The following is a 263222-nucleotide window of genomic DNA, read 5'->3' on the forward strand; positions in this document are numbered from 1 at the left end:
TCCCTGGATCACCTCTGGTGTTTGCCAATCTTAGTTATTTCTATAGCTTGCTTTGATTGCTGCTTCTTATATTTAGGCAAGAAAAAACAAATGCACGGGTATGGTATACTTGGCTCAATAGTTGTAATTGTTGAAGGGATCTTGGACTCCTAGTGAACAATCATTTAAATAGAGCCAACAGTGTGCTGCACCAGCCAAAAAAGCCACACAATCCTAGGCTGCATTAACAGAGGGGTAGAATCAAGTCACGTGAAGTGTTGATACTTTATAATGCCACTCTTGGAATACTGCATCCAGTTTTGCTTGCAGTAAATGTAAAAAAGATGTTGAGACTCTAGAAAGAGTGCAGAAAAGAGCAACAAAGATAATAAGGGGACTGGAGTCGAAAACAAAAAACAGTTGCTGGAATTGGGTATGTCTAATGAAAAAAATTAGCGGTGATATAACAGTGTTCCATTATCTATGGGGTTGCCACAAAGAAGAGAGAGTCAAGCTATTCTCCAAAGCACCTGAAGGCAGGACAAGAAGCAATGCATGGAAACTAATCAAGGAGAGAAGCAACTTAGAACTAAGGAGAAATTTCCTGACAGCTAGAATAATGAATCAGTGGAACAACTTGCCTCCAGAAATTGTGAATTCTCCAACACTGGAAGTTTTTAAAGAAGCGATTTGTCTGAAATGGTATAGGATAGGTGTTACTGCCTGAGCAGGAAGTTGGACTAGAAGACCTCCAAGATTCCTTCCAATTCTGTTATTCTATTATTCTGTTATACCAGTATGATTGGCATTCCATTTATTATGTGCTTCCAACTTCCTCTTTTGTAAACACTTGAACATCTTCCCACAGATTCCTCAGGCTCTGTATGCTAAATCCAATATTTAAATCTGTTTCTAATCTCTGTTATATATTCTTCTTCTAGGTTACATCTGACTGAGATTGGATTTCCTTTAGTTTTTTTCAGTTTGATGTGTATTTCTACAGCTAATAGCTGATGGACAGATTCACAGTCAGCACCTGACAGTATTTTGCACTTCCCACATATTCCTGTTCCATCTCTTGCTACATAAGATCTGTTTGAGTATGCTGTTATCCTTTTGGAGATGTCCAAGTGTAAAGGCTGTAGGAATAATGGATTAATTACATATAACCATTTTCTACTCATAAGTCTATTAATCTTTGTCCTAAATGACTGCAGGTTTCTATCAATTTTTTTATTTAGAGAGAATATGTCAAATAAATGTACTATATATATATATATATATATATATTCATATTCTTAAGTTTTGGATTACATGTATGGCCTTCAGCTTTGTTCGGGTATTTTCCACGTCATTATAGTTGTGCTTTTAAAGTTGTAGCACGTTTCAGCAGAATCTCATCTGCCATCATCAGGCTTCTGTATTCTGTATACAGAAGCCTGATGATGGCAGATGAGATTCTGCTGAAACGTTGCTACAACTTTAAAAGCACAACTATAATGACGTGGGAAAATACCCGAACAAAGCTGAAGGCTATATATATATATATATTAATGAACGGTGCACGGATAAATGTAAGATAGTAGTCTGTGAAATAAAATTGCATATCACCTAAAACAAAACAACTAATATAACAGCAGAATCTGCAAATTGCATCTGGAGTGAAAAATAAATCAGAAATTGTTATTTCTGGGAGCAGTTACACCTTATTTTTATTGCAGTAACACAAAAATTGACTATAGAGCAAGTACTGTAATGAAGGGTTTCAAATCTTCTAGAAGGTGATTCACACAGAAGTTGTTTGGCTTTCCCGGGAATTTAAATATTAAGGGTAGAATATAAGTACACCTAATATCCATGTATAATTTATGATGTAAGAATGTGTGAGGAATGGTTTCAGTCTTTTTGTCACCACATGGGTAGGTGCACTTGCTTAATGGGGTTTTGGAGAATTTGCCTTGCAACACTGTAGATGGTAAGATATCAAATCTGGCTTTGAAAGATGCTATCTTTAGCCTGGGGAGAGCAAGTTTCTTTAAATATTTTGCTGGTTCTCAAGTGCCCTTATTTAACACATATTTATTTTATTAATAGACTGCTCATCACCTGTTTTGGGTTATAAAAAAACAACTGAAACTGAATTTAAACAAAACAAAAATAACAAAAATAGCAGCTGAGGACACTCAACTCCCCCAACTGTGAATTGAGCTTACCCATGCTATCAGGATCCTAAAGTTGCTAGCAAAGCCAGATTTTTAGTGCCTTGCAAAAGGCCAGCAGAGTTGGGTAAGTCTAATGTCATGACTCCAATGAAGAACGGATTGGAGCCGAGACAGCCGAGATGCGATACGACCCTAGTCTTTTACTTACCTTACATTGATTGTGTTACAACATCGGTGTTATGGTGAAAATTCCTCAAATGACTGACATCGACTTCCTGACGAGTGGTGCAATAATGATGATTCATGGCTGGATGTCAAGGGGTGGTGTTGTAATAATGGTGTGGGGCAAATGGGGGATGGGGTGAATTGTCTGGGGGTGCATGGACTCATCGAACAGGGGAAAGGTGCAGTTACCATGTTGGACGTTAGGCAGCGAAGGCAGCCGGAAGGTGGTTATAGTAATTATGTTATTATCCAAGGTATAACATGTATAAATACAGCTCTGGGTTGCAACAAAAACCAGAGCTGACTTTAAACAGAATTTGATCGCTGTTACCTGTTGTTGTGGTATGGGAGACGAATAAAAACTTCACTGAAGCTACACGAGTGAGTTGGTATCTTATCGTTCACCCGCTCAATATCGGACAAACGGCTGACATCTAATTTCTCGGGGATGATGTTCCAGAATATGGATGCCACAGCAGTAAAGCTCCCTTCCTGGGCCCTGACAGGTGACATTCTCTCACAGAAGTGATCCAGGTGCAACTGGCACCTGTGTTAAGGCCCCTTAGCCAGAGCTGCCACCTGTTCATCAAGCAGGAGTTATGGGTCCCAGATGAACCCCAGATTGCACACAGGAGGAAGTGCAACCCCATCCAAAACAAGAGATGGAGGGTCCCCAGAACTAAGGGATCCTAAAACTGAAAGCCACTTTGTCTTATATGGATTGAGCTGAAGCTCATTGTTCCTCATATAGACTCCCCACAGTCCCCAGTCACAGAGACAGCATCATGTGGACAGTCTAGGGTGGAGGTATATAACTAGGTATCATCTGCATACTAATGATATCTTACCCAAAACCAACTCACCCAGTAGCTTAATGTAAATATTAAATAAGAGAGGAAAAAGTACTAAACTCTGCAGCACCCCACATAGCATAGGCTGCAAGCTGGACCTCTCCTCTCCTATCAACACTGATTGGGTTTGGCTCTGGGGGAAAAGGAAGGACCAACAAAACACTGTGTGTTGTCCATGCCCAACCCCCCAGCACCAGTCCAGAAGGATACCATTATTGATGGTACTGAATGCTGTTGAGAGATCAAAAGAAGCAAGGATGGACACACCAACCATCTCCTGCTTCCACCAGAGATCAGTGCCCTCTGAGTCCCATAGTTCATAGTTTGTTTAATAATGACAGTCAAATAAGCTAATTTCTTATTTCTTGTTTATTATTTTAAATGCTACAGGTTGACTTCATGAATATTATGCTTAATTTTCTTTTACCAGATAAGAAAACTTCTGTTACATATAAAGTTGCAATGTTTTGCATTGTCAATATTTATAAACATTAAATTCCACTGAATAAAATGCTCATGGAAACTTCCTTAGGCAATTTTACAAGTTTGAAATTTAATTTTTTAAAATTTCCATTTGTTTCCTTAATGGGCCATAATTTTGGAGTGACAAAATGGATATTAAAAATACAGATAGATTTGAGGGCTTCAGAAGGTGAGAAGGAGAAATAAATGTATATGCCATTATCAATGTAATTATACAGTTTAGTTATAGAATGTTAAGCTCTGCCTGCTATAGTACCTTAAGCTCTGCCTGCTATAGTACCTTAAGTTCTGTCTGTCTGTTATATAGCGGTTAGTACATATGGCATTTTAAGTTAGATGTGGTATACACCCTTTTGCATTGTATAAGAATATAAACAGTGCCCTGCTGGATTGGATCCTTGGTCTATCTAGTCCAGCAGTCTGTTCTCATGGTGGCCAACCAAATGCACAAGGAAGCCCACTAATCTCCGAGTAGATAGCCTTCACAGATAGCCACACTGCCATAAAGGCTAATAGACTTTGATTTTCATGATTTCCATGAATGGGTCCAGGCCAGCCATTTTGTTCTGGTTTGGTCTTTTTATAATCCAATAATCTTTCTGCTATAATCTGTCTGAGGGTTTCTATTCATTCAAGATACATCTTTGTGATTCAAGACAAACAATAAATATTGTGGTTGGGATGAGCAGAAATAAAAGAAAGGTTGGAAGCTCTTTTTGATAGCAGTTCAAATGCTGTTTTCAATAGGTGACTAGAAACCCCAAGCAGGAATCGTGATTGTCTTTAATATTCTGGAATACAAGGGCATCTATTTTCAAAATGAACAATGTTTGGCATAAGAGCTATGTTTTTCTCCATATAAGGGATTATAGATAATGGACAGCAGTTTGTTTTGTATACAGAAGCTAACATTAATGCTGATAAGAATCATCTATAGAAATGTATAAATACCCTATTACTAAGCAAGCCACCCATTTGGTATCAAAAGCTTCAGATACAATTAAAAAAATAAATTGTTTAGTCACTCTGTATGATTACGGACACCAGATTTTTTTCTTTTCAGGAAGAGGCACACAGCCAGTTTACTGGATTAAAAGAATGCAAAGCATTTATGACTACAAGCATAATCTGATTTCCCAGGAGAGAATCTGGCCAGAAATAATGTTAATCTGGGAGTGAGTCAAACTCTCTGGTTCAGGAACTTCACTCCAGTTGTTTCTTCTAGGAATTTCAAGACAACCAGGATCACGCTTTATTGCAAGCAAGATTAGTATCCAAAATTGACAACTGAATAGCATCAGTTGTTAGAGGAGAACTTGGAAATGGATTCAAACAATTTTGTCTTTATTTTTCACTATCCTCTGACCAATCTAAACTAACCTCTCACCTTGCCAAGCCTTTTCTCATGTCTATAGACAACGTGACAATCCTGTCTTCGTGTGAAACTTCTCTTTTTTTACATAAGCCTGACAGAGAGAGTGAATTTATATCCCAGACACACAGATCAATACTTTGGTTTTATCAGAACTTAGGGGCATTTTCACATATTACTCAGCTTGCAATAAAAAATATTGCAGCTATTCACAACTATCTGTCAAGATAAATATATATGGATGGTTTGTATTTCTAAGTACATTTTGTTCACATATTAGTAAGCATAGAGAGCATAGAGAGCTTGCTGCACTCCCAGATATTGAGCTATTGAAGCCTATTGTTAGTACGCTTCATCATTAGTTGTGCTGCTTGGAGTTGCAAGAAATTGTAATTTGAAAGCATGTGAATGCAAGTAGATAAACAGGCACCACTTCAGTGGGAAGGTAACAGTATTCCATACACCTCAATGTGTAGTCATTCTGGCCATGTGACCATGGAAGCATTTTTGGACAACACTGACTCCCTCAGCTAGGAAATGGAAATGAGTACCACTCCTCACACTTGGACACGACTGGGCAAGGAAAACATTTATCTTTTTTCAGGTCTGTTGTACTGTACTATAAAGGCTGAGTTTATCTTTGAATAGTATGCTAGGAGCAGCAGTCCTTGTGGGTATGAGAAAGACAAAGAATGAGATAAAACTAGGATGAAACCTGGATGTGTTTTAATTTAAATGTAAGGCTAATAAAATTAATTTAATATAGTTGTCATGAGGATGTCCCAGTACATTTAATAATGTTACCCTACCAGGCACATTAATACATTATAATTTTGTGGCAACTTTGGGAAGTACTCTGAGGGCTGCACCCAGGTTCTGAAAGAGTCACATGTTTAGTGCATGGTTGTATAACTCTGTGCAAGGAATAACAGCCAAGGTTGCCATTTGTATAGGAAATAGAAAAACTCTGCCTGGACACTCTTATGCGCTAAGCTACATCAGCAATCAAAGCTGTTTGCAATGGGAGGGGGACTTCTTTGCCACTAAGAGGAGCAGTGATTAGTCTTGATCTCTCTTCTAGAAAATACTATAGGTTCTACCTAGCCCAACCCCCCAATTGGCTCTAAGTCCTGTTGGCATGGGAAAAGAAGAACAATATGTCATATTATTTCTTAGTCTCCCTTTAGTTATGAGAAGACTGGAAAAATCACAAGAAGATTGTCCCAAAGAACCCCCAAGAGCCACTTATTCCACGCAAGGCTCAGATGGATACTTTACTAGCAAACCTAGCTTTAAACAGAATTGAATATTTTGCTAAGTTAACTGATATTTCTTTAAAGCCAAAATTCAGATTTTGTAAAGGGAGAATCTGGGTATCGAATCTCTTCTGTTGATAAAGCTGGTATCTCTAATTTATCTAAGTAGCTCTTGGTGGCCTATGATGCTGATTTTTAGATGTATAGAAGATTTTTTTTGGGGGGGGGAATACTAATTCAAAATTGATGTTGACATCACATATCCTTTAGAATTTTGATTTTATAAATGAAGTCACAAAACTTTTGTTAATCTTATTTGCTTATAATTTAGAGTTCTGGTTATCAAATTCATTTTTGCTTGGATTATAGAAGCTGTTTTGAAATTTTATAGTTCTCTAGACTATCTAACTATTTCAATCTTATTGACCTTTGGAGAATCTGTTTTATTATATTTTACTAATAACTTTACTTTCTAAGTGTAATTTATCTAATATTTATGTGTAATTTTTCTTTTTTTCTTTTTAAATTATACCTCTTTGATCAATATATTCTCTTATTACTTTCATGGCTTTCCATCAAAAGTTTCTGAAGTCCTAATGCAAGTTAAAGTTGCACTTACTATGCCAGATTTATAACTGGTCAATATAATAAGATTGTGTTCCTCCCCCCCTTACTTTCCGGTTGTTTTGTTGGAATTCTGTAATCTTTCTTTTGCACTTGTGTCTGCTTATTTTAATCTCAAAGGTAATTCATTTTACCAGCACTAGATGGCGTCTTCTTCAAGTCTGCCAAATTTTAATATCTTGACTATGAGGAATTATCTCTACTTGAGATTTTAAAAGTATAAGGCTTTACTTAATGCAGCTCTACTTATTATGGCTCATGCCCTGAGGTTGTACTAAATGTAAATGAGTAGAGCCTCAGTGTCACTCATATCCTGATCACCTCTAGAATGGATTTCTACTACATACTCTACATGGGGCTGCCCTTGAAGAGCACCCAGTGTAAAGTACAACTGCATGGATAGTTATGTCTGCCTCTAGGATAGCATATTTTACACCTCTGTTTCATGAGCTGCACTGATTGCTAGTTTGCTTCCAGGTACAATTCAAAATGCTTATTTTGATTTTTATAGCCTTACATGGTATGGGACCAAGTTATTTGAAGGACTGTCTCTTCCTGATTACATCTGCCCATCCCATCAAGTGCCTCAGCAGAGGTATGCTCCAAATCCCATCTGGGGTTCTATCTGGCTGGATCCAGGAAAGACACCTTTTCTAGTGTAGCTTGTGCCCTCTGGAACATCATTTCCCCTGGGGTGAGGTTAGCCCCATTTCTTTTAGCCTTCTGGAAAGCCTTGGAAGTGTAACTAGTGAGTCTGGTTGAATGAAACTAAATAAAATGCTTGTCCTCTTACTCTCCTAGGGTCCCTTTTGTCTTTATTATTTTTGTAGTTATTTATGTCTGATTTTTTTTTAATATTGTGATATAGTTCTAATAGTTATTTTGCTTATAAACTGCCCAGAGTGACTTTTTGTGAGATAGGTGGCCATATCAATTTGCTAAAAATGAACAAAGAAATAAAATCAATTTGAATGAAATCCTTGTTAATTACAAATTTCTATTTTTATCAACATTCCTGTTAGAGAAACTAATACAATTCTTGCTTTACCAAGTAGTTTGAATAATGAAAAACCAAAGGTTTTTTTTTCATTCTCAGTTTATTTCCTTTAGTTTGCAGGCTTCTGAGTAATGTACATCAGATATGTTCAACTAAGAAATTTAATTATGATAGCTCTTAATTGTTTTCAACTTTGCAAAAGTGTTTTTTTTTTAAATTCTGTGTGGATGACCATTTTCTTTTCATACAAATACAGATCTTGAGTTTTGATCCATATCTTTGATCCCATATCTATCATATTGTTATTCTGAATCTTTTCACCATACAGACAGAAATTGTTTTATTTGTTAAGATCTTCAACATTTGCAGAGGTATTTTAACATATTTCCCCCCATTTTTTATGCTAGAGGGATTTTTTTTGTTCCTAATCATATGACAGAAAAGCTGCCTGATGAATGTCAGACAACACAGACTTAAAACTATTACCATTTTCAGACATACTTGATATATTTTCTTTTATAGAAGTAAAGGATGTTTTCCTTTTTAGTTTCAGAGCCTGTTTAAATTATTTAAATACTTGCTTGTTAATGTCAGAATCCTCTTAGGAAGGATAACTCAGAGTCTGAAGTCCATGCCTCGCTCTCATCTTTCTCTTCTCTTGGTTGAGAAAACAAGCTGATCCAATCCTAAAATTGGATCATCTTGTCCCCATTCTTACTTTCAGGAAAAGCAGTCTTATGATTTTGGTTGTTTTTTCAGAGGAAGCATTATTAGTTGATCTGGTGGGATAATTTTCAGCATTTTTCACCAATACTGAATGTCATTGATCATAGGAAGATTTACACTGAGACAGCTGAACACTGATTGCATCAAATGGGGTCAGAAAGGCTACAGCCTGACCTTGGATATGTAACCTTCTTCCAGAGGTTCCAACAGAAACTAGGAATTTCATCAATCAGCTGGCTCATTGAGCTAATTCCCTCATGGCTTGTTTATAGGTTTTAGACAAAGTTCTGGCAACTGAAGTTGGTAAACTGTAAGGGTTTATGGCTCAAACATACGAATTTGATCACTTGTCTAAAGCCAATCTCTTGGTTAAGTCTTTTCCAAGACAGGGGACCTCCTTAAAGCAGTGTCAAAGATACACCCGATTTATCCTTATCCTGATTATATTTTCGTTTCTATTTTAACTGTATTGTTCAGTCTCTGTCAAATGAAGTGTTTCGTCCTCCAGAGTGACCCTTATCCTTATACTGTATGGAGCTGGTATTATCTAGTAGTATCAATTAGGCAGAGCAGCTTCCAAGTACTAGCTAGCTTCTGTCATCGTAAAAAAATTACAATCAATTATTCAGAACTAAAGGTAATCCTATTTTCTAAGACCTTGCAGATGCCTTCATAAATGGCAAACCAAGGGCACCCAAATATAACTTTACGTATCACCTTTCATTCATCTTTCACATGGAAGCAACAAATTGGCAAAGTCTCATCTTTTGTACAGAGTTACTCAGATGTAATAATCAAATATAATCAAACACAAAGGCATAAATTCTGCCCCAGAAGCCATTCCATGATTTATAACTAAGGTAATCTTACTTTTACTTTGTGGTACGATAATTTTGCCTTATAAAGATATAAGATCCCTAGAAGTAATTCAATCTATATTCATGAGGCTCATTCTCCACAGTTTTTGATTCATCTTGAATGCTTTATTAGGACTTAAACTAGGATTTTCTATACTCAACCACATGTGCATTTACTTCCTGAAATACTGATTGAAAATTAAATTTGGGGAGCAATTATTTGGCTTATTGTTACAGAGAAATTCAGCTCTTTTTGGAAGAAAGCAATAGAAAATGCTATTTCATTTTCTGCTCTATCAAACCGAGCACTTAGAAATGGATCTGGAACAAATTATTTCTATGGCAAAGCAATGCATGTTAGATCTTGATTTGCACAATGACAGATCCGAAATCCCATATTACATTTAAGGGGGGGTGTTTATCTCAACTCTATTGCTATTCCCAATTATTTTAAGGTCCTTTCCCCTCACCTAGAAAATTCACATTAGCAAGGTACAATAAAATGCCATACCAATGAAACTTGAAAAGGGTGGATTAATTATATTCCTTATTTAAGATATTACTGCATATGTTCAGAACTAACAATTGAATCAATAGTTCATATTCTGCTGCACTGCCCATTATTTATATCAGGCAACCAGTTCTGCTATATCCACACTAGGCATGTGGACTGACCTCCACAACTAAGTCAATGAACTTTTATTAGCAGAAAGCTCCACTGAAATTTTTAAGAAAGTTGATAAATTTAGCTCAACTGCAATTGCAGTCAAAAGCCAATAGGTTTTAATTTTGTAGGATCCAATCTGGGTTGGTCACCGAGACCAGAGGTTTAGTCTTCCAACTTGCTTTCAGACTTGTGCTAGAGCCCATCCTCAGGGAACATTCTCTAGCAGAATGTCTTGCAAGAGACATGAATGTCATTCTGTTAGAGAGAGGTTTCCTGAGGATGGGCTCCAGCATGAGCTCAGAAGACTAAACCTTTGGTCCCGGTGACCCACCCAGATTGGATCCTGCAACATTATCCTGGCTGGGACCCATATATTTGCCTTCATTCAGGTTTTAATTTGTTTGTACCTGGAGTGCCTGGATATCTGGGAGTCTACAGAAGTAGCTATCAGATGTTGTTTATTATTTACTACTGCTGTATATATAAATATAAAATCACACTTGGTATTGTTTAGCTGTGTTAGGTTCTATTGAAAGTGTCAGATTCAATACATCTTTCCAGCTGCAGAGATGTCATCATGGATCCCTTTAATTTGCTTGCATGCATTCAGTTAAATCTGATCATGCATGTGCTCTCCCCAAATTTCTTTCTTAATGTGTCATACAAACATATGCTACAGTTAAGCAGAGTGTATGAACCAGATTATATATTTGAAGCCCAAATATATGAGAAATGCTTATCAATAAACCTGTCAGAATCTCTTTTTAAGTCCTTTTAAAAAACATCTCCTTTTATTTAACCTTTAATGCAATTGTACTGGACTTTGTACATCAGCCTTTGTTTCCTTAATTTTGATAGTAGTTTAATATCCAAATATTGTTGGTTTCTTGTGGAATTTTAAAATTAGCAGCATAGATTCAGTGTACTTATCAACTGTAGATGCATCCAACAGGAATATCCACACATTTGTTGGCACCTTTAGCAAAACATGCCCCCACGACAAAACTTGTATTTCTTCTTGAAACTAATAATAGTATTTAAATTAAAAAACAACAACACCTTCCATGTAAATCAGATTAAAACCCAAGTAGAGATTTCAGTGACAATCAGAGTTGGTATTCATCAGGTTCTGACCAGTTCTGGAGAACCAGTAGCGGAAATTTTGAATAGTTCAGAGAACTGGCAAATTACCACCTCTGGCTGGAGATTTTACAGTATCCTTCCCCTGCCACGCCTACCAAGCCACACCCACAGAGTGTGGGGTAGTAAAAAATTTTGAATCCTACCACTGGTGACAATATTTGGCTTTCAGTGGATTTCTTTCTTTCTTTCTTTCTTTCTTTCTTTCTTTCTTTCTTTCTTTCTTTCTTTCTTTCTTTCTTTCTTTCTTTCTTTCTTTCTTTCTTTCTTTCTTTCTTTCTTTCTTTTGCATTCATTTGAAAAACTGTCATTCAGTTAAAACAAAAGGACAATGGTGCTAATATAGGAATCAGATCCGGCAACATATCCACTTTGCTCTCACATCTCCCCCAACAGCACCACCACAGGCCCCAGTAAGTATACAAATCAAATCATTTACTATATTCCATGAGGCCAGAAATTAGCAATATAAAACCTACAAAGTGAATATAAGTACTGGTGTTCCTTGCATACTGACAATGCAAATTGCAGCAACCTTGAATGAATGGTAATTATGACTAATCTTCAAAATTCTGGTCGTTCCAGCAACCCGGCTACATAATTGCAATTTGGGCATTTGAAAATCAGCTCCCATTTATGACAATCGCAATGTCCCATCGTCACATGTTGGCCATTTGCAGCTTTACCTGCCAGCTTCCCACAAGCAAAATCAATGGGGAAAGCCAGCAGGGAAGGTCAATCTCCTTGCACACACCCACACACACCCTTCCTTGACACTGTACCACAGCAACCCCCTTCCCCAACTCATATGCAGCCTGTGTTAGATCTCCCAGAGCTTCCCCCCCATGCCCTTGTGGCACCCTGGTGCTCCTTACCTAGGACTCCCGCTACTCCCTACTTAACATCCCATATGTCTTAGCATTAGGACAACAACCAGAACTGCCAAAATACCATTACATTTTACAACTTCATAGTTTAGCAGTGGCAATCCTGGTCCCATTGTAGCCTGAGGAATATGTGTATATATGTGTGTGTGTTTAAAAGAAGTAAATATAAATATGAGATATATAAGAAAGAACATAACTTTAAAAAAAATGATATAAAGAATATAATAATGGTAAAGTAAAATAACATATAATACAAGGAAATTGATGAAATTCCAGATCTTTACTTACAGGTAAAGTGAGACTTCCAGTTGTGCTTCTGTCGCATCGGAGCAGAATCTGCGATCATGCATGGTTTCACTCTGTGCTCGCTTGTTGGAGGGTTCCGATTGAGACCAGAACCACCCAGGAGGGGTGGTGAAGAAAGGGGGGACCTCCTGGAGGATCGAGGGGAGCCACATCTCCCATCCCTGACAAGATAAACCCCCTCTGAAGACAAGTTGCAGTGATGGTCCAAAATGGCCACCGTGAAGATGGGAGGCAGTCCAGGAAATTAAGACTGTGCTGGAGTGGTGCTGTGAGCGATGTGTGAATAAGATGAAATACATGGAAATTAAGGTACCCCAGAATTTAGAAATAAAGAATTTTGTATGAAAGATTGTAGAAGTGGCAACCAGAGAGAGAGTGAAGAAAATTGGAAACTTGTGAGATTGGCTTTGGACTTTGAAAAGAATTAAGATGGAGGTGGAAAATTCAAAGGAAAATATTGGATTATAAAAAGCTTGGAAATTAAACTGGATAATTATTTGGATTTCGGCACTAAATAGGCACAATTAAATGCCTGAATTGAATGTGTTAAAAATAAATAATAGCTAATAATTGGAATTAGCAAAATTAATAATAGCTTTTAAAAAAAGAAACAGTGAAAAGGGTGGAACTTGGAAACAGAATTGAGAGCGCCACCTAATGGTAAAGGAAAAAATTCAGTGACTCTTTGAAAAGTGCTTGGTCTTTTTAAAATTGAAATTTGAATGGAAATAAAAGGAATTCCATTATAATAAAATAAAAACCCTGAAAAGTTAAACACTAGAATACTACAAGGGAAAAAAAATTATGTGAAGAAATTGCCATGGGATTATTTGGTGACTTTGGGAAAAAGTTGGAAAAGAAATTAATAGAAGGAACCTGGAAACAAAGATTTATGGGCATTTACTGTTGAAATTAAATATAAAAGACACTGGTTATAATAAACTACTGGACAATTGGATTCGACATAAATATTAAAGAAAAGGGGAAAAAAAGAAGTGTACAATGTGTGGAAATAAAATTGGAACTACAAAATATGAAGGAAATACGAAAGCAAGCTTGGAAATGTGCAGTATTATACTACAAAAATTAGAAATGGCGACACAGATTGAAGAAGAACAAAGAGAAGCAGAGGGGGAGGAGTTAAATAAAGAGGAAACTAGCCTTAAAGAACAAGTGGAACAACGAACATTAAAGCAGGGGGAAAAAAGAATTAAAGCTAAAAACTTGAGGTTTGATGTGATAATTAAAGGGAGAATTGTTTGGAAAGTTAAACAAAGGAAAAGGAAACAGCAGAAGAGGGAATTACAGAGGAAAAAAATCAAGAGAGGGCGAGGGATAAAATAAATAATTGGAATAAAAAATGGACGGAAGTAACAAAGGAAAAAAGGGGAATTCAGAGAAAGGACCAGAAAATGATGGGAAGCAGAAAGCAATCAAAAATGAAAAGAAATTATATGGTCAGGAGGATGAGAGACAATGGGTAGAAGAAGAACAGGAAAGGGGATTCTGCAAGGTAACGTGTGGTGATATATAAGAATATAGATTTAAAAATAGAAAAAAAATGGAACTGATATTTGTTCTTTTTTTCTAAGGATTATTGTTAAATCAGATATAGATTTAATTGAAATAGATATGGAAATGGGAATTTGTTATATTAGTTGATATTTAATAAAGTGATGAATAAAGTTAAAATGAGCCATGAGAATTGCAATGGAATTTTCTAAAATCAATTGAATAGAGTAATATTTTTGAAATAAATAGATGATTTAGAATGTAATTAAGAAAAAATACCATGCGGAATCTGACTTAAATATATATATGCATATGTGATATTTAGTAGTTAGGAGATTATTGTTATTAATGTAGAATGTGATAATTAAAAATGACTATATTATGGTAAATATTTACAAGGAACTAAAGAGAATAAATTGGGGAAGTTTATAAGGCAAAGGGGTGGCAAACTGGAATTGACAATTAAAGGGGACAACTTTTGGATTATTAGAATTAGGATGGAAAAATTGCAAATGTGACAGATAAAAATAAATATATGTAATGAATATAGAAATGAAGTAAGAATTTTAGATAATAATATTGTAAAACAAGATATGAGAATATTTAAAGAAAAAATGAAATAAATTATGGATTGGAATTGAATAAAATAAGTGTAATGAATATAAGAATATTTGAGAATATTTAAAGAAAAATGGAATAAGTAATAATATGATATGAAATTGAATACAAAAGATGAATATGTAACTATGGTCATGTTTGTATTCAAATATAAAAACCTGGAACCACATTGTTCACCAAAAGAGATGTTTTTTAAAATATAAAAATAAAAAAAAATATTGAAAAAAAAACTTACAAGTAAAGTGAACTGAACAAAGACACAAAACAGGGCAACTGGGAAAATTAGTTTTTATCAGATAGGAGGAAAACAAATAGAAGTCATGCTCTTTGTCCAGAAACTTCTTCGGAATAGAGTGGATCCAAGAGCCCCTGTAAAGGGAACAACAAGGGAGCATATGGCTCAGAGACTTTATTCATTGTTCCCACATGGGCATGGGTACTGGTGGAGAGGATGTGCTTTCAGTATAGTATCCAAAGAGGAATACTGAGGAAAGTGCATTGAGCCCGCATCTCACAGAGGCTCGGCAAATGTTCATTATTGTTATGTTCATTATAGGTCTGAAGCTGGTACAAAACCTTTTGAAAGAATCCCCAAAATTATAGAATTAGACTTTAGAGTTAGATTGATTTGAAGGTTAATATGCTAGATGTGTTGCTTGACAACTTTTCCATCTTTTTAGAAATTAGTGAGATGTCAGCCCTACTAGATAGATCAGATCAAGATATCAACTCCACAGGAAGGTTAAAATTACTCATATTGAGATTGGCTATAATAATAAAATGTTTGCATGACTGATTGTGTGGTACCCCATCTTATACTCCAGGGAATTAGGGACATGTCTCCCTGAATCACTTCTAAGTGTTATCTGGATATTGTGGACTTAGAAAATGTTTTACCTCTAGTCATCTTAGCAATAGAACTTGCATATCTCCATCAAGGCCATCTTCCTTACTCTTTACATCAGCAGAGACTCTCCACTGAGAAATGCAGTAAATGGATTTTGTCAATAGCTTTCTTAACACATGTTGATTTAATGTGGCTTTTAAGGACCAAACCTATAGGGAAGAAAATTAATTTTAACTAAATATTGATGGGTGGGAACCAAGTTCTGTCAACTACAGGAGCGAAATCCATTTCCAAATATAAGATAGCATTCTTAATATATTTTGGGAGTGCAAGAATGACTCTAATAAACTTAGTTTGAACAATTTCCAGAATATTGAACTTGTTAAGAGGACAAATTTGAGTACCATAAAGAAGTTGAGGGACAGCCTTGGCTAAGAGAATCTCACAGGCTACAGGGATACAATGAATCCCTTTTTAAATGAAAAAAAAAATATATCTCATAGTAGCTGTGGAGTTGCACTGATCAACACCAGCCTAGTAGGAAAGAAGTGCACTACAAGATAAAGAGGTGTGGAATAGCACACCAGGGTGTACACATCTGCACAGCTGAAGTGCAATTAATTGATCATTTCTGAAAATTACAATAGTATTGAATAAATACTAGAACTTTGGTTTTTATGGCATTTCATTAATAATCTTTCTTCTAAACCAAAAAGGTCAAAGCCCTTCTCATTTCTAGCTGGGAAATGGACATAATAACTATACTGACTGCATGTCAAGAGTCTCTTGTTATGTTGGGACTGAAAGATGGTGGGCAGAGACTATAAGCACCAAAATTATTGAATTTATATAGAAATTAAAAATTAAGGAAGCCAGTACAATCTTGCCTTACTCTTCTCTAAATTGAAACTGCTTCAGAAAGGTGACCGCAGGGGAGTGTCTTAACTCTCCAAGAGGTGTTAGAGTAGAAAGACTGGATAAGTAGAAGCAGCCTTTTCTTGATGCTGGATCACCTTAATTTTTCCCACAATCTGTTTTTGGGAATGAAATTCAAGGTTGATGTAAAGTTATCAAAGGTTGAAAAATGGGAAAGTATTTTTCAGCCAAATTTAAAGGTACCTTCATATGCAGTAGATTTAATTGAAAATGCAATAACTTACTTCTGGACAAATGGGACAAATTTTACTTGGAATTCCTTTATTTTACAAAGGCAAAAGTGGACACTTTTGCATCAGGACTAAAAGCAAGAACAAACTTATAGCAGAGCATTCCAGCCTCCCAGGATACTTTATTGCAGATCCCAAAGTGACAATTTTTGAAAGCTGAAACTTTAACAGCAACATTGGGCAACAGATTGCTGCATTCATAAGCATCAAAAGGTTTCAAGACACCTCAAAAGGTCTCAACAAACACAATGGGTTTTTAACTAACTACAATTGTTAATTGATAAGTGTCGTGTCCGGCGCGAAAGGAGACTCGGGAACCAGTGACTCAGTTCAGCTCATTTATTAGTCCCGAGATCGGCTCCGCTTCTGAAAGGAAAACGGCGGCTTTTATTCTCTAGCCGTGGTGGCCGTGGCCAATGGCACCGCTTTGAATCTCCCGCGATTAGTTTCTACCAATCGCGGGGGATTCGCAGCGGCCAATCCATGCGGCTCGCTCAGCCAATCAGCTCGCCGCGCGTCTTATGTCGCGGCGCGGGTCTGCAAGAATGGTAATGACCGTACAGAACACCCCTCCCCTCTTGGTAGGGTCCTACGTAACGTAGTCCCGTAAGTAGGCGGGGCTTCGTACGTGTCTACTTGACCTGCGCAGGTTAGTTGGTGCTTGGTTCTCGGCGGTTCGGTCGGGTTCTGTGTTGCTCCTCGTCCTGTTGATGGAACCGTCTGGAAGTCTGAGCCGGGCCTTTTGTCGCAGCTCCCTCCCGGTCTACCGGGCTGGTCGAGTGCGGTTGCCGCTCCCGCCTGGTCTTTCCGGGCTGGTCGAGCTGGCCTGGCTGCTTCTTCCTGGTGAGGTGTCGAGTTGGCTGCTTGCGGTGAGTATTCCTGGTTTCTTTCTGGTGGTGTTTGGTTTATTGGGCCTTCCCTCCCCTCTTGGTTTGTGTTGGGGTGGTTCCCTTCTGTGTTTGTTTCTGCTTGCATGTCGGTTGTATTTCTCGTGGCTATTCTCGACCTTAGTTGGTTGATGTGTCGTTTCCATGCTCGTCCGTTGGTTGTTTGTAGGCGGTACGAGCGGGACCTATCACTTGGGTTATGGTTGCTGGTACCCAGAGTGGGTCTCCGGTGAGGTTTTTGCATATACCGTGTCGCCTGTTTTAAAGGTTCGGTCTCTGCTTGAGGAGTTTGGGGGCTTTTCCGGGTTGTATGTGGGTGCAGTCTGTCGAGTGGGGATCTTAGCTTCCTCCCCATCAATAGTTCTGCCGGGCTTTTATTTGTTGTCGTATTCGGGATTATGTGTTGTATAAAGAGCATTTTGTTTATTTTTATTGGATTTCCCGTTCTCTATTTTTTGGATGGTTTTTTCGTGAATTGAACCATCCGTTCCATCCTCCGTTCGCCGCCGGATGTGCCGGCGCTGTCAACGCGTGTCGTATCCCCGTTCCGCTAGGAATTTTTCGAATTCCAGCGAGGTAAATTGGGCCCGTTGTCGGATACAAGGACATCTGGGAGGCCGTGGGTTGCAAATAGTTTGCTGAGTTCTTTGGTGACGGCCTCCGTGGTGGTAGTCCTCATGTTGCTTACCTCCAGCCAGTTGGAGTAAGCATCTACCGTGATGAGGAAGGTGTGTCCTTTTGTGGGCCCGGCAAAATCTATGTGGATCCTGGACCATGGTCCCCTAGGGGTTTCCCATTCCAGGATTGGGGCGGCGGAGGGCTGGGTCTGGTTTCCTGGCATCTGTTACACACTGCCACCCAGGCCTCGATTTGTTTGTCCATCCCTGGCCACCAGGCGTAACTTCTGGCCAAGGCCTTTGTCCTAACGATGCCCGGGTGCCCCTCATGCAACAATTCCAAGACTTTTCCCTGTAATTTTCCCGGAATAACAACTCGGTCCCCCAAAGTAAACACCCTTTTTGCAATGACAGTTCCGTTTGTCGGTTCCGGAATGTCCTGAAGGTCTCGTCGTCGTCTTTCTCGGGCCACCCTTCTCTACCCAATGTAATACCGCGCCAGACGTTTGTCTTTATTAGTTTCATGGGCAATGTCTGACGCGGTTATGGGTAGATCGGGCAGAGTCTCTATGCTGAGGGTGGTCGTCGTGGGTGCTGGGTCGGTGTCGAAGTCTGGCGCGAAAGGAGACTAGGGAACCAGTGACTCAGTTCAGCTCATTTATTAGTCCCGAGATCGGCTCCGCTTCCGAAAGGAAAATGGTGGCTTTTATTCTCTAGCTGCGGCGCGCGCCAATGGCACCGCTTTGAATCTCCCGCGATTAGTTTCTACCAATCGCGGGGATTGCATGGCAGGCCAATCCGTGCGGCTCGCTCAGCCAATCAGCTCGCCGCGCGTCTTAGCCAATCGCGGCGCGGGTCTTCAAGAATGGTAATGACCGTACAGAACAATAAGACATTTTAATCTGTATCTGCTGTTTTGTATGTGATCTGTATCTACATAACCTAGCCACCTTTCCCTCCCCTTTTCTCTCCTAACCTGATTTAAATCCTACGTTAGCCCAGCCAGGCTATGCATCTGATGAAGTGAGTTGCAGCTCACAAAAGTTTCTGTCTTTTAATAAAAACATACTATTAGACTAATGTATTTTCCCTAATTAGCATTTTATTATCTCTTAAGGTATTTTTTAGTTTACTCTAGGGTGGTTCCATTTATTAAAATGTATTACAAATTTGAGTTCACATCCTTTGCCCTATTAATATCTTCAATAAAAATGAACTAAATAATTGAAACTATATTATTGAGGGGAGTAGAGGATCCAAGTAATGTGCCCAGTATATCACATGTCATCTTGGAACTACTGAATAGAAGCATGTTACTACTGATTCTGTTACTAGAACATTTAGGAATTGTTGAAATGGAGACAGAGGTTTTATCATGACTGAATGCAACCAACAGGGTTACTCTTTAGTCCATGTATAGCCATGAAAGGGAATCTACTTCTCCTGTTGTGGTTAGATTTTCTTATCCACCCTTTTTTTTCAAAAAAACATTTTGGGGTCAACTCATGGCAGGAATATCCTAATATACTTTTCTGCTACACATGTGTGGTAGCCTTGTCTGCAGCTGTCAAATAGCTCTCCATTACCCTGTTCCACTGAAGGTTTAAAGTGAGATAAGCTATCTATCCTTTACCAAAGCAACAAGGAGAAAAACATAGCTTAAGTCTAAAAGAAGAAAAAGGGATATATAAGTGTTTCAAACAGACACCAGCTTAATTTAATGGATATAAGAATGGGAGAAGTCATTGACAATCAGACTTACAAGATTATGTTATTGTAGTCAATCTTAGTAAAGGTAATTTTAGCGTTCCTTTCATGGTCTGTTCTATCTGGTGAGGCTGACACTTCTGATATGATGCTGAACTAGATAATGATCTTTTTCTTGTAACTCTGAAATGCCCCTGAATGTAGATATTTGTTTACTGATATCTTTATATTTAAAAAATTAGTAACAAGAATAAAATATACCTTTCATAATATTTTCCCCTTCTTATTAATATTAATATTTTAAATCATAGCTAATACTGCTATATTTTCTTTTCTATCTTTAAAGGTGACCGTTATCTAAACATTATAGTGTTAATTATCTCTGGTTAACACTGTATACATACCAATTTATGAAAATAATATAATGTATCAAAATAAAAACAATACCTTTGGCTCATAACAATATAATAAAACCATTAAAAATATTTGAAATGTTCCTGGAGTGGCTGAAAACTGATTGCATGAAACAAAAGTGCTAATTAATTTCTTTCCTGCTGTAAATGTATTCTTTGGCAGCTGGATGTGATGGTGCTAGTCTCTAGGAAATTAGGTGAGATGTGTTGTGTACATCAAATATATTGTTATTTCAGCCTTTCCATATAGTTGTGCTTAGAATCCAACTCACAATTTGAAGAGTGTTCAAAAGTTGGACTTGGAAGAAGCAAGACAGGAAGAGTATTGATACTTTTGAACTTTGGTGTTCAAGATAAGACAAAAAAACAAATGTGTCATTGAACAAATCAAATTTTGTGTACTCATTAAGACTTAAGGCCAACTCTAAGGGTTGATACCAATTTGATGGCATATACTGATACGGTATCAAGTGGAATTCAAACAAACACTATATATGCTAGTGCTGGGCGGGGGGATACATGAAAAGGAAGTCATAAATGCTGCAAGAATGTTGGATAACAGTAAACTTGCTGGACTAGATGGGGTAGAGAAATGTTAAAATAGGACTGTGGTCACGTGGTAGAATGGCTATGCAGTTTGACATTAATATCTACCTGAGTATTGAAAGAATGATGTTGTTGCTCCCCTATATAAACAGAATGTGACTGCATGAGTGCTTGCAAAAATGGTGACATAAGTGATTCTGATTTAAAGGAGATAAGAAGCAACACAAATGAAATCTGTAAGTGCAGTGTAACTTTCTTCTAGGCAGAACAGATCTCTTCTGCTCTTGTGCAATCTCTGAGAAATGTTTGAATATCAGAAAGAAGAAATATTGCAGGTTTGTTGTTTCAGAGAAAGATTATAATTAAGCAATGAGACTTTAATTGTATCTGCTATATCTTGCTATAGTTTAGTTGCTGAACACAAAAGAGCAGTCACTGAAGGAAACTGAGCAAGCACAAGAAAAGAATGCTTAGCCAATTATTCAACAGAAAAAAATAACTAAAATAACAATATATGAGGACCCCCTTGGTTGTTCCATATATTTATAGATAACTATATAAGAAATATTCATAGTGATGTTAGAAGTATTGTTGGTTGATGTGAATGTGCATATACTTTTGTATGAAGAGATTTGCAGCAAACATCTGATACCATGAGCAGCACAGAACTGAAAAACAATCTATTTTGGACTAAGTGAGTTATATTTGGGATGAAGAATTGAGTAACTAACAGGTAGTTATAAAAATAAATGGTGAGTTATAACCCAACGTGAAAATAAATGGAGTATATTATGAATTATTTAGTGCTTAGGATGTGAAAATGAGTGAAGATGTGACTAAGACTAGCCAATAATGATTTTTAGGACTTACCAAATTCGACAACAAATGTAAAAAAATATGTGTTATTATTGTTTCTGTATTTTTGAAATTGTACATTTTTAAATTTGTAAATAAAATTGTTTTTAAAACTTTAAAAAAAATGGTGGGAAAACTAGAGAAGAAATGTGAATTTGTGTCCTTGACGGAAAGTTTACTAATAATTTACTAATTTTTAGTAGCTAGTCTATTTACTTAAGTGCACCAAGATATTTTAAGATCTGTACCTTAAAAAGTATTTTAAGGTCTGTACCTTTGTTGATTGTACAAACACAGTGAGGAGGAGGAGTAGCCTGCTGAGAGGAATTAATGTTTGTTGAAAGCAGTGAAAATGTGTTGTGAGAACCTGCTAATGTCCATTTTATTATATGACAAAAGTTCAGTATATTAAAAACAAAAATAAAAACAGAGAAGTTAGGCATTGTATGGATGGAATTTAAAATAACAGCAAAGTAAGATAATTCTGGAACATGTGTTTTAGGGAATCTATATGTTAAATATTTATTGAGTGAAGTTGGATTAGAAGATAAGTGTAGTTTTAAAATTTAAGGAGGTAATGTTAATAACCATGCTATGCTGATGACACTACTCTCAGAGATGAAAATTATCTGCAAGCTTGATAATGAAAGTTAAGGTGCACAATGAAAAAAACGAGACTAAGTTTGCCAGATCTTCATTCTAACTAGGCTGAATGCACTACCTTTTGTTGGTGCATTGAAAAAAAATACTCCCCTACACCAACCATTTCTCCCTGTATCTGAAAAACTGTATTGATCTCACTTTTGTTTAGCTTGTAACATTAAAAAAAATCTGCTTTATGGCTATAATAATGGTTGGATTTGATTTGATTTGATTAAATCACCTTTAGGCAAATGTAATATATCCTTCCCCTTTTTATTAGTATAATGGGCACACAAGATCTCTGTGTATTTAGTTTCATTTAAACTCATTACTTTATACTCTCTACTATTTTATCCTTTTACATTCTAAGTCACAATCTTCTATGTGTACACTACCCAAGATGCTGTTATCCTCATTTATTTATTTTATTTATTTATTTATTTGATTTGCCAATTGTTTACAAGATAATAAGTATAAGTGTATACATAGTTGTGAATACACAAAATGGGTACATACAAGAAAAATAAAAGAAGAATAAGAGAAACAATAGGACAGGGATGGTAGGCACGTTGGTGCGCTTATGCACGCCCCTACAGACCTCTTAGGAAAGGGTGAGGTCAATAGTAGACAGTCTAAGGTTAAAGTTTTTGGGGTTTGGGGAAGAAACTACAGAGTCGGGTAGAGTATTCCAGACATTGACCACTCTATTGCTGAAGTCGTATTTCCTGCAATCAAGTTTGGTGCGGTTAACTTTGAGTTTGTATCTATTGTGTGCTCTTGTGTTGTTATGGTTGAAGCTGAAGTATTCATTGACAGGTAGGACATTGCAATGTATGATTTTATATACCATGCTTAAATCAGACCGAAGGCGCGTAATTCAAGGTTTTCTAGTTCTAGAATTTCAAGTCTGGTGGCATAAGGTATTCTACAACGAGTAGAGGAGTGGAGAACTCTTCTTGTGAAATATTTCTGGACTTTCTCAATTGTGCTAATATCAGATACGTAATGTGGGTTCCAGACTGATGAACTGTATTCGAGTATTGGTCTAGCAAATGTTTTGTATGCTCTGGTTAGTAGTGTGATATTACCAGAGAAAAAGCTACGTAGGATTAGGTTAACAACTCTTAATGCCTTTTTGGCTATGTAGTTGCAGTGGGCTCTAGCACTTAGATCATTAGAGGTGAGTATTCCAAGGTCCTTTACAGAGCTTGGGTCATCAACAAGATCTTGACTATTCAGCTTGTATTTTATTTTCTAATTTTTTTTTGCCAATATGTAAGACAGAGCATTTATTTGTTGAGATTTGAAGTTGCCCTTTGTTTGACCATTCTGATACATAGTCAAGATCTTTTTGTAGGGTAGCAGTATTGTCTGTGGTATTGAACAGCTTTACATCATCAGCGAAAGAACGCAATTGCTCTTAATATGATCACAGAGGTCATTTATGTAGAGTATGAAGAGAGTTGGTCCTAGAACACTGCCTTGGGGGACACCACTATTGACAGGTACAGAATTTGATAGGACGCTCCCAATTTTGACCATTTGTTGTCTGTTTGCCAGGAATGCTTCTATCCAGTTATGCAGTTGTCCAGAGATACCATAGAGATTTTTTATGTTTTTATGTCTTAAATTTTTGTATGTTTTGTATGTCTTTAAAAATTAATAAAAATTTGTTCAAAAAAAAAAAGGATTTTATTTTCATGGTATCTCTGGACAACTGCATAACATTCCCAAACAAGGATGAACATATGGTTTACTGATATTTATATTCAGGATATCTGGATACTAAAGGCTGCATTTTGCTTATCTAACCCATGTATTAAATGCACAGGAAATTTAAAGGAAATATTGGTATCTTCTGCTAATGCTAGGCAGTCTTCAAATTGTTCTACATAAATAGATGTAGAGGGCTGATACTAGCATGCAAATGGGTGATAGTTTTGTGTCTTAGATTCATTTGCAACAATATTCACCTATATATGGAACCAGTTTATGTAGTTTGGATTGATAATGGCTGTTGTCTATTTTTGGGAAGATATTGGGTTGGGAAAGGCTGCTTCCAAGGTGGCAAGTTTCCCCAGGTTCCTCAGTAAAGTTTCTTACTGTTTTAAGGTTGCATGAAATATTATTGCTGTCTCAAAGTATCTGAAGGGCCGATGTGTGTAGAAGACAGGGAAGGGTTGTTTAGAGTTGCTCAAGAAGACAGGACAAAAAAATGCTGAATTTTAATAACAAGGAGATACATTCTGATTAGTCATCACTAAAAACATCTAAAAGGTGTTCAAAAGAAAACAGACAGGTATGGGAGATAGTAGGCTCTCCTTCATTAGAGGGGATTAAACAGGAGGGTGGCCATCTCTCAGAGATGCTTGTTGTTGTGGATTCTGGAACAGAGCGGAGACTGAACTAGATGAGTTCCAAGATCCCTTCCAAAGGGATTGTTTGGATAGCCCCCAACATTGCTTTCTGTTTTTTATTCAGAATGATGATAAGATACAGCTTTGACATTTGATGGGTTGAATCCAAAATGTCCCCTATCAAATCTATCATATATATTCAAAATAGTTCTATGACATTTAGCGTTCCTTGGATTGTTGATTGGAAAGTAAAAAGAATTTTCTGAAATTAAGAATGTTTGGAAATCTCATAACAGACTAGAAACTAGTTTTTTACTTTGTTAATATCTGCAATATGTCTTCACTTTCTTGCTTGCTTTTTGCTGCTTGATTTAAAAACACAAGTCATGTATTAAATTCTAGAATTCTTTATTGGCCATGTGTGATTAGACACGAGGGATTTGTTTCCGGTGCATAAGTTCTCAATGTGCCTACAATACTGATAGAATGTATGCTTTATCTGTTTTCTATATCCTAATTGTGGGAACATACACACATCCTTAAAGGAAGTTGGAAGAATTATGAGGATTAGTATTTTGTAATGGGAGATCAGATTCACATTCCTGTAAAGCCACAAATCGGGACTCTGTTAGTGCTTATTCAGATTATTACAGTAAGGTCTTTCATGTACTACAGCTCACTGCATCAGATGCATGAGGTGGCTAAATTGATGTTGGGTTTAAATTGGGAATTGGTGAATAGAAAGGGGGGATGGGGAAAGACAAGGTCACTATCAAAGTACAAGTTATATGTAAGGCAATCTTATTGCTTAACAATTGTAATGTGTTAGAAATGTATTGTGTTGATCACATACTCTTCCTCTGATGTGAAATATGCCATTCTTTGCTAGCAATGTCCTTCTGGTTTCAACACAGAATAAACAATCCAAACTTTGTACAAAAGAATGAATGGACACGTTTGACCTCAGGACTCAAAAAAAGGAACAAGGCATATCAAAGGATTTTAATCTCTCAAAATAATCCATTACAGATTTCAAAGTGATTACTTTGGGGAAAAAAACACTTTTTAACAGGATTGAGCAAGATATTGATGAACTCATATATATATCAAAAGGCTTCAGGCTATCTCAGGTCTCGACAATACAATGGAGTTTTAACACATAACAATTATTGGTTGACATAGTGCTTGTTATCTGTCTCACATTTAACTTGCGTCTGGAAAACCACCCTTTTCTTCCTTTCCATGTATTGCTGTTATCCAGTTTTTCATGTGTTCTTGATTTTGATCAGGAAAATACTATGCAGAAAAGTAAACACTTTCATGATATCTATTTTGCAGTTGCCTTTTTGGTATAGCTTTTATATATTGTTATTGGTTACTTAGGTACTATCTATGGAAAGGTGGTAAATATATCTGAATAAAAAATAAATAGCATTCTCTCAGTACTTCTGTAAATGTATCTATAGCCTTATTAAAAACAGTCCACCTAGTTGACATTATTCTCTAGATGCTCCTTTTATTTTACAGTCTTTTGAATGAAATTTAATATTTTCAAAATAAATGTTTGGAGAAGTTTTCATAAATCACTTGCCATGGTGTGTATATTTTGTTCCTGAATCTTTAGAATATATTAATTGTAAGCAAAGAAACTCAAAACAAATTGTCCTAAGATTTAACGTTGCCTGCTTAACCTTCAAACATTTATTTGTGTGCATCCCATTCAGGAAAATATTTGATTTATTGATCTTGAATGAACTTCTTCCAAAGTGCTGGAAATGTCTAGTTGGTGTTGCCTTTCTTCACTAGAATCTGCCTTTCTCTATCAGCCTGCTTTGTCTCTTATCATTTGTTCAGCTGTCACGAAAGACTCTAGGCATTGATGAAAGGAATTGAAAACTTAGCGCTCATGAGAAAGATAGTTCCTAGAAGCTAGGAATTTTGTATTGCTAGCAACTGATGCTATAGTTCCACTGCTCTTTGCAGCCTTTCAGTGATCCACTTATTGCCTGGAAGTTACTAATTTTATACACCCACATTGAAATTTAGGTCAGCTCAACTCAAGGATCATCCTAGTTTTGTTGGGGTGAGGGGGGGGGAGGAAACAAATAAAGCTGGATTCCTTATTTTTAGATATATAATATCTAGTTCTTATACTCACACCTCTTTCCAGACATTGATAAAAATATTGCTTCCTTTGTCGCTGGAAAACAGAGAGAACTAGACCAGCCAATCTCAATCTTTGCAATATTAGCACTACCATTAACAACAGTAATTATGTCAAGGGAGGTGAAATAAACGTGCCACATGCTTTTAATAATTTTTATCTATACTTCCAATCAAACAATGGTAGAACTTTCAAACTTTGTACATTAAAACCATGTACTTGGAATCCAACATATTTAATGGGAAAAAAGAATCAATTTGTTTCCTGTTGCATAATTTCTGAAAACTAATTAGGAACTGAACGTCACTCTCATTTGATTTTCCCCTCTTGTTCATTCAGAGACCCAGATAAAACAGAATGCAATTGGTGAGCTGTATCCCTATGCTATGGAAGTAATATATTTTAAGGTAGTTAAACAGTGGTGGTATGCTACTGGTTCGGCCGAACCAGTAGTAAAAAAAAAAAAGCCTCCGATCAGCTGAGAGGATGAAAGACCAAAAAGTGCATGGGAGGGTGGGAGGGTCGCTCCTAGCTTTTCATTTCGTCATCCTCTCAGCTGATTGGCTTGTTAGGGGTGCACGTGTTAGGGGCGCACGCGCACACACACACACATGATCACCCACTGAACCGGTAGCGACTAAGGTAGGATCTCACTACTGTAGTTAAATGTAACACAGCATAGAGAAACCTATACATTTGCCAGATAGATACATGTAGACATTATTTCCTAAGGTTAATTATGTTTTCATATCATTTATACACATGCCAAGGAAAGCTTCATTGTGTTTAAATTTTTGGATAGGGTCTGCTGTCAGCCATTGAAATAATCTGAGATCAGGCACAATTGTAATCTACCTTTGTATGGTGTATCTATATTTTCACATAAAAAGCATCCTAAGAAAATTTAAACACAGCACCTAATGTTTTGCTGACATTTGCAAAAAGGCCATGACTTCTCCTTACAGCTTTAGATCTGGGTCATGAGACCAATGGCTTTTATGATACTTCTGCTTGCAGAGCAACTGAACCAAACGGTGTTTCAGACTGGAAGGATTGATTATTCCTTCATGCAAATGAAATGTTTGCTATAGGGCTTGGGCTGCTCCATGACTTATATGTCGTTACTTTAATAATTTTCCCATCTCAAATTAGCAATCTAAGTTGAATTAACTCCCAATTTGCATATGTAAATATTTTCCATTTATTATTGTCTCCATTATTTAAATATGAATCTATTGAAGCATTTTTCTTCAATCAGTAAATAAACATCCAGATTAATGTTAATTTTGCACATTCAACCTTTATGCAACTGACATCTTAAAAACCTTGAAACATGGACCACACCACTACTCAGACTGTATTTGGAATAGAAATGATAAGTACTGTCATTTATGGATACTATCAAATATCATTGTATCAAAGATGCAATTTAGTCAATAGTTGACAAGTTTAGGCATGTGGTTTACAGTACCACTTTTTTTATATTACAGAAAGTAAGTATCCTATATGTAGGCCAAAAAATAAATTGTACATGTCAGAACGTTAGGAAAGTAGATGAACGAAGCTGGTTTAGTAAGTTGTAATGGCAATTTGGAAGTTAAAAAAAACCCTAATGCATCCATAGCAGTGACATATTTAAGTTCAATCATTGTGCTAAAACATGGCTTGATCAATCATGGCTTAATGAATTGACCACAAATGATTTACTAAGTACAGCACACTTTCAAAATTAAGTAAACCACATTACAGTTTAGTTCAGACTTCAGACAGAAAAAGTGGGAAGGAGGTATCACTGAAAGATCAGGGTACTATATATAGCCTTGGCACTGTCACTAAAGATATAAGCCTTTTTTATTACAGTTAAGGCAATCACAATGTAGATACCGGTATTCCATTGACTATTCTGCAGTATATCTCACGTCCCTTCCTTTTTCTTTTTTTTTTTGCCAGATATACACGCTGAATACTACTGAACCAAACTTTTTAAAAATACAGTATAAATATCTTTGAAAAATGATTCCATGCTTTTGCTGATACTTAATAGGGTCTGTTCTCTTTATTTTTACAATGGAACCCTCATTATATTCTAATTTATGTATCATATTATTTATATTCTATCTTTCTGCTTATTTTGCAGTTAAGACAGCTTAGAATAAAAAATATAGACTACTGTATAAAACAAAATGAATGAAATTAAAATCAAAGCTAAAATTCAAGTCAATAATTGACAGCTTGGCAGGAGAAATACTTTTTCCCTTTTCCTAAATATTAGGGATCTGGGAGTCAAACACATCTCCTTAGAGAATATATTCCATATCCAGATAACTATCAAGGATGTCCATTGCTGTGTAACCAATGTTAAATTGAGAAGATCAATGAAGCAACTCTGCTTGTAACTGCAGTCATAATATTTTGTTCTGCCCCAACTTGATTGCTTAGAAAGATTGCTTAGAAAGATTTAATAAAGTCATTGCTGGATATTTAGTAACATTACATTAAGCTGGGGAACAAATGCCTGATTTCAGGAATGAGCAAAGCAAAACTTACTCAACAGCTTACGTGTGCAATTTGCAAATTACAGATGGAATATAAATGGCTTATTCAGATAAGGTTGTAAATATTCAACTTTAGCTTCTAAAAATCCCATTCCTCTCTTAATAGCACTTGTAAGACTTAGGGAGAGAGAGAACAATGAGGGTTGCATTTTGTGTTAATAATATGTTTGGTTTTTGACTTTATATGTGAACTTAACCACCGGGGTATATAAAACTGAATTCCTATCTTAGCATATTGTTTGAACCTAGCCAACTGGCTAGGCTCAATTGGCTAAATAAATAAATAGGTTCAATTGGCGAAAAAATAAATCTGGTCACGTTGCCAACTTCAAAAGCCAATACTAAAATCTATGCCACCAGGATGTCCTGTGGGCGAGGGGTGGAAAGGATGGGCGGCTTCAGGCTTTCTCTGCTGGACCCGCCGGCCAGGGAAGCAGCGCTGCCATTGCCTCAACTTCCTGTCCGCGGACGGGTGGGCCGCGCGTAGCTGTGCCAAATGCCACGTGGCTATGCCAAATGCCACGGCGTTGCTCTAAACACTGCGGCAGCACAAGGAGAAGGGAAAGCAATGGTGGCAGAAGGTCTCCCGATACGAAGTGCCCCACCAACGCCGAGGTCAACGCAGGCAGCACCATATCCGGGTATGCAACAAAAGTACTTCCTAACGGCAAGCCCTCCCCACGCTATTTCCCCCCCATTTTGTATGTTTAATATAGGCCTTAATTTGGAGGGAGGAGCTTAATTTCATTTTATGCCTATAAAACATGCTGGGACTTTCTATTGGGGGATGCCATATTGTTGGAGAAACACGGTAAACCTAAATTTTATGGTATCTCTGGACACCTACATAACTGGATAGATGCATTCCTGTCAAACAGACAACAAATGGTCAAAATTGGGAGGGTCCTATCAAATTCTGTACCTGTCAACAGTGGTGTCCCCCAAGGCAGTGTTCTAGGACCAACTCTCTTCATACTCTACATAAATGACCTCTGTGATCATATTAAGAGCAACTGCGTTCTCTTTGCTGATGATGTAAAGCTATTCAACACCACAGACAATACTACTACCCTCTAAAAAGACCTTTACTATGTATCAGAATGATCAATCAAATGGCAACTTCAAATCTCAACAAATAAATGCTGTCTTACATATTGGCAGAAAAAATCAGAAAATAAAATACAAGCTAAATAGTCAAGACCTTGTTGAGGATCCAAACTTTGTCAAGGACCTTGGAGTACTCATCTCAAATGATCTAAGTACTAGAGCCCACTGTAACTACATAGCCAAAAAGGCATGAAAAGTTGTTAATCTAATCCTACGTAGCTTCTTCTCTGGTAATATCACCCTACTAACTAGAACATACAAAACATTGGTTAGACCTATACTTGAATACAGCTCATCAGTCTGGAACCCATATCATGTATCTGATATTAACACAATTGAAAAAGTCCAGAAATATTTCACAAGAAGAGTTCTCCGCTCCTCTACTCATTGCAGAATATCTTATGCCACTTGAAACTCTAGACCTAGAAAACCTAGAACTACGCCGCCTCGTGTCTGATCTAAATATAGTATATAAAATCATACATTGCAATGTCCTACCTGCAAATAAATACTTCAGCTTCAATCATAACAAAAGCACACAATAGATACAAACTCAAGGTTAACTGCACCAAACTTGACCGCAGAAAATACGACCTCAGCAACAGTGGTCAATGTTTGGAATACTCTACCTGACTCTGTGGTTTCCTCCCCAAACCTCAAAAACTTTAACCATAGACTGTCTACTATTGACCTCACCCCCTTCCTAAGAGGCCTGTAGGGGGTGTGCATAAGCGCACCAATCGTGCCTAGCGTCCCTGTCCTATTGTTTCTTTTATTTTTTCTTATAAGTATCTATCTCATGTATTCAAAACTATGTTTATTCTTATACCTGTATCTTGTAAGCGATTGACAAATCAAATAAATACTAAAATACTAAAACTGCAGCATATTTAACCAACTGTCTTTGCAGTAGGGAGAAAGGTCATTATAATTTCACATCAGCAAAATCTTGCAGAAAAGCGGTCAATTTGTAGCAGTGCCATTTTGCGCCATTTTCCACGTTCTGGAAGAACCTCGATGACAAGACATATCCGTGACTTATTTAAGCTTGTTTTCTTTTTCTTTTGTGCCTTTGAGTCAGTGTTGATACCTGGGGACTACCTGGAAAAGTCCTTGCAGTTTTCTTAGCAATGTTTGCTCTTGCCTGCTTCCTATGGCTGAAAGTGACTGGCATAAAGTCACCCGACTGAGTTTGTGCATAAGGCAGGACTAGAATTATCCAAGTTACCCAGGAGCTTGCTCTTCCTGAGACCATCATCTGTGAACTATCCTTAAATATTACAATTCGATTCTTACTATGTTACAGAGCACCTGATTATGACATCGAACATGTAAACAAGCTAAATACATTACTAACATGGGCTGCATCCTGCCCATACCCTTTTATCTTTCTTGGTGATTTCAATCTACCTCATATTGACTGGACCCTAAATGATTGTACAACTGAAATCATACACACAACCTTCTACAATGCTATTACAAATCTGGGACTGGAACAACTAGTAACCAACAACACTAGACTAAACAACTGCCTCGATCTCATCTTCTGCAATAGTTTGAATTTAATTTACGGAATACAAACTAAAGAACCCTTTTCCAGCAGTGACCACAATATGATTGACTTTTGTCTCAACATACGCCCACACAAAAATCACCACAATGATGTAATCCCCAATTGTAACTTCAAAAAAGGCAACTATGATCTTATAGACAATGATCTCTCATCCCTTGGTTGGCAATCTCTATTCACTGGATGCAATACTGTTGAAGACCATTACAACATATTTTTACTTGAAGTCAAAGAGTCATCAAACTATATGTACCAACAACAACTCCCAAAACAAAACAAAAAGCAGATTACCCATAACAATAAGGAAACTTCAATCCAAAAAGAGATCACTCTGGCGGAAAAACAAATCTGGTCACGTTGCCAATTTCAAAAGCCGATACAAAAATTTATGCTACCAGATAAAGACCGAATGCATCAATTATCACATTAAACAAGAGGAAAACCTTCTAAGCACCAATTCCACCCGTGCTTTTTACAATTTTGTAAACAACAAACTAAAAGACTCAAGGTCTATCCCACCCTTGATAGGACCTGATGGTAAAGACTGCAACGACGACACCATTAAAGCCAACATCTTTAACACATTCTTCGGCTCAGTATTTGTAAACAGCAATGGATCATGCCCAGTATTTCCTAGCCGTACCACAGATAACAATAATGATCTAATACATATCGATTTTACAGAAGACAATGTTGAAAAAGCACTACGCAATCTAAAACCATCTCTATCTATTGGACCGGATGGAATATGTGCCTACTTCTTAAAAAAGCTATCCACTGCCATAGCCAAACCTCTAAGCATAATCTTTGAAAAATCTTTCAGGACCAGCTCCTTGCCTAACCTATGGTCACAAGCCACAGTCATCCCCATCTTCAAAAAGGGAGACCCAAGCCTAGTTGAAAATTACAGACCAATCTCCTTATGCTGCGTCACCTGTAAAGTCATGGAATCAATTATTAACCAATCCATCATCCTCCACTTAGAAACAAACAACCTACTCTCCAATAAACAATTTGGTTTCAGAAAAAAACTATCCTGTAATCTGCAACTCTTACACTGCAAAAACATATGGACGACACAACTCGACCAGGGCAAAGCAATAGACGCAATCTACATAGACTTCTGTAAAGCCTTTGATTCAGTGGTACACGACAAACTACTCCTAAAAATAAAATCCTATGGTATCTCTGGACAACTGAATAACTGGATAGAAGCATTCCTGGCAAACAGACAACAAATGGTCAAAATTGGGAGCGTCCTATCAAATGCTGTACCTGTCAATAGTGGTGTCCCCAAGGCAGTGTTCTAGGACCAACTCTCTTCATACTCTACATATATGACCTCTGTGATCATATTAAGAGCAACTGCGTTCTCTTCGCTGACGATGTAAAGCTGTTCAACACCACAGACAATACTGCTACCCTCCAAAAAGATCTTGACTATGTATCAGAATGGTCAAACAAATGGCAACTTCAAATCTCAACAAATAAATGCTCTGTCTTACATATTGGCAAAAAAATCAGAAAATAAAATACAAGCTGAATAGTCAAGATCTTGTTGATGACCCAAGCTCTGTAAAGGACCTTGGAATACTCACCTCTAATGATCTAAGTGCTAGAGCCCACTGCAACTACATAGCCAAAAAGGCATTAAGAGTTGTTAACCTAATCCTACGTAGCTTTTTCTCTGGTAATATCACACTACTAACCAGAGCATACAAAACATTTGCTAGACCAATACTCGAATACAGTTCATCAGTCTGGAACCCACATTACGTATCTGATATTAGCACAATTGAGAAAGTCCAGAAATATTTCACAAGAAGAGTTCTCCACTCCTCTACTCGTTGTAGAATACCTTATGCCACCAGACTTGAAATTCTAGAACTAGAAAACCTTGAATTACGCCGTCTTCGGTCTGATTTAAGCATGGTATATAAAATCATACATTGCAATGTCCTACCTGTCAATGAATACTTCAGCTTCAACCATAACAACACAAGAGCACACAATAGATACAAACTCAAAGTTAACCGCACCAAACTTGATTGCAGGAAATACGACTTCAGCAATAGAGTGGTCAATGTCTGGAATACTCTACCCGACTCTGTAGTCTCTTCCCCAAACCCCAAAAACTTTAACCTTAGACTGTCTACTATTGACCTCACCCCTTTCCTAAGAGGTCTGTAGGGGGCGTGCATATAAGCGCACCAACGTGCCTACCGTCCCTGTCCTATTGTTTCTCTTATTCTTGTTTTATTTTTCTTATATGTACCCATTTCATGTATTCACAACTATGTATACACTTATACTTATTATCTTGTAAACAATTGGCAAATCAAATAAATAAATAAATAAAATAAATTCATGTCTTTCAGTTTCTACCCTAATACCTTGATCACTGCACCAAACTGACTCTCAAGCTTTAGGTGACTTTATTATCTTCAATTTAACAGAAATTCTGCTTTCATACATAGAATTCTTTATATGAAGGGTGGATGGAATTGGCTGGTTGCAGAACATATCCTAGTGGAGATATTTTTTTATTATTACTTGAAGACAACAACACTCCAGAATAGTTGAAACTGTTCATGTAATACTGTTGATTAATTGAACACCAGATGCATTTATGAGACAATAGGATCCACATTGCAGACTTGGAAATAATGTCTGAATCAGTATGTTCTTTAACATTGAATTATCTATCACACTACATCGGTTCTCTTACAGAACAGATGGCAGAATCTTATTTGAATGTATTTGTGTAATCCGTATTTGGTTCACTGAAAGAATTCACACACAAGCACACACATCAATTAAAAACAGCTTAGAGATTTAATCCAAAAAGCTTAAATTTCTGGCAATACCATTTTCATATGGATTCCAACCTAGAGGAGGAGAATCTGCTTTGCAACAAAGATAGGTTATTCTTTTGCACTTTCACCCCATTAGGAGAAAATATTGAAGAACTGTGTTTTTTTTCACCTGTTGTGCATTAGCTTCTTTTTGTACTGAAGTTCCACACTGAATGTCCAGGCATAAACCTGTCCAGTCTTGCTTTGAGTCCTTTAATTTAACCATATTATGTTTGTTGTAAGTCACCCACAATTTCTTAAGATGTACAGTCATTTACATAAATATTTTAACAGACAAAATTGTACACATGGATCTTTTCAAGGATAATATATGTGTGTTTGTATTCTAAAGTTTTTATTCAGAACATGGATTGATAAATGAAATCCAGATAGATGTGATCTGTTTATAAAGACACAGAAACATTGATATCTGATTATTAATATATTTCTATGTGGTTTTTAGTCTTATATTCAAAACTACATTTATGTCTTTTAGATATGCTCAGAAGTGCATTAAAAGGCACTGGAGAAACTGCTCCTTTTCTACACAATATTCCTACTTGCCCTTATAACAATTCTTATCATGCAAATGAACAGTGGCTATATAGCACATAGGCTCAAGTGAGTGTCCACAGCAAACCAAGATGATGTCAAAATAACAAGCATGTCATCACATAAAAGCTGTGATTATTGATCCCTTTGTCTGGGGGAAGAAAGTGGCGGCTTTTGTGTAATATCATCCTACATTTTGGCTCTTGCCCCTTTTGCCTCATCCTTCCCCCCAAAAAAGTACCCTCATTTTCTGGAATTAAACAATGCAGTAATATGGCAGAGAGTTTGAAAAGAAAGAGTGATATGGCTTGCTCTGTGCTTCTGAATGTTTTTATCCTACAAGTGGAATAAAGTATTCTGGAGGTCTTCACATTGACTGGATTCATATATACTATATAGTGCATTTAATCTTGGTTTATGAAACATGCCACTGTTTAATTAAGTTCAGTCAGTGCTTCCACAGTTCCACACTGTGGAAAAAGATCCTCAATCTTTCTAGGCTGGTGGGCACATTTGGAAATGTTGAGAACATTGGCTGCTGGAATTGCTTGGCCATTAATAAAATGACTGCTGTGGGGGATAGAAGCTATTATAGTGCAATGAGTTTAGCAGAACCTGCTTGACATCCTCTCTAAAAGATAAGGCAGCTGCAGCTCACTGGGGAGGTTTGCAGAGGTATCTAGGAGCAAATGCTGGAGGGCAAGAGGGTGAGTAAAGGCTCTCTAATCACCCTCCTTGCCCTCCAGCATGTGCTCCTACCTCTGCAAACTTCCCCGATGAGCTGCAGCTGCCTTATATTTCATGGGGCTCATTTAGGTGAGAAATCAAGACAATGTTGGAAGTTCATGCTTTGCTTGGCAAAGTGCTAGCTAGAAAACCTGGTGGGGGCAGGAGAGTTCAGTGGGCACCAGTGGAAATGCCCGTAGGTACAACTGGCGCTTTTGCCGCACCACATTCAGGATCCCAGCCATAACCTTCATTTTACAAGTCGCAACCTGGTGCTAAATTACAAATCCCCCTTTCCGGTTGAACGTGGAATCGACGAGTCCAGCTACCACCAGCTACCATTTGGAAATGTTGAGAACATTGGCTGCTGGAATTGCTTGGCCATTTTCTATTGAGGCGGCTCAGCAGCAAAACACGCACTGAAGAGGGAAGGGCGAAAGAGCAGAGAAGCAGCGAGTTCTTCCATGCCCGGGAAGACTTTTCTGACGGCTGAAGGGGCGCGCGATTCGGGCGCGGGTGAGGTTGAGCCAGGGAGGCGCAGCTGAAATTACCCACAATTCTTTCTCCAGCCCCTGCAAAGAGGTGGAGGTTAGGGTTTAGTTTTGCGCGCGCGCGCACACACACACACACACACACAAACACAAAAAAACCCTGCAAGCGGGGATGGGGATGCTGGCGACGGAAAGATGAGAAAAGGAGGGAAAAAGGCGCGGATGGTAAACGCATGCGCTCTTTATCGTCGGCGAAAGGGGAACCCGTCCCCTTTTCATCTGAACCCCATGCTCCTTGCAACGTCGCTCGTCGTTTAACAGTCGTTTGACGCTGCAAAGCCCGCCTTTACTCTTCTTTTCCCCGTTGCCCCCGAGAGAAAGCGCCGCCGCCTCCTTTTCCCGGGCGCTGGCTTTTGACTACGCGGTGGCAACTCCCCGCGTTTGCCTTTCCCTGCTGACTCAAGCCCGCGGGAGAAATGGGAGCAGAAGGCGCAAAGGAGGGTTGAAGGGATGCCGTCCCTCCGCCTCTTCAGCAGGCTTGTGCCCTTTCCCGGCTCCCCCCCACCCTCTCTCTCCCTCTGTGGGAAGAAAAGGGGCCCGCGCCCAGCAGAGGCGAAGTGGGCGCTTGTGAGGAGCAGGCGGGAGGAGAAAGGGACGCGTCCTCCGGGTCGAAGCTGAAGGGGGTCGCGGGCGGATGAAGCAGCCCCCCGCCGCCAGGAGGAGCCGGATTCCGCAAGGACTCGGGGCAGCGGCTCCGCCCCTCTCTCTCTTTTTCTCTCGCCAACTCCGGTCCTCCTCCAGCATTCTCCAGGGGCGCCGCTGGAGGGAGGGAGGTGCTGCAGAGGCAGCGTGGTGCATGGGAGAAGCGCGCCGAGGCCAGAAAGCCTCGCCTCCCGGAGCGCGGACCCTGGAGGAAAAACCCCCTCCCGCACCTGGGCTTTTTTGCCTGCTGCTTTCAAGCCTCCAGGGGCTGGCTGCGGACTGCGTGGCTTCTAGTAAGTCTGAGGGGGAGTCACCGCCTTTTGGGGAGCGGGGGCGGGAGAGGCTCTTGTGTTGGCGTTTTGGCTCATCTCTGCTGCTGCGCTGGCCGCGGGTGGGTAGGTGGGTGGAAGGAAGGAGGGAGAAGTTGCTTTGTTTGCGTGGGCTGCTGGGGGGTTGGGGTGGCGCTGGCAGTCTCCCCCGTCCTTTCTTCCTCTACATCATAGCATCCTTGGGAGGCTAAGAACCAGAAGCGAATGAGTCAGTCGTTATGTGTGCGTGCGGCTCTCATGGCTGTGGGAACATTATTATGTCATTTCCTAGGCTTAGCATCCTTTTCGTGTCAAGAGGGGAAAACCTTTTGGTGGCCGAGGTCGTTTGTGATCCGAAGTCGGCTGAGACTGCAGCCTTATCTGTTTACATTTCCCCCTGCGAGGTGTAATGGCAGATGTATCAGATATCTCGGCTCTCCTCACAAATTCATTTGGGTTGCTGATGATGTGTCAATGTACGCACAGAGGGCATTGCGAAAGGATGTCCGTATGAAAGACCGGTCATTTTCCCCAAATTCCCTCGGGATTTATAATTACTATGTGAAAACGGCAACAAACTAATACAATTATTCTTTGGACATGAAGTTTCGGGAATCAGACTGAGTCAGTGGAAACATTGGCTTGAAAGGTTTCCTTTGGCAAAGAATTAGATTTGGGGGGGGGTTGTAAGAAAAGCCAGAAAGTGTTTAAGTGAATGTAATGCCAACAATTCTCAGAAATTATTTGAACATTATATTGGATATAAATTGTCATATATAACCATTAGTTTATAGCAATTTAGTTCAGTGGTGGTTTACCTGACATCAGTCTTCCTTATTGATTATATTGATTATTCATTACAAGGCCTAGATTTTTAGATGTATTGTAAACAGGGAAGGATTCCTTTTTGGTTAATTTAAAATGCCAATGCTAGCAATATTTGATGGGTTACTTTGATATTGTGGATCTTTGTTATTCATATTTTGGATATTTTTCCTGCTTTGTATGAGTTTTTTCCCCCAACCTCTTTAAGAAACTGCAACTGTTTAATTCTTTTTAAGAAATTGCACTAAAATCAGGAATTATAGGAGGCTATTATTAAAATACATAGACAAATAATTTTTCCTATGCTTGAAAAAATAGGGATGCTGCTGCTTATCTTTGAATATATTACATGCAGATGTACACACACACACACGCACTGTATACCATACTTATTGCTTTGGTTGATTTTTTTTTAAAAAAACCCTTTTTTACATTTATCAACTTCTTATCTAATTTCAGGGGATTTTGAGTGTTGTATAGTTGGCTGTTGGCTTCAAATGCTTATAAAAATCTAATACTGTAAATGCTTTTACTACTTGTTTTTAATTATTATAATAACTAGTTAATTTTTGGGGAAGAAAATGTTAACTGAAAAGTTTCAGATCTGCTTTGTTTATCCAATGTTTTCTTTAAAAAAAAAAAAAAACCCAAAACCAAAAGTGTAGTTAAAAATGATGAAATAGTTTATGTAACTTGTCAGTTTCACTATTGCTGTTGAGTCAAATATAGTCCAAGGTCACTACCATACAGGGATTTACAGTTAGAAAGGAAGTTGTCAGATATACAATTGAATTGTATCATAATAGCATCATTGGTGAGGATAAGTATGAAATACATGCATCTACCTTAAACAGAAGAATAATCCTTAGATGTAATCATCAAAGGAAAATTGAAGAGATTGAAGCAATGAGTAAAGAAGCAGCTTTATTCAAGAAACCACCATTACTATTAAGGATAAGTTTCACATAACAAAACAACAGTACATTTTCCCCCAAAATGGTATAGGCGTGAACCTATTAGACAGGACAAAAATTGTATCTTTTGTAACACAGACTATTTAGTATAGGTAGCTTTATCAGAAATCAAGAGCTAAAATCCTCTGATAAGATATTCATGTTCAGCCAATAGTTTGTTAACTAATTTCAGTGCTATCAATTTGTGTGTGAACTTTGCTCAGAAAACTTTTTAAGTAGTAGGACAAAAAATGCATCCTTGCATTGTAAGCAAAATTTCCTCAAAAAGGTTAAATTTCACTTTCAATATAGTGAAATTCAAATATGCCAAAACTGAGCTTCAAAATTGCTATGTTTGATAGCATCTCACCTTGTAAAACATAAATTTCTATACATTTGTTCAAAGACATGGAATAGTTATGGCCTATGAAATAGATTTGTTAAGGTACTGAACTACTAATTGTTATTGCAACTCACCAACAATAATTCATATATATACATTTGGAAACAAACTCCACTAAATTCAGTCAGATTTTTAGACATGTGTATAAAAGGCAAAAGTTTTTTTTACACTCAAAACAGATACTCTGAAAAACATTAGAATTACTAGCTTGCATTACATTCTGCAAGTATAATAAAAGTATTTAGATATTACTTGGGTACAGTAATCAAATAATGTGCCTGAGTGAGTGATCACTTTAGAAATAAACATTTGTTAACTTATTTTTATGGAAACTAGTCAGGAGGCTAAGTATTACAGATAAAATTTCTTAATACAATATATTATGACCTATATGCACTGGTACTTAGAAAGTCTTTTTGGATTGACCTGTAAACATTTTTGGAGCTGAATGGTGCATTTAGCCTTTGACAGGCTTTACTTCAAAAAAATCACTATTCTAAAGAAATAAATAGTGTACTAAATTTATTTTATATTTAAACTTAATTGACATTTCATCAGTCAGATACAATTAATATGGCTTTTCTCTATGGATTCCCTATTTTTCCTTTGGTCATATTAAAGCTTATAATTTGGTAGCTAAAATTGAAAAGTTTTTGGAGGTTGAAATAAAATCTTTTGGGTGCCATATATGTCCTTCACCCCTACTTTAAATACCACGTCTGTTCCAAATGGGAAAATGTGTAATAAGGCTAAGGTGGAAATTGTAGAGAATTTAGGAAATTTCTGTAGTAAAGATTTATGGCATCTCCATTGCATTGCCTGGGTATCATTGTAGTGATATAAAATTTGCCTGTGCCACTTTTATTTTGGCACAACAATGGTTGGGAGGATTCTAGAAGGTATTATAAATTGCTAGTGTGGAAATAGCCTTTGTGGTTTTGATGCCACTCTGAAAGCAGCAGTATTCAACATCAACTGTATTGAAGACCTAAATTCTGTCTCAGATGAAAGTGCTCTGAAGCAATTTTGGGGTCTTTTTGAGATGTTGTGACTTTATTCTCCCGTGAGCTGTTCAGAGCATCCAGTAGTGGGAGGTGCTTCAGTCTCTGCATGTGTAGGCTGGGCTTAATTTGTGGAACGCTCCTCCTCCTCCACGGGACTCCTCCTCAGCGTTCCCCAGTTTTTGCTCAGCCTCGTGAGAGATAGGCAGTGCTTGTGATTCTTCCTTGACCGAAACAGGAAAAATTCTTTCGTTGCCAGCAGGTTTGACAGTTAATCAGCTTGTCTCTAGCCTTCTATCCCAAATTGATCTCACAGCCAGACAGGTCCGATTCGGGGAAGTGCCGATTCGCGCCCCAAAATGGCGGGAGTCTTCGGCGCTGCTCCGCGCCCCCTCCCCACAGCCGATATCCCTACCCCTGCCATTTCGATTGCCGCAGCATTTCTCTCGTTTGGTCTGTCAGCGGCATGAGCTTTTCACTCCAAACCGAGTCGTATCGCTCTTCCCCCTCTCCGAACGCCATTTGAAGTGGAGAATTCAAACTCTTGATAACTTCCACCTTTTCCCGCCGCTTAGCTTAATAGAAAGAGCCACCGGCGGCTATTCGCTTACAAGGCAGGAAGTTGCCGCTTGAGGAGCGCGCCAAAAGTTTAATGGCCGGAGGCCATTTTGTGCTGTTGAAACCGCACCAGTTATTCTCAAGCTGTGTGAGGTAATTCTGCTCGGAGCAGCAGGTTCCCTTCAATATTCTGGGAACTATTATACTCTTGTCTTGGTTTGGTTACATTCGAGGCTATTTCGTACATTTTAAATTGTTGGCTTAACCCTCACAGCCCCATTATCTCAGCGGCACAACAGCGAGCACCCAGGCCTGTGTCCGCCTGTGCAGGGAAGCTGTTGAAGGCCCCTACACTTATCAACCTGGGCCTTTAGGCGTTCGCAATTTGGCTGTTTTTGGCTTTACCTTACATAATATTGTGTCACTTAATTAACATTCTTATACTTATTATCTTTTATATATTCAGCTCTGTGCTTCTCAGAGTGATGTGAGCTTGCAGCTGCTTCTTCCTTTTAACTGCTAGTGGGTGTGTGACTTGATTGGGTGGGGGCTTGGCTGTGTTCTGATTGGGTGGGGGTGTGTTCTCATTGGTTGGGGGTTTGGCTGTGTTCTGATTGGGTTGGCCATGTTATGATTGGCTGGAGGTGTGTTCTGTTCAGGTGGGGGCTTGGTTGTGCTCAGGTTGGTCTTAGTTACTGGGGGATTTGAGCTGGTGGGCTGTGATCTTGCTGTTTGGCTTCGAGTTTGTGGTCGTGCTGCATCTTCATGGTGGGGGTCAGTTCGCTTCATGTATGGCTCAGAGGGGTTTGAAGTGGGTAGTGATGCAGCTGCAGTGCGGCTTCTGGTCTGTGGTCGTGTCTCATCTTCTGTGTGGGTGTGAGTCTGCTTTTTACGTGGAAGTGTGGTGGTGGCATCTTGTGTGGCCCTCGTGGGTGTGGGTCTGGTGTCATTCATCATGTTAGGTACTCGAGCAGACGCGATTAAACGTAATCTCATGGAATCGGCTATCCAACATCTACTGGATATACGAGCCATCCAACCAGTAGCTACCACTCAACGTGGGCGAGGTTTCTATTCACATCTTTTTGTTGTGCCCAAAAGTTCGGGGTGGGGGTGGGGTGGAGAGCGATATTAGACCTGAAACATCTCAACCATTTCTTAGTATATCGCAAGTTTAAAATGCATACCCTGCAATCTATCTTACTTGGCATCAGAAAGGGGATGTCCTCACGTCCATAGACTTGATGGAGGCGTACCTGCATATTGCTATTCGGCCTTCCCACTATAAATTTCTGAGATTCTGTTATAATAACCACCATTTTGAATATGTGGCCCTTCCTTTCGGATTAGCTTCTGCCCCTAAGACCTTCACAAAGGTTCTCGCAGCGCTAGCTGCTCATCTCGGGACATCCCCGTACGACTCCAGTGTTATCTTATGACATCTTGATTTTGTCATCTTCCGCCCATCAAGCAGTCAAAGACACTCAGAACACATTACAATCCCTATAAAAGCATGGCTTCTTAATAAATTGGAAAAAAGAGTCAATTAACACCATTGACTCGGTTAACCCATCTGGGGACTGTCATAGATACGGTGGAAGGTTTACCTGTCACCAGATAGACTAAATAGCATTCAGCAATTAGTTAAGGAGATCAGGGGTCTTAAGAGGATGTCTTTAGCTGAACTATCAAAATTGTTAGGCAAGATGATCTCATGTATTTCTATCATCCCTTGGGCCCGCCTCCACGCTACATCCCTCCAGTGGTTCCTGCTCCCGTACCAGCTCTCCGGCCGAAGCAACTCCAAACACAAGGTCAAGGTACCACCAAAGGTCCTCATATCTTTCCTCTGGTGGACCAGACCAGTCATCAACAGAGGCTGCCTCTTCAAGGAGCCACAAAGACTTACCATCACCACCGATGCCAGTCTCTTTGGAAGGGGAGCTCACGTTCAATCGCTTACAACCCAAGGCCGTTGGTCCGCCATAGAACAGTCATGCAGAATAAACTGGCTGGAGCTTTGAGCAGTACACCTGGCTCTCCGCAGCTTCCTTCCCCAGGTACGCGATCAGCACATACTAATACTGACCGACAACGTAACAGCCAAAGCTCACATAGGGGGCACACAGTCACATAGGGGGGGCACACAGTCGAAACATCTCATGCGGGAAGTGGACCGCTTGTGTCGTTTGGTGGAGACCAACCTACTTTCCATCAGAGCAGAGCACATTTCGGGTCTGTCGAATACACAGGCAGACTGGCTGAGCAAGGCCACCATCGATCAATCGGAGTGGCGCCTCCATCCCTCCCTTTTTCAAGAAGCGGTCAGGACATTTGGACAGCCGGTGGCGGACCTGTTCGCTTCCCCCCTCAACACTCAGCTTCCGAGATTTTTTTCCAGGTACCCCTTGCAAGGAGTACCCCGCTGTCATTGGCCCCCGGGGCTCCTGTATGCATTCCCGCCACTTCCACTGATTCCCAAGGTCATCCAGAAATTGCTAGACGAGAGGGCGGAACTACTTCCAGTAGCTCCTTACTGGCCCAGACGGCCATGGTTTGCAGATCTCCGCAGTCTCTCCGTATCAGCTCCTTGGAGAATTCCACCAGCCAGGGTTTTGTTAACTCAGGGGCCCCTTCAACATCCGGACCCTCAATGGTTGCACCTGACCGTCTGGAGGTTGAGCGGAGTGGTCTGAAGAACGAAAAGATTTCCAATAGTTATCGCCACTATTCTAGCTGCCAGACGCCTCTCAACAACTTGCATTTACAATGCCACATGGTCCATTTTCTGCAAATGGTGTACCAAGTCTCGAATTGATCCTACCTCTCCTTCCGTGGCTCAAATTCTAGAGTTTTTGCAAGAGGGACTTGACAAGGGGTTATCACCCAATACGTTAAAAAGACAGGTGGCGGCCTTGGCGTCAGTTCTTACTTGTGAAGGTCTATTTTATTTTTCTCATCATCCACGTATACGGTCTTTCCTTCAAGGAGCCACAAATTTACGCCCTCCAGCGGTGCACCGTTATCCCACCTGGGACCTTAACAAGGTTCTTGTCACACTCACTAAGGGCCCTTTCGAACCTTTGAAATCGTCAAGTCTACAATTTCTGATGTATAAAGTAGTTTTCCTTGTAGCGATCACTTCTGCTCGTCGTATTTCGGAGATTGCAGCCTTGTCTATCAGACAAGATCTTTGTGTTTTTCATGCTGACCGGGTGGTCCTTCGCTCTGATCCTACATTTATATCCAAAATTAACTCGGCCTTTCATAGGGCACAAGAGCTGATACTTCCTAATTTTTGCCCCAGACCATCACAAGGGATGGAACTGCAATGGCATAGGCTTGATGTGAGGCGAGCATTGCGAATATATATCAATTGTACAGCGGCTTTCAGAAAAACGGAGGCCTTATTCGTTTCCTTTCAGCCCAACACTCAGGGATGCAAGGTCTCACCTTCTACGATAGGCCATTGGCTATGGGCTGCAATAGCGAAAATGTATCAGACTCAATCCCTACAGGTGCCCAGGGGCATAACAGCTCATTCAACAAGGAGCGCCATCGGCAGCGTGGGCCACACAGGCACCAATTACTAAAATTTTTCGAGCTGCAACTTGGGGCTCCCCATCGCCATTCATTAGACATTATAAAATTGATGTGTTTGCATCTGCTGAGGCTTCCTTTGGCAGAAGAGTTCTGCAACAGGTCCACAGGGACCAGGAGGAGATTCCAGGCCAGATGGAGTACCTCCCGTAGGACAGGCCAAGCTTTGGTATGTCCCACTACTGGATGCTCTGAACAGCTCATGGGAGAAAGGGCGTTGGTACTTACCTGACACGCCCATTCTCTTTGAGCTGTGAAGAGCATCCAGCCCCACCCTTTTTTCCGTCTGGTGGGGTCCTGTTTTGGCCAACGAATTGTTAGGGCATTGAGGACGAGGGCGTTTATTTATCTCGTCTTCGCCAAAACTGGGGAACGCTGAGGAGGAGTCCCGTGGAGGAGGAGGAGCGTTCCACAAATTAAGCCCAGCCTACACATGCAGAGACTGAAGCACCTCCCACTACTGGATGCTCTTCACAGCTCAAAGAGAACGGGCGTGTCAGGTAAGTACCAACGCCCTTTTCATTTTTGGAATAAACCTTCCTCAAACCTTCCCACAGCTTCAGACCCTTTAAGAGAAGTTCCAGTGATGGCTTTGTACTTAGGTTTTGGCAGAGTCTACAGAAAGCTAAGAAACATGAATCTGACAAATATTTTGTCTCTTCTTTCTGTCAGCACTGAATCTTTTATTTTGTTTGCCTTCCTTTTCTTGGAGTGGAAGATGAAGATGATTTTTGTCTTTGTAGGACCCACTACAAAGAGGGTCGATGACTTTCAAATCTTGTCAGCATTTCAGATTGGCAAAAGGAGAGACCGTAATGGGCTGATGTCCCCACCGGAGAAATAAGACAATTAAAACAGCTAAAATGCATTTTTTAAGGAAGGTTATGTTAAAATATGCTGTCTTGTCTTGGATAACAAAAAATAAGATTCAAAGGAGACTATTCCAGAATCTGTTACCACTGTATCATTAAAAATCATGCTGGATATGATACAAATGGCCATGTATGATAATTGGCCCAATTTCTAGAACTCTGCAAAATATTTCAAGAGCTGCTTTGTAAAGTATGTTGACAAGAGTGAAGCATCCTCTTGGAAACTGAGACACACTTGGATTCTGGAAAGCCCGGCCTGATTGGTTTGAGATAATTCCCAGGTCACTTGGACATATTGATGCTTCTCTTCGCTGGTAACCCCAGTGGAAGCATTGCCTGTGCATACACATGGAGATAATCTAGAAACCTGCCATGGCAGCTGTGACAAGCCTTCCAGAAGACAGAGTTACTTCAGTGTTTAAATAAAATATGTGTTACTCCAAGTTCCCTTTGCAAAGCACTTATTTGTGTAGATCCTATGATTTATCTTACTTTCTAAGATAAAACTAAGACCCCTTGGAGAAAGTACAGTAAAGGGTCCAAACCATGGATGTTGTAGAATACTTCCCTATTCTTATGTGGTGGTTTTAATTTCTGAACACATCCAGTTTGAATTTAATCCCATTTGTTTACTTGGAACTTTTGTAATATTCCTGTAAGGAATCTCTGCCACCATCAGTACAAGGTTTTCTCTGGCATTGTTGATCTCTTATCCAGAAAAATAGGCTGCTTTGGATCAGTGGTCAATTGGCAAAAGTCAGGAAATCTAAAACACTTATATATATTTTCTCAATTGCTTTGATGAGCCTTAATTTGCATTTGATTTATCCTTATAATATAGCTTGGATTTATCACTTGCTTTTTGTGTAGGTTTCTCCCCCCCCCCTTTTATTTATTTTTTGGTGCCTTCAAGTATGTGTTGACTCCTGGTGACTACCTGAATAAATGTCTGCAGTTTTCTTGACAAGATATTGGAAATGGTTTGTTTTTGCTTGCTTCCAGGGTTAGGGTTAGAGAGAGTGATTAGTCCAAAGTCACCCAACTGGTTTCATGCCTAAAGTGGGACTAGCATTCACAGTCTTCTGGTTTTTAACCTGGTCCCTTAACCAGTACACCAAACTGTCTTTCTAGATGCTGCATAGCATATAGGTTGCAGCTGACCATTTTCCTAAGGGGAAATCTCTGGATCCATATTTGATGCTAAGCCATAATTTAGTTTGTTTTGTCATAATATATCAGTAAAATGTATTAATCTAGCTACTGGGGATTGGAAACATTGTTGCCTAGCTTGAATGATAAATAGTGGTTTATTTAATGAACTATAGTTAAACAAACAGTGGCTTAATGCAATACATGAATTAAATTGATAGGGGTATAATAATTAATACCCTGTTTTCCTGCAAATACAACCTACACTGAAAGTAAGTCCTAGCTTGGTTTTTACATGTGTGCCCAATACAAGCCCTACCCCAAAAATAAGCCCTAATTATGATCCCGCCCACTCTAGAGTGGATAGGTAAAAATTAAGCTAGGGTGGGGATCGAGGTGGTGGTGGAGCTGCCTTACTACTTACCTTTGGACAGTTAGAGCCAGGCCTTGCATACCCTGACACCTGCCCTTGCTGGCCCATTTCTTCTGCAGCCGGCAAGGCTGGCAAGACTTTCCTGAATGCCTCTGTAGCTGATAACAAAGCTTTGGATCAATCCAGAGCTCTGTTATCGGCTGCAGAGGCCTTCAGGAAAGCCTTCAGGAAACATGGGTATAAACAAAAATAATGTATAGAATCTAAGCATCTGTGGGCAGGACAAGAAGTAATGGATGAAAACTTATCAAGGAAAGATCTAGAATTAATGAGAAATTTCCTGACAGAGAGGGCAATTAATCAGAGGAACTGCTTCCTTTCAGAAGTTGTGGGTGCTCCATCACTAGGGGTTTTTAAAGAAGAGATTGGACAGCCATTTTTCTGGAATGATGTAGGGTTGGACTAGAAGACCTCCAAGGTCGCTTCCTACTCTATTTTTCTGTGTTCTGTAAGTTACATTTTTTATCTGGTTATACTGATGACTTGTACTTGCCTGCTTTTTATGTTTTCTGTTTTTAATTTTGATTTTAATTTGGTTTTTTTTTTTTCATTTGGTTTTAAGGGTTATTGCATTTTTATTATTTTCCTGCAGTTTATTGTTTGTATTGGTTTTTTTTGTTTTAACTATGTGAGCTACCCAGAATCACAAATGTCTGACTATACAAAGTGAATAAATAAATACATGAAATTTTCAATAGGAATATGTGAGAGAAAAGGTATGTGTTAAAGCATTTGTTTGAGTGTGTGTCCTTACTCATGCTGATGAATTCAGATGAACAGCTATAATAGCATAACTACTGAAACATGTATACATACGTATGTGATATTGTAGAAGCAGCTATATTCATCTCTCTCCCCCCCCCCCATCACTATCACTATCTCTTTAGGTGGCCACACCCTTTTTGTGACGTAATGTACCTTCATAAATGATCAAGCAATATTATAAAATGCCAATTGTGTAGCTCTGAGCAATAATCCATAGTGAATTGCAAACTCTGTGACTCTTATTTGAGGTATCCTTTGCTTGATTTCAGCATCTTTTAAATACTGTGATTTAGCTATTTGAGAAGTATCTATTCTGTAACATTCAATAGTATTGTTGCATTGTGGCTCTTTCCCCTGATGCTTGATAATACATTTGATGTTGTAGAAACCCTTTTTAGTTTCCTTGAATCTCAGTATTTTTGTGACTTACTTGTAATAGAATCACAGAACATAAGAATTGGATAGCATTTTTGAAATAATCTAATATATAACACCTTGTGACTGGCCTTAACATGGCATTAATTTTATGTTTTAATTTTGGCTGAGGTGGTTGGAAGATGTGGCAAAATTTGCAGAGTATTAAGACTCTGTAAGTGTGCATACAGTGCACTTGAATATTTTATATAGTTTCTATTAGATTATTTATATCTCTTCAGATTGAGACCCAACACTTTTTTTAATGAAGCAACTGGATTACCTTCAAAGGTGAGAATAGTAAACTCTGCAAGGCTTTGGTTATTATTTAAATTCACAACTAGAAATTATAAGCTGCCTTAGGAAAACTTGACTTTGGAAAGGCAATATTTATCAGGTTTATTTATCTGTACCTGTAATTTTGCTTATTTTATTGGTTATTCAGTTGCTTGTATACAACTTTAATTCTACAGAACAGAACAGAATACCTTACTGGCCAAGTGTGACTGGACGCCCAAGGAATTTTTCTCTGGTGCATAAGCTCTCAGTGTAATACAAATAACAAAGTAATACAATCATAAATACCAATAGGAGAAGGTGATTAAAAAGATGACAAGGATAATAGTAATAGAGCCATACTACATGAGTAAATATCCTTTAGATATAAGACATTACTGTCGTAATTATGTTCATCAGAGTGATGGCACAAGGAAAAAAACCTGTCTTTGTGTCCAGTTGTTTTGGCATTCAATGCCCTACAGGGTGTCCTGAGTGGATTTTTGTCCAATATGTGAGGAGTCTAAATATTTTCTCAGCCCTCTTTCTGGCCTGTGTAGTAAACAGGTCCTCAATGGAAGGCAGGCTGGTTTCAGGTTTTTTTTCCTGCAGTCCTAACTATCTATTGAAGTCTGTACCTGTCTTGTTTAATTGCTGGGCCAAACCAAACAGTTATAGAAGTACAAATGACAGATTCAATAATTCCATGTAGAACTGTATCAAAAACTCCTGGGGCAGTCTGAACTTTCTGAGTTGACATAGGAAGAACATTCTTTGTTGTGCCTTTTTAATGATGGTTTTAATGTTAGGTGTCCATTTCAAATCTTGTGAGATTCTAGAATCCTAAAACTTGAAGGACTCTACTGTTGATACTGTATTGACCTTCTCCAGGATTAATTGGCCTAAATATTCAGGAGAAAAGCCAAGACTTCAGAGTTTTGCTATGCAGGTGCAGTGCCAATGGAATTGGTAATTGTCTGACAGCAGCAGAAGCATCAGGCCTGTAGATGCAGACACAGTTCTTAAAGCCTAAGATTAGGATCCTATAATGCTTGGCACATTGGCTTCAAGTCTCAGTAGGGGATGCATTTTGAAGTGCCAAACAAGATCATAAGAGAATTTGATTGAATGATTGCATAAGCCTTCAGATTTTTTTTTTTTGTGAGGCCCGAGTTGTATGCCATATAATGGCTTAGCAACTGTTTTCACTGTGAACAATTTAACTGCTGCTGGGAATGTACAAAATAATTGGAGTCAAGGATTTGAGCAGAAAGAATCCACTAAGAATCTTAGATATTTGATTGAGCACTCTGTTGAACCAGATGTTGGCCTTCAAAGAACCGGGATAGAAGAGTATTGATGAAGAACCAGGATAGAAGCCTCCTGAGAATACTGTGGATGGACAAGAAAACAACCAATGGATCATTGAACAAACCAGCCCAGAATTTTTACTTGAAGCACAAATGATCATGCTCAAATTATCTTACTTTGGATACATTGTGTGAAGACCTAACTCTTTGATGGAAAAGAAGATTCTAATGGTGGGAGAGGTGGAAAGAAAAAGAAGGGGATGACTAGCAACAAAGTGGATGAACTCAGTTACAGTGGTGATGAGTTGAAGACCTGAAAGACTAAGTTGGACCTAAATCATCATTAAGATAATCAATCTACATACTCACTATTAATTAAAAATGACTTGATGGCACATAAAGAAAGAAAAGGAAAAGAACATAAGTGCTAATGTCACAAAATCAGGAAATGCAGTCAGATTTTAAGCAATTCATTTCTAAAAGACAATTCTAAGCTCCAGAATTTGCAGCATTTTTGCCTTAATATTAAAGTGACATATACTTACGGCTGAGTTCTTTTGCTATGGCAGCTTGACACTGTCATATTTATTGCTCCTTCTTTCCCACACATTTGTTTACTTTCATTCTTGGTGTACACAACCAAGAATTAGGAGTTTTTGGCTGTTATCAGCACAGGAAGGCTTTTATAAATTAATGTGTTTTATTTAGGGTTCTGAAAATGGAATGATCTCTGTGAAAAAATGAAGGAAAAAGAGTATGAAAGAAAGGTATGGATAAGTAGTTCATTGGGACCATTCAAAATGAGGTGATATTCTTAGATTTGGCAATTTGTGAATGCATTAAAAAAAAGCAAATAACAGTTATAGGAATTAGGGTGGGTTTCACAGCCAGCCCTGCCATTAGATAGAGGCAGCAATTTTGGATATCAGTAGATTGTTAATGGTTTACTTAATTGTTGATTTTTTCAACCAGGGTGAAGGAATGATTGTTATGGTCCTTTCCTCCACATACACACACCGTCTCTCCTCCCCGCTGCCACAAAATAATTTTACTGGCGTTGAGTTTTGTGTACATTGGTTTGGTTAGTAGGAGGTAAGACTTCTTATATTTTCTCGGGCAGCACATTTTTTACATTACATGTAATTACATTTTGGAATTTGCTACCACAAAATGTGGTGCTGACTAACCGTTTGGCTGACTTCAAAAAGTGTAGGACTCATTCATAGAAGTAATGGGGATTGATAACTATTACTGGGAGACTAGCTTTGATACTATAATAAACTAACAATAGCAACCACTGGTAACAAAATAGAGTAAATGCATATTCCTAATTCTATTTATCACTGTGGATCTTAACAAGAAGTATATGAGCTTCTGCATATGAAATAATTTGATCTGTATATTTTTTATTGTAAGAATGACTATTATTTTCATTCAGTTTTAGATACCAACTTTTTAAACCTTTTGCACAATTAAAAGTATTTCCATTGCTTTATGGTTCCCTGACTAATTGAAGCTACTGTACTTAATTAAAATGGCAAAGTGCCTTTGCTACCTGCCACAATTTTTTTTTTTTTTTGCAAGCAAGGTGGAAAAGGCTTTTAAATTATCAGCCATTTCTTTTTGAACAATAATAAGTAGGTAAAATATAAAACAATAAAAATAAAACAATCTATATCCTTCCCTAATTTCAGACACTCTCACCTGGAAGTTGCAAGATAGTCTTCTGCTCCTGGGTTTTAGTAACGGTATCTTACATTATTCAAAGCTGAGAAATGACATAAATCTTAATTGGTGTGTGCTTGGAGATCATTTCAAAGAAAATGTAGTTAAAATGAACCGTAGATTGTCAGTTGTGATGACATGGCAAACTGGTTAATGAAAAATAAAGCATAAGGTTACAAGGTCCTTTTCACAAATTAGAAGCAGAAGGGAGAAAGAAAGCAAGGAACATACTAGAATGATTCTATCAGAATATCCATGACACAGTCCCCTGGAGTTGGGTTTTTAAAAGGGTTGCTTGACATTTCTGTATAAATAGCTTTTTTCCCCCAAAAGCAAATAAAAGAAGCAGAAGTAGGTCTGGACTTTTGCCTACTTTGTATTGAAGTTTGTGTAGACCAATGTGATCTTTGGAACTCCAAGGTATTTTTTATCTTCACAAAGATAAGCCATCTTAATTGTGTTTAACATTGTGGAAGATGATTTTAAGTCACTTAAAAATAGGTTTGGATGAACTAAGCTGTGAAGAATTTGCTGGAGAAGGAAACTCTTGAAGGAAATGAGGATAACATTCAGTGTGACGGAGGATCTTATCCATGTTGGCTGAAAGAATTAGTCCCCAAAGATATTTGATTCCTTCTGAGCCCAGTGGCTTCTGCAGATCCAGAGCTGGCTTATTTGCATTCTTTGTGGCAGCTGAGGACTGTACGGTATTCCTTGGTGGCAAGAAAGTACATGTTCAACTCAATTCAATTTCTTCCAGTATATGTTCATGGAAAGAGTAGATGATCTCATTATAATCATTTGTAGATAATCATTCCTATACTGCTTTTCCTTCATTTATCTATGTGAAAATTCAAACTACAGTGCATACTCTGAACTTTACAAAGAGATAAGTAACATGCACAGTATTATTACATTGCATCTCCTCCTGTTAACAGAACATTTACCCTTTTCTTTTGATTTTTTTTCCCAACCAACTGGAATGTTGGAAAGAAATTATTTGAAGAGGATCAGGGTTCTTTTTGTCTTTTTATCCATTGGTCTGCTTCTATATTAAGAGTATAACTCTTCAAAAGCAGAACAGAATGAATGTGGGGGCAGAAGCAGAGAGACTGTGAGCTCTAGTCCCATTTTAGCCATGAAAGTCAGATGAGTGACTTTGAGCTGGTTATTCTCTCTCAGCGCAATTCACCTCACAGGATTGTTGTTGTGGGGAAAATAGGAGCAGGAAGATTTGTTGGCTGTGTTCACCGTTTTGAGTTATTTGTAAAAAGAGTAATGGTGGAATACAAATAAATAAATGAAAAACAAGATTGTTCAAAAAGTGGTTTACTAATAAATGCTTAACCACAGCTTTTGCTGTCTGCATTGCCACCACTGTGCTGTGCTGTTGGTGCTGAACAAGTGATAGATGCACTTAGATGTCATGGCTCAACTATGCTTTCCATTGGCTCACAAAATTCCAGAAAATTTAACAATAGGGTCTTATGAGCCACTATAAGCTGATTGCAGCACACCACTGGGCTCATCCAATTAAAGACTGTGGAGGTAAAAAAGAGAATGAAAAATGTCTAAGGTGCAGCACTATGGGAGAGGCAAGTGGCAGTAACTTGGATTGATTATAACTATTCCATTCTAAGCCATTTCCTTCCTGGTGACATAAACCAGACTGGAAAGTGGGCAGTCCACTTTAGAGTTCCAGGGCACAAATACACATAAATGCATACAGATACAAGGCAGGGAGACACACACATACACACGAACTCAACACATTCACATCTGTCCTGAATGAAGAAATGGTTTACTATAGGCCAGCATAAGCAAATTCTAAATAAAAACACAATTCTTGAATCCAAACAGGTTAGTAAAAATAAATACAATGCATTTATGCATAATGCATAAACATAGTCAACTGGATCAACAACTATAATTAAGTTCGGTAGTCAGCAAAAACAAATAAGAAATATCTAAGAGCTATTTAGACAAAGACTGTAGCATTTAGCAACATTTATCAAAGAAGAGTCAGACTGATTTGATACTAACAATTGGAGGTGAGAAGAATCAGAATGACTAGGATGCTTGACTTAAAATGGAGATAACAACTCCTGCCAAGTGTTAGGATAAAATGAGCAGTATGATACAACACGATCCAGCATTTCAGTTCCTCCTACACCACCAGAGCACAGTGTCCACTCAAATGAGATGTTCCCATGTCTCCCCTTAGTAACAGCTGTTGGGAAGGCATTAATTCTCCCTCGAGCCGCTCGGAGCATCCAGAGACTGGGATGTGCTTCTGAGTCCTCTTCTTGCAGGCTGAGCTTTAGATGAGGAAACGCTCCGCCCCCCTCACGTGGCATCGCGCAGCGTCTCCCCAGTCTTTTGCTCAGCCTCGAAGAGTCAGGCTGTGTTTCAGAGAGCTCCTTGGCTGATACACAGAATTCTTTACAATTCCAACCTTCTCTTCTTTATAAGGTTTGCCTTTCCTTCCTCCTCCTGCGCAAAGGGCTGGACTCAAGGGAAGTTTTTCCCCGTCCCTGGGGCGAAGCTGCGGGCTCGCAGCGCTATTAGCGTGACCCCCCCACCCTTATCAGATCGCGTCGCTGCCTCCGCGTTGCCTCGTGGCACGCGTTTTTGCTATCGCTGGATTCCCCCCCACCCTAAACGCCGACCGGGAGGGTTATCGCCCCTAGGGCCCTAGGCGCGCTGAGCTGACCAGCCAAGCCCTCCTTTTTCCGTCCCGAAGGCGTCCCGACAGTTCAGCTTGCGGCCGCCATTTTGGCTCCGCATCGTGGTCGGGCGCCATTTTCGACTTCTATATAATTATAGCTGCGGTGAATTGGAGCTCCAGGCCTTGGGTCAAAGCTTAGCTGCCCATTGTGATCTGCCTGGCCCGCTCTTTTTATTGCTTGTTGGCCTCCCGCAGCCCTTTTCGGGGCGAAGTTGCAGCCCCCCCCTCCGGTTTTCTTTTTCTTGTCTGGAGGCCTGCTGCCAGAGGCCCTCTCTTCAACTCTAGGCCTCAGGCGTTTATTTGACTGATCCGGCCTGTACTGAGATATACCCAGTTCTCCCTGTTACGGTTACTGTTTATATATATAAAAAAATAATAATAAATTTTATATATATATATATATATATATATATATATATATATATATATATATATATATATATATATATATATATATAATACAAAATACAAAAGGAATAAAAAAATTTTTTTTGTACATCAATATTTCTTATAGATATATAAATATATATACGGAGAACCTGTATATACATCTGGTATAAAAAATAAAAATAAATAAAAGGAAAAGAAGAATTACAAATTAGAGTATATATATTTCTGTACATACCATATTGCATGGATACCTTATTGTCTGTTATCTCTGTACATAGCAAATTCCAAAAGGGGGAGCGGGCCAGCTTCATCCTCACCCGGCCTCATCCAGGCCTGATCTGGGCGAGCCAACCGCCCTTGCTAGTATTTATTATCTAACATGGCAGACGACAATCCCTCTGAACGTCCTTCCTTGAAGGCTAAGGCAAAGTCCCACTACTTGCGCAGGCAGGACAAGGAACCTAAGGGCTCTAGACAGGACAAGGAACCTTCCAAGGCCTCCCAACGTGAACGCCTTAAGGCGCCACAAAGCGTTGGAAAAAGAGTTTGACAGGCGTTCAAGGGAGTCCCGCTCGGAGCTGTCAATACTTCCTCCTCCAACCCCCCCCTACCTCTACTCAACCTCTCCCCCCAGACCCTTCTTCCCTACCTAGGCGCAGTTCGCTTCAGGGTCTTCCGACCCCCGGACCTCCGATTAGACGGACCCCCGAAGCCACTTTTACACCCACTGCTGCTGGTCTGCGCCAGGATGAACCCTCTACCTCCGAGGTTCCACCTCACATCAGGGCTTGGATGGAATCAGCCATCCGCCAGGGCATTGCAGAGGGACTACAACACATGACCAGATCAGGCTTCTCTCCACGAGCCTCCGAGCACGACTCTTTATCCATCAGATCCCTTCCACAACCGGTCCCCCCGGTTGATCAGGTACTCTCTCAGAGGGACAGCCCTCCTCCGGTTGGGGCCCAGGTGGAGGAGGAAGGGGACTTTGGGGATTTCAGGGAAGAGGAAGAGGACTCCCAGATGGGATCCTCCCGCTACAGTGAACCCCTCTTAGAGGCTGACATCATGGAGGGGGAGATGTCGGAGGACGAGGGCACTTCCCCCGACCAACCCACTTTTGGGGGGCTGTTCAAGCCGCACATGTTCAAGTCCCTCCTCCTTAAGGCCAAGAATGTCTCTGGCCTTCTTCCCCAGTCCCCTGCAGACCTCCCCCCGTCCCAGAGGGCCCGGAAGACTCCATTTTCACCCAACCAGTGGTGGAAGCTGAGGTCATCCCATCCCCTCCCATCTTCGTAGATCTGGTAGCGAAGCAACTTACCTCCACAGGGACCCCTCCCACACCCTCTAGCCAAGACAAGAGATTCTTTAATCTCGATTCGGCACTGTCTAGCCTTCTGAACATTCCGGAGGTTGATGACCCCATTGTGGGTCTGGCTTCCTCCTCTACCCCTAGTGAGGCCCTAGAGGCCTTGAAACCTGAGGACAAGCGGGCGGAGCTGGCGCTGCGCAGGGCCCACCTATCTGACGCCTGGGCCATTAAATCAGCTACGGCTGCTTCTTTTTTCACAAGGTCCTCTATCCGCTGGCTACATCAGCTCAAGGAACACGTCCCCGCTTCCAATCTGAGAGCACACCAGGACATAGCGAAGTTAGTGGCTGCAGCCGAGTTCTCGGCTGACGCCACTTACCAGTCGGTAAAATTCTCTTCCAGGGCCATCACGTCGCACGTCACGGCTCGCCGCCTGCTATGGCTCAAACACTGGCAGGCAGACGTAAAGAATAAGGTCAAGCTGGCCACTGCTCCCATTAAGGGAGATAAACTGTTTGGCCCGGCCTTGGAACCCCTGCTGGTCGAGGGCCGCAGTAAGAGAAAGTATCTGCCCTCCCTTTTTCGAAGATCGGAGGCCAGGGGCTCTCAGCCCTTTCGGAGGAGCTTCCCCCGCCCCTTCTACCAACCCCCCTTCCCGCCCAGATACCCCAGACCCCCTTCCTTCCGATCCCAGGATCGCACGGACTCGGGCAACAGAACCAGACGCGGTGGCGGCTATAAGAGACCCTTTCAGGGATCGGGAGGAAGGCCCTACCGCAGAAGGTAGAGCCTCTTCCTCCCTCCCCATTGGTGGCCGCCTCAGCCACTTTGCCGCCCAATGGGACATATCCACATCCGATGCATGGGTTAGGGACACAATCAGGTTTGGTCTCGCCCTGGAGTTCAAGTCCACCCCCCCTGATTGTTTCATCCCATCCCCCACCTCAAGGGATCCCACCAAACGTGCACTAATGGATGCAGCCATCCATCATCTGCTTGATATCCAGGCCATTCAACCTGTCCCTCCGGCTCAGAGAGGAAAGGGATTTTACTCCCATCTCTTTGTGGTGCCCAAACACTCTGGGGGCTGGAGAGCCATCCTAGACTTGAAACGGCTCAACCGTCACCTTATCCAGCGCAAATTCAAAATGCATACCTTGCAATCAATTCTCTTAGGCACCAGGCGGGGAGACTGGTTATCTTCCATAGATCTTTCGGAGGCATACCTTCATATTCCAATCAGGCCCTCTCACCACAAATTCCTCAGGTTCTGTTATAATAGCCTTCACTATCAATACGTGGCCCTACCCTTTGGACTGGCCTCGGCCCCCAGGACCTTCACCAAGGTCCTTGCGGCCCTGGCGGCTGATCTCAGGAGCGTTCCCGTCCGCCTCCACTGCTACTTTGACGATATCCTTATTCTATCCCCGTCCAAGTCCCAGGCAGTCAGGGATACCAGAGTCACCCTCTCCGCCTTACGGGCACACGGGTTTCTAGTCAATTGGCAAAAGAGCCAGCTTACCCCTTCCACCCGAATCAACCACTTGGGTGCCATAATTGATTCGGTTTCAGAAAGAGTTTTCCTCTCTCCGGAGAGGTTCCTTAGCATTCAAGCCCTGGTCAAACAGATTAGGCATTCAAGGAGGGTGGCCTTGCTTGACCTCTCTAAATTGTTGGGCAAAATGGTGTCATGCATCTCTATTATTCCCTGGGCCCGTTTACACAGCAGATCCCTTCAGTGGTTCCTGCTCCCGTTCCAAAGATCCGGAAGAAGCAACTCGAAGGCCAGAGTCAAGGTCCCTCCAAAGGTCCTCACGTCTCTTCTCTGGTGGACCAATCCCGCCATCAACAGGGGCCACCTCTTCGCGGAACCTCAACGACTCACTGTCACTACGGACGCAAGCATATCTGGTTGGGGCGCTCATCTCAACTCGCTCTCGGCACAGGGCAAATGGTCGCCGACCGAGCAAAGATGCAGCATCAACTGGCTAGAGCTTCACGCCGTCCATCTGGCCCTGCGCAGCTTCCCTCAGGTCCGCAGACATCACGTTCTCGTTCTCACGGACAACGTCACGGCCAAGGCCCATATCAACAGGCAAGGGGGCTCCCAGTCCATCCAGCTAATGAGGGAAGCCGAGCGCCTTTGCCGCTGGGCAGAATCCAACTTCCTATCACTAAAAGCCGAACACATCTCCGGAATAGACAATACTCAGGCGGACTGGCTGAGCAGGGCCACGGTGGACCAAGCAGAATGGCGTCTCCATCCATCCCTATTCGAGGAAGCGTCCAGAATATTCGGCCTAACAGTGGTGGATCTCTTCGCTTCCCCGTCCAACACACAGCTTCCACGGTTTTTCTCCCGGTATCCGTCTCACGGGTCGGAGAATCACAACGCTCTGCGCTGCCCATGGCCCCCAGGGCTCCTATATGCCTTCCCTCTGCTCCCGTTAGTTCCCAGAGTCATACAGAAACTCATTCAGGAGAGGGCAGACCTTCTCCTGGTGGCTCCCTATTGGCCCAGGCGACCGTGGTTCACGGACCTCCGCAATTTATCAGTAGCGCCCCCATGGCGGATCCCCCCGGACAGGGTCTTCCTCTCTCAGGGGCCCCTTCTGCATCCGGAGCCCCAATGGCTCCAGTTAGCCGTCTGGAGGTTGAGCGGATCCGTCTGACTAGTGAGAAACTCTCAAGTCAAGTCATCAACACTATTTTGGCCGCCAGGCGACCCTCCACTACACGAATTTATGATGCCACTTGGAAGGGGTTCTGCAAGTGGTGTAGTGGGTCCCAGGTTGACCCCCTCTCTCCCTCTGTGGCACAGATCCTGGAATTTCTTCAGGAAGGCCTTCGCAAAGGGCTTGCACCTAACACCCTGAGACGGCAAGTTTCTGCCCTCTCAACCGTGGTCTCCTGTGATAACTACGGTTCCCTTTCCCATCACCCCCGGGTTAGATCTTTCCTTAGGGGCGCCACCAACCTGTGCCCTCCCACTGTTCACAGGTTCCCCACATGGGACCTCAACAAGGTCCTCGTTTCTCTTACTCGTCCTCCGTTTGAGCCCTTGAGGGATTCATCCCTTCAGTTCCTCACCTTTAAGGTAGTTTTTCTAGTAGCTATTACTTCTGCTCGTCGAGTTTCGGAATTAGCAGCTCTGTCAGTCAGGAGCGATCTATGCGTGTTCCACGCAGACTGGGTGGTCCTTCGTCCCGACCCCACCTTCCTACCCAAAGTTAACTCTCCCTTCCATAGATCACAGGAACTGGTTCTACCAAATTTTTGCCCTAGGCCCTCCAGGGACAGGGAGGTCCTCTGGCACACCCTAGATGTTAGAAGGGCCTTGCGTATATATATTAAGTGCACTCAATCCCTGCGAAGGTCGGAATCCCTCTTCCTATCCTTTCAACCCAGGACACTGGGGCTCAAGGTTTCTCCTTCCACCATCAGTCGCTGGATCAGGGCGACTATTGCCAGGTGCTACCTTTCCCATTCTCTGCCCGCACCTGGTGGAATAACCGCCCATTCCACCAGGAGTGCAGCCACCTCGGCGGCCTGGGCCACGCAAGCCCCCATCGCTGACATTTGTCGGGCAGCCACCTGGGCCTCTCCGTCCCCGTTTATCAGACATTACAAAATAGATATGTACGCCTCAGCGGAGGCCTCTTTTGGCCGACGGGTCTTACAGAGGGTCATCAGTGATCCGGAGGGGCCTTCGGACCAGACGGAGTCCCACCCGTAGGACAGCCAAGCTTTGGTATGTCCCAGTCTCTGGATGCTCCGAGCGGCTCGAGGGAGAATGGGTGTTGGTTCTTACCTGATACGCCCCTTCTCGGCGAGCCGCGAGGAGCATCCAGCCCCACCCTAGTTTCTCCGTCTGATGGGGACTCTTGTTTCAGCCAAGGAGCCAATAGTAGATTAGAAAGAATTGATAACCTCTCTTCTCGTTATCGCAAAAAATTGGGGAGACGCTGTGCGATGCCACGTGAGGGGGGCGGAGCGTTTCCTCATCTAAGGCTCAGCCTGCAAGAAGAGGACTCAGAAGCACATCCCAGTCTCTGGATGCTCCTCGCGGCTCGCCGAGAAGGGGCGTATCAGGTAAGAACCAACGCCCAATCTAGCCAGAAATAACGCCCTTCTGAATTTGGGGACTTCTGTACAGCTAAAGTACTTAGCAGAATGGAATAGATGAATAGTACAACTCAAAAACATGTTCCTGGTAAAATTGAGAGATCCACTCGTATCTCCGTTCCATAGCCCATTGCTTAAGAGTGGCTAATACATGTTCATAGTCGGTTTGGATGATTGTGGACCATGAAAAGCCAAAGAGGTTTTAATATCTCATGAAGTACTTGGATCCAAGAAGAATTAAAATTGTTAACCAAGATCAGAAGAGCCAAATCATTCGGGGGAAAAATAGTTTAAATCAGTAGGAGAATATGTGAATCCAGTCAGATTCTCTGATTTTAAATAAGTGGACTTCATGGCACAATAGTGCATTAGAAAATTGGTGGGGTGCTTGGAAGATGGATCTCAGGAATTGGAATTGTACTTTTACAAAGAGAAGGAATTCACCCATAAAGTCCAAATTCAATTCCAAAGACTAAGTGCTTCAGGTACAAACTGTGCTCTTTTAGAGAAATGGAAAAATTGTAGCACTGGGATTAATTTTCATAGTGTTTAGGATAGCGTAATCTGCATGGGCTTTATGCAGTGCATCACAACAGTGATGTGAAAAAATACTTAAGTACTTGACTTGTTCTGTCAGGGGATTGGATGTTGGTAGAAGTTACCCTGAACGCCCTTTCTATCTATGCTGCGAGAGAGCCCAGGATGGGTTGACTCCTTCCTATGACGTCATTTAGCTGAGTCTGTACTAAGATATAAAAGCCAGCCCCAGGAAGAGATCCCAGCTTTGGCGAAGATACTTGACAGACTGAAAGGTGTCTCTGAAAGCACAAATGAATACAGAAATATGACTTCCCTCTCTGGACGAATCAAGGGAGGGGCTGGGCTGTCTTGCAGCATAGATAGAAAGGGCGTTCAGGGTAACTTCTACCAATGCCCATTCTCCTCCATGCTGCATCGAGAGCCCAGGATGGGACAAACCAAAGCTTGCATGTCCACGGGCGGGTCCTCGTCCTGCTCATCACACCGACTGTAGAACCACTTGTTGAAGCACCCGTCTGCCGAAGGTTGCAGTTGCCGAGACAGTACCGTGTTTCTCATATAATAAGGCCGGGTCTTATTTTTTTTGAGCCCCCCAAAAATGGCTAGGCCGTCTTTTCGGGGGTGACTTAATTCCCCCCCATGCATCTTCGGGCGGGCGGCGATGGCTTGGATGTTGACCTCGGCATTGGTGGGGCACTTCGTATTGGGGTCAACGCAGGCAGCACCATATCTGGGTGTGCAACAAAAGTACTTCCTAATGGCAAGCCCCCCCCACCATTCCCCCCATTTTGCATGTTTTAATACAGGCCTTAATTTGGGGGGAGGGGCTTAATTTCATTTCATGCCTATAAAACATGCTGGGGCTTCCTATTGGGGGAGGCTGTATTGTTGGAGAAACAGGGTAGTATCTGATGAAAGGAGACGGAGATGTCCACGTGGCCGCACGACAGATCTCCTCCAAGGGTGCTTGGGTCGCCCAGGCAGCCGAAGTGGCCGCGTTTCTGGTAGAGTGCGCCGTCAGACCTCGAGGAACTGGAAGGGCCGCAGCTTTGTAGGCCTGCACAATGCAAGATCTGACCCACCTGCTAATAGTAGGAGAAGAGGCCTCGTGCCCCAAGTGAGAAGGGAAAAGGAAACAAAATGGCTTCCGACTTCCTGAAGGAGGAAGTGCGCTTAATGTATATTCTAAGAGCCCTACCTACGTCTAGCGTGTGCCACTGCTGCTCTAAGTCATGATGCGGGAGGGGGCAGAAACCAGGCAACATAATGTCCTGGGACCTGTGAAACAGGTGTTAGCTCTTGGAATAAATGAGGGGTCCAGACTGAGGACAACCCTATCATCATGAAAGGAACAAAGGTCCTGTCTGATGGAAAGAGCAGCGAGCTCGGATACCTGCCTGGCTGAAGTGATGGAAATGGGGAACACTACCTTCAGAGTCAGGAAACGGAAAGACAATGTTCTAAGGGGTTCAAAGAGAGGGGCTTTGTAAGGGCATGAAGGACCACATGAAGATCCCAAGGATACCTGTGAACCACCGGTGGGTGCAGGTTGGAAGCTCCTTTCAAAAACCTCCAGACTGAAGGGTGATGGGATAAGGAAGGAAGCGAACCCCATGAAAGAACTGAGGAGAGGGCCTCAACCTGCCTGCGTAAGGTGTTGGGGGCCAAACCTTTCTCCAGATCATGCTGAAGGAATCTAAGAACCTCTCCCAACTGGGCTAAAGCAGGAGAGAGAGACCCTCCCTAAGGCACCATCGGGAAAGGGCCTTCCAGGTGGCATCATAGATGCGCCTTGTGGAAGGTTTGCGAGATGCCAGGATAGTGATGATGACCCTTTCAGGAAGATCAGCCACCTCTAGCTGCTGCCGCTTAAGTGCCACATGGTCAGCTTGAGCCACTGGGGCTCCGGGTGGAGCAGAATCCCCTGATGAAGGGAGATTAGATGGGCTGGGATCCTCCAAGGAGAAGCCACCGACAGGTTGACCAGGTCCGCAAACCAGGGCGTCCTTGGCCAATAGGGTGCCAGGAGGAGGAGCTCCGCTCATTCCTCCAACATCTTCCAAATTACTGCCGGAATGATGGGGAGCGGGGGAAAGGCATAGAGGAGACTTTTGGGCCATCTGCACCGAAGGGCATTGGTCCCCTCCGCTCCCTGGCAAGGAAACCTGGTGAAGAATCTGGTGACCTGGGCGATTTGAGGAGTGGAGAAGAGATCCACCTCTGGCGTTCCAAATCTGAGGGAAAGGTCCCTGAATAGAGACGGAGGAATGGACCATTCTGCCTGATCGACTAGGCTCCTGCTGAGCCAGTCGGCCTGGGAGTTGTTGATCCCAGAGAAGTGGTCCGCCGAGATTGACAACAGGTGTTTATCTCCCCATAACCCCAACTGTAGAGCCTCTCCCATGAGGGCTCTGGACCTTGTCCCCACTTGCCGGTTGACATGAGCCATGGTGGCCATGTTATCCATAAGGACTAGAACATGAGAGCCGGTCACTGAGTGCCTGAAATGCTTGAGAGCTAGAAAAATGGCTCTGAACTCTTGCCAATTTATGGGTTGGGCCTGCTCTGACCTGGACCAACGTCCTGAGCTATCTGGCCCTGCATATGGGAACCCCAACCCAGGAGGCTGGCATCGGTGGTTATCACTACCCTGTCTGGGACCCTGAAAAGGAGTCCCTTCCAGATTAACGGAGAACGCCACCAATTGAGAGATCTCCAGATTTGTGGCGGGAGCAGGACCTTGATGGATGAGTGGCTGGTTCCTGCCTGTTGGTAGGGAAGCAGGAACCATTGGAGTGGACGGGAGTGGAAAAATCCGTGGCTCTGGAGATATGACAGGGTAATTTGCAGATCCCGATGGGCTGCAGGGATGGAGGAGGACAGAATCAAAATGTTGTCCAAGTAGCATTGGATCCTCACTGGAACATAAAGCAGAGATGCCATCAATGCTGCCAGAACCTTCGTGAAGACCCTTGAAGCTGATGAGAGGCCGAAGGGAAGTGCTCGATACTGGTAATGGGTATTCTGATAACAGAAACGGAGAAACTGGCAATGATGAGGCCAAATGGGGATGTGGAGGAAGCCTCCATGAGATCAAAGGAAGAGAGGAGGTCGCCCTCCCGAACGCTCTCTAAAATAGAATGCAGAGTCTGCATTTTAAATTGCCTGTATTTTACAGATTGGTTGAAAAATTTTAGATCCAGGATGGTTCGCTACCCCCACTGAGGCTTTGGGAACGATGAAAAGGCGAGAGTAAGCCCATGTCCCCGTTGAGAGAGGGGAACAGGTTTGAATAGCTCGGATTTCAAGAAGGAGTTGAATGGCCTGATTCATGAGTTCTTGCCTTGAAATGTCCCGAGAGACAGGACAGATCAAAAATTTTTGGGGGGTGGCATTAGGAAGTCCAATTGTAATCCTGTCCTAATAGTGCTGAGCACGCAGGCATCTGCCGTTGACTCCTCCCATTTGGAGGCAAAGAAGGCTAGGTGACCTCCGATGGGTGGGGAGAATGAGGGATTACTTAGAGCGACAGAAGGAACGACCCCCACCCTCCCGAAAGGGCTGTTTACCAGTATAAGGAGCTGGGTGATAGTCGGCTCTCTTCCCAGAGGAAGAGAGAATTTTACGTTTATCTCTGGTTTCGATGAGATAATGTTCCAGAGCATCACCAAAAAGCTTATCGCCCGTGAATGGAACTGAAGCCAACTTCCATTTACAGTGTGACTCCGCCTGCCAATTTCTGAGCCATAACAGTCTTCTTGCTGCTACTGAAGATGCCATGGCCCTAGATGCAAATTTGGCGGAATTGAGAGTGGCATCTGCAGTGAATTCCGCCGCTGCGATAATCTTATTAAGGCCTTGGTGAGACCGAAGGTCAGATGTAGGCAATCTAATCTGGAGTTGGTGCAGCCACCGTATGTATGCCCACGTGAGAGTGCCAGGAAATGAGAATGAGGCCAGAACCGGAATGTCAACAGAAGGCACTGCCAGGGTATTGTCCAGGGCTGCGCTGATGTTGTAGAAACGCTTATTCAGAGAAGATGGGCGAGGACCTGCTGAAGGGGAAGCGCACTGTTCCTTGACCATGTCCAGGAACAAAGTGGGAGAAGGCAAAACCCCTGCATGCACTACAGGCTTGGAGAAGAGTGAGTCTCCCTGGCGAGAGGGAATTCCTTGTGGCTCGGGAGCCACTTCCTCTGGCGACAGCTTGGCAGTGACCAAGGCCTTGCTGAGTAATGGCCTGAAGAGAATGATTGAAGACCAATGCAGAGGATGTCTACTCTGGGCGAGAGTCCTCTTCCTATGAAAGATTTTGGTCAAAGGTCTCGCCCTCTTCACGTTCTGAACAAGAGGAGTAACTGTTCAGATGGTGAAGCCCTTCCCTCCTCATCAATCTCCTCCCATTCTGGTAGAGAAGAATGGACCCTGAGGTCCTGGGGCCTGTGTAAATCAGGGTGATGAGGCAAGGAACTTATAGATTGAGAAGGGAGAAGGGCCTGAACCCTTTCCAGAGGTTGAAGGATTTGCTTGAAGCCTTCAGCCAATCCCTGCCTTATGGCCAAAGAGACAACATCTTGGATATCCCCTGGTCTATGCTCAAAGGTAGAGGCAGAAGGCCGAAGGCCCGCTGCTGTGGGAATGAAGGTGGCTTCAGGCCTAGATTGAGAAGAGGTTCGAGGCCTGGAGGGAGGGGGAGGAGCATAGGGCCCAGAAGCCTGTTAGAAATAAAGCCCAGATCTGCTTAGATCCTGAGGATCATATTGTACTGCAAAGGCCTCAGGAGACCAGGATGGAGGATGGAAAGGCTCATAGATAACTTCTCCTCCCCTGGGAGGGCTTGGCTGGGGCCCACGGGTACCACCTGAAACATGCTGTAGTTGCACTCCCTTCTGTTGAATAGTTCTGTTGAACTGCCTCTCTAGGGCTGCATGTCTGCACTTTTCTGCCCTCAACTCAGCCTGAGTTGCCTTCTTAGGGGCTAGAGCCTTAGCTTTCATTTTAGCAGCCACCTCCCTCTGGACTGATTGGGTGCGTTGCCTATGACTTTTTCTCTTATTGGGCTTAAGAGACTGTTCCACTGGGGGGGGGAAACTCTGCCTGACCCTTACCTTGCACCATTTGAAGAATAAAGGCTCTTACGATGGAAAGAAACTGTAAATTTTTTGTATTAAGCCCCTTAGGGTATAAATTGTCCCCCGGGCTTACAAAATGGCCGCTCACCTCGTGGTGGAAGGCTTCAATCCAAGATGGCCGCTGACTATGGGAAACAGGCTCCGAGATCGAAGAATCTCTCCTTAGGCTATAAAGGATAAAGGCCCAGCCTTATTTTGTGAGAAACACGGTATGCGTGTGTGTGTGTGTGTGTGTGTGTGTGTGTGTGTGTGTGCATGCACACACACACACACACATATGTTTTCTGAGGTTTTCGCAGGTATTTGTATGTGGATCTTTGGTTATTTGGGTTTTCTCCTTCGTAAAATTGGAAGTATTTTGGCGACGTTTCGACGAAATCTCATTCGTCATCTTCAGGCTTGTGTCTTCGGATTTGTGCTTCTTGGAGTAATGTGAGCTTGCAGCTGTTTTTTCTTTTAACTGCCAGTGGGAGTGCGGCTTGACTGGGTGGGGGCTTGGCTGTGTTCTGATTGGGTGGTGGGTGTTCTCATTGGTTGGGGGCCTGGCTGTGATCTGATTGGTTGGGGGGTTGGCTGTGTTCTGATTGGCCGGGGGTGTGTTCTGTTCAGGTGGGGGCTTGGCTGTGTTCAGGTTAGTCTTAGTTGTCAGAGGATTTGAGCTGGTGAGCTGTGATCTTGTTGTTTGGCTTCGCGTTCATGGTCGTGCCACATCTTCATGTTGGGCGTCAGTTCGCTTCATGTATGGGTCGGAGGGGTTTGAAGCGGGTAGTGATGCAGCTGCGGTACGGCTTCTGGTCCGTGGTCGTTAGGTACTTGTTTGTTAATGAGGACGGGTTTCCATCTTTTTCTATCTCTATGGCTTCTCTATGGTTCTTCCTGGTCCAGCACCTCAAAGCCACAGGACATGAGATTGACTTTAAAGGGTTTGTCGGCTTCGCGGCGGTAGGGATTCGCGGCTGCGCGATCCTGCCGCGCTAGCCGTTTGGGGCTCCGACCGGACGGGTGCGGAGCAAGGCTGCCCTGCAGGGGTAGCTGAAGGTAAGGGGATCCGGAGGAAGGGTTTGGGGTGTTGCAGACCCCCTCCTGGCGGCAGAACCCCTGTTACCAGGGCAGTGCAGCGGCGGTCCGTAATGGCGCCACAAAGAAGTTGACAGCCGGGCAAGTATGCGCAGGAGGAAGAAGAGAAAGTTATTGAAAGTGAAAGTTCTTCTTGGTTGACCCAGGGCTTTGAGATTTATCTAATTTAATTCCTGGAAAAGATGGTTTTCTGATGATTTCTTCCACAAGAGAAAAAAAAGCGGCTATTTTGAGGTGCTGAAGGGAAAGTTTACTCTCCCTCCCGACGGAATTAAGCCGGAAGGGAGAGGATAAAGAAAATATATAAATTTGGATCTTGTTGGAGGAGATGCCTTGAAGACTCGAGGACAGAAATATAATCTTAATAAGGCTTTAAAATATAGATTTGGATTCTTTTTTTATTTGTTTGATACCACCCCTGGAAGAGGAAGGGGAATTTTGGCTTGCTTGGATTTATTGAGGATTGTGGATTTTGGGATTGTTTTGCCTTTCTCTCGGAATATTTGGTTGGTGTAAGAAGAAAGAGGAATAAAGAAAAGAAAAGATTTATTTATAATGGCTTTCCTTTTGAAGACCTGAGGGATGAATATGAGCAAACAAAAGCAGCCTGCAAAGATGGCATGGAAAAAGCTTTTCTATTTCTAGAAATGGCGCTGGTCAATTACCAACAGACAATGGAACAGATGGAAACGGAAGAAGAACAACAAGGAAGAGACGAAGACGCCATCTTCATTGAATCCCAAAACTTATCTAAGGAAGAAGGAAGGAAGAGAGCAAGGAAAATGAAAGACTTAAGATTTAAAAAAACATTTGAGAAAGAGAAAAATATGATGCAAAGTAAATATAATGATAATAAACAGAGAAAAAGGGAACACAACAGAGAAGGGATCCCAGCAAGGCAGAGGTTAGAAGAAGAAGGGGGGTAGGAAGATTTGGTGGGGAAGAAAGAAAGGGGAAAGGCGGAGAAAAGCCTCAAAGCTTTAAAATTGGATGGGAGAAGAGGGATTTTTTAGAGACAAAGGATGAAATATAAATTTCTGTAAGAAAGATTCTGCTAAGGTACAGAAGATGGTATTGTAACATTTATATTTGAAATAGTAAATTAGAATGGTTTAAGATTTAATAAAAAATTAAAATGTTGAAGTTTTTAATAATGATTGATTTTTAAAATGTAATAAAATATCGAAGAAAAGGAGGATACAATGTATTTAAACATTTTTGGTGGATAGAATGTACCAAGCAGAACCAAATTGGGTATTTGTTATGCTGAATGTTAATTTTACTAACTTAGGGGAGGATAGAAAGGCATCATACTCTGATTAGTGATTTCAGGAGAAATTCTTTTTATTATAAGAAGAGATAGAGGGATAATGAATGGGCAAAAGATACAAATTTAATGATTTAATTAAGATGGATTAAATAAGATAGAAATGTGAAGAGTGATATGTGCTATTATTTTTTGACCATGCAAAGAGAGGTAACTGGGGCCAAGGTACTTTACTAAAAGATTTTTTTATGTTTGTTTGTGTTTGTTTGTGTTTTATGAGAATATTGGGGAAATTATTGTAGAAAGACAGGGAAAGATTTAATATGTAATGATTTGTTTGCTGTTGAAACTTTTAATAAAACTTGTTTAAAAAAAAAAAAAAAAAAAAAAAAAAGAGATTGACTTTAAAAATACCAGAACTATCGCCAAAACTCAGCACTTCAACAACAGAATAATCAGAGAAGCCATAGAGATTGAAAAACGCCCACACAGCATGAATAAACGAGATGATACCTCCCGCCTACCAGACATTTGGAAACCCGCCCTCATTAACAAACGAGTACCTAACATGAAGAATGACACCAGACCCACACCCACAAAGGCCACACAAGATGCTACCACCACACTTCCACGTAGAAAGCAGATTCACACCCACACAGATGATGAGACATGACCACAGACCAGAAGCTGTACCGCAGCTGCATCACTACCCGCTTCAAACACACCCCCACCCAATCAGAACACAGCCAAGCCCCCACCCAGTCAAGCCGCACTCCCACTGGCAGTTAAAAGAAAAAACAGCTGCAAGCTCACATTACTCCAAGAAGCACAAAGCCGAAGACACAAGCCTGAAGATGACGAATGAGATTTCGTCGAAACGTCACCAAGATACTTCCAATTTTACGCAGGAGAAAACCCAAATAACCAAAGATCCACATACAAATACCTGCGAAAACCTCAGAAAACATATATGTGTGTGTGTGTGTGTGTGTGTGCACGCACACACACACACACATACATTCACATACCGTGTTTCTCACAAAATAAGGCCGGGCCTTGGTGAGCAGAAATAGAGCTAAAGCTCCATCTTCTAAAGCTACATGAAACCAAAATAAGTCAAAGCAGCCTAAGGGCCCTTCAAGGGCCACATAAAAAGAGGCCATCAGATGCCAAAAGGTGTTGAAAAGCATTTGAAAAAATGCATGAAGGAGGAGGCTGAAAGAAATTCCCAGCCCTTTTTCCAGCTAGGCTGGCTCTAGCTCCAGACACCCTTCCACCACCTCTAGATCTTTCCATGCCATCCAGGAGGGCCACAGCTGGACTAGTCCAACCGAGGCTTTCATTAATGATACCTGATAGGCGGGCTCCAGAGGCAACTTTTACCTCTACAGCAGTGAGACTACGCCAAGATGACTTCTTTCCAGAGGATGTTCCTGAAAAAATGAAGGCCTGGATGGAGATGGCGATTAGACGGGGCATCGCCGCAGGGGTACAACAGACCGTGATGGCCAGGCAGCCTCCACGTTCTGACTGCGACTCACAATCAATCCAGTCGCTATGCAGAATGGATCTTCATTACCATCAGGTACCTCCCCAAGGGAAGTGTTATATGATACCACATACACATTCACACAATTTACAGGATGAGGGAGAACAGGAGGACCAGATGGAACAGGTTGTGGAAGGGTCAATCCACGACAGTGACCCGGGCCTGTCAGAACTAGATCCTCTGGAAAGAGGCATGTCAGACGATGAAGGCATCAAGCCAGACCAACCGTCCTTTACGGGTCTGTTCTGTCCTCAACTATTCAAATCTTTGTTATTCAAGGCAAAAACTACTGCTCGCCTTGATAATCCCTCCCCCCGCCTAACAGTCAGTAGTACAAGGGGAGTCAGAAGATTTGATTTTCTCCCAACCAATAACTGAAGCGGACAATATACCTGTCTTGCAAAGGTTCTCGGACCTTGTCCAGAAACAATGGGCTTCTGCAGCAGCGTACCCCCCCACAAATGATATGACAGAAAAATTTTCAATTTGGCTTCAGAATTTTCAAATTCCCTTAATACCCCAGAAGTAGATGAACCAGTGGTGGCCTTAGCGTCCTCCTCTGTGATTCCCACTGAAGCAGAGGAGGCACTCAAGCCAGAAGAAAAAAGGACTGAGTTAGCTCTGTGTAAGGCGCATCAGTCAGATGCGTGGGCTATAAGGACGGCAATGGCCGCATCTTTTTTCTCTAGGTCTTCTCTCAGATGGCTCTGTCATCTGAGGGAAACTATACCAAATTCTAACATCAGGGCCCATCAAGACATTGCCAAACTCATAGCGGCTGCAGAATTCTTTGCAGATGCAATATTCAGTGCAGTAAAATTCTCAGCTCGAGCCATGGCATCACAGCTTACAGCTCGCCGATTGCTATGACTCAGAAATTGACAAGCTGATACTAAACACAAATAAAAGCTTGCTTCTTCCCCAATTCTCCTTAGAGCTGCTCGGATCATCCAGAGAGTGGGAGGTGCTTCAGTCTGTGTTGTTGTAGGCTGAGCTTAATTACTGAGGAACGCTCCGCCTTCCATCACGTGGCTCCCTTGCAGCGTTCCCCAGTTTATGCTCAGCCTTCGTGAGAGTTAGGCTGTGTTTGTTTCACTCCTTGGCCGATTCAGGACTCTTCTAATAAATTCTCAGGTTTGCCTTACTATTATTTCCTCCCTTAGCCTCTGTGCATCTGGGGTGTCTCTAGAGCAAGGGGAGCACGTTCCTTGCCCCCAAGGGGGAAAAAGAGCGGGCGGTTTAGCAGCGCTCCTGCGCTAACCCACCCACCCCTACCCTCGATTTGGTTTTTTTCCTGCCGCCTTTCCACGCTGCCTCGTTAGCGGCTAGAATCGATCGCGCTTCAGGCGCTGCTGGTTTCCCCACCACCACGAACGCCGATCGCGCCAGGAAGGGGCGAATCTCTCTTCGCTGCCCCTCTCGGCATTTTTAAGCTTGCCGGAGGGGCCTAGTTCCGCTCTGAGCGGCCCGACAGGGAGATCCGTAGGCGGCCGCCATTTTGGGCGCCGCCTCGTGCTCGGGCGCCATTTTAAAAGGCCTCATTCTCGGCTGCGAAGGTACCTAGCTCACTTAAACAGGCCTCCCAGCCCGTTTAGAGCTATTATTATTATTTCTGTACTGTTATTTCTGTTGGCTTTCCGCAGCAGCGCTCAGGGCAAAGTAACAGCAGTCACCTCTTCCGGGTTGTTGTCTGGGGGGCCAAGTTGTTAGAGGCCTTATTTCCAAACCTGTGCATCAGCCTCAGGCGTTCATTTGACCAATTGGATAATAATAATCTCCTGGGTTACTACCCTCCTTGGAGCTCCGAACCTAGTTAATCAATTATATATTTTTTTATATACAAAATAATAATAATAATAATAAATATTTATATAATAATAACAATAAATTTATACATTTATATATATACATATATGTATAAATGATAAAACAAATAGATACAAATATATATTAATAACAATAATAATAATAATATAGATTATATACATCTAAAAGGGGGCGCGGGCCAGCTGGAAGGACACCTGGCCTTTGCTGTAGGCCGAACCCTTGGCGAGGCAACCGCCTATAGTATTCTTATATACGATCCTTACTTCTTAAAATGGCAGATGACAATTCCGATAAGGCCCTTCTTTGAAGGCCAAATCTAAGTCCTACCATTTGCGCAGACAGGCTAAGGAAACTTCTAAGGCCTCTCAAGGAGACGCCTTAAGACGCCATAAGGCATTGGAGAAGGAATTCGACAGGCGATCCAGGGAGTCACAACCGGTGCCTCCAGCCCTCCCACCCTCCATTCCTTCTACCTCTACACACACACACCCTCCTCCAGATTGCTCTTCCCTCTCCAGGCACAGCTCATCCCAGGGGCATCAGACCCCTGGACCAACGACCAGACGGACACCCGAAGCTACATTTACTCCCACGGCCGCTGGTCTGCGCCAAGAGGAGCCTGCCACAGTCGAGATTCCTGAACAAATGAGGGCATGGATGGAGCTGGCTATCCGCCAGGGGATTGCAGAAGGTCCCCAACAGATGTCCAGACCCGGCCTCCTCCCGATGGCTCCCGAACACGAGTCGCTATCAGTCAGGTCCTTGCCTAGATCGGACCCTCCCTACGGTCAGGTACCTTTACAGAGGGACAGCCCTCTCCCAGAAGGGGAACTGGAGGAGGAGATAGAGGGCCTGGATCAGTTCAGGGAGGAGGAAGAATTTGAGTGGGGGTCTACACATCACGGTAAGCCCCTATCGGAGACAGATCCTATGGAGGGGGAGATGTCCGAGGATGAGGGTCTCACCCCCGATCAACCTACCTTTGTGGGCTTGTTCAAGCTACACCTATATAAATCGCTCCTCTTTAAGGCCAAAAACATCTCTGGCCTGTCCACACAGCCTCCCTCTGCCCACCCTTCCCCGGCGGACGGCCCAGAGGATGCCATTTTCAGGCAGCCCGTTGTGGAAGCCGAGGTTGTTCCGGCTCCACCCATCTTTCACGACCTAGTCTCAAATCAGTTGGCTTCCACAGGGGCCCCTCCTGCCCCATCCAGCCAGGACAAGAGGTTTTTCAACCTCGACTCAAGCTTCTGCAACCTACTTAATACTCCTGAGGTTGATGAGCCCATCATTGGCTTGGCATCCTCCTTCTCCCCTAGTGATCCTCTGGAGGCTCTGAAACCCGAGGACAAGAGGTCCGAACTAGCCTTACGGCGGGCTCACCAAGCCGACGCTTGGGCCATTAGATCGGCCACGGCCACCTCCTTCTTCACCAGGTCTTCGATCCGGTGGCTCCACCAACTAAAACAGCATGTCCCCCCCTCTAATACAAGGGCTCATCAGGACATCGCTAAACTGATGTCCGCGGCAGAATTCTCTGCCGACGCCACCTACCACGTGGTTAAGTTCTCCACCAGGGCCATAACTTCTCATGTTACAGCCCACCGCCTGCTCTGGCTCAAACACTGGCAGGCGGATGTAAAAAACAAAGTCAAGTTGGCCACCGCCCCCATCAAGGGGGACAAACTATTCGGCACGGCCCTGGAACCCCTGGTAGCCGAGACCCGAAGCAAGAAAAAATTTCTTCTCTTTTTCGGAGGTCAGAGCCTAGAGCCCCTCAGCCATTTCGGAGAGGGTCCTCCCGACCCTTCTACCAGTCTCCCTTCCTGCCCAGGTACCCGAGACCCCTCTCTTTTCGGCCATTCCAACCCCAGGATCGAGCCGATTCGGGCGACAGGAACAGAAGGGGCGGCAGCTACAAGCGTCCCTTAAGGGGTTCAGGGGGGAAGCCCTTCCAGCGCCCAAGATAGATCCCGTCCCTCCCATTCCATTGGCGGACGTCTCAGGCATTTCACCAACCGATGGGACTCCTCTACTTCCAATGCCTGGGTCTGGGACACCATCAGGTTCGGACTCGCCCTGGAATTTCAGCGCCCCCCCCCGACTTTTTCATGGCATCCCCCTCGAGGGATCCCACCAAATGCAGTTTGATGGATTCCGCGATTCATCATCTCCTCAACATACAGGCTATCCAACCCGTCCCACCCTCCCACCGGGGGCAGGGTTTTTTCTCCCACCTCTTCGTGGTTCCCAAATCCTCAGGTGGATGGAGAGCAATTCTAGACCTAAAACGGCTTAATTGGTACCTGATCCACCGCAATTTAAGATGCACACCTTACAGTCTATTCTACTGGGCACCAGGCAGGGGGACTGGTTCTCTTCTATTGATCTTTCAGAAGCGTATCTACACATCCCAATCTGACCCTCCCATTTCAAATTCCTCAGGTTCTGCTACAATCACCGCCACTTCCAATATGTGGCCCTCCCCTTTGGGTTGGCATCTGCCCCTAGAACCTTTACTAAGGTCCTCGCGGCTCTAGCGGCTCACCTCAGGAACCTCCCTGTGCGTCTCCACTGCTACCTGGATGACATCCTCATCCTGTCCCACTCCAGACGCCAAGCAGAGAGGGACACCAGAGCTACTCTCTCTGCCCTCCAAGACCATGGGTTCCTAGTAAACTGGCAAAAGAGCCAATTGTTACCATCTAACCGGATAACCCACTTGGGGTCCGTCATTGATACGGTTAAAGGGCAGGTCTTCCTTTCCTCTGAAAGATTCCTTAGCATCCAGGAATCCGTCACACATATCTGGCGATCAAAAAAGGTAACACTTTTAGAATTGTCTAAATTATTAGGTAAAATGGTCTCATACATTTCCATTGTTCCCTGGGCCCGGTTACACACCAGATCCCTACAGTGGTTCCTGCTCCCGTTCCAAAGATCCGGCAGAAGCAATTCAAAGGCCATGGTCAAGGTACCTCCAAGGGTCCTCACGTCTCTCCTATGGTGGACCAACCCCGCCATCAACAAGGGTCATTACTTCAAGGAGCCCCAACGCCTCACCCTCACCACAGACGCCAGCCTGTCCGGATGGGGCGCTCACATCCACTCGCGCACGACACATGGCAGATGGTTGGAGGCAGAACGGGCATGCAGTATAAACTGGTTGGAACTCCACGCCATCCACCTGGCCCTGCGCAACTTCCTCCCTCAGGTACGCGGGCGGCATGTCCTTATACTCACGGACAACGTCACTGCCAAGGCTCACATCAACAGGCAGGGGGGTACCCAGTCCATACAGTTGATGAGAGAGGCCGAGCGCCTCTGCCGCTGGGCGGAGCGCAATCTCCTCTCTCTCAAAGCAGAACACATCTCAGGGGTTTCAAACACCCAAGCAGACTGGCTGAGCAGGGCCACAGTGGACCAGTCCGAGTGGCGCATCCACCCGTCTCTATTCAAGGAGGCGACCATGATATTCGGCCTCCCGACAGTAGACCTCTTCGCATCCCCCCTCAACACACAACTCCCAAGGTTTTTCTCGAGGTACCCTTCCCACGGGGCCAAGAATTACAACGCCCTTCGTTGCCCCTGGCCCCCAGGGCTTCTATACGCATTCCCCCCATTAGCCCTAGTTCCCAGAGTCATCCAGAAACTGATCCACGAGAAGGCAGAACTGCTTCTGGTGGCCCCCAACTGGCCCAGACGCCCATGGTTTGCGGACCTCCGCAACCTATCGGTGGCCCCTCCCTGGAAAATCCCCCCGAGCACGATCTCCCTTTCTCAGGGGCCCCTCTGACATCCAGATCCCCATTGGCTCCAGTTAGTCGTTTGGAGGTTGAGCGGAACCGCCTAAGAAACGAGAAGCTCTCTGACCAGGTTATTGATACCATCTTAGCCGCCAGACGGCCCTCAACTACCCGAATATACGATGCCACTTGGAATAGTTTCTGCAAGTGGTGCCAGAAAGTCCAGGTCAACCCGCTTTCGCCCTCCATTGCTCGAGTTTTGGACTTCCTCCAAGAGGGTCTGAGGAAAGGGCTTTCCCCTAACACCTTGAGGCGACAGATCGCAGCCCTCACAACTGTCATCGCTTGCGACAACCTTGGTTCCCTTTCCCACCACCCTCACATTAGGGCATTTCTCAGGGGAGCCACTAATTTGTGCCCCCCAACCATTCACCGATATCCTACCTGGGATCTCAATAGGGTTCTTGTGTCCCTTACTAAACACCCCTTTGAGCCTCTCAGGGAATCCACCCTCCAGTTTTTAACATTCAAAGTCGTGTTCCTGGTGGCCATTACTTCGGCTCGCCGAATCTCGGAGATCGCAGCCTTGTCGGTGAGGAAGGACCTTTGCATCTTCCATGCCGACTGGGTGGTCCTCCGGCCTGACCCTACCTTCTTGCCCAAGGTCAACTCAGCCTTCCACAGGGCGCAGGAACTCACGCTCCCAAACTTCTGCCCCAATCCCTCGCGGGAGAGGGAGACGCTTTGGCATACCCTGGATGTGAGACGGGCCCTTCGCATTTACATTAAGTGCACCCAGCCCTTTAGGAGGTCCAAATCCCTATTCCTTTCCTTTCAATCAAAGACATTGGGCCACAAAGTGTCCCCTTCAACCATCGGCCACTGGATCAGAGCTACTATTTCTAAAGCTTACTTGTCTCAGGCTCTGCCAGTACCCAGCGGAATAACAGCACATTCCACCAGAAGTGTGGCTACCTCAGCAGCTTGGGCCACCCAAGCCCCAATCACTGATATTTGCCGGGCCGCCACCTGGGCCTCCCCGTCTCCATTCATCAGGCATTATAAGATCGACATATTTGCCTTGGCGGAGGCCTCGTTTGGCAGACGAGTCCTTCAGCGAGTCCTCAAGGACCCGCAGAGGCTCCCGAACCAGACGGAGTCCCTCCCGTAGGACAGCCAAGCTTTGGTATGTCCCACTCTCTGGATGATCCAAGCAGCTCTAAGGAGAATGGGCGTTGGTTCTTACCTGACACGCCATTTCTCTTCGAGCTGCGAGGATCATCCAGCCCCACCCTTATTTTTTTCACCGTCTGGTGCGGTCTTGTTTCGGCCAATGAACCCTTAAGTCTAGTAAGATGAGAGTACGAATTTATCTCCCCTCTCGACTTCGCATAAACTGGGGAACGCTGCAAGGGAGCCATGTGATGGAAGGCGGAGCGTTCCTCAGTAATTAAGCTCAGCCTACAACAGCACAGACTGAAGCACCTCCCACTCTCTGGATGATCCTCGCAGCTCGAAGAGAAATGGCGTGTCAGGTAAGAACCAACGCCCATTTTGGGAGACAAATTGTTTGGCGCCGCTCTCAATCTACTTCTGATAGAAACCAGAAGCAAGAAAAAGTATCAGGTAAGTACCAATGCCCTTTTTACCATGGCTATTGGATATTTTAAGAATATCTTGAACAGGGGTGTCAAACTGGATTCCTTCGAGGGCTGGATCAGCATTGTAGTTCTCCGTGGGCCAGCTGGGGGAGAGACAGGATGGATGCCTCCTGCAGCACTTTGCTGGCCAAAACGGGGCACACGGAGGTCCTGCACAGCCCGTTTTAGGCCTCCCTGGCTTCCAGCAGCATTTGGCCAGCCAAAAACGGGCCGTGCGGAGGCACCACACAACCCATTTTTGGCTGGCTGAGTGCTGCTGGAGGCCAGGGAGGCCGAAAACGGGCCTGTGGGAGCCTCGTGAAGCATCCATATGGCCCATTTTGGCCGGCAGAGGCACCAATATTTCCAGGCCGCCAGATTTAAGGATCCCATGGGCCGGATCTGGCCGCGGGCCTTGAGTTTGACACCCCTGCATAACCTAAAGATGCATGGTTTTAAATAAACCATGCATGCATAAAATTGCAAGTGTATAGTTCTAGAAAATAAAACTGCTACCCCATTAATGATCAGGAAATCAAACATATAATTTAGGCACCAAGAACTATATCATATTATCCTGAAATAGTGCTACTGACTATTAATTTGTTTCCATACTTAATTCATATGGGGCAGTTTTTGTGCTGTTTTGGTCAAAAATTCGAGGCCTGGCTTCTGTGTGGATGCTCCTATCTGCAAGTATTTACAGTATCTATTATTACTTTTTTTAAAATCATGCTTTTCCTGTAGATGTGTGCCTTAAGAGTCAGATGTTATATGTTTGCAGCCTCAGTTAATATGTGGGTTGTATATAGTAATCTGTCTCCAACTCTATAGCAAAATGTAAAGGAGAAACTAAATAAACATGAAAAGATCAGTGATGACTGCAAATGGAGATGCAAAATGAGCTGCATATTCAGAAATTGTGGAACAGTATAAAAGGCAATGGGATTTTATCAGTTGAGTAGGAAAGGCAAATGTGCATATCCATGAAGAACTTAATACAGCCTGAAGGTTTATTGCAGAAGTAATCTGAGCATTGTAAGCCTGCATTGTTGGTCATCCACTTTTCGGACCATACACTGGGCAGGAGACAGACTTCCCAGAAGTCTAAACTGCAATAGCCTTTACATTATGGAACCAAATGCTTCCTTGCCAGAGGCTTCCACCTTAGGCCTGGACCAAATGATCCAAATACTGATTAGAAGTTAGACATCCCTTCCCTCCAGCCCTCATGAAAGACCTGGGTTACAAGGTCAGAAGCCTGCACAATACAGAATCCTAGGCTAGCTAAGAAAGTTATAGATTCTGGCAAGAGAGGCAGATGAAAGTATATGCAGGTAGTCTAAGGATTTTTTGCTGAATAGGTTCCTTGTGGAATATTTAAACCTTCTTTACATGTACCAGACTACTCTGACTGTTTGCTTTGCCACAGTTACGGTATTCCTGTAGAGTCATGGACTGTTGTTTGATTGTGTTTCTGGACTTCCCTGCTAGTTTGATGTTTAGGGTCAGCTTTTTTATATTTCTGCTGCAGTGTATGATTGCCTAATGTATCTGAAAACTGTCATAGTGCTTTCAGTTGCTTACTGCTGCTTGGTCTTGGATTCCAACCTTACACATTACCCAAGAGCAGATAGATGGGATGACAAAATGGAATCTGCAGCTTTCCGCCATACTAGTTGGCTAATTTGTTGGCTTAATTTTTATTAGAATAATTCTAACACTTTTCCATGAATAGTAAATTTGAATAATACTTTCTTAATTCTAATATTAAATACGGTAGGACCTTAATTTAATAGACCCTCCCATTTATTGGATTTCCAGATTCAATAGATCATATTTTTTGCTAGTGAAATCATGGGTAAGGCCATTTACATCTGAAATAGTCTGGTCAAGGAAGCTAATTTTATATTTTATCCAATATATGGAAATTTACATCATTTATGGAAATTTATATCATTTAAAGAAATTTCTGCAAATGATTTGTGATTTAATGAAATAATCGACATCTCATCCCCCTCATTGTTTTATTAAACTGAAATTTCACTATACTGCAATTCGTTGTGTTCCACTTGCATAAGCATTTATAAGTTTACAGTAAAACCCTCTATTTTGTCTGAAATACAAAGATAATCAAATGGATAATTCTGGTTGTTTCTAATGGGATGACAGTATATTTGCATATTTTCATGAGTTAACTAATAACGACAATGAATGGTTTGTGGATAGTGTGCTATCCACATAACATTTCAATAACTATTGCTCTCTTCACATGGCCCATTCTATTTTATAGCTGCCACAATATTATGGTTGAAGAAATGCAATGGTAACATAATGGTATTTTATTTGTGTAGAGTAACAGGCTTAGCAGAATTGGAAGATGGTTTTTAAAGAGTGCTCATTTCAGAGGCTAATTTTAGCTGTCAAGCTCTGTGAATGAAGTACAGACACTTGTCTCACGAACCAGGAAATATTTGGGCTCGAGAATTCATAAAAGAATACTCAGTCATCTCCAGTTTCCCCCCCTGAAGCTAAAAATAAAAATATAATTTCATTGCTAACCTTAAAATATGCATATCTAGTCTTATTGAATGCATATGCAACACTTAAGTTGCGGCCCTATCCTAAATAAAGCTTGGGAGGCTGTTTCCATTGCAAAACTTTTAAAGTGCTATAAGAACCAAGTTTAAATCATGCTGTTTGTGGTAGAATTCATGCTGATGATGGTGACTAGGATAAAAATAATGGGCACCCATTTTCTGATTGAGTTATTAAATGCTTAATTATCTTAGGAAGTAGAATATTAATTCTTGGATTTTATCCAAAAACACTTCCTTAAAATATTTCATTTGTTCTGCTTTTGTTTATGCAGCTCAGTAAACATGAATGTCCAATACCCATTTTTCCCCAGTTATATTTTTCTTGGGAAAAGTGCTATGTAACCTCGCAGTCATTTTCTCTCTCCTTCATATTGTTTTTAAAAATATAATATATTATAATTTTAGACTGCTTAATGCATTCTTGAACATGATTGTACAAACATTTAATTTTATATAGCTTTCTTTCTTTCTTTTTAATTTTTTTAAACAATAAAAGTTTCAACAGTGAAAAACTAATTTTATTAGGAGACTTAAATATTTTTGCACTATGCAATAAATGATTAAGTAATTATTTTAGGCAAATTCTATGGATGCATAGAAAATTCCACTTTGAGGGGTTGATTAATGTGTCACACTAGAAACTACAAAACAGTGAGCTCTAGTTCTGCCTTAGGCATGAAACCAGCTGGATGACTTTAAGCCAGTCATTTCTTTGTCAGCCCCAGGAAATAGCCAATGTCAAGCAATTTTAAAAAATTTGCCAAGAAAACTGCAGGATTAGTCCAGGGAGTTATGAGCAGGGGTGGGATTCTACCAGTTTGCACCTATTCGCTAGAACCGGTTGTTAACATTCTAAGCAGTTCGGAGAACCGGTTGTTAGAAGAAATTACTGGCCTAATCCTGTAAGGAAGGCAGGAAGGAAACATTCTCGTGTTGCTTACAGAAACTGCCTCTCCGTTAACCCTTATTACATTCTTGGCAGGACTAGACTTCCTGTCTCTGGAACTTCTCTGGAGTTTTTTCCCCCTCCTTTGCTGGTACTTTGCTTGTGTGGAGTGACCATCGAAAAAAGTGACTTATGACCGTTTTTCACACTTACGACTGTTGCAGCATCCTCACAGTCATGAGAAGCCAGGCGAGGAGATGGATGTTTCGATGTGAGTGATGTTGAGTTGGCCACGCCCAGCCAGTAACATGACCACCAAGCCATGTCCACCCAGTCACATGACCACCAAGCCATGCCCACCACCTAAGCCACGCCCACAGCACCGGTTGTTAAAAAATTTGAACCCCACCCCTGGTCATGAGGAGTCAAACACTGACTAGAAGACATAAATAAATGATCATATACTGTATAGAAGATTAACCTCTCACAATTTTGAGGAAAATAATGCTTAATTAGCTTAAACAGTAAAAAAACATTGTCTAGTTTAGTTAATCTAGAATATGTTGTCTGAATTGCTATAGATATTCTATCCTTAGTATTTATTCTGAATTAAAATACTACATTAGCAAATCTTTGAAGCAAATTTTGAAAGGGGGGAGCAGCATCTTTCAAGAAACTTAGAAGTATTGTGCAATAGTCATTCATCCTATATATGTATGTAATGTTACATGTCATCCCAAATCATTCCACAGACATTTCATTGACATATCATCAGGGGTGGACATCAAAAATTTTAGCAAAGGATTCTCTGTCCGGTTGCTGGGTGGGTGTGTCCTAGTTGGCCTCCTGCACCATGGCAGTGGGGCATTTTTGCCTTCCCCGGGCTCTGGAGGCTGTTCTCGAGCTTCTGGGAGGGTGAAAACGGCCTCCCCGGGCTCCGGAGGCTCTCTGGAAGCCAGAAACGGGCCCATTTCTGGCCTTCCTGAACTTCTGGCAGGCTCATTTTTCGCCCTTCCTGAGCCTCTGCGCACACCCTGCACTTACCTGCATCCAAAATGGACTGCATGGGAACTCCTGGGAGGGGCAGGGCAGGGTGGGCGAGGCCAGCCAGGAGCGGGATTTGGGGGTTCTCCAAACTGCACAGAATCTTAGCTAGGGGCTCTCCTGAACCCCTGCAAACTCCCAGCAGCCCACCCCTGCGTATCATTGCAAATCATTCCACAGACAACATCTTTGTGGAAGGTTATGTACCTTCTACCATACCTTATGTCTACTGTGATGTCCCAGAGAGATGTTTTTTGACTTCCCAGTGTAGGACTGGGAATACATGACTGGTTCAAAATCATTGCATTTCTTTCTCTGCATATGGGAAGACTGGAATCCTGGCTCTTCCCTCTTCTAGTTCAGCATCTTAACCACTGCACCACACCAGCTTTTATGCACATGCACACATTATAAGTGATTGTAATTTCTTTTTTGTACAGTACATATTAAATAAAATCTTCCAAGGCCACAATTAAAAATACGTTTAACAAAGGGCTGTAACCCAAAATAAAATTCTGTATTAATCTTTCCACATGGCTTTTAGATATTATATTTCTTCTGTTCATCTTGTAGTGATTATGGAACTAGGCAGTGATATAATAGCACTTTTACATATGGAATTATTCTTTTCTCCTTTAAACGCAGTGCCATTATGCATATGAAGATTAGCTTCCTCCGCATTTCTTTAATAGAAGAAGATATAAAAAAGAAAGTTAAAATTTTAGATATTAGAAAATATTTTAATATCCACACCAATAACAGATAAATGTAAGCGATGTGAACTTTTTAATAGAAAATAATATAGTTATTTCAGAGTCCTTTTTCATTTTTAAAATTTTATCTTTTAAATTTCATTCTCTTACATAATCAGTTCTCTGGTTAAGAATACTTTGGCATAAGAGGTAATTGTTACATTTTAGTCCTCTGAAACGAGAATGTTGTTAGTGATAGACAGGTATGAACAGCAACGAGCAGAAGAGCTAGAGAAGATCTGAAACCTGGGGCTGAAATAAAGAAGCTCAACTTGAATATAATTAACTATTCATCCAATACTATCCAGATTCAAAGAAGGTAGACCTGTCAGACTGGAGCTAGCACCGTTCCCAGCTACCAATCAATGGATACTTCCCAAGAAGCATCCAATCACTAATCAACCCCAGAGAATCCAAATTGCACATAGACTATAAATACCATAAGGCAATCCCTATTTCTGGACTATCATGCTGGGGAAATCCCTAACAAGATGTTGAGTAAAACACATGCAGGAAATGTGATTTGCACATCACTACATTTGAACCCGGAGAGCCCAATTAAAAAATATGCAAGTATTTGAAGACATAGGGATCAATAGTAGCATAGGAAAGGTCGATTGTGGGCATATAGCCTTTTGCAGCACTCATGATTCTGTGAATTTGATATTTCCAGTTGCATGCTGTTATACTTCTCTTGTTTCACACCCTAAACTTTATTGGTTTATTTGTTATTCTACACATGTACAAACACAAGATGAATACAAGATGCCACCATGTTGTACAAAACCCACACTTTATAGTAATAACTGTACAACAGGCTGAGAATTCACTATTGTTTAGAAAGTGAACCTTGGTTAAATAGCTGTATAACATTTGCTAAAAGAAAATGCACTGAATTTTTAGCAATCCACGAATGTATCAATCAGAGGTGGTATTCAGCAGGTTCTGACCAGTTCTGGAGAACTGGTAATGGAAATTTTGAGTAGTTCGGAAAACCGGCAAATACCACCTCTGATTGGAGATTTTACAGTATCCTTCCCCTGCCACGGCCACCAAGCCATGGCCACAGAACCAGTAGTAAAAAAAATTGAATCACACCACTGGTATCAATAATTTATGCCCAAGTCTTTGCATCTGTTGGATAGTATAAGTTAAGAGTAATACTGTAGGGCACTTATCTTCTTGTCTTGCTGCCAGTTTGAAGGGTGAGATAACAAAAGATAATACAGTACGTTATAGTCTTATTGCAACAGACTGGTCATGACTGAATATTAAAGCCTGATACTGTGGGAACACTATTCATAGATATTTGCTACTTGATTTACACTCTTTGTATAATGTCTATACCCTAATGTGGGATTTTGAACAGGGTTTTTTGGAGGAGGGAACACATTTCATTGCATAAAATTGTGCCCAATATCAGAAATAATTGCCCACTCCTAATGGTTAATAGAATCAGAATTCTTCCACTGGAATTTGTACTAAATACTGAACTTAACAAAAGAATATTCTATCATTTATATTGTTCTTCTGCCTATCCTTACTTGTGCATTATGTGTTATTGAGCTGTGGTCAAAATATCTTTGCTTTTTCTTCCAGTTATCATTTTAAGAAAACCAGCATTTTTTCATTTATATATTATTTATTTGTTCTGTTACTCCACATAATCTGCCAGGATTGCTGGCAGTTGCCAAATAAATATATGTAGCATAAAATGTCCACAGTAATTCAAATAAGGTACATAAATAAATAATATCCAAAGCTAAATAAAACCAACAAGAGAACAAAAACCCAGATGGCTGCTGCTTATGTCATAAAGGCTTCCAAAATGTGCAGACTGAGGGAGGCAGCCTGATCTGTACTGGGAGACTATTCCAAAGAGCCAGCCTGCTGCACAAAAGCAGTGCCTCAAACTGCCTTACTTCGTAGAAATGAGCCACCTTCAACAGCTTCTCAAGGGGACATCTGAGACAGTTGAGCTAATCCTGGAGAATGCAGTCCTAAGGATACCTAGGTGCCAAGCAATTAATGGTACTATAGGATAAAACCAACACTTTTAATTGCACCTGAAAGCTTGCTGAAAGCCAATGTGCACTCTCAGCACAGGGGTAATGTGTCCTTGGCAACATGTAATATTATCAGGCTACTGCATTTTGAACAACTGCACTTTTTAAGCATTCTTTCAAGACATCACCACATAAACACATTGTAGTAATCCAGATGATGAGGTCATGAGTTACTTCTAATTCCAGACACTATAAGGATTCATCTGGTGTACTAACTGAAGATGGGCTTAAGTTCCTTTGATTTACCAGATCCAATCTGAGTTGGTCACTCTGGTCCTAGTGAATCCTGAACATTATCCTGGGATATGTAATATTCATCTTCATTCGTAACAGCCTTTACCCATCCAATGAGTAAGAGCCATGAGTGAATCCAGGAGGATCCCCAATTCACAAACCTCTTCTTACAGAGTTAGTGTTTACCCATCTGGAGGCAACAGAAAGCCAGAACATGCCAACAGCAGATGCATCTTGCTTGGGTTCAGTTTTAGCCAATCTCAGTACGGTATCTTGGTGCGTTGATGTTAACACATTTGGATTTGATAGCTGACCTTTCCCTGTGACTTCATCTAAACATTAAATAAGGAGGAAGAACTGTACCCTCAGTTTAGTATGCAATTGTTCCTAAACAGAGGTGGTATTCAGTAGGTTCTGTCCAGTTCTGGAGAACTGGTAGCAGAAATTTTGAGTACTTCAGAGAACTAGTAGCGGAAAATTTGAGTTTGGAATACCACCTCTGACTGGCCCTGCCCCCATCTATTCTCTGCCTCCCGATACCCAGCTGATCGTCTGGATCTTCTTTTGTTGCCCTGCAGAGGAAAACAGAGCTGGAAAGCAGGTTAGTGGGGTGGGGAGGGAATGGGATTTTGCAGTAACCTTCCCCTAGGAGTGGGGTGGGAATGGAGATTTTGAAGTATCCTTCTCCTCTGACATGCCCACCAAGCCACGCCACGCCTATAGAACCGGTAGTAAAAAATTTTGAATCCCACCACTGTTCCTAAAATATTTTAAATTAGGGCTGCTTAATCTGAAACTTTTTGATACATCAAACAGTTAGAACTTGGAGGATACTTTAATTGGTAATTACTATAAAGTGAAGCATACTTTTATAGGCTATTTCTGAATTTTGCTATGATATCTACGGTATTATAGAAAATGAGAGGGCACTATCACCTCTCAGAGTACAATAGCTTTATGTTTCTAAAATAAAGAGAGAACAGGCCTACTAACTAGCTTTTAAATGTAATCAATCAGACCTTATGTACAATATGTTAAAATCCACCATTGACCATGTTAGATCCTTAGATTTTTATGTTGATTTTTACTTATATTTTAATTGTATATGTATAGACATATTTTTATGGCTGTTACTTTATAGTAATGGGGGTGGCCAATAAATATTATAAATAAACAAATAAAATAACAGTGCTTCCACTTTCCATATCCAAAGAATATCATCAAGCAATGGCTTTATCCATATTCAACCATTGCACAGTTGTATATAAGGCTTGCTATCTTCACACTAATGATTACTGCCTGAGGATTTCTTTCAATGCACACTATAATTATAAATCTATACTTGGTGATCATTTTGTTCTATTCTTATACCAGGGATCAAATATTTTCCATAGGGTAAATCTGGAAAGTAAGCATAAAGGTTAAATTGATCATACTGAATGTTGCCTAAAAACTTGCATCTCACACCACAGGGAGGATGTTAACATGTCTATAGGTATCATTAAGAATTTGTCACATCCTGAAACTCTCAAGAGAAATTTGTAAAGGTCAGACAACTCATAGTTACTTTTTGGTCATTTTTAAAGGATTTGTTTCTTAGCAAAAGGAACTTGACATTTTAATATAATCTCCTCATACCACACTATGAGGTCTCTTTGCTTTGTTCCATGTTGTCATCCTGGGAGAATAATTAAACTGACCTCTCAGCTAAATGTAATCTATATTTACAGTACTGAGCAGTAAATGGTAAGAAATCTAGGCAATATTTTTAAACTTAAGAAAAACCTGATTAACATTATGTTGATTAAAATATTGGTCTGTTTTCAAGACAAAAGTGCATTAAAAATCACTTGCCTTCTCCTTAATTTTCTCCCAAGTTGTTTATATAAATTAATCCATATAGGAATTTATTTCTTAAACCGACAAATGGGCTGCTCCAAATATTATTTTGTTTGCTGATTCTGACTGCCAATTATGTGTGTGTTTGTATGTGTGTGTGTATGCGTGGGTGGTGGCAGCATCTTTTTCTGCTTTGTTCTTAAATTATGCAGCTTTCACCTGCTGTAATAAATCATTCATAAGTCTGCATTAGTGAATAAGAAATACATTATTAGTAACAAAAGCTTAGTGCAGTGGATATGAAACATTTTGAAGAACAGTGGTTAAAGTCATATATATTTTTCAGATTTAATACTATATACATAAGGAATGGTAGGAAACAAAATTATCCTGAAGAAGGAATTTGCATTTGGAGACAGCAGACAGACATAATTCATGACTTATGAATTAAACATAGTGGGGTTTTCCCCCCTTTTTCTTCCTACTGTTTTTCCACAAGTTCAGGATCTACTTTTTTTCAGATTAACTGTGTGTTGATCCATTCGTTGCAACAGGAATTGACTTACTGGCTTGTTACCTGAGCCTGATGTGGTGGACTGAGAAAGGGAGAAATTAACCCAAGTCACCCAGTCAGTTTTCATGCTTACTATCAACAATTCACCATCTCCTGGTTTCTAGCTTGGTACCTTGATAGCTAGACCAAACTGACATTTATTCCTAAACATAAAATAAATACACACACTAAATCTGTTCTTGAAAGTTTTAATGCAAAAAGATATTAATTTTGTAATATTTATATTTTAAAATGTGCATAATTTTGTAAGTTAAATAGTTTATCTTGCTGACCTTGACCTTGGGATTTTAGTTCAGACATAATACTAAGATTCAAACAAACAGCCTGGTGGGGCTAGGTGGGGCAGTACAGGTAGTCCTCGACTTACAACAGTTCATTTAGTGACCGTTCAAAGTTACAATAGCACTGAAAAAAGTGACTTATGACTGTTTTTCATAGTTACAACCTTTGCAGCATTCCCATGATCATGTGATCAAAATTTAGATGCTTGGCAACTGGTTCATACTTATGACCGTTGCAGCATTTTCCAGGGTCGTGTGATCACTTTTTGCAATCTTCTGACAATCAAGGTCAACGGGGAAGACAAATTCATTTAACAACCAGATTACTAATTTATCAACTGCAGTAATTCACTTAACAATTGTGGCAAGAAAATGGACCAAAACTCACTTAACAAATTCTCACTTAACAACACTTAATTTTGGGCTCAGTTGTGTTCATAAGTCGAGGCCTACCTGTATAGAAATGAAATGAAAGATATAATGAAGAAAATAATATGAAATGAAATGAAACATAATGAAGAAAATAATGAAACAGACTAATGCTCGGCGTGCATAGGCTAATTAAAAGTTGAGGTTCCTTCTCCATTCAGCACCTTATTCAACTTTTAAAAGAGTTCCCATACATGTCATTCCATAACTACCTATTGCTTTTGGGGTTCACACTGGAAGTGTAGCTCTAGCAAATCCAGTCTTGAAGTGCAGCTGCTGGAAGGAAAAAAAAAACCACTTTCTCTTTGTGAATGCATATCAAGTCTGACATTGATTCAAAGTTATGATGACATCCCTTTTCCAAGACTATGCTTTAAGGCATTTTATTCCTGCTCTCCTGCCTGGGGGAGCAACGCTCTTATGATTCCATTATTTCAATTAACTGTGGAAATGGTTTTCTCTCCCTCTTCTTTTTTCCAGGAGGGAAATAGTAGTTTAATACTCATGAATATGTATCTTTTAAATTTGTAGGAATGATGCCTTTTGTTCACTCTGCCATAATAATTGAGACTTAGAAGTGGGGGAGGGAGCCGTGAACAGGGTACATTCAAGGCGATTACAGCTATTTTAATGTTGTCTTTTATTTAGAAGATGTTTTTGAAAATACTATCAAATATACTCCTTCCTTAATGCTTGTTTAAATTTATACAGTGTGCTTTCTTTTAGTAAATTAATTCTGAGGTGTTCTAAGAATGCACATTAATGGAACATAGACTTTTTCATATGTCACCATAATGGGTATATATTAAGCACATTTCATGATCAAAACTTATATCCAGGAAAAACGATGCTTTTGCAGTAGAAAAATGTGAAATGCTGTAAATCACCTGAATTAATGAAGTAATGGAGCAGCAAAGAAGACCGCTAGAATAGGTATTTCATAGTTCAGATGGGGAAGAATTTTCTAAACTCTTGCAAAGATGCTAAATGCAGAACTGAATTAGTGCTTCATAATATGAAAATGTTTAGGGAAGAAACTAACTGTAACATAATACTTTTTGTTAAAATGGGAAGGAAATGTCACTAGTAAATTTAGTTGTACTATAAACTGGGAAATCTGGTAGCATAACTCGCACCTATGAATCTATTATTATTAATGGTTGTTTTTTGTGGGTCAAATCTAGACCTAAAGACAAAATACATGATACTGAAAATAAGTTTTGCTGAGTTCAGTAACCTATTGGACTAGCTTTTACATCTAGAAAATTATATATTTGGATAAATTCTTTCTTGTTTCTAAAATGAAACAGTAAAAAGTACAAGGAAAAAGAAAAGTAAAAATATAAAAGAAAAATATACAAATAAGTTCCTTCCAAGTGTAAACAAATTTAGTGACTCTTCATTCCCTCTAAGGTTACAAATAATCTCTTTCCTCCATATTGCATCCCTTGCCTACATGCATATTCAAAAAACATTTTGTCTGTAAGTTCCATTTAATTATACAAAAAATATAGTCTTGGTTTTTTTTCTTCTACCTAGAATGTTTAGTCCCTTCTAGTGTCCAGTTTTTAAAATAAAATTGTTTATCATGTTATGTCTTGCAAAAACCAAAACAGTTTTATATCCTGCAATAAATTTTTTGTTCTTAATTCCAAAATCTTATTGTAAAGATTTGTATATTCCAAATTTATCTGGACTCTTAATCCATTTATAACTTTTAAAATCAAAATCTTATTTTGCTTATTATTTATTTTAAATTCTTTAAATTCTTAAACTTCTTAAAGTTTTCTTTCAGGATTGAAGTCAAACTTATCTGGCATTTTCAAACTTGTCATTTTGAAGATCTCTAATAGCTTAAAAAGTAATATGCAATATCTGAAAGTGATTAAAAAGTGACAGAACGTAATGTCCTTTAAAACATACTAAACACGGTTTCAAGCAAGATGGCTATTCCCATCATCTCCTTCCATTCACACCTTCAGTAGACTGTTGTTCAGTGCCTTCATAGGGAATAGCTGCCTGGAGTCCATGTGGGTGATCTTCCATCCTTTCCTTATTCAGAGAGGTTTAAAAGAACCAGTATATTCACTACTTCTGTAGTCTTTGACACTTTTGCAGAGACATCTCTTGTCCACCATTCCTCTTGCTGAAAATTCTTTTAATCAGCATCAATAGATAGAGGGATGTAAACTGATCCCAGATAGTGGATGCATTCTGGTCTATTAAAGAAGTAAGTCAGGTTTTATGATCATTGATTAACATTAGTCAGCTTCTGGAACTATCACAGAAAATGCGCACAGGTAGTCCTCAGCTTAGCAATGGTTCAAAATTCTGATGGACCCACATGGGGGGGAATACTAACAACTTGGATTCGAAGTTACAATGGTCGTGTTCCCCACGGCCACACAACTGAACTTTGGGGACTTGGTAACTGGGCTGCATTTACTATTTTAATATTTTATCAGCATTTACTTCTGGTTTTTGGCAAAACCATACCCATAGGGAATCATTGTTTTACTTAATGATCACAGGAGTCACTTAATGACTGTGGCAGTTGCCATAGGTACCACAGAGGTCACTAGTGACCCATTTTATAATCATCACAAGTTATGATCATGATGGGCAGTCTCCATTATGGTCAGTAATAACTTGAGGACTACCTGTACTAGATTTATTCATAGTGATTTGAAAAAAAATCCTTGAAACTATGATTTATTACCTTAAAATTAAATAGGGCAATGATGACTAACAATATTAAATGTAAGGGGCTGGAGGACAACATCAAAGACACACTACAACAACAACATTTAACAATAGTTCAGGCCATCAGGAGAGCTAGAGCAAAAACTTCGACACCTGAAGTGGTAAAAGAGGAAGTAAAGAAGAAGCAAAGGTAAAATGCAGAAGTGTTTTAAAGAACGTAGCACAAATTTGGTTAAGATATTCAGAGTTCACAACATACTGAATGGAAGAATTTCAGAAAACATTCATGTAGAGTTCATAGCTTCCTAAAATCTCACACCAGATTAACCATTTTCAAAGCCTGCTGAAGAAGCAGATTGTAATGATTTGAATGTAAAACTTCCAGCAATTATTGCTTTTCAGCCTTTGTACATTTCTACAGGTAGTCCCTGAGTTACCAATGCAACTGCGATTGGGACTGCTGTCGCCAAGTGATGCAATTGTAAAGCACAACATCACATGACAGCATTGCTTAGCAATGACAATCCAGGTAGTCTCAGTTGTTGTTGTAACCAAGATATATGGGTTGTTAAGCGGGAAGCACAGGGAGTCAGTAGGTAAAGAGGTGGGGTTGCTGCAAGGTGTGGGTGGGGTGGTCTTGGTTGGCCTAGCCCAGGACCACGTGCAAGTTAGGGGAGGGAAGTGTGAACTCAGAAATGCTGGTGAAAGAGAGTTAGAGTGCATGAGTGTCTGTATGCAAGAGCAGGGAGGCCAAGGAAAGGTGCAGGGTGCATATGATTCCAGGGAGACCATGGAAAGAGAGCACAGAGTACTGTGTGAGTGTGTGTGTGTGAGAAAGAGAGAGAGGAAGAGAGAAAGCAGGGAAGCCATAGAGGGAGGGCATGGGCTACATGCAATCACGAGGCCATGGAAAGAGGGTGTGAGATGTGTGCATAATTTCCTGCTATGATAGCTTCTTTGTGAAATCCAAACTTATCAACATCCTCAGTTTTAAATTTTATGAAGTTGGCCGCCTTCATAAGTGTGCTGAATTTAGCAAAAAAATCCCATTTCCTTTGAATTATAATTAAAAATAGTAGCAGAAGATGGTGACCTAAGCTAGAATAAGCATTTCATTTCCTCTCTTTAATTGATGTTACATTTCTGGTAAGATACCAATGTGAAAAAGATGCTCTCTTCTTTTCTCCTTGATAATTTAACAGTGGCAGTCCAATTAGCAAAAGACAAATGACACTAGATGCCCAAATGCAGTGGTTTTCTTGACCCCTGCAATGAGCTTGCCTCTAGAGGATTGGAAGCCTTATATAAATGTGTAACCATAGACATAGAGCTTTTATGTTTTCAGCTTCCTAAATTAGAGGAACCTGAAATTTGAGGGTATAAAGGAATTAGATATTATTACAAGGGCTATCTAATAAATAACATTCTTTTAATTGGATTGGGTAATCTATATGTGGATCAAAACCTTCAGGAAGTTAATACTTTTGTAGCTGACTAATAAAGGTCTGGTGTGGGGATACTTCATATTTTCTGGACATTTTTATTTGCTGCAATATATGTTTCTATTGCTGTTGGGATTTTTGGTATATAATGTATAGCTTATGTGTACATAATCTATACATTATATACCATGCCAATGGGATGCATCTTGAAATTGAGTTATAACCACCAACTATTCTTGTAACAAAGCTGCGGGATATTGTGTAGTATTGTAAGCTGATGCTGCATGACATTATTGCAGATAGATAGGCAGGCAGGCAGGCATTGGTGAGGAAAATGTTTGATGGATACCAAAAGGACTTTCTCTGGAGAGATCCATGCCCATAGAAGCCACACTGGAGGTTATTGCCTAAGAAGAGGATGCAAAATTAGTGCAACATTGCTGAAGTGTTGGTATTACATTTTTAATCTGATTTCCATGACTCTGTCTTCAACTCTGTTAAGGATCATATTCTTCATCTGTCCTGGGAGAATCCTCATATTGACAGTCTTGTTGCCAAAATATATATCTGCATTTGTTTTTAAGTCGAGATTGAGTTTCCTTCCTTCTTCAAAATGGGCCTTTTAGCCTCATGAAATCTCTAAATAACAGTCATTGCTCAATAACGAGTGCCATGCTTTGATGAACTATTCTGGCTTTAATGCTCACTAGTTTGACTGTAGAACAGTGGTACATGCTTCAAGGTATCTATAGTTACAACAGCTAAGTGCCATAACTACCTTCATGAGAAGACCTAACTATCAAGATGCACAGAGCAAGGAGAAACTGTCTTCTAAAGCAGCGATCGCCAACTGGTGGGCTGCGGCCCACTGGTGGACCGCGAGAAAATTTTGGTGGTCTGCGGAGAAATGTCACTCCCAGAGCACCCCCCCCCCAAAGCAATTAATCCAGGCTGCGGAGGAACACAAGACTGCGCTGCCCACATGGCCCGTGGGAAACCCCCCCCTCCCACTCACTCCTTACCTGGCAAACTTGCCTGCTAAATTGCTATTTTTCCTTTTTCTCACCATCAGCTGTTTCTGTGCTGGGAGATGTAGATTAGCTAGAAAGCAGGAAACCGTTGTTTTTGGGTAAAAGTTGGTCTTTTTTATTATAAAAAATTCAATATTTATATAAATATTTATATTTACATACGAGCCATGTCCAGCCAGTCACATGACCACCAAGTCACACTCACAAATTAGGTCACGCCCACACAACTGGTTGTTAATACATTTGCATCCCACCCCTGCCCCTATGTGCTTGTGTGTTTGAGAGAGAGGGAGGGAGGGAGATAGATAGATAGAAAGGTTAGATCTCTCTCTCTCCCACCAACGTCAGCAAGCCACCGTCAGTCAAAATTCATATTAGTGGTCCTTGGGATTTAAAATTATGAGTTTGGTTGTCCCTGAGGTCCAAAAGGTTGGCGACCCCTGGTCTAAAGAACAATGTAACTAGACTGTAAATTTGGCAGGTTGGAGAGACTGTTATCTGTGAGTGACATAAATCTTGGCTGAAGGAAAAGCACAAGTTCATTATTCAAAAGTGAAATAATATGGCACTAATTTAACTCATTTCTATAGCTTAAATTGATAAAGATGACACAAAGAATAACGTTATCTGTCATTTTATTATTATGTGAGAGCCTGCTAAGAAAGGTAATTTTGAAACCTGAATTTTTCTTTGGAGACTTTGACCTATTTTACTCTTTTCTTTGGACAAAAGATACAGCAATGTTTAAAAGTTTGCAAGTCTTTTGAATTTTAAATATTGACCTAAAATATGACCTAAAATATGGTTTTCCACACATCCTAACTAGAATAAGAGAACCTATTAAGCAAATGAATCAATACCACTATACTTGTTCATTGATGTTTTTAAAGAAAATGATCCAAAACTACATATTTGTGTGTGACAAATGTTTGTGAACTTCTAGGATTATTAGTTCATTTGAAGGGAAATTAAAGTCAGGTGTTTCAATCAATAGGATTATTATCAAGCATGAGTAGTCTTGCCTTATTTAAAAGATAGAATTCTGGTATATTCACTATCAAAGTCTGAAACAGATATGTGGAAGTGTGTTATGGCTCAAATAAAGGAGATTTCTGAGGACATCCCAAAAACAGTTATTGATGCTCACCAGGCTGAAAATGGTTTCAAAACTATTTCCTAAGAGTTTGACTCCACTACTTAGGTAATTCTAGTGAATCAGGGAGGTGTCTGCCCGAGCTGCTTCAGAATATTAACTTTTTTCTCAGAGCTTAAAAATGTGTCAGCCCTTTTACCCTAGGCAATGGTTCTTGTAAATGTCCATCAAGGTTTTCCTCCTTACTCTCTAGATATGGGTGTCTTCTGAACAAACCCTATGCAATGTATCCATCTCTGTGTTTTTTCCTCATGATCTGTAATTTGAAGTTTTCAGGATTCAAAACCCATATGTAATTTTGGGTATATCTGAAGTCTATTGGGAAGCCCACCAGTATCTGCAGTTCTCAAAGGCAAACTTAGTATGCTTGAATAGTTGGTTATTGAGTCACACACTTTATCTCAAGAGCAATTTGGCAAAAAAGAAAAAAAATATGCTTCAGTAGGAATGTCTGTGCAGGCAGTAGCAGATCTGTGGATTGATAGATAAATGGACAAGCCAGTCGTGCAAATAGTATTGCACTCACTACTTAAATGAGATATTACAAAATTCACTGGATTGTTCAAGAAGGTTAATCAGGCAGAGTAAGATAAAGAAAGCAAATGCATGAGCTATTTAGATGTCTTACTGGCAAATGTGATATTCATTCAAAGATAAAATTGGCAAAGGTTTCTTTCCGATGCTTACAGTATGAAAGGTAATATTAAAGCAGCCTTTGCAATCTTTAATAGATTGCTAGATAGTTTAGAAGACAGCCAGTAAATCTTATTAGGAGATTCTTAATTAGGCTGTGCTGGAAACGTAAATGATGGAGTTATCAGATATTACATATATAATTTAGACTTTAAAATCTGTCATAATACTTGTAAATCACATTTTACCCAGCCTGTTTTTATTGTGTCACACTTCTCCATATAAAGGCTTTAAGTTTAAAACATTGTACCTAATCATCTTGAAGAAAAAAGACATCAGCCTAGACAATTTTTGCATGCATCTTCTCATTATCTACTGTGTTGTTCCTGAATTTAAATTAGGTTGCCATGCATAGCAAGCTAATGCAAAGATTCTAAGAAGCAGGTCTGGAACGTATTAAGTTAAAAATAGGAGTACTGTATCTGGGCTGCAAAAATTCAGATAATTGGCAGAGATAGCAAAACATGAAAATAAAATCTTTGCTTCCATCAACTGGTTCTCTGGATTTTTGCCATTGTACTATAGTACCCTTGGAGAAAAACAAGTTTAATTTGCAGGAAAAACAAAATATGCAAAATGTTAATATAAAGCACACTGGAAAACAGCAACTGTTTGATCTGAACAACATGTATTGTGCATGTCTGTCTCTATTTCTTAACTTTGAGGGAGCAAAGACGGGGCAGTGTTTAATCACAAGTACTCAAACCCAGTTCCACATGGATAGATCATCTGATTGGAGGCTCTTTTTTTCTCCTTTGTTTTTTATGAATGCAATTACCTACTGAAACCAGATAAAGATTCAAATCATTCTTCAGAAGTATATTTTATTGACGTAAGGAGAATGTACCTTCAAGTTAAAAAAAATTGGTGATCAATCCAACTTCAACTTTTCATTTGCTTTCATTTGTTTGGCTTGAGCTGAAAGCACTTTCCCCCTTGCTTTTAGACAACCCCATTGTCAGTTGTTTAAATCCTTTTTTTTTAAGGCTAGGCCAATATCATGCCATGACATTTGAAAGAAATTTGAGATGGGAAATGCTTTTCATTCCCAGCAACTAATTGCATATATTGGGTGAGTCAGAACTTCTGGGATGTTAAGACATTGATTATATCCAACATGTGATTTAAAAAAGTTTTTCCATGTAGTCTCAGAAGAGCTTGTGCTTGATTCAGAGTTTATGCTGTTATTGCAAATGGATCTTGTCTAGAATAAGTGTTTATTTCCACAATGTGACAATGGATTGATGACATTTACAAAGGATTCAAATTGTTTCTCTTATTTGCTTTAGCTTTCTTCAGTTTTGTTTGTATGTGTTTTATGGGACCACAGATAGTGTGTGTGTGTGTGTGTGTGTGTGTGTGTGTGTGTGTGTGTGTGTATCTCCAAATAATAAGTCAGTCAGCTTCATATTCTGGGTTGTTCTGAAGTTGTTATACATAACTACCCAACACAGGTAGTCCTTGACTTACAAGTAGTCCCACAACAACTGTTCAAAGTTAAAACAGATCCTGCCCAAAAGGCATTTATGATCCAGTTCCAAATTCTGATGGCTGCCCCCCTGCAGTCACATGACTGTGATTTACAATGTTTTCGCTGAAAACTGAAATTTACTTCAGGTTTTTGGCAAAAATGCCCCATAGCAATCAATGGCCATAACATTCACCAAATGACCAGTTAAGATTCACTTAACTGCCTCAAAAAAAATCATAAAATCAGCCCAGCCACATAGGTGGCCCACTTTACGACTGTCATAACTTACAACTGTAATATGAAGGCTCCATTATGATCATAAGTTGAGGACTACCTGAATGAAAAACCAGAGAAATTCCATATATTGTTTTGTTCTTTTGTTTATTTTTCACTCTATGTGTATCTCAATTAATAGACTCTGGGTGGCATACAAATACAAATTGAACAAAACTCTACCCACATCTACATTTAAAAACAGATCAATAACACTTGACAAAATACTTGTAAGATAAAAGTGTCCTTTGGGCCGAGCTACATTACCCATTGACCACATCTTAGATACTCCCATGTAGTGTTTTGGCATCAGTGTGGAAATAGTCTGCCACTTCCTTCTTCTATGATGCTTTTCCCTCCCATTCTCCCAGTCTAGCTTACAGCCTTGGCATTGCCAAGTGGTCTCCCATTGAAGCTTAGCTTCTGAGCCCAAAGAAGGTTTGTCAGGTGCTTCACAGCTGAGATACCTTGCTTTGTTGTATGAAAGGTAATCAAGATGATTGTGTTCATCATTTGCCTAATAAAACTAAGGATGCAGTTATCTGAATATGCCCAGTGCGTTGTGGGGAAATGATGTGTGGAAAAAGGTTGGCATTTCTGACTTTTAAAAACCTATTTATGGCGACATTTATTACATCGTAAGAAAGCTTAGTTGCCTCATAAATAGAATCATTATGTTCAGCTCTCAGGTTGTGGGATCATTAAGGGTTTTGTCTGAGTTGCTAAATTTGAGACACATATTCAGAACTGTATCCTCAGTGTACAGCTTTTCCACATACTAGAATTACTGAATCTTATCCAAGTTTAACCATCTGATCTAGTAAATGGAGTGGAAGAATATAATTGTTTGGCTTTGAGCTATAAGACGCCATGGTGAATTTTCTAAGTATTTACCAGCATTTAAAAGCAATCCTTTTTAATACAGTTGAATACAGTTGAAGCTCATTTCTGAGTAAAAGATGTGAATATTGCTTGGGAAAAATTGAGGTGTTCAATATCACCAAATATCACTTATTTAACAGATAACAGATAATCAGAGTTGGAAGGGACCTTGTAGGTCATCTAGTCCCACCCCCTGCCCAAGCGGGAGACTACACCATTTCTTACAAATGGCAGTCCAGTCTCTTCTTGAAAGTCTCAACAGATGGCGCTCCCACAACTTCTGAGGGCAAGCTGTTTCATTGGTTGATTGTTCTCACTGTCAGAAAGTTTCTCCTTATTTCCAGGTTAAATCTCTCCTTGTTCAGTTTCCATCCATTATTCCTTGTCTGGCCTATAGGCGCTTTAGAAAATAGCTTGACCCCTTCCTCCATGTGGCAGCCCCTCAAATATTGGAAGACCGCTATCATGTCTCCCCTGGTCCTTCTCTTTACTAGACTAGCCAAGCCCAGTTCCTGCAACCGTTCGTTGTATGTTTTAGCCTCCAGTCCCCTAATCATCCTGGTTGCTCTTTTCTGTTCTTTTTCTAGAGTCTCAACATCTTTTTTATAATGTGGTGAACAAAACTGGATGCAGTACTCTAGGTGTGGTCTTACTAAGGCTTTATAGAGTGGTATTAGTACTTCCCTTGATCTTGACTGTATCCCTCTGTTAATACAACTTAGGATTGCATTAGCTTTTTTGGCTGCTGCTGCACATTGCTGGCTCATATTTAGCTGGTTGTCCACTAAGACTCCAAGATCCCTCTCACAGTTACTGCTATTGAGCCTGGTTTCATCCAGTCTATATGTGTACTTTTGGTTTTTCTTGCCTAAGTATAGGACTTTACTTTTCTCTATACTGAATTTCATTTTATTAGATATGGCCCAGTGTTCTAGTCTGTCAAGATCCATCTGGATCTTGAGCCTATCTTCTTGGGTGTTAGCTATTCCTGCCAGATTAGTATCATCTGCAAATTTGGTAAGTTCCCCTTCTATTTCCTCATCTAAGTCGTTAATGAAGATATTGAGTACTGGGCCTAAGACGGAACCTTGTGGCACCCCACTGCTTACTTCTCTCCATGGTGACTTAGACCCATTAAGGACTACTCATTGAGTATGGTTTGCCAGTCAGTTGTGAATCCATCTAGTGGCGGTGCTATCTATTCCACTTTTTTCTAGCTTACTAAGAAGTAGGTTGTGGTCTACTTTGTCGAATGCCTTGCTGAAATCTAAATATATTATGTCCACAGTATTTTGCTGGTCTACTAATTTAGTCACTGTGTTGAAGAATGAAATAAGATTGGTTTGGCATGATCTGTTTTTAACAAACCCGTGCTGACTGCTAGTTATTACTTTACTTGTTTCTCGATGTTGGCAGATCTGTTTTTTTATTATCTTTTCCAGTATCTTCCCGGGTATTGATGTTAGGCTGATTGGTCTATAGTTTCCTGGGTCTGTTTTTTTCCCCTTTTTTGAAAATGGGAACCACATCAGCTCTTTTCCAGTCCTCTGGTAGTTCCTGATGCTCCAGGATTTTTGAAAGATATGGTGCAGTGGTTCTGAGATGACTTCTTCCAGCTCCTTTAAAACTCTGGGATGTAATCCATCAGGCCCCAGTGATTTGTTTTTCATCAAGATCAGACAGGTATTCTCTCACTATTTTTTTGCTTATTTTAACTTTTATTTCTGGTCTGTCTTTTACAGTTATGTTTTTGGTGGGTTGAGCTATAGTTTCTTTTTGCATGAAGACGGATGCAAAGAATGAGTTAAGCAGTTCTGCTTTCTCTCTGTTGCCTGTTACTTCCTTGCCATCTTCTCTCTTTAGTGGACCGACCATTTCCTTGATTTTTTTTCTTGTTATTTATATGTTGGAAGAAACTTTTTTTATTATCTTTGACTTTTGTTGCAAGTCTTTGTTTGTTCTGAGCCTTTGCTATCCTGACTTCGTCTTTGCAGATTCTGGCTATCTGCTGATATTCTGCCTTAGTTGTATGTCCTTCTTTCCATTTTTTGTACTTGTCCTTTTTTTCTTTCAATTTGCCAGAGAGATCTTTGTGCAGCCATGCTGGTTTCTTCTTGGATTTCTTGTTTTTCTTTCTCAGTAGTATTGTGCTGGTCTGGGCTTCTATGATCGTACTTTTTAGAGTTTCCCAAAATTCTTGAGTTGTTTTCCCCTTTAGGATTTTCATCCATGGAACCTTTCCCAATATCTCTCTGAGTTTATTAAAATAAGCTCTTTTAAAATCCAAGACTCTGGTGTCGTTATGTTCTATTGCTTGTGTTTGTGTTATGTTGAATTCTAGTATGACATGGTCACTCTCACCCAAGGTTCCTGCAGTTTCAACTCCCTCTATCGCTTCTTCTCTGTTTGTAAGAATTAAATCCAGTATGGCTGTCCCTCTAGTTTCACACTCTACCTTTTGGACAACAAAGTTGTCAGCTAGGTTGGTTAGGAATTTATTTGATTTCTCACTTGGTACAGAATTAGTTTTCCAATTGATATCAGGATAATTGAAGTCTCCCATTACTATTGTTGTGTGTTTCCTTCATATGTTTGTTAGTTGGCTGGCAAAAAGGACATCTATTTTTTCTGCTTGATTGGGTGGCCTATAATATACGCCTATGGCCATGTCATTCTTTTTTTCTTTTATATTGACCCATATGCATTCTAGGAGGTTTCCATCTTTGGTTTCATGCATTTCTGTAGCAATATAGTGGTCCTTTACATACAGTGCAACTCCACCTCCTCTTTTATGGGGTCTGGTTTTTTTGAATAGTTTGCATCCTTCTACCAGTTGTTCCAGTCATGGGTTTCATCCCACCAAGTTTCTGTTATTCCAACTATATCATATTTACCTTCATGTATTTGTAGTTCGAGTTCACCCTGTTTGTTCCCCAGACTTTGTGCATTTGTATATAGGCACTTGAGATCTTTATGTCTGACACTGTGTTTACTGTCTACATAACCTGTGTTGTGCCTGCCTGTCCCTCTTTATTGCCACCTGTTTGATTAGTGCACATGGTATGACACTCACTATTAAATGCTTGGTTTTGGTTGGCATCAAGGTTGATAATCTTATCTGCACAAACATCTATTTTGCATGCACTGGTATCCTTATTAGCTTTAGGCTGCTGGGGACAGAGATGTTCTGAATCCATTAATACTCTGTCCCTGCTGTTCAGTTTAAATGTTTATCTGGGAAATCTGTGAATTTAATGCCAAGTAACTCAATCCCGTTTTTTGATGGATGCAAACCATCTCTTTTGTACAGTTTTTCATTGGACCAGCTGCAGACATGACTAATAAAACCAAAGCCTTCCCTTTTACACCACTCCTTTAGCCACACATTAAACTCTGCTACACGCTGCCCTTTCCCTTTTTGTTCCTTGTATACTGGTAGAACCTCTGAAAAGATAAGCCTACAGTCCATATTACTAAGTTCATACCCCAAGCTCTGGAAGTTTTTCTGAACAGAAAGTACATCCTTCCGGGACAGATCATTTGTACCAAGATGTATAATAGCATCAACATCACAGTCCTTGCTGGCATTCTTGACTATCTTAAGAATACACTTCTTGTCTCTGCTGGCAGTAGCACCTAGTAGACACCTGACCTCTTTCAAAACCTCAGTATTCTTTCCTAAATTTACATCCCTTACAATTGAGTCCCCAACCAGAAGGTGACTTCTCTTTTTGGATGCCTTACTCTTGTGTGACTGGTGCTTAATACCTGATTCACACTTTCTCCTTTCCAAAGTAAGTTCTTCTTCTAGGACCATGATCCCCAGCTTACTTGAGTTATCATTATCACAACTACCTTGACCTGTCACTTTAGTGTCCCTATTAAGGTCAGCAAGGGCATTGTAGCTGTTATGCTGGGACACAGCAAAAGTTTTGTGTTTATGATCCACAGCTCTCTCCCTGCCAGATCCCACGGTTGTCCATACTGCCCTTTTCCTGTAGGATCTTTGTGGTAGTGGAGGCTGGTAGCACGGCAGCTCAATAGATGGCTGGATTGGGCACCTAATTTCTGCTTGGAGAGCACAGATTAGAGATTCTAGATAGGTAATCTGTCCATGTAGACTGGTAATTTTTTTACAAAGAGGACAGTGTCCAAGTTTGAAAAGAGTACTACGAAAGACAGCTGTAAAACAAGTATTACACTGAACTAAGCCAGTCATTTTGAAATATAAAATCACAATCTCAAGCACACTTACTCTAAATGTCTTATTGGTATTCTTGGTTTATAGTTATATGATTCCGGCGTGCGGGCCGCTATCTTTCTCCTTTCTACTCACCCTCTGCTTCCTTCACAAGCAGCCAGCAGCTCCTCCCACAACCTCTGGGAATTTGAAATGCAATGGAAGCAATTCAAACTGCCTCTCTTTTTTCTACTCACCCTCTGCTTCCTTCACAAGCAGCCAGCAGCTCCTCCCACAACCTCTGGGAATTTGAAATGCAATGGAAGCAATTCAAACTGCCTCTCTTTTTTCTACTCACCCTCTGCTTCCTTCACAAGCAGCCAGCAGCTCCTCCCACAACCTCTGGGAATTTGAAATGCAATGGAAGCAATTAAAACTACCTCTCTTTTTTCTACTCACCCTCTGCTTCCTTCACAAGCATCCAGCTTAATCAACTAATATACTGAATATGTATTGAGGGAAGCTATATTGGAAGATGATGAAAATGATTTTAAAACCAATGACCTGTGTGCTATGCTGATGGCGCTACTCTGATAAATGATCAGCAATGAAAAACAAGGAGCACATGAAAATACAGATTACAACTAAATATAAAGAAGATCAGACTGATGATTAATGAGAGTGCATTTGGTGTACTGGTTATAGTGCTGGCATAGAAACTAAAAGCCTGTGACTACCAGTCCTAATTTAGGTATGAAAGCTGGCTGGGTAACTTTAGGCCAGCCATTCTCTCTTAACCCAATCTATCTTATAGGGTTGTTGTGGAGAAAACAGGAGGTGGAGGATGTACTAGATATGTTTTCTGCCTTGAGTTACTTATAAAGCAAAAAAGCAGGATAAAACCCCAATCAACGAATGCTGTATAGTAACCAGCCTTAGAACTAACAAATTCTGAAGTGATAGATAGCTTCCACCTTTTAAGATTAATGATTAACAGCAAAGAAACAAGCAGTAAAAAATACACCGCAGACCGTCACTTAGTAAAATATCAATGAAGTCTTTGGAAAATAATTCAATAACTGAGATGTGTCCAGGCATACAAAGATCAGAACTGTGCATGGAGTGATTTTCTGTGTGGCACTCTTTCAAAGCGAAAATTGGATTTTGAAAAATGATAGGAAGAGTATTAACACTTTTAAACTTTGTTATTGGTGAAGAATGTAAGGAATTGATAGTCACCTAACAGTTGGGTTGGAAATATATAAACCAGGATAGACATTTAATACTGTCTCTTTAAGGGAATGCTAAAATTGTAATTGGGTGTGGTTCCTCAAACAGCCATAAGATGGAGCCAGAAACCTGGGTTGTTAGTTGTGTTGTTAGTTGCTAGTTGTTCTGAAGTTCAATGTTCTTGGTTCCTGCATTTTTCCCTATTGACTGTTGCTGATCGTGGTTCTTCTTAGATTGCTGTGAGTCTATTTACTGAACTGTGTATGATACTGGACTTCGTTATTTGGATTATCCCTGGACCGAAAACTGACTGATTTAACCATGTATGACTTGGACTGCTTGTTGGACTTTGCTTAACCATTTACTGGAAGTTAAACCTACATGTTACTATTCGGTGTATCTGTGTGCTGGTCGTGTGTTATTCAACATCACTCTCACTACATTTCCCTGTGTGCACTCATTCTCCTAATGGGGAATTACCTCAACAAAGACTCCTGAGAATGACATTAATAACCAAAAGTACAAACAAATGGATCATCAGCTCAACCTAGAATGCTCACTGGAGGCATAAATCACCTGGCTCAAATCATTATATTTTGGACACATTAGGCAAACCTCTAATTCACTGGAAAAGCCTGTGATGCTTGTTGCTGGGCAAAGTGGAAGGAAAGAGAAGAAAAGGACCATTAGTGGGTGGACTGGATTATGACTGCAATGCACGCATGTTGACAGAAAACCGGAAGGGTCAAGTTGGGATATTCCCTCCCAGAAAAGGTGTATTTATGTGGTTGCTAAGATCTGGCAAGGAATTTTCATCAGTCAGATGTGCTAATTAGGATTTGATTATCAGGGTTTTACTTGATTTCTAAATTGTAAAAATTTGGGTAAAGAAATAAAAGTGCATTTAAAAATGTACGCATATTACAAGAAAAAAATGGAATGCATTATTAAGGATAAAATATGCTTTAGGGACATTTAAATATGTATGTATATTCATGCAGATGTCTGTGTGGAAACAGAGCAGAAAACATTATGGAAAAATATTCAAAAGTAGTAGGTTGAAAATAGTCTGATTCATCCTCACCAAATTGAATTGCACTATAGAATTAGGTAATAATGATAATTTTAAGTGAACTAAGTTCGGTTTGTTGGGCAGTTCTATTGGCATTTTATTTTGGGCTATCTTAAGAATAAGAAGTTTGTACAGTGATTTATAGTATCATATAATTATTAATACATGATGGTGGAAGCAGATCCTACCCATTCTGTAATGGGCATAAAATATGTACTTTGACCAATTGTTATGTTACAGCAACAGCAATGCGTATCTTTTAATGTTTTATAAGAGCAATGGGAATTATAAAATATTCTGAAATTTTTTGATACGATATTGTTAAGCTGTATAAATGAGTGGTTTTCAATTGCTACATTTGGTACTTTTTTATTCATGCAGCATTTTAAAAGCATTTAAAAAATACTAAATAATGGAATCTGACTTTTTACTGGTGTGACTGTTAATTTGCAGAACTTGTAATTGTCTGGGGAAAACCAATGGGGGATAATATATAATTGAGGGCAACTATATTTGAGGTAGAGTAGATATCAAACAAAATTAGGGTGGAGCAAGGGTAGAGTTGGCAACTTAGGTTTTTGCAAAAAATATTTGCTTTTCATTTATAGTACTTACTAGGTGCCTTTGCTTTTGGGGGATAAAATAATATATTTACATTTTTGTGCTAAATTAATTCCTATTGCTGTTAATATTTTATAGTTTTAATCCCTTGCATAATTTTATTTTGGAATATTTTACAGCAACAGTGATGTTTCTGAATATGAACATTACATATTTATTCCTGATTTTATAAACTCAGAGTGTTTTTTTTTAAAGCTTGACCTAATTCCTTTCTTGAAACAAGAAATAAAGTAATAAGCAAGAACTATTGCAGAATGGAGATGGGTGCCTTTCCTCTTGGTCTCCTCTATTCTCTAGAGTCTGAGTTGATTTGACAGTCATAAACAGTGGTGCTGGCAAGATTAAGTAAGCCTAGTCTGTACGTCCTTCTGGCCCGCATCACCATGTATCCCACTCACTGTTCCGTCTTAGAGATGTAAATATGGCATCTGTGTTCTCTCCTCTCCGCAGCTGTTTCCCATCAGATTCTCTCTATCTCTCCTCAAGTGGAGAAACACAATCCTATTTTTCTCACTTGTAGCCATTCTATATTATTTTATTTTCACTTGTCGGATTACAAAACGGGGGCTGAAAAATAAGATATAGGATATGGGAATACTGCATGGATTAGCATGTTATGCAACCTTAGGCAACGAGGCTATGTTTATTACTATGTTTTTTTTTCTTATCAAATTCTAAGATTTAATTTTTAATATCAAAAATGTATTAAAAAATAAACATTTTCTAACCAGGACTCCTAAATTGTCAAGCATCATTCTGGCTTGATGTGTTTTAATCAGAATGGTTAGGGACAGGGGTGGGATTCTACCGGTTCACACCGGTTTGGTAGAACTGGTTGTTCTGATGTCCGGTAGTTTGGAGAACTGATAAAATGGGCCCCTGGCTGACCCCGCCCCTCTCCACCCACTCCTTTGTTTCCTGCCCAGTCAGTCCTTATCACGCATGCATGACATCACATGCATGCACAACAATCTCTGATGGCATTCTCCCCCTGCCCGCCCTGCTCTGCCCCGCCCAGTCACTCCTTATAGTGCATGCACTACATCACTTCCCACCTTTTCCCGCCCACCGCCATCACTGGCTTGCAGCAGCAGCAGTGCCAGCCAGCCAGCCAGCCAGCCAGCCAGCCAGCCATCGCTACCTGTCTTTCGCCACCCTGCCTGATCTGGGTGAGTGAGGGCTTTGCAAGCCCCGATCGCCACCACCGCCAGCCGCCCTCGCCTGGCCTGCCTGCCTCCCCCGGACTGCCTGCCTCCCCCAGCCACCATTGCTGAAGATGCAAATTGGTGTGACCTCCAAGCAAGCCCCGGTCTCCTACCTGCCGCCACCACCAGCCCCGGTTGACTTCCAGACTGCCAAGCCGCCCTTGCCAATGCTACTTGCCTTGCCCAGCCGCCACCTTCCCCCTGTAGCCCACCGCACTGTTGATTTCTGGCCTTCCACCACCGATTGGTGAGTGAGGAGGCAAGTAGCAAGCCCCACCAGTTGCCTACCTCCTCCTGCCGCCGCCGCTAGCTCCGGTTGAGTGCCGACTCCCTTTTGAATGGTTGCTGAATGAATGGTAGTAATGGAGTAGTATACTACTTGCAAAATGTACCGATAAATTGAATTCACTAGAGATGAGTCTCTTAAGAAATATATATGATACAAGAAGTAATAGAGTCAAGAATGAATGGATGATGTTTGAATAGGAACAGAATTAAATGCGTGATGATGAAAGTATTTCAGACCGCTTGGCCATATACAGAAAATGGGTAAGAATTAAATCACAACAAAAATACATGAAGAAATAGTGAATTTGGGAAAAATGTTAAGACTGAAAAAGTCATGGTTGTATGAAATTGATAACTCATTGAAAGAACCAAGAGTACTGTATGAATATGGTAGGAGTGCAGATGTTGCAAGGATAGAAAAATGGAGAAGTATCATGAATATTGCTAATACAGAGAATATTTCCTTTTGTCTCCTGCCTTTTATATGTTTTGATCATTACTGGTCACTGTTTTCTGTGCTTTGTATAATTTATGCCAGAAGTGCGTACCTGCCCCTGCTGGATTGCAGTTTCCACTTTCCTAGCATGGCTAGATAGAAATATAATCAAGTAACACAATAGCTGTCATAAAGGGGTAAGGTGCAAATAGTTTCAAATGACATGTAAGACATCAAGAACTGTCCCCTTCCCATTTGCAGGATGCTTCCTTTTATACAGATTAATCTTTATAATCAGCTGGGAAGACTTCCAAACCAAACACCTTGCTGTAGCCTCCTAATACACTTATTTTCCAAGAAAGTTTTTGTAGCCCAGACACAATTTCCTGAAATTTGGATGAGGGAAATTTACTCCTTGTTTCCTAATAAAATAACTTTTGACTTCCCAGTTAGGACCTGATGATACAAATTCTCAAATCTTAAACTATATTATTGGAAATTGTTTTAAAAATTTCGTAACCCATTTTTACAGATAATTGAAGATATGATAATTGCCCTCGCAATTTGGAATAAAAAGTTAGAATATGCTATTTAACAAATTAATGGTCTTATTTCTAAATAATGTTAATTTTGGTAGTTTTTTTATGAATGTGAAATAAGACTAATTCATCAAAAGATTATTTTCAAGTTTATGAATTTTTAAGAAAATTTGAATGTCAAATTTTTATGCTGCAAATATAATATATTTGAAGAAAGTTGTTCCCATGCAATTTGGTCATATGACTGTTCCATAGTTATCCCTTTTTGATTGAACACAGGAATTCACATTATTATGAATATGATCTTGGGTAGAGAAATATGGTTTAAATATGTTACTGCTATATTTAATTATATATCAAAAACTTTATTTATTTTTATGAAGAAATTTGGACTTACTGAGCATGGAAAGTAGGTCAGAATTATTTGCTGGAAAAATACTGCTAAAGTCCCTGCATTCAACCTCTTGTCTTTGAATGAATGTGTTCAACCTCTGTCTTTGAATGAATACACACAATCACATATAAACATACAGTCTTCTATATTGTGATTGCTGCTCTCTTATTTAAAAAAAATAAAGAGCATGCCAGATTCAGTTTCTAAAAAAATGAAACAATGCATTAAAATGTATAATATCCAGTGGGAGAAATATCCTGGAGGATAAAAGAAAGATTTTTATGGATGCATTTTATAGGCACACCACATTTATGGAATGTCCTTTTTTCATCTTGAAGCATATCTTTTCATTTTAATCCTTAAAAATATACTTACACACAGTCTCCAGCATTATGCATTTAGCCATTGCAAGTATCTTTCTTAAGATGAACATACAATTCCAGTGTAGTAGTGGCAGGCCAAGGGTGAATCAAATTTAAAATAAAAAAATATGCCAAATTATTTTATCCTAGAAAACAAAAAGATATTATCTGGCATTAAATATAAAATAATAATGAATTAAATACCTAACAATTACATGCCTTTTTGTCATCTTAAGATAACTTGTTTTATCTGACTGTTAAATGACTTGAATTCAAGCCAGTGGACTTGCTGCTGTCCATAACAATAGAATTTCATTGCACTGTTTAGATAATTAACTAGTTCAAGGAAACAAAAGCTTCCCAGTGAAAGTTTTATAAATTAGCCAAGTCTGTATTGTGAACATGATTTCTTTATGAAAGGGAGATTTTAGATATTTTAAGATGAAAACAGATTTTCAATTTTTAAAAAAAATATTTCTCTTTTAGCATTCTTAACCAAGTTTCAAAATTTAGTCTGATGTGAGAATTTGTTCCTAATGTTTACATTTTGTTCTTTACAGATTTGTAAGTGAAACAGTTTCTCTATAAACAAAGATCAGGATGACCAGCTCTGCCCGAGATCATCTGCTTTTTGCCCGACGGCGTAATCCACAATTGCGTTACACTTTGAGTCCAGAGAACCTCCAGAGCCTTGCATCTCAGGGCACTGTGGCTGAGAATGTGAACTTGCAGCGTGCCAACAGTGACACGGATCTGGTGACGTCTGAGAGCCGTTCTAGTTTGACCGCAAGCATGTATGAATACACTCTAGGACAATCTCAGAACCTCATTATTTTCTGGGATATTAAAGAAGAAGTGGGTCCCACAGACTGGATTGGGCTGTACCATATTGGTAAGTAATGGGTTTTTCTCCTTCCCATGTAGCCAATATTTACTTTCCTTATAAATAGAAAAATCAGCATCCAAGAATTATAAGGCAGTCTGGTAAAATGAGTTCACCACTCAGGAAACAAATATTAACACTAAAGGAACAATTATATAATATAAAAGAGACTTGCACAGAATTGAATGCATATACTGTACATCTGTAGTAATTTAAAACAGGTGTTAAAACTGGAACTATCAGTTAAATAAGGGCAGGATAGAATAACCAGATCCCACACTTATTTATTCTGCCTTCCAAAGACCATCCTATTAACCCAAAGTTGAAAAGAGGAAGGGAGCTGAATCCAGAGTCAAGTGCAAAGTCCTTGAAGGCCCAACTGGAATTTAGAGATCCAACTAAATCCCTGTTCAGAGGGATATTAAGAATGAACTGGATCAGAGGAAGAAATAAAGGCAGACTGATACTGGGACGTTTCTGAACGGATGGCTTTAAGCATATCTATCAGTATCTGGTTTAATCTGGATTCTTACTTAAATAAGAAGCTGGTACTGAGACATGAAAATACAGGTAGTCCTCGACTTACGACAAATTGAGCCCAAAATTTCTGATGTTAAGTGACACATTTGTTAAGAGAGTTTTGCTCCATTTTACGACTTTTCTTGTCAGAGTTGTAAAATGAACCCCTGCAGTTGATAAGTTAGTAACCCGGTTGTTAAGGGAATCTGGCTTCCTCATTCACTTTTAAGGAGGTCACAAAAGAGGATCATGTGACCTTGGGACATATAAATATGAACTAGTTGCCAACTGTCTGAATTTTGATCACATGATCATGGGTATGCTTGCAAAGGTCATAACTGTGGAAAACAGTCATGAGTCACATTTTTCAGTGCCATTGTAATTTTGAACAGTCACTAAGTGATCTGTTGTAAGTCAAGGACTACCTGTAGTATGGAAGGATGTGAACAACAAAAATGGCAATATTCTGGATTAAGATCTGAGGATGCAGAACAGAATTGGGATCGCTTGTGAGGAGACAATTATAATATTCTAGATGAGAAACAACCAGAGACTATATGCTGCAATCTCCCTTGTCAGAAACTTGCAGATCCTATTCATCAAGTAAAACTTAGCATCTTAGCTGTAAAATCAGTAAATGGGCAGGAAGTCAGCTGATCTACAATGAGGGAGTGTAAGATTTTCTTGGTCTGTTTTCAGTAATTTTTATTAACAATGAATGTGTTTGTTTTTATCGTCTCTTTTCATTTTATATAAAACAAGACGTTTTAACTATCTTGCACAATCTTTAATTTGATAGCATTTGGGGAAGGAACATTGAATTAACCACAGGAATTTCAAAACCACAGGAATGCTTTTTTAATCATGGTTGTTCGTACTATTATATTACATATGAAAGTCGGGCCATGTGCTTATCCTTTTTTCTAACTTATTTCTGTGATATACTATACATACACTTTTTCTTCTGATGTGTACTAAAATGAAGGTATATTTCTGAATTCAAAGATCAGTGGAACTTCTTCTATTAAGGTAAGAATAGCTAGCATTAGCTAAACACAAATTCTCTGCAAAAAGTTTGTTCATCAGATAATTTACTTTTTTGATGATTTTTTTGCTTCCATTCAATTGTGTCCAATTTTCTGCCTGGATAAGTCCCTTCAGTTTTCTTGGTAAGGTTTTCTAGCAGTGGTTGGCCAATTACTTCCCTTCTAGGACTGATGGAAAGTCATTGGTCTAAAGCAGGTGTGTCAAACTCACATTGTCACGGTGTTGTCACATGATGTATCCGGACTTTTTTTCTTCTGCTAAACCCAGCCTGTGGGCCCTGAGTTTGACAGCCTTGGTCTAAGGTCTCCTAGCTGACTTTGTGCTTAAGACGAGATTAGAATTCCCCGTTTCCCAGTTTCTAGCTTGAAACTTTAACCACTGCACCAAAATGGTTCTCCATTTGTTGATACAGTAGCACAAAGAACTTGGATAATAATTTTTCTATATGAACTATTTTTTGCTATATTTAATTGTATAACTTTGCATCACTGTGATGTTTTTCCTTGAAATGTTACTATTTGCTACTTTTTTCAAGCTTGCTTAAAATTGGATGTATTATTCTCAGGGCTTAGGAAATAAATCCCACAGCTGAGTGATCCTTTGATATAACTAATGTGTGTTATACTCTAGGTTATTTCTAGTTTCATGTAATAGATAATGCATGCGAATTGAGATGTCTCTAGTTTGAAATGAACTGATACATTGTTATCATAGCCAACAGCTTTATTAAGGTGGTATAATAAGAAACCACATTGCACAACAGATGGAAATTCTTTAAAGAATTTGACCTGCTATCAAATTAAGTCATTCCTTTCTTTTCTTTTTGAAAGTGGCATAGATTACATGCACTTTAGGTTTTATGCAGTTTGTCTTATGCATAAGAAGGATCTCTGGTCTGCTGCCAGAGGAATGCAGCACTTCAGTTACACTTTTTCCCTTCAAATACTGGAGAGCTGTTTGAAGGAGAATCATTAGACAAAGGAAAATAGTGACCATGTAGAAGATTAAAATAAAGTCTGTTCCCCACCTCCCATTTTTTTCTGTCTTCCTGACTGAGTAGGCATTGATATTAAATATATATATTTATCATTTTGTGAAAGAGATTTATTTGAAGTGACTGGAATTGTTTAAAAAGTTGCTTCTCTGTAGGAAAGTGAAGAATTTAAAATTTCTAATTAATTGTATGAGCATTAGTATGTGTCCCCAGTTAAATACAGTACATTTGATTCATTCATTAAAAATGTTTATTGCTTTGTTACATTGTTAATATAATTCAACTTATTTTTCACTAGTATATCCAATCACTATGGAAATAATTGAATGATTGAAAGTTTGGTTATGTGACATTCATTGAGTGTCAGCACAGCAATCATCTAGATCAGGGCTGTCAAACTGCTGGCCCATGGGTTGGATGCGTCATCTGTAGCCCAGTTGAGCAACTGGGGGGAAAAGTCCCAATATGTCACATGACACCACTGTGATGATGTGAGTTTGACACCCCTGAGATAGATATATTTTCCCTCAGCGCTAGAGCCTTCTGCAGAGAGTTAGATCTTTTCAGAATGTGTCCAAAGTATGATAATTTGAGCCTATTCACAATTCTTTTATAAACTCTAGATTTATATTTTTAACCAAAATCTGGAAAACTACCTATTTAGGGAAAGATTCCCTCCCTCCCTCCCTTCCTTCCTTCTTTCCTTCTTTCCTTCATTCCTTCCTTCCCAACAGCAAGAATCTTAACCACCATGCTATTTCAGCAGTTCTGGTAAAGGGATTGGAAACATTTGAGTGCTTGCTGCATTTTTTAAAAAGGTGCTTGTTGTGCTTGGATATATCTGTATTTTGATAACTTTGTGTACCTATATTTAACAACTTTTTGTATATATAGCTATTTTTTGTAATGTAACAAGTTTTTATGTGTGTACAGATTATGCATACACACTCCTACACTTATAAAAGTATATCTGTCCAGGAAGCCCACAAGAAGAAAAACAATTGCTTTCCTGAAACAGAAAGATGGGAGCTATATAGTAGGTGGATAATTGTTCAGTGGAAGAATGTAGCATGTAGAGAGATAGAATACTTTCAAACTTCTGTAAAAAATGTCTTGGTCTGGGCACGATTTTCTTAAACCATCTTAGAGTCATGTTGGCATGTGCACGGGACAGGAGCATCTTAAATGTAAATTGCTTAAACGGTACATAAATCTAGATACATAATCTGTAGGGCAAGCAGGGACTGAGATAATTTGCAGGTGATATTCAGGATAGTAATGTTTGAAAAGGATCTCTTTCAACAGAATAAACATTAAGTCAAGTAGCAAATGCAATTCAGGTTAAATAAGTCGAAAGTGTGATGCATTTGGAGCACACATTTCTGCACAGATGGGTTTTATAACAAGGAAAATGTTGTGGATTTTTATTGGGCAGCTTAGTGGCAAAGATTAGTAAGCAATGCAGCAGCTCTCTCTCTCTCCCTCCCTCTCAAAGCAAAAACCACTGTGCTAGGGAACCACTAAGAAAAAAAAGACTGAAAATATGAAAATAATGCCCTTTCACAAAGTGTTGTATATCTAGTACATTGTACAGTTCTGGTCATTATATTTGACAAAGGATAAAACAGATGATAAGAGTGCATAGGAGAAAAATTAAAATGACCAGGAGCATCAAACTTCTTTCTTATGGGAAAAAGAAACAAAAAGAAATAAGGTGTCTACAGTCTTGCTTAGAGAAAAGACTCTTTTTTTAACATTGTGATGGCCAGTAAATTAGGAAGGCTTTAAAAAGAGATTGGGTAAATTTAGGGAGGATAGGTCAATTGAGGGCCATTTGTTTTGAGATTTAGTGTTATTTTCAGGTTGGGAGTAGCATTGCAGGAGAATAACAGTGAGAGAGAGGTATCTCTTTGTCTCCTGCTTCAGAGGACATCTGAGGCATCTGTGATCAACACACCACTGGACTAACATGGACCTTGGTCAGATCAAGGTTATTTCTACATTTTATGTTCTTCTCAGGTTTATTTATGGATTACTCAGTCCTATTATATCATTGTGGGTTAAAATTGGAAAGAACTGTAGGTTCAGCAGCATATCTTATCAGCAGTCAGCTCTATTTTTTTTAAAACCAGACATGACGGCATACCGAAAATTTGCAAAAAGTCTGGAAAGCAATCTTCTTCAATGTTATATGGTACATCTGATGCTCTTCCATAAAATCTTTATGATTAAACCGAGTTATTTCTGGTATAATTTGATGTTCGCAGGTGTGAGACACTTTTTATGAAATGATGCTTCCAGCTTCTTTTCTTCCAGTGGGAACATTTCTTTAATTGGGTTTGCTGAGAACTCTGAAATAGGAAGAGATGAGGCAAAGTTCATTTTTCTTCTTCTTCCCTGCTCCTTCTTTCATGTTATATAGAGAGAATTATATATAGAGGACTATAGAGGATTCGGAGGGTAAGGGAAGGCAGAAGTTGATTACTATTGCCCCTTCATAGCATAATGCACACTTTTTGGTATCTCATTGGGAATGGGAAGCAATCCTTACACATTGAATGCATTTTGCATTCTCATTTTTTCATTATATTGGATGCATTTTGAGAGAACGTTCTGGACATGCTGACAAAATGTTCAATACCAGTAGTAGAAGTTTTAGGTATTACAAATGTAGCACATCTGGCCATTTTGTGAAACTGCTTAGCAATATTATATTTTAATGTTTTCTATGTTTTTGCATTTCCCAATGTGGGGTTTTGACTTTATTTGTTCCCTTGTGCTTTTAAAAATTATATATTTTGTGTGTTTCTTTAATCAACCTGTATGCCATTTAATAACAGAATAACAGAGTTTGAAGAGTCTTTGAAGGTCTTCTAGTCCAGGGGTCACCATCCTTTTGGACCTCAGGGACCACCAAACTCATATTTTTAAATCCTGAGGACCACTAATATGAATTTTTTAAAAAAGACAATATATGTAATTTTTTTATATTAAATATAAATGGACTATTTAAAAAAATAATTTTTAATATATAAATACCGTGTTTCTCAAACAACACAGCCTCCCCCAATAGGAAGACCCAGCATGTTTTCTAGGCATAAGGTTAAATTAAGCCCCTCCCCCCAAATTTAGGCCTAGTTTAAAACATGCAAAATGGGGGGGGAAGGTCGGGGGGGGAACTTGCTGTTAGGAGTGCCCCACAGGCAGCCATGCCTCGCCACCAGCCACTCCTAATGACCGAATACGGCGGAGCTCAGAGAGCTCCCTACTCCCACCAAGTACCTTTGCTGCCAGGGGCTCTTGTGCAGGAAAGACGGGGCCGCACCAAGATATGGATGCTTCCGCTTTCCCATCTGCGCAAGGGCACCAGCTCCCCCCTCCCCTGCCACAGCCCCGGCAAGGGCGTGGGAGCTGACTTTAAAATGGACTCCATCCACGTCCCCACAGGCAGCCAGAACAGGGCTCGGCAGAGATGCCTCCGGCAGGACCGCAGAAGAGTGAGCCGCCCAGCCTGCTACTGGCACACCAACCTTTGACCAACGCTTCGCTCTGGGCATAAGCGGGTGCAGCAGCAACCCAGCCCATGTCCCTCTCCTCTCAGGGACCGCAAGCTCACTTGCCCTGCTCAGCCTGGCTTCCAGCGCTACCGCCAACCGCTCTTATCTTACACAGCAGTGGCGCCTCCTCCTGCAGGCTACGCCTTGCAGGCTGAAAGCGCAGCCCAGTGGCGCCCAAGCCAGGGCTGCATGCTTTTGCCCCTCTACCCTGCAGAGCCGTAATCCGCCGCCCACCACGCAAACCCCAATGAGCAGATTCGCCTGCGCTTGGGGGAAGCTGCGCTCTGCCAGCTCCTTTTCCTCCAAGCACGGGCGAGGCTGCTCATTGGGGTTTGTGCGGCAGGCAGCAGATTCCAGGTGATGAGCCACGTGCTGAAGACCAGATGGCTGTCAGGAAGGTGGGGTAATGGGTGATACTGGCGGAGGATGGACTCATATGCGCAGGAGATCACAGCATAGGCCTGGCCTGTGAGGGGGTGGGGGGAAAGGAACCTCTGAACTGGTGTTATCTCCTGCCTCTTACCTCCGCGCATGGAGGAGGTTGAGCGGCTGCCAGCAATGCCCTCAGGGGAAGATGTTGCAAGGGGAGGGTCGTCCCCCTCCAGGAGCTTCTCTTCCTCCTCGCCAGAAGCGCTCACACGCAAAGCACTCACCACCCCTCTGGCCCCTGACAAGCCTCCTTCTTCCGGCTAGAGCACCAACAACTTCTGGAGACAAGCTGTTCCACTGATTAATTGTTCTGTCAGGGAATTTCTCCTTAGTTCTAAATTGCCTCTCTCCTTGATTAATTTCCAAACATTGTGCGATGACCCGGGGCGTGGCAAGAAAGCCTAATTTCCCTTTATTACTCCATCTTTGCCCCCAAGTATCCCCACATTTACTACAAGTCCTGGAGCAAAGCTCTCACACGCACCTTCAACAGCCTCTGGGTGTGAGTACTCAAGTAAGCAAGGTTTGCAAAGCAGTAACCAAGGCAAAAAGTCCAGTTAGCAAGGTTAGCAAAATAATAACCAGAGCAAGACCTTCAGTAAAGCAGGCAAACTGGGCATGTCCCATAAGACAGAGCACAGTAACCTCCAGTCAGCAAGTGCACACAAGGCTCCACAGGTTCAACGCTTGGTCCCGACAAATGCCCCTCCCACCAGCATACCCTTACACCTCCATCCCCAGGTGTGCCTTATGAAGGGGTGGTGGTGGAGCATGCTCCTCCCTCCTAACTAGCTCAGTCTGCATTGTTCTCTCTCTCTTCTCTTTATAGTCTAGGATCAGAAGGGGGTGGTCCTTGCTCATCGCCCGTGCTCATGTTCATCTTGCCCCTGGTTCCTCCCTGTCTGCAAGCTGTTCTAATCCTGAAATGCCTTGGCCTGACTGGCTCTGCCCTTCCCCAGCTTCCTCCAATCTCTGTGGATTCTTGTTCCAGCTCAACTTCCCCTGCAGATTCAGGCTCCGATGGGGGCATGATGTCAGGGTTGACACATGACACATTGCTTTTTTTCTTGCCTTCAGGTACTTTGGAGAATAGCTTAACCCTTCTTTGTGACGGCAGCACCTCAAACATTGGAAGAGTTCTATCATGTCATCCTTTTCATTAAACTAGACATACCCAATTCCTGCAACCATCCTTCATATATTTTATTTTTCATTAAGCAAGCATTCTTAGCAAACAACAACAACCCTGAACTGTAGCCCCATTATATTCTGGCAGTTACTCCCAATACAGGTAGTCCTTGAGTTACAACAGATCATTTTGTGACCATTTGAAATTACAATGGCACTGAAAAAAGTTACTTACGACTGTTTTTCACACTTACGACCGTGCAGCACCCCCATGGTCATGTGATCAAAATTCAGATGCTTAGCAACTAACTCATATTTATGATGGTTGCATTGTCCTGGGGTCATGTGATCCCCTTTTGCGACCTTCTGACAAGCAAAGTCAATGGGGAAATCAGATTCACTTAACAACCATGTTGCTAACTTAACAACTGCAGCGATTCACTTAATAACTGTGGCAAGAAAGGTTGTTAAATGGGCAAAACTCCTTTAACAAATGTTTCACTTAACAACAGAAACTTTTGGCTCAATTGTGGTCGTAAATCGAGGATTATCTGTATATGCTGTGAATTAAAGATTTGCCTGCTGTAGAGATTGGCTGCATCTTGTGACATTTTCAGCATTTTTTTTCTGTAACATATAACAAAAATAATTTGAAGCTGAGTTTGGAGAAAACTATTTTTATTGAGTGTCCCAGAACTTCTTTCTGGCTGCCGTTTTCTTTCCATGGGGAAAGGGCAAGTACCTATGGGAAAATTCAGGTGGTCTCTAAATGTATGGGAACTGTTATTCCCAGATTGCCTAGTCAGTATGGCAAAGTAAAAAAAAAAGAAACACACAAGGTAAACATTTCAATTCTGGCTAAAATAAAGTGCTTTGCAATTAGTCAGAATTTTATCTGTGATGTGGTGGTTTCTTTTTTTAATTTAATGAGGCCAATTAAACTTCAGAAAAGTAGATATACACTCTATTTCTTTATGTAATGAAAAAATACATCCACGTTAGCATATTTCATTTTATATCTTTCTGTGTTGTAGGTATTTTTTATGGTTGGGATTGGGAAGGTTAAATATGAGAATGTAGTAGTTCTTTTTTTTGGCTTCCTTAATATCTGTTGTTTTGAATGTTTCTACATGCATTCTCCCCTGAAACTGACATATGTTACCTTGACAATGAGAGATATTATATAATTGCTTGCTTTCTGCTATGTATTGTGTCATTATATTTCTAATATAATTTTACAGTAAAGTGCATTTTACTAAGACCAGGAAACACCTCCCTTCCCCTAAAAAAACTCAAAAAACGAGAGGGGAGAGAGAGGGGGAGGGCCTGAGAATGCAGTGCCATTAGTAGGAGGAAAACTACAGTAAATCTTCAAATAGTAAACCATGTTTGAGGATATTTATGGAAACTCCTTTTTCTGTAACTAGGCACCTATCTGTTGTTCAGATCTTGCCAGAGTCATCTGAGGAGAACACACACTCTGCAGTCTCAGGCCAAAACTTCTCTACACCAGAGGGAGTTTACTAACTTATTTAATTGTATTGTCATCTGTAATTGGATTGGATAACATATTGAAACAGGAAGTATCTAGTACTTATATAGGAAGAGGCTAGGTTTTGACATTGTTCCCTCTTAACAAAGTGCAATCCCATTGGAATTTTCTTTGTAGAGTTTAGTGTTTATATCAGTGCTTTGTAACTTTAACGATTTCCTTCTGAATTCCATAATATTACACAGTGCTTGGCTGCTGTCCAGTGATGTTTAGGGTTATTATTATATTTTTCTATTTATGGCCTCTCTAGAAAAACCAGTTGAAAGCTCATTTGATTAAAATCACTAAATACTCCGCTTTGCTCATTTTAAAGAGAATCCCATAAGAATCCCACAACAGCAGTTTGTGTGAAGTGGTGCCCGCTTAATGGATAACAAAAAGGTAAAATGAAATTGCAGATAAATTTTGAATAATTTTATATTTAGAGTAATGACAGTTTTATGAGATTGTCTACTGGTGGGAAAGACTTAGATTGCATAGTAAAAGATTTCAGGTGCTGCTGTGTTGAGTAGAAGGGCCTGTGATAAATAAATGTTCTGTGCTACTGGTTAAGTTAGATCCAAACAGCCAGCTTGTGATAATAAACTCAAGATATTTAGTGCAGTCAAGCCTTTCACCAAAGTAACACAAAGCATGGTGCAGATTCAAAGCTTTCTGTACATAAATTGGGCACAAATGCTATTTTAGGAAAAGGAACCCAGAAAGGGGAAACAAAATACCATGTTCAGGAAGATCCAAGTTCAAGATTTCAAGTGATCCAACAACAACAAATGAATGTTGGTTGCCACAGAAAACCAGTCACAAAAGCCATTGTTTGTATAACCCTGATTATCAGTGGGAGTAATTGTCTGAATCACATTTCTTTCCTTCGAGTAGGTTTCTTGGCTTTCTTCGCTTTGTAACTTACGATACCTTGTTGGACTTATGGCTTTACCTAGTTCATAAGTTCTGAATCAGTGATTCAACCTGTACCTGTGCATCTCCAGGTGTGTTGTCCTTGGGTAATTATTTTAGTGGAGGCTGAGGCTCAGACTGATTAAGTGTTCAGCTTTTAAATTTAAAAATCAAGTTGATCCCTACTAATAAGGAATTTTGGGAATATTTTACTGCTGTTTTGCAAAATGACTGCTGATGGGGTGTGTTTGCACAAGGTGGCTTCTATAGAGACATAGAAAGATACAAATCACAATTAGTCAGAATTTTGCATGTTCCCCTCTTAGGTAAATAATAAAAATCATTTTTCCCATGTACCTGACCAACCATTGTCTAAGGAAATATTTCTCCTTACCTTTTTAATACAATAAGCAACATAAAAATGTAACATTTGTAAAATGTTAATTTCAGAGGGTTTTTTACACAGGAGCTAATCCAGAAATAAATTGCAATAAGTAGGTTACAGTTCAGTGTTTAAGATGAATGTATAAATTCTAATTGAATTGCAAATATTGTGGCTTAATTATATATGTATGATTTTTCCATTTTAATAGAACAAATCATTTTGAAGTCCATACAACATTATCTTTGCCCTTTATATTTTAATATATTTATGATACTTTGTGCTGTTTGAAGTAATGGTGAAGAATGAATCTCTTTATATGTCTGGATTGTGATGTGAATGAGTAATGAAAGTGAACTGTGTGTATTGAACCCATGTGCAACTGACCAGCTTAATCATTAATGTATAAGATATTATTAAAGTATAAAATATTTAAGATTAAAGTGCCTTACAAAAAAATGCAAAGGGAAAACCAGTGATGCAGTTTGAGTGCCTATAGTCTTATTGTTGCTTTTTTTACTGCAAATAAAAGAGCTCAGTGTACGGGTTTCAATCTAGATAGAGTAAACACATTTAACCTGTTCAGATCAAAAGGGATTAAAGCTTGCACTTAAATATTTAAGAGGTGTTCGAATATAAACAGTGAATGCTATATTGGGTTCTTATGAGACGGCATGCCTATGATATTTGAAAATATTCCTACAATAAAATATTCTAACATGAGAGTCAGAATCATTGATCAGTCATCTAGAAGAGAATGACATGGAGGAGTGTAATGAGAAATCACAGTTATTATTTCAGCCACCATGTGTTCATGAAGCACTAGTGTGGGCATATTTTCAAATTTGATGTTTATTGGTTCTTCATTGATTGATGATGCATGCATTGTGTAAGTTTTCAGATTGTTCATAATTTCAGAATTACGTGCTATACTGAACTTCTGAGGGTTTAGAGACAATTAACCTCTGAACAATCTGGAGGGCCATTAGTATATAGCTGAATTTCTTTATTCCATTTTTTGTTTTAGGTAAATTTAAATGCAGGGCTGGAGTAAGAGGTTGATGAGAGACTTCTGCTGGGTTTTAAAGAGCTGGTGATATTTCTCCTCAAGAAACTTGTTTTTGTCCTGTTTTCAACCTTCCCTTTAGGTGGCAAAGTTGTTGAGTCAGATTGCTACTTCAGAGGATCCTAGAAGAAATGGATTATCTGAATCCTTTTCAGTCAGGTTCCAGACTGGGATATAGTACTGAATTGGTATTGATCAACTTGTTGATCATTTTTGGCAGCACTGAGATAGTGTAGTACATTCACCCTAGCCCATGCGCTCTCTGCAGTCTTCAATACCATCAATCATATTAACCTTCTGGATCAGTTTAGGGGACTGGGAATTGGGAGCTTTGTGTTATAAAGATTTTCCACTTTTCTTCAGGGCTGATTCCAGTTGGTAATGGGTGTGTGTGGGGGGGGGGGGGGAGATATTTAGTTTCAACTCCCTACTTTGTAGATTTTGTCAGGACTGTGTTTTCTCCCTACTCCTGTTTAACTTTACATGAATTATCTATGTGAGGTTGTCTGTTGGCATGGGTTTATGTATTGGCAGTATGCTGATATTGCATCGTTTATATCTTTGTCCCTGGCTGATTTCTGGAAGTTGTAGGATCTGGGATGGGGAAGAATAGGCTTTGGCTTCACTCTAGCAAAGTGACTATGGTCTTTAGGTCTCCCAGATCTTGTAATTTTAAAGATTCTGGATGGGGTAGCAATTACCCAAACAGAACCAGTCACAGTTTGGGGGTTATCTTGGATTCATAGTTGTGGCCTGGAAGAAGTTTGGCTGAAACATCCAAGTGCCAATTGTGCCCTTTACTACACCAGGAGTAGTCATGGTCACTTATGTCTTGGCCTCCTTCTATCTGGATTATTGAAATGTGGTCTACATGGGGCTGTCCTTAAAGATCATTTGGAAGCTTCAATTGGTCCAGAATACAGTGATATGGGTAGTTACCAGTGTCCCATGATACAATAATGTAACATTATTACTATGAAAGCTGCAGAAGTTTCCAGAAGACTTCCAAGCATAATTCAAGGTTTTTTAAAAAATTGTGTAGCACTAGGATGAGTGTTTGCAGGACCACCTATATTTAACAGATAACAGATAATCAGAGTTAGAAGGGACCTTATAGGTCATCTAGTCCAACCCCCTGCACAAGCGGGAGACCCTACACCATTTCTGACAAATGGCAGTCCAATCTCTTGAAAGTCTCAACTGATGGCGCTCCCACAACTTCTGGGACAAGCTGTTCCATTGGTTGATAGTTCTCACTGTCAGAAAGTTTCTCCTTATTTCCAGGTTAAATCTCTCCTTGTTCAGTTTCCATCCATTGTTCCTTGTCTGGCCTTCGGGTGCTTTAGAAAATAACTTGAATCCTTCCTCTCTGTGGCAGCCCCTTAAATATCGGAAGACTGCTATCATGACTCCCCTGGTCCTTCTCTTCACCAGACTAGCCAAGCCCAGTTCCTGCAACCGTTCTTCATATGCCTTAGTCTCCAGTCCCCTAATCATCCTGGTTGTTCTCTGCAATTTTTCTAGAGTCTCAACATCTTTTTTATAATGTGGTGACCAAAACTGGATGCAGTACTCTAGGTGTGGTCTTACTAAGGCTTTATAGAGTGATATTAGTACCTCACTTGATCTCGATTGTATCCCTCTGTTAATGCAATTTAGGATTGCATTAGCTTTTTTGGCTGCTGCTGCACATTGCTGGCTCATATTTAGCTGGTTGTCCACTAAGACTCCAAGATCCCTCTCACAATTAATGCTATTGAGCCTGGTTTCACCCAGTCTATATGAGTACTTTTGGTTTTTCTTGCCTAAGTGTAGGACTTTACTTTTCTCTACATTGAATTTCATTTTGTTAGATATGGCCCAGTGTTCTAGTCTGTCAAGATCCAACTGGACCTTGAGTGTTATGTATTTGTAAATAACGTAGTTGGATTGACAATATATAAACTACAAATATATATGTTTGTAGCTTTAAGGAAAAATACTGTAATGTATTATGCTGTGTTCTGGTTGGTTAATTAATTATGCTACAAGTTGCCATAAGAGGGAGCTATAGATCATGGTTTAATTTTCTTTCTCTTTTTCACTGATGATCTCTCTTGATACTGATACTGGCTGACTATGGACCGATACTGACTAACCCTGTTTATTTTGATATTCTGTTGATATCAAAGGTTATTTGTTTTGTTATGGTTTGATATTTGTCTGCTGTAAAAGACATGGAACTGGTAAGAAGACTTTATAACTAGATGTAAGAAGACTTGATAACTAGATATTTCTGGACTGTTAAAATGTGTATGACATGGGCTGATTATTGGACTGTGCTATTTCTTCAAGTAACATTAATACAACTTAATCAACTCTGTGTAGCTGTATATTTCTTCATAACTGTTATCATAAACCATTTTCCATGTGCATATCCTTTTTATACAAGGTTACTCTGCACAAATCCTAACATTGAGCCTATCTTCTTGGGTGTTAGCTATTCCTGCCAACTTAGTATCATCTGCAAATTTGGTAAGTTCCCCTTCTATTCCCTCATCTAAGTCGTTAATGAAGATATTGAAGAGTACTGGGCCTAAGACAGAACCTTGTGGCACCCCACTGCTTACTTTCCTCCATGTAGACTTAGACCCATTAAGGACTACTTGTTGAGTACGGTTGGTCAGCCAGTTGCCAGTCCATCTAGTGGTGGTGCTATCTATTCCACTTTTTTCTAGCTTACTAAGAAGTAGGTTGTGGTCTACTTTGTCGAATGCCTTGCTGAAATCTAAATATACTATGTCCACAGTATTTTGCTGGTTTACTAATTTAGTCACTATGTTGAAGAATGAAATAAGATTTGTTTGGCATGATCTGTTCTTAACAGACCCGTGCTGACTTTTAGTTATTACTTTACTTGTTTCTAGATGTTGGCAGATCTGTTTTTGTATTATCTTTTCCAGTATCTTCCAGGATATTTATTTCCATCCTTTACACAAAATCCAGCAAGATAGGCAAGTTCCATTTCCTTTCTAAGGAATAGTACCATTACTAAGTATGCAAGTTTAGTTGGATGCTTAAAAAAAGCCTTATACTATTTCCCACACACCAATGGAAAATTAATTGGTGTATGTTGGGTGTGTAGTGAGGTCATGTTTATTTGCCAATACCAGGTTTTTCCCCCCATTATGGATTCTTATATAATCCCCACAAAATTTCAGAACCTTCAACAGCTGTTTGGAACTGTTGTTATAAACCCGTTTCTAATTAATCAGTGAGGACCACCTCATTTATTTTATTTTGTTTTCATTTCGTTTGTATTGTTGTATTTCTATATGCAGATAACTAATACGCTAAGGTAATGCTGCATTGTTTATATTCTGTCTGGGTTGATTTGTCTGAGTATTTCTGTATTCCAGAGAATTCTTTTTGAATCATTGAAATACATAGGCTTTCCCAAATACCTCTAGAGTTAGTTTTCCCACCATTCTATTGTCTCTTCACAAAATGTCTGATAAACATGAGCTTCTGTTTATTGGCAGTGTCTGGACTAAATCCTAGAAAGTCTTGATCACCCACTGAGCTCTCTGTTTCTTGTTAATGTTTGATGTGCTGTTGGATGTAGTAAAAATAATCTCACTATAGTTTATAGATAGTAGATATCTTACTACCTAATAGTCATTTTTATTTCTAAGAAAGTACAAGAAGGAGCCTTGTTGTTTTTATATTACTCATAGGATAGTTTTAATGCTTAATTTGCATAGGAATCAACATGCAGGTAACATTCCAAGGCTTGGCCTAGGAATTCTGCATATATCAGAACTGGAGTATAGATGTTCTTTGGGATTATTCTAATCTGTAATCAAACATTGATTAGGTAAGATAAAATTAATAAGACTTGTATATAAAATACGTAATATGTATATATTTAAAATAATAGTCTGATTATATACATTTTAAATTTTTATTGGTTTTATAATGTGGAACTATATTTCTGTTTCTCCCATGAATAAAGCAATAGATACATTTTTTATATTTAGGGTAAAATTATTATATGTGTCTGATTTAGTGAATATCAGACTATCTATATTGTTAATGCTTTTTTAGCATGTCATTTTAGAGAAAAACAATTTCGTTATGGAAATAGCTGTTAAAGCAAAGTGACAGTGCTTACATACTGATGATAATACCTCAGTAATTCATAGAAATACTGTAATAATGTAATGTGGTTGGGAAAAATACAACTTAGTGGCAGAATATATGCTCCTCTTTCTGGTACTGCATTAATAGGGCTGGAAAAGACATCTTTCCAATACAGTGGGTAGATGGGTAGACTATTATTCCAATTATCCATGGGGGTCCATGACCATGCTGGAGAAGGCTAGCCACAGAGGACCATTTTGCTGACCTAAGACACTTAAACTATATATAAGTACTTACTGAAGTACTTTAAGTAATGTATAAATATATAATGGATAAACATACTCCTGTAATGTTATTGGAAAACAAAATAAAACTCTGATTAGAACTAACCCAAATTCTAGTTATCTAAAAGAGTTAAGTGTGATCTTCAGAATGAAATTAACCCATGAAACATAAAAGATACATACTTTATTATATGTTTCTTTATTTAGTCCTATTAATGTATCTGTAATAAATTTGGGGGAAGGGGGAAAAGGTGCTGCTATGTTAAACATGAGAAAGGAGGACAAATGGAGAGAATGAGCAAGAAGGGTTTTCTGCTTGGGGATTTCAGTTTTCGTACCAGTATGAGTTTGGTGGACATCAGCAAGTGAGAGCAATCATGCTGATATGATAGGCTCACATGAATAGTTTTGTGCTTCTGTTCTTTTTCCCCTCCAAGAAGAATTAGAACCAAGTTATCTTTCATGGCCCCTGCCTGATTTTCCGTTAGGATGTGTGGAGTTATTTCCTTGAATATGTTTTGATACACACACACACACACACACACACGATAACAAAGTAAGTCTTGAAATAAATCATTTGGTGGCAGACTAGAAATTAGGTTAGGTTAAAACACAACATATATTTGAACTGATCTCTTGAAACCTTTAGATTTACTTAGACAATTACTGTATTTCAGAAAATCAAATCACTTCTGATTTTTTTTTAAATCCTATACAGTCTTATACATTGAACTCTAAATAATTACATACCAATCCTGAGATAGTGAATCAAATGGAAAATAATAGGTAAAGAAGAATCCAGAACGTTAAGAATGAATTGAGTGTTGTTGCATTGAATTTAGGATATTAGATTTTTTTATAATATAGATTAATATAATTATTTCTCCTGATCTCTGGCATTTTTGTTCTTACAATACATTCAGTATATAATATAAAATATTAAAGCTTCTTAATAACTTTACAGAATTATAAGAAAAATACCAATTCAGGTTTATTAAAAAAGGTAATATCCACTTTTTACTCTAAGGCTAGAAAGAATAGAATTTTAATATTTTGGTAATTCTTAGAACCTGCAAGTTAACATACCGGTATTAGCTCTTAGTAAAGCTACCTGGATTCTTGCTGCAAAGAATATGGTTAAATCAATTTATTTTTATTTTATGAAAAAAATACTTTTTCTCTTATTAGCTTTTAGCGTAAATTATTCATGTTTTTCTCACTTTGTTGAATTTAAAATATTTTCCTAAATAAACTCAACTCTTAAACAAAATTCATAGAAGAATACCAGAGTTTATTCATACATATCATTATTTTTGCAGGTAATATGTTTGTGCCTTGCTGGGAGTTTAGAAAAAAAAAAACATGCAATCTGTCAAATGGAATTTTGAATATTTAAAATTAGAAATTATAGTATATAAAAAACCCCTATAAATACCAATACCATTTCGTTTGTTTTTATCCTTAAATAATATGTTTAAAATAATTGAGTATTGTATGAAATGATGTTTTTAAATGAGTAGTAGATTTGTAAAAAAGAAGCTTAATAAATTTCTGTTCAGTTACATCATTGTAAATGCTGTGTTGACTGTAAAGGCCAGTAAAGAGTTATGTGGGCAACTTCCTAATTAGGAAGTGGTGAAAAGTTTAAGTGTAGAATTGTAGGGAAAGCAGTGGACTTTGTTTGGGGATAAAATTAACAATTGTATTTTTTCCAGAGTTTTTCCCCCAAATTATTTTCCGTAGAAGATGTTTCTCAGGATAGCTGCAATGTGGAATATTGATATATTCTAATGTAAAGTTGGAGTGGGGAATCCTTGTCACCCTGGATGTGGTCAGGCTTTAATTCAGCATATCTAAAGGGCTCATACATCATGCTTGGTAGACAGATGTAATGGAAATTAAAATTTGATTGTACTTAGAGATTTAGCATTTCCATGTTTTGCCAGTTGATAAGAGTAATGTGTAGCCTGTGAACTGAATGTATATTTGACAATATACTTCAACAGTCTTCAGAGCACTGAAAATCCATAGCAGATCTATGAGTGTTTTTCATCAATCAAATTAATGTGGAAATAAATACTTAATGCTATGCATTATATCTCTAGACAACATGCTTGGCAGTAAAAAAAGGATTCTTGGCACTGTAGGAAAATAATAGAATTGCCAGTGAGTAGTCATATTGCTATATTTAATAAAGTAGAATTCTTTTGTAACTAAGAAGTCCATATATATAATTTTGGATCAATGTATTCTACCTGGGATCCTACAACAATAAGAATACTTCACAATCTTTAGTGGGGGCAAAATGCTTAATCAACATTAATATATATCCACTCCTAGAATCATATTATATACAATATTTCCTGCAAAACATATACTATTTGCTAATTTGTAGTTAAGTCAGTTCAGAATGTTACTAAATAATTTTCAAGATCAAAATGCTTTAATTCCAGGATGCCAATAGGGTTACCTCCTCCCTTAGCAACATGACTGTTCCCTGAAGACAATCCACTTCAGGTAGTCATATGTTGATTAGAAAATGGGACCTTCTCCTTTGTGACTTTAGACTTTTTTAGATTTGCACCTAAATCTTGGAACACTTTGGTTTGTCAAGTCATTTTTGCTTTTGTTGATGATGACTGTCATTTTATGAAAATATTTTCATGGTATGTTTATTTCATCTATTTTACATAATAGTGCAGCTGTAACATACACCATTCCAAATCATTGAATACGCAGTAGACAAATGGGATATTAAGTCCTATTTAACAGCTAGCCCAACAATTTTTTTGGTCTGAAAATATCTGCAGTGATGCAATAGAGGGATCTAGGATAGATTGGCCCAGTTGATTTTAAATCCTTCCCTCACAATGCCTGGCTGCATCCTATCACTACAGCCTCTCCTCTTGAGGAGAGCACTTTTTCTCAGAGAAATCTTACTTGCTTTATCATCATCATCATCATCTTGGAAGGAGATAAATAGCAACCTCTTCCCTGCTTTTGGGGGAAGGCAGAAGATTAGTTACATATATCAAGGTTAAACAAGAGACAAGTTGATAGAAGCAGAAAGGAGAAAAAGAAGAAATTGAGTTGAATAACATATTTCTGAATAGGCAAAATGTGTCTGGCCAAAGAATACTCAGAGATCCATGACAAAACAAAAGTAGCTCAAGTATTTTTTTCATTAAAAAAAGAAAAACTAATCCAGATCTATAGTTTCCAGTAGTCCCTAGATTGCTGCATAATTCCTGAATCTCCAAACTAGCTTCTGAATTGGGTTCCGCTTATCTTTATCAACTCTAACCCCAGGAAAATGTTCTCCTTCTGCTGGGAGAGTCAAATACAAAATGAATGTTGTATTTATTGAATATAATTGAAATGTTTAGGAGTTCTTGATTAGGTTTCCATTAATTCCTAAGAAAAAAATATGACTTTGAAAAAGAAATCAAGTGGCCAAGTATAGGAAGAGAGATCTCTGACTAAATAGCACACCTTATTTATTGATTTATTTAATAGATTTCACAACCACCACAATTGTTCAACTCTTGGCAATGTAAACTAATTATAAGCGTAAGCATAAACATTATATATAATAATAATATTATAAAAATTAAAAGCAATAGTCAGTTGGACAATTTGTGACAAATTGTGAAGCTTAACAAATATGTAGAATTATAAATATCACAAACTGGATATGAGCCAGCAGTGGACATGGCTGCTAAAAGACATGTGCAATTTTAGGCAAAAAATACAATCTGTAATTCACAATGTAATGATCCCCCAAGAATATTAGTAAGTTCAGAGATATGGGACACAGGCAAAGAGTTGAGGGTCATAGAAATTAAGAGTTACCTAACCCTCTCAGTTTGTCCTTTTGTTTAAGCTATAAGAAAGTATGACTGAGCAGGTGAGTCTCGATTAGTGCAGTTAATGAATCCCATCAAATGGTTGCATTTTATCAAATTCTCACTATTCAAAGTGATATTTCTCTGAAGAATATGGTAATTTGTTCCAGTATGATGAAAATAGGTAATGAAAATGTTAAGCCTAATTTTATAGATGTGTATTAATGAAATATTCCAGTAAAAAGATAAAAGCATGCAGGCATTCCAACATTTCATCCTATTTTTGTGTTGCCGTGACCACATTCATATCAGTCAATTGCATTTAATTTTTGTTCTAATGCAATAATGAGTCTCTTCTTAAAACTTGTACTGCTTTTCTGTGACAGAATCTCCCTTTCTGCTAAAGTATTTGTTTATTACTCAATTTTTCAGACTAAGCTTTTTGTTTTGTAGGTATGCTGTATATGACTGTAATAGTGACTTGATTTGGATTTGATATTGTTAGTCTTTAGGATAACTAGATCTAGTTATTCTCCACGAGAGAATGGAGTTCTCCTGAAAGATACTTCAAATAGTGATTTCAAGAGAGTGAATAGAGGATGATGAAGATGAACACTGATTTAAGGAGTTTCCCAATAAGGGATACTAGAAAGGAGCAGGTCTCTTGTCAACTTTGCCTTGTCTGCTATGCCTGGGCTTTAAAACTCTGGGCAACCACCTGAGGCTAACAAAGAGATACAGAACTCTAACCTTCTGTTGCTAATCTAGTGCTTATCCAGATACGTATAGCAATAGCACTTACACTTATATACTGCTTCACAGTGATTTGCAGCCCTCTCTAAGTGGTTTACAGCGTCAGCATATTGCCCTCAACAATCTGGATCCTCATTTTACCCACCTTGGAAGGATGGAAGGCTGAGTCAACCTTGAGCTGGTCAGGATTGAACTGCTGGCAGTCAGCAGAATTAGCCTGCAATATTGTATTCTAATCACTGCATCACCACTGCTCTTAACTAACTCTTATAGACAGAAATGGTAGCCTCTAACCATTGCCTTGCAGGTACATTTGAAAGCCCCTCAGACTAAAGATTCCCTTGAAAGGTAAAATAAATGCAGCTGCCATCTATTAAAAACACAGATTTAAGTTTGGTAATTGAATGCTTTCTCTGGGTCCCTAAGAAATAATAGTAAGAAGGGCTTATTTCTCTTGGTGAGGTATAGCCCCAGCACTTTGAATATACAAAATAAATTTAGGAATAACAGCTACAATGGGTATCAATTCAATAGTTGGGATCTAATCTTAGTGTGTATCTACTTCTCCAATCTAAAGTCAGGACATTAAATTGAAGTTACATTGATCTCTGGCTTGGATCATTGCCATTGCAACACAACCACTTCAAGAATATTGGTAATATTGGCAGGAACTTTTTCATGCCAGAATAATTTATGACCATGGAGGTCTGAGTCTTCCAGGAAGCCTGTTGTCCTTTTTAGCTTCATAATAGTTATTTCAGTTCTCAGAGACATCTGTGTGATTCCTTTGAACTTTTTTTTTTTTTTTAACTCGGGACAGTTTATGTGGGGTCATGTATAACTTTTAGGGACAAATTTAGAATTACTATACGGTCTAATTGGATTTCATTTGGTATTTTTCTACTGCATTTTATAACTGAATATATTGATGAAATATATATTCTTTAACTTTTGGCCACTACACAAGTAGATTTTATGCTACTTTTGGTTAGAGTTCCTACATTAAAGGAATACTAAACAATGTACTATTGTTAGTATAACACGTTTTTCTTTAATCTGAAAATAAACCCAATAATAAGTTGTGCTTATGTTTTGAATTCAAAGAGCCATTATCCTTTAAGTAAAAATGATGTTCTAAAAGAAGGGATATGTAGTAATGTCTTATTTAAATTAAGTATCTGGCAATAATCCCTAAAGAAATTATTTTCAGTTATTTCAGTTGCCAGTTTTCAGCAGTCGATTTAAAGGATAAGGAAACATAATTTTGTTGAAACCACCTTTGCTGCTAATATTTGCTGATTATTTTGAACTTTTGTGTGTGTTTGTATGCTTTTGAGTCAATCTTGATTCTTAGCTGTTTTTGGGACAAGTCCCTGCAATTTTCTTGCTCTCCCAGTTTCTACTATGTTGCCTTTAACTCCTACATCAAACTATTTCTCTGTCTTTCTTTTTAAATTATATCTCTCAGCTAATCACTGAAAGGAAGCAAGAAAAGAAAGATGAAGGAGGAAGGAATAACGCAGTCAACGTATTATGTCACAATACAGATTGAAAATTGCATAGAGGCAGGAAATAGAATTAACTGAATATAGATTTGCCCTAGCTTTTTAGGCAGCTAAGAATGATGTGAAATATAAACCCATGGAAATGCTGAGGAAGGTAGGAGGTATAATTACTTTGTGGTGTCCAGTTGCAGCATTTTAGTGAATTGGTGTAAAGAATGGCATATATTGTCTACCAGCGTATTTTAAAATGTAATATTAAGACAGGTATAACTTTTCATGGAGTGAAGCTATTTAGTTCGAAGGAGGAAAAGAATTGTCCTCCAAAATGCCAAAATTTGCTTATCCAGTGTGTGCCCAGCCTTAAGAAAAACATAAATCAGCAGAATAAGTTTCATTATTTCTGAAGTAAATTTGTGAAATAATGTAACTTACACTTTAATAGCAATTCTTAATTTTCTCCTTGAAAACCTTGAATACATGAGATCCTCTATGCCTGCTAAGAAGTGATATTCCTCTTTATTCTGCTGGTGAGTCCCCAGATTTTCTGTGAAGAAATTTCTTTGGCTGCATAGAACATCAGAGGAAAAATAACAATAATACCCCCATTAGGCAGGCTAAATAATTAAGGCTTGATATATGCTACAATTAGACATTTCTTAGTTCAGATAGTAAACAGAAATGATAGCAACACAGTGCGTTATCTTTTAATAATATGATTAAAAATAAGATTATTTCCAGAGTGCTTCCAGCAGAGAGCTTATAGCATTACCAATACAAATGCATTATATAATTAGCTTTGATTTTTTTTTGTCAATAGAGTTTTTAAAAAAGATGGAAGAAGCAATAGGAAAAGACATAAGGGTCACAAAAGGGGATGGGTGGGAGTATTGATCCAAATAGCTTTTTCTGGATGATGCAGGATCAATGCATACTTCAAGATACCCAAAATCAATGTTGAAATGCCAACATTTTAATGCTATGATCTTATTCCCTTTCAATAGTTTTCTGGAAGTCCAGGAGAGTGGGTGCTCCCTGTATCTTTGGGAGGATGTGTTCCAGAGGTGGGAGCCATGACAGAGAATCCACACTTCTCAAATCCCACCAGAGGGCAACATTCAATAGAAGGGACCTGGGGCATGCCCAAATCAGAAACAAGATCGGATTTTATCAAAATTATTAAAAATAAATCCTGATTGCTGGGCATCTATATTAGCCAGGTGTGTTTTATTGGACTGAGTGTTCAAAGGCACTTGATTTGAGTTTTGATGGCAATCTGTAGCATGTTGGCTGGGGAATTCTGGGAGTTGAAGTCCACACATCTTAGAGTTGCTTAGTTGAGAAACACTGCTCTAGACTGTTCTTTTCTTGATATATTAAGAACTTATAGAATGCTAGGCCAAGTCTGACAAACATATTATGATATAAAATATAATTTATACAGTAATAAAATGTAGGCATAGGAGAAGCACAAGATGATGTGCACATTGTGTGCACACATTGTGTTTGGAAGACCCCTGCAGTTAGTTATACATTGTGTTATGAATGCTATTTGCCAAAGTATTCCTGAACATCTTACGAGCTGGTACTTTTCTTAAGGAGCAAAGCTCAAGTCTTTGCAAGTTGAGAACTATTTACAGCATTAATTAAGCCTATTTCTGTGCCACCACACAATCACAAAAATACTTTGCTTAACATAGGAAGTGAACTAATTAAAACATTCACAACAACAGAGATAAAAACAACTATACAAAAGTGAAACCATACAAAATAAAAATAAGTGAGGATAAGATAAAAATGGCAACATTAAATCAGGGGAAGAATGTCTGGGACAGCTAAAAGTTTCTGAATCATTAACAAAAGAGGCAGCCTGAACTTTAGAGAGAAGAGAGGCTGCTCCAAAATGTTGGCACTGCTACAGAGAACAGCACCTCCTTGTCTTAGCCCTATCCCACTAACAAACTGGCATGATATTCTTCCGACTAAAATCGGAATTCCGATTTTTTTCTTTTCCGAACAGTGATTCCTACTTTTTTTCGTTTTTGCCATAAACTCTCGATCCTTTTCTGTTACGTCAGACCTTTCCGCGCCTCCGATTGATCCGATCAGTACTACAAAAACTAGCTGGGTTACGGAGACGAGCTCAGGACTACGGTCCAACTCGTCACGTCTACGCAAGAGATACTTCTAGCAGAACACAGCACAGGGTCGGGCCGTGCAAAGCTCCAGAGCTAATGGCTGGTGCATTGCAGCGGCGGTTTTGTGCTTGGATCCCTTTCCTCGCCATGCATGCAGCCCGTGGGGATAATTAGGATTACATACCTTCCCTGCTGAAGGCGAGGGCACAGCTGTTCAGCGGCCGGCTCCTTTTGCATCTGGCTTCTTCACTCACTGTCCCACAAAACTGCCCGGACTGCGGGAGCTACACGCTTCCCCTTTTCCTTTCTTGCAGCTTGAACCACCTGGAGGAAAGGCGCAGACACGCCTCAGGCGCCACCTGCGAGGGAGCCTCTACGCGCTGGCTGTGACAGGGCTCGAGCGAGCTTCTCTCCCGCTCTTTGCGACAGCTCCGAAGGCTTTGCGCCCCTCCCTTCCCATGCGGTCCTCCTGACCTGCTTGTGACTCACTAGAGCGCGAGTGGGGTTGCGTGCTTGTGTGTGTGTGTGTGTGTGTGTGTGTGGTGCGTGCCTGGTGCGGGGACGCTGGCAAAGGACAACGCGTCTTTCCGTTCGTAGGGGCCAACTACAACAGGCGGAGAAGCCATTCTTCCCCCTTCATCGCCGAAAGCAACAGAGGCACCAAGGCTCACTTCCCGTTCCCGCCAATATTGCCCCACTTTCCCTCTTCTCTTCCCACGCACGCAGCTGGCTTCAGGTGATTTCCTCCACCCCCTGGCCCCGAAGGAAGCATCTTTGGAGGCAACGCGGGAACGAAAATGCTCGGCTGAGTGGAAGAAGAAAAGCTTATACTTTCCCAGGAGTTACAGAGTGCAGAGACAAAGGCTCGGGAGGAAAAGAGCTTCGTTCAGCTATTGTTAGCCAACCCTCCATTGTCCTGAGGGAGGCGGCCGGCGACAAACTACACGGATTACTAAGCAACTGAAAGAAATGCTGCTTCGCTCAAGTGACAGATTTCTTAAGGCAGAGGGATGGCGGTATCTCTTTAGGAAGTTGGATTTCACTGCTCTTTGTGTGGCTGTGTGGGATACCTGTAGCGAAGATTTGGCCAACAAGACTTAACGTTGATATTACTTCCTCTTCTGTGACTTTAAAGGTCAAATAATAGTTGCAGCCCCCAACCCACCATCATAAAATATAAGGCATATTGCACTGCCTGAGCTTCCCACTTTAACATGTGTGGCACCTAAGTTTGTGGAACCTTAAAAAACCAGCAAAATGTTATGGCACCTTTCATAGAAGAATGCTTCATTAAAATGATGGTTGCAACTACTCCACATTTCTGCAACATGGTCCCCTCCAGCTGTTTTGGATTTAAAAGCAAAGAGGGCCAATCTGGAACTGAAGAGGAAGACAACTAGCCAAAAGACAGGCCAGACTCAAAGTTATGCTATCAGCTCAACTAGCTAGAAAGAAGCATAGAGAAGCAATGCTGATCAAAGGAAAGGGAACAAAGAGAAAGTCCAATTAGAGGTGAAGCATTGTGGCTGTTTTTCTGTCTGTTAAGCAGGGTTTGTTTGTTGTTTTTGTTTGTTTGTTTTATTTTTTAAATGTGAAATCCTTTGCCCGAGAGCATTCTCATGGTGCTTTTTATTATTATTTTTTGTCAAACAATAAAACTATCATGCAGACTCACCTTGAAAAATCACTTTTGATTACTTTCCTCTGCTAAAGCTTCAAGGGGGCGTTGCCAATTTAATTCCCACCGGGGCGCTGCGCGGACTGCGGCGGGTGCTTAGGCAACCCCTGCACCCCTGTCTACTTTTCAGATTTTTTTTCAGAGGGGAATATCATGCCTGAACAAACCTTCCCCCAAAGTGTGGGATTTGTGGCAGTTACTCCCTGGTAGATTTAATTGGTCAAAATGATGGTTTTTTGCCAACTAGTACACAGGGAAATTTTGTTCACTAGTGGGTTGGGGAAGCAAGCTCTTTGCTTTCTGCTTTAAAATATTTTCCAGTGAAATTACTTTGATGGAACATTTGAGCATTTTAGGGACCTTAATGATCACCAGATGTTTCTAATATTACAGATTCATTTCTTTTCTATTGTAGCCAAAATGGATATCTTTGAAACATAAAATGTGTGGGGTTCATGATGTCTTTTTGCCTTGACAGAATTTTACTTCAATTAGGCAGTGTCAGTGAGAAACCATGTATAGGCCCAGGTCTTGCTAAAATAGATACATTCTATTTGCTAATCTGTTTACGTCTGCGCACTAAAACTGTTGAGAAATTTGGCAGCCAGCAAAATCAGAATTGCATTAATTCTCTAATATCAAAGCAGTGTGCAATAAATACAGAAGATTGATGGTTCATTTGTTGCTTTCTCTGACTAATGCAGTTATTGTTTATGGTTTTTTTAAAAATCCTGTTTATTAATTCTCCCGAAATCTTCCATGGAAAACAGTAAAGGAAGGAAGTTAAGGGAGGCTGGAGACTTTGTATCCTGTGTCCTTCAAATGGGAGTGGCTACAAATAAACTAATCTGAAGGACAAACTACTTCATCTATGTTTTAGAGCACCAAAAGCAGTTAGCTCTGTGGTTACAGTTGCTAACAAAAGCAACAGCAGTTCTTTAATATTCCAAAAAAGTCTTTAAGAACTCCAAATCTAACAGCCAAAGAAAGATGACAAATGCAGAAGTACTTCTCCAGTGAACTCATCATGATGCCAGTGATGGTTCAGCACAGTACCGAATTTCCTTTTTCAAGAAGTCAGCTGTATTTAAGATGGAGAAAAGAATTGTCATATGGATAACAGAAATCATAAAGAAGAGACTTCCTTGCTAGATCATTTCCAAATAATTAACCTGACATTAATTGAACAAAGGTGTTGGTGCATGATATCTCCAACACAGGATAAATCAGGTAAGGCAGAAAAAGAACAGTGAAGAATGCTGTTAAAAGAAACTAAACAGCATAGTTTTAGGCATGCCTATTCAGAAGTCTTTTTTAGTTTCTGGAACTTATTTACACATAAAATAGGGATATGAAGAAGATTTGAAAGGAAAAAAAGTATTCTGAGTATGTATTTATAGTCTTTTCTTACAACTACCCAATAACTGTGGAAGACAACCACTCAGAAAACAAAATTCAGCTGCTTTAAGGCATTGTAGGTAGTGCTATGTGTATATCCCCAAGTATTCTGTACTCACCCTTTGATTTTAAGAGTTATGAAACTATTCAGTTAAAATGGATTTTCCTTAGAAAGCATAAGAGAAATGGATTTACTTTTAAGAGTAGAGGAATTTTTTAAATGAAAGGCTGACGTGATATCATAACAGCTGGATTTCCAATAAGAACCTGATAATTCAATAATGCCAATAATTTTTAATGATTACAACCACATTTGCAACATCAACATTTTAGCAACATGTTTAGCAGTAGTTACCACAGATTTGTTTTTCACATTACTATTGCATTATTAATATTGTAGTGGTATCTATAACATGTATGCTACAAGTAATGCTGAACTGTAATAAATTGATTTTGACAATCATTTAAAGAGAACATATAGTACTACTTGTGCTCTGCTGTTTCCTTAAAATTCTTTTTTTGTGAACTGAAAAAAAGATGAAAAAAATCTAGAAAAAATACAGGATAGCAGCTACTGGATGATGGAGTCCTGGGACTCTCCCAATAGAAAGTAATAAATATCTCATAGTGAAAATAGGAATCAGAACTACAGAATTTCACAGTTCCATTCCAAGACCAATTTTATTTATTTGTAATTATTATTTTTTATTTGTTTGCCTTGATGCTGCTTTAACAAGTTCAGATATATATTTAATAAGGTTAGGCTATATTTCTGTAGCTCTTTCTTTGGTTCTGTGATTCTTACTTCTGCCTTATTTCTGAATATGGGATGATGTTATGAAAGTATTTATTTTGAATTTTCACTTAAATATGTTAGAATGGGTCCAAATGTAAAAACAATGAAGTTTCACTTAATGAAATTATGGTTCAATTAATATGGTAGGGTGATGATAACATTTGCCTTGAAGAAGAAGTAAAAATCTGTATGGAGAATACTTTTCAAGAAGAGTGGAACACTTTTCTCTTAGGAATTGATTAATTATGCATTCATTCATCTTACAACCATAATATAGCGGTTGTATAACTAAAAAGCACAGGGAACTGTTATACAAGAGCTGTTGTTTCCTTTTCCTGTCTCTTGGTGCTTATGTGTGTTAAAGTTTAAAAAGTCTTGTCCCTAATTATTTTTTTTCTATAGCAAATTAAATGAAGTTCTCTCCCCCAGATTCATTTGATTCCATTGGGAACAGAAATAGTCCTTTGCTGTCCATCTTATTCACAGCATTAGTCTTAATAGCAATGGAGGTAATGATTGAAAAAAGGAAATCAATTTAATTAGTGTTTAATCCTACTTGGATTACATGAATTGCAAAAGGCTATTTATGTTGGAGCCAAAATGTTATAAGGAAGTTTTTACCACTGTGAAAAATAATAGTCTATAAAATGAATGAATGCAAATTAATCAATTCCTAAGAGAAAAATGTTCCACTCTTCTTGAAAAGTATTCTCCACACAGATTCTTACTTCTTCTTCAAGGCAAATGCTATCATCACCCTAATTCTTGGAGGATGCTTGGATGAATTGGCCTACCCAATTATAATTGCATATTGAACATGTTTTTTTTCCAATTTATTGGATGATTTCACAGATGCCACAAAACTATTGACTATAATTCAGAGATTACACATTCTGCAGTTATAATCTCACATTTCAAATGGCTTTTATTCGATAGACAAACCATTCTTAACCATAAGAAAAACTCATCAAATAGATCTCTTATGATAAGACATTGAAAACATGATTAATGCATACCAATAAAAGAAAACAAATATAGTCAATCCAGTTTAAAAGACAAATATTTCCTTCAGCAAGATAATCTTTTACAATGAAGACAACAAAGAATGGATTAATCTAACCCAGTAGGCAACAGTTTCACACGAGATTTTTCCTTTTTGCATTCTATTTGTAATTATTACAGATTTGTTATAGATTTGTTTCTTTTTCATTTTTAGTAGTCACTGGAAATGTGAATGCTTTTAGAGAATTTCTTTCCCATGAATTGTAAGCCACTCAGAGTCATTGACTGAGATGGGCAGCCACAGAAATTGAACAAACAAATAAATCAAATTAAGCCTGCTAGATTAATAAATTCTGTGGTTGCTTGCGATGCACCCAGAAGTCTCAGCTACCCCAGCCAGCTCCAGAAAGTGCAAACAAGCATTCATTTACCCAGCTGTCTTCTCTCCCCAAGTCCACATGGCTCCCCAGCACCAGTTAGCAAGCATTCATTTGCTGCTCAGTCCAGCCCAGCAACCAGCCCAGCAAACATTCATTTGCACAGCTGCCTTCTCTCCCAGTTACCCCGCACAGACCTTTCATCTTTTGCTGCCTCCTTTTTGGACCCAGCTACTCCAGCAAATGTTTCATACTTTTCTAATTTTATTCCTTCTTTCTGAAGACAGTGCTATCTTCGCAAAGCCGTGCTGTCTTTGGAACAAGAGGTTCCATTTTTGCATAGATAGCACAGCTTTCAAAAAGCTGCACTGTCTTCAGAAAGAAAGAAAAAAGTAGGAAATGTTTGCTAGAGAAACTGGATCCAAAAAGGAGACATCAAAAGTGATGAGGTGCTTCTGCTTTGGCCATGGCAGCTGGGTGTAAATAGCAAAAGGTTGGTGCAGGGAACTGGGAGAGAAGAACCACATGTTCTGTGGTTTCTACTTCTCTGGAATCACGAGGGCAGAGCCTTTCAGCTAACGGAATGTTTTTAATATTTACTATCCAATACTGCATAGCATCATAAATCTTAGTTATCTAAAGACACGTTACATGCCTGCAATAAGTACACATTTTAAAATTCAGTAAACATTAATACAACACCTTCAGAACTCAAATGGAACATTTGGTTTTTAAAATAAATACCATATAAAAGAGTGTCCATATTTATACTCAACAACCAAAAGGAACCACGAGCAGTCTGTGTTACTTTCTCCATTCTCTGACTTCCTGAATGTCAATCTGCGACAATAATAGAAGAATTTAAAAGGCTCACCTTATTCACTTTCTGGAACTCAATCCACCATCAGGCATTTTGGCAGATGATGGTAACATTATTCCTGCTCTGATAAAGTACATGTATTGAAATCCCCTTTATACAGTTCATGAAAATAGTATGACAGGTACGATGGAGATCTGGGACAGATAGGTATGGTTTCCAAGCATACTCGGTAAACAATCTCTTCCCTGAGTCTTCCTTAGGGAAAAACGGTAGAAAATAATTTTTCCCAAACTATTCAACGATTGGGACAATTTCATGTTTTAATCAACCTATTTATATTAAGATTTAGAAAAGATCGTGGACCAGCAGGAAGCTTCCATCTTGAAAGGCACATATAGTCATGAGCTTCTAATGACCAGCATGCATTTTGTTATTGTTGATGCCTTTTTTTTGGAGCTTCAACTGAGAAAACTGCTGCTGTTGCTGGATCTTGTGTATGCCAGGGGAGAGGATTGGCCATCTAATACTGAAGTGCAATTATGCCTTTAGTGAAACATTTCACAAGCTGCTGCTTTGTCATATCTAAGAAGGAGGCTTTACTACCCTGCATTTTGTCATTTAAGGTGGCAGCTGTGGCCAGAAGGCCTTTGCGCAATTTCAAAGGGTTTGCTAATTGTGCCTGTTCATAAATCAGAAAGCTCTACTTGTTATCACTGATGCCTTATTCACCTCCCAGCTGGATTACAGCAATGTGTGCCTTATGTGGTGTCCTTAAAGACCACTCAGAAGCAATAATTGGTCTAGAAAACTGTGTCATGGGTAGTTATGGACATACTGTGGCATGCCCATGAAACATCACTGCTTTGTGAGCTTACTATCTCCCAATAAGCCACAATGTGCAATTCAGGGTGCTGATTATCATTTATAAAGCCTTACATGACACAAGACTGGGTTATTTGCAGGACTGCCTATCTCCAATTATATAGTCCCTGCTACAGGATTTGTTGTGTCATTATCATTTAGTTAGATTTACCTAAGAAGTCTAACTTGGAAAAGGTAGCATATATCCTCTGGAGTGACCCTCACCAAGATTTTATTGGTCCCAAAACTTGTTGGCTTTCAGAAAGCATTAAAACCCTTTTTCATTTGAATTTGAATGTTAGATGGGCCTTTCTTGGGGAAGGATAATGTTGTTGCTGACCAGAATGTATTTTGCTTTTTATTTTATTTTGGTTTCATTAATTGTTGTTTGTTTTAAAGTTTTGTTAGTCACTCAGAGTCTCCATGGCAAGTGGTAAAAATATAAATATTTTCTTCCTCTGTCCAAAAACCAAAGGAATTCTATTATATTTGGTACATTATTCATTTTGAGCATTGTCAAAGAGAAATCCTTTGTGCAATGTTTTTTTTCCAGGGAAAAACATGATAATTTCATTTGCCCAAATGACGGAGAATGAACCGACTTGCTCTCAGAGGAATGAGATTAATTAAATCTTAGTTGTCATCTTACTTGTTGTTACAGAGAGAGAGAGGCACTCAGTATCATCCTTGAAATGCAGAAAATTATAGTTATTTATTTATTCATTTATCTTGATATTGATTTTACTAGTTTAATTCTTTAGGGAAGTTTCCATGGGAGATGTTCATTTATTCACTGCAATCTGTGGCCAAAATAAAACAAGTTTCAGGCTTTCAATTGTTGTAACGTGGATTAAATTCCCCAGTACTAAGATATAGATGTCATATTATATAATATAATAGATTTCCCCCACTTTCAGATGAGAACTCGCCAGCAAATTTCTGGGATTCCAAAAACCGTGGTGTGACTGGAACACAGAAAGGGCAGATCATATGGCGAATTGAACCTGGTCCCTATTTCATGGAACGTAAGTCCTCTGATAATATATAATATATAATATAATGTGTGTGTGTGTGTGTGTGTGTGTGTAACATTTCTAGAGGAATGCTTAGCATCTTTGCAATACGTTGCAATAGTATTCCCTAGAATTTATATCCTCTCAAAATCTTATCAGGTAAGAGAAAATGGCAATAGAAATCTGTTGATTGAGAAATATTGGTAGGTAAGCAGTGAATTGCTACATATGCATATTACATTAATCAGTTTTTAGGCAGGTAGTATTATTCAAACTGCAGAAAAAGGGAAAGAAGTAGTAAGCAAAAGGAACTGGATCAAGCAGATAAGAAAACTGAGAAAGAAATCAAAGTAAGTCTAATTTATGTCTTGTACTTCAATTCTATAAACCTAGATATTCTTGCTAACTATCCTTCCTTCTGACAACTCCAATATGTTAACCTTTTTCTTTAAATTTCTTGTTTTAGGTTTCAGCTGAAATGTGAAAGTAGCAAGAAATCTGTTACAGTTCTTGTTACTATCTTAGAGCTCGAACAAATGTGAACTGTCACAGCAAATTATTATTACTATATAATGGTGATTTACAATTAGATTAACCTAAGATGGGTGGACACTTATTAACTCATGTCCTTATTAACCAATAACCTAATAATTATTAAGCTAGCATTAAAAATATAAGCTGTTCCAAGCAGTATTATTTTTTGCAAAATTAGAGTGTTCAAGTCTGATAAATTCAATACAGTGGTACCTTGGTACTCAACTACTTTGAAATACATCAAATTTAGTACTCAACACATTTTGATGCAAACATTTTGTCCAGGTACTCGTTGTTTGTTTGGTACTCAACACACAAACTAGAATTTGCCAGTGTCGGCTGTCTTGTGACTCATTGGAGTGATGGGAAAAATTTGTTTAGAACTCATTGTTTTTGGTACTCATCACATCTTGTGGAACCATGTACCGATGACTACTGAAATACCACTCTGTTATTATTTATTCACAACAATGTGAAATTACAGCTGTCAGTTCTTTAACTGATATTGGCCTTTATGTGCATCAAATACTTCTCTAGGATATCATAATGTATTGGCATAGTATATATTATTAAGTGTTGTACCTTATGATTCTTGACTCTTGATGAATGTATCTTTTCTTTTATATATACTGAGAGCATTTGCACCAAGACAAATTCCTTGTGTGTCCAGTCACACTTGGCCAATAAAGAATTCTATTCTATATGAGGTCCTTCTGTAATTGACATAAAATTTTATCAATGTGCATATTTTCTAAGTGCTGTCCATGATTTTTCTGGTATGGCGCACTCTGTGCTAGGAACCACCAGGACCACCACAGCTAGTTTGTGCCATAGTCTTTCTGTTTCAGTTTTCAGATTTTGATTCTTTGTGATCTCCTCCGATTCTTTATCTTCTACCATCCTCTGGTATTGCCACATCAATTGCCCACATTTTCTTCTTTTCAACTACAGTGAAATCTGAATACTAAGAACGTATTCAGAAATCCCATAATATTTCCACCTGGTCATTCAACTACTTTTTTTCAAATCTGTTTCCATCAATTTTTCATCACTAGTATATAATAATTTTTACAGATGTTCCGATGAATCATTTTGGTGACTTCGTTATGTCATTGTTTATAATCAGTTTGTGTGATTATCTTGGTGGAGGAAGAAGAATCTAAACACAGGAATGTGGTGCTAAGATTAAATAATTCAGGAGAGAACACGAAGGGGAGTTAAGAGGAAGAAGGAATGATACAACTGTCAAATACTATCCTTTGATCATTGTAATAATTCTTTGCCCTCCAACTATCATTGGTTTAAAAGACAGGCTGAATTTGTACTGCAGCATTAATGCTATTAGAGGAGTTGAGAAGTATGGGCCTCCCCGTACTCTATAGAGAAAAGAATAAAATGGGAAATATCCAATTGAAATTCTTGTGGCTTTGGCAGTCAGCATAGAAAAGCTGGAGGAATGTTATTTGTTGCATAATGATAATATGGCAAATTGCTCTTTTTGGAGTACTATTTATTTATGTATTTATTAAATTTAGATGCTATCCCTCTCACTAGCCAAACAATTCTGATCATCTTACAATAAAAACAGGAATATAAAAACATTAAAATTAATGGAGATTCTATAAAACGATTGTTCTCCGTAGAACTGCTGCGAGCATCCAGAGAGTGGGAGGTGCTCCAGTCTTCACTTCTCACAGGCTGAGCTATAATTGAGGAACGCTCCTCCTTCCTTCACGTGACTCCTCCCTGCGTTCCCCCAGTTTTAGCTCAGCCTTCGAGAAAGACAGGCATCTTTTCTACTGTTCCTTGGCCGTTTCAGTTTTGCATTTCGCTGTGTCAGGTTTGCTTGCTCCGTTTATTTCCTTGTCCCTGCGCTTTGAAAGTGGTCCTAAATTTAGTTAAAGAGCGTTTTCGCTCTCAGGAGGGAGATAAGGGTCGGAGCCCTTTCGCCCCCCCCCCCTCCTCCTTTTCCTCTGCCATTCCAAGCGTGCTGTGCTCAGCTGCTTGGCCCCGCTATTTTTAGCGCGTAGTTGCGTCTTCCCCCAGAACGCCTTAGTGGAAGCAACGCTTCCTCTCCCAGCCCTTTATTTGTATTTCTTGCCTTTTGAAGTTGTGATTCGGGCTGGTGCGTCTCTGAGCTGTGCGCTTTGAGCCGGGCGGCCATTTTGGACGCGCCTAGCGTAGCCAACGCCATTTTGGTTCGTTTTTAAAAAAATAAAGATTTTTATTTTTACTTTATTTCGTGAGCTGCGAGGCCTTAGTAGGCCCTTAGCGGGACCGTCAGGCCGCGTGGACCCCTTTTCTACCTGGAGGGCACTGTGGCTCCGTGCCCTGTTGTCTCTCTTGGTTAGATATTGTTGGCTTTTCTTTCCTTGCCCGCAGCTCGCTCAGAGGCGCAGGCACGTACTCCCCATTGTTGTTGGGGGGCTGCCTAAGGAGGCCCCTTTTGTCCTGTTTATATATATATATAGTTTCTTGGCCTCAGCGTTCATTTGGTTCATTTGGAATTTAGGTTTGAGGTAGTAGGTTTTTACTGCTAGAGTCTGATTGGCCTTCCTTTCTTTTGGGCCCGACCCACAAAATAATAAATAATTTTTGTATATAAATAATAACTTTAGATAGATTTTTTTCTTCTTTTATTACATAGAGTTCAATAATAATAATAATAATAATAATAATAATAATAATAATAATAATAATAATAATAATAATAATAATAATAATAATAAATAAATAAATAGTTAGATAAATTAGTTAGAATTAAGAGAATAAAAAAAATTTCTTCAAAAAGGGGGACGTGACCCAACCTTAGGAAAACTGGCTTGCGTAGTAGGCTGAACTCCTGGGCGTGCCAACCGCCTTTCCTTGTTGCCAATCCTTTATTTGATACCATGGCAGAGGCTAATCCTACTGGCTCTTCTCTGAAGGCCAAATCTAAGACACACTACCTTCGCAAAGGGACAAGGACTCTTCCAGTCGTCTCAAAGAGATGCATTACGGTGCCATAAGGCCCTAGAAAAGGAGTTTAGCAAACGGGCTAAAGAATCACATTCTGTAACACCTGCCTTACCTTCTACCTCCCCCGCCAAGTCAATCTTCTCCCTCCAGGTGCGGTACCACCACCCAAGGCCGCCAGCCCACCCGTACGCCCGAGGCGACCTTCACGCCAACCGCTGCAGGCCTACGCTCTGAAGATCCTGCTTCAGCCATCATCCCAGATAGTATTAAAGAGTGGATGCAGTCTGCCATCTGTTAAGGTATAGCCGAAGGAATGCAGCAGCTGTCCAGACCGGACCACCGAGGAGGACTCCCGAGGTCGGGTCTTTATCCGGAAGGTCTCTCCGGACCAGCTGTCTCAGCATGGTCAGGTACCTTCCCATATGGATGCCCCATTCCCAGAGGGGAGGATACCCAAGAAGAGGAGGCAGTGGGCCTTGAGCCCTTCGAGGAGGATGAAGGCTCTGATAGAGGGTCCTTACAGTATTCCGAGCCTTTTCTTGAGGCAGACCCCATGGAGGGGAAATGTCAGAAGATGAGGGCATTTTCCTGAGCAACCTGCTGCTGTGGGCCTTTTAAACCTCATTTATTTAATTCCTTATTATTTAAGGCAAAAACGTTTCAGGTCTGACCTGCAATCTCCCTCTGACCCTCCTCCATCGAACCCAGAGGGTCCAGATGACCTAATGTTCAGACAGCCGGTGGTAGAAACTGACATTATTCCGACCCCCGATCTTTTCAGATTTGGTCGCAAGGCAGTTGGCTTCGGTGGGTCCTTCTCCCGCCCCCTGTAGCCAGGCCAAGAGGTTGTTTAACCTTGACCGGATTTCTCCGCTATGTTAGACACACCGGAGGTAGATGATCCGATTGTAAGACTAGCCTCTTCCTCCAATCCTACCGATGCGCTGAGGCGTTGAAGCCGGAGGACAAGCGGGCAGAGATGGCGCTCCGGCGAGCGCACCAATCTGATGCTTGGGCCATTCGGTCGGCCACTGCTGCCTCCTTCTTCACCCGGTCCTCCATCAGGTGGCTCAGGCAGCTGAAGCAGCATATCTCCCAGATAACACCAGAGCCCATCAGGATATTGCAAAGATCACGGCAGCGGCAGAATTTGCAGCCGACGCCACCTTTCATTCTGTTAAGTTTTCATCCCGAGCCATCTCTTCCCACGTAACTGCCAGAAGATTGCTTTGGCTTCGACACTGGCAGGCTGACATCAAAAATAAGTCCAAGTTGGCTTCAGCCCCGTATCAAGGGGAAAGCTGTTCGGGCCCGCTCTTGAACCATTGCTTCTGGAAACTCGGAACAAGAAAAAGTTCCTGCCCTCGCTTTTTCGTAGGCAAGAAACCAGGGGATCCCAGCCCTTCGGAGGGGCTCCTTTCGTCCCCCCTTCCAGTCATCATTCACCCCTAGATTTCAGGGTTCCCCGTCATTCGGTCGTCCTACCAGGACGGGGTGATTCGGGAGACAGAAGCAGGAGAGGGGGCAGCTACAGAAGGCCCTTTAGGGGTGCCGGGAACAGGCGTCCCGCCGACCCAGATAGGATTGCAGGTTCTTATCCCATAGGCGGCCGCCTCAGGCATTTTGCCGACCAATGGGAGGAATCCACTTCAGACGCCTGGGTCAGGAACTCCGTGCGTTTTGGCCTGGCCCTGCAGTTTCACACTTACCCGCCTGAACATTTCAGGATTTCACCCATCTCTAGGGATCCTACTAAGCGGGCCCTTATGGCCTCCGCCATCAAACATCTGTCTGATATTAGGGCCATCCAACCTGTGCCACCCTCACAACGAGGAAGGGGTTTCTATTCCCTCTTATTCTTGGTGCCTAAGCATTCCGGGGTTGGAGACCCATTTTAGATCTTAAGAGGCTCAATCGCTTTATCATACACCATAAGTTCAAAATGCAGACTCTACAGTCTATTTTGCAAGGCATCAGAGAAGGGGATTGGCTTACGTCTGTTGACCTCTCCGAGGCTTATCTCCATATCCCCATCCATTCCTCGTATTCCAAGTATCTGAGGTTTTGCTATAATAATCAGCATTTCCAGTATGTAGCCCTTCCCTTTGGCCTCGCCTCGGCCCGAGGTCCTTCACTAAGGTGTTGGCGGCTCTGGCGGCTCGCCTTAGGCAGGTTCCCATACGTATCCACTGCTACCTTGACGATATCCTTGTTGTATCCCCTTCCCGACATCAGGCCGAGGGTGATACTAACACTACCCCCTCAGTTCTTCAGGCTCACGGTTTTTAGTGAACTGGGAGAAAAGTCAGCTTAGCCCTTCCACCCGTATAGCCCACCTAGGGGCTGTGATTGACTCTGTTGAAGGGAAAGTCTTCCTCTCTCAGGAGAGGCTCATTAGTATCCACACAACTATCAGGGCTATCCAGCGAACCGGAAAAGCATCTTTGCTCAATCTATCCAAGCTGCTTGGGAAGCTGGTTTCTTGCATTTCTATTATCCCATGGGCTCGCTTGCATTCCAGATCCTTGCAGTGGTTCTTCCTGCCATACCAGCGTTCAGGAAGGAGCTCATCAGGCCTCGTGGTGAAAGTGCCTCCAAGGGTCCTCGCTCCCTCCTATGGTGGACACGACCATCTGTCAACAGAGGACATCTATTCAAGGAGCCTCAAAGGGTCACTCTCACAAGAGACGCAAGTCTTTCCGGATGGGGGCTCACCTGCAGTCTCTATCAGCCCAGGGAGTTTGGACTCCTGCGGAGCGAAGCCGGAGCATCAACTGGTTGGAGCTTCGCGCAGTGTACCTGGCCCTGCGAGCTTTCATTCCTCAGGTGAGAGGGCGCCATGTCCTGGTCCTTACGGACAACACTACAACCAAGGCCCACATCAACCGTCAAGGGGGCACCCATTCCATCCTCCTCATGAGGGAGGCCGAGCGGCTGTGTCGGTGGGCAGAGGCGCACCTGTTGTCCATCAGAGCGGAACACATTTCCGGAACCTCCAACGTCCAAGCAGACTGGCTGAGCAGGGCCACACTGGACCAAGCAGAGTGGCGTCTGCACCTGTTCAGAGAGGCAGCAGCCAGGTTCGGTCAGCCTCTGGTAGACCTGTTTGCATCTCCATTCAACGCGCAAACGCCAGGGTTCTTCTCTCGTTACCCCTCCAACGGGGCAGAGAATCACGATGCCCTGCTTTGCCCGTGGCCTCCCGGACTTCTGCACGCCTTCCTCCACTTCCGCTGATCCCCAGGGTGATTCGGAAATTGGTATTCGAGAGCAGAGGTCCTCTTGGTGGCACCGTATTGGCCCAGGAGACCGTGGTTTGCGGACCTTCGCAGTCTGTCGGTAGCTCCGCCGTGGAGGATCCCGCTAGATCAAATCTCTCTGTCGCAGGGCCCTCTACTTCATCCAGAACCACAGTGGCTTCAGTTAGCCATTTGGAGGTTGAGCGGGAAAGGCTGATTGAGGAGGGCTTGTCAGCCCAGGTCATTAATACCATTCTGGCTGCTAGGAGACCTTCTACTACTCGTATTTATGATGCAACCTGGAGCAGTTTCTGTAAGTGGTGCCACAAATCATTCATCGATCCACGTTCTCCTTCAATTGCGCAGATCCTGGCCTTTCTACAAGACGGCCTAGATGGGGGCTTATCACCCAACACTTTGAGGAGGCAGGTCGCGGCCCTCTCAACGGTGGTTGCTGGCGACCCATTCGGTCCTCTTTCCCACCACCCTCGAATTAAGGCCTTTCTTAAAGGGGCTTCCAACTTGCGCCCGCCAGTGGTGCACAGATACCCGACATGGGACCTTAACAAAGTTCTCATGGCCTTGACTAAGCCTCCCTTTGAGCCTCTCAGGGAGGCGCCACTTCAATTTCTCACTTTTAAAGTGGTATTTCTTGTGGCAATAACCTCAGCTAGAAGGATATCTAAAATTGCAGCTCTATCCGTGAGAAAGGACCTGTGTATTTTTCACTCTGATCGGGTGGTTTTGAGACCAGACCCTTCCTTTCTGCCAAAAATCAACTCAGCATTCCACAGAGCGCAGGAGTTGGTCCTCCTAATTTCTGTCCAAGGCCTTTGCATGAAAGAGAAAGACAGTGGCATACCCTCGATGTTCGAAGGGCGTTGCGTATTTACATCTATCGCACACAGTCCATCAGGAAATCGGAGTCTCTGTTTCTGTCCTTTCAGCCAAAGACGCTGGGCTATAAGGTATCCCCATCCACAGTGGGCCGTTGGATTAGAGCCACCATATCCAAGGCCTATTTGGTTCAGGCTCTTCCGGTCCCCAGTGGAATAACCGCCCACTCCACCAGGAGTGCAGCTACATCAGTAGCCTGGGCCACTCAGGCTTCCATTCTTGACATTTGCCGGGCGGCCACCTGGGCTTCCCGTCACCCTTCATACGCCACTATAAAATTGATACTTACGCTTCAGCTGAGGCATCCTTTGGCAGGCGAGTCCTGCAGCAAGTGGCGAGAGATGCTGAGGAGATTCCGACCCAGACGGAGTCCCGCCCGTAGGACAAACATGCTTTGGTATGTCCCACTCTCTGGATGCTCGCAGCAGTTCTACGGAGAATGGGCGTTGGTTCTTACCTGATACGCCTCTTCTCGTGGAACTGCGTAGAGCATCCAGCCCCACCCTGTTTGATCCGTCTGGTGGAGAATCCTGTTTGCCAATGATCTTTATTGTATATAATTAAGTTTTGTATAATAGTTAAGGTTAGAGGGTGTTGTTGTCCTCTCGTCTTCGTAAAACTGGGGAACGCAGGGAGGAGTCATGTGGAGGAAGGAGGAGCGTTCCTCAATTATAGCTCAGCCTGTGAGAAGTGAAGACTGGAGCACCTCCCACTCTCTGGATGCTCTACGCAGTTCCACGAGAAGAGGCGTATCAGGTAAGAACCAACGCCCACTTTCCCTATTATAGTTTAGCAGGCAGAGCCCATCTTTTCTTCCTAGTCTCCATGGAGGAAGCTCAGACTTGCTTCCCCATGTGATTAAAAGCTTTGTGCTCTGATTTCTAGAGTACCTGAAATAAATAAGTAAAACATTCAACTTTTATTCTAGATGCATTGTCTATGGTAGAATGAGTAAACTGCAGTCCCAAGGCTACATGTATCCTCCCAAATTGTTTTTAAAACCATTGGAATTCCCTGAGATAGTCTCCATGGCATGGAAATCAAAAAGTTGGTATTGTAATTAACCGTCCTTTTTAGGATATATCAGTAATTGTTCCCCTGAAATAGGAGAGAAATGGCAGGGAGAGAAATTCTTGATTCTACCTTTTTGCATTGTTCAGCCTACCTCTTTCATATCACTCAATCCACTCTAAGTGGACTAGGCGGCAACTTTCATACCATTTTGACAACATTTTCATAGACATATGGGTTCAGCATGTACTGGAATTTCAAATGGCTATTGCATTGAATTGTCATAACTTTGACCTGTAGTCTTCCTAAGATGTCCTTTCTGACAGAACAATACTATTTAAATACTTCCATACGCTTCCAAGAAGTCATCTGTTATTCAGATATCTGATCTGAGATAAAGCCCATCAAAAGTCCCAAGCAACAATCAAGACCAGAAAAGGACAGCAAAGGAATAATTCCCTCTGACCTTATGTTAAAAAAAGTGTATTATTTAAAGGGGGATAATACCAGAACTCCAACAAATAAGTTGGTTTTCAGATATGGAACCTATTTATAGACTTTCTCCTGTGTTTTTGGTTTAATAGAAGTAAGTCTAGTTTATGTACCATTCAAGTATAGTCTAATATGAGAAAGTGGGATAATCACAATATCTCCTTTCATGTGAGGAGAATCCTCTCCTACAGAGCCCAGTAAAGAAATACATATTATAATGGTTGTCAGAGTATTCACACAATCCATTCTTCCTCCTCCATGTTAGTGCTATAAATTATAATTTGGCTTAATTCTTCTATGCTGGTCATCAAAAATGGAAGGGAAATAGCAGGAACTGCACCTTAGGAGTGTATATTACTGATGGAGTAGGGCTTCTAGATGATTATTGAACAATCTTAGTTATAAATAACTGACAGCACATAATTATTTATTTCTTCTTTCACATTTTATCTTAGTCTGATAACAATTGGGATGACCAAAATGACATATTTTTACATTACAGGTTGGTGTAGTTAACATTTTCTGTTTAAAAGTTTTCAAAACACCATTGGTTTCAACTATGGAAGTATACAAAATTGGCTATAAAACTAGACTTTAATTTTGTATTCTTCTGATTAGATGACCTTAAAAGTTGAGGTATAACAACAAGTCATGCCTTGGAAAGGAAAACAAATATTTTATCTTGTGCTGCAATTGGCTGAATTTTGGCTAGATGCTTAAATACAGTTTTCATTTTCTGCATATCCTTTGTTGTGATTTATTAAAATTGAATTAATAAAAATGGCAAGATTTTGTCTTTCCCCTGAAGAAAATCAGTTGACAGAATTAATTCTTGTAATGAAAGAAATAGTAGTAAAGCTTATGGGAACTGGCCATGAAGTTGAATGCCTCTGTCTCTGGTACTAAGTCATAGATACGTATTTACAGCATCTCATCATTTATATCGCTGTTTCCGCAGGGAGAATTTGTATGAGTTGAGTCAAAGAGAACATTTTGATGCTTGTGTACTGTTGATAAAATTCTTCCTGCCTGCTTGATATTCTACCCTTCTCTGCCTTGTGTTCTCTCTGTACCATTCAAGTATAGTTTGGAACCATAATTGTCCATCCGTTATAGCAGTTGGGGTGAAATTTGCAATTCACGTTGGAAGTATGGAAGAAAAAGTGAAGTGCTAAAAATATATTCTGCACAGATTCTTGATTCTCGTTATAATTTTGGGTACTAAAATATATATCTTAAGTAACAAGCATTACAACAACAATAATAATAATTATATATTCAAATTGCCACACAACTCTCAACAACTCTGAGCAGACATTGCAGCTGATAATTACTTAGTCTTGAACTTAATCTTGGATTAGTGAGCATATCTGGACTTTTGAAAGCATATTATGTTCCTCACACAAAAGATGCCTGTTACAAACGTCCAATTTAGCAGGAAGTGAATGGGTGGGAATATTCTTGCCACTCTGCAGCCCCCCAGGATCCTTATTATCAACCTACCAATTCTCCTTTGTCTTGCTGAGTGGCAATGATCAGATTTAAAAATGGCTGGGCTGCAGCTTCCTGCCATTTTTATTTGTTAGGAATGGCCCTTCTGACTTATGATTGATTGACTTCTGACTTAACTGGCTCAAAAAGAGACAATGTATTACACTGAAACAGATGTTGTTATGGATTATGGGGTCCAGGAAAAATAACAAGTGCAAGTTATTGCGGTTGCTTAAAAAAACAAACCTGGGGGGAAAATAGATGTGAAAGCAAAGGAGGAAAAAGCTGAAATCCTTTCCTTAATTGGCCTGCTTAATTTTAATTTTGGCATCTGTATAGTTTCCACAGCTTCATAATACGTATGTTGCTGTCAAAGGTTTCAAGGGCATCTCTTTTGGAGAAACAATTATTAGACTAATGATCTCATTATTTAATCAAATTGCTACAATTTAAGTAATATGGTCTCAATGAATTGTGGCTTCTGTTGCTATTAATGCAGCTGTTCCATTGACTCTCTTCACTCACTATGAATTGTGCATGGATTCTTATACTTCTTTCCCTTCATTTTTTTTTCTCTTTTATTCAGCTGAAATAAAAATCTGCTTTAAATACTATCATGGTATAAGTGGAGCCCAGCGTGCAACAACTCCATGTATCACTGTGAAAAACCCTGCTGTGATGGTAAGTATATATATATATATATAACTTACAGTGGATCAATCTATTTAACAGTAACATTAAACCTGTTAATTTAGGTTGACAAATAGTATTTTCCAATGAATTATCTGATTTAATGAGGATATCAACATAAAGAGGTGATGAGTGATATTTTTTCTCCAAAGGTTACATTTCATTTATTCTTAAACTGTTTGATTTTAATGTATCTTGAATTTAACATTTTGTTTTGTCAGGTAAGGTTGTTTGGGTTTGCTTAACGGCTTCCCAAAATCTGAACATGGTTTATCAGATGCTATCTCTATCGTCCTACAAGACAATTGAATGTTATAATTATGCCTCCTTAACTTTCACTAGGCTGCTTTTTTTTAGGCTGAATAAAAGTAAATGTGCCTCTGAATAGAATTTGATTCCAGCAGAGGATCTGGAATGAGCCCTGAATACCCTTGTACGCTGCTCCATCTAAGCGCTAACCGGAACTAAATCCCCTTAACTTTGGAGCCAAAACAAAGTTGGTCACCTTAGGCTGAGCAGATCACAAAAATACACATCTCCTTCTCCTTAATTCCCTCTCGTTGCCTGATTCATTTTTATTATGAAATAATATTGTGGTAGCTTAACAACTTTGTAGAACCAATTTGATGTAGTGGCTATGACAGCAGGTGAGAAATTGCAAGTCTCTGAGTTGTAGTTCTGCTTTGGGCACAGTGCCAGCTGGGTGACCTTGTGCCAGTCACACACTCTCAATCCTTGGAAGCAGGAAACATTAAGCCACTTAAAAAAAAAACACACACACCTTGGTGTGGAAACAGTACACTCAGATAGCTTTTCCCAACCTGCTGTCACCCCGAAGTATTCGCTATATCTGATGTATACCTTGAACATTAGTGATGCTGACCAGGGCTGTAGATTTTCTGGTGAAACAAATCTGATTATACTCAGCTTGAAGAAGGCTGTGTTAGCAAAGCTATCTTTAGTATTTATGCATGCACCTGGCCTGAGTAAAAAAAAAAAAAGTGCTCCCACACCTTTGTTTGGCTAAATGTATATTCATTAGAATTAGAATTAGAATTCTTTTTTATTAGAATTAGAATTCTTTTTATTAGAATTAGAATTCCTTTATTGGCCAAGTGTGATTGGACACACAAGGAATTTGTTTTAGTGCAAATGCTCTCAGTATACATAAAAGAAAAGCTACATTCATCAAGAATCAAGAATCATAAGGTATAACACTTAATAATAGTCATAGGGTACAATCAACAATCAAATCATAGGAAACAGTCAATATAGATCGTAAGGATACAAGCAACAAAGTTACAGTCATACAGTCACAAGTGGGAGGGGTTGAGTGATGAGGAGTGATGACAAGATTAATAGTAATAGTAGTGCAGACTTTGTAAATAGTTGGAAAGTGTTGAGGGAATTATTTGTTTAGCAGATTGATGGTGTTCAGAAAAAAATCTTCTTGTGTCTAGTTGTTCTGGTGTGTAGTGCTCTATAGCATCGTTTTGAGGGTAGGAGTTGAAACAGTTTATGTCCGGAATGTGAGGATCTGTAAATATATTCACAGCCCTTTTTTTGACTCGTGTAGTATACAGATCCTCGATTGAAGGCAGGTTGGTAGTAATTGCTTTTTCTGCAGTCCTAATTATCTTCTGAAGTCTGTGTCTGTCCTGTTGGGTTGCAGAACCAAACCAGACAGTTACAGAGGTGCAGATGGTAGACTCAGTAATTACTCTGTAGAACTGTATCAGCAGCTCCTTGGGCAGTTTGAGCTTTCTGAGTTGGTGCAGAAAGAACATTCTTTGTTGTGCTTTTTTGATGATGTTTTTGATGTTAGGTGTCCATTTTAGGTCTTGTGATATGATAGAATCTAGACATTTGAAGGTCTCTACTGTTGATACTGTGTTGTCTAGTATTGTAAGAAGTGGTAGTATGGGAGGGTTTCTTCTAAAGTCTACCACCATTTCTATGGTTTTGAGTGTCCAGATTGTTCTGGTTACACCACAAGGCAAGTTGTACAACCTCCTGTCTGTATCCGGATTCGTCATTGTCTCAAATGAGACCAATAAATATCTGAAATACTGGGATGTATATGCTGATGAATTTCTGCATTAAGCCAGGTTTCAGTAAATCAGAGAACTGCTGAATTGTAGGAATCAGAATTGCATCTATTTAAATGATGTATTTTATCCATCTTGTTAGCAAGTGAGCGTAAATTAGTCAGAAAGATTGAAGGGAGAGGGGTTTTTCCTCTTCCTATCTATTTAAAATTCCCGCTCGTTTATCTCGTCTCCTTTTTCAGCGCTACAGCTTCTTTCCTTTGTTTGCTGTAATCCATAGCACCGGGGAATTAGTTAGAATCTCCTCCACGATTTCAAAGACAGGGTGTGTGTGAGGAATTAGAAAGCTGCTCCTTAAGGAAACATTGCCCAATTCTTAGCAGATGGTCTTGTGAGTATGAAATCCACAGTGAATTGCAGAGAATAATAAAGAAACCATTAGAGAGCATTTCACTGAGGCAGCTGTTGGCACCATCTTGGATTTACACATTTATACATTAGAAATGTATACATTTCATTCATAGGTGAGAGTGGGCTAGCAACTTCATCTCAGATTCTGCCTAGCAGAATCTGGAATATCTAAGAGATATTAGTATTACATTAAGTGTTGTTGACCCAGTTCCTTTTTTAAAAAAAAGGCTTATAAATGAGTGGGTGAGAGTCAGTATAAACACAGTGATTAAAGGTACTGGGCTAAGAAGCTATAAAATCTAGTCCTGCTTTAGGCACAAAGCCAGCTGGGTCACCTGGGGCCAGTCATTCTACATCTTAGTCTTGGAAGCAGGAAGTGCTTCTGAAAAACCTTGCAAAGAAAACTGCAGAGTTTAGTCCAGGCAGTAGCCAACCTTAGTAATGAAGAATCAAAAATTTCTTCAAAGTACCTTACTCAATAAGTAAGATATTTTAATGATTGCATTTATTCCTTATTCTGCACAATTCATTGAAACAAATGTGTTATGCATATTTAATTACAGTTTGTTGTAGAAGACAAGATGCAAATGAAGCCCAGCTGCAATTGTGTTCAATTTTGGATAATTGCACCATGAGTTTTAGAAGTGTAACTGGCTTGTCTACGCTTTGCAGTGGGCTACTCCTACTATTTGGAGGCATCAGGTTAAGGAAACTATTTTCTGCATTCAGTTTAGACAAAGAAAATATTAAAATGGACTTTTCTCTTTGAAAAGATTGATAACAAAAAAAAAAAATCTATTGGTCTCAGAAGTTGTTTAGCCAGTATTTGGTGGCAGACACAAATAAGAGCAGTGCAATTTGCTATTCTCAACAAAATATGTAAAATAAATGAATCACACCTCCACCAAATCTGATTCCAGTCCTCTTTATTCTCATGATGTCACTGCTGTCCCTACCATTGAAAAAGTTGATTTAAAAAGTGCTGCTATCGGCCAGAAACTCATTGTGCACCATTGCAATAAACAATAGCATAATAGATGTGATGTAATAGTTAAGATGGGCTAGTCATTATTATTCAGGTTAACTTCATAGGGTTGTTATAAAATAAGAACTATCCTTGCCTAAATCATGTTCAGCTCCTTGAGCTGGGATAGACATCTGATAAGTAAAGAAAATGATATATCAATTTCTGATTTAATATAAACATGACTCTTAAAATTGATGGCAATACTAATATAACCTATATATGAGTATACATAATTCAGTAGATAAAAAGATTCATCATCTTTTCTGTAAATTTATCAGTAACCAGGAAGAACAACAATGTATTTATTTCTATACAACACCTATTTAGAGAAAATAAAACTTACCATAATAAAGTGTCTCTTCTATTCTTATTAGACATTCAGATCCAATGAGACAGATCCCTACAATTGTCTTTTTAGCTGTCACTTCCTCAATTGTTTTCTCTTTCTAACCCAGATCTTGAGGTTAAATAAAACAGGCTTATTTATATAATAGTCAATCTCTGTATATCAGTACACCAAGAATATAAACAATGGGTGTAATTTGGAAATGAGATATATTGCTGTTCAGAGCTGAACCAGCCAGAAGGCAAATCACAATTCCCAAGTGAGTTTTTTCTGTTCTGTTTTCAGTTTGATGGTCAATATTCCATAATCTGTGGAAACCGTTGAGTTTGCTTAGCTGCTCTGATACTTTTAATTTTAATATGTTTTTATTTTTTATATTTCAAATTTAGCACATCTTGGATTTTATTCAGCCACTGTGATAATTCCATCATATTTTTCATGATCCTATTTTGATTCTATGCTCAACTAAATTTGCTGTAAGAGAGACTGATATTTCTCTCTCAAATTGTTCATCCCCTGTTGGACCAGAACAATAACTAAAACTATAATTTGTTATTTATAATAACAAATCAATATGTGTGCCACAGAAACCAAAATGGTATTTCAAAACAAAAAAAGACATATATTGATATTCAACAAAAGTCACCTGTTTTCTCATTAGTAATTCTGTTATAACAAAGGCTATTTTGTTCTATTTATTGTGCACTTACATTAACTGATTCCTATATATAAAGTATTTTAAGCATTCAATGGATGAATCACTATTTTATATTTAGAAGGGTTTTTTCAGATTTTTCTTATGTTTTGAACTGCAGAATACAACATAAAATATTCTCTGCCTTTTAGATGGGGACAGAAGGCACTGACGGTGCTTCTACAGGTCAGCACTGCCGAAAATTGATTAGTTTTACACTCTCAGGTAAGTTTTGCTTATTTTTTTTGTCCCTTTAAATCAGAACATTATGAATCTTTTTATAGGGAGTTCTGTGGAGTGAATAAAAATCAAATAAATTTGATGGTTCCATTTTAAGAGGAAATTTGAGTGAAGTTTAAGAGGAATTTCTGGTGAAAATAATAGATTGGATCCAGATTGTTTGAGTCAGGAGACTAGAACATTAAAGATAGATGAAGAAAGGAAAGAAATAAAAGAAACTGGAGTGAAAATAAAACAACTGCCGGAAGAAAACCCAAGTCTTGTCTGAAAAAGTATTAGAAGGTCAACAGAGTGAATGAATGAATGTACATTTGAACCCATTCATACAACCCTGTACAATGCCATTACCACACTGGGACTGGATCAGTTAGTATATAACAACACCGGACTAAACAACTGCCTTGACCTCATCTTCTGCAACAGCTCAAACTCAGTTTATGGCCTACAAATACAGGAACCATTTTCAAACAGTGACCATAGCATGATTGACTTTTGTCTAAATTTACACCCTCTCAAAGAGGATCGTAATGATGGACCTCCAAAATACAATTTTTAAAAATCCAATTATGAACTCATAGCTGCCGACTTATCATCTCTTGATTGGCACATTCGGTTCTCTGGCTGTAACACTACAGAAGAACATTATAACACCTTCTTGCTTGAACTTGAAAGAGTCATTAAACTATATGTTCCATTAGTAACCCCCACCCCCACCCCAAAAAACCCCAAAATAATAAGAAAACTTCAATCTAAAAAAAAATCTTTATGACATAAAAACAAAATTAAATACGTAGCTAACTTTGAAAACCGATGCAACACCTTATGCCGACAGATAAAGGCAGAATCCACCAATTATCACTGCAAGCAAGAGGAAAATCTTCTACGCACAAAATCCACCCGTGCCTTCTATCACTTTGTAAACACCAAACTTAAAGACTCAAAAACCATCCCACCCCTAAAAGGACTTAATGGGAAAGATTATAGCAATGGAGCCATTAAGACAAACATCTTCAACACGTTCTTCAGTTCAGTCTTTGTAAACAGTAATGGCTCATGCCTCACATTTCCTAATCGTACAACAACTAACTGCAACGATCTACAAATTGACTTTACATAGAAAATGCACTATGCCATCTAAAACCATCCTTATCTACTGGCCCTGATGGCTTATGTGCATTCTTCTTAAGAAAGCTCTCCACTACCATAGCAGAACCCCTAAGCATAATATATGAGACATCATTCAGAACCAGCTCCCTACCAAACCTATGGTTTTTAGCAACGGTCATCCTTATCTTCAAAAAAGGTGACCCCTGCCTAGTTGAAAACTACAGATCAAGCTCATTGTGTTGTGTCACGTGCAAAGTTATGGAATCAATTATTAATCAATGCATTACCTTCCACCTAGAGTCAAACAACTTATTCTCCAATAAACAATTTCGTTTCAGAAAAAAATTGTCCTGCAATTTGCAACTTCTACACTGCAAAAACATATGGACTACACTACTTGACCAGGGTAAAGCAATAGATGTAATTTACATTGACTTCTGCAAAGCCTTTGACTCAGTGGTACATGACAAATTACTTACTATTAAAATTAAATTCTTATGGCATATCCGGATCCCTTCTCAAGTGGATTACTGCCTTCCTGTCAAACAGGCAACAAATAGGAAACGCCCTATCAAGCCCTGCACCAGTTATCAGCAGTGTCCCTCAAGGGAGCATTCTAGGACCCACACTCTTTACACTCTATATAAATGACCTTTGTGATCACCTTATTAGCAACTGCGTCCTCTTCGCTGATGATGTAAAACTATTCAACACCACCGACAATGCTACCGTCCTTCAAAAAGACCTTGATTATGTGTCTGAATGGTCTAACAGTTGGCAACTCCAAATCTCGACCAACAAATGCTCTGTCCTACATATTGGTAAAAAAAAATTTTTTATACCAAATACAAGCTAGGCAGATATGACCTTGTTGATGACCCTCACTCTGTCAAGGACCTTGGAGTTCTCATATCGAATGATCCTAAGCGCCAAAGCTCACTGCAACAGTATTGCCAAAAAGGCTTTAAGAGTTGTAAATCTAATTTTATGAAGCTTCTCCTCTGGTAATACTGATTTGCAAACTAGGGCATTCAAAACTTTTGCTAGACGAATACTTGAATACAGCCCTGCTGTCTGGAATTCGCACTGTATATCAGACATAAATACAATTGAGCGAGTCCAGAAGTATTTTACTAGAAGAGTACTACATTCCTCTGTTCGCAACAGAATACTCTACACTACCAGACTTGAGATTCTAGGCTTAGACAACCTTGAACTATGCCGGCTAAGATTGGTCTTAAGCATAGTACCTAAAATCATATGTTACAACATCTTACCAGTTAATGAATATTTCAGCTTTAACCACAACACAAGAGCACACAACAGATATAAACTAAATGTAAACCACTCCAAACTCGATTGCAGGAAGTACAATTTCAGCAACAGAGAGGTCAATGTCTGGAACTCACTACCTGATTCTGTTGTCACCTGATCAAACCTCCACTCCTTTAACCTTAAACTATCTACTATTGACCTCACCCCATTCCTAAGAGATCTGTAAGGGTCGTGCATAAGCGCACAATCATGCCTACCGTCCCTGTCCTATTGTCCCCAATTATTAGTTCCTATTTTTTATATTTAAACTTATGTTTATTCTTATTTCTATTGTATTGTAAGCTTTTGACTAAATAAATAAATAAATAAGGAATTGCCACAGAAGACTGTGAGTGATATGCTTATAAGGATTATGAAGAGAGACCCTTGGTAGAATGATGAATTGAAAAAGGCTGTGGATAAGGAGAAATATATAAGAGCAATTGCTGAAAAAATGAGAATTACATAGCCCAATTACATAGCCAGTTGTTCTAGCTGAAGTAACAATTGTAGATGAAAGTAGTAATAACAGTTGGGAAGGAAAGCAAAGGAGATGCCTTCGAAAAGCCTGGTGCATCTTTCTGGTGCCCTCTATGAGCAGACCTGAGGATCTCTCACCCTCTCTGCCTTCCCCAGACTGCTTTGGGTTTATGGATTCAATTTATTAGTGCTAAAATATCTCTTGTAATTTTGGGTGGCCAAAATAGCTTTCCATTTCTGCTTTAATCTGTAGCAAGATTTTTCATCCTTGAGCAATAGATTAGTTATGCTTGTTTTCTTTTATTAACTTCTACATTCCATCAAGTATAACTCATGGAACCTTCAATAATCTATGGTTATTATTTAGATGTCTATGGCAACTCCCTGCCTCTCCATGCACAATGATCCAGTCATTTTTTGAACACGAAATTTCTTTGTCCGATAGCTTATCTTATTCTTCTGCATCAACACAAATTACTAATGGGTACAGCCCATTTTGGGGCTTTTTTCGAAGCAGGAGGTCATAATGCTAGTTCATCATTTTGTATGACTTTGACATATATGTTCAAACAGTATAGTATGTCCATGAGAAGGTTCTATTTTGTATTCACCACCTTACTGGGATAAACCATTTTAATGCGAGCAGTGAATTTTCTGTAGCAGCATTAGTCAACATGGTATCCTTCAGTTATGTGTTCAGCTTTCACAATTCCATGCTAGTGTGACCAGTAAATCTATATAAAAGCAAAGTGTTATGTTGTTGGAATGCTTAATGATAGGTTGGAAAAATAATTTTTAGCAAGTATGCTTGATGGACAAGTGGTCCTCGACTTACCGTAGTTTGTTTTGTGACAGTTCAAAGTTACAACTGTATTGAAAAAAGTGACTTGCGATGGTATTTCACATTTATTATGGTTACAGCATCCCCATGATCACATGATCAAAATTTAAACACTTCATGGCTGACTCATATTTATGACAGTTTCAGTGTCCTGGAGTCATATGATCACCTTTTACGACTTTCTGACAAGCAAAATCAATGGGGAAACCTGATTCATTTAACAGCTGTGCCCCAACTTGACAACTGCATTGATTCACTTAACAACTGTGGCAAGAAAGGTTGTAAAATGGGGCAAAATTCACTTAACAAGTATCTCACTTAACAACAAAAATTATGGGCTCAATTGTGGTTGTAAGTCAAGGACTGCCTGTATTTCTTGTATTATTGTTTATTGTTATTCTCTGTTCTTCTTTTTTCACCCTTTCTTTCTTTTAAAGACATTCGGGCCATTGGACTTAAAAAAGGAATGTTCTTCAATCCTGATCCTTACCTAAAGATGTCCATTCAGCCTGGAAAAAAGAAAACGTTTCCTACATTTGCACACCATGGGCAGGAAAGGCGGTCCAATATCATCAGTAATACAACTAATCCTATTTGGCATAGAGAGGTAATAAATGGTTTTGAAGAAAACTTAAAGCTGTGGTAAAGATTACTTGGGCACCAGATGATCCTGTTCTTGCTCATAGCTATTGGTTCATGTTAGGTACAGAAGCAGAGTGCAATTTTAGATGATATTTACTTGAACATAAAGTGAAAAGAGAAAGTTTATGAATCCTTTAGAGCTGTCTGTAATCCTGCAGTACATTTACAATATGATCAGAGTTTATTGTGGTAATGTTTTTATTGAATATATGGAGGTAGCAAATTCACCATTTTGGGGGGTGAAAATATGTGAACCTCTTAAGGGGTTAAATTGAAATGTTCCAGTCAGTCAGAAAACAATCAGGTGAGAGTTTGAGAGGCCATTCCCTACTAATCTCCCCTCCACATATATACCGTATATACTCGAGTATAAGTCGACCCGAATATAAGCCGAGGCACCTAATTTTACACAAAAAAACTGGGAAAACTTATTGACTCGAGTATAAGCCGAGGGTGGGAAATGCAGCAGCTACTGGTAAATTTCAAAAATAAAAATAATTAATTTGGGAAACGATCTCACTATCATGAAAGGTTTAATTGATTCACTAACCCAAAAGAAGAAGATGATGATGACAGCGGGAGGCAGGAGTCACTCTCTTTCCCTCCCTCGGAGGCCCCCTGAGTCAGGAGTCACTACCGCCGCGCGCGCCCCAGTCCCGCCGCTCGGGAAGGGAAAGGCAAAGCGCTTTTTGCCTTCCTTCCCGGTTGGGCTGTTGGGAGTCGCTGCCGCCGGAGGCCGCGACTCCACACCATTTTTTTTTCAGAGGGGAATCTGACTCGAGTATAAGCCGAGGGGGATTTTTTCAGCACAAAAATTGGGCTGAAAAACTAGGCTTATACTCGAGTATATACAGTACTTGTTGAGTGACCCCTCATGGAATTGGCTCTTCGTGACATTGTAGACCTCAGAAAAAGTGCCATGGTTTCTTAGGTTGAAATGTGCTATAAATCCATTGTCAAAGACTTTGGCTTTCATCAATTGAAGATAGAGATATAATCTACAAATAGAGAAAATGCAGTATCATTGTCACTTTTCCCTAACTTATTTATCAAACAAAAATCATTGCAAAAGTAAGATGCATCATATGCGAGGTTGCAAAGAACTCTAGAGTAATGACACAAGATTTATAGACCATTCTTAAATTATCTGATGCCAGTGTTCAAGAATCTAACATATGCAACATATTGAACAAGAGGGGTGTTTGTAGGAGGATATTTAGCAAGAAACCACTGTTTTCCAAAAAACATATTGCCACCTGTCTGAATTTATTAGAAACTGCCTGGATGATCCAGCAGGGTATTGATTGGAACAATGTTTTGTGCACTGATTAGATAAAACTGGAACTGTTTGTTGTTTATGAAAACTGTTATATTTGAAGAAAATGAAATATTGCATTCCAACAAGAGTGCCTAATCCTAGTCATGAATATGGTTGTAAGAGTATTTTAGATTGGTACCATTTTTTAATCTCAGAATCTGACAGCTCTCAGTCACTAAGGAAAGATTGGTGACAAAACAGAACGTTTTGGAGATGTATTCTTGTGAGACATCACTAAATTCATGTTTATATGAAATCTTTGTGGCTGAATGTTTTCTACCTTTTCTGTTTCAAAACAGTGTCAAACAGTTGCCAATAGATATTTATGAAATCTGGATTATGGTAATTGATAATGTTTGTATAAGAATAATTCTTTTAAAATATTGCTGAACAAATAATAGATATACTTATCATCATTGCTTGTTTTATGAAATATAGATGCACGTGTATTTTATGTTTGCAGAAATATTCTTTTGTAGCACTTTTGACTGATGTCTTGGAAATTGAAATCAAAGATAAATTTGCCAAAAGTCGTCCTATCATCAAGCGTTTTCTTGGAAAACTCACTATACCTGTGCAGAGACTATTGGAAAGACATGCAATAGGGTAAATGAATATGTTTTCTTTGTTCACTTTAAGCCTATCAGAAGGAAAAGGAAGATTGTTTTCTTATAAAAGACTTACACGTTTTGGTGCCAACTTAACTTTATTTACAATTCTTAAAAAAAATTCTTATATATTGTCTCTTTCAACACAGTCCCTCATATACCATTTTGACAAGTTATTTTTTTTTATTAAAATATGCTGAATTGTAAGACTCAGGTTCGTACAGTAGTGTGCAAATTTATTGACAACATTATTGTCTGATTTCAAATATTTTCAAATATTTTAAATTATTGTTGGAAAAAATGAGATTAAATTCAGTAAGATTAGAATATATTAATATAACCTCTACAGATATTTTGTGAGTTTTAAATTATTTTTTCAATCAGCAGTTCAATACATTTCTAGGGTTAATTTGCTTCTTAAACAACTGTGTAGAGCAAGGCATTAATCAAACATAGCTGATATTAAAGTTTAATATGTTTCAAGATATGTTGCTGTATAGCAGGGATCCCCAACCTTTTTGACGCCGCGGCCCGGTACCGGCATCAGCTGGGCGCGCGCCGCCGCATCACTGGCGCGCCATCTTTTGACGAAAAGTGCTTCCGGTGACCTCACCGGAAGCACTTTTTCGCCAAAAGATGGCGGGCGCTAGCGCTTCCGTGAGCTTTTTGGGCAGAAATGGCTTTCTACCCGGAAAGCTCATCGAAGCGCTGGTGCCGCCATCTTTTTGATGAAAAAGTGCTTCCGGTGAGCTTTCTACCTGGAAAAGCTCACCGGAAGCACTTTTTACCAAAAAAGATGGCGGCGCCCAGCAACCAGCGGCCCGGTAAGAGTTGTTCCGCGGACCGGTATCGGTCCGCGGACCGGCGGTTGGGGACCCCTGCTGTATAGGATGAAAAACTAATGTAATGTAGTTGCATTGTAAGTCAGATTGGGAACGATCATACCTTAAAAATTGAAGTGTCAGATAGAATACCTACATAAAAATTCTAGGAAAGGGACATACTAATTAGAAAGAAGGCTTGTAACAGAGAACGTAAAATGCAATACTTAAGAGAAATTTAATTAGTAGTAACAACAGAGATCATAAGGATCACAAAGCAACTCTAGGCTACTCAGTACCTCCATAGATTGCCTATTAAGTGTTCTACTGAAATGGGAAGGACCTTACTCAGATCCTTTCTAGGTTAGGATCCTACTGTGATTAGTCCAGAATTGTTTTTGCTCTGCATTTGTGCTGCTTTTGCTTCTCTTTTTGGATGAGCTGCATTCATTAGAGGGATTGATATAATTCCCATAAGACTTGTGGAATGGCTGCTTCACCATGTTTGGCACACACAATTTTACTTGGGCACACATTTAATGTGCCTTAATTAATTGATGAATTGCATCCTGTAGATTTACAACACAAGAGTGTTAACCAGTTATTTATGTAATATTGTACCACCTTTTATTTAGGCACAAGAAAATTTCCAGGGAATAGGTCCGATGAGCATACAGTTCAGATCTATATCTTTCTACTAGGAAATTAAGAACCTGACTGAGAACATTCTGAAGTTTGTGGAACACTTCACTTGGCTGTCAGTAGGCATCTAATCAGGCACACACTGCCTTGTACACATACATGTGGAAGTACATCCATGATTTAACAAGCACTTTGTGGTTTAGTAAGTGAAATGCCACTTTGGATCTTCTCTCTGAAATTGTGAAACAGCTGCAACCACTCAAATGCTTGACGAGATTCCTTCAAGATCCTTTTGGGGACTTTTGGGCATGTGTACATATTGCCTGTCCTCAGTTCTACAAAATTTCTATTTCATCGCAGTGTTGTCATGCTGTTGCATGACTATTAAGAATCAAACCAGCTTGTAAACAAATGGCTCCTTTTCCACAGATTTTCTCAGCAATATAATACGTTGCATATATGGAGAAAGACAAATTCAGTTTGAAAACAGTTATCAGCTTTTCCCAAGTGATGTTGATGCAGGTAAGAAAAATACATTGCAGATTTGAAAAGAAAGAACAGGTTACTTAATCTATGTTGCCCTGCGAAATGATTGTCCCACTGAGCCAGTTAGATGCTGTGATTTTCTAAAACGTTCAGGATTCTTCATTAAACTTTGGGTCAAAGCTGTAGGAGAAAAATATTATGCTAAAGTCCTAAAAAGTAGTTTCTAAAATTTCAAACTTTTTTCATGTTATATTTTTTGCTTCAGCATCTATATTTTAAACTAAAATTCAAAATTGTGCTGTGCTTGTCAAATAGATGTGTTTTTAATAAATTTGCACACTACTGAATGCTACAGTATAATTATTAATTAGTAAAATTTTGAGATATTCTTTAATAATTTGCAAGACTTTATTTAATCATTTAAGACTTTTTATTTATTACTGTTTGCTAGAATGATCTGCAAGCTGATGCTGGTGACTTCTTCCAGCACAGTGTTTTTAATATTGAAATACTCATTAATAAGGACTGACTGGATTCTAATTAGGTTCATGTTTTAAAAAAAGATTAATGAGAAGAGTTTCTTATATATCCATAAAATGCTTTCTCAGATATCAGTGACTTTGGTCTGGTTTATAGATTTTGACTGCCATCTTGTGGTCACACAAAATTGCTCCATGAGGTACTGGGTGTTTCACTTTGAATATACTGCAAACGTTTTGAATATAGTGTACATATACATTGAGTATACATATCGCTAACAACAGCCCAAATGACATTCAGTTCAAATTGTACATTGAAAAGTTCTTTGCAGTACAATACAAGCCATCTTCTGGAAGAATCAGGAATCTGATTCCTGATAACATAAATATTATTTACATTTAGTAATACATAAACTAATATTTACCTTGATATCAACATTTATACAAGGCAAAGTATATTAATTGAATTTGAGAGCCTAAGTCATCCAGTAAAATGTGGCCATGGCTTAGTCTGTTTTCCACAGTTTTTAGACTTGATCATAGAAGCAGCTCTAATTCATTTAGAAGCAGCTCTAATTCAAATGCCTTGGGAGAATTCCTTGTTGGGAAAGTGGAAAAAATTCAGAATCAGGAATTGTTAAATGGCTAGATATCTCTTATATTATGCTTTTCAGTAAGATTGGATTAAATAAAATATTGGTATCACTGTTGGTCATCTGCACGAGAAAAATATGCATGTTAAATTCTGTATCTAAATAAAATTATGTATATGTTTGGATGAGGAAATGATAAAATATCTTTATTACAGACATGGGCAAGTGGATGTTTAAATAAGATGGCGAAACATTTAATTATTCAACCTATTTTTTAAAGTTATTTAAAAAATGTATGGTCATTTATTCATTCATTCACCTTGAACTCCATGTAATTGCAAGCATTTTTCTTTTTCTATGTTATAAGAACCTACGGTGTTTGAATTAATGCTTCATAAAATTTTCAGTGGTTGAACCTGTTTTACATAAGAATGTATTGGGTGTGCTAGATACAAATATCAAATTATTTTGATTGGTCTTATCTTTTTATATCTGTTATTCTCCTTTATTTTGTGCTTGATCTTTCAACAAAAATTTTCTTGCCAATCTTGTATCTAATCCAATTGAATATTACAAAATATATGTGTAGTATGATCAGCAGGTATCAGCCTCAGGTCAAGCCTGTCTTTGCTCAAAAGCTAAGCAGGATCAGACCTAATTAATAGTAGAATTTGACATCGTTGGTAACCACAACCTAGATTAGGAAACTAAAAACCAGGATAACAACTACAGCATGGGCACCAAACGTGTGGCATCGTATTGCTATCATGTAACATATTGCAACGTTTCCCCCCTTCACAGAACTGGGGTGGGCGTGGCCTGCATGTGATGTATCCGGGCTGCTGGCCACCAATTTGACATCCCTGAACTAGAGGAAGGCAAGATACTTCCATAAGTGACATCAAGGGAACTGTATGGATGTGGCCATCTAATTATTGGTTATACTCAAGGGCATGTTATACTTTTTTAGCATAGCATTATACTGTTTAAGAGAGCCAGTTTGATGTGGTGGTTAAAGTACAAGATAGAAATTGGCAGACTCTGAGTTCTAGGTCTGCCTTACTCACAAAGCCAGTTGGATGATTTTGGGTAGTCACACTCTCTCAGCCCCTAGGAAGGAGGCAGTGGGAAAACTCAGGGACAAGTCCAGGCAGTTGCAAGGAGTCAATAATTCCTTGAGGGAAGGAGAGAGGAAGAGATATAGGTACAAGTGTACATACATGAGGGAGAGTGTGTGTGAGAGAGGGGGTTGTAGTGATCCTTAACTGTTTCTTACTTTGAATGAAAAAGAAGGAATATATTGAATTATTGCTAAGATAACAATGTTTCGTGTCTTGCCAGAGGTGGTATTCAGCAGGTTCTGACCAGTTCTGGAGAACTGGTAGCAGAAATTTTGAGTAGTTTAGAGAACCGGCAGTAACCTTCCCCCCAAGAATGGGGAAGGAGTGGAGATTTTACAGTATCCTTCCCCTGGAGTGGGGTGGGAATGGAGATTTTACAGTATCCTTCCCCTTCCACGCTTACCAAGACGCACCATGCCCACCAAGCCATGCCCACAGAACCGGTAGTAAAAGAAATTTGAATCCCACCACTGACTAAAACCTCCTGTACAGCACAGCAACACAGCCCTAATTGGGTTTTCTATAGTGGGAAAACAGATTTCTCTGAGACTATAATGGATCTGGATCCAATATCATCATCATCCCAATCGTCCATAAGAAGCATTTTGTATGTTTGCTATGACATGAAAATGAAGGCTAGAAAGAATAAGGGAGGTTAGGAATTCTTCAGCTGACGTTTTATTTGAATCTGAGAAGAACTTGATGAAAATCATGTTTGTTTTCCTGAGGAGCCATTACTGTATCAAATCCTGATGCTTGTTACTGAGTTGCAAGTTCTGAGAATACCACAAGTATTGTGCATATTAGTCTATTTTAGTGACATTATCCTCAGTTGGATCCGTGTATCTTTTTTGTTTGAATTACACCAGGAATTTTAACACTAAAAAATAAAATTATTGGCTCAGTCAGATAGTATTTTCTTCACTATCAACTTTATGTTCTTGTATGCTCCTTTCCTCCCAAATCTAGCAAATGGGGTAATGGGGGTATGTGACATGTATGGAAAATATCCCCCATTTTTCTCAGCTAGTTAAACATATTGAAAGTTACAGAAAGCAGAATAGAAATATTCATACACAATTCCCTTTTTCAGAGATCAGGTTCTCAACTATAACCTTGGTAGAAGGTTACCGGCAGACCATGTGAGTGGATGTCTTCAGTTCAAGGTAGAGATTACATCTTCTCTTCATGAAGGTAAGATTTTGAAGTAACTACAAGCATGTTTGTTGATAAGAGTTTTATGACTGAATAGTGTGCATGGAGTGTTAGGATAAACTTTTGATTAATTTGGATCTTTAACCTTGGAATTTAATGAACATGGCAATGGTGTGTTCTAAAAAGCTTTTAGGGATGAAGATGCTAGAGCTTTGCTGGAGAAAGACAAGAGCCTGCTCTAAGGCCCAGACTCTCTCTCCCCTTCAAATGATAAGAATGAACTTTTGAAAACTGGGTATTTCAAAAGGAATTCTTTATTCAAAAGGAAGATATCCAGGTGATATTCAAAGCAGAGTGTAATATGCCTCCAGGCATGTGGCTTAGATAAAGGGAGTTAGAACCCCTCCCCTTAGTCCGGTGTGGATTTCGTCAATACAAAGAAGTAACATGTTAATTCCCCCACCCCCTTTTTTCTAGGAACGTAGTTGAGAAGAGCTTCCCAGGAAGTTTCTTTCAAAACTTCAATTTTTATGGCCCTTTCTCCTCTTGCTGTCTCTCCAAGAGGTGACAAGTTTCCAGGCATCTGGGCTCCAGTCCCCAGTTGTATATCATGTGCAAGTTATACAGATTCAATATAAGAACCAAGATATTCAGGTTACATCAAAAAGGATTATTTCTTTCAAACCCCTCCCCCTCTTCTTCCGCTGAAGAATGGCATTTGCACGGATCTGACACTTCCATTATAGAGATATGGGTGAAAAAAAACCATATTTTTTTTCTGCTGTGAAGTCTGTAGAATGCCAGCTAGCAACTCTTTTTATGGTAACTTGGATCTCGAGTCTGATGAATGGCTGCTGTGAAGAGTCTAAGCATTTTAGATAAAGTTGCCGAGATGCACTCAGAGTTACATCTTAGCTGGGGAGATTTTTGTATTTGGCTAAGAGCAGGATCTTGCCATGTTATCTGGGAGAAGTTTGAACCTGTGAGGCTTAAGAAAATGGACAAGTCTTCTGTGGTGTTAATGCTGCTACCTGTATGTTATGTCATTCTTCCTTCTATAGTGCCTGTACATCCTTCTTTGAGATGTCATGTTATCTCAGTTCTTTTAATTAGTTTCATATTCTTTCATTAAAATTTCCTGTTTTGAAAGCTTATTTATAGTATTTCACTTGTTGATATTTTAACAGACTTTTTTACTTTGTGTACTTGCTTATAGGTCTATCTAATTAAAATCATTTTGTTGTCTAATCATTCTTAATTTACTTAGCAATTACTATTAACTAAATATAAGTTCTGTACATTCCTTGCTTTTCATTAGAATTAATGCTCCCAAATTTTCTTATATTTACAATGAATTATTTAAAAAAATTAAGATTATAACAACTCATAGATATAAGCTTGCTATCCTCCCACCCTTCCCCGCCCTCCCTCCTTCTTTCTCTTCCTTAAGTTATTCTGTTAAATATCATGCCTTTTATGGTTTTGTATGAAATACATGGTAAGATTTTAGTCTTTGTTAGTTAATCTATGTGCATCCAAAGGATGTTCAACTGGTTTTTATATCATGGTACAAAACCTCTTTTTTAATGAACAAAATATGTAATAGTCAAGCTGTTTAGTTAGGTGCTGCTATAGAAGTGCTCAGAATTTGAGGATTCAATTTTCTCCCAAGAAATTTATGGTTTTATTTTGCAAAGGATTATTCTTTATATGATCCTAAATTGTACATTCAAGACCTTGTGTTTTAATTTCTCCTTTCTTCCTCAATTATTATTTACCTAGTAGAAATTGCCGTCTGCATTCAAAAGTATATTTGGTTAAGGATGTGCAAACTGGTTTTGTAGCTTAGAAAGTTGAGTCCCTATAAAGTGATCAAAACAATTGGATTGCTCCTCCTTAAAATGTTAGAATTGAAAATAAGGAAGTAGGTCAAGTTTGCTTCCTAATCACACTAAAATAATTTGCTATCTATGGTCTCTGTTGTCTTTTGGGGAACCATATTTATGTGGATATGCTGGTACTGCATGCAGCTAATTATATAATTGTTACATATGAGAATACAACTAATGTGGTAGCCCAATATAAGCACTTTCTCCATATTTAATTATAGCTACCTGATTACCGTATTTATCGGCGTATAACACGCACTTTTTCCCTGAAAATAGGGGGCAAATGATGTATGCGTGTTATACGCCGATATAATGTTAAGAAGCCTTCGGTGAATGCTGCTGGGATCGGGGATCAAGGACACAAATGAAAGAAGGGGAGGGAGGAAGCAACCGAAGCCTGTCCTTCTCTCTGGGTCAGCTCTCTCAGTCGCTCTCTCGCTCCTCCACCAGCACAGGAAGAAACTGCTTCAAAGAAGCGGGGGGCTTTTCCTGTCGCCTCTCCCCCACCCCCACCCCGTCCGCCCGCCCGCCCGCCCGCAGTGCTCCGTTCTGCCTGCCTGCCTGCCTTCGTTAATGGTTGAATCGGAACAGCTTCGGCTGAGTAAAAGAGGCGAATAGTTATTATTCTCAGCCGAAGCTGCTCCCAAACAACCAGAAACTAAGGCAGGCAGGCAGAATTTTTTTAAATTTTTTTTCCTGAAATTTCCCCCTTAAAATGAAGATGCGTGTTATACGCCTGTGCGTGTTATACGCCGATAAATACGGTACCTAGAGCTGTGATGATCCTTCCTATACTCTTTACCATTCTCCCATGTCTACTGCTGCCTCCCCACTGTAGCACATATAATGCAGTTCTTAGGGGCTATCTAATCACTGTGCTTTGTTGTCTATTACTCTGAAATTTGGCAGCCTGCAATTTTTCTAGAAGTAAGTCCAATTCTGTTGAAAAAAGAGAAGTTACTATTATATGTCTTTAAATGTGCTTTTTCAAGAGGCAACTGGAGTTTCTGGTTTTTCTTTGAAGACATTTCGCTTCTCATCCAATAAGCTTCTTCTTCTGAAGAAGAAGCTTCTTGGATGAGAAATGAAAAGTCTTCAAAGAAAAACCCAAAACTCCAGTTGCCTCTTGAAAAAGCACCTTTGGGACAACCATGAGCTGGATGACTGAGAATCTCCATAGTTATTGTTATGTGTTTCTCCAACATTAATTGATGGGAGGCATGTCTCATTTTGGATTGGAGTCTCAGATGAAGCAGAATGTATTGAATAGAGCTCCACTTGAAATCTTGTGTTAGATGCATAACTGTAGAGTATTTCCTAAAAGGAGATTTAGGGAAATTTTAAATGAAATTCATCAGTACAGTTCTGTACACAGAACTGTCTCCAGTGCTGCTTCTGTTTCATACAACCCACTTGGACCCTCAAAATCTGTTAAAACTAGTGCTAGGTTTTGGAGAATGGTCTGAAGATTTGTGGTAGATGCAAGAAAAGGAATAAGTATCAGCATAGATAGGAGTACAAATCTATTCACATGATATATTTCACCCAACGTTCTTCATGTATAATTTCTGTGCTATTTCCTCTTTACATTTTTCATTCAAGACTGATAGCTTAGAAATCCTCTGTATTCTGTACTGACAAAGTGCTGTACTGAGGTTGTCAGTTAGAGAGTTAAGGTTCACAATTAAGACATATGGATCCGTTTCACTAATCAGTCTTTATCTTTTCATTGTAGATGCTTCACCAGAAACTGTAGGAACCCTTCTTGGAGTAAACTCTGTCAATGGGGACTTAGGAAGCCCTTCTGATGATGAGGATGTACCTGCAGGACATCATGATACACATCCACTTTGTTCAAATGGCCCAATTCTTGAAGAATCATCTGGAGATGCCATCTTGCAGCATTCTTTTAGGACTAGTACAACTTCAGAAACAGATCAAGAGGATTCAGCGTCTACAACGTCAAGGTCCTCAGTTCCCAGGGGCCGCCAGGACTCCTTGAATGACTACCTAGATGCAATAGAACAAAATAATCTTCTTAGATCTGGGGCATCTGCTTGTAATGAACGTACTATTGGGGCATCCCCAAAATTGAGGAGTAGCTTCCCTACTGATACACGACTTAATGCTATGCTTCATATTGATTCTGATGAAGAGGAACATGAATTCCATCAAAGTTTGGGTTTCCAGTCATCAGTGGATGACGATGGTGGTGGTTTGATTATGATAAATGGTACTACTAGAAATGATGAAGCAGGTTTCTTAAATGGCTCCTCAAACCAAGTAACACAAAGCCAAGTATCTGAAGAAATTGTGAGAGCACCCAATGTAGAAATACCTTTGCAATCCTCCTGTTGTCAGGAGGAGATGTCCAATGGGCCTGCTGAATTGGAGATAGCAAGACAAGAAACTGAAACTCCTCAGGATAATTGTCTAGAAGATTTAGCAAGCAATTCCATTTCTGTACCTCAGGAAGCAGAGCAACCCATCTCTGGTGTGGATACTGGAACTTCTGAGTCAGTTTCTGGGAGCAGGCGGGAAATCAGGGAAGCTGAATCTATTGATCAAGGATCAGAACCTTCTCAGATTTCATCAGAGACCGAACAAAGTGATGCTGGTCATACCGAGAGTGTTAGTGAATCAAGCACCAGGCCAGAGGGAGAAAGTGACATAGAAGGGGCTGATGGCTCTTGCAATGAAGGCACAGCTACCCAGCTCTCCTCCGTTGACACTTGCTGCTCTTCCCTTGAAAGCAATCGCTTTCCTGAGACTCCAGCCTTTTCTTCTCAGGAGGAAGAAGAGGGTGCTTGTGCAGCAGAGGCTTCCAGCAGTGAGCCTCTTCCAGAAACTCAGGACGCTGTGTGCACTCAGGCCTTTTTACCTGCGGTGCATGTAACAAGCGCTCAAGAGGAAGGTCAGTTGTTTGACATTGATGGACTCCCAGATGGTGATGAATCAGAAGAGATATGGCAGAGGAGACAGAATCTGCAGGCTGCAGCTATACATAACCAGTCTCAAGAGGAAGATATGAGAGGTGCATCAGCATCATGTGAAGGAGCTGCTTCACAGGAGGCTGGAGCTAGTGGAGGTAATCAGCACAAAAGAATGCCAGTAAGATAATTGATAACTTACCACCGTATTTGCCGGCGTATAAGACGAGCCAGGCCAACATTTCCACTCAAAATATAGTTTTTGTTATATACTGCATAAGTATAAGACCCCCACTTGGAGCATGCTTTTCAAGGCAAAAAGTGAGTCTCATACGCGGCAAATACGGTAAGTTGTAACACTTGGGGTATTCTGGATATAATTCTTGATTGACACCCCCAACCCCTTTCCCCCAAACTTACAAAGCCACCAAAATGCTTTAGAGAGGCAGCTTCGCCTTTCTCAGGCTGGCACTCATTCCTCTCCCTTTCTTTGTGAGCAGCCCCGCGTGGTATGCCATCGGGACTCCAAGGGTGGGGATGGACAGCTGCCAACTCACTCACTCTCTCTCTCTCTCTCTCTCTCTGTGTGTGTGTGTGTGTGTGTGTGTGTGTGTGTGGTGTGGAGGGTAATTCCGGCTATCTCTGGCCTCCGCTCGGTTTTAAAGTCGCTTGGCGGTTCCCAGAAGTCGCAAGCGCGCGCTGGCCGGGAGACGCGGCGCCGGGTGGAAGCTCGGTGCAGGGGAGGCAGATCTTTCTCTCTTGCGGGAGGAGGAGGGGACAAGAGGAGGGACGGACGGGACAGGGGGCGGGAGGAGGGCGCTCGCCTTCTTCCACCGCCCACCGGACCCTTTTCTTCCCAAGGGGACCCTGGAAAGCAGCTCGGGAGCTGGGTGGCCCTGCCCAGCGGGGTCCCATCAGGAACTTCCTGAGGACATCCCCCCGCCCCAAGCACAGCCTCCCGGTCTTTCAAAGAGGAGGAGAAGCGGGAGGAGCAAATTGCCGCCCCCGCCCCGCTGCCCAGAAGGAGGGCGCCACAGTCCACCCCACCACCTTCTCCCCCACTCCCTGGGCCATTACGCGGCTCGGGGCTGGCTGGGCGAAGCGGCCCGCCAGAGACCCTCCCGCTCACCCCCACCCCACCTCCAGATTGGCCTCCATAGCGCCCGAGCCGGGCGGAGGGTGGGTGGGTGGGTGGGTGGGAGGAGGAGGAAGAGACTTCGGCTGGGCTTGAAGGGGCTTCAAATACGGTATCTTCATTCCATGATTGATTCAATTGACCTTGGCAAGCTAGTTTAATTTTGACAAATACAGTCCAAATATAAAACACTGGTTTGCATAGCAACACCAATATTTTCCCAATCTATGTTTATCTTTAATCTCTGTGCAAGCACTGTAAGAATCTGTAAGAATTGTAACTATCATTACAAAAGTGCATGAGTCTAACGATCCAGGCAGGATTTAGTGTTTTGCTGAAGGATGAAGGATTTTTGTTTACACTGTTTAGTGTTGTCTAGTCATTCAGACACTGAATGGCATTTGTTCTCCATTGAAGAAGGCAGACAGGCAGGCAAGCTAAGTTGGTCAAGGGATAGGGCTAGACATCCTTCCCCTGCTTGGTCCCTCAGGGAGTGTTGGTATTACAATTTCCAGATTCCAAAGAAGTTGGCTGGGAATGCCAAGAATTATATTGCCAACCAATGTTGAAGTCACCAGACCTCAGGCTTAGGAGGAACTTCCACTTCCTCTCTGTGACCAGTCACATTCTGTTTCTTTAAAAATTGAATAAAGACTATGACAGAACCAAGTTTCATTGGTCAGAAGTTCCATAATTTCTTCATAGCTTATTCTGAAGTAAATAAAAATTACAATCTTGTCACCCCTCTCCCCAAATGATGACCTGGAATTCTTGTACTGAGATTATGCATTCTTTTCTTGACAATGTAATACTATATACATATACATATACATATACATATACATATACATATACATATAATATACATATACATATATATATATATATATATATAAAACAAATAAATAACAAACAAATAAATAAACAAACAAACAAATAAATAAATAAATAATAAAGTAATTGTATATAAATACAATTACTATTTTCTTCTCATTTACTCAAAGGACCATTTAATTATCCACAAATAAAAACAATAAGATATAGGGTATGAGTTGTTTCTGTTCAGAGATGCATTAGTAAAACACTTCTTGGGTGCTTAATTACAGAAAGATCATCACAAGAGTTACCAGTGCATTCTCTAACTTCTTTTGACTTTTCCTTTCTACTGATCACTGCTTTTTTATCATCTTCTTTGTCCACACTCCCCTGTCCATTAAAAGAGCTGTAAAAATGAAGCTGTTTCCTTGGGGGCTGAGCTAGGACATTGTAGGACACCAATTTGAATCACTTTACTAATTTTTCTTTGCCTCCTTCCCATATGCCTGCTTTTGTGTTGTTTAAAATTATTACTCTGTTATTTTCACCTTTGTAAACTGCTCAGAATCCTGTACATAATTCGTAAATATTGTACATGTTTTGGTGGAAAGTTTACACAGTATTTCTTTTGGATTTTAGGTTCTCAGCCTGATGGTCCTCAGCCTCTGAGATCTCTTCCCTCGGTTCGTCAGGATGTTAGTCGTTACCAGAGAGTGGATGAAGCTTTGCCACCAAGTGAGGAATTTTTTTTTGTTTTAATTAAAAGTATAAAGAATACAGACTACATGAAGGAATTCTTTTGTTTTTTCATAGTAAAGCACACCCAGAAGAATTTGAAGTGGCAGTAATCGGATTCCTGTTTAAAAAAACAGATTGTGTGCTTCGCCATTTTTCTTTTTTTCTCCCTAGAGATGGTGCCACTGTGAGGTCCTTCTAACTGGGAATGGAATTATATTACAGGTGGTCCTCATTTAAAGACCATTCATTCAACAACTGTTTGAATCTGTGATACTGCTGAATGAATGGGACTGGTTACTATGACCAGTCCTAGAATTTCCAGACAGTGCAGTACTGCCTGCAAACATGTGATTGCAATCCAGGCACTTAGCAACCAGCCTGGATTTCCAACATTACAGTGTCCTGCAATGACATGATTGCAATTTGCAACTTTCACTGCTGGCTTCCATAAGCAAAGTCAATGGAAAAGTCAGTAGGAAATTGGAAGTCACAGCCATATGAGGCTCTTGTTTAACAGCTGTAACTGGGGACTACCAGAGCTGCCATTTCTAAGCAGCATAGTTACATGACAACACATTTTATGTGTCAGGCTACAGAACTTTTCCCATTCAATTAACAAGAATGGACTTCTGAAAACCAAATGTCTCAAAAGGAATCCTTTATTGAGATGAGACAATTCATGTAGGAGTTCAAAGCATCGTCTAAGGTCTCTCAGGCATACAGGGATAGATAAGGGAGTTTAGAACCCCTCCCCTTATCTCAATGTGTATTTAGTGAAAAAAAAGCCACTATGTTAATTCCCCTCACTCCTTTTGTAGAAACAATCTTTCTCAGTTTCCCAGGGCATACCTAATTTCCCCCCACCCCCCTTTTAGAACGATCTTTTTCAGAGATTCCCAGGCCACATCTCACTGAGGAATTTTTATGATCTTCTCATCTCCTGGCTGTGCCTCTCAGAGGTGATAGTTCTGGCCATCTGGCTTTTCTTCCTCCATTGTATCATGTGTGGGTTATACAAATTTGATACAAGATTAAATATATTCAGGTTATATCAAGAAAGGATTTCTTTATCAGCCTCCCCCTTCTTCTTCCACTGAAGAAATGACAGATACACCGATCTGACATTATGACTGCATTGCTTTGTGATGTAAGTTTTGTTCTTAACTGAGAATAGAGAAATATACCTGGGATAAACCAGGTCCCTGCCTAACTCATAGTTATCTATTCTGGCAGACAAGCAGTCTTCAAATTTTCAGGCAGTTCCTTTCAAGTTGAGGTGCCAGGGATTAAATCCAGGACATTCTATGCACAGAATCAGATATGTATTTTGCAACTCCTCTGCAATTAACAATCCTAACTTGTGTGTTAATGTGCAAAAGACCTACATTAAATAACTAGAGACATCTATGAGCTCAAAATACTGAAAAGGAAGCCTCTCACTTTGTATTTTGTTCGTCTGACTCCATTCTGTACATGTGGGACATATGGCCATGATATGTAGAATTATCAATATATATGCTTAAAAATAATTGAATGAACTGATACACAAATAAAGTGGGACCTTCGCTGTCTGATAGAAAACATTGCTTTAAGTTGTTAAAATCTTTATTGTTTGCGATATGTCCTCTTATCTTAGATTGGGAAGCACGTATTGACAGTCATGGGAGAATATTCTATGTGGACCATGTTAACAGAACCACAACATGGCAGAGGCCCACAGCTCCACCAGCCCAGCAAATACTTCAACGTTCCAACTCCATACAGCAGATGGAGCAATTGAATCGCCGGTGAGAAATTTTCAAATAGTTTTTGTTTTATCAGCAATACAAATGAAATCCAGTGCAAAACTTCATCACTACAAATTACACAATTCCTTTGAATTAAAACAAATGTAAAATATTTATCTTATTCTTCATAGCTTCCATCATACTGAATATCAATATTAGCTAATAAACAATTTCATATTCTGTGCAAAAAAGCATTAAAGACATTGTGCAGACACAATTGAATGCAAAAGTAGGGGACTTATGGGGAATTTAATAAACATAATATTGAAAAATTATTATAATAGTTATTATAATATGATTTGGCACCTGTGAAGATGAAATGTTCCCAGAATTTCAAGCAGTTGCTGAATGAACAGTCATACAATCTACCTGTATAGGTTGGGGAACAATACATAAGGCACATATAAGAGTGGAAGTGTGGAAAGTAAATAATTGCTCATGGTTCAGAATTGCAACTTTCACAATGACTGTCAACAGTAATAAATATTAGCCATATTCCTTATAGAATTGGCTATATATATTATTGTTTCCATTATTGTTTCCAAATTCTAGTGTTTGGAAAAATGCATACCTAAAATTATGACAGGGATTATTGTATGGAAACAAACAAACCAAAACTCCCGGTTCATTTTTTAGGTATAATCATAATGTTTTTGCAGCATTTTACTTAGAACAAAAATCAGTAACAAGGCAATGTCTGCCCCAAGATTTAGAACAAACAAAATGTACTATGAAGGAGAAAGAAAGAAAAAAAAAAAACAAGCACAGACACAAGTTCATAATTAATACATTTCTTATAATGGTTTAAAATAGTTTAAGATGAGGAAGAGCGAGAAGTCCTTGAAGTGGCTATGGTTTAACTTTTGATTAAACAAACAAGCTTTTTAGATGTATTTCAAGAGAACTCTTCATTGTTTGTGTTGTGTGGTATATATAATGTCAGTATTGGAACTTTAGGTATCAGAGTATTCGCCGAACAATGATTAATGACAGGCCAGAGGAGCACTCAGCTGCTCTTGATGGAGCTGGAGAAGATGCTGACTTCCATCGCCCACCTGCTGGTAAGAAACACAACCTCAGTTTAAACTGCTTGTTAAACTGTTTCATTTGAGATATCTGAGGACACTATATCTGAGGACAAAAATATGTTGCCATTGAAAAATGAATTTAACACAAATAAGTTGGAGGATTCCCCCCCCCACCCCCCTTAGAGAAATCTAGGTGAAATGCTGAATGGTATTTCCAAGTGGGGTTCTATTGTCCAAGTAGAGCCCATTTATTCTGTTTGGGGCACTGTCTAAGCAATGTGGGAGAAAAGATGAGTACAAGTTGCTTTGATGTAGCCTCTGCATTATGCTGTTGTAGGTCTGTAATCACACAATTTTGGTTTGCTGAATATATTGTCAAAGACCAAAAGAAATAATATCTCCTTAGATCCCTGGACTATCATATTTAGATTTCTTGAGACTTCCAATATCTATCCTTTGGTTGTCAGCTGCTGCTGATTGAATAATAAATAAGTTTTGCAATCACCTATATTGGCTTCCTAATAGAGGCAAAAGCTCTTGTTTTGTATAATTTTCTCTTTTATATTTTCCCATAATACTTAGAAAATATTTTTGTTTCTTCCACGGTCAGGATTCAATCTCCTTTTCTCTCACTATCTCTAAATTCCCGATATTTTAAATTTAAACTCAGCAGCATTCCAGCAAGGTACCAATGGATATATTATTAAAAAAATAATGAGAAATAATTTAGACATAACTCACTCAGATGTTAAAAGTAGAGATTTGAAGTGTAACGAAAGTGAAAGAATTACAGTGCTACCGTGACTGTCAATTGTTTTTTCTTATTCACTTGGGGTAATGATCTAACCGTATTCTTTATTCATTTATTCACTTAAATCTGTTTACTTCCAAAAAGTGTTTAAGACTCCATTTTATAGTGGTATTTAATACTAAGGAAAAAATAAGTATTCCCTGATACACATAAAGATAAAAATAGTTAAGTTTTTACTTATTCTCCTTGATCGCACTGAAGTCCTTGTCCGACTCAATGACTCTGACTACATCTTTGTATTAGATTACCGAAGGGACAATGTGCTGCCTCATTCTACCTCTAGATCCAGGCTTACTCTGCTGCTCCAGTCACCCCCAGTAAAATTCCTCATCAGCCCAGAATTTTTCACCGTGCTGCATTCAAACCCTGTGAGTAGCTCCTACAAATCAAGCTTGGTTGTGGGCCATGGAGGAGTGGGATATATTTGCATTTTTAGTACCACATTTTTTGCATATTAGAATAATGGCAAGTTGAACCTCCAACAAAATGTGTGCGTGCATGCACAAGCGCACATAAATATGTTTAATTTTTAAAAATTACATAGCACCTATTGGCTCTAAAAGGCCACCTAGGATGGTTTACAAAATAAAATCCCATGGTTTGTTGAAGGGTGTCAGTTGTAGGAATATGGATTAGGGCTTTTTCTGTGACTGCCTTTTGCTTAAGGAACTATCTTGACAGAATGATCAGAGTGGCTCTGGCAAGCAGCTGAAGGAATTATCAATGGTTTGTTGATGGTCTGAAGGTTTAGTATGAGAAATACAAGTAATAATTCTGTTATGAGAACTGAAATCCTCAGTGTGACACTCTGGGCTTTGGTATGCCTCTAGGGATTTGATACATGTTTCTTCTTGCCTTTTTACTTTTTAAAATTTGTAATTACTGACTGTTCCAGGATTGGGAGTGGGGAATGGAATGAAACAGAGAATTAGTTTGGTTTTTTTGGGGAGCGGGGAGTATATTGGCTTGAATCAAATTATTTTGCACAACTTGATAATATGTTTAACTTCAGAAGCATCCACAGTAGTTGTTTTCACCATAAGTTAAGAAAAAAAAATATCCTCCACATGCTTATCATGTGATTACTTTCTTTGCATCCAGACTAAACAAGGAGTTTAAAGCTTTTAAACATTTAATCAATGCAAAGATTTAATTCAGCTCTGAAAACTGGTTATCTCATCCTACTGTTAACACTGCACATCACCAGAAGTATAGTGAGCAGATAATTCTGAAGGAATTGGAGTTTATGTTAAGGGGATGGCAAATTCCCTTGGCTTGTACTATACATTTTTCAAAACTTATGAAGCCATTAAAATGTTAGTCCAAGAATCCGAAAATAACTTTTGATTTCTTCTCCTTCTGCCAGAGTGCCTACAGAATGTTTACAAATAATACTTGTCTGAAGCACATGATCACCAAAGTTCGACGAGATACCCATCATTTTGAGCGCTACCAGCATAATCGCGATTTGGTTGGCTTTTTGAACATGTTTGCCAACAAACAGCTAGAATTGCCACGGGGTTGGGAAATGAAGCACGATCATCAGGGCAAGGTAACATGTAAAGAGGCAACTTTTAAAATAAACATATTGGTTTGTCTTAATCCAAATATTGATGAAATCAAAGCATAAATATATACTCTACACTACAAATGAAATTTTAAAAAATGCATTACTCTGAAGGTCTCTTAAGTGCTATACAAAAGCAACAGTGACATAGTCAATGAAACATAACAACAAATGCAATAAAATGGAAACATAACTTTAAATAACAACAAAAACACTCGTACTTGATGGTAAAATTATGAATTCAGACCATTCATTTATTCAAAATGGAGTGCTTAATTTCTACAAGAGAGGTTACAATGGTTCCTGGCAGTGCTGTGTCTACATATTCAACCTGATTCAATTTATAGATTATTTTTATTCTAATTTAAATTTAGCCTTAAGAACAGTTAGAAATTTTAATGATTATAATTTAATTTGATGAGCTATAAAAAGTTCCACTAGATGGTAATTTTATTTATTTATTTGTTTGTTTATTTATTTATTCGTTCATTCATTCATTCATTCATTTATTAAGCTTATTTCCCATTCCACTCCTAGTGACTCAGAGTTTGTGACTTATAAACCTAAATGCAGTAATTGTGATGGAATGTGTCTGCTATGATGGACTACAGTGAAACACCAGTTTCCCAGGAAGGAGGGAGCACATTCCAAGGAAGGGGGAGGTGAGACAAGAGACAGCATAGTCCAGGGCTGGATCATGGAAAGAGGAATATATTTAGGATAACCACACCCTAGAATTGCAATAATGGCAAATATCTGTAGCTCGGGTGTAGAATGAGAGTGAAGGTTCGTTCTCCAAGTTTGTGGGTTGGTTTCCGAACAATTCATTACCAGGCTAGGTAAGATCTTCAGCGGAGTTTAGGGGATGTCAGTGTCAGTGTTCTTCCCTGACTTGATGGGTCCTTCACCTGGCGTAGCCTCACTATCACAAGACTTACTGACCACACAAAGCCAGAAGAACACTGACACTGACATCTCCTAAACTCCGCTGAAGATGTTACCTAGCCTGGTAATGAAATGTTCAGAAACCAACCGACAAGCTCAGAGAATGAACCTTCACTCTTACTTCCTAGGGTCTCTTAGGGTATATATGTTAGGTTAGTGTAGTATAGATTTAGTCGGCAAGATTCTGTCTATACAGTATATGCAAATAAACAACTGAATGTTGGCTTGATCGTTTCATGTCATTTTTGGGCTAGGCCTGACTGTAATCAACTATAATATAAATAACAAAATATTACCATTAAAAAAAAGGCCAAGCCTCAAGGAACAATCCAAATACAGGTAAAAACACTTCTGTGGGACAAGACAACTTATTAGTCCTGAAGCCTTTTTGAAAGAACAAAATTAAAAAAAGAACAAAAAAAAGAACAAAATATTTCAGAGAAGGAGGGCAGGAAGTAAGAAAAGTATGTTAAAGTTTAGCAATGCTTTATGATTTTTTTCCTTTCTGTAGTGATACTTGTAAGTTTGTGAACCCTTTTGAATTTTCAGAATTTCTGTATAAATATGACCTAAAACATGATTTGTTCTCTACACAAAAAGAAAACAAAAATAAATAAATGACTCAAAAACATTATACTCTTTCGTTTATTCACTGAAGAAAATGATCCAAAACTACATATTGGTGTGTGACAAAGATATGTGAACCTTTGTTGGTGTACCCCCCCCCTTTGGCAGCAATAACTGGAAGTAAATGTTCATGATCACTCTTGATCAGTCCTGCACATCAGCTTGGAGGAATATTAACCCAATTTTTCCCACATAAGAACTTCAACTGAGGGATATGGGTGAGCTTCCTTGTATGAACCTTACTTCAGGTCCTTCCATAACATTTTTCTAGGATTAAAGTCAGGACTTTGACTTAGCTATTCCAAAACTTTAATTTTTTTCTGCTTTAGCCATTCTTTAGTCATATGATCTGTGTGTTTTGAATCATTGTCTTGCTGCATAACCCACTTTCCTTGAGCTTCAGTTCACGATCAGATACCCTGACAAGTTTCTGGTAGAATATGAATAGTCTGATTCAGAATTTAAAGTTCCATCAATGATGGCAAAGTCATCCTAGTTCTAGAGGCCACAAAACAGACCCAAATCATGATACTGCCGCTACAATGCTTCACAGATAGGATATGTTGGAATATAATGTTTGCCTTTCACGAAACATAAAACTCATCATTCAAACTCAAAAGTTCTATTTTGGTCTTACCCATTCATTGAACATTCTTCCAGTAATCTTCTGACACATACAAACAATCTTGCAAACTGTGAAATATTTAGCAAAATATTCTTTCTAGAGAGTAGTGGATCCTTGTAACTCTGCCCTGCACACCATTGTTGTTCCTCTGAGGGTGCTCTCATGAACGGTGACAATCACAAGAGTGCCTTTACTTCTTTAAATGTTACCTTGAGGTTCTTTGAAATCTATGAGAGTATTGCACAGTTTGGTCTTTGTGTGATCTTGGCTAGTCAGTTTCTACTAGGGAAGGTTATCAATGGTGCTGAATTGCCTTCATTTATATACAATTTGTCTGACATTGGACCTGGTAGAGTCCAAACTATTTGGAAATATTTTGTAACCTTTTCTAGCTCTAGTGAGCATCAACCATTGCGTTTCTGAAATTCTCAGAAATCCCCTTTGTGCAAAACATGGCACACTTCTACCTACTTGTGTTGCAAAATCAGACTTTGATAGTGAATATCCAGCATTCTGTTTTTTCCAATAAAACACGACCTTTCACACTCATACATAATTATCAGCCCATTGATTGAAACCTCTGTAATTTCACCTTTAAATGAATTGATAATTCTAATTCTACACACAAATATGTAGCTTTGAATCATTTTCCTCAATAAATAAATGAACCAGTATAATGTTTTTAATTCATTTTTAAAATTGAGTTCTCTTTATCTAGTTTTAGGACTTGTATGGAGAAGTCGCATTTTAGATCATATTTATGCAGAAATATTGAACATTCAAAGGGGTTTACAAACTTTTAAGTACCGCTGTAACTTGCTAATATTGCTGTTCAATATTTTTTATCAATTATATAGATAGATGCTTAACAAGTCTGCAGAGAGTACAAAGCTGGGATGTTTGACTAATGATTTTGATGAAAGAGAGAAGATTCAACAAGATATAAAAAGGCTGAAAGTGGGCTGAGATGAATAGGGTTGAATTTAATAGGGAGTCATACATAATTATGCCTGTGGTTAGGAGAACTGTAAGGCACAGGTATAGGATGGTGTGTGCGTGTGTGTGTGTGTGATCTGACTTGTAAGTAACATATGGGAAAGGGATCAGGGTGTTTTTGTCTAATCACAAGTTAAGCATGAGCCAGCTATATGATGCAGTTGCTAAAAAAGCAAGTGTTATCTTGGAGAGTGTTAAGATCCAAGTCATGAGAAATCATTATTGCTCTACTCTGTCCTAGTCAGACTCCTTTTGGAGTAAGTCCAGTTCTGTGTACTACAGTTCAAAAATAACAATAGTGACTATTGGAGCAAGTGCAGAGGAAGGCTACAAAGGTACTGGAAATCAAATCCTATGACTGATAGCTGAAGGATCTGGCTATGTTTAGCCAGAAAAAAAAAGAAAGAGTGGACCTACTGTCTGTTATCCCAGAAGTAGAACCAGAAGCAATGGGATAAAACTGCAAGGAAGCAAGTTCAAGCTAGGCCCATGGTGGCAAACCTATGGCATGCGTGCCACAGGTGGCATTCAGCATCTCTCTGTGGGCATGTGCACCATCACCCCAGCTTGGCTCCGCCATGTATGCATGTGCACCTCCCAGTAGCCAGCTGGTCTTTGGGTCTCTGCCGTGCATGCATGGGGGGCGGGATGAATATGCAAGGGGTGAATGTAGTGGGCGTGCATATTGCATTTTGGGTATGTGCGCATGTGTGTGTGCACACTTTCAGCACTCGGTGCCGAAAAGGTTCGCCATACTGAGCTAAACATTGGGAGGAGCTTCTGGACTGTACAGGCTGTCACCAGTGGAAAAGTCTGTTACATGACGTGGTTCTCCTTCATTAAAGTTCTTGAAACAGTAACTGGATGGTTATCTGTCATTGATGCACTAGTGGATCCTACACTGATAGTTGGATTGGATAATTTCTATGACTTCTAATGCTTCAAATCAGTTCGGTTTTACTTCATTTAGTATTGCAATTATTTGTTTTGAGCTATTATTAGTTTTCTCCAGCATTAATTACCATTCAGGGATTTCCATTTTTCTTTTCCAACTCTTTTGATGGCCGCAACAGTATGTTGTAACTGGAGAAAGCATGATCTTGACAATACATACTTTTCATTGTCAGTTTAATTTCACTGCACATTACTATAGAGCCTATAATTTACTTGAAACAGAGCTTCAGTTAGCCAACTTGGATAAACCAAACCAAAATATCTTGTTTCTCTTCCCAGCTACCATAAATATCCAAACTACACCCTTTCTGTGGTGGCCAGTGGGAATTTTAAAATTAGGCCCATGTGCTCTCACTTGAGTTCTCCCTCGTAGTATTCAGCTTGATTCCCAGCTGCAGTATCATGGTTCAGATTAGTACAGAACTTTGAAGCCCCATTGATTTTTTTTTTCTTTTGCTAATGGCATTTCTGACAATGGTCCTTCAAAACAGGAATTTCATTACATAACAAAATGCTATTGCTTGGTCTCAAGCCCGTGTGCATAATATGATTGTGTTCATAATATGATTGTATTCATAATATGGTTGTATTCATTTAGCGTAATCCATAAGCATCTTTAATGTTTGCTTAAATATATGATACAAATAGATGCTGTGTGGTTTGTTAAATTGTTGTGAAAGAATCAGAGTTACGCATAAGCAACACTATTTATTGGGAACTATTTGTTTCCCTACCTGACAAATATGCTCTCCAATTATGATTATGCTTTCAAATTATGTGTCTGATTTGGTCTTCATCTCATTAAGATTTTAGCCTTTGGGAGATTGCACTCATGCTACCTTATTTTAGATAGAAAAGATATAAAGGAGAGGTTCATAAACCAGTTAGGCCAGAGTATTTGAAATATACAAAACTGAACAGGATTGGAATGATTTAAAATATCAAGCTTAATTTGGTTGACGACAAGAAGAAGAGAACTCCCAAGCTTTGAGCTAAAATAATTCACACAGCTCATTAAAATTAGCATCTGAATTGTAAACCTTTTATACACAAGGCTGGATGCACAGCAGGTCTCTAGTGTAGTTTTCTGAGAGTTACAATTTGTTAAGCAAAAGCTTCATTAAAATATATGGTACTCTATCACAAGATAAAATCACACATAGTCAATCAGGTGGATCAAAGTAATACAGAGAACTAGCGTGCTTCTGGCAGCCAATTTGCTGTCAGTAGTTAAAAATGGTGGCAGGAAGTTTCTACTTTAAGAATTACAAGTTTCTGGTAATGTAGCCTGATGGTAAAATAGAATTAGTTCATCTAGTCATATTTCCTATCTAGTTTATCTGGGAGAGATGACATCAATCTTGCAAGTTTGAAAATACAAAGTTCTTTCTGCCAATTTTAACTGCTTGATCCATTAGGGTGGATCCTTCCTAAGTTTCTTTCTCTGACATTAAACCATTGGAGCCTCCTACCTCTCTTGTCTGATTGTTACCTAGTAAGCAGCATCTCTTTCCCTGGTTCCCAAAGTCAACCATACATTCCATTACATCCAGGAGTCACCACTCACTCAAAGGCATCCGTAAAAGAGAATGTTTTTCTGAGTTTGACTTTCAAACAGATTCCTATGCCAGTTTGTAATGCCTATCTGATCTTCAACTTGTGTCATGCTACCACACCATATTGTATTTCCAGCAACTACAGTGTAGTTAAGAGCAGCATTATAAATAGTTGTGGTATTTTATTGTATTCTATGGTTGTTTTTGTTTCACTTACATTGTTGTAATATGAAGACATGTGTTGGTCCTGCGCACCTGGTATTTCACAATTACTTATTTACCAAAGCAGCTTATTTAATAAGCAATTGTACTATGGCATCTCTGTAGTCAGCTTCATACTTGAGTTGGGATAAGGATTTGAGTCAGCTGTCTTTAAATGTGTATTACCTTTGATGTGCAAAAAACTTAAAGTCCCCCTCCCCCACCCATCAGCCTATATGGGTATTGGTTTTTTTTGACAGTTTCAAGGGAGATCTGTGGGTGTATGCAAGACAGATAATTTGCTAAAGCAGGTAGAATAATGCTTTATAAAATAGTACACATTTGACAAAAATCCATATGAGATAATACTTATACCAAAACAAATTGCCACTGATGTATTGCATCTTTCTCCTGTTCCCCTGAATCTATCCACACATTCCTCCTTTCCAAATTGCTTTAGAGTGTCTCCAGAGCAGAGTGGATAGTGGGAAAAATCTCTCTAATGAGGGTTGTTGTTTTGTGACTCAGTCATCATGGTTGAATTTAGCATCTTGGAAATAGACAAGAAAAAACTGTAAATACAAGTTAAGAAAATTCTTTTTTTTTAAGGCTCTTGAAAAACGCAGATAGATTGGTCTTTCAGTATAGGAAGATAACACATTGCTTGTAGACCCTAGACATATTTCAGTCTTTCAGGATTGGAGGAGAAAACAGTAGTTCTCTGAGAGCTGATCAGTTATAAAACTAGATAGATTAATGGAATATTGTCTCCTCTAAATACCACTGTAGATAATATAGAAAGTCATGCTACAATATGGGAGGAAACTTGTCACCCTACACATTCGCAATCAATATAAAATGAAGGGATGGCTAAATTGGGTGGTTTTAATAAACAACTGGATAAATCTTGAAGGACAGGTTTTTCAAGAGCTAAGTATCTTGAAAACTCCTTACTGCCAGATTGGGGGGGGGAAACTTTCTGGATGAGGTAACTGAGAAATTTCTACATCTTCTAAAGTTATTGACCTTACATGGTATTTTTAAGATCTGCCATTGGAATCCATTAATAAATGAGGTTGGTAAAGTTGGAATAGTCTTCTTAAGTTATACCAGACATCCCTCAGTCTATAATAAAACATGCTGTAGGAATTAATTTGTTTCTTTGTATTTGTATTCTTCTGTTCATGGTTGTAACTTACTATATATAAGAATTAAAATGAGAATATAAGAAGATTGTATTATAAATAATTTTTCTAATAGTTTATTTTTTATTTTTAATAATAAGAAAAAAAGAGAAAGAAACATGTTTGTGAGCAGGGACACTTTGGGAATTTGGGGAGTGTATAGTAAGTGGCTCACAAAATGGCTGCCATGATGATCTTTGTTGGTCACAAAATCCTTGTGCTTTAGGAAGCAAACTACCTTCTCAGGAAGCTCATATAATTTCTCTAAAATCATATGATACTAGAGGATGCCTTATATCACTTCAGCTTCATTTTGGTTTATATTTGTCAAATGAATCCTTTAAAAAAAAGTTGGGCAGGGAGCCTAGGAGGGCAGCACGGTAAGTCGTGAGATATAGCTACTCCATCATTTATCATTCTTAATAATGAAGCCTGTCATTACATCATGTAGTGTTTTTTTAAAAAAAAAACTTTCTCCCTCTTTCTCCCTTCCTTCCCATCCGCCTTCAAATGTTAGGCCTTCTCTTAACTCTACAGTTTCTTGAGTGTAGTGAATTTATTTATTTATTCAATTTCTATGGTAATAAAGAGGAGATTCTCTGTTTTCTAGAGCGCTAACATGCTATACAATATTTATTATATATTAAGAAAAATAACAAAAATCTTTGTGTCATAGTTTGGTTCATAACTTAGCTTTCGTTAGATCGATGATTTCCTGTCTCTGCATTCAGTGATCTAACTGAAACTTATGCTGAATGATATGCAGCCTGAAATACCACAGTGAGCAAAGTATAATAATGCTATTTTTTTTCCTTTGCTAGGCTTTTTTTGTTGACCACAATTCACGTACCACCACGTTCATTGACCCACGGCTTCCTTTGCAGAGCAGCAGACCAACTAGTGCTTTGGTTCACCGGCAGCATTTAACAAGGCAGCGCAGTCACAGTGCTGGTGAGGTAAGCTTGAATTGGCCCAAGTGTTTTGGTTTTATTAGATGTTTCACCATTGATCTCTGTCTGTCATTATTGGTATTTTCCATTGTGTTAAAAGCATACATTCACCCACCCACCCTTTTCACAGAATGAATGTCCTCTTATTATAGGAAACATATACAAGGAATTTGCCATGATAAAGTATGGATTATGAACATGAGAAAGTGTTCAGATTTTTGAATGAACTGGGATTTGAACCTGGGCTTTCCACTATTTAACTTAACATGAACCATTACATACCATTAGTTCTCAAAGAAAACATGTTATATTTCTATAGGATCAATTTTTAAATTGGTATTCCCCTTGCTACCCTATCTATTTAAGCTCCCCTCAATGGTGGCAAGCCAGTCAGACAAGGCAACAGCCATAAGAGTATCAGCTGAATGATTACACCTGAGGAATAGCATATGAATGCATTACTCAATCAATACTGATTACACCTTGGTTTGAAGACACCACGTTCTGATCTCCACTTGATTGCTTGTCTCTTTGATTTTTGGGGAGATGCTGCGAGTGAATCTAGAATTTTGGAGGCAAAGTGTATTTAACCCATCCCAGATGCTGATAATATATTTTATTTATTATCTTGACTTCTGAACACTCCTAGTTTTTCCTTGAGCAATTTTCTACTAAGTCCCAAGTCATCAGCTGTGTAGCGATGAACTATTCTAAGCTGGGTACTTAGAACAAAGTACACAAATGTCAGAATTGCAATTATTATCTATTGCATATGATGGAAGATAAAGAAGACAAGAGCTCCCATTGCTCCTGGGTATATAGCAGGTTGTATCAGGTTGTGACCTGAGTCAGCTGAATTCAGGTTGTGCCAGGTTGGCAAAGGAGTTTGAACTTTGTAATTATTTTTTTTTACAAAACCTCTTTGTCATTTTTCTTTTATACCACCAGGGGGCCTTTGCCTACATATTTATTCAAAACAACATAAGCAATAGACTATTTAGACCACTTCCGTACAACAGGTGATAGTAGAAATGAGGCATACACAGAAATTTGACCTGAATTCTTCCCTTGCAATATCAAAAGACAGAATAATCTTAAATAAAAGGTAAAATCTCCATCAAATTAAGTTTGGTAATTTATATGACCATATTTTATTAATTTAATTTACTAGGTAAACTTATGTGTTTGGACTTACCAATTGTCAGGACTCAGATTGATATGCAAATGTTGCCCCCCCAATGTATTATAAATCAGAATGCCAAAGACTTTCTAGTAATCATAAAATAATAGCTGTGCTTAAAGAGGAATGTATGTAGAAACACAAATTAAACAAAAAGCCAACAGTAATCTATGAGTATAAATATATTTGCATTGCGTTTCCCTTTCAAACAAAGTATAATGACTGTGACTATTTTTCTTCCTTTTAATGTTTATGCCCCATTTTGCCAATATATCAACAGCTATTGAAGAAATTGGTTCATCTGCTTCTTTATAGCACTGAAATCTGTTGCATTGAAACAGATTTTATGGAAATAAAGGCAGCTGCAGGGAGATGAAAGATAAAGACAAGTTCATGTACAGATATGGAAGGAAAATACTATTGCACAAGTGGAAACTGTTTATGCAGTGTTGCTATTAACCATTACAATCAACCCATAAGTTTTTCCTTTCTTAATAAGAATTATTTGAAACAAAACCTGCAGTTGGTCTTATTTTTCAGCAAGTGATAGAAATCAAGGAATTGGAGTTAACAGGATTTGGATTTCAGCTTCTGGGCATCAACTTCAGAAGGAGCTGTTCTTTTCCATTTCCAGGAAAAAGAGGACTCCACTGAAAAACAGGGAACTTAGAATAGTTCTTCAGTCAATTATAAAACAGGGTTAATTTGAATTTAATCTAATTTGGAGAAGCAAAATTTAATAGCTATACTGTCTGTTTGGCAAAGCATTGCTGGCATGTGCGATTCTCACGCTGTGAGAAAAGTGAGTGCTGTCAGCACAGAAAACAAATAGTAGTGTGGTTAAAAAAAAAAAAAAACAACTGTGGAACCTCCAGCAAAGAGACTGACTAATTGGAGCCAGAAAATTGCAGAAGTGAAGCTTGTGTTCAGCAAAGGGAAATTTTGGGTTGTTACTGCAAAGAGAAGTGACGTTCATAGATGATTCGCTTAGGCTTTCTATGTGCACCCCAAATACTTTTGTTGCATTAACCATTAACATTCACTACATTTAGTGAAATTTATACTCATGAACTATTGGCAATTCCTTATGCATTTCGTAAGCTGTGTTACCTACAATGAAAGATTGCAATGTTTCATTTAATCACCCCAAACCTTCAAACACAGCAGTGATGACTTTATGTCCTTACTTAAAGGCAGGTTAATCTTAGAGCCTTTCACAGGGTTAAGGTTATTTTCACAGGGATGAAATATGAGATTTCATACTAGCCACACTGAGATTTGGCAAATAAAATAATACAGTAACCCTCAGCTCAATTTTATCCAATATTATCCACAGGAAATTTACAATCTTAGAACTCATGGACGGGCTGAAACCTTTCTCTCCATGCCTTAGTCCTTCTCTCTTTTATTGGTTTATATTTGCATCTCAAAGGAAACTCACTCTGGTGCTTTTAGATGCTGGAATATTTTAAAGGGCTTCTTCCTATCTGGCAGTGATGGCATGATGGCTCACTAGTTAAGATGCTGGACTTGTTGGCTGGAAAGCTGACAGCCCAGGCTCGAGACCCAAGCGCTGTGCAGATGAGAGCTTCTGTTCTCGCTTCAGCTCCTGCCAATCTAGCAATTCAAAAGCATGCAAATGCGAGTAGATAAATAGGTATTATCTTGGCAGGAAGGTAACAACACTCCGCGACATAGTGCAGGCTACATGACTATAGAAATGGACAGTGCTGACTCAATGACCTAGAAATAGAGATTAGCACCTTCCCTGTTGAGAACTGTGCAGTGGAAGTGGTGGACAAGCATGTGTGCCTGTGCACAGCTCCACTTGTGCCTGCCATTTGTGCAAAAGAAGTTGTACCGCTGCCCTATATTCAGTAATGACTAGCGGAGTAAATCCGCAGGAATTTCTTTACCTTTATCTTCCTATTCAGTTCCTGTGCATGTTCTTATGATTGCTAGTACTTCATAAATATATTTAAAAATACAATTCTTCTTGCTATCATTATGTCATAGGAAATCTAAATTTTGTGGAAATCTAAAATATACTTCCTGATTTGTATTTATTGAATGAACTCATCAGTAACATTTTTATTTTTTATTTTTATGTTTTAAATTTATTGATTGTCCATCTTACTATAGGGTAACTCTGGGCAGTTTACAGTTACATATACAGTTAAAAACATTAAAATACATTGATAATTAGTAGCATCATAACGTGGAAAAGCTATGTTGTTCTTGAGAATAGAAATATTAAAACTGCAGATTTACCTAATTTCTTTGATTTGTACATCTATTTTTCTCTGGTTGTGTGTCTGAAAATGATTTGAATTTTAACCAGTACCTCCTAGTTTACATGAAATTATCAGCTTTTTACATGTGAAAAATGGGGGGGGGGGAGGTTGGGGTTTCTCTTCTAGATATGGTGGAAATTCAGCTGAGAAAAGAGAGGAGGTCTTCTCAGATTGAGAAACCCCTTGCTTAACAGAAATCATTGGGATTCATTTTTGTTTTCTGCCATCTATTAAAACCTTTTCTTTTGTCAAACATTCACTTTGCTTTGCAAATAAAAGAATTGTCATGTCACAATTCTCACTGTATGTCTCCCTATTATCCTCAATTTCACCATATCCTAGTTTCACCATTCTCCCAACAAAGCAAATAAATAGTATATAAAATATATAGGATGGTAAGAAGGACTTCTGTACACTAAAATATCTTTGGTTTTATTTTTCAGGTGGGAGAAGACTCACGCCATTCAGGACCTCCAGTCTTGCCAAGGCCGTCAAGTACATTCAGTGCAGTCAGCAGGGCTCAATACCAGGACATGGTGCCAGTAGGTATGTCTTCATTTTAGAGCCTCTTGAAATGCAGTCTTTGCTTTTTATGTTATTGTGTCAAAGTATAAGGCTATTGTTTTTGCAAGGACTCTTGTATTGCCTAAAAAGAAAACATTTAAATGCTTCCTAACAATAAAAGTAATAACTAGATATAAATACAGGCAGTCCCCAGGTTAAGAATCTCTTATTTACAGACAACTCAAACTTACAAATGGGGTGCCTATTAATTTTGTGTTAAAAGCAGATTTAGGAGCGATACTCGTTTTTAACCTGGGGCTGGCTATACATGTTTAACATGCATCACTAGGGTTTTTTTAGACTTCAGATGAAATATTTCCAGGTTCATGTTTGCCTAGGGGGAAACACTAGGTATCAAATATCATAATGCGAATAATAACTCTAAAAAGGGTATTCTTGTAATAAAACTGAAACTTAGGAGTCTCTTGCTGATGATCATAATTGAAGCATTTTATTGGCTTGTTTTCCCCATTATTACTTCTTAGTTTCCACACAAACCCTATCCCATATGCTTCCCAGTTGCCAGATATCCAGAATTTTGCAGGACATCCAAACACAAACCAATTTTTGCCATTAGTTGGGCATTTTAAAGTGAGATAACTAACATTTCCACTTCTTAAGCTCTGTATAGAAGCCCTTGGCTTAGACAAAGGTATGGAGGTTTGGTTAATCAAGGTGATAATTTGGAGCCATACAATGGAGAAGAGATTTCTGAAAGGGGAAAGACCTTCATAATTATTTTTAATGGGATAAAAAAAATGAAATAAGACTCTAATATGAACACACTTATTTTTCACAATAAAAAAACTTGTGAGTAGCCTATTTTTTAAATCAGATATTTTGATCAATTCTGTAAGTAGGCAACTCAGGATACAGTTGTTTGATAAAACCATTTTTTTAAGAAAAAGAAAAGCTGGTTATTTCAAATACATAGAATTATTAGTGATGGGTCAATATGAAAAGCAGTTTAGGCTTTTATTTTGAACCCCTTTGACCCATTTACAGGTAGTCCTCGACTTACAACAATTCATTTAGTAACTGTTCAAAGTTACAACATCACTGAAAAAAGTGACATGACCATTTTTCACACTTACGACTGTTGTAGCATCCCCATAGTCACGTGATCAAAATTCGGACAGTTGGCAAATGACTTACATTTATGATGATTGCAGTGCCCCAGGATCATACGCTCACCTTTTGCGACTTTCTGACAAGCAAAGTCAATAGGCAAGCCAGATTCACTTAACAGCCGTGTGACTAACTTAATGACTGCAATGATTGACAACAACTGTGTCAAGAAAGGTCATAAAATGAGGCAAAACTCACTTAACAAGTGTCTCGCTTAGCAGCATATATTTTGGGCTCAATTGTGGTTGTAAGTCAAGGACTGTCTGTAGGAATGCATCCTCTAAGGCACGTATGTCAACTCGATCGCATCAGAGGCTGGATCGTGACGTATTGCAACGTTTATGCCTTTGTGGAGGGGAGTGGGTGTGGCCTGCACATGACGTATCCAGCTCATGGGTCGCCAGTTTGACAGGCCTGCTCTAAGGGGTAAGCAGATGCAAATATGGATTTAGTAAACTTTAGCAAAATATTTCCCAGAAATGTTTTTCTCCTGAATTATCAGAGACTGATAGTCTATATTGTATCTAACTTAAAAGGAAGTAAATCTTCTACTCTTCTCTTACACGTAATATTTAGCAAGGCAGGACACTGGCTTTACATATCTGAGCTATAAGTTTCTCTGCCACTAGACCACTTCATGAGTTTTTGCTTGTGTTAATAGGGAAGTTCATACTGTGATTATGTCATTGTGCCCTTTTTTCAATATTATGAAGAAAGGGGAACAGGAAAAGAAGTTAGTGCTTTTGACAATAATTTAGCAAGCAGTTATGACTAGTGATTCTTATTTCTGTTCAGAGTTGTCCCATCCTAGCAGCAACTGATCATTATTTGTATGTCACAATACTCATTTTAAAGGAGAGCCAGTTTGGTGCAGTGGTTAAAGCACCACAGGTTAGAAACTGGAAGACTCTGAGTTTTAGTTCTGCTTGAGGCACAAAGCCAGCTAGGTTACCTTGGGCCAGTCATTCCCTCTCAACCCTGGGAAGCAGGCAATGGCAGGCCACTCTGTTAAGAAGACAGCAGGGATTTAATCCAGGCAGTTGCCTGGAGTCAGCAATGACTTTAAGAGACAACAAAGCAAAGCAAAGCAAAGCAAACCAAATCCCACTGAAGCAATGAATCACACAGTTGTAGAGTATTGGGGCTGCTCCAAAGGAATCCTAGATGGGTACAATTCTCTTCTCAGCGTAGCAGTACTGTAATCAAAATTAAAGCATCTCCAACAAAGGCTATCCAGTTTTCTTGACGACATCTGGTGGGGGAGAACTCAGCATCTCTGTAGATAACTGATTTCACTAACAGAATTTTTGGAATTGATACCCTGGTTTGAACAAAGCTCTGTATCTACCTCTTCATTCCAATGAGTTTAGAGTGTGTACCTTGCTTTAAAATATGAATATTCAAAAAGAAAACATAAGCATGCAAATATATTACAAATAGTCACTGATATTTGCTTGATGTGTTAATTAACAGATGTATATGTTTCATTTCTCAATATTACTTTAATTGCTAAATTAGAGAATTTTGCAGTAATAATTGAAACTTTATAAATATGTTATTATATATGTTTATTTGAAAAACTACTTAAAATAGGTTTCTTATTTTTCATACAGTCAATACAATACCATTTATTTAACTATCAAATTTGTTTTCAATGAGCTGAGTTACTTTGGCAACTGTTTGTATATTTGATGCTTCCTTAACACATGACAAAATCTGTTGGCTTCAGGACTGGTGATTCATGGCTTTCAAGTACAGAAGTTAATTCATTGAGTTCAGCAGCTGTCACATTGTGGGAAGACACCCACAGCTAATTACTCTGATGGAATGGCTAGATGTTTGTTCAGCAGCACTGGTTTCTTGACAATCACTACTGATTTAAACTTCTGTTGCTGCCTATTTTTTTAGTGCTACATATGGCAATGCTTGCAATAGGCTACTCTGTTTAAAATTCAAGGCCTTTTCATCAGAATAATGTTTAGAACTTGTAATCTAATTTGCAATATTTATTCCTGGCTTTAATATTTTTATTACTGGCTTTAAGGGGAAAAGAATGGTTGGTCACAAACCATGATCATGTGATGTCTTGCTTAAAGACCATAGGTGATTTGCCACAACTGGGATTGCCAGGAACACTGCAGGGTAGTTATGTGATGTTTCACTAAATGACTGCTTTTCTCAATGACAGTATTACTAGTCCCAATTAGTGACATTAAGCAAGGACTATCTGTACTTGAAAAGCTACTATCCTAGAAGATTTAAATAACTTCAGAATTATATTGATGGGATTAACAAAATGGCTGAAAAATAATAAAATTTAAAATTTAAGAAACTCAAATATAAACTTTGGAAAAAGAAAGCAAACCAAATAAATATGTAGACCCCATTGATTCTGCATTGATTGACAAATTAGAATGCTGTTCTAATTTAGCAGGCAATGAACATAATGAGAGTTGGAAACTAATGAAACTAATTCTACTGTGAGTCAAATTCAGGGAATTGGTTATATTTAGTTTTGAGAAGATAATTTTTTATAGAGAATGCAATGGCACAAGTACTTTAAATTTTGTCACGCAAAAAAGTCATAATGTGTTCTCTGTCATTCCAGTTTGTAGGACACCGAATAATGGTTTTTAAGTTATATTAAAATATATTCCAGATAAAAATTATTTTTTTTCATTTTGACTTTTTAATTGCCAGAAAGGCAGCTCAGGCTGTGAAAGGACTATTCTTTCCTTCATACTGAGTTAAAAAAATAGGTGGCATATAAGGTACCTTGTAAAAGGTGGTGGCTCCCCCAAACAGGGATAGGACCAAAATATGAAGACCTAGAGGGAACCTAGTATAGGGCTGGGATCTCCAGAGGTTTGCAGTATCACTGCAGCATAACAGGTGAGCAAGCCCAAGAAAAAATACATTAGCTTAACATGTTTTGATAGGCACCGCATAAATAACTATATACATTTTGAATGCCTCTTTTCATCCTTAAATAAAGATCCCTTCTTCTGGAAAAACATCAATTTCTAAAGGCTAAAACTTGTATCTGTTTCCTGAAGAAAAATGATTATTGTTTTTAAGCAGAGATTTTCAACATGAATTCTTTATTGAATTTCCAGCTTACAATGACAAGATTGTTGCATTTCTGCGGCAACCCAATATCTTTGAAATTCTCCAAGAGCGACAGCCAGATCTCATAAGAAATCATTCACTCAGGTGGGCAGAATAATGACACTTTTTTCTTACCAGAGATGTTTTGATTTTAAGGCATAAGCAAAATATAACAAGTTCACTTTCTCCTTAAAAAAATTAGTGCAGTGGGGGGGGGGGGGGACACTCAATAACCTATAAGAATTCGTAAAAGTAATGGAGACTCCTGTGAGACTCTCACAATTAACAAATTTACATAGTATATATTTATTTGTTAACTAGAGCCCACTTCATGAATTCTTTTCTACTCCACAAATGCTTCAAAATCATACATTGGTTATTCTTTAAGGTGCCACAAACTCTGCTGGTTTTGTTATAATTGATTAATAGAGTTTATATCTGTATTTTCTTTACTTAAAAAATTGCCACAGCTCTTGGACTAGGTAAAACATCCAAAAGGATATGTCTGAAAGTTGTTACTTTTATAGATGAAAACTGCTGCTATTTGGTAGACACAGAAACCGGAATGACTAATATGATTTTGCAGAATATATCTTTGTGACTTTTAGATCATACCCTTTTAGGAAACTAATAGGATTCTCATTGGTAGGATGAGGACAATCCATGTATATATTTTCAATGGTTCACTTTTAGAACAACGATGTCTTTCTCTAGAGCTTGTGCTACTCCTTGGAATTTATTCGGGGAATATTTAGCATTACCATGAATTAATTATTTTCATTAGTAAGGTACTTGAAGCAGTTTGAATAGAAAAGTTAGGCCAAGAGAAAATAACAGTATTTAGAAAGTATTAATGAGCTGTGGTGGCGAAGTAGTTAGAATGCAGTAGCGTAGGCTACTTCTGTTGCTAGCTGGCTGCCAACAGTTTGGCAGTTCAATTCTCACCAGCTCAAGGTTGACTCAACTTTCCATCCTTCTGAGGTAAAATGAGGACCCAGATTGTTGGGGACAATATGCTGATTCTGTAAACTGCTTAAAGAGGGCTGTAAAGCAGTATATAAGTCTAAGTGCTATTGCTATAGCTATTAATGAGGGCCACTGGTGTTAATAGAGGGGAGCTTGCTGAAGAATTCTATTTTGGGGGCATGGTGTAATGAAAAATAATGTGCCTAAAATAATTTAGAGGCCTGTTTGATATGTCGCAGGGGTTTTACTTACTGCCTTGACATACATTAGTACTTGATACAAACAGGGAGAAGATCCAGTTCATTCGGACTGAAGGAACACCAGGGCTAGTGCGGTTATCCAGTGATGCAGATCTTGTTATGTTATTAAGGTAATGGATTCTTACTGCAGACTGAGTATCTGTGATACATTTACTTTAGCAAATTTTTACACTTTGATAATTGTCATGGGTCCATTTGATCAAATCTTAGTTTTTCCTTTCATGCATAATTATGGGATTTTGTGGTATGTTTTTTTAAAAAAGAGCATTTCTATACTTGTACAGTTCTTATTATGCATCAGAGGGCTCAAATAGAATTTATTCCCAATTCCCTAAGATTTTACTGTCATTTCTGTCATCCGTGCATTTTTCCCAGAATAACGCTTTAGAGCAGTGGTCACCAACTAGTGGGCCGAGGACCACTGGTGGTCCATGAGAAAATTTTGGTAGTCTGCAGAAAAATGTCACCTCCAAAGTACCCCCCCCAAAGCAATTAGTCCAGGTTGCGCAGGAACATAAGGCTGCGCTGCCCACATGGCCCGCAGGAACACAAGGCTTGCGTCACTTGGCATTGCAAACAACACAAAGTAGTGAGGGGAGGGGGGATAGGGGGAGGGGGAGCTTGCTCCACTCAACCAATGCGCCTGGCCTGGCCCACTGGGCTGCTTTTTTCTGCTTCTTTCTTTTTCTGCTTTTGGCTGCATGCAAGGAAAGCAGCAAAAATCTTTCTTTCTCTCCCCCAAACTCCGCCAGAAATGAGCCTTTGGGACCCTGCAAGGCATCCTGCTCCAAGAGGCTGCACTGGTGTGACAAGTCTCACAAAGACTCATTTCTGGCAGAGTTGGGGGGAGAGAAAGAAAGACTTCTGTTGCTTTCCTTGCATGAAGCCAAAAGTCTGTCTCTCTCTCCCTCCCTCCGTCTCGCTCTCTTTGTCTCTCTCCCCTCCTGAGAACAGAGCTGGAGACGGTATCCTGTGATCCCAAATAAAGAATGATCGATTGGTAGTAAAATGGGGTGGGGGATTTTCCTGCAGACTTTTTTGGAGATTTTCCCAGGGTCTCTGCTGCTTTCTGCAGAGACCCTGGGAAAACGTCAGCAAGCCACCATCAGTCAAAATTCATATTAGTGGTCTGCGGGATTATGAGTTTGGTGGTCCCTGAGGTCCAAAAGTTTGGCGACCCCTGCTTTAGAGGAGCCTCCCCCCATCCCTTCCATCACTCTGTTTAGTATACAGTATTATCAACTGCAGTATTACATTGCTGGTCTACATATTTTTCTGCCCTGCAGCTCTTCTGTGTGTGTTTTAACTTGTAGCATATTGTTATTATTTATAATTTGTGCTTTTAAAAAAGGAGAGGAATGATGTGTAGATGCTGTTTTGAGCAACAGGGACCTTTTGTCCCTTGAATATTAATTGAGCCAAGCTGGAGCATATCCAAGCACACTTGCTCATTCATAACTCTCAGGGTCTTAGACTTACTCTGCCATGAAAACACACCCACTGTGTAATGTTGCCTCTGATATATTGTGGGGGTGTCCTTGCAGAACTTCATGCCATAACACAGTGTGTTGCTTGTATTCAAACTCTTGCATAATACTGTTCTTTAGGGTTTTTTTTTCTATGTTCATTTCAAACAAGTCATTTGCTTTGTTTTGAAAGTTATTCTTTTTATAGCAATTCTGGGAATATTCATCTGTCAGGAAACACATTCCTCAATGGACCTGTCATTTTTATGGCTATGAAGAACGACTATGTCAGAAGCATTAATTATACTATTTTAACATACTATCTTGAAGGCTTATGAATAATATATATTACCAAGATAAACCAGGGCTGATTTGATAGATCGCTCAAAGTGTTTTACATCTTTAGAAAAATATTATGATTAACATTTTTTAAAATATCAATTCCTTCCGGACTTTTGCAGTGTTATTTCTATGTGTATTCACAAATGGAGAAAATATATTCTCCCCTACTTCATTAACTATTTTCCTTCAGGTTAAATTGTATAACAATTTGTCTCATAGAAAGAAGGCAATGCCTCTCAAAGTCTTTTGTTTACGTTCTATCATAATAGCCCATTGTTTTTATTAACATTAAACAAAGTGACAATCTGAGAACCTGTGAGAACTCTATACACGACACATTTCCACTGGCCAAAGAAAGCAGTGTGGTGGTTTTCATTGTTTCCTTTCTTTTCAGCAACCTTATGCTCTCCCATCTGCTCCAAAATGTTTTGAAATCTCTACTGTAAGATTATAGCTCCAGTTCAGGGCACTCTTGGGGAGAAGTGGACAAAATAGTTTTCTCCCAGCAGATACCTCAGCTGGATCAAAGACTTTCTGTGAATGAGAATGGCCTTCCATTCAAAGCAGGGCAATTTAGCATCCAAGCAACAAAGTCTGAATGCCATATTTCACATTAGAAATGCAACTGAAGTAAAGCTTTTGGAAAATCTTGCAAGATAGAAACTGTTCCATTGGAATGTTCAGTTCTAGTGGAAAACATTTGCAGTAAGCGATCAAAGGAACTTAGCAAAAGAGGGGGGGAAACTTGTGCTACATACAAAGTAAGAGAGAGCCTTGCTTTTTAGGACTGGATTATTTTTTCCTCACCTTCACCCTCCCTTAAGAAGACATATGGAAGACATTTACTGGGCTGAAAGCTACATGCATTTAGCACAGAAGAGGAAAGATACATAAAACATTGCTTGTGGGTTCCATATGTTAAAAAAATGGCGTAATGTAATTTTATTTACTTCCTAATGAGTGTGTATACTGCTCATTTTAACAGCTGCAAATGAGTTATCAGTGTATAAATGTAACATATAACATTCTACAAATCTTAAAAATTATAAAACATTAAAATTAAATCTTGAAATAAATTCTTAAAAAGCCTAGAGAAAAAGGTATATTTAAAGAAGTCTCCTTTACCTAAAAAATAATGAGGAGCAACTTATTTTACAATTCTGCACAAAAAAGGCAGAATTAGCTGTTGGTTTTACATATTTCTGGTGGGACATACAGAAGTATTCTTTGTGTGCGTGGTCTGAGTGGCAAAGCATGAATGCTTTAGGTCAGTCATTCACATTGCATGTAGCTATAGACAGTGGTGACCTGGTAGCACTTTAAATCAAATAAAAAGATTTCTAGTGGAACACCTAGAACAGGGAATTTACCTTAAACCTTTATTTTTTTCACTTGTAGCTTTTGACATTTTCAGATGCAAATGTGCAGTCTTTCAAAGAACTCAATATGGTGTTGTTTGGTGTATATAGGAATATATAATATTCCTACAAAATATCACATGTGGCATAGTCAAATCAATTTGCATACCTGCTTTATTTTTGCTTATTTTCTGCCTAGTTTATTTGAAGAGGAAATTATGTCATACGTACCACCACATGCCTTACTTCATCCCAGTTATTGTCAGTCGCCACGTGGGTCCCCTGTGTCCTCTCCTCAGAACTCTCCAGGTGAGCTCTATCGCAACTGCTTGCAGTGTTTTTAGATGGTGAACCAGTTAAGGTTTGTTCTCGCTGGTTTCACGGCCTTCCTTATGAAATGTAGGAGATGAATGTTTTGATCTTAAGATTAAATGAATTCTTTGCTGTTTACTTCAGACATTTACGTAACATTTCTCAGAAAAATGGTTTTGAAGAACGAAGAAAACATATCCTATATTGTGGAAGTAGCAGTTTTCTGCCACTAATATTAAAAAAAATTAAGGGAAAAACTCAATATTAATTATTTTTAGATCTCTCTTGTACACAGAAGAATTTAAACAATGACTGGGGTATCTTCCATCAATTGAATACGATATCCTGGATAAGGACAGTCCAAAAGAACACATTGAGGCATAAATTAATTAAACTATTAGGCTTTGTAAAATGTATTTTGACATTCTATCTGATGCATATGTATATATACATGTCGACTCTTAAGGATGGTTTCTTAGGCATCTTTTCCTAAGGATGCTGTATTAGCAAATCTTTATACAGTAAGAAAGCACTAAAATATGGAATAGAATTCATTCATTTTTAAATATTTATGTGCCCATGCTTTTGCTGGAAATATTAATAATACTAATTTTAATAAACAGTTTTCAGTCTAACATAATTTCTTGAATGAATATATATTAACCTGATAAGGATCATTTTATTAAAAATTTGATAATTTATATTGTAGCTTTTATACAGGTAAAAACAATTTGTATTATTTTTCTGGGGGGGAAACTCAGCACCTTCTGTTAATTACTTATGATTTATTACATGTTTTAATATGAATGATTAATCTCTTGATTCACTTCATAAAGGAAAGAAGTTCATCACAGAGCTCTTTTCCCAGTCAAGCAGTTTAATGCTCCAATTTAGATTACACAAATAACCATAAGATTACTTGATTATTTATAAAATGCTAACTTATCAGCATGCAAAAGCATGTGCATGCAGTACTTACAATGAGAGAAAGAGAGACATATATAATATGGGTAATTTATTTTAATAACAGCTCCATTCTTTTGTTATTCTTACGATGGAAATAATTGCTTTAATTGCCCAGGAAATTCTTGACAGTGCCAGCTGATTTGTCAGAAGAACTTATCATGTGCTGAAAAGATAATTTAGGAGTATTTCATCTAATGTAAAATGAATGTTCCCAAGTCAGTTCTCAAACTAAGAATTTAAATAGGTCCTGAATAATGCCAATAAAAGTAAACAATTAAAAAAGATAGTTGCAGTCATTCTACAAAGTAGCAAATGTATGTTATAAATGCATTTCTCAAAAGAATTTCAGTTTTATGGAGGTTGAGTTCATGAGAAAAAGGAGTTACCTCTCCTTGTCTACTGGTTTGAAGGAGATGAGAGAGCTGAGTACCTTTGGAATAAAAACGAAGAGAAAAAGAGGGATGAGTTGCTTAGTCAAGCAGGAATCCTTATTTTGAGGAAGGCCATATACTTGGGGAAATTAGCAAATTAAAAGAAAACAAAATCAAGCTTTCATCTCAGGGTTTGGGAAATCATCAATAAAATGTAAAATAGAAAGAATGAAAGGGGAAATCTGCTTTCTCTTTTCCTTTCTGGATAAGGAAAAGACAAAAAAATAAATTTCTTTAGCATAATAATCAAGACAGAATCTCTCAAATTATTAGCATAACCAAAAGGCTTTATTTTAAGTGACCGGATTTGGCAACATCAGCAGGATCTGATAATCTTGTATTATGGATATTCTGATATAGTGTAAAAGGTAACTCATTTAGTCCAACACCTTGCTCAGTGCACTCTGTTAAGCCATAAAGAAGAAGAAAGAAATTAGGTTAGTTTGACATAACTTTTTGTGTCAAATTCCTGGTCAAACAAACAATGTCCCCAAATTAGTTTCTTTCTTTCACATTCAACCTCTGAAGGTGATACTTTCTTCAACATAAGACAAATGTAAGAATTTTGAGTCCCTGTATGTTTATGTATAGATGTACAATCGGATATCATTTGTTTCTTTATTCATTTATTAATCACATTTATTAATTACAGCAGTATATAAAAATACAACAAAATATAAAAATGAAGAACTATCAAATGTTTAAAATATATAAACCACACACAGAGTAAAAATATCAATCACAATGAAGCTATTTAAGAATGCCTCCAGTTTCCTGGGACACCCTCCCCCCAGGTTTGGTGACATACTTGGGTTCTGAGAGACTTTCAAAATGATATTTTTGGAACTAATCTGACTTTGGAGGGTGGTGGTGAACGATATCAAGTACAAAAGAAAGTCTGTGGGCAATATCAACTCCAATCAAGTAATACATTCTGAAATGAATCAATAGCTGTTTTTGTGATGGATTCATTACTTGATCAGCCTGGTCAACTCCTAATACTGCTGCAGTTCTGAATTCTTCTCTTCTAAGTAGCTTTTGCTATGGGGGAAAATGAGAAAGAAGCATCAATTAAATCCTTGAGGATATACATTGTAGAATTCCGTAGCTGACTGGTTAATGACCTTTCTTCTGGCAGAAACAAAGATTGATAATGAAATTATATTTGCCTACTTCCCTGATTGTCAAAATGACATCACTGATGTTGATATCATACTGCTAACTCTGCTACTGTTACCAAGATGCAGCAATTAACAGCACAAATGAGTAGGTGTGGAAAGGATGTGTGCACACTTTTGATAGCTATGCAGCTTGTTTGGAAATGTCAGTCTTGGGTCACCTAGATGTTGTTTATTCCCAACTTCTTCCAAAAGGAATCTGAAGGCAACCCGTTTTTCGGCCAAACTGGGGTCCCTTGCCAGCCAATCAGACCTATCTGCTTACCTTTTAGTGCATAAGGGTACCAGCTTCACTATAAGAATAAGCTGCCTGCTGCCACCAGCATCTTGATTCTTCTGGCTTTCCCAAAGTATTGAGGTTACCCAAATGTTGAGCCCAGTTAGGGGTACAGTTTAGGGAGGATGGTAGAAAATCAGGTAATTATGCACATACAGTAGCATCCTTTGAAACACAATTATAATTGTGCAATAATCACGAGATGTAACTGGCTAGAAATGCAGTCTCTCACAGGAGACTGCACGTGTACTATCATGTGTCATTAAGTAAGGTAAGCAAACCAGATGTCACATGGAATATCTTACTGCCACAATTATATATCATATATCAACAGAGCCACAATGGCGCAGTGGTTAGAATGCAGTACTGCAGGGTACTTCTGTTGAATGCCGGCTGCCTGTAACTTGGCAGTTCGAATCTCATCAGGCTCAAGATTGACTCAGACTTCCATCCTTCTGAGGTTGGTAAAATGAGCACCCAGATTTTTGGGGGAAATATGCTGACTCTGTAAAACCATTTAGAGAGGGCTGTAAAGCACTGTGAAGTGGTATATAAGTCTAAGTGCTTACTGCTATTGTTATTATATCAACTAAAGGAATGACCCTTGTCATTCTCTTCAAATAAAAGTACAGGTTGTGTCTGCTTGGGGTATCCCTATATGTTTAAGCAAGCTGTCTACAACCTAGGGACTGATACACCTAGAATAGTGTTCTTTACCTGGTACTTCCAGGTATATTGGGACTGAAACTACCCAAATTCCTCAGCCAGCCATGGAGAATTGTTCTTAGTTACAGTCCCAATCTACCTAGAAAAGTCTTTTAAAGATCTTTAGGAATGTTTATTACCCATTATATTTGGGAAAATATGATTGTCCATTTGTTTTTATATTTACTGTATGCTACCCATAGAATTGTCTGTTGTGGGGCATCCTGCATGCATTTTAGTTAATGCATTCAAAAGTGCATATGGAATTAATCTCTTTATGTATATCTTTCATCATAACTGATTGCAAATTTGAACGTGTTGCCTGCAATTTTGCATCTTACTTTAGCATTTAATGAATGTAGATAACAGCTTTCTTTTCTTGAGGCAAGATAAGTTCACTATTTTTAAAATATCGTTGCTTGTAGTGTGCAAATTTTCTCATAAGTATGCAGTACATTTTGTTCCTATAGTTTACAAACCTTTTCAGCCTTGAATATAAGATCCTGCTAATTAGGTCAACAGGCCTAATTCTGTTTCATACTTCCCAAGCAGATGCTTTAAAGAAGTTCACAAATATGGACCCTAGCAACCCTTCATTATTGCTCCATAATAGCAGCTGGTGTTTGGGCATGCTGCGTGGGATTTTAGGACTTGTAGTCCTTGTTAATCCAAGCCTCTACGAATCAATCCTTTTTTGGATAGATGGCGATCATCAGATATAACATCATTAGATATAAGTTTCACAGTACAAAGAACTTATTTTATCACTTCAGAATTCAATTTTTGTAGTAGCAAATGATCTCAAGTCATATAATTCATTAAGTATATATATTTTTGCCAATGTACATCATTTTGCATTGGCTTAAATTGGACAGCTTTGGCTATTTTGAGAACTGTTCACAATTCTTATTTGATTTTAATAAATGAACAGTGTCATAAATAAAATTAGCCACATTACTAGTTATTGCTAACTAATTATGGACTACCTTTCTCAGTATTGATGCCTTTGAACCTGGCTTTGAACATACCACCAATCTGAAAATTGTATCTGATTTCTGTCCCTTAGCCAGTTTCCATTCCAGGAAATCACCTCTCTTCTAATCCTGTGACTGCTGTTCAAGAGCCCTTGGTAGTATAAATTAGAAATGATACCAAGGTTAAAGAAATCTATATCTCTTGAGAAAAGTGGTGTCTCTTCAAAACCACTTTAAGCTCTCTGAAGAACTATTGTCTAAATTTTTACAGTACTATCATATGGATATCTGCTGAGAAGTAAGTCTCATTGATTTCATTGCAAATTATCCCTTAAAACAGTTTTCCAACTATCGACTTAGGCAATTGGGAGTTGTAGTTCTACTTACATGGAGCGCATCAGACTGGAAAAAGCTGTTTTAGGAAGCGTGGATAAATGTGTATCCTAAGATCTGCTTCTACCTCTTGTTAATATTCCTGTTTCTTCACTCCTCCGCACCCAACATTATTACAAGTCTGAAATCACTAATGCTCTTTCCCTTACAGCTATCCTATGCCCTTTTGGCAGTGATGTGTCTTTTCTTTTTAACAAATTAGAAGTACTGGTAGCTAGGGTTATTTAATACCAATAGAGTTACCGAGTTAATCTTTGGAGGCACTACTGAAAAGTCAGATTTCATGTTATAACATCTTTCCTCCCTCCCTAGTGTGGCCTGTGAAAAATAATTGTACGGCAGTCCTCTCTTTCTCTGTGTGGTGGTGAAGGAGAAATAGTGGGAAAACACAGGTGGATTATAAATGGATGACAGCATTGTCTGAATATTCTTTCCCAATAAATGTCAGTGGATGAAGCATTATCAATGTCATTTTGAAGTGCTTTCCTATTATGACCTTATACAGAATACGTGTTTCTGCCCAAAATTTGACTTTTCCATTTTGGGTTATAAACAAAGGAGTTTGTTAGCTGTGATATTTCACTTTGGCTATAGAACTATTTCAATTTCTGAGGTGTGATAGCATGCTTCAAAATCTTAGAAAGCCAAGAGGCAAAGGAATTATACAAAGAAGCTGAAGTGAAGACATCCAGGAGACTGTTTGAAAGTAAAATATATTTGATTTTTTCAGATCAGCTTGTTCATCGTGTCAGTCATTTCAATGCTTTAAATCTTTAAGTTGACAAAAGACTGAAATAGGAAGTGGGTTTACTAAAGTTTCCTCTAAAAATACCAGTTGTGAATTTATTTACCTGCTTTGCTTACAAGTTTCAGGAACTGCAAATGTGGTTGTATACGATAAATGTAGGGGAATTTTTTTTCCACTGACATCTCAATTTATAAACGCCAGATTTGAAAGTTAGCTTTCAAAGTTAAGGTAACTTTTGCTATGTACCACTTATATCAGAAGCAAACAGCAGATTTCTGAGAGCAGAAACAATTAAGTCATTACTGTGTTTCATTTGAGTTAACCATTTCAATAGTTGACTAGAAATAAATCCAGGTTTGAATTTTTAAAGAAGCAGCCATACTGTTTTTCAAGCAATGAATTCAAAAGTACATTCCTGTAATTTCAAGTTAGGAAGCATATTGAAGCATAGTCATTTTATAGCAGTTTTTTGCACGTAAAGGGTACAAATCCTATTCCTACTTGTTTGGTAATCTGGGGTTTCTCAATAAACCACTTTCAGATTGCACAGCAAGTGTGAAAGTTTCTGATGTTCATATGCTTTTTTTTCAGAGATTTCTGTGCTTTTAGCTTAAATCAAGATTTTTCTTGTTAGTAACTGGTTGAATTCAAGACACGTGACTTTCATTTTTCCACATGATGGTTAAGGAATAAGTTATTTTCATCTGTTTTTCAGCTAAATTAAATTTTATGACATGATAGATCTACTCAAAACAAAAACAGTTCCTTTATGTTCTTTGTCATTCTGGTTCTTTTAGTAGCTTATAAATATTTAAAATCACCCACACATTAGAATTGCAGTGAGTTGAATTAATTTTTGTGGGGTTTGTTTTCTAGAACTAATTGATAGTTAATGAACAATATTTAAAAGTTCTACCTAATCATCTTATATCCCCCACCCCCGAATAAAATACATTTGTAAAAAATAAGTCACTATGTAGCTTACCTCTATGCCATGATTTATCTTTTCTCCTTGTGTATGATGCAATGTGATATCATTATGCAGGTTTACATCATTATGGAACATTTATTTACTTTTTTGGGTAATATTTTAATAAAATTCTTTTTTTTTTCTGTATGTGGTGCAGGTACCCAGCGTGCTAATGCCCGTGCTCCTGCTCCTTATAAAAGAGACTTTGAAGCCAAGCTGAGGAATTTCTACAGGAAGTTGGAGACTAAAGGATATGGACAAGGCCCAGGGAAATTGAAGTACGTAGATACTGGATAATTTGTTTTGCTATTTAAAAGTAAAAGAGCTTATACAGCACCTGTTGGAAAGATTTTAAGGCAGCTGGTATTTTCCTGAACTTGCATGGCTGGTTTAAGTTGTTCCTGACAAGTGCTGAATGTGCTATGTCTGCTGCCTATCACAATTTGCTTTTGAGTCTAGATCCCTATGTAGCCTTAGTGGCTAATAGAAGCATAAGTGGTACTTATTGCCATCTAGAATGAAAGGATTCCCATATATATCTATTATAAATAAAACATTTGAAAAGAAGAACATAAATGAAACCAGTATATTGTAATGGTTAACATTTGGGACAGAATGCAGGAAAACTATATGTGCTTCATGTTTGGGATTAATTTAGCCATTAACTCCCATGCATACTGGAGGACTTTTGATATATCTTCTTTAAAACAAAGATCCACTATGGAAAACTGAACTTGGATAAAATAAATTGCAATAACTTAGGATTGCTTAACTTTACTTTCTTCCACTGTTTTATAACCAAAATAATGTTCCATCCCAAGCTGCTCTCCATTAACTCATATTTGTTTATCTCTTGGCTCTCCTCACAAGTATGTGCTTTAGCTAAAAAGCTAAAGTAAAAACAGTGAGTCAAATGCCAGAAATGTATAAAAACTTGGAACTAGACTACAGACAAAGATTCATGAAATTTCAATGTCTTGAAATATTCTTAATATGCATATTTTATTGTATCAATAAAATATTACCGAATGGACAAGGCAAAATTAAATTCAAATATTAAAGAGAGATGCAATAAAGAGGACTAAATATTTGGTAAACTATGTCTTGAGCAAAAATAATCATCAGATTTACCCATTAATGCAATTATCATATTCATGTTTCTTAGAAATTCTCTTCTGACATATTTATACATAATTGGACAATCTATAATCAAAATGCGTATATAATGTGGATTAAGCTCAGAAGTTAAAATATAAATTTATAAAATATAAATTTATAAAAACTTGGAACAATTTATATTTTCACTTCTGAGCTTAATCCACATTATATACGCATTTTGATTATAGATTGTCCAATTATGTATAAATATGTCAGAAGAGAATTTCTAAGAAACATGAATATGATAATTGCATTAATGGGTAAATCTGATGATTATTTTTGCTCAAGACATGGTTTACCAAATATTTAGTCCTCTTTATTGCACCTCTCTTTAATATTTGAATTTAATTTTGCCTTGTCCATTCGGTAATATTTTATTGATGCAATAGAATATGCATATTAAGAATATTTCAGGACATTGAAATTTCATGAATCTTTGTCTGTAGTCTAGTAGCTCTGCCTCTACTGTATCTTGCTGATGCATATACAGTAGCTGAAAGGAGAGTCATTATAAACTGAGTATAAATATATAACCAAGCAGAAAAGATAAATATTATCATGGATTTATGTAATCTTGATTTGTTTCATGGTAAAGATTAATTATCAGAAGAGACCACTTGCTGGAAGATGCCTTCAATCAAATTATGGGTTATTCAAGAAAGGATCTACAGAGGAATAAATTGTATGTCACATTTGTTGGAGAGGAAGGGTGAGTAGAAGTAAATGACTACCAATATAAAGTATACTTAATACATGATTTGTTTTGCAGCTGTGTGCAGATATTTTAGTGAGCTCTTTGTGGTCTAGAGCAGAAATGAGGAAGAATTACTGCCAGGAAATGCCTGTTATAAGCCTAGAACCTACAGCTGTTCAGATAGTGCTGATTTTCTGACATGTGAGTTCTTTAGAAAGCATCACATTGGCACATATTGAGTTTCTATTAAATCTGCTCTGATAAGATTTTAGTCCTGCATGTTGTACTGCCAACTCTCTGCATTTTTTTTAAAAAAAGGTGATTGCTTTGAAGGACTGGACTGGAGTTATTAGCTGTTTTAGATATATGATTGATGAAAATTGATATTAACTCCTTAGATAATTTAGGTAAAATTGAAGTTTTTCAGCATACAGTCTCACATAATTGCAAACATGTAAGGGAGGGATGAAGATCCCTCCATCACACAACTATATTTATTGGCACTGCTAACTTTCATGCATTTGTGTTTAATAATCATGAAACTTCTAAATTATATGGGCACCATCTCTTCACAGGTTTTACCTCCTTTTTTTTACCACCCTCCCATCATGCAGCGTAAAAGTTTTAAGTGAAGGTCTGTTCATACTTCATCATCCTTCTATACTTAGAAATATCAACCTTCCATGTTTAGAGGCAATAAATTTGCTTTTATTATTATTTTTGAATGATGTTTTATGACTCTGTAGATATGATGTTTTGATAACTCTTCTATTTTGTGAGTTGCTTGGAGTCTTACAAAGTGGTAGCATAGAGATAAGGACAAATAAATAAAACCATTTTTACATTACTTTATTATGTTGGCGCCAACTTATTTTAAACAGATTCTACTAGTTCTGTCCAAAATCTTGTTCTTTATAGGAAATAAGAATTGTGCCATTTTGATATTATTTAATAAAAAGCTTTTAGAACAGAATCTTATTTTAGAATGTACCAATTAGTCCAGGTGTTTATATAGAAAATAATACTTAAAAGAAAGTGTTCTTGGAAACACAAAGTAGAGGTTACTGTGACTCATGCCTGCAGTGTTTTATGTACAAGAAAGGCAAGATGAATCCCAAGATAATTAAAAAATATGAAAATGTTAGGAAACATCCAGAAATGACAACGCTATGTGTAAAATGGCTAAACTCTGAAATAGCGTATTAACAAGTCCCATGAATGTGATGACTGTAGGAGGGGAACCATATGAATTAATCTGGGAACATCTCTCCCAGCTAATACATTTTATTAAAAATCCCAAATTCATATGCGTGTGGAGTGGCTAACCTGATATAGAATATAGGACAGGTTGGTCTAACTCCTCCCTTCCACCCCCATCTCATCCTAAGTTTGTTACCTGGGAAAAGTACTACCATTCTTGTCTTGATTTCAGTAAATGTACTCAAGCAGTTACAGAATTTTCTTAAGGAAACAGGGCAACAAACCTTAATTTTGCTATTAGCATTTATATAAATTAACTATCCCTATATTTACTATTTTTCAGAAGAGGTGTTAATGATAAAGCCTCTGAACATAAAGTAGTTCAATTTGTTTAAAAAATTAGTAAACAAATCACAGAACTTTTAAAAGGTTTCCACCACATTTCAACTTTTGTTTGTTGGTTTGGTTTGTTGAACTGTTTGAATATCCAAGCTTGAATATCCAAGCGATCACTAATTTCTTCATCACCAAATTTTTAGAAACAATGTGGATTCAAAACATGCAGAACATCTCTTTGCTGGAGTGAGATTATGTTTAGGTGACATGTGTATGTTTTAGTAATCAAACTGTGTATTACTAAGAAGTAATTTGTGAGGTGTGGTATTAGTGTTCTTGAATAGTAAACATATGCCCTTGCAGCTGTTGTTGCAAACGTTGCTTGTAATCATTCTCAATGCAAAGCCTTTGGATATACTTGGGTGTCAGAATCTCTTGTAAAACATAAACGATTCACCAGGCAACTAATTAAACAGTTGTATGAAAGTTGCTAGATGCTAGAATTAAAATGTATATGTTGAGGAACATGGTAGTGAGGAAGACATAGAACCTCTAATAATGATAGCTCTGTCTGGATTTTCCCCACTTGGTGCAGGTGATTTCATTTATTAACTTGGGGTCCTGCTCATCCAGGATGTTATTTTGTGTGGTCTTTGGGTGCTGGCACATAAGAGAGTGCAGGAATTTAACACTGTCCCTATCAGCACTTTCAATTAGGGCCAAACCTAAAAGGAATTTTAGATTAAACAGGTTGGAGAGATTTTACTTTCTCTATACTGTTTGGTCCTTTTGGGGGGAGGGGCAGAGTCTGCATCCCAACCAACTAATGGGCAGGATCCATTTCAGGTGTAGGTAGGCATCCCACTTTACTAAAAAAAAGAAAGGGGGTCTTGGTGGGTCTTAAAGGTCAGTCCATCTTCATAGCCTGAGAGACAGGATAATCTGTGCACCATCTCAAATTGAAAGGTTCAAGATTGGTGCCATGTCCTCAATGTATAACCAAAGAGGATGCTGGGCATCAGGTGACCTTCATAATAATTGGGTTTGATGCTTAGCGTATTGGTGTAAGTTGTCACCAATCAAAGTAATGGTCAATTTAACTCTAATTATGGTTATCTGATATTCATATTTCTTCATTGCTCTGTTTCATGATAGGTAACACGAGCATAGTGTAGTTCAGGAAGGGAGGTAATACTATATTTCTGTGCAGTGACACTAAAAATTTGTACAAAGCAACCAATATTTCCCCCATGAAAATATAATTGTTTTTATATAGTATTTCTGCTCTAATACTTTTGTGCTTGAGGTGGTTGATTACAAGATATATATCCATAAACAATGTAAGCAAAATGTTAGAACAGGCTGAATTGCAACAAACCTTTTGAAAACATTGTCAAGAAACTCTTGTAAGAATAGGATTTCCCTCTCCCTTCAATATTTTTACAGAATTTATAGCTGCGATCTAGAAAATATGCAGCTATTTCCACATAAATAGCTGTGTATAACATAAAGCAGGGGTCCCCAAACTCTTCAGCTCATTGACCTCTTCATAAAATTTCAAATTGTTCATCAACTGTAGGAGATGACCAGTTTGAGCCTGAGGGAGGGGTCAAGCAAATCATTAGTTTGGAGTCCCTTTGTGCACATAAGAGCACAGCCCTCCTTGAATTCCATTGACTCTTGTCCACATCAATTTGGGTTGACTATTAGTAGTTCATATTCTTCAGTGAGCTAGCATGGATTAAATTTGTACTCATTTGAATCACCTTGGTTCCTGATTTCTTGTGCCTGACAATTTCCCAAACATTTATTATATGAAAATAATTTAATAATTATTTCTTTAAATAACAGTACTACAAATAATAATAACAACAACATCAAAAAAAGATCCTTGAGGGGAGAGTCAGTACTGTCCGCATTGGGGAACCCTAATATAAAAGAACTGTCTGGTCTAGGTTCCAATGTTTTTTTGTGTCTCTTAAGTCTGGGTCAATCTAATTGCACATGGTTTAAAAAAGAACTAGTGCAGGGGGGAAATTAGAAAATAAAGAAATAATTCTGTTGCCAAAATTGTGTCTTCTTTCCTGAATAGTTTTAACAATAAATAGGATTGTTTTGACTTTGAACATATAAAATATGAAAGAAAAGTCTGAAAGTAAATAGCTGTTTTAAGATAATTGTTGCAATAGTAAAGCAGTTACATAGTTACATATATAGAAGAATATAATAATAGAAGAATATTAATAAATACAAATTTTAACATATTTTGTTAAATGTGTTAATTATTTTGGCGATGTATCATTTTGTGTAGTGTAGAAACTACCTTAGTAAAATTTGGACTTTAAATATTATTGTATGTTTTTCTAACTGGAAATGCAATGAGTATAAATCACGGATATTATGAACTATTGAGATTTGGGGATGCCATAATTCATGGTGTCATAGACTTCTTGTTGCTAATAGAATTGCTATGTGGAATTTCTATTTTTCAACTTCTGAAGGCCAGTAATTCTCTTTTGACAGGAGGGAAAAATAGCATCATATTTACATGAATTGGGACTCTCCTTGATGATTGCAGTAAAAAAAATTAAGCAAGGACCAAACTATATGCAGAATATGGCTTATTTGAAAGTATTCATTGAATCTTGTTTAAATGCAAGTCTATAAAGAATGGCTTCATTCCCTGCTGCTCAAACAATGACAGATAATTTCTTCAATATATATCTACTTAACGCTCATCTGAAAAATGAATTTCATTTAATTTCTAACCATTCACAGTGATTGGCCATTATAAGCAAACATATTAAATGAACTGTAATTCTTTTAATAAAATACAACACTCCAAAGAAAGAAAAATATAAAACAGAAAAGTAAGAGCTCAAAGTAAATTTGGATTATTCCCAATGAAAAAAGATGTAATGATAAGATATTGGTTTTGAAATACCAAAAATACATAGCATTTAGATAGGTTGTGCTTCCCCTCGCCACTTTTAGGCAGGGTACATCACTCTTTCTTCATAAGAGACAATCAAACTTTTTATTTTTCGAATTAAAAAGTGTTTTAAAAATTTGGTAAAATCTCTACTTAAAACATTATATCCAGAGTATTATCTCACCTAAAGATGTCCCTACTGTAAAAGCAGGACACATTAAATATGTTGTCATACATGCTTGTCCATCACTTGCTCTCTAAGGTAATGGCTTGCTTATAATTGCTTACTTATCATTGCACAAGAATAAATCTACAAAGAGACTGAATAGCTGAATATCTTAACCGATAGATGGAGAAAATTCTGTCTTTTATTACAACACATTTCTTATCTGACAGGTAAATTTGACTTTTATAAAAGATCTCTTATATTACATAATGATTTAAACAGGGTTGGGTGTGTGTGAGAAAGTTAAAGCAAAACAGAGAAATATTTTATTTAGAAAAAACAAGTGAGCTTTAATTTGCTCACTGTTTTCCTATCATCTGTTATGCCTATATTTAATAAACTGAAGATACTAGTTTGTATTCTAAACAGCACCTGAACTAAAGAACAGTAAGCTTCTATGTAGAATAAATGTAGAATAAAGAATACAGATTCACTCATTTCAGGATTGGAATGAAGTACAATTAACCCAAACCTATGCATTGCAACCTATTTAATAGGAAATTTTGCATAATCTGTGCCTTTAAATCAGAGATACAATTATGTCTGGTTGAATGCAAAATAATAAATCTACATTTTCATATGTTCTGAAATAGAAATCAGTGCTTTGAATGTTGCTAAGGTAGTGTACCACTAACTAGCTTAGTGACATTCAAAGCAGTATAAATGGTCATTAAATGAAATGTTCAGAAGCTACACAGAGATGATTGAAAGGATCCAAAAATATTGAGTGTGTGTGTGGGAGGGAATGAATCATTAATTATCTGAGGCAAATATTTCTTTGTTTTTAATTTTCTTTTTAAAAAGTACATTTGTATGGTATCCCTTTATGTTTTGTTGTTTTTTAAGACTGGACTACAGTGGACCTTCAAGGGAGTTTTTTTTCCTGGTATCAAGAGAACTCTTCAACCCATACTATGGTTTATTTGAATATTCAGCCAACGACACATACACTGTCCAAATTAGTCCAATGTCTGCTTTTGTCGACAATCACCATGAATGGTAAGAACGCTGGATCATAGAAATACTGTTATTTTTAAAGAGCATAGGTTGTGCTCTGCTTGCTCATTTACTATGAAAGATCCAAGTAAGGTAAATCAGGTACATCTCTTTTTTCAAATAATAGACTATACCCAATGATCTGCCAACTTAAGCGGCTAACACTTAAGCTAGGCGTGAGTGAACTCCTACAGAGCTCTGCTGCCTCCTAAGTATCAAGAGTTCAGCTTGCCAAGGCATAAAATCAATTACTATTCTAGTCTTTTTGTTTTGAAGTCTGCTTTTTTTAAAAAAAAAATCTGTCTGAATCAGTAAGATGTGCAATAATCTTTCTTCCACTTCTCTCATGTTAAGTTTTCTCACATAGTAAAGCTACTTTGTGGCTCTGTGTTTTGTACCATCTCTTGGAGTATCCATGTTACTATAAGAAAGGAAAACAATTACCTAATCTGTCCACTCTTGGAGGATAAAATGCAAAATAACATTAAAGGCAGAGTCAAGTCAGCCAGAAAGAGATTGAAAACAGTGTTTACTGCATCTCATTAGTCTGAGTTCTTTATGTGAATACAAAAAAAAGTGAATGAAAGGGGGCACAAAAGAGTGGCCCAATTTCTTATGTGACAAAACATTGCTGTTTTCAAGAACTGCACAACATAATATATGTCAAGAAAATTTATCATTGATGTATTTTTCACCATGTACTTCATGTCTGTAGGTTGTTGTCTTTATAGAGCCATTGGAGGGAATGAAGTTTTTGATTGGTTTTCATCAGTTCACAAACACACTCAGCTCTAGCTCTCCGAATCAGGAGAGATGATGAATCTCTTGTCTGGATGCTACAATGAGCTGGATGAGAGCCAGTAAACAGTAGCTGAATCCTAATAATATGGAGGGTCTGTGATTAGGACAATTTCCTTGTCTGGGAATTAGGCAGGTTGCCTGTTCTGAAGAATAGTCTTGCATACCCTCTGAAGGAACAGCTGGTTAATTTGGGTATGTTCTTCCTGTTATACTATGAATGGAACATAGGTGGCCTCCATAACAAGGATTTCCATATCTTTCTTAGCTTTGCCTGGTTCTCCAGTAAAACTATTCTTTATTGGGCCTTCATAATGGTATATATCCTGCTAAAATCAGGTTCCATTATTGCAACGTATTTTACATGGGACTGTCCTTGAGGTTCACTCTCAAGTTTCTATTTGGGCAAAATGCTGCTGGTAGCTTGTTGATGGGGGCAGCTTACCTACAAATAAATTATACATCAGTTTTCCTCAACCTAGTGTTCTCCGGATAAGTTAGGATTGCAGCTGCCTTGCAACCTAGGCATTCTGAGCATTACAGTTCCAACACATAGGTTGTTAATGTTCTCAAGGAATTGCATTGATTCCCAGTTTGTTACTGTGTCAATTTTATGTTGCCTATACTTTTTATTGACTCACAGTAATTAAGGAAACAAGAAAAACATTTACCAGAAAAAATATAGTATTTGCCTTCCACATGAAATAATAACCATCTTCATTGTATTTATATTTCAAAGGGCAAATATTTTTGATATTTAATATTTAATGATAAATCCTTTAAATATGAAATAATGACAATATCTTGTTTAAATGATGATCTTATGGAAATGTAATGCAAAATTACATTTTGGACATGGATAACAGTATCAAATTTACTTACTGAATTAGCATATATACCAAATTTAAATAGATAAATAATAAATCTAAACTGTACTCTAATTTCTTTGTAGGTTCAGATTTAGTGGTCGAATCCTTGGTCTTGCTCTGATTCATCAATATTTGTTAGATGCCTTTTTTACCCGACCATTTTATAAAGCCCTTCTCAGAATGTAAGTAGAGAAATTTGACCAGGTTATTCTTTGTTTACAGAAGACATATCTGGATGCAAGTCATATCTGTCATGAACTGCTTTATGTCTATTAAATCATATTATAAGTTTTTCTTTCAGAATGTAAGTAGAAAATTTGACCAAGTTATTCTTTATTTACAGAAGACATATCTGGATGCAAGTCATATCTGTAATGAACTGCTTTATGTCTATTAAATCATATTATAAGTTTTTTTAAATCACAGACTGCCTTTACACTTAATGTAGTGATCAAGGAAACTATTTTGGAGACAGAAATAAATATCTTTCTGTTTTCCTATTTTTGATAGAATACTTTGTCCTTTTTGCTTCAGGAATCATTTATTAGAGGATGAACTAAATTCAAAGATACATGTTGTTCTGATACAGTATGAATATTGAACAGAAAGTTTGCAAGGTATCCACATTTAGCATCATATAACTCTGTAGTTCTAGGGTATTCCAGTTGCTGATTAATTATTGGTTTGAATCTAATCATTTAATTGAATTTAATTGATGCTCTAAAGTGAAAAAAATTGAAATAACATTTTTCTAGTAAAATGGAAATGAAGTTTTTTATTGGTAAGTTTTTATTTTGGATTTTAAGATGTGCCAATGAATGAATGAACGTGTATCTATATGTATGAAAGAAGACTTATCATAAAGAACTCTAGCAGTAATAATCGTACAGATTTCCTTCTTTGTTCTCCTTATTATTGAATGAATAACATAGCTACCCTGCTATAGTCTTGCTATGCTGCCTCTAAGGTGATTGTTCCTAAGAGGGATGAATAAACAATGCTGGGAGTATGCAAACAGTATGCAGTCCCAGCATAGTCATTCAAGGTATGAATCATCTCCACTGTCTAGCCAAAGCAAGAAGGCTCCAATATTAGGCAGCAGTAACATAGGAAGATGTTGAAGTGCAAAGGTTTCATTTCATACTACACAGAAGAAAGCAGTGGTAAACAACTCCTATATTTTATCAAAAAACCCACGGTGGATAGACCATCTTGAAGAAATCCATATGTGGTTATTAAGAGTTGACTTGGTAGCACATAATCATCTACTCTTCATTTGTTCACATCAACATAATCTAGGTCATTTTTAATCCTCTAATTACTTCTTGTTTATTATAGATTGTGTGACCTAAGTGATCTGGAATATCTTGATGAAGAATTTCACCAAAGTCTACAATGGATGAAAGACAATGATATACATGATATCCTCGATCTCACATTCACTGTAAATGAAGAAGTTTTTGGACAGGTGTGGGCAATCTTTTTTTTCTTTCAAGGGCAGTCTTTTTGGTACTTATTTTTACAATGCTTCTAATTCTCTTCCTGGATCATCTTGCTTCCAATATAAGATAATATTTCGGTAGAAGAGAATATATGTAGCTTAGGGTTGAACTGCATTGTTCCTGGTGTTCTTTGAGCTTGACTGTTTGAAAACATCTACAAGGATACAACTAAGCTCAGAAAACACCAAAACTTCCAGATAAGTTGTCATTTACATATTGCTTTGGTACATTGCTTATTTTGCCTAAAAGCCAATATTTGAAACTGTAGAATAAAGGTAAATTTATGACCATAATTGTTACCTAATCAAATCCCAAATCTAAATGTGTCCTCCTGCATGTATGAAATCAAACAGTAATTGGGATAAATAATCCTGAAGTGCTCCTGACTGGGCCAATTCAGTGTAGATCCAGAAGTCCTCCAGGATAAGAAGACTTCAGTGTTGTAATGAGGTCATTCCAAAACAGAGACAATTTGGAGTATGGGGTGCGTGGTGGGTGGCAGCTGTTTCCCGTAGATAGCAGGGCTGGCAAGCATCCAGTATCCAGATGTTATACTCCTGGATAAGAATTCTTCATTGTACATGAATTCTTGTTCTAATATGTACATTTTTGATGCTTTCAAGTTTTGTGCTTGATACCACTAACTCCAAAGTTAAATTTTTAGCTCTTTATATATTGACCAAATTTGACCACTTCAGAAGATCAAATCAGCCAGGTTTTATCAGCCATTTGGGGAATTAGCATCACTTTCATACATTAACATTTCTCTTTGCAATAGATCCTGCTTTATAATATATTGGTGGTAATTTGCTTTTAAGATTACTGAAAGGGAATTAAAACCTGGAGGTGCCAACATTCCTGTCACAGAAAAGAACAAGAAGGAATATATAGAAAGAATGGTGAAATGGAGAATTGAGAGAGGTGTGGTGCAGCAGACAGAAAGTTTAGTACGTGGTTTTTACGAGGTAAAATATAAATCTGTTTTCATATATTGCATGCATTAAGTGCCTAGAGCATTTGTCACGTGTTAGGATTATCTATGATTCATAATTATTTCCTATCCTGCAACTGTTTAAATCGTGTTGGGAACTACTGTATTGCCTCTGAAGTTGTTCCACTCAGGCTTTGTCATTAATGTCACTAAAGTCAGGCAAACTAGACTTGATTGTAATAATTTAATACACCCTACATATGAAGAGGGTAACCAGTTAGGGATTGACAGAGCACAATTATGTTGCATTTTGAAGTTGCATATTTTTACCTAGACTTTCAGTTGTTCTCAAGGTCAACTCCCGCCGCCAAAGTCATTCAGATGGGGCATAAGTTGCATGATGGGAGAACCTACTTATTAAGTGCAGAGCAAATGCTTTTCATACAGCGGGTTCCCATCATTCATTCTTGCATTTCAAATAGGTCTTGAAAAATGTCTGGCTCAAGCCTAAAGAATTATCACCAATCAATGTTAAAAGTAGCGAGCTAATTATACCATTGGTGTGACTTTCTAGATCATTGGTGTGACTTTCTAGACCACTGGTGGTCCACGAGAAAATTTTGGTGGTCCGCAGAAAAATTATTTGCATTTTTTATATTGCACAAATCAGGGATCCTCAGACTACGGCCCCTAGGCCGGACACGTGCAATGAACATTTGTTTTGCTGCAAAGAGTCTCTTTCCTCAGAGTCTTTTTGTGCAAGTCGGAGGGGAGTAGAAATTCCGACTTGCGTCTGCTTCAGCCTCCTGGTGTGGGGCTTTGGGCGAAGGCTGGATGGAAGAGCCCAAGGGCTTTGTTCCAGTGGGAATGCATCAGGGCCTGAAACTGGCTGACCTTCTCAGCCTGCTGAGCCTCCAGGTGCCGGTACCTGGCCTTGCACTCCCGCAGGTGTTCCCTCTGCTTGGAAAGCCAATGCTCATAGTCCTCAGTGAGGTGCTTCTGCTGCGCCTCCTTCTCAGTCAGATCCAATTTGAACTGAGCCAGCTGTTTTGCCAACTGTTTCTCATGGTGGCTGCTTAGCTCCAACAACTGCTTCCTGTTGGGGCCCTGAAGAGCCTGGGCGGGCAGGCGAGGAGTGGCTGGAAGGGGTGAGTAGAGTCTGGCGAGGCGCCCCTTGACATGAGTGAAATTGAATTGGCCACGCCCACCCAGCCGGTCATTAGGCAGATCGTATTAGTGGTCTGCGGGATTTAAAATTATGAATTTAGTGGTCTCTGAGGTCCAAAACATTGGTGATTCCTGTTCTAGATGGTTGTCATCACAGGGGATATTACTACAAGAAAAAGCTATTGAATATTCCTGGTAGGAAATCAGCCTTAGGCTCAAGAATCACAATCCCTTCTAATATACAGTATATTGATAGTGATTTCTGGGTCTCTGTCTAACTTCAGTGGAACAAATTCCGCTGGAGCATCTAAAATTTGATGTTGAGAATGCACAGCTTGGAGATATTTCCACATATTATTTGTGGTATGAATATACCTTCTAATGCTCTGCTTATATTTTAAATATATACTAGAAAATGAGGGAAGTGCTTTTCTTTCAAATTTAGTGGCTATATCTAAATGTTGCACCAAAAATTACAGTATTATGAATTGTGGACCCTATATAATAATTGGCGGAAATAAAAGCAAAAGATACATATTGAATATATATTCTCTCCTAGGTGGTTGATGCTAGACTGGTGTCTGTATTTGATGCAAGAGAACTAGAATTGGTTATTGCTGGCACTGCAGAAATTGACTTAAGTGACTGGAGAAATAACACTGAATATAGAGGAGGTGACATCTTCTAAAATATACATACAGATATACATATGTTGTTGGTTGTAGTTAACCTGAATGATCATAAATTGAATTAAATAAAAGTGTGATTTTTTAGTGTGTTTTTATTTTATCCCAAAAACTATTTTAATTTGCAGTGTAATTTCACAAACATATGGTCTTCTTTTAAGTTTTCACACGTCTTTGGATTTTCCCATTTTGGAATAGGCAATCCTTTAATTTGATAAAAGAGGTAAAATCCAAAACAGCATGACTAGCAATATGTGAGATCAAATGAGTTAATCTAAGAAGTTACACTGGTATTTAATTTGTAACAAATAGTAAAAATGGCAAAAGTTGGGAAATAAGAGGCTTTTCAATGAAATGATGTTTCTGTGACAGTTAAGAATGGACTTAATTGGTACTTGGACTTTATTTCTGAAAGCAAATTGAAACATGCTTATACAAAGTACTGAGGTCTTTTGTAAAAAGTCTGTTGTTTGTGCAGATAGACATTAATTTAAAGAAAATAAATGGAAATAAAATAATTAAAACAGGCCATGCCTGGGAGTTGGGGACCCCGGCCCTAGACTATTCTTAAAATAGATTTATTATTAAATTTATTTTCTATCCATCTCGCTATGAAGTGACTCAGGACATCTTACAGCATAAAAAAATTAAAGTCATCAACAATAAATACTCCTAACCCAGTGGTTATCTATCACAGTATCTCTGATAGATAGCTACCCAGCCTATATTTGAGGTCTTCTAGCAAAGAACTCATCATTTCATGTGGTTAGTCTGTTCTACAGTCCTAGCTGAGAACTCATATACTCAAGAGATTTCTTCTGAAGTGAGGGTTCCTTCAGTAATCTCCCATGTTCTGTTCAACACTTTACTAATTTATATTAAAATAGGCTCTCAAATATTTTGATTAATAAAAAATAGATGTGATACTATCTATAATAGGAATTATCCAAACTACTTTACCTTACTTTTATTTTAGGTTGTTTAAATCCTTGAATTCAATTCCCCATTATTTCCTGAGGCTGTTTTTCTGCATCTTTATCTTATTCTCCTTAGATAGTATATCCATCATTCCTCCAACTTTTCTATCATCAGTAATTTTTAACTCATGTTTTAACCCGTGTACATTTTTGTGAAGTTTCATGTCCAAACATGACACTACATTCTGAAAGTCTACCAAGGGAACAAGAATTAGTCCCATATATATGATATAAAATTTGATAGATTAATTTAGGAAATGTTAGGGCCTACATCTGCAATATTGCTCAGTTTTTAGCATTTTCTCATGATTTTTTAAAAGCAAGATTGCCCTGAATAATATATTATTAATTGTTATTAAACAGGATACCATGATAATCACATTGTAATTCGATGGTTTTGGGCTGCTGTGGAAAGATTCAACAATGAGCAGCGGTTACGGCTTTTACAAGTAAGGTTGCAGTTAGCATCACTGTAGTTGATATCAGCATAATAAAACACTGTTAAAAACTATGAAGAGTTGGAATTTCAAAATTGTTGAATGGCTTGATAAATAATTTTCACTCCTTTCCTGATTCATCCATATGAAAGCAGCAATTACAGGTTTTGGGGGAGCAGGGATTTCTGTCTTAAATATTTAATAGGTTGCAGTAGTGGGAGTAAGTCAGTGTACATTCATTGTTGCCTTTTTTCCATTTATAATTCCTGGATGAAACAAGTCTACATGCTTTATCTTGCTGCCCTGTCTCATAAACATTAAGAAAAATTCTTTCACTATTTCAGGACCTGCTCAAAATATTTAGATTAGCATAACGTTTTCTGCTTGATTATAGATTCTTTAAACTAGTAAGGGAAAAAAAAGGAAAAATGTCTGCAAACAGAGTTCCAAACAGAACCCCCACCCTATCAGAACAAAATGGAATGAAAGAGAAATATTCTTCTGTTTTCTGTATTTTATGCTGTGACTAAAAATCTGTCTTTGCAATCTCTTTAATTCACAAAGAAAATTACTGATTGATTTATACCAAATGGGGTCAGAAAGGGAGGATCAAACCTGATTTTATTTTAATTTTTTCCTTCCTCTTCCAATTCCATTTTTCTGGACTGAAAAAATAGGAAATATACATTAAGATATTTTTTTAAAAAACAGCTTTGTATTAAATACAGATTATTTGCTAATATTGTGACCTCAAAGTCTTATGTATTACTACAGTCAATTGCAAGAAACCTATATAGTATTCTATAGTATAATATTTTAATTGTCTTCTTCCCCTACTCATTCAGTTCCTTAAATAAGGACATTATCCCTCCAGAGACTCATCAGTCATGGGGATTGCTTTAATTGGGAATAAACTTTTACTATTGCTGCTAATATGCATGAAGGAGATACTTACAAGACCAGGACAATGCCACGTATCAGTGATTCCACACATTATGAGCGTAATATAATGAAGCATTTTCTATAGAATGTGCTAAATCTTGTCCTTTAATGGCATATTGCTGCTGTCAGAAGAGCAAGGCACAACGAAGGTGATTGGGAATACTGGTGATGCCTGCACAGACAGGAATACCTGCCTGTCTCCTACCCCTTGACCCTAGCCCATCTCACCAGCCAAGTGCAGATACTCCATTTTCCCTGTTCCTGCCTGTTTACAGGGAAGTCAAAGAATCTGTGCTTGGTAGGATAGGAGAGACAGGGCAGTCAGGAAGAAAAGGAATGAGACAAAGATTTTAAGGGAAGTTACCAGTGGGGAAATCACCATGTATGGAGAAAGTTGACTGTATAGGACAGTGATGGCTAACCTTTTCAGCTTGGTGTGTCGAAAATCGGGAAAAAGTGTAGCCTTCCTCGGGTCGTGTGTCACTTCAAGAAATATCAATAATTTGGTTTATGACGGACTGGGCTGGGGTGATCACACAGGGCTGTGAAACTCGTCTCCCTGGTCTCAGGGCTGCAGGTGCAGGATGTGGGGATCGGAAGGCCACCTTACAGGGCTGTGAACCTCATGGATCTCCTTTCCTCCTGTAGCGTTCCTGAGGTAATGAAACTGACAAACCTCAGTTTATGGCGGTTAAAACTGGTTCTCTGCTGCAAAGATCTTGCAGCAGCGGTGACACCATGCCTCCACGCAACAAGCAGGGAGCAGGGATTGGAGCAGAGCACAGGCAGCCTCTAAATGTGCAGGTTTTCCCCACACCAACAGGCGTGTCAGTCAAAGTGCCTCGGCGTGTCACGAGTGACACACGTGTCATAGGTTAGCCATCACTGGTATAGGATTACCAATGGAAATAGTGACCTCATAAAAGTTAGTTCATTCCTCTTTTTAAAAAAGAAATACTTGAATTACCAAGAATACACTGAGTTTTCTGGCAGCCAAATGGGAAAAGGCAGTCCTCCAGGAGGCCAGTTGAGGCTCTATTGATCACAAATCTACAGGTGAAACTCGAAAAATTAGAATATCATGCAAAAGTTCATTTATTTCAGTAATGCAACTTAAAAGGTGAAACTAATATATGAGATAGACTCATTACATGCAAAGCAAGATAGTTCAAGCCATGATGTGTCATAATTGAGATGATTATGGCTTACAGCTCATGAAAACCCCAAATCCACAATCTCAGAAAATTAGAATATTACATGCAATCAATAAAACAAGGATTGTACATAGAACAATATCGGACCTCTGAAAAGTATAGCATGCATATGTACTCAGTACTTGGTTTGGGCCCCTTTTGCAGCAATTACTGCCTCAATGCGACTTGGCATGGAAGCTAGCAGCCTGTGGCACTGCTGAGGTGTTATGGAAGACCAGGATGCTTCAATAGCGGCCTTCAGCTCTTCTGCATTGTTCGGTCTCATGTCTCTCATCTTTCTCTTGGCAATGCCCCATAGATTCTCTATGGGGTTCAGGTTAGACGAGTTTGCTGGCCAATCAAGCACAGTAATCCCATGGTCATTGAACCAGGTTTTGGTGCTTTTGGCAGTGTGGGCAGGTGCCACGTCCTGATGGAAAATGAAGTCAGCATCCCCATAAAGCTCGTCTGTGGAAGGAAGCATGAAGTGCTCCAAAATCTCCTGGTAGACGGCTGCATTGACCCTGGACTTAATGAAGCACAGTGGACCAACACCAGCATTTGGCTCCCCAAATCAACACAGACTGTGGAAACTTCACACTGGACTTCAAGCATCTTGCAGTGTGTGCCTCTCCATTCTTCCTCCAGACTCTGGGTCCTTGTTTTCCAAATGAGATGCAAAAGTTGCTCTCATCAGAAAAGAGGACTTTGGACCACTGAGCAATAGACCAGTTCTGTTTTTCTTTTGCCCAGGTAAGACGCTTCTGACGTTTGTTGTTCAGGAGCGGCTTGACGAAGAATACGACATTTGAAGCCCATGTCCAGGATTCCGTCTGTGTGTGGTGGCTCTTGATGCACTGACTCCAGCCTCAGTCCACTCCTTGTGAAAGTCCCTAACACTTTTGAATGGCCTTTTCCTGACAATCCTCTCCAGGCTGCAGTCATCCCTGCTGCTTGTGCACCTTTTTCTTCCACACTTTTCCCTTCCACATAACTTTCTATTAATGTGCTTAGATAAAGCACTTTGGGAACATCCAACTTCTTTTGCAATTATCTTTTGAGGCTTTCCCTCCTTATGGCGGGTGTCAATGATGGTTTTCTGCACAACTGTCAGGTCAACAGTCTTTCCCATGATTGTGATTCCTACTGAACCAGACTGAGAGACCATTTAAAGGCTCAGGAACCCTTTGCAGGTGTTATGGCTTAATTAGCTGATTAGAGTGGGACACTTTGAGCCTAGAATATTGAACCTTTTCACAATATTCTAATTTTCTGAGATTGTGGATTTGGGGTTTTCATGAGCTGTAAGCCATAACCATCTCAATTGTGACAAATCAGGGCTTGAACTATCTTGTTTTGCATGTAATGAGTCTATCTCATATATTAGGTTCACCTTTTAAGTTGCATTACTGAAATAAATGAACATTTGCACAATATTCTAATTTTTTGAGTTTCACCTGTATCCTAGGGTCCTGCTCCATTTGACATCAAATGTTGGCATAGCAAAGAACTAACCGCATGCTCTAATTGAAAAGACTGCATCACTTTGATTTGCCTTCATCTTACCTCATTGATATATCTTCAGAAAGCAGTAAGTAGACTGTCCTTGCCGCAGGACAAGGCAGGTGTAAGGACAATCCCAAAAGCTGTCATAGCCAGATCCATACAGTACTCAGTATGCTTGTTCAGAAGTACTCTGTATTCTACCAACATACTTCCATACCAGGTTCAATAAAGTCTTGAAAAGATTGTAGTTTGAGGCATTTGGAACATTATATATCCTTTCAAAAGCTGAAACCCCATTTTTTTTTCCTGTATACATTGCCTTGATTGCTCTTTCTGTACAGTTAACACAATCGTAAAATAAATTTTATTGTTTTCCAGATAAGAGGTCATCTATGTATTTACAAATAGAAAATAAAAATAGAACTATGCATTAGATCATCCTTTTCAATAATAGTCACAGTGTTTTATGTTATTTTCCAGTTTGTTACAGGTACATCCAGTATACCTTATGAAGGTTTTGCTTCTTTGAGAGGAAGCAATGGACCAAGAAGATTCTGTGTAGAAAAATGGGGCAAAATCACTGCTCTGCCCAGGTAAAGTAACTCTAAGAATATTTAAAATAAATCCACTGGAAGCAGATGATTTTGGGTTTCTTTAAATAAAAGAGAATCGAGGGATTCAGCATAATTTGTTTCCTGTTCCTTAGATTTGCTTACTGTGAAGCTTAAACCACTCTTACTTTATTTTTGTCTCTAAAAAACACTCTTTCTTTTCAGCAAATTTCTACATGAAATACAAACATAGTAACATTGTTTTGAAACTATTCCTTTCTGCCCCATTTTTTCTATCTTTCTCTTTCCCATTGATGTATAATATCTGACTGTAATCTCAGCTGCTTGCCCTGATTATGGTCCTGGGTAGAATATAGCATTATATATCTGTGTCAAGGAATGAATGTTTGTTAAAAGAGGTGGAAAGCAGACTCTTTGAGCAAGTATTGAAAACCTAATGATATGGGGAAAAAATCCATAAGACTAACAGAAGATGCTACTTTTAGTTGGTAGATCTGGCGAGTTAGAAGAACCAAAATCAGAAACAGAAATGTCTTTAATCAGGAGTGGTCCACAGTGATGGCACATGTTAAAAAGGTGTGGAGCTTCAATTGCCTAGTCATACCCACGATTATGATGGCCTTAAATTACAATATGACTGCATAGTATCAGCTGCTCCTTCTTCAGAGTAGTAACTGGCGCTCAGTCTCTCAGGATGCACAAGCAAGGAGAAAGAGACAGAAGATTTGGAAGAGAGAGAGAGATGGCTGCAGTCTTACATTTATAGTTGCTGCTTTTCTGCTCTAGTTACTGCTTTTTTGATATCTGTAAAAACTAGCTTATCAAGAGTCGTGTCCTTAAATCTCTGCTAACTCCAAGTTACTAATTTGAAAATCTGTCAGGGTATAGCCAAAAAGATCCTATTGTTCTGCTCTGCAAAATACTGTAATGTGTTGAGCAGAAGGCAACAGGGAGCTTCTGAGGCAGCACTTGATTTTTTTTTCTTTTTACCAAATAGCAGCAAGTCTTTGGCTGATTCTTTCTCTCATCCCCTTTCCTGTGACATGCCTCTAAACTTTTGCTTCTATTTTTCCTTAACAGCAGCTTGTCATATCCTGACATATAAACTGTGGTTAATTTAAAGTCTGCTGGAAAATCTCTTGTGCTTATACCCATTACCTCTCAGATTGAGAAATAATAATACCTCTGAGAATAGGTGAAATAAAACAGCCTGTTTTTTTCCCCGTGAAATGACGATAAATGTTAACACATTGAATGCCTGAAAATAGACTTAATTTTTAATTCTGACGTGTCCTTACGTTGCTGCTGACCTGGACTCATAATTTTAGCATGACTAAACAACATTTAAAAGCATGTAAGCACATTTAAGTGTATGTATGGATGTAAACATGTTTAAATAAAACATAAGATTAATCATAAATTTTTAAGAAATCGTACTTTGATCCCCCATCTCAGCTTTGGATGAAAAAAGTTTTCTTCAGTTCTACAGCACTTGCGTACAGAATTATTTAAGCACTCAATAGTAAAAGTTCCAGGTGCTGCCTAGTACTCGCTGACTGACTTCCCATTTTTTGAAGGCAGGGAGCTTTCCCTTGAAGAATCTGCTGCTGTGTAACTGGAGACTGATTTAAAATACCGTCTAACCTGTCTGAGTTTTCAGTTGCAAATATATTCTTAGTTTATGATCTGCTGAGACACATTAAGATTATAGTCTTCCTTGAACATTTCTTAGGTCAATAAAGCTCAAGCTTTACTGTCATGGAAAACCAGTTTTGCTCTTATGTGCACTATCTACTTTCAACTTATTATAGTTGAGATATAAAGAAAAACAGAATTGAGATAGATCCTTCTCCTTATCTTCCTGCACTTTGAGTTCACTGGAGGCATGATGGTAAATGTTGCAGCCATGTTGAAATATGTAGGGTGATAAAATGGGGCAGGGCATATGTAGGTGAATGGGCATTACTCATAAGGATGATGATGGACAGGTGTGAGACCAAGCAGTGAGGCTGCTTTATCTCATCCAGTTTAGTCCCTTTTTTGTTTGTAGGTAATTAGTTTGAACCTCCGTTTATGAAACTTGTTGCCAAGTTATATTGGGTTTTGGATCCACAGTAATTTCATTTTATGGTAAAACTAAGAATGAATTCTTTTAAAAGGAAAGTTAATGGACATGGTCATAAAAATTCTATTATCTAAGTATGTTAGCATATTGGAAAATGAGAATTATCAATAAATGTAATGTAACCCAGGAGAATTCTTACTATGGTTTTCCTTCCTGAATGCAACTACTTTATCAAAGTTGTAATAATGATAATTTATTTGCAGATTTAGTGTTCTGAAATATAATAAAAAGAAGAGTAATGAACTGGCTAGAACAATATTGCCTCTGTTATAAAATCCACCAAATGAATAATTTTCAATGTATTTTAATAAAGTAATAGCAACTCTATTATATTAAGTCTAATTTTATTTTCATTCTGATAACTTCCACTGTTTGAAAGTGACTTTTGGAATGCTGCTGAAAAGCTATGATTTGTAATCTTGAAAATATTGCAAAATATTTTAACTGGGGCTGTGCAGTGACTCAGAGGTTAAGATGCTTGGCTTGTTGTCTGGAAAGCTGACAGCCCAGATTTGAAACCCAGGTGCCATATGACAGGGTGAGCTCCTGTCCTCATCCCAGCTCCACATAACCTAGCAGTTCAAAAGCATGCAAATGCAAGTAGATAAATAGGAACACTTTGGTGGGAAGGTAACAGCCCTCCATGACATCATGCTGGCCGCATGACTGTGGACAGTGCTGACACAATGGCAATCCTGTCTCAAAGGCAAATGGAGATAAGCACCACCCCCTAGAGTCGGCAACAACTAGTGAATAAAATCCACACGGGACTGCTTTACTTTTAAATCTTACTTTAATTTCTTTAAAGATTTAAAGATCATTTTCCCCCTCACCCATCGCAGTAATTTTGAAAAGTAAAAACATTGTAGAAGGTTACTAAAAATATAAATTAAAAATATACTACATACTGGCTACTGTTTTGAAGCAAACAATTAGTTAGCAAGGCACAGAAAAATAACAATAAATGTGTTTACAATTCATCTTTTAATCTAGGAATAAATTAACTTCTAAATTAGAGTATGTTTGGGAACAAGTTCTTGTTCTTAGTTTTTCCGCACTTGATTTTTGGTGTCATAAAAACTTTCTCTCCATTTTTCCCCAGAGCTCACACTTGTTTCAATCGTCTTGACCTTCCTCCTTACCCATCGTTCTCCATGCTCTATGAGAAGCTGTTGACAGCTGTTGAAGAGACGAGCACATTTGGTCTTGAATAAGACGCAAATTGTCTAACCCAGTATCTGGGACTTTTGTGGATCACTCCCCAAAATACACAAATGCTTACAGCAAGTTGCAAAGATAAAAACTATTGTACAGTGCAATTGGAAGAATGGGACTTTGTGATTGAGAAAAACTAACAGCTGCATGAGTAGGGTTGTGGCCTTGTTCTCATGAGCACCAAATGTTTAAAACTTAGTTGGATTTTTAAAAATGACAAGAGATTAGCAACAATTAGACCGCTGCAAAATCTAATACATCTCAAAAATGGATTTCATCAAAATATTTGAACGGAGTTCAGTGAAATACAAAGATTGTTAGCTTGCTGCTAAATTGTAAGAGGATAAGTAAAAAATGCTTTTTTAAAAATCAAATAGGAGTTATTTCCCAATGGTACACTACTATATGTCTTACCCAATACAAGAATATGCTATATATGCTATACCTAAATCTATGTGTGCCTGCATGACATCTATTGCATTTCAAAGATACAGCACAAAGAACAGTTATTTTCTGCAGCTTAACAAGGGTATGAAGAGAAGTTGGCAGCAAAAGATGGTGTGAACAGAAAAACTTTTAATTAGGAGAACCTGTACAATTGTATATGCAAATCATGTTTAGCAGAAGGAGAGCTATTGTAAGAGATTAATGGTTAACTTTATTCTTTATACTGCATGAAGGCTTTTTTAAAAAATAATGTGAGTTTATCACAGCATATCAGGAAAAAGAAAGCCTCTTACACGGTGACTTTTGTTTATTTTTATAAGTTCATAATATTGATTTTCTTAGGGTGTAAATAAGAAAATAGACCTTTTTTGTTCTTTTCACTTTTCCATGCTTAAATAGTTCTTGTGTTCAATTATTTACACAATTAAGGTGTGTGTGTGTGTGTGTGTGTGTGTGTGTACACACACACACACACCCCTTTATTTTTTATAAAGGTAAGGTATTCCTGAAACTATTTTTTTCACCGAATGTACCAAAGTCAAAGGGATATTGTGAATTAAATAACAAAAAATATGTATCACTTCATGCAAAATCTATCAGAGGTAGCTACTTTAAAGAACATGATTTTTATTTCCCAGTTACATTCTAGTTAATGTCAGAATTCTGCAGTTAAATAATAATGTTTAAAGCTCGCTACATGTAATGTGTAATATGCATTTTATTTCAATTCCACTTATTTTTCCTCCATTAACTAATTTCATTAGAGCTGAATACAGATACAGCTGAGTACATGTTTCATATTTTGCTGCTTTTTTACTTTTGTACAGCACTATTATAAGCATAATGGATCTGGAAAAACAAGAGGACTAGCACCTAAATGGATGAACCACTTTGTGTCACTCTCACATTTAGCAGCAAACTGTCTCCAAGATGTAAATTGTTTGTAGTGTCTTTCTAAACCCACATTTTCACTGATTAGTTTTCTTATAAATGTTTCTTAAAATGAAGTACTTTTCTATGGTTTATCCGAAAGCATGAATTCGCCCTGTCAAATAAGCTTTTAATTTTAGAAATATTAAAAGGGATTGAACTTGTTTATAAAGATCTCCTGTGCTGAAAGACCAGTTTCCTGTATGGCAGAGGAGAAAGGGGTGTCTAGTCTTTTATTCTGGTTCTTGTGATCACTTAAGAATGAATACAATGCACGTAATTTACTTCTTTACTCTTGATGAACATGGATGATGTTCAGGCCATTGCATTTCCTGTCTCTTAGAAACAGACTGGGATAAATGCATTTTAAATCAGTCATTGCTATGAAAAAAGCTAGATTTCATTCACCTGAAATCTAGCTTAGCTACACTGGTGTAAAATGGAGGCTATTTCTACATCTTTCCTAAGTAAGATTTTGGTTCTGTTTGAGCAGAATGAGGAAATCACAGTCAGCCTCAAAACCAAGATAAAATACCTTTTCTTAAATACAATGGTATGTCACCTCAGGTTCTGCTTTTTCTAAATGGGTAAAAAAAAAAAACAATTGAACAAATCTCAGAATGATTCATGTTTCAAGAATTTAGTCACATCATTTTAGATTTTAAAAAGTATAAAAATGCCCATAGGTTTTGTATTATGTTTGCTAACAAACTGAAAACAGAATTTATAATCCATATGTGGATTATATGTGAAGGGATCCTGTTGTCCTGTGAGCAGGAAAATTCTGCTTATATACAGGGGAACCTTTTCCAAGCTATGGTATCCTAGTTCTATTCACAGAGTCATTTTGTGTACTCATAATCTATATTCTATATTCTTTTACTTATTACTCCAGAAAAAATTGAACAAGTTACTTATTTGACATGGAAAAATGGCATGTTCAAGGTCTGGTTTTATTAAGACTAAAAATAATGTTATATTAATTATACCAGAACTGCACACACAATTTGTTCCATATCAAATATGTAACTATTAACTGAAGAGTTACATGCAAAGTTGACTTCCTAGGGCTGAGAGAGGGGAACTGGCCAGCTGGCTTTGTACCTTAGGTGGAACTAGAACTCGTGGTCTCTCAGTTTCTAGCCCGATACATTAACCGCTACACAAATCTGGATGTTGTAAGATGTGATATATTATCCTTTTTTAAAACCAGCTCTATTATTTTGAACAAAATGATCCTATTATACACAAATCCAGGGCGTAATATGTACAATCCTATCACTCCTGATTAGATTAGGAAAACATTTAAAGTGAAATTCAATTCTGATCAAAAGACCAGCCTATGTACAGCCTAAGATAAAGTCTTTGTTCACTGAATACATAAATAGGCTCAACATATTATCTCCAAGGGAAGTTGGAAATCCAGCAATAGCATCTGGCAGAGCTTCTGAAGAAAAGTTTCTGGCAGGTCATAAAGTTGGCACAGAATATCAGGTTGGCATTTTGCTCGCTTTTTTAAGCTGTGGGAATAAATTCTGTGATTTCTCTCGTGCTTCCAGAAATTTACTTTTTAACATTGAGAATTGTATCTTTTTGTTTATGCTCTGACATCTCCAAACAACTATAGCTGTTTGTAAAGCAACTATAAATAACTGTAGGTTATTTATTGCAGATGTCATCCAGGTCATCTTAATGTTGCAACAGATGTTACCATGGTTTCTGAGATTCTCTTTTTGGACTTATATGAAATACGTTGATTTCCTGAAACTTTTTACTAATGTTAGAGTTACTGTAATTTATTCTGAAAAAATACTAGCTTTTTGAAAATCTGATTTTATTGAATTATCCAGTTTTAGTCTAATAACTTAATCACTATACCAAACTGCACTTTACAGTGACAAACTAATTACTTTGGAGTAGCAAAAGTAGATTCAAGTTAATACAATCTCTACTTACTGCTCAAAAGCTTTTTCAGACATGAGGTTGGACCTTCACCAATGTCCCAAGGCAGCCAATTATCTACTTAGCTATGTTCTTTTTTATATGAGTATCAAAAGAGGATTAAAGCTGGAAGTGGGGACTAATCTGGAGTCTAACAGCAGCAGCTCTAATGAATAGCGTGGAATATTTGTAATCATAGTATTTTTATGTTTTAATAGTTTATATCCTAACTCCCCTCTATTTGATGACTGACAAATGTGAAAATTGAGATTTAAACCCTATTTATGGCTTCCTCCCAAATATGCTGGTTTCCAAGTAAAGTTGTGGCACTGCTTTGTTATAGAAGTGATCATATAATTACTATTCTACGTTTATTTTCTTTTTGTATGGTGAAATCAGTTCTTGTGTCCAAAGATAGCTTCAGACTTGCAGCTCACCAATTCTGGGTTCCACCAGTTATCATAGTTCAGAAAATCATATCAGTTTGTTCTCCATCCTTATTTGGGAAGGGAAAATCTGTTTTAAATTATTTCTGCTGGGAAACAAATGGAGAGATTTGAATCCAACACTATTGAATTGTTTTGGGGCTTCCAATCCCAATGACAAAAAAATTTGGGTGGGGGTCGCTAGGCTCAAGAAAGAATGTATTATTATTTTGGATGCAATCCTTCACCAAAGCTACAACTCTTTGGCTTTTGAAATGTCTTATGGTTTTCTATTGTCAATTATTTTCAACCCAATAGAACAGGGGTTGCCAACCTTTTAGACCTCAGGGATGACCAAACAAATAATTTTAAATCCTGCAGACCACTAATATGAATCCAGCGCACCACTCACTGATGCACCTGGACCCCCACTGACAGGATGGGGTCTTTCGGGCACTTAGCTTGGCTGCCTATTTCTACAACCTTAAATACTCAGAGTCATTTGGACCCGTTTCCCACAAAAAATACTGAGATCGATCTCTCTCTTTCCCTCCCCCCTCTCCCTTTCTCTTTCTTTCCCTCCCTCTCTCCCTCTCTCCCTCTTTCTCTTCTCCCCTCTCCCTTTCTCCCCCTTTCCCTCCCTCTTTCTCTTTCCCTCCATCTCTCCTTTCTCTCCCTCTTTCTTTCTCTTTTTCTCTGTCTCTCTCCCTATCCTCCTCTCTCTGTCCCTGGGGGTAGGGGGAAAGGAACCTCTGAACTGGTGGTGAGAATCTGATGTCCAGAAGCTGACGAGCCACGTGCTGAAGACCAGATGGAGGGTGGGGAAGTGGGGCAACGGGTGATACCGGCAGTGGATGGACTGATGCGAGGGAGATCATGGCATCGAAGCCCTTCCCAAGTGTTCCCTGGCCTGCAAGGGGTTTGGGAGTGGGGGGAAAGGAACCTCTGAACTGTGTTGCCTCCTGCCTCTGCACATCAAGGAGGTCGAGTGGCTGCCAGTGATACCTTCAGGTGAAGATGTGAGGGGGAGGCTCAACCCCTCCCCTCAGGAGCTTCTCTTCCTCCTCTCCAGAAGCACTCACACACAAAGCACTCACTGCCCCACTGGCACCTGCCAAGCCTCTTTCCCGCTGGACGTGTGAGCACTTCTGGCAAGGAAGAAGAGAAGCTTCTGAGGGGAGGGGTTGAGCCTCCCCCTTGCAACATCTTCACCTGAGGGCGTCGCTGACAGCTGCTTTCTGCAACTCAGGAGGTCCATGGTCTTCCCGCTGCTGCTCAGCCTCCTCAATGCGCTGAGGCAGGAGGCAGCAGCCATAACACGGGTTTGCTAGGGAGACTGCACGATTGCCCCACCTCCCCGCCAGCCATCTGGTCTTCAGCACGTGGCTCATCAGCCTCCAGACATCAGATTCCCACCATCCAGCACCAGTTCAGAGGTTCCTTTCGCCCCACCCCCACCCCCTCACAGGCCAGGGAACACCCGGGAAGGGCTCCGATGCCACGATCTTCCACGCACTACCCTTCCAGCGTGCATCAGTCCATTCGCTGCCAGTATCACCCCTGTTGCACACATGGGTGGCTGCGGCCCACCAAAATTTTCTCACAGATCACCAGTGGGCCATGGCCCACCAGTTGGCAACCACTGCAATAAAATAACTTTCCAAAACCAGAGCAGAAAAGGACTATATTTTGTGAGGCAGAAGAAGCCACCAAAATGAGGCTTGAATTAAAAAAATTAACTCCATCTAGCCGATGTAGCTTTGTGATGAATTTGTTTTTGAAGAAAGGGGTAGTCCTATCATTGCTTAAAGAAGCTATGGTTTACCCCCCTCCTCAAGAAGCCATACTGGATCTGACCTTTTCAACAACTTTTGTTCTACATCTCCAATTCTTTCTTAAGGAAGATTATTTGAATCCTTTCAATTGGGTTTTAGATTTGGGTGCAGGACTGCAATGGCATCTATCACACTTTATTTTTTTAGCAAAAGTGGAAAGGGGTGGTGCATTCATCCTGACTCTCCTTGACCTCTTTGATCATATTATCTTTCTAGATCAGCTCTGGGGACTAAGAATAAGAGGCACACTTCTGCTTTGGTTCTCTCCCTTTGTCCAGGGCCAGTTGCAATCAGTGATGAGAGGAGGAATCTACTCCATGACCTCTTTGCTTGGGATTCCTTGGGGGCTCCCATCTTTCTCCCACTTTTAACATGTACATGAAGCTGCTGGGTGAGGTCACCCATTGGCATCAGTGATGATATCATCAATATGCTGATTATACTGAGACCTACCCTCTGTCCCCGGCCAATCAAAGGATGCCAGGGGGATTCTGTCTCAATGTTTGGAGGCTGTGACATTCTGGATGGAGAACAGTCTTCAGCTCAACCATAGAAAGATTGGCTGTGAGTTTTGGGGCCCACTAAATCTAGTATTTTTCCACTTTTAGTTTTGAATGGGGTTGCACTACTCACAACTGGTGTAAATCTAGGGAACCTCCTGGACTCATGGCTTTTCTTTGGAGGTAGCAGCTGTAGCCAGGAGGTCTTTTGCACATTTTCATCCTGTGTGTCAGTTGCACCTTGCTATGCCTGTGTTACATTTCAGTTCCATGAACTGCACTGGCTCCTAGTGTAATTCCAGGTAGAATTCAAGGTGTCGGTTGACACACAAAGCCTTTCGTGTCATGAAGCTGGGTTATTTGTTTTTCTCTTAACTCTCCAGGTCTCAAAGAAGAAGAATGCTCTGGATTCCATCAAGAAGGTCCCTAGGAAATGGTTGCTTTCTGTTATAGGGTCTGCTTTCTGGAACAAGATTAGATCCCTGCTGGCTTTTCCAAAGCTTTAAAGGTTAGGGGTTCCAAGGGGTGGGGATTGGGAGGTTTTAGATAGCTTGTGAGATAATGCTTAATTGTACTGTGGAGTGTTGTACTGTTGGGCTTTTCATGTGATCACTGTATGCCTTTGTATTTTGTGACATTGTTTTTAATGTGTTATCAACTGCCCATCTACAAAATCGGCAGCCATACATCTGTTTTATAAATTCCCCAATTCATTCTTAAGGGAGATAAACTGAACAGCAGTTAAGCTAATTCCCCTCCTTCTTCCCTCCCTGTCATTCAACCTATAAGGAAAGGGTGAGAAAATTAGACTTGTTTAACATTCAAAGGATTAGATGGCACTTTAAAGTTAATACTAAAATGGCATGAATATATATATGATTTACAGCTTGACCTTGATATTTCTACCTATAAAAATTATAGGGAAGCTGTGGAATTATGAATATTTACAAATAATTCTAATCTGAAAGATAACTAAAAAATTAAGGAAAGGTAGAGATTTTAATCTTAGGGTTTTTAATGAAGCAACATATGTTACTAGTGACCAGCTTATATTAATGCATTAGTTGCAGGACAGCAATTACATATAGAGAAAGTAGTGCTAGCTACTATAGTTTTGGCTGTCAGTGTATACTTGGCCATTAATATTTTCAGAAATTCGTTTTTAAGTCCAACTGTTGAGACTGTTAAGTCCAACTGTTGAGACTCTAGAAAAAGTACAGAGAAGAGCAACCAGGATGATTAGGGGACTGGAGGCTAAAACATACAATGAACGGTTGCAGGAACTGGGCTTGGCTAGTCTAGTGAAGAGAAGGACCAGTGGAGACATGATAGCGGTCTTCCAATATTTGAAGGGCTGCCACAGGGAGGAAGGGGTCAAGCTATTTTCTAAAGCACCTGTAGGCCAGACAAGGAATAATGGATGGAAACTGAACAAGGAGATTTAACCTGGAAATAAGGAGAAACTTTCTGACAGAACAATCAACCAATGGAACAGCTTGCCCTCGGAAGTTTTGGAAGCACCATCACTTGAGACTTTCAAGAAGAGATTGGACTGCTATCTGTTAGAAATGGTGTAGGGTCTCCCGCTTGGATGGGGGGTTGGACTAGATGACCTACAAGGTCCTTTCCAACTCTGATTATCTGTTAAATCTGTTTCTGATCCACTACAAAAACAGTCCCATTATTGAAAGTCCCTACCATTGGAAATGTGTGGCACCAACAGAGTTTTTTAAATATTAAAAATTACATTGTTTTTATAAATTCATCTGAAATTGATTTCAACTTATAAAGTGTATTTTTAAGTTGTTCCTTTTGGTGTCGTGTTTAGTTTTTAAGATGATTTTTACAGTGATTTTATAGTTTTATTATTTTTTCATTATAAATGGCGTTAGAGAGAGCTGTATAACTTTTGAACATATTATATTAAATGTTTACAATAAATATACAGGAACCTCCATGTGTGGAGGAAGAGGATATTTCAAGTGCCTATTTCCTGAAAAGTTCATTAATGGGCATCGAGGGGATGTAGGGATTTTAAAGTTGATAGATCATATATCACATGAGTAAAATTATAGATTACTATGAGGCACTGTGTGAAGGCACTGTCTTTGTCTAGGAAACAATATAAAAGAAGTGTTGAATCATGTTTATTTTTATTTATTTTTATTATTTTATGTTTATTATACAGTTAAAGCTAATGTATTTTACAAGGATAGGATGGAATTCTCTCACTCCTCCCTACTTCCTGCTTTGGATATTTAATTGCTTATTAGCGCTGTCTGACACAGCTATTAAGTTCTTAACTTTGCATATAGAATATGCATCTCTACAGTGTTGTGCTCTGCAATTGTCTTCACATAACTGGCACAGTCTGAAGATTATTACCTTAGCCTTGTTTCCTATAGCTATTTTTTTCTGGTGATGAAATAAGAGCTATTCTGAAGGAAAACAGCTTAAGAAAATTCTGCAGAGTACTGTGGATCCAGTAAAATAAGTGGAATGACTGTGTGGAAAGGGAACTTCACGAAGACAGTAGTGTCACAAAAACAGGAAAAGCCCAAGGGGAACATCAGGTCAGCCAGAAAACAAACTTACATAGGAAAAGGAATCAAATAAAAAGTATTAAAGAATCCCCATAGACAAAAGCCTAAGTAATTAAGAAAACTAGACAAATAGGAAAAGGAAACAAAAGATAATTTAGAAAACCCTTACAAACACAGGACATACCAAGTAAGCAAAACAAACAGACAAAAGACACAAAATATAAATTACAAAAGGGACAGACAGGAGATTGCCACAAAACAAATATGAAAAACTTATCTTAAAGAGATTACAGAAAACCAATAATACAATCTGGCTACCCCGCGGAGTTTGCCTTCCGCACCCCGCAGAGTTTGCCCTCCAGCTGGAATAAAGACAAACTCAAACAGGATTTGAAACATAAGGCACAAATACAAACACTCACACAAAATCAACTTACAAAGGGAGAAAAAGGTATTAAAAAACAGGGACTTACCAGAACGCAGACTTCTCGCTGTTCTTCGCCTTCCTGAAAAATAAAAAGATCCAACTTTCAAGCAGTTGTCCGTATCCTTGCGCTGGAGCTCTCCCAGCGGGAAAATCGAATCCTCGAAACAAAGGCATTTTGACACCTTTCAACAATTGGCGACTACAAAGGTTTCCCAGCCAACCCTGCCACCAGACCGGGCCTGCGGATCCAAACCCAGCCGGCATGGACCTTCTTTGTCCAGGGACAACATCCACGGACCCAGGCCAGAAGGTATAGGGTAGTAAAGGGAGTCCTTGGGCTTTTCCGCTCAACAGCTGCTTGAAAGCAGGTGAGTACCGCTTCAAATTTATAATCTTACTAGTGAGGGGAGTGGAAGCGTGAGTGGACCAGGTGTGTGACTGTGGGTTTTCTCTATGGAAACAGCGGGACCTCACTCCTCCGTGATTGCCAGCCGCACCCCAGCCAGCTGCTAGCTCAAACACGAGCCGTGACCGGCTGGATTTGGGAATGCAAGGGGTGATCACAGAGTGTGAGTCCTTCTGAAGGACATAAGAAAAATTGAGCGGGCTGCAAAAGGAACTGGTATTAGAAAATAAAAAAGCAGAGGAAAAATAGTCCCGGTGCATCCCGCAAGCAAAGCCCTGTGCATTTAGAAGGGGCCCGTACCGGCTGCTTGTAAACAAAATTGGAAATAGTTTGTCTAAAAAAGCAGAAAAGGTCCTTCCAGATCCCCACCTTGAAGGGAGATCTGAAAACTGATGGCTGAGTGTAGGGAGGGGCCTGTACCGAAGCTGCTAGGGGGCAGACGGTCCTCCGAGATCCCCGTTTTTTAGGGGGGGTCTTAAAACCGACGGCTGAGTTTTCCTAAAAGAAAGGGGCCCGTACTCCGTGTGTAGGGAAACCGGAGTCCTTTCCAGACCTTTTTTGTCTGAAAACTGACGGCTGTAGCCCAGCTAAACCAAAGTAATCCTCACATCAAGCAGGGAATATGGGAAGTTGTAGCTCGAGGGAAATGGAAGAGACCCCCTTGGATAAATTACTTGAGGCTTGGGATGAAAGGCAAGTGCCTGTCCTGACTGGAATGCATAAAAAGAAGAAAAAAGAATTTGCAAAAAGTGGGCTTTATTGCGGGATGACACGGGTAGACAAATTTGGCCTGATAGCGGTACTTTAGATTATAAAACCCTGAAAGCACTTAGAACACACATTAAACCCAGCCAAATACCCTATTGGTACTGCTGGGCTGAAATGGCTAGGACCAAAGACCTGACCGAGGGAAAAGATCAGGAAAAACTGAAACCCATTCCCTGGAAGGAAAGACTGAGGCACGGATTATGGCTCCCCTTTTAAGCAAACCAGTGCCAGGCAGAAATAGGGGACAATTAGAATACATTTTTACCCACACTCCCTTCTCTGCCTCTGATTTGGTCATCTGGAAAAAGGATACCCCAGCTTTCAAACAGTAATTCAAACCCTGAAATCTATCGTAGACAGCCATAATCCATCCTGGGGTGATTTGACCCAGCTGCTAAAAGTCTTTCTAACTAAAGACGAACTGTTAAAACTATTTGAAAAAAACAGACCATAGCTAAACTACCAACTATCCCTGGACAGGCAGCCCCAGCCCACATTGCATGGCCAGTACATCGCCCTGATTGGGACTACAATGATACCAATCACTGGGATGAATACACAAGAGCAAAAAATAACTTACTAGAAGCTTTAGAGGAAATAGGTAAAAAGCCTTTAAACTGGTCAGAATTTCAAAAAACAACACAAAGAGAAAAGGAAAACCCTGATGCCTTTTGGGTCCGCCTGTCAGAAGCAGCTATTGCCTATGCCCATCTAGACCTTAGCTGCCTGAAGGACCAAAGGATTTTAGCTTCAGCCTTCGTGGACCAGTCCACCGTGGATATCAAAGAGCATTTCCACCGCTTTGTCTCTAACTGGCCAACCTTAGAAATAGCAGAGTTGCGCAGGATCGCTAACTTTGTCTATGATCAAAGAGACAAACAGAAAGAGGAAGAGAAAGATAGGAAAAGGAGGATAGAAAGACATGAGGACTTAAAATGTTCGCTGTAATGCAACATGATGCCAGACAAACGCCAGGTAAAAACCCCTATAATTCAAGGAAATGCTGGCATTGTGATAAAGCAGGCTGGTGGCAAGGCAAATGCCAGCATTGCTATAGGTGCGGACAGGAAGGGCATTTCAGCAGGCAATGTAGGCAACACCTTTCCCGCAACCGGTATCACCCACCACCTAGAAACATGAAGCCAGGCAATAATCCAGTCCATTACACTGAACAACAAAGCTTTAATCATCATGCACCACCCAACGCTCCTTTTCCTCAAATAAACCATAACAATGGACCTCAATGGGAGCAAAGAAGGGAAAATGACCTGCCCCTTTCCTGACTAAAACAAGAGAATGAAAATACTGAATTCATGGCTACCTTTAACGGGCTGGCTATTCCCCTAAAAAACGGCCCTGAAGGGGAACCCATTGTCACCATTCTTACAGGAGAAAAAAAAATACAATTGCTTAGTTGACACTGGAGCCACCTCCTCATTAATTACTGAATCACCATATAAAGCTTCAGTGGCTGAAGGGGCTCGGGATAGCATAATGGGAGTGGTGGGGGGGGAATAATCCCTGTAGAATTTACCCACAACGTAACAGTAGAACTAGGACCTTTCACAGTAGACCATTCCTTCACTATTTGCCCCCAGTCCCCACTATCCCTACTAGGAAAGGATCTCCTATGTAAAATGGGAGCTACCATAACATGTGGCAAACAGGGGCTGCAATTGGAGATCCCAGGAAAAGGTACACACAAGACAATCATGCTGATAACCAGCAACACAGGGCTTCATGAAGATTTAAAAAGCCTGCCACCCTCCTTATGGGGCTGGGATGCATCAGAAGTGGGACTACTTAAAGGAGCAACACCTGTTACTATCCAAGTGAAACATGGACCACCTCCATGTGTGCCCCAATATAAAATCCCCGCAGAGGCAATTCACCCCATAAAGGAATTAATACAAGCATACCTAAAGCAAGGAGTTCTCATTAAATGTACCTCTCCCTGCATCACCCCCATTTTTCCTGTAAAGAAATCTACAGTAGACAAAGATGGAAACCCCATCTTTAGATTTGTGCATGATTTGCGCCTCATTAACCATGTGATACCAAGAGCCCCCATAGTGCCTAACCCATCAACTATAATCACCGAGGTGCCAGCCTCAGCCACCTATTTTTCTGTCATAGATTTGTGCTCTGCTTTTTTTAGCATTCCGGTGGACCCAGCATCCCAATATCTATTTGCCTTTACTTGGCAAGACCAACAATATACCTGGACTCGATTGCCACAAGGCTACACTGAGTCCCCTACCTTATTCTCACAAATATTAAGGGCAGACCTCTCCTCCATTTCCCTACCACAGCAGTCCACTTTGATACAATATGTTGATGATTTACTGCTGGCATCTCAGACCGAGCTAGCATGTAAAACAGACACCTTATACTTACTTGAAGCCCTGGCAGAAAGAGGGCACAAAGCCTCCCCTTCCAAATTACAATATTTAAAACAAGAAATAACATATCTGGGCTACATCATTGCACCAGGAATTAGACCATTTTAGCCATGAAACCACCCCAGACAAAACGACAAGTAAAAGCCTTACTGGGAGTACTGGGCTTCTGCCGCCTGTGGATCCCCTCGTTTAGGGAATTAGCCCGACCATTCATTCAACTAATAGGCAAAAACATGCCTGACCCCATTGAATGGTCCAAACCTTTGGACAAAACACTTCAGACCATGAAACAAACCCTGGCATTAGCCCCAGCACTCGGGCTACCTGACTATAGGAAGCCTTTCACCTTATTCATCCATGAAAAATTAGGTGTTGCTTCTGGCGTTCTGACACAGCCTTTTGGACACACACATCGACCAGTCGCTTACTATTCTGTAACCCTAGATCTAGTAGTGCAAGGGGCTGTCCCCTGCTTAAGAGCCATGGCGGCTACAGTCGAACTTGTGAAATGATTTAGTACTAGGACATCCACTATTGCTGAAAGTCCCCCATGAAGTTTTTGCGATTCTCTTAAAGAGCCAGACACAAGCTTTCACTCAGCAGCGTTTGGCTCAATATGAAGCTGAACTTTTTACCTCTGATCACATTATGTTTGAGAGGTGCAATACTCTAAACCCAGCTACCCTGCTCCCCACAGAACAAGAGGAAGGTAATCTCCATGATTGCCTCCATTTAGTGCATGTTCCGATTTAACAGATACCCCGCTACAAAACCCCGACATTGAACTCTTCACAGATGGTTCCTCCTACATGCACGAGAACAAAAGAATAACAGGAGCAGCTGTAGTCTCCCTACAAGAAATCATCTGGGCTTCCCCCCTCCCACAGCGCCCAAGCAGCTGAGCTTATAGCTTTAACTAAAGCTTGCGAAGCTGCAAGGAACCGATCTACTAACATCTATACAGATTCCAAATACGCTTTTGGAGTCTGCCATGCAACAGGAGCTCTATGGAAACAATGGGTTTTTTTAACTTCAGCTGGACAACAGATAGTACATGCACCATTAGTAGCCAAACTATTAGAAGCCATCCAATTACCACAAGCGCTAGCAGTCATCCATTGTAAAGCCCACCAAACAGATGACTCTACAATAACAAAAGGAAACCAATATGCAGATGCAACAGCCAAATGGGTGGCAACCAAACCTCTACCTCACACCATCATGACACCAGCCTTAACAACTAAACCAGAACTACCATACAAACAATTTCTAGATAAAGGGGAATCTGAACAACGGGAAAAAAAATTCAGCAGTTTTTGAGCAAGGATTTTGGAGAGTCCCAGATGGCAGATCCATAGCCCCACGACATCTGCTTAGGTTAATTTGCCAAAGACTACATACAAAGGGACATTGTGGCACACAAGCTATGGTAGATGCCATCAGGAGGGTATGGTATGCACCTGGAGCCTATAGTGAGGCTACAAGAGTAGCCACTACATACCAAACCTGCCAAGCAAATAATACCACCTCCAGAAAAGCAATTCATGAAGGAGGAAGACCCTGGGCACAGAAACCATTTGAAAAGATCCAAATGGATTATATACAGCTACCTAAGGCAAATGGGTATCAATATGCTCTTGTCTGCAAGGACCAACTAACCCACTGGGTAGAGGCCTTCCCATGCCACCATGCTACTGCCCTAGAAACAGCCAGACATCTCCTCAAAGACATTGTGCCTAGGTTCGGGGTCCCCACCATTCTGGACATGGATAGGGGAAAACACTTCATAGCACAATTCCTCACACATATATTCCAGGCCCTGGGCATTACCCCAAACCTCCATGTGCCCTATTCTCCAACATCATCAGGAGCCGTGGAGAGAGCAAACAAAGAGGTGAAGACCCTACTGGGCAAACTCTGTCAGGAGACACACCTCTCCTGGCCACAAGTGCTCCCAATTGCCCTCTTTTATATCAGTACGAGTAGCTAGCCCAGGAACGCAGACTTCTCGCTGTTCTCCGCCTTCCTGAAAAATACAAAAAGATCCAGCTTTCAAGCAGTTGTCCATATCCTTGCGCTGGAGCTCTCCCAGCGGGAAAATCGAATCCTCAAAAGAAAGGCATTTTGACACCTTTCAACAACTGTTTTTAAAAATGACAGATGCATTGAGTGATGGTGTAGGCCTTAAAAGAGCCTTGCCAGCCTTCGTCCAGTATTATAATTACAATAAACTGGGCATAAATGACCAGAAAACAAAGGTAATGGCCTTTGCAAAAATGCCCAAACTCTGCTTATGGTATCTTAATGCTCATAATGTAGAGCAAGTAACTACCTTTAAGTACCAAGGGGTGGTCATCCATGCCACTGGCTCAAGAAAAGCACATGGTGAATATGCAGCTGCCTCTGGTCAAAGATAAGTGAACACCATTGTCAAATTTTTCCACACAAAGGGAGGATACTATGTTCTGCCATTATTAAGCTCTTTCTGCCAAGTCATTAGCACAGCTTCTGTATGGAACCTTGCTCAGACCCTTGGCTTCATGTTTTACACCATTAGAAAGAATTCAGTCCAAATTTATTAAAGCAACTCTATATGCTGCATTGTGTCTCAAATGCACTCTGCGCCTGGAGACAGGATTGATAAAAATTGAAGCAAGAATTTGTATAGCTTCCTTAAATCTTTGACTAAAGCTTAATTTCTTCCTGCAAGGCCTTTCTCCATTAATCCTCCAAGACAAATTCTCCTTTTCATGGATCAAGGCTGTCGAGTCCAACCTTGCTAAACTAGGCTTCTTTCCAGCCTCAATATTCAAATTGGACTACGACCAAGCAAAACAAACCTTGCGACAAAGGGTAGAGGACATTGAGAGGCAAGTGGACTTAGGGAAAGCTCCATTGTTTCTGGCTCCAGACTCTCTATGTTGTTACTCCTGCCCGTTACCTTAGCCAGTTGGAGACAGCGAACCATTAGAAAACATTTTCACTTGCACGGTGTTATCAGACATCCTGTACAGTAAGTATAAAAAGATACTATTGATTGAAAGACTCTGCTCCTGTGGCTCAGGAGAGTAGAGACTGTTGGACACATATTCCTTCGATGCTCTTTCTATAGAGATTTTTAAAAAAAAAAAAAAAAAAACATATCCTTCCAATAAACGACAGGTATCCTGGCTATTCCAACACTGCTTATCTCCAGTGGCTGCTAAAGGATGATTAGACTGCGATTACAGCGCAGGTAGCTACATTCTGCTCAGCAGCACTGAGAATTCGTCAGAAACACTTGATTAATCCACCATAGCTATTTTACACAAGTAATGTAGCAAACCCTTTTGCATTACTACTCTTCTGCATTTTAGTATTTAATGACTATGGGCCTCACAGTTTAAGAATTGCTGTTATAGTATAGTTCGGCCATGTATAACTGACAGATTGGATGCCAATTGTGATTTTAATATAGATTTTATCTTATTTTATTCTAGAATTTTAACTGGATATTCCTTGAGTGTTTTTATTTGTTCTGGTCTCTGGTCTTTGACTGTAATAAACTTGATTTGATTTTGAGTGATGATATAATACTGCTTCAGCTATATAGTAGCCAGCTGAAAAGAGTATCCAAAAGAAAGATATAATAGTTGAGCTATTACACAGTAATCAAGTGCATCTGTTCATTCTGTCTATCCAAACAATTCATGATAGATTATCCCAATGCAGCGCTTTATAACAAAATGCCTCAAAGCCTTGTAAGAATTAGAGGGCTAATCTAACATTCACTTACCAAAAGGGATAGTTTGATAAGCAGAATAACCGAGTTGGAAGGAATCTTGAAGGTCTTCTGGTCCAAACTCCTGCTCAAGTTGAAGACCCTATACTTTGTCAGACAAATGGTTGTCCAATTTCTTCTTAAAAACCTCCAGTGATGGAGCACCCACAACCCATTCCACTGATTAATTGTTTTCACTGCCAGGAAATTTCTCCTTATTTCCAGGTTGGATCTCTCTTTGATAAGTTTCCATTTGTTGTTTCTTGTTCTGCCTTCAGGTACTTTAGATAATAAATTGACTCCTTTTTCTTTGTGGCAGTCCTTTAGAAATTGGAACACTGCTATCATGTCGTACCTAGTCCTTCTCTTCATTAGCAAACCTAATTCCTGCAACCATTCTTTGTATGTTTTATCCTCCAGTCCCCTAATCATCTTTGTTGCTCTTCTCTGCACTCTTTCTAGAGTCTCAACATCTTTTTATATCATGGCAACCAAAACTGGATGCAGCATTCCAAGTGTGGCCTTATCAAGGCATTATAAAGTGGTATTAACACTTCACGTTATCTTGATTCTGTCCCTCTGTAAATGCAGCCTAAGACTGCACTGGCTGTTTTTTTTTCTTCCTGTGCAACACACTGCTGACTCAAATGAAAGTGTTGTCCACCAGGACTCCTAGATCTCCCTTGCAGTTACTGCTATTGAGCCAGGTACCACCTATTCTATACCTGTGCATTTGATTTTTTTTTTTTTGCCTTACTTTTTTCACCATTGAATTTCATTTTGTTGGATAAGGCCAGTGTTTTTCCCCATTGCTTCCTCAGCACTCTAAATAGAGGATCCATTTAATTATTTAAGGTACTCTAGGAATTAGCACTAATTGGAATATACTTAATTATTTGAATTATTTTTCCAGAAATGAACAAGATGAAATTTTGGGGGAAGGGGGGAATTTTTCTGAACAGTTCTCTTGATTGAATTGCAAAGTATTTTTTACAGTAGATAATCCTCTACAAAGAAGGGCCAATAGAGAGCAGGGATTTTGGAATTCCCAGTCAACAATTAGCTCCTCGATGGCAGACTGATTGCCTGCCTTCTTCTTGTCTTTTTATCAGTGATAATGGTGTGTGAGAGAGAATATATATGTATAAAAATAAGAATGTATTTTTGGCAAGACATAAGTGGCCATTGGATTGAATTGAATTGAACTTTATTTGGCATAATATGTTTAGACACACAAAAAACATGTCTCTGGTATAGAAGCAATCCGTGTCCATGCAAAGCAACACAATCATCATCCTTATTATCATCATCATCCCAATAAAAAAGGGGGGGGGAGTAAAAATGATAATAAGAAGGATAAATAATAATACAGCCACACTACATTGGTAAATATATATAAACATTGACAGCACTGTAAGAATTAGGTGTGATGGCACAAGGGAAAAAACTCTCCCTGTGTTTTGTATTGTATTGGCATGCAATGCCCTATAGTGCTGTCCCGAGGAGAGGAGTTGAATGTCCAAGATGTGAGGGGTCTGCAGATATCTTCTCAACATTTCTTCTGACCCGCACCATATATAGGTTGTCTTTGGAAGGCAGACTGCTTGCAATTGTTTTTGCTGTGGTCCTAACTATTTGTTGGAATCTGTGCCTGTCCTGTTTGGTTGCTATACCAAACCAGACAGCTATAGAAGCACAAAGGACAGACTCAATAATTCCTCCGTAAAACTATCAACAGTTCCTGGTGCATTCTGAACTTCCTGAGATGACGCAGGAAGAACGTTCTTTGTTGTGCCTTTTAATCATGGTTCTAATGTTAAGTGTCCATTTCAAGACCTGGGACATTATAGAAAACTTGAAGGACTGTACCGTTGATACTGTGCTGTTTATTAAATATAGTAAGAGGTGGTCAAATAGAAGGGCTCCTCCTAAAATCCCCTTTCATTTACAGTGTTAAGCATGTTCAGCTCCAGTTGGAATTGAACTATGAACGTTAGTAGCTGGGGTAATTGAATTGGGTAAGATATTCCAGGCTTTCACTGACTGTTACAAAAATTGATTTTTTTTTCAATCAATTTAGAGCTGTTGCTGATTAAATCTCCCAGCATTCCTCACCATTGTTCATGCTAGCCAATAATTCCCAAGTAATTCCCGGGAACTGTAGTTTAGCAAAATCTGGAGGGTCACAGGTTTTACATCCTGTATGCTCCTCAAAAGTTTTTAAGCAGTGCAAAAGCTATCTTTTCCTGTTTCTAGCAACAGCTATATACAAAGGAAAAATGTCTCTCTGAACTTTGTTTCTAAAAGCTTTGTTGATAGACCTATCCTCCATTAATTTATCTAATGGTCATTTAATATAATCACTACAGGCTGTGCTTCACTTGATCGTTTTTCATAATATTTAAAATATGGATATTTATAATATTTATAATATTTACAAAATGGAAATAAAGTGGATAAAGTGTTCAGCACAGTTATATGAGAATTATGACACAGAGATATATAATCTTCTGCACACTCATAATCGGAGCAGGTAATGGATTTCTAAAGGTGTCACTGGAGCAAAGGAATGCATTATTGGCTGTTCACACACTTTTACCATTTTAGTCAATTTCCTAAACTCGGCTGAAATGAAACACCATTTATTTTACTGTAGGGTGGAAGAGCAGGCTGCTTGAAAAAAATTGCATGACTCTGTGCTGTCTTCTTTTCCTCCACTTTAAGCCTTTTCCCCAGTGCAGCCTCTCCCAAGGCAAAGTTGTCAATAAAGATGCAACCTCACAGGTATGGGAGGAGACGGAAGGAGAAGATGCCCATTCTGGAACTCTGCAGCCCCCAGCACAGAGCTCAGTCCAATCAAAAGAAGGTCTCTTTCCTTCAGGAGTGGACCGTACAAAAGAGAGGAAAAGAAATCTAGCAGCCCAGTAAGACAAAGCACAGTGTAAAAATAGTGCAAGAAATCTGCATGCGGGAGATGCATGCACATGCGCCAGAGGCGGGGGGAGAGTGGGGGGTTGCATGCGCATGATCCCCCCACGGCCCGTTTTTTTCCCCAGGAGGTTGCAGGGAGGCCTACTAGGCCCAAAACGGGGAGTGGGGGGGTCGCTCATGCATATGCGGGGGTGGGGTAAGTACACGCATTGCATTATGGGTTGTACATGTTCACACACACTTTCAGCACACGATGACAAAAAGGTTAGCCATCACTGGTATAGAGTATACCCATAGTAATAGCACACGAATGAACAGAGTACTCTATAGTAAGCACTCACATATGTTTTCTTTTACAAAATAAAACAGCTCTTCAAACCTTATATGGAGATATAAAGAAACCACCTGTCCTAAGAGCAGTGCTTTTGTATATGTCTTGAGTAGGGATCAGTTCAATTGGGCGTGGTTTTAAAAAAAAAGAACCCATGACAGCTTTCTTTGTTTGCTTTTTAATAGTTTTTTTTTTCTTTTGGTTCAACTATGTCCATTTGTTGGAGATTGCGAGTACAAATCCCTGAAATTTTCTTTGCAAGTTTTTTTTTAACAGAACAACATAGCTGGAAGGGACTTTTTCCCCCCAAAAGACCTAGGGTTGTGACAAAATGGCTGGCCCAAGGTCATCCAGCTGGCTTTCTGCCTAGGCGGGACTTCTTCTTGTGCCATTTCTGTCATCGGATGTTGGCGATCATGTTGGTGATCCTATTTTTATCAACTGCCACATGAAAACTGTGGTACTAGAGCTTACAATGTCTCAGATTCTAGCCTGATGCCTTAACCACTACACCAAACTGGCTCTCTTTTATAAGTATATTGCATCATTAAATACATCTCCAGGGTATCTCTCTGGAACAAGGTCAAAGGAGAAAGCTTATGCCTACAAGAAGTCCAGAGAAGAAGCTCAGCATGTAACTGCCTGGGAAAGTACTCTTTATTCCATTGGATGTAATCAACAATATTCTAACTACCAAGGAAACTTCTGTTATGGATCCAACTGTAGAAGAAAGGATAAAAAGAAATGACTTTAAAGCTTTTCCAAAAGACCTGCTTAGCCAAAGTCCAACTCTAAGAAAAGTTAAAGCACTTCGTTTAACAGATATTAACAATAATTCCTCACAGTGGCTCTGCATGTGATCTCCCAGCTCCTCCACACCCAAGAGACTTCGTTACTTAAAACAGGGCTATTAGTCAGTCTTTGCAGACATCATAAGAGAGCTGGATTTTCAACAGCCACAAAATAAGTCCCAATGAAGGCTCTTACCTGAGCTCAGCTTATTTCATTTTTTGTCTCCCTCCAGAGGCATTCTAGGTTCTCTTGTTTCACTTCATCCCTCAGAATTCCCTGGCAAACTATGATGTACTAGGACAGTGTTTATGAAAGTGTAGTCTAAGACCTTCTCAAGGAATCTGTAAAATAAAATTTGTTTGCTAGATACTGAACATATTTGCTACAATTGGAAACAATGTCATTTTCCCCGTTTTTATTTGTTAAAATATACATTTCATGAGAAATATTTTGTTTGCAATATCTAACTCAATAAATATTCTATGCATGCATCAAATTTAACTTTAGTACAGTGAGAGTAAATATAACCTACACAAACAAAAGTTCTTTTGGGGTCTTCCATAATTTTTAAAAGTGAGAAGGGTTGTTGAGAGCAAAAAGTTTAAGAAATGGTGCTCAAGGAAATCTCCATACACAGAGTCTGCATAGGTATGATCTGATCCAAGTCCCTTCCACAATCTCGTTCCAAAGACCTCTGCCAACTATGTATCACAACTTTAGAAAACCTCTACTTTTGAAACCATACTGGGTCTACCCAGTCCCTGGGATGGATGGATCAAATACACTCTCCTCATTTAATGACCACAATCCAGTCCTTTAATTGGAAGTGAAATGGCCACTAAGCGAACACATGATACAAAGACAGGTGCTGCAAAGATCACTGGCTGCTACCATCTCATTCAGATAAAGTTTTCTTGTTCAGTTGTGCCAGCATTACTCTTAGCCCAATGTACAGTTGTTGTTTGGAGCACAAAATCTAGTTGCAAATACACACATTGGTCAGAATTTTTTTTTTAAATTACCATTGTGTTTGCAAATGGTCACCAAAGGAGGTAACTGCTAAGTGGCTATAGGCCTTGCCTCCCTGCAGGGAGAAACTTGTGAAAAATTTTAGGGCCAAGAGGGAGTGGCAGGGGACTGGTATTTATGCCACCACATCCCCATTTTCATCGTTTACCTCCCCATAAGTATTCTACCAACCTTAAAGGAAATGGAACCATCCAGATACAAGTGCTCCTTGATTTATCACTTAGTCATGATTCAAAATTGAGGCAGATTTTCAACTGTCCACAGGGAAGATTTATAACTGTCCACAGGGAAGCTGTAGCAACCCCAATCTTCCCCTCCACCCCAACTGGATCCTCACAAGCCTTAGACCTACCTCTCACCCCACTGAGCCCCACACACCCCTCCTCACTTTTGAAGACCTCTGGAACTCAAGTTAGGGAAGGAGGGCAGGCTGCTCCATTCCTGGGCCATGTGACACAATCCCGCAGGCAGCCACTTTCAGGGTTGCCTTATTGAATTGTGGCTGCTCTGAAAATAGTTGCTGCTTCCAGGATTGTGCCATGCAGCCCATGAGTGGAGCAGCTTGCCATTTGGTCAATACTACCCTAACCCGCAATCCAGCTATCTTAAAAGGTAAATGCACAATGGGGTGATGAGGAGGGTGGGAGGCCTGGTGGTAAAACAGGCCCAAGGCATTCTGGGGGTGGGTGGGTGGGAAGCAAAGCATGGAGTGCCTCAGGGGATGGATGAGGCCTATGCTGCTAGGCTCCCAAGGCCTCCCTCATGAAGCCACTTAATGGCTTATGTGTTCCTTTAAATGGGACAAACAGGAATGGCTGGTTGTAAGTCTAACAATCACATGAGTGCTTCACTTAATGGCCATCATAACTATGGACCATAATGGGCAGGCTCCTTTATGGTTGTCTATTGAGGACTATTGTACTCAGAGACAAGGCACAAAACCAGGTTACCAGCACTTCTGTCCAACATTTAGCACCTCCACCTACATAAACTCTCTTTCCCCACCACTGTTTTTGATATCTTAAAAGCATTCTTTTTCATGAGTCCATAAAAATCTGTCTTAAGAATTAGACAGGAGCCTAAGCAGAAATAGTAGCTGATACTGTCATTATGATATTTCAACAGATTTTTCTTATTAAAAATGTAGCAAGATGCCTCTCTCCCTCCTCCCCTCTCTCTCCCTCCTTCCTCCCCCCCCCATAAATGTATTTGACAGATCCCAGCAATGAAAGTTCAGTTTAAACAGCTGTCTGTCATATTTCAACAATTTGATTGCATGAATTTCTCCACTTGAGTGGCACTTAAGATGTTCTGAATGGAGTTGAAGAGTGGAGTTAAACAGTATTCTTCGTTGTTGCAAAATTTGTAGTGGCATCCAGCAGATCAAACCTGTGTAACATTCTGGTTGCTGTCAAGGCTTCAACAGAAGATCCAGTTGTACACTTTCCATCAATGCTGGGATATCTGCCAACATATTGCCATGGTTATGTATTAATAAATTTTATTATCATTCAGGGGATGGCAACCATTGATCTATTATAAATGAAGGCCTCAAAAAAGGCCTCTTAATCTTGGCAAGTAATCTAAACGCATGGATTGATAAATTGTGACTTGATAGGAAGAAGTCAAGTAAAAATATAGAAGAGCAGCAATCTGAAGTCAGAAACCCCATTAATGTGGAGACAAAAACTATTTGCACTCACAGAGAGAAAAGATGGCGCCACAAATAGATGAGGGATGACTGCATTGATTTGATACAAGATGGATGGCTAAGCTCGCAAATGCAACAAAAGGTAAAAAAGAACTGACAAAACAAATCTGCAAAAAAGATGAAAAGTGGAAAAGAGACCTTTGGAGGATGGCACAGCTGCAAAGATGGAGACCACAGCTAGGCATGGTAACCAATGGACACACTTTTCAACTATGAAGGCACTGTCAAGCATTGGCAACTCAGTAGGACCATCCATCTCTGTTAACATGGCAAGTTGCTAAAATGACAGTCGAGTGCTGCAATGCTGGAAAAAAGGACTTTATTTTACATTTAAATTGTGATCCATCCACAGTACCGGATCAAAAGCTAGATGATCCAGTGTGACCCTTTAAGGTTGCTTTAGTTGTTAAACAACCTAAAAATAGCAATGCTGCAGAACTTGATACTGAAGACAGAAGAGCCTATATTGGTACATTATATTTACAAGTTATTCTCAATGGCATAGAAAGAGGAACATGTTGTGCTTGACTGGAAACTGTTTAAAAAATACTATCACAAGGTCACCCTATATAGCCAACAAAGAATCCCCTACCCAGGAAGAACAATGTGGTTTTAGACAAGGCCATGCTGCGTGGACCAGATTTTCACTGTCATGCAAGCATTTGAGGAGTATACATGATATGGAAAGCAAATTATTATACTTCATTGATTTCAAGAGTGTCTTCAACATCATCCCCCAGAGCTTTGTGTGAAAAGCTATTATAAAGGTGTAGCCAGTAACATTTGTCCATTTTATGCTGTCTTTTATGCACCTTTACTGGCTACACCAAATTTTACTTTTCAACGTGCAGGGTGAAAGTGACAAACCAGTTCCATCACAGTTAAAATAGGAGTGAGACAAGAGTGTGTATTATTATTATCATTGTTGTTTAGTATGATGATGGATTGGGTAATGGAGAAGCGCTTGACTAAATGTATAGGAATTCAGTGTCAGGTGGATGAGCTGTACTTCACAAATGCAACATACACCGATATCTTTTTATGGAGGAGTCAGGACTGAAGACATGGGAGCTATTAGATATTATAAACAAAAGAATAGAGAGGCTGATACTATGGACAGGTGCAAAAATAATCAAGGCTATATCAACTGATGGAACACAAATTAACTGGTCCTTAGAGCAGCTGGATGAGTTCAATACCTATCCTCCTTGATCTTTGCATCAAGATCCTACATACAATACAGAACAGATATTTTGTGGACATCTATTCATACTATTGAACAAACTGGCAATGACCAGTCTTCACCAGCTAAAGGGGTAGCATCAGTGGTGGGATTCAATTTTTTTTACTACCGGTTCTGTGGGCGTGGCTTGGTGGGCATGGCAGAGGAAGAATACTGTAAAATCTCCAGTTAGAGGTGGGATTTGCTGGTCCTTGGAACTACTCAAAATTTCTGCAAACGGTTCTCCAGAACTGGTCAGAACCTGATGAATACCACCTCTGGATAGCATGTCTGAAAAAGAAAAGCATCAGTCCAAAAATGAAGCTTTGAGTATTCATTGCAGTGAATCAGATCGTGGGCACTGCTTACTCAGGACCTACAAAAGCTGGGAGTCAGATAAAATGTCTGAGGACAATTTTGGGCAATTCCTTGTGTAATCAATGGTGGAATGAAGACATTTGATAGATATGCAGTCAACAACCCATTACTGGCAATAATATATAGCAATCATGCTTTTGTTAGTTTGGCTCTGTCTGCAGAATGGGTACAGCATCCCTGACTGAAAAATAAAATGTCCCTAAACGAAGATCTGGATCAGCCAGTCAGGGTCTGAACTTCAGCAGCTAGGATCTAATGTTAAAGAACTTGTAGCATTTGCTTAGAACAGAAATACTGGAAGGTATTTGTAGAGACTTATCAGCCATGGCTGCCTCTGTTCCAGTAGTGATACTCCATGGAGTTTTCCTGCTGCTGCTTCAGCATGTAAATGAATGAATGCATATCCTGTTGCATGTCTGGATGGTCACTATGGGAACCAAGTGCTGGACTAGATGGTCTTTTTCTTTGAATCAGCATGGCTGTTCTTAGGCGTTTTAAAGAGAATGAGTGTGGCTCTTAGATTAGCTTGACATGCAGACTAATCATATTAAGATGGCAAAATAACTAGATAGAAAAATGATCAGCTGCCACTCTGGTATATAATTTTTCTAAAAGTACTGATGAATATATGAACATATTTAGTTTGCATTTCCTGTACATAATTTATGTAAATTTATTGTATATAAGAACAGTGTTTTCTTGTACTTCAGTCTATTGTCACTCTGTGCACTCTGTGTGTGTGTGTGTGTGTGTATTAAATCACTGACAAATTACAAAGACAGCTCTTGCTATGTAGTTTTGTGGTTTTATCAGCAGGTTTGGAGATCCATGGAAGTGGGAGCCCACAAAATATCTATACTGTATCATATGTGAAATCTTGAAGGCATTCTCCAATGGTTTACTTATGTTTATGTTCTAATTGTTTAATCATTATGTTTAGATTGCTTAATCTAAAATTTTATTTTTAATTGTTTTTGTGTTTATTGTGCTGCTCAGACTCACTTTAGTGAGATGGGCAGCTATATAAATTTGATAAGCAAATGTTAAGACCATAAACAAAATGAAAAAAAATAATCCTATAAATATGCTACAGGATAACAGAAAGTTCTGGGCACACTCTTTTTTTCATGCATACGGAGGGCAATCTTTCACTATTTAAATATCAATTTATTTATTTTAAAACTTCCCCAAGCCTACCTCTATATTTAAGATCAAAGTACCTACCACTTGACCAGTCAATACATGAACTTAACAATAAAATACAAATCAAAATTTAGCAAACAGCAGTTCAGAAAGCATCTCTGGGACTAAAGTAGTGATGTTTATGGGAAGAAATTGTTAAAAAGCAATGTATAGTATTTACTATGGGTGCAACTTTCATTTCAGTTATCAAAATATCTTGGCTTGGCTCTGTATACATGAGTTCACATATGTATACTGCAAAGAAGAAATGCTGGAAGGTTAATCTTTGTCTACCAACCATGATTTTAACACAGAGCTATAGTACTTTCCTGCTGAACCAACTGAAATTCCATTTACATCAAGTGGGTAAGTATAACAGAAATGTCATCATATGCTATGTGAAAATAATCTAGAATTCTACTTTTCTATCAATCATAGGGAAAGCTGTTTTTGGTTCAAAACTTATTTGGGGGAGCACAAAAATATTAAAATATTATACTCAAGTTTGAATTAAATTTGTATTTAATTTTAATGATTGCAATATTGATATCCTAATCATATATATTTACATTTATATTCATTTATATCCTAATCATTATATTTATATATAATGATATATATCCTATATCATTTTGATAAGAGTATCTTATTTTATTTTTTTCTATTTTCAGTACTTTAAAGTATGTAAACACCACTGTACTGAATTAATACAATATGAAGACAACAGAATAGGAAAAAGCATTATAATAAATATTCAATAATTATGTGAAATGATGGTAAATAACAGCATATATATAACATGAAGATTTATGATCTTGTCTAGCCATAACCCTTATCTTTCTATTGTAGCAGTTCCATTTTCCTCTTATTTTAATCTTGAAGTCTTTGAAATTCCAGTTAAAATTGCTTGGGCTCTCAACTTCTTGGTATGTTTGGCTTTTAGAAGATCACAGCAAGGAACATTTCTGGCTCCAAAAGGCTCTATAGAGAAGACATAGTATATCAAGGAGGCACATAACTGCTGACCTCCTGCATTCTGAAACTACCTCTCATAAGAACACAAAACATCTTAATTGCAGCCATCTTTTAATTTTCATCTGGTATAATATTTGGTATGCTAGGAACGCGTACTTTTCATTCCATGATGAACGTATTCTGAATCCTAATCTGGTGAAGCTCTTATAGGTATAGAGTTCTTTTGCTTTGTTTGGCAAAAGGACATGGAATTATAATTATAATTAAACAGATGCTTAGGTTCACCTTGTCAGAAATGTGTAACTAACTCTGTGGGCGGATCCAACTGAAGATTCTAGACAGAGATAGTGAAAAACCTATTTGCCGTCAAGAGAATTTAAAGTGAAGGTCATTTAAGATAGAATTGCAGTGTAAAATGTAATGGTTTCTGTAATAAACATTCCACAAAAACAGCTTGCTATGATTTTATTACATAATGCTTGAATTTAGTTCAAAATCTGCTAAATATTGTAATATGTATAACACATATTGAAAACTGGTATGTCAATTAATTAACAATTTCCTCTGGACAGTTAACAAAGAAAGGAAACATAGAACATGTTATATAAACAAGTTGAAAATCTTAAGTGATATTTGAAGAACTGTCTAAATAATTTTTTTTATCTGACACTGCAAAAACAATAAATACCAGCCAAAATTTTCAAAGCATCACTACTATAAGGACTTGAAAGTTGCTACTCTAAGAAAGAAACATTTTAAGGTACATCAAGCAAGTGGGGATAGAACCATTTTTTAATTAGAGCTTTAAAGATAAAAATGAATAGACTGAACAGGTTCTGTATCCAGACCAGTTGGAAAAATAGTGTTTATACAGCATTGGGATACATAATCCAATTAATAATTTTACTGACCTATTTCTGAACAGCTAAAAGTTCAAGCTACATAGAGGTGTGTAAAATGCAAGGGTGGATATTGTACTAATTATGGTACACTTAAAATAATTTAAATAAAATAACTAGGCCTCCAGTAGTTTGGTCTATTAATTATCTAGATTAATTGATTTAAACCTTTTAAAGAATTGAAATGTACTTCTCATTTTATTTTAAATGTAAATGTGGCAGATTCTATCCTAGAGGATGCACTTCCATTTTTATTTCATATAAACATGTGCCCATTCTGAATAAAAACACATCATTCAAAACTATTTACATGTAAATATTATTAATCAAGCCAGCAATTCTAGGAATTATTTCCTGGAAATAAACCTTAGTGAACAAGGTAAGTTTTATTTTTAACTAATCATGTAATTAATTGCATTGTAAAATGTATACCTTTCAATGTTAATTGAAGTGGCAATCCTAAAATATTAAATACAGACACAGGCAATCTATCAATTATTTTTCTAATACAGAAATATTTTAAAGTTAACATGTTTATGAAAACTACAAATAATTTGCTTGTTTCTGTATTGGGTGTGTGAGTCTATGAAAGTGCTGTTACAGGGCTGAATCTTCATGCAACTGGCAATAATCTTCTGAGTTCTTCTGATGACTAGTATTTGGCTTTCTCTGACATTTCTCTAGCCATGTTCTCACTAAGGTGAAACTGATCATTGTTCTCTCTTCTGTGCTGTGTTCCATCCTAATGGGCAGAGGTGGTATTCAGCAAGTTTGGACCGGTTCAGGCGAACTGGTGGCGGGAATTTTGAGTAGTTCAGAGAACCGGCAAATACCTCTGGCTGGCCCTGCCCACCTGCCCCCGTCCTCGCACATTCCTGTCCTAAATTCCCTTGTTTTTTTAGCTCAGCTGATTCGCGCAGCAGAGTGGATTGCCGCACCCCAGCTGAGCTAAAAAACAGCTCACTTCATCATCTCTGATATCGAGGGCAGTTTTTGAGTGCTGTGCTGCGTGAAGTACATAGAGCCAATTGCATCACCGGCTGGCCCCGCCTACCCCACCCCTCCCAGCCTTAAATATTTTGCCTTTGCTACATGGGACAGCTAATCTCCGTGCCTTGCCTTTGTGTCTCCCTTGCTCTGCTCACCAAAGGTAAGCATGCTGCCCATTCACCATTCCCCTCGGCTGGGTCACGGAACACACCATTCCTTGACTCTGGCCTTTCCCCGGGCTTCACCTGCATGCTGCTGCCCCCCTCTGGCCTCAAACTATGGCCCCGTGGGCCGAAGCAATTTATTCAGCCTGTAGCCTGCTGCGTTAAGACAAAGGGCCGCTGGTGGGCAGCAGCATGGGTGCAGGAGAGCCAAAGCAGTTTGGGAATGGACTGGATGGTTCTTCTTACCTTTAAGATCCATCCGGAAAGCACTGCAGTGATCTTTCAGCCATGTCATCTGTCCCTTGCCATTGAGGCTTTGCTTGCAGAGTACTCTCCGGGTCAGCAGCTGCTGCTCTCCGCTGCTGCTCTTGCTGGGAGAGTGTCTTGTGAACAGCTGTGAGCCACTGCTTTGGGTCCTCTAAGTCCCATCCGGAAAGCGCTGTGGCTGAGAGAAACAGAAATAGGCTTCTGCTTCTCTGTGCTGCAGCGCTTTTCAGATGTGGACCCAAAGTGGCAGCTCACAGCTGCTCACAAGATGCTCTCCCATCAAGAGCTGCAGCAGAGAGAACTAGCCACTGCCCTGGAGAGCAGAGATGGAGGGAAGCAGGCCCCGCAAGGCTGCTCAGTCGAGCCTCACATTTTCGGTGAACCAGTGGTGGGATTATTTGAAACCCGCCACTGCTAATGGGGTTATTTTGGAGACAGGAATGATTAAGATTTGGGACTTAAAGGAACAGATTAATGTAATATATGTCCCTGGACTCTCTGGTCCCATTAGCAGGATTCTCTTATCTGAGACTGCCTACTACTTGGCCACTGGCACCGACTCCTCAGTCACCTCTGGGGTCTTCTGAAGAATTTGTGAAGATGAAGAATTTCAAATACTGCAGCTGGACAATGATTTAATCATAGTGATGTGTATCTAGCCATGGGTGGTACTGATGTGTAAGCATTCATCTGTAAGCAATGGACGAAAAATCTTCACTTCACAGAGCATAGTGGGTTCTGTGGGAGTAGCCTTTGGGCACCATGCTAAGTTCCTTGCTTCTGCAGGCATGGATAGTAGCCTGAAATTCTACAGCCTGTATTGTTTCTAGGCTGTGAAGAAGGTTGATCCTAGTCTTTTGCTGTAATGAAAAAATATACAGTAAATATGGTGCATTGAGTGGGTGGGTGGGTGGGAAGTAGGGCACATTATAGCTTTTTGTCAGTTTTCTGTAGCAGTTATGCCTGTTATGTCCGTTTTCTGTCCTTCTCTGAATCTATTTAAATCAGGACAGAATTTTCCATTGGAAAGTCTATAGTTGGCAAAAATACTAACAATTTTAATAGTAATATATCAAAAAGGATAAAAGTCCAAAGTAGCTCAAAGAGAGGTGGAAAAGAAGTAATAGAACATGATTCACAGAGGGGAATCACATTTAACATCAGGCTTTGAGAAATAAATTGTGTTTGATATTGAATTGGTTTTGGGATATTCTTGCTTTATTTTTGGTCTAAGCCGTTTGACAGAAGTCACCTTTTTATTATTTTCTCTAAGCCATATCATTTTTGACTGAAATGATATGTTTTATATAAAGAAATTTCATAAACCATAAGCTCCAATTGGAACACTTTTGTTACATTAGGATAAGTTTGGAAGTTGCATTTGGATATGTGAATGTTCATTAGTTTAGAAGCAAAACTGGACCACTGAAAATTAATAAGGTAGCCTCTACAAACTTTGAAAAAATCACAGGTAGAGACATTTTTCAATTTTAAAACAAATACTTTTTAAGAGTATTTACTTGATTTTCAGAGATGGTGTGTACAGTTAACTAGTTCTACTGGAGTAGTTTTCTTCTTTCAAAACAGATGACCATCCTGTTTGACTAGCAGGTAGAATGGGGGTATAGGATTTTGTCTTAATCCTTTTCATGAGGTCTGACTGCAGGATGCAACTCTATATGCAAAATCATTTCACAGCTGTAGAACTTGTGGAAGCCCTTCTATGAACTTGGATTACAGGGTGCATGTAGAAAAATGAATAAAATGGCTAAAAAGAGATGTGGATGGTTCAGAGAGTGCGTCATATCCCGACCACAGCCACATCCGCCTTAACATGCAGGTTTCCTTTAGCTGCAGACTTTCTTACATCCCATCTCATTTCTTCAAAGATCATTTTTTTAAAAAAATGGTTACTCATAATTGGTTGTTTTAAACTTATTTTTCTAAAGAAGTTACTCTTATACTTTTATAAACAATGCTCTCCCCTGTGGTTGCATATGGAGGAATGGGTGATTCAGTCCCGTGGAGTTTTCTAGAAATGTCAGAGGGGAAAGGCTTAGGGTTCCTATATTCTACTTCCCATTTTGTTTTCTTCATTACCTATTACCTAATTTGCTATTCGGGGCGTTTCAAAAGTGGCCTTTGCCTGCCAGGTGATGCCATCTCCGCAGTGGACACCATGAGAACAGCTGTAACGATGATTTATGGAAGGCAAGAATTGCCTTATGCTAATAGCTTTTTTATTTATAATAGTCAAGTGTGTCATTTTTATTTTCTCCCAGGACATGCCATACGTATTGGACTCTGCCCCTAAACTTAGTCCCAATCTCAAAGGTGCGTCTGACGCGGGAGGATGGCAGGCGTGCCTCCGAACATGGGGGTTAAAAAGAAAAAA

The 263222-nt window shown here is 39.1% G+C and overlaps 1 protein-coding gene across 3 annotated transcripts; it reads left to right on the forward strand.

The window, feature by feature from the left end:
• The first annotated feature begins 37557 nt into the window (after positions 1-37557).
• On the forward strand, positions 37558-233026 carry HECW2 (HECT, C2 and WW domain containing E3 ubiquitin protein ligase 2). 3 transcript variants are annotated; one of them, XM_026667978.2, is made up of 29 exons: positions 37558-37714; positions 108587-108918; positions 140971-141078; positions 152275-152369; positions 157057-157129; positions 161324-161493; positions 163310-163452; positions 168690-168790; positions 172376-173728; positions 176161-176256; positions 177896-178046; positions 179004-179107; positions 180129-180253; positions 181252-181437; positions 189362-189496; positions 193408-193510; positions 197773-197869; positions 199017-199100; positions 202356-202465; positions 209268-209388; positions 210864-210977; positions 216503-216655; positions 218403-218501; positions 219658-219787; positions 220640-220786; positions 222479-222593; positions 223946-224031; positions 228141-228253; positions 231460-233026. In XM_026667978.2, exons 2-29 carry the CDS (start codon positions 108627-108629, stop codon positions 231569-231571), a joined length of 4716 nt encoding a protein of 1571 aa, XP_026523763.1. In that variant the 5' UTR covers positions 37558-37714; positions 108587-108626; the 3' UTR covers positions 231572-233026. The 3 variants fall into 3 exon arrangements, with proteins under 3 accessions (XP_026523763.1, XP_087805662.1, XP_087805663.1); XM_087949536.1 differs by having other exon boundaries at positions 37582-37714; positions 189425-189496; XM_087949537.1 differs by lacking the exons at positions 37558-37714; positions 108587-108918 and adding an exon at positions 135893-136029.
• Positions 233027-263222: the final 30196 nt, after the last annotated feature.

This window comes from Notechis scutatus, chromosome 1, assembly GCF_049901735.1.
Source record: "Notechis scutatus isolate UNSWTSFEM ecotype Mainland chromosome 1, rNotScu1.2, whole genome shotgun sequence".
In the NCBI taxonomy this organism is placed as follows: Eukaryota; Metazoa; Chordata; class Lepidosauria; order Squamata; family Elapidae; genus Notechis; species Notechis scutatus.

Excerpts from the sequence above, each read along its gene's own strand:
- HECW2 (XM_026667978.2), top strand. The coding sequence starts at position 108,627 with ATGACCAGCTCTGCCCGAGATCATCTGCTTTTTGCCCGACGGCGTAAT. Across the intron at positions 168,791-172,375 it reads TACATCTTCTCTTCATGAAG|ATGCTTCACCAGAAACTGTA; the intron begins GTAAGATTTTGA and ends TTTTCATTGTAG. Across the intron at positions 202,466-209,267 it reads CTCTCCTCAGAACTCTCCAG|GTACCCAGCGTGCTAATGCC; the intron begins GTGAGCTCTATC and ends TATGTGGTGCAG.